Consider the following 288,358-nt stretch of genomic DNA (forward strand, 5'->3'; position numbering starts at 1 on the left):
CAAGTGCTTGGACCCTGCACCCACGTGGGAGACCCAGAAGAAGCTCCTGGCTCCTGGCTTCCTATTGACCCAGCTCTGGTTATTGGGGCCATCTGTGGAGTGAACCAGCAGATAGAAAACTCTCTCTCTTTCTGTCTCTCCCCCACCTGCCTCTCTCTAACTCCATCTTTCAAATAAATAAATCTAAAAAAAATTTGATCTCAGGCCTATCACTCTCTGAAACGTGGATGTTTGCATACTTTTGCTCCATCTGCCGGCAGAGCCTGAGCGTGGATCTGAATCTCATGTCTTAGGTGAATTCCAGGACTGCCTCATCCTGTCGGTACAGGAGAGGGGCACAGTCACCATCACTTCCGCCAAGACTTAATACAACCCACTCTTCCACAGATCCTCAAATACTAATCTAGATGGCCTCTGCGTAAGCTGGAAATGTCTGGGTTTCACTGGCTGCACTTGCTTTTTGCATAATGTACTAGAACTCACGCACCCAAACAAGCTATTCTTACAAGGAGTGACAACATCCTCCAAGAATATAGATATTACCCCCACGTTTGTGCAACTGCCTCTAGTTTGCATTAAAAAAAAGACTTATTTATTTGAAAGTAAGAGCTAGAAGAGAGGGAGAGACAGTGGTGAGGACTGGGAGGAGAGAGAGAGAGAGAGAGAGAGAGAGAGAGAGATCCTGCATCCCTGGTTCACTCCCAAGATGGCTGCAATAGCCAGGGCCAGGAGCTTCTACCTGGTCTCCCATGTGGGTGGCAGGGGCCCAAGTAGTTGGGTCGTCCTCCGCTGCTTTTCCAGACCATCAGCAAGGAGCTGGGTCAGAAGTGGAGCCCCCTGCACACCTGTATGGGGTGCCGGCATTGAGGGTGGGCGGCTTTACCCACTATGCCATAACACTCAGCACTGAGCAGGGCTCTTGGAAGGATCCTGACACTCGGGCAGATCTTTTTTTTTATTATTTATTTGAGAGGCCGAATTACAGAGAGTGAGAGAGAGAAAAAGAAAGAGATCTTCCATCCACTGATTCACTCCCCAAATGGCCACAACAGCTGGAGCCAGGAGCTTCTTAGAGGTCTCCCATGTGGGTGCAGGGGCCCAAGCACTTGGGTCATCTTCCACTGCTTTCCCAGGCCACAGCAGAGAGCTGGATCAGAAGAGAAGAAGCCAAGATGCGAAGCGACACCCATAGGGATGCAGGGGCCACAGTCAGAGGCTTAGCCAACTACGCCACAGTGCCAGCCCCCCCCCCCCCCCCGGGCTGGAGCCAAACCCAGGAGCTCAATCCAGGTCTCCCATGTAGGAGGCATTTGAGACATGGCTGCTGACTCTGTGTCGTCTACGTCAGCAGCAGAAAGCTGGATCCAGAGCCAGACACCCTGATGTCGAATGTGGGTATCTTCATGTCTTAACCACTGGACTAAACCTAGCCTGCTCCAAGGTTTGGGGAGATCGTAACCAAAAAGTCCTCTGATGGCACCAGCCTGGCAAGCAAGGAGGCCGTGGAGAGGGCAAGGGAGAGATGCAAAAGCACTTCCGGGTCAGCAAGGGTTAAGAGCCGGATAGACCAGGACTTGTGCCACTCCCTTCCCCTCTAAGGTGTCAGTGCTGGGAAGAGGTGACTCACTCCCAGGTCAAGTTCAGGCACAGTGTGGGTTTTGTCTGGGGCCAGCAGCCTCCTGGCGGGAGGCCCATCCTTTAGGAAGCAGCTCTGGCTGTGTGGCCCCATCCCAGCCATCCAGGGGACAGGCCAGGTGTCCCTGCGTGGGAGGTGGCCTGGGGGTGGGGGTGGGGCCCCGCCATGTACCTTGTCATCCCCTTCACACAAGTCTGGCTGCGGCAGACCGAGATTGCACTTGGGCAGGGCCATGAGGGACACAGTCTTGGGAGGCTTAATAGAGGAAATATTAAATCAATGAAACCTCATTTCCAAGGTCGGTTCAGCGGCAGAATCCATTAACTTTATATTCACCCTCTGCTTCCCTCTAATAAAAACCCGGGAGGAGTTCAGAGGCATGATAACTTGTCCGCAATGTCAGCGTGTGCTATTCAATTACTGCGATTCTGAGTTTCTGAGCTAAAAGATAAAGACTCATTTGGATTATGAAAAGCCAATGCCGAAAGAACACTTCTTTCTCTGCCCCCGCCCCCCTGCCATGCAGGGAACGCTGCACAAACACGGCCGCGAGGGTCTGGCTCCGCCAGGGAGGCTGACAAAGGAGGGTAAATCAGCTCTCTCTCCTCCTCATATAAAAGACTCCCCAGCAAAAGGGAACACTAAGGCCACTCAGTACGGGCGCCAGTCTCACTCCTTCCCGTCCCCAGGCCAGAGGAAAGCCTGAGTTCAGTGCCCCCTCCCCCTCCCCATGTCTTTGGTCGCATAAATGCAAAAATAAAACCTGGCACGGCCCAGAGCTGGGGATGGGTTAGGGTCAAGGATCCACTGCCCCTGGCTGCAGAGTGCCAGCCTCTGTGGTGATGCTGTTGGCCAAAGGCTGGATAGGACAGGGCTGTGGAGGGCTGGGGGTGATCAGATTCAGCTCCCGTTAAACCCCAGCTCAAGAGTGGCTTGTCCTCTGGATGCTGTTGCCATGGCATTGTGGTCTTTCAGAAAGGCTGCCTCCCACTTGGTATGGACAAGGGCCAGGATGCCCTGGCACCTTGACCCTGACAGCAGCGACAATTCTCTCCTGGACATGGCTGCGCCTCCCACCCGCCCCTCCCCAGCAATCAGAAACCTAGGGCAGCCCTGCTGGGAGGGGCCTCACAGTCCAGTGGCTTGGCTTCCTGGCTGCTGCTTCCTGCCCTTTGAAGTTAAAAGGTACGACTTTAGGAACAGCCCAGCACCAGAAGGCAAAAGAAGCCTGGTTTTAGCCTTGCACATTCAGCCTCTTCTGTTTGATGAGGATGAGGAGAAAACAGCCGAATTATCCACCTCTCCAGTGGTGAAGGTGGCGGGGAGGAAGGAGCAGTATTCAAGGGGTGACCAGTGAGGGCCATAGGCTTCTATGAGCCAGGCAGAGGGCGAAACTGATGCCAGCCACCTACAGGGAGCCATTATTGCCAACTGCTTCAGTACCCTGCCCTGTCTCTGGAGAGCCCAGAGAATCAACTCACGCCCACTCTCAGGGCTGTGTTTCTCCTTCTGCAACTTTGTTTTCTTTTTCCCTTGCCTGTATTTATTTTCATCTTGCTTGAAAGGTGCACACAGAGAGGTCTTCCATCGGCTGGTTTGCTCCCCAAATAGTTACCTGCAACAGGTAGAGCTGGACCAGGCCCTAGCTAGGAGCCTGGAACTCAGGGTGGGTCTCCCATGTGTGGGTGGCAGGGACCCAAATACGTGAGCCTCCATCTGCTGTCTCCACAGGTGCCCTTTAGGCAGGAAGCTGGAAGCAGAAGCAAGGCCAGGACTCGGACCCAAGCGCTCCGATGTGGGATGCAGGGGTCCCAAGTGGCGTTTTAATGGCTGCTCCAAATGCCTGCCCTTGTCTGTGACTTTAAGTACAACCACGTGGTCCCAGAGCCGTTTCCTTGAGATTGACAGAAGCCTGGAGTGTACCATGCACAATCCTTAGAGCTAAGGAGAGAGAGCTGTTAAGTCCCTGCCTTCAGAGGGGATTATGGGAAGAGGCAGACAGGCAGTCGGTCCTGGGATAGTCCAGCTTGGCCTGGGACAGAGGACAGCCACAGCACTCTGAGCACTTGCACACCTGTGCCCTGGTGCCAAGAGGCTGCAGAGGGAACCAACAGACAGCGTGCCAGACAGTGGGCTCTTCAAGGAGGGCACCCAGGGCCAGTGCTGTGGTGTAGTAGGTTAAGCCTCCACCTGCAGTGCCGGCATTCCATATGGGCACCGCTTCCTGTCCTGGCTACTCCTTTTCTGATCCAGCTCTCTGCTATGGCCTGGGAAAGCTGTGGAAGATGGCCCAAGTGCCTTATCCCCCTGCACCCATGTGGCAGACCCAGAAGAAGCTCCTGGTTCCTGGCTTTGGATTGGCCCAGCTCCAGCCATTACAGCCATTTGGGGAGTGAACCAGCAGATGGAAGACCTCTCTCTCCCTGTCTCTTCCTCTCTCTGTAACTCTGCCTCTCAAATAAATAAGTAAATCTTTTTAAAAAGGAGGTGGGGGCATACAGAGACAGGCCAGAGTCTGCGACCACCCAGAGGAAGCACCCATGTCCCTATATCTCTCTCCCAGCTAGAGAGAGCACAGGGGCGGGGCATGAGACAGAGCAGGATCCCCAAACTCGCTGCATAGAGGAATCACCCAGGAAACATTTAAAAGAATCTTAATGCTTGGTCCCATGCTGTGCCATTCAAATCAGAACCTGTGGGACTGAGGCTCAGGTGGTGTTGTGTGCCCAAGCTCCCCAGGTGGTGCTCATGGGCAGCCAGGCTAGGAATGCTGACAAGATCACCTCTCCGACATAAGCGGAAGCCAAGGGAGATGTGGCCCGGAGCTCATAGCCCAAAGGGCAGGGACTCAGGTGACACTGGTCCCAGTCCAGGGCCTGCTGTTCCCTCTGCTTCTCCGGACTGTCGGCATGCCCTGGCAAGCGGGCTGCATCTCCCTGTTCCCTCCAGCCCAGCAGGCCATCGGCTCATGCATACTTTTTTCTTTTCCTTTCGATGACTTTTTTTAATTTTTGTAGTAGAATATAGATAACATAAAATTTACCGTCGTAGCCATTTTAAGTGTGCAGCTCAGTGGTTAAGTACATTTGCTCTGTGAGGGAACTGTCATCACCATCCAGCTCCACGGGACTTCCATCTGCCCGGGCTGCGGCTCTGCCCATTAAACACTGGCTCCCCACGTCTGACAGCGCTCTGCTACTTCCTCTCTCCAAATGCGATTCTCCTGAGTGTCTCATATGAGTGGAATCATACTTTGTCCTTTTGGTTTTTCTCTTCTTCTTTTTTTTTTTTTTTTTAAACATGGCCTCCAAGCCAGGTGAGGGTGGAACTTGTTAAATTTATTTATTTATTTAATTGAAAGATTTACAGAAAGAGAGGGCGAGATGAGAGAGAAAGATCTTCCATCTGCTTGATCACTCCCCAAGATGGCCGCAACAGCTGGCTCTGGGCCAGGCCAAAGCCAAGAGCCAGGAGTTTCATCTGGGTTTCCCACATGGGTAGAAAGGGCCCAAACACCTGGGCCATTTTCTGCTGCTTTTCCCAGGCCATAAGCAAGGAGCTGGAACCAAAGTGGAGCAGCCAGAACTTGAACTGGTGCCCTTGTGGGATGCTGGCATTGCAGGTGGTGGCTTTACCCGCTGTGCCACAATTCTGACCCCTGAATTTTTTTAAAGATTATTTATACACTTGAAAGACAGAGTTACACACACACACACACACACACACACAGGGAGGGGGGAGAGGGAGAGAGAGAAAATCTTCCATCAGCTGGTTCACTTCCCAAATGCAGGCACCCAAGCACTTAGGTCATCTTCTACTGATTTCCCAGGCACATTAGCAGGGAGCTGGATTGGAAGTGGAGCAGCCAGGACTCGGACTCATGCCCACATGGGATACTAGTAAAGCAGGTGGTAGCTTTACCCACTATACTACAATGTCAGCCCTTGTGTTTGTTTTTTTTTTTAAATATTTGCTGTTTATTTATTTGAAAGGCAGAGTTACAGAGTGAGAGGGAGGAGAATCTTCATCCACTGATTCACTCCCTAAATGGCCAAAATGGCAGGGGCTGTGTCAGGATGAAGCCAGGATCCAGGAACTTCATCCGGAACTCCCACGTGGGTGCAGGGGCCCAGACACTTGTGGCCATCTTCCACTGCTTTTCCAGGCTCATTAGCAGGGATCTAGATTGGGAGTGGAGCAGCCGGGTCTCAAACCCATCCATGTAGGATGCTGGTGTCACAGGCGGCAGTTTAACCTGCTGTGCCACAGTGCCGGCCCCACACTTTGTCCTTTTGTGATTGCTTATGTCACTCAGCACGGTGTCCTCGGGTTCAGCCACGTTGGAGCAGGTGTCAGATCCCCTCCTGTTTTGAGACCAGTGAGCTACTGTTGCAGGCCTGTAGCATACTTTGTTTCTCCATTCCGCTGTGGGTGGACACTTGGGTTGTTCCCACTTTTCGGCTATTGTGAGTGACGCTGCTACTGTGAACATGAGTGTTCAAGTACCTTTGTGAGACCCTGCTTACAATTCATTTTTTTTAAATACTTATTTTTATTTATTTGAAAAGCGGAGTTACAGAGAGGCGGAGGGAGGGAGGAAGAGAGAGAGAGAGAGACAGACAGACAGAGAGGTCTTTCATCTGCTGGTTCACTCCCCAGATGGCCGCAGCAGCTGGAGCTGAGTTGATCCGAAGCCAGGAGCCAAACTTCTTCCAGGTCTCCCATGTGGGTGCAGGGGTCCAAGGACTTGGGCCATCTTCCACTGCTTTCTCAGGCTATATCAGAGAGCTGGATCGGAAGTGGAGCAGCCAGGACTAGAACTGATGCCCATATGGGATGCTGGCACTGCAGGCAGCAGCTTAACTAGTGACTAAATGTAATACTTGCACATTTTTATGGGGTACCGTGCAGCATTTCAACACAGCATAGCATACATATATCCCATACATATATCCAATCCAGAATTAGCATTTGCATCCCTTCTCTGTGTTTGGGCTTACCCAGCCCTCCCTTCCAGTTCCTCCTGCAGTATCCGATACATTGTTGTGAACCAGGTGCCCCACTGTGCTGAGGAACAGGAGAATCTATTACTTCCCACCTTTTCCAACCTCCTCTCCCCCACCCCCACCCCCATTCCCACCCTGTGGTAATCACTATCAAAGCTCAGATTGACTTTTTTTAAAAAAAATTTATACTTAGAGCATAAGTGTGTTATTTGTCTCCCTATGTCCAGCCTATACCACTTAACATAACGACCTCCAAGTCCACTCAGCTGCGGCAGATGTCAAGATATCACTCTTTTTCATGGCTGAGTAATATTACCTCGAGTGTTTATGCCACCATTTCATTCTCTCTTCCTCCCACTGTGGGCACTTAGGTTGATCCCATATCTTGGCGAGTGGAAACAGTTCCATAGGTATCTGGTTTTGAGGGCTCGTCAGGGTGGCTGCACTGTGTACTTTCCCACCTGCCGTGCACAGGGGTTTCAATTCTTCCACATTCTCAGTAACACCTGCTATCTATCCATCCATCCATCCATCCATCCATCTATCCATCCATCCATCTATCTACCTACATATTTATGGTGATAACCATCCTAATTGATAGCATATGCCACCTCACTGTGGTTTTGATCTGCATTTCCCTAATGCTTAGTGGTGTTAAACACCTTTCCGTGTATTTCTTGGCTACTAACATATCTTCTTTGGAAAACTGGCTGTTCAAGACTTTTCTCAATTTTATGTATTTATTATTTATTTTTTTTAATTTTTTTATTTTTTGACAGGCAGAGTGGACAGTGAGAGAGAGAGACAGAGAGGAAGGTCTTCCTTTGCCGTTGGTTCACCCTCCAATGGCCGCCACGGCTGGTGCGCAGTGGCCGGCGCACCGCGCTGATCCGATGGCAGGAGTCAGGTACTTATCCTGGTCTCCCATTGGGTGCAGGGCCCAAGCACTGGGGCCATCCTCCACTGCACTCCCAGGCCACAGCAGAGAGCTGGCCTGGAAGAGGGGCAACCAGGACAGAATCTGGCGCCCCGACCGGGACTAGAACCCGGTGTGCCGGTGCCACAAGGCGGAGGATTAGCCTAGTGAGCCGCGGCGCCGGCCCGTATTTATTTTTAAGTTACTTATTTGAGAGAGAGTGCACACAGGCACAAGTGAGCAAATTCCCATCTGCTGGTTCACTCCCTGAGTGCTCACAGGACCCCTGCCTGGGGTTGACTGGGAGCCGGGTATTCAGTCCACCAAGTGGGTGGCAGGGACTCAATTACTTGAGCCTTCACGGCTGCCCCTCAGGGTCTGCGTTGGCAGGAAGATGGGGTCAGGAGCCAGGGATGGGATTGGAATCGGGTACTCCGGTGTGGGTTGGGGCTGTCTGAACCGCTAGGCCAAATACCTGCCCATCCCCATTTCTAACCTGGGTAGTTCTGTTGTCAGGGATCATAGATGTTCTTTCTGTGTTCTGGAGATCTGCCTTGTGTCGCATGCATGAGGTGCAAATATTGTCTCCCATTCCGTGGGTTGCTTTTCACTCTGTCCATTGTATCCTTTGATGCACAGGAGGTTTTCATGTTGAAAGTTTAAGTTCCCTAGTTTTTTCCTTTTGTTGCCTATGCCTTTGGTGTTCGAACCAGGAAATCACTGTCAAATCCAACACTGTGAACCTTTCCCGCTGTGTTTTCTAAGAATTCTGCAGCTGTCGCTCTTAGGTTTACATCTTGGGATTCATTTGTGCATATGGCGCAAGAGAAAGGTTCACTCTTTTTTTTGTTTTGTTTTTGCATGTGGAAAGGCAGTTTTCCCAGCACCGTTTGTTGAAAAGGTTGTCCAGATGGGGGGCTGGCGCTGTGGCGCAGTGGGTTAATGCCCTGGCCTGCAGTGCCGGCATCCCTTCTGAGCACCGGTTCTAGTCCCGGCTGTTCCTCTTCTGATCCAGCTCTCTGTTATGGCCTGGGATAGCTGTGGAGGATGGCCTAATTCCTTGGGCTCCTGCACCCATGTGGGAGAGCCGGAAGAAACTCCTGGCTTCGGATCAGCACAGCTCTGGCTGCTGCAGCCATCTGGGGAGTGAACCAGCAGATAGAAGACCTCTCTCTGTCTCTACCTCTCTCTGTAACTCTTTCAAATAAAATAAATCTTAAAAAAAAGATTGTCCAGGGGCCGGCATTGTGGTGTAGTGGGTAAAGCCACCGCATGTGATATTGGCATCCTGTGTTGGTGCTGGTTCGAGTCCCAGCTCCTCCACTTCCAATCCAGCTACCTGCTAATGCACATGGGAAAGCAGTAGAAGATGGCCCAAGTGCTTGGGCCCCTGCACCCATGTAGGAGACCCAGAGGAAGCTCCTGGCTCCTGGCTTCAGTCTGGCCCAGCCCTGATTTGTTGCAGCCGTTTGGGGAATGAACCAGAGGATGGAAGATGTCCCTCCCACCCCACCCTATCCTGCCTGTGTAACTCTGCCTTTCAAATAAATAAAACTAAATCTTTGGGGAAAAAAGAAAAAAGAAAAAAAGTTGTCCTTTCCTCTACTGAGTGGGCAGCAGGTTGTTTTGTGCGTGGTGTGATACAGTGCGCCCATGGCACCTGATACCACACCCACCATGGTTTACTAAATGATGGTCCTTTCTCCCCTCCCCTTTTTCTTTTTTTTAAGATTTTATTTATTTATTTGAGAGGTAGAGTTACAGACAGTGAGAGGGAGAGACAGAGAAAAAGGTCTTCCATCCACTGGTTCACTCCCCAGGTGTCCGCAACAGCCAGAGCTGAGTCAATCCAAAGCCAGGAGCTTCTTCCAGGTCTCCCACATGGGTGCAGAAGCCCAAGGACTTGGACCATCTTCTACTGCTTTCCCAGACCACAGCAGAGAGCTGGATCGGAAGTGGAACAGCTGGGACCCGAACCAGTGCCCATAGGGGATGCCAGTCCTTGGGCCAGATCTGTCCCCAGTGTGTGTTCCCTCATGAAAGCAGCCCCGTTGGCTCCACTCATCTTGCTTGGGAAGAGAATGGGGGGGTCTGGTCTCTCCCCTTTTCCTGCCAGCACCACCCCTTTCTTCGAGGAGAATGTAAACCCATCTCTCTTTCTGATTCCACAGAAAAGGCGACACATGGCTCCTTGCAGAGCGAGGACTGGACACTGAACATGGAGATCTGTGACATCATCAGTGAGACTGAGGAAGGGTACGTGTGCCTTGGGCCAGGGGCCTCTCTCAAGCCCTTGGCGTCTTTTTTTTTTTTAGTCTGTTACTTTTGGCATTAAATAATTTTTTTTTTTAGTTTACTTAGCAATAGAGAGATGGGTATAGGGGAGGTGGGGGGGTCTTCCATTTGGTTTGCTCCCCAAATGCCTGCAACAGCCAGGGCTAAGCCAGGCCAAAGCCAGGAGCCTGGAATTCCATCTGGGTCTCCCACATGAGTGGCGGCGGGGAGGGGGGTGGGCCAAGCACTTGAACCATCACCCACTGCCTCCCACAGTGCATGTTTGTCTCCCAGGGTGCGTATTAGCAGGAAGCTGGATGGGAAACGGAGGTGGGACTCAACCCCAAGTGCTCCGATGGGAGATACAGCTTGCCCTGCTGCTCCACGGTGCCTGCCCCACTGTTACTCCTAATTGCGTGTCGTTTTCCCATCCATCCTTCTCCCAGCTTCCCCGATGACAGTGCTCAAGGTGGAGCAGTGGTGACCACTTTTAATCCCAAGTGGGGAAGGAACTACCTGGTTCCCTGTCCCTGGTGGCGTCTCTTTCTGCCCCTCCTGCCTGTCCCCTGCCGCACCTTGGCAGCCGTGGGGCTGTCTCTGCCCTGGTTTGCTGGGTGACAGGGCCTCTTGAGGGAGGGCCAGGGCATGGTCAGATAAGGCAGGGAATGAGGGGGCACACATGGCACAGGCCACTGAGCGTTTCCAGCTGTGTAGACTCAGCCCGTAGGGTTGCGTCTCACGTTCCCACACTGCTGGATCTCCCAGGTTGCAGGCTGTAGCCTCCCCTTCACTCTGTTTGTCCTGTGGTTAGCCCCTCTGCCCACCCCATGGACACTTTGCTGTCTGTCATCACGCTCTGTGAACCACCTCCAGGGTGGTGAGGAGAACAGATGGGAGAGGAGAGTCCCCAGGGGGCACCCAGAAGCACAGGCCGTGTCAGCACCAAAGTGACTCTGGCTCTGACTTCCGGTGAAGTCTGGCCATGGCCCGGCCCTTGTCTCAAAGAGACCATGCTGTCCGATGCTGCATTCAGAATGGCCTGGCTGGAGGCAGGCCCCATTCAGAAGCGAGAAAGACCAGGCGGGATCTTAACGTCCTCATCCTGGTGGGGGGCAGGGGTGGTGGCCTTGACTGAGGGGATTCCGATTCCATTCTGGGTGCCTCTGGGAGGGAGAAGTCAGTTGGGGGCTTGCTGGTGTGGGAAGTGAACAGAAAGTGCTACACAGCCACAGCTGGAGCCACCACTTCCTAGGTGGAGCAGACCGGGGACGGAGCCGCCAGCTAAGCTCACAGGGCAGACAGCAGCATCAGGAGTGCACAGGGACCTGTGCTGTCTGTGAGCTGGTGGGGAGGGTTCCAGTTAAAGGTGACACACTTTGCCTGCCAGTGGGGGTGGTCTGCTCAGGGCCCAGGCACGTGGCCACTCACAGGTGGCTGCTGGTGCAGTCACTCGGCTCGGACTGCCCACCATCCTCCTGACCTCCCACTTGGGATGTTTTCTTCCTCATGGCCCCTGGGGATCAGCGGATGGGGGGGTATAAGGGCTCTAGGACACCAAGGTTAATGGGCTAGCCCACCCTCAAGCGCCCCCTACTGGCTCAGAGGAAGAACAGGCTTTGGGCTGGGCCCCCAGGCTGACAGCAAGAAGAGTCCAGCCACTGAGGGTGACTCGAAAAAAGCCAGTGTGTCTCTGGGCTGAATTCCTGGGTGAGCAGGCAGTCCAGGTGTGTGGCTCTCTGACTTCCATGCCTCCCCCTATGGGCCCACGTCTCTTTCTGCCCCCTTTCTGATCTTCTGGGGAAATGCGCAAATACCCAGAAGGCTCTGGGCCAAGGAAACCCAGGGCCCCGGGACCTGCCTCATGCCAGAGGAGCTGCCTGCACCCTTAGCTTCTTTTTTTTTCAAATGCAAAAATCCTGCCGAAACACCAATTTGAACCCAGGAGCTTCTTCCGGGTCTCCCATGCGGGTGCAGGAGCCCAAGGACTGGGGCCATCTTCTACTGCTTTCCTAGGCCACAGCAGAGAGCTGGATGGGAAGAGGAGTAGCCAGGACTCGAACTGGCACCCATGTGAGATGCCAGCGCTGCAGGCTGAAACATCTACATGGATGTTGGAGTCTGTCTTGTCCCACCACGCCCCAGTAGACTGTGAGCTACACCAGGGCAGGACTCCATGCCTCAGCCACCTTTTTAGCCCTAGCACCTCTCACGGTCCATCCATAATTGGCTGTGGATAAAAACTGGTTCAGTAAGAGGATCAGGTGGGGAAGGTGCCGAGGCACTCAATCTGATGAGGAACGCAGACCTGTAAATGACAGTCACAGCTCAGCCTGGGCCGTGCTGAGAGAGCCAGCTGCAGGCACCGTGGAGAGGCCCCCCTTAGCTACAGAGAGCAGCCCACCCAGCAGCAGCTGACTGGCAGCAGCCAGAGGCTTCTTGGAGGAGGTGATAGCGGAGTGGAGTCTTGTTGGATACCAGCCAAAGAATATCACCCAGGAGGAACCCCTCTTGAGGACTGGTTTTTCTTTACTCTTACAGGGATGAAAAGACCATATTAGGGCCGGCGCCGTGGCTCACTAGACTTATCCTCTGCCTGCGGCACCAGCACCCTGGGTTCTAGTCCCAGTCGGGGCGCTGGATTCTGTCCCGGTCGCTCCTCTTCCTGTCGCTCCTCTTCCTGTCTAGCTCTCTGCTATGGCCCGGGAGTGCAGTAGAGGATGGCCCAGGTGCTTGGACCCTGCACTCACATGGGAGACCAGGAGAAGCACCTGGCTCCTGGCTTCGGATCAGCGTGGTGCGCCAGCCGCAGTGCACCAGCCACAGCGGCCATTGGAGGGTGAACCAATGGCAAAGGAAAGCCTTTCTCTCTGTCTCTCTCTCCCACTGTCCACTCTGCCTGTCAAAAGAAAAAAAAACATATTGGACTCTGCCTCATTGTGACTGGAGCATCATGGTACATCAGGAGTGCTACTTTTATGCTAATCACTCTGGCATCATCCAGGACAAGATCAAGACCCTCCAAGAAGACCTTGAAGCTCTAGTTACCTGTGGTCGGGCCTTGGGGGATGGCTTCCTTATCTCCTCCCCCTTGTGGGCCCCTTGCTCTCCATTGTCCTTGTAAATTTGTCTAAGATCGCATAGCTGCGCTCCAGTTAATGGTGGTCCAACAACTATATGCCACTCTTCAACAACTGGGTTATGCTGCTCTTTAAGCGCCAGATTGGGAACCCTATACATCCGCCCACGGCCACTGCCAAGATGTAAAGGTATAATACATCATACCCTAAGTTGCTGAGGTAGTAGCCAGTGATGGGTAAGATCCCCTGGGACAGGGGGGCGGAGCCAAGATGGCGGAATAGTGAGGGCGCGCACCGATAGGCCGGGAAAATTTAGTTTAATAAAAGTAGAGTTACAGTAGCCTCAGAAAAAGGATCAGGAAAAAATTGCAGAGGAAACTCTTCTGCATCAAGTGGCTGTGACTTGGAGGACCTACTGGGAGAACAAGGTCGCCCACCGGAGAACAAGGTCGCCCACCGCACGGAAGCCGAGCCGCGGGAGCAGCAGGGTCTGCGCGCCAGTGCAGGAAGGGGAGTGGATGTCACACAGACACAAGTGGGGAGAGTTGGGACGCTCAGGGCTCCGAGTCCACACATCGGCGCTGGAAGGGGAGGTGAGCTCAGTAACCCGAGACATTGGCGGGGAAACCGCGGTCAGAATCTAGAGGGGAGCGGGAAAGTGCACCAGACTCACTACTGGAGAGAAGGAAAAAAAGGTGGGGGGTTTCTCTCTCGACAAGGCTGCAAGGCCTGCAAGAGTTTGCAAGAGTTTGAAAGAGTTTGTAAGAGTTTGCAAGAGACAAAGAGCAGGCAACCTCTCTGGATTTACATAACAACAGGGGAGAGCTAAAGAACTGAGTCACTACAATTCAGTAGCCTAGGCAACCCAGTGGGAGTCCAGAGGAGAAACAGAGCCTCCACAGACTCTGGGTAAAAGCCAGAGATCGGAAGCTAATTATCATTAATTCTGCACAGCTGTGCGGTGCAGTATTATTCACCCCCTGAATAAATTAAATAAATAAATAAAAAGAGAGAGATTTACCACGCATAACCTGAGGGTGTCACCTTTGCACACCCGTAACCCGGAAGAACCAAGCAGAGCTCTCAGGCCACACCCATCTCAAGCCTCCAAGGCTCCTCCAACAGCAGGCAGTCCACTTAACACAGACATAGTATAAAATAAAAAAAAATTAAAAAAAAGAAACGCACAGTGACGAAAAAAGAATTAAATATGCCAATCAACAAACACAAAAATCGAGGGAACAAGATCAACGATGACACTATGATGCCTCCAAATAAACAAAACACCCCAAGCCAAGATTATGAAGATGATGAGATAGAAGAAATGCAAGATACGGATTTCAAAAAATGTATGATAAGCATATTTAGAAGTTTTCAAAAGCAAATCCTTGAACTACAGAAATCCTTATTGGAAAGGATTGAAAATCTCTCTCGTGAAAATGAAATTTTAAGGAAGAATCAAAATGAAACGCAGAAACTAGTAGAGCAGGAAAGTGTGATAGTGAAGAGAAATCAAAATGAAATGAAGAGCTCAATAGATCAAATGACAAACACATTAGAAAGCCTTAAAAACAGAATGGGTGAAGCAGAAGAGAGAATATCAGACTTAGAAGACAGAGCACAGGAAAACATACAGTCAAACCAAAGAAAAGAAGAGGAAATTAGAAATCTAAAAAATATTGTTGGGAATCTACAGAATACTATTAAAAAAACCAACATTCAAGTTCTAGGAGTTCCTGAAGGCATGGAGAGAGAGAAAGGATTAGAAGGCCTTTTTAGTGAGATACAAGCAGAGAACTTTCCAGGTTTGGAGAAGGACAGAGACGTCCTAGTACAGGAAGCTCATAGAACCCCCAATAAACATGACCAAAAGAGATCCTCACCACGACACGTGGTAATTAAACTCAGCACAGTGAAACATAAAGAAAAGATCCTAAAATGTGCAAGAGAGAAATGTCAGATTACTCTCAGAAGATGTCCAATTAGACTCACAGCAGACTTCTCATCAGAAACACTACAGGCTAGGAGGGAATGGTGAGACATAGCACAGGTGCTAAGAGAGAAAAATTGCCAGCCCAGAATATTATATCCTGCTAAGCTCTCATTTGTGAGTGAAGGGGAAATAAAGACCTTACATAGCAAACAGAAATTGAAAGACTTTGTGGCCACTCGTCCGGCCCTGTAAAAGATACTTAAAGATGTGCTACACTCAGAAACACAGAAACACGGCCATCAATATGAAAGAAGGTAAAGGAAGAAAAACCACCAGTAAAAGAGCATGGGAAGCTCAAAGCATATACTAGAAAATATCTCCGGGAAAATGGCAGGGCAAAGTCACTACATATCAATAGTCATATTAAACATTAATGGTCTTAACTCTTCAATTAAAAGACACCGATTGGCTGATTGGCTCAAGGAACAAAACCCAACTATTTAGGCCAGCGCCGCGGCTCACTAGGCTAATCCTCCGCCTAGCGGCGCCAGCACACCGGGTTCTAGTCCCGGTCAGGGCGCCGGATTCTGTCCCGGTTGCCCCTCTTCCAGGCCAGCTCTCTGCTGTGGCCAGGGAGTGCAGTGGAGGATGGCCCAGGTGATTGGGCCCTGCACCCCATGGGAAACCAGGAAAGGCACCTGGCTCCTGGCTCCTGCCATCGGATCAGCGTGGTGTGCCGGCCACAGCGCACCGGCCGCGGCGGCCATTGGAGGGTGAACCAACGGCTAAGGAAGACCTTTCTCTCTGTCTCTCTCTCTCACTGTCCACTCTGCCTGTCAAAAAAAAAAAAAAACCAACTATTTGTTGCCTACAAGAAACACATCTCTCTAACAAAGATGCATGCAGACTGAAAGTGAAAGGTTGGAAAAAGAATTCCATGCCAACAGAAACAAAAAAAACCAGGTGTGGCCATATTAATATCAGACAAAATAAACTTTAATACAAAAACTGTTAAGAGAGACAAAGAGGGGCACTATATAACGATTAAGGGATCAATTCAACAGGAAGATGTAACTATTATAAATGTATATGCACCTAATTATAGGGCACCGGTCTATTTAAAAGATATGTTAAGGGACTTAAAGGGAGATTTAGATTCCAATACAATAGTACTTGGGGACTTCAATACTCCACTCTTAGAAATAGACAGATCATCCGGACAGAAGATCAACAAGGAAACAGCAGATTTAATCGACACTATAGCCCAAATGGATCTAACAGATATCTACAGAACTTTCAATCCTACATCTAAAGACTTTTTTGAAAATATAAACAAAATTGACACCGCATTGGCCCAACTAACTAAAAAAAGAAAAGACCCAAATCAATAAAATCAGAGATGAAAAAGGAAACGTAACAACAGACACCACAGAAATAAAGAGAATCATCAGAAATTACTACAAGGACTTGTATGCCAGCAAACAGGGAAATCTATCAGAAATGGGTAGATTCCTGGATACATGCAGTCTACCAAAATTGAACCATGAAGACATAGAAAATCTAAATAGACCCATAACTGAGACAGAAATTGATACAGTAATAAAGGCCCTCCCAACGAAGAAAAGCCCAGGACCAGATGGATTCACTGCTGAATTCGACCAGACATTTAAAGAAGAACTAATTCCATTTCTTCTCCAACTATTCAGAACGATCAAAAAAGTGGGAATCCTCCCAAATTCTTTCTATGAAGCCAGCATCACCTTAATCCCTAAGCCAGAGAAAGATGCAGCACTGAAAGAAAATTATAGACCAATATCCCTGATGAACATAGACGCAAAAATCCTCAATAAAATTCTGGCCAATAGAGTACAACAACACATCAGAAAGATCATCCACCCAGACCAAGTGGGATTTATCCCTGGTATGCAGGGATGGTTCAGCATTTGCAAATCAATAAATGTGATTCACCACATTAACAGACTGCAGAAGAAAAACCATATGATTATCTCAATAGATGCCGAGAAAGCATTCGATAAAATTCAACACCCTTTCATGATGAAAACTCTAAGCAAATTGGGTATAGAAGGAACATTCCTCAATACAATCAAAGCAATTTATGAAAAACCCACGGCCAGCATCCTATTGAATGGGGAAAAGTTGGAAGCATTTCCACTGAGATCTGGTACCAGACAGGGATGCCCACTCTCACCACTGCTATTTAACATACTTCCGGAAGTTTTAGCCAGAGCCATCAGACAAGAAAAAGAAATTAAAGGAATACAAATTGAGAAGGAAGAAGTCAAACTATCCCTCTTTGCAGACGATATGATTCTTTACTTAGAGGATCCAAAGAACTCTACTAAGAGACTATTACAACTCATAGAGGAGTTTGGCAAAGTGGCAGGATATAAAATCAATGCACAAAAATCAACAGCCTTTGTCTACACAAGCAATGCCATGGCTGAGAAAGAACTGCTAAGATCAATCCCATTCACAATAGCTACAAAAACAATCAGATACCTTGGAATAAACTTAACCAAGGACGTTAAATATCTCTACGATGAGAATTACAAAACCTTAAAGAAATAGAAGAGGATACCAAAAAATGGAAAAATCTTCCATGCTCATGGATTCGAAGAATCAACATCATCAAAATGTCCATTCTCCCAAAAGCAATTTATAGATTCTATGCAATCCCAATCAGGATACCAAAGACATCCTTCTCAGATCTAGAAAAAATGATGCTGAAATTCATATGGAGACGCAGGAGACCTCGAATAGCTAAAGCAATCTTGTACAACAAAAACAAAGCCGGAGGCATCACAATACCAGATTTCAGGACATACTACAGGGCAGTTGTAATCAAAACAGCATGGTACTGGTACAGAAACAGATGGATAGACCAATGGAACAGAATTGAAACACCAGAAGTCAACCCAAACATCTACAGCCAACTTATAGTTGATCAAGGATCTAAAACTAATTCTTGGAGCAAGGACAGTCTATTCAATAAATGGGGCTGGGAAAACTGGATTTCCATGTGCAGAAGCATGAAGCAAGACCCCTACCTTACACCTTACACAAAAGTCCACTCAACATGGATTAAAGAATTAAATCTACAACCTGACACCATCAAGTTATTAGAGAACATTGGAGAAACCCTTCAAGATATTGGCACAGGCAAAGAGTTTCTGGAAAAGACCCGGGAGGCACAGGCAGTCAAAGCGAAAATCAACTATTGGGATTGCATCAATCAAATTGAGAAGTTTCTGTACTGCAAAAGAAACAGTCAGGAGAGTGAAGAGACAACCGACAGAATGGGAAAAAATATTTGCAAACTATGCAACAGATAAAGGGTTAATAACAAGAATCTACAAAGAGATCAAGAAATTTCACAAAAACAAAACCCACAACCCACTTAAGAGATGGGCCAATGACCTCAATAGACATTTTTCAAAAGAGGACATCAAAATGGCCAAACAGGCACATGAAAAAATGTTCAAGATCACTAGCAATCAGGGAAATGCAAATCAAAACCACAATGAGGTTTCACCTCAGCCCAGTTAGATTGGCTCACATACAGAAATCTACCAACAACAGATGCTGGCGAGGATGTGGGGAAAAAGGGACACTAACCCACTGTTGGTGGGAATGCAAAGTGGTCAAGCCACTGTGGAAGTCAGTCTGGAGATTCCTCAGAAACCTAAATATAACCCTACCGTTCGACCCAGCCATCCCACTCCTTGGGATTTACCCAAAGGAATTTAAATTGGCAAACAAAAAAGCGGTCTGCACCCTAATGTTTATTGCAGCACAATTCACAATAGCCAAGACCTGGAACCAACCTAAATGTCCATCAACGGTAGACTGGATAAAGAAATTATGGGATATGTACTCTTTAGAATACTATACCGCAGTAAGAAACAACGAAATCTAGTCATTTGCAACAAAATGGAGGAATCTGGAACACATCAAGCCAGTCCCAAAGGGACAAATACCATATGTTCTCCCTGATGGGTGACAACTGACTGAACACCAAAAAGAAAACCTCCTGAAGTGAAATGGACACTATGAGAAACGGTGACTTGATTAGCATAGCCCTGACTGTTAATGAACAACTTAATACATTATCCCTCTTAGTAGTTTTTTTGTCTGTTCTACTTAATATGACTGGTTTAATTCTGTAATTAATACACAGTTATTCTTAATTGTTGAAATTTAACTGAAATGTGATCCCTGTTAAACATAAGAATGGGAATAAGAGAGGGAAGAGATGTACAGTTTGGGACATGCTCAAGCTGACTTGCCTGAAACGGTAGAGTTAGAAACATACCAGGGGACTCCAATTCAATCCCATCAAGGTGGCATGTACCAATGCCATCTCACTAGTCCAAGTGATCAATCTCAGTTCACAATTGATCATAATGAAAGGACTAAGAGTCAAAGGGAGCACATAAACAAGTCTAGTACCTGCTAATACTAACCGATAGAATAAATAAAGGGGAGAGTGATCCAACATGGGAAGCGAGATACTCAGCAAACTCATAGAATGGCAGATGTCCTAAATAGCACTCTGGCCTCAGAATCAGCCCTAAAGGCATTTGGATCTGGCTGAAAAGCCCATGAGAGTATTTCAGGCATGAAAAGCCAAGACACTCTGGCAAAAAGATCTCTGTGAGTGAGATCCCAGTGGAAAGAACAGGTCTTCAAAGAAGGAGGTACCTTTCTCTGAAGGGAGGAGAGAACCTCCACTTTGACTATGACCTTGTCTAAACAAGATAAGAGTTGGAGAACTCAAAAGGCTTCCATAGCCTTGGAAACTCATGACTGCAGCTTAGGGAGATTACTGATGCCATAAACAGGAGTGTCAATTTGTAAAGTCAACAATAGGAGTCACTGTGCACTTACTCCTCATGTAGGATCTCTGTCCTTAATGTGCTGTACATTGAGACTTAATGCTATAATGAGTACTCAAACAGTATATTTCACTTTGTGTTTCTATGGGGGTGCAAACTGTTGGAATCTTTACTTAATGTATACTAAACTGATCTTCTGTAAAAAAAAAAAAAAAGAAATTATCAATTCCCAACTTGACTCTCACTGGGATTAAACATGCCAATAGGTCTGACCTGATTTCATCATCATTTAAAAAATCATGTATTATTTTTCACTTTATGTTTCTGTGTGGGAGCAAACTGTTGAAATCTTTACTTAATGTATACTAAACTGAACCTCTGTATATGAAGAGAATCGAAAATGAATATTGATGTGAATGGAAGGGGAGAGGGAGTGGATAAGGGGAGGGTAGTGGGTTGGAGGGACGGTATTGGGGGGGAAGCCATTGTAATCCATAAGCCGTACTTTGGAAATTTATATTCATTAAATAAAAGTTAAAAAAAAAAGATCCCCTGGTGCAGCCCTTAACAGCTGGAGTAGTAGTCAAAGACGGGTAAGATCCCCAGAGGGGGACAACCTAAGACAGACATGCTCCTTAAAGGGCTGATCCCAGTCAGATGGGATAACCTAAGGCAGGCATATGGTGCCTGGTGGGTCTGAGGCTGCCTCAGTTAAGCTACATAAGATCAAAGCACCGGCAGGGGGCAGGGATAGGTCAGATTTAGTTCTGGACACGTGGACAGTGCATGATCCCTATACTTTGCTTAAGTTGCCCCTGTGCGTTGCCCACCCATGCCTGCGTGACCTCTTCTCTGATTGGCTCCCCTACTGCTCATGCCCTTTGTAAGCTTTATAAGCCTGCACACTTCCTCAATAAAGTGGTTCCTGCTTCGACAGAACCCACGGGTGCTTGTGATGTGTTCATCACCCGTGGACCATTCGCCTTGTTGGGGAGTGTTTGTAGTGGCCCCTGCTGGTCAGGGGCCAGCCTAGGGCTTGAGACCCCGACACGCAACAGCCAGAGCTGCGCTGATCCAAAGCCAGGAGCTATCAGAGAATGAAATGGAGACTTCAGATGTTTTTTGTATCTTGAAAGGCAGCCATGGCTCAGAGGCGGCAGAATCTGGGCCACGTGAGCTCTCGGAATAGAAACGGTGGCAGGTCAGGACATGGATCTCTGCAGGTCTGAAATAGTGGGTTATTGATCCCAAACAGCCCCAGAATAAACAGTTCCCTCTAAAGCCCAGAGGTTGTTGGATTTTTTTTTCCCCCTCTGAAAAATTCCCCTCAGAACTTTATTAGGCGACTTCTCTCTGCCAGGAGATTGGAATTTGGGTAATAAAGGAGGAAAGAACATTGGAGAACCAGGGAGTTGAAAGCTTTTGTTTTGTTCTCAGAACTTGAGCCACAGCACTCACTAAACCCAGAGTGAGTCCCAGAATGTTTTCTTTTAAGATTTATTTATTTATTTGAGAGGCAGCATTAGAGACAGAGACAGAGAGACAGAGAGAGAGGACTTCCACCCGCTGGTTCACTCCCCAAATGGCCGCAACAGCTGGAACTGGGCTTCTCTGAAGCCAGGAGCCAGGAGCTTCTTCTAGGTCTCCCACGCGGGTGCAGGGGCCCTAGGACTTGGGCCATCTTCCTACTGCTTTCCCAGGCCATAGCAGAGAGCTGGATGGGAAGTGGAACAGCTGGGACTCAACCAGCTCCCATATGGGATGCCAGCGCCGCAGGTGGAGACTTAGCCTACTATGCTACAGTGCCGGCCCCCTTAATTGTTTCCATAAACAGTAGTGACATTTTCTTCATAGTGTCCTCCATGAAAAGCAAAGGAGTTACCACGTGGAGGGCGGAGTCTCTGGGGAACAGTGCCTGAGACAGCACATGCAGTGTTAATGATGGGTTACTATTACATGTCGCAGAGGGAAAGGAAACAGAAAAGGCACAGGTCTGGAAACCACCAAGTTCAGTGGTAGAGATGGGGCCTGGTGATACAGGGGCCAAGACAGAAAAATTAGGTGGGAACAGGTGAGCCAGAAGCCTCTAGGTCTGCACTGCAACTCCTCCCCTTACCTGGCAATCCAGTCTGCCTGCTTTCCCACGATCCCCCAGGACCAGGAAGGAGGAGATGGTGCTGAGGGCCATGTGGAGGTTAAACCCCATGTGGCTGTGCCATGACATTGGCAGAAAACCTTCTGCACACTAAACCCCACCCAGACTGCAGCCCCCTTGTGTGTTCACTTACGGCTCTGCGCCCTACCCCACGCAAGTGACTGCTACCCGTGGGAACAGCTCGCCCTGGTTTTGCTTTATGGCTTCTGGACTTTGCTCCTGGGTCCTTCTCTGGCCTCCTCCCCCGCCTCTCTGGAACTTTTTGCCTTATTTCTGTCCTGAGCAACACATCCGTGCACCAGGGGAAGCAGGCCTGCCCTCCCACCCGCAACCAGGATAAGACCGCCTCAAGGACATTTCCTCTGCTCACAAATTTTCATGGACAATGAAGGGTCCTCTTCTCTAACAGCAGCTTCCTGGGGCTGGTCTCCATACTAACAGCTCACTGTAGTGCTTTGTTGACCTAGGGTACAGTAACTTGGCAATTGCAAATTTGTTGCTTTTGCAATGGTCCACATTTGCATAGGCGCAACCTTTGCTTTCTGATTGGTTGGTACTGTTTCGTTCCATCCAATCTGACTCCCTCTCTGGAGCCCTCATTTGAATAGTGAGTCTATAAATAGGCTACTTAGCGTTGCAACCGCCGTTTGGGCGACGGTTCGGGTGCTGTTTTCAGTTACAGCCCGAGGGCCGTCGGAGCCCCAGCCCCGATCCCGGACAGGGCGGCGAGCGAGGGGCAGCGGCGGAAGCCGGCGGGAAGGGCGGGCCCGCGGCCGTGCGCCAGGTGAGGGCGCGGGTTCGGCCGGGCGGAGAGCTTTCCCGCGTCTGCGCGGCGCCGGCTCCTCAGGCATGGCGAGTCCTGGTGTCCGCGGCCGGAGCGGCGCCGTCGGCCCTGACCCCGTCCCGGAGCGGGAGCCGGGAAGGGAGAGCGAGGACCCGGCGTCCGCGTGGCTTCTCTCGGTCAGCCCCGGCCGGGCAGGGCTCCTGCGGAGACGCCGCCCGGCGGCCTCGGCCTCTGAGGAGGGAGCGGCGCGGCCCCTGGTGGCCCGGGGTCCCGGCGGTGCCCGCGGGGTGCGGACGCTGAGGGCGCCTGGTGTGGTCAGGCGGATCCCGGAGGAAGCACCTTCGTGGCGGTGGGGGGTCCCACAAGTTGGTCTCCTCCTCCTGTTGGTGGGTGGGAACAAGGTGCCCTGCCATTGTACTACGGGTCCTACCACATGCCAGTGTTCTTATTTTGGTGTGTCCATGTATTTCGGCGGGTTATGGTTGTACTTAGTGGACAAGAGTTGTAAAAATGGTTCTAGTCACTTGCTCAGCAGCCGTTGCTTGGTCTCTGGGTCTTCCGGCATCCTCAGCTAATTAAGTTTTCCCTGAAGGTCATCCTACTCAGTACATTTTACTGGGACCCCCCAAATGGATGGTTGGGTGCCAGTCACCCATGGACCTCGGATTCTGTCTCAGATCTGCATCATTCCCCTAACTGCATGAGTCGGTTCCGAATTCACTCTCATTGTGAGTGTGGCTTTATAAAAGAGAACAGTCATCTAAAAATCTTTAGACCTTTCATTCAAGTTTCTATGCTGTCATTTCATTCATGTTTCCAGGATTGTCAGGATTCTATTGATAGAATAAGCAACCTGATTTTTTTAAGGAAGTTCCAAAATTTTAAGAATTAATCAAATTACATAGTATCTTTTTACAGACAGTTGCTACATTGTAAAGACTTTGCCTGACTCCATAAGCCTGATTTTTTTCCTTTAAAATATGTTTTGAAATCTTGAAATAGTTTTAGTCGTGGTACTTTTTGGGCCAAGAAAATATGACAGAGGACAGGTGTGGGGAGCAACTCGGACTTGACTGTTACTGGAATTAAGACTTATTCTATACATCTGCTCTCCCACAATATGGCGCTGGGAGAGGAGTAAACTTCTACACAGCTGCCTCTCACCAACTTGACAAGCTGTAGGACCTGCTCCTGATTGGAGGAGAGCAGCGTACTCGGCGTGTGGGTAGCAGAGTTGGGATTGGTGGAAGAGGACTATAAAGGAGGAGAGAGACAACATGCACCAGGAACATCTAAGGGGAACATCTATCTGAAGGAACACCTGTGCAGCCCCCGAGAGAGCCAGCCGGCGCCGGCGGTGTGCCACTCCCCCGTGGAAGTGGGGAAAGTGGCAGGGGGAACCACCCTTCCATGGAGGTGGAAGGGTTGGTAGCCAACCCAGGAAGAACCAGCAGCAAACCCGGGGAGGGCCGAGCAGACAAAAGAACAGCGCAGGGTCCTGTGTCGTTCCTCTGCGAAGAGGGGGAGCGACAGACAGGGACCATTGTTCTTCCCCAGTCTTGTTCACAGTGGTTTTCACATAATGGTTACTAAAATGTTAGTGGGTGGAAAAAAAATCTCCGTTTGTGATTTTTGGTTTTAAAAGTCAAACAACAAATCTCTGTCCAGAGTCGTAGTCGTCACAGTCCTCTCATAGACACGTGATAAACTGCACCTTAGCTCCGTCAGTCAGCTGACTTCCTGGCTGCAGCTCGGGGAGTTCCTTGGTCTTTGTCTCCCTGCCTCTCAGTAGCAGCTCAGAAGGAACTCCCTGCTACTCCCGATGTTCATGATTCGGCTTCATCCCGTCTTGCTCTTCTTTTTAGTCCCTTTTGTTTGTTCAAGCCCAGAAGTTGACATGACCCCATGGTAGGATTTGAAATTTATTCACCCTGGTATTCTTTTCCTAGACAACCTTACCCCTGTGTAGTTTCAGGTCGGTCCTGGTTTCCTCCCGTCTTTAGCTAGAGGAATTACATAATGGCTTCTGTTTGTCTGAAAAGAAGGGTCCTCTGATTCACTTGGGTGTGAAGAGCTTTGCTAGTATAATTTAGAATAAGCCTTGGCTTAGAGGGAAGGATATTGTGCTTCATTGTTTTGATAGTTGAAGATACAAATAATGGGTAGAAATAGGACTGAGGCTACTAGGGTTAGGGCACTGCCTAGTTTATTTGGGATTGATCATAGGATTGCATAGGTGGATCGACTATTCTGGTTTAGTATGGGGAAGGGTATACGGGGGTTTGCTGGGGTATTATTGTCAGGGTCTCCCAGCAGGTCAAGGGAAAATAAGACTAGGGTGAGGAAAAAAAACAATAAGAGGAGCTAGGATATATTACATTCTACTGTAAGGGTGACATGCAATTTTATATGAATTGGAAGCAATTGCTGATGGATTATTAGATCCTGTTTCATGTAGGGATAGGAAGTGAATAATTCGTAGGGCTGAAGTGATAAGTGGTATAATGAAGTGGAAAGGAAAGAATTGTATAAGACTGCTTTTGTCAACTGAAAACCTTCCTCAGATTATTCTACTAGACTTGTGCCAGTGTGTGGAAAAGCTAGTGGAGGTTTGTAATTATTGTTGTACCTCACTATGATTTTTTTTCCTCACGGTAGTAGACAATGTATAAATGCTTAGCTATAAATAAAGATAAATAAAGTATCCCCAGTATTCCAGTATTCTAGTCCCGGTCGGGGCGCCAGATTCTGTCCCAGTTGCCCCTCTTCCAGGCCAGCTCTCTGATGTGGCCCAGGAGTGCAGTGGAGGATGGCTCAGGTTCTTGGGCCCTGCACCCGCATGGGAGACCAGGAGAAGCACCTGGCTCCTGGCTTTGGATCAGCACAGTGCGCCGCCCACGGCGGCCATTGGAGGGTGAACCAACGGTAAAGGAAGACCTTTCTCTCTCACTGTCCACTCTGCCTGTCAAAAAAAAAAAAAAAAGAAAGAAAGAAAAAAGAAAATAATTAAGTAAAAGTTAAAAAAAAAAAGATGGCCAAGTGTGACTTGGGAGCTTTGACTTTCAAATTTACATTTAAACAGCCATATGTAGCTAGTGGCTGCTGTAATGGATCCTAAAGTTCTATACAGATAATGCAGAGCACACAGTAGTTGCTGTTGTTGGACTGTGTCCTCACAAAGTTCACATATTAGAAACTGAATTCCAGGGCAGGCACCATGGCTCACTTGGTTAATCCTCCACCTGCAGCACTGGCATCCCATATGGGCACTGGGTTCTAGTCCCAGTTGCTCCTCTTCCAGTCCAGCTCTCTGTTGTGGCCCGAGAGGGCAGTGGAGGATGGCCCAGGTGCTTAGGCCCTGCAACCACATGGGAGACCAGGAGGAAGCACCTGGCTCCTAGCTTTGGATCAACGTGGCCCCGGCCATGGTGGCCATTTGGTGAGAACCAGTGGAAGGAGCACCTTTCTCTCTCTCTCTCTCTCTCTCTCTCTCTCTCTCTCTCACTCTCACTCTCTCTCTCTCTCTCTCTCTCTCTCTCACTGTACCTGTCAAATAAGAAAAAAAAAAAAAACACCTGAATTCCAAATCTCCTGTGTTGATGGTGTCTGGAGGTAGAGGCTGTGGGAGGTACTTAGGATTGGATGAGGTCAGGACAGAGGGAGCCCCATTGGCATTAGCAGCATTTTAGAAAGAGCAACCTGAGCCAGCATACGTGCTGTGTCCCAGCATGTGATGCTCTGTGTCGTGTTCTAATGCAGTAAGAGGGGTCTCAGCAGATGCTGAGCAGACGTCCGCACCATAGTCTTGGACTAACCAGGTCCAGAACCATGAGCCAAATGAGCTTCTTTATAAATCACCCAGTCTTAGGTATTTTGTTGTAGCAACAGAAAACTAAGATAGTAGCATGCTTTACCCACACATTACCATAGGGCTTTGTTCACTTAACACACCTATATATCTAGGAGACAGACTGTCACAGTCTATTAATTTTTTATAACTGCTGCATCCTCTTATTATTCACAAAGGCAATCCTTTCTCAGTCTGGAGAGCCATAGGCCATCACTTTTATAATAAGCCCTAAGAGTCCACATGTATCATAACCAAGTACCTCCCAACAACTGAAATTCCCCACACTTCATAGTTATCAGCCTGGGCCCGAGAGAGCTTGACACTAACCAGTACCTTTGAGGAACTTGGGAAACAATTTATCATGAGCCACTGCCCTAAAATACATTCAGTGTACGTGGCCTGTGCCCTGAATTCAGTGGCGGTTGGTCTTTTTTAATGGTTCTCCTTTAAAGAGCAAGGTCTTCCGAGAAAGACGGCAGTTAAGGTGGAGCACCTGTGGCTGAGTGGCCAAGGGGCATTGTGCAGCAGTGGGGTGACTGCTCGCTGGTGGTGACTCTCACTGCCTCTCAGTTGTCCTGAAGCCTTGTGGATCTCTGGCTAATTTTGGGCCTTGAGACAGCCTGCCTCTTAGGATATTTCTGCTTGTGAGAAACTTTAAAATTTCCCAGGTCCCAGGGGCCAGCGCTGTGCTGCAGTAGGTTAATCCTCTGTGGCACTGGCATCCCATATGGATGCCAGCTCGAATCCCGGCTGCTCCTCTTCCAATCTGGCTCTCTGCTGTGGCCTGGGAAAGCAGTAGAAGATGGCCCACGTCCTTGGGTCCCTGCACCCATGCAGGAGACCTGGAAGAAGCTCCTGGCTCCTGGCTTTGCATTGGCACAGCTCTGGCCTTTGTGGCCATTTGGGACTGAGCCAGCGGAAGAAAGACCTTTCTTTCTGTCTCCTCTCCCTCTCACTGTCTGTAACTCTACCTCTCAAATAAGTAAATAAAAAGCTTTTAAAAAAAAATTTCCCAGGTCCAAATGGCCTCTAGAGAAAGAAATTTCACTAACCTGTTCCGATCTCTTGTTGTTGCTGCCAATGCCGCTGCTTCTTCCTCTTCCTGATTTAATGTATTTATTTGAAAGGCAGAGTTAGAGAGCGAGACAGATTTTCTATCTGCTAGTTCACTCCCCAAATGGCTGCAACAACAGCTGGGGTTGGGCCAGGCTGAAGCTAGGAGCCAGGAGCTTCCTCCAGGTCTCTCACTTGGGAGCAGAGGCACAAGGACTTGGGTCATTCTTCTCCTGCCTTCCCAGTACATTAGGAGGGAATGGGATCAGAAGTGGAGCAGCTGGGACTTGAACCAGTGGCCATATGGGATGCTGGCACTGCAAGTGGCTTAGCCTGCTATGCCACAGTGCTGGCCCTACCTCCTTCTTCTTGAGGTCCCCTCGAGGAAGTAGATGCACTATTTGGTATCAGATCTGGCTACAGACTCAGCTTCAATGGAACAATCTCTTAAGAGCATTTTGGGTGGATACTTAGTGCACTGGCTGCTGGGCTTTAGGAGGTTAGACTATATTTCCTAACGATTCATATAGTGGGGTGCAGTGGGGGGGAATAAAGGGACCATCTAAAACGCGCTCAGCAATCTTGCTGCGTCATCCGTGGGGGCAGACTGGGTGTTAGGCATTGAGGGAAGGGCACAGGGGCTTTGTGGAGAAGGAAGGCTGCCTTTTCAGGATTCCTGACCTAATAGAAAACTGGGGGTGAGGGATGGACAGTGCCTTTTACTACACTCATTTCCAGGCAACCCCTAGAAGAGTGGGCCCAGGTCGTGTAACCTTCAAACCAGGGTTCATCACAGTGGAGTAGACGCACTTATTGGCCCCAATTCCTCGCCCCTCCCTGATCCGCACACTTGCCGTAGTCTCATTGTGGGAAGACTGTGGCTTGCTGTGGCCCATGTGATGAAGAAGCAATGAAGACATAGTGGTTCTGAGCCTAGGCTGGAGGGGCCGCGTGAGTTTCTGTGGCCCTCATGTGCTTCTGCCTTCACTGTGAGAAGAGCTGCTCTCGGGGAGCAGCTGCCTCGGCCAGCCTGGGCCCCAGAGTGAATACCTGTGACCAGAGCCGCCATGGCTGATCGGCAGACCCGTGTGAGAAGCAGAGCCAGCCCTGCCAGCACAGCACTCGAGCAAAACTGTGGAGATGATCAGGCACACATGTCCTAGGTGTCCTCAGTCACCCGGGTTGACTGTCTCGTGCAGCTGAAGTATGAAAACACGGGACGGGGTGAATAAAGAAACTGTTGAACGGTCATTTTGCTGTGATCCCATCTTGCTTAGTTCACTCTGCCCATTTGGCTAGAATCTGCCCAGGTGTCCTCCCTCCCCAAAATTCCTTTGGGTCAGCACTTTATGAGTTTTGGGCCCATCTTGAACACTGTCCCTGTTATTGTAGCCCTGGACTTGTTAGGTCGCAGTCCCTGGCTTCACCACTTAGCTCTGCTCATTTACAATCCCAGGTGTCTGTGTTTTGTGCATTTAGAGTCTCAAAACTCTTCTCTCCTAACATTTTTTAGGTTCCAGGCTTTTTTTGATTCTCAATTGCATGTCTGTTAAATGCAACCCTTCGCTTGTATAAGGCTTGCTCTCTGCACTTATTTCAGTTGGCCTTTATGCAAAGTCTGCTTTAACAGCATGCCGGCTCAATGTTCATTAGAAACCCTTCTCCCCATCTTGTAGCCGCCTGCCTTCACTTTCCATCCAAGTTCAACCTAACCCAGCTGGCTTTTTCCTACCTGTATCACCACGACCTACAGAGCTGAAAGAATGGTGATTGTAACCCACTCTGTGTTTTGGGATGGTGTATGACATAGCGTTACTGTGACCAGAGCTAACACTGATGAGGTTGTAGGTTCAGGTGCTACAACAGAGACCCACACAACAGTAGGTTAAAATAAAAAATCAGTTTATTGGGCTCTTGAGTAACGACGTGGTGAGGATGTCCGGGGCTAGTGTTTTGGCTCATGTGTTAGGGACCCAGGTGCCTTTTATTACTCTGCCTTCCTTGGGGTGTGGCTCTCATCCACATGGAGATTTCATACCCTTCATTTCCTTCCACCCTGCAAGCCCACACAGCTACAGCGTGGTGCAAAACCCTCTTTCCAGCAGTACCCGCCAACACTTAAAGCTTCAGCTTGAAGCCCTGTTTCCGCTTCTGTTCCATCCTCGGTGTCTTCCTCTTCTTGAATGGGGGTGCTGCTCCCTACTGCGTTCTCCAAGACTCTGCAGCTTCCCAATCCCACCAGGATGTCAGGAGCCAGAGCCAGTGGAGCCTGTTGCCCTGGACGTGGGAGGCCCTGGCTTCCAGGATGGGAAGCTGCAAAGCAATGTTAACATTGTGCCTTCCAGACTTTGCCAGACACCAGTCCTCCTCGCCTTGCTCTGTCTTCCCCACCCTCATCTCCCTGCTGACCTCTAGCCTTGAAGTAGCCAGAGGGCCTCTGCTTTCTCCTGGCCTTCCCTATAACACCTCAGGAGTGTAGAGAGCACACAGAGCCTTGTTAAAGTAGATGCCTGTGTCTTGGAGATTGACTCAGGACAGCTGGCATAGGGGAGCCCCCAGGTGGAGGCATACGTCCCTGTGTTGGCAGGGTGGAACACCCTGACTCCATGTGAGCCTTCCAGACCACGCGGATGTGTGTCTTCATCTGGTTGCTTATTTGCATCCTTACATCATCCTTTCTGATCAGTTGGCGAGACTAAGTAACTATTTTTCTGGATTCTAGCAAGTGATTGTGCCCAAAGAGGGATGTCACAGGAATCCGGATTTATAGCTACCCAGTCAGAAGCACAGGTGGCAAACTGGATTTTTGATTGGCACCTGAAGTAAGGTCAGCATGTGGGACTAAGCCCTTAGCTTGTGCGACCTGACACTAGCTGTGTCATAATTGAATTGAATTATAGAATGCCCACTTGGCATTCACAGAGAATTGCAGAACTGCCCATTGGTTTTGGTTTTAAAAAGATTTGTTTATTTACTTTAAAGGCAGAGTTACAGAGAGAGAGAGACAGAGAGAGAGAGAGAGAGAGAGAGAGAGAGAGAGAGAGGTTTCCATCCGCTGGTTCACTTCCCAGTTGGCTGCAATGGCCGGAGCTGAGCCAATCCAAAGTCAGGAGCCAGAAGCTTCCCCTGGGTCCCCCACATGGGAGCAGGGGCCCAAGGACTTTGGCCATCTTCTACTGCTTTCCCAGGCCATAGCAGAGAGCTGGATCAGAAGTGGAGCAGCTGGGACTTGAACCAGCTCCCATATGGGAGGCCGGCACTGCAGGTGCCAGCTTGACCCACTACACCACAGCGCTGGCCTCTGCGCATTGTTATTAGTACCATTTCATCTTATATTTTAGACTCAGGAATACTGGTAGCTTGCTGAAGTGCTTCTCACCCCTAGTGACAAACTTTGGACAGTGACTTGGGAGGTATTATGATCCAAATATTCTGACCACCCCCAAGGCCCTCCGAGACCGACAAGAGGAAGCGGGTCCTCTGTGAGCCGGAGGTCTAGTCCCCCTCTGTTGACTGGTTCTCAGTGATTCAGGGGAGAGAAAGCACCAGAACACCTGGTATTTGATTTAAAAGTCTACGCCTTGAGGATGTGTTTTTGGGTTCTTGGAGACTGACTTAATGGAGGAAGAGAAATGAGAGTTCTTGCTGGTGCTGTGCCCCTGGGGTGGGCTTGAGTCCCTCGGAGGCTTCTAGAAGCAGTCTTGCTTTTCTTGCCTGTGGCCCCTGTTACTGCATATAATAAATATTTGACAACATTTTAATTTCTCACCATCTGGCTAGAATTGCTTACGAATATCACACCCATGAATGTAAGCAAATAAATATTTTATAAGCACCGCTGAGATGCCAATATCAGAAAACAGGACTTGCAGGTGACAGAGGCGGGACGGTCACTCTGTGTTTTCCTCGGGGGCTTCGCTCTCTTCACCTTCTGCCGAGGACTCTGGAGGGGGCGTTTTCTCGGTGGGGGCCTCGCTGAGCTCCCTGTGGGAAGAGAGCAGAGCAAGGTTTCCACTCCTGCCACCCTCCCCGCCTCCCCAAACTCAGTACGGTGAAGTGGCCCTGTCACATACCTTGCGTCCTTGTCGGGAAGCTCTTCCTTTACGGAAGGCTCCTTGTCCGGGGGCAAGTCCTTGGCTTTCTTGCGTGTGCCACCGAAAGGGCTGAGCAGACGCCTCAGCCAGAGTGGCCACCTCAGCCGGAAGAAGCCCTAGGAAAGACAAAAAGACATGTGAATTGAGCATTTTCCCTGCTGTCTCCAGCCACACACTGCAGCCTCCTCCCATTTACCTGAGTCTCATCTTCCGAGCACTTTCTAGGCACTGATTGGTGAAAGCTCCTTGGGGAAAAACACACACAAGGCCATTAGAGACGAGTGCCATTGTTCACTTCTCACAGTGTGCATCTCCGGTCTTCCTGGGATGACACATGCACCTCAGCCATCACTGCAGTGAGTGCTCACTACAAGCCTGGGGTCTCAGACGCAGTACCCAGGGCGCTGGGCTTCCAGGAGCCCTCTGTCCCTACAGACCTGCAGTGTCTCTGGGGAGACTTTTGTCTGTTGTCAGTCCCAGTGCCTTTCTCAGCCAAGTGTGCTTGCGCAGTAGACACACTGCACCACCACACGGGGCAGAAGTATTTTCTCTCTCCAGAGGCATTTGACACCTGCCCCTTTAGGATTTAGCCTCACAAGCATCATTCACTGGGGTGTAGGGAGAAAATGCTTGTGTTTCCATAGCTGCTCTAGTCCCCTATAAATTGAATCCTATGAAGCAATGCCCGAGTCCAATAGCAACGTTACCCAGCTCAAAGATTTTTCTCACTGCAGGGTGTCTGTCACTGATGGAAGATTGAGTAGTGAAACCAGTTTAAAGGACAAAACCAGCGTGGAAATACAAGGTACCCTTTTTGAATATGATTAAAACAGAAAAAGAGTGCATTGTTTCAGCAACTGCTTGTGTCTACAGAGCGTGTGGGTATTGATTTGCAATAGAAATTGTAGCACACAGCCCAAGCTCACTATGACCAAGGGAGAAGTCCCTGGCTGGGGAGGAACCATCCTCTCTGTAATACTCACTGGCAGTGTGACTATGGGACCAGTATTGTCCCTTTCTCCTTGTATGCTTATCATAACAGGGAGAGACAAACGGTCTGAGAAGGTGTGAATAAAAGGCATAGGCAGTGGGGGTCTGGAAACCAGTAAGTTTTCCAGCCACCTCATACGTTTTACTCTCCAGCAGCCTTGAGGGCGACTGTCCCCCTTCCCCCAGTGTCATGTGTCTTTCCATAGCCCTTCTCCGAGCCTCTGGAAAGGCCTCTGAACTGGCCAGATGCCACCAGCAGCAGGAACAGCACAAACAAAGCCCCTCCCTAGCTGCTGTGTCTCGGAAGGACCACTGACAGCACATGTGTCCGTGCTGGTGCCGTCTCCCCAGCCATGGCTGGGGACCAGATTTGCTGGAATCAGGCAAAACACTCAGATGGATAGTCTTCTGCCTCTGGCAATGTCCTCATTCTAAAATGAGCAGGTTTAAATAGATGAGTTCTCAGTACTCCTCTACTTCTAAAATTCTAATGTAACAATTGTCAGACTGATACTTACGTTGAAGATTTTTCTATGTCTTCTCTTCCTCTTCCTCTATGAGAGTAAATCTGTTTTGTAAGGAAAAGCAGTCATTATTCACCATAATGATTCTATCTCCAAATCGTTTACCTTCCCTTTCTTTCTCTAAAAGCCTTGCCTGCCCAATAAGATAGCTTTTTTGAGGACAGGAATTCTGTCTTGTTAATAGTTCTCACTCTTCCACAGTCCTTGGTCTTGAATGCCTCTGGGACTTAATACATTCTATTGACAGCCAGTCATCAATGAGTCCTCTTAAAAGTGGAATGGGAGTGCAGCGTCATGCATTTAATCTATACTAATTTGGGAACATGGAAGTTGTAGTCCTTAAACAAAATTTAAAAAATCTGGAAGAAAAAAAAGTGGAGTAGTAGGAAACACCCTTAACCTGCTGAAAGTATGGACCAGAAACCTAAACAATGGTGTTTTAAAGGCAAGAACAGGAGTAGGATACTTATTAGACTGCTACTAGTCATCATTGTTGAAAAGGCTGAAATTAGTGCAATAAGAAAAATAAATGGGGTATAATTACTGCAAAGGAAGAGACAAAACTGTCATCATTTGCATAGGAGATGGTGGACAACCTAAAAAAAAAAAAGCCCAAGATAATCAGCTGACATTTTGTTGGACGTAACGTGTGGGTCCGGGGAGGTGACTAGGTGCTGAGTCAGGAGAGTAGTACAGTGAATCTCCTGTTTGTTGTGCACCACCAGTGACTAGAGGGAAAATGGAGTACAGAGCCCTTCTTTAATAGCAATAGAAAGGAATAAACTATCTTGGAATAAACTCAATGAAAGTTGTGTAAGATTTATGTGATGAGGATGCTCTTCTGAAGTCCATAAAATGTCATGTTTCTAGGGTATCATAAAGATGTCAGTTCTCAAATTAATCTACAAATTCAAGGCAACTTAACTCAAACCCCAAGAAAACTTTTTACAAAATCTGACCAGCTGCCATCTTTTAGGAAAAAATAGATGAGAAAAACTACTAAATTTATGAAAAAGATTAGAGAGCAGGAGCTTGCCCTACACTGAAACTATGTAGTGTTAGGGTGGGCACTACCCATGCTGGTCTCTTTCTCATCTCTATGCTGTGATCACTTACTTCTTGTGGCTAGACATGTCTTTTAAAAAACTTTCATTACCTCCACTTTGACTATGACCTTGTCTAAACAAGATAAGAATCGGAGAACTCAGAGGGCTTCCATAGCCTTGGAAACTCATGACTGGAGCATAGGGAGATTACTGATGCCATAGACAGGAGTGTCAATTGGTAAAGTCAACAACAGGAGTCACTGTGCACTTACTCCTCATGTAGGATCTCTGTCCTTAATGTGCTGTGCATTGAGATTTAATGCTATAACGAGTACTCAAACAATATATTTCACTTTGTGTTTCTATGGGGGTGCAAACTGTTGAAATTTTTACTTAATGCATACTAAACTGATCCTCTGTAAAAAAACAAAAAAAAAGAAATTATCAACTCCCAACTTGACTCTCACTGGGATTAAACATGACAATAGGTCTGATCTGATTTCATCATCATTTAAAAAAATCATCTATTATTTTTCACTTTATGTTTCTGTGTGGGAGCAAACTGTTGAAATCCTTACTTAATGTATACTAAGCTGATCTTCTGTATATTAAGATAATCAAAAATGAATCTTGATGTGAATGGAAGGGGAGAGGGAGTGTGAGATGGGAGGGTGCAGGTGGGAGGGACGGTATGGGGGGGAAACAATTGTAATCCATAAATCGTACTTTGGAAATTTATATTCATTAAATAAAAGTTAAAAAAAAACTTTCATTGAAGATAGACAGATTTCATGTATACAGATTCAGGAACATAGTGATACTTTCCACCTTACCCTCCCTCCTGCCCACACTCCCATCCCTTATTCTTCCCCCCTCTCCTATTTCCATTCTTATTTTATGAAGATCTATTTTCAGTTAACATTATACTCATAAGATTAACCCTATACTAAGTAAAATGTTCGACAACTAGTATGAAGAAAAAAATTCACTGTTCTTCAACAGTTCACACAAAGGCTATTTAAAATCGTCACATCTCAGGGATTTTTCAAGATGGTGGCATAGGGAGGCAGCTTGCTGCTCTAGTCTAGGGGTGGATAGTTAAAAAAAGTGGAAGGAGTGCAATCTCAGGGAAGGTTTAGGGAGAAAATGGTAGAGGAAACTCCATGCAAATTGGATGGATGCTGCGGACCTATGTGGAGGGTGTGGACTTGCACAGTTTGAGACCCCAGCAGCTGAGAGCCTCAGCACCAGCTTTGGAATGAGGCAAGACCATACTTCAGCAGCTCAAGCCACTGGCAATAAAGCTGTGGGAAAAGCCTGGCATGGGTCTGGCTTGGAGCTCTGTGGGGGATGATGTACCTGCCAACCTAGAGCAAAAAAAAGTGGGGGAGTTCACGTTTCTCTCTCCCGACCTCAGGCACTGGAATGCTGTAACTAGCCAAGAGAGGGCAGGCACCATTTTGGAGATACGTAACAGCTGCTCCAGCTAGTCACCGTGAACCCAGCAACCAACCTAGAGGAGATGCCGGACTCTGGGAGAATTGACAGGGGGCTGGGTGCTTGTGACTGTGGGAGCCTTGTGTGGTGGGACTGTGAAAACACTGGGCTGTGTGGGAGGGTGCAGGCAAGCTCCAGGGAGGGAACACATCTTAGAGCAGCTTGATGCAGGAGTCAGCTGCAATGCATCAGCTGAACTCATTTAGACAAAGTCTTAGACATTGGAGCAGTAGGATGCTACGTAGATCTAATGACTCTGTAAGATAATACTTTTGTCTTTCGGCTGTGTACTTTCTCCCAAGGGCAGAGACAGTTCCTTGAGGGTGGAGAGTATATAATCTCATCATTTCAGCAATGAGGAAAGAAATCAGTGGTAGAAGAGAGTACATCAAATCCCTGACACAATTTTGGAGAACTTCTGCCACTTTACTCTGGCCTTCTTACACTTAACCTCTCCAAATGTCCAGTCCCTTGTTATCTCGGTTCCAGTTGCACAGATTTCCCACGAGTGGGGTTCCTTTAAAAAATCTGTGGAATGTGCTTTTCAAGGGAAAGAGTAAAGCGCATCTCAGTCTTGGTGACTAAAGAGGAAGGTCAGCTCATGGTACGTGGAAAGTGGCTTTGATGTACAGTCTGTGGATTCCGAGTCTATTACAAAGGAAGGATGCACTCTGGCAACCTGAACGAGTCGTCCTTACCTCAATGAGACAGAAGATGATAACCAGCATCGTGACCACTGCCGTCACAGATATTGCCACGATGAGCTTGTTGTGATAGCCGTGTTCTTGAGCTCCTTTTGCGAGCTAAGAAAGAGCACAGTTTAAAAAGACAGAATAAAGAGCTGGAAAATATGGATGCTAAATATTCAGAACCCCGTTCTTCAGGTGAGTGGTGTAAAAGATCTTAAAAGACCATACAAAATCTGCTGTATTATATATAATGTTGGTATTACTCATTTTCTCTACAGTGTGTTAGGTCTGCCTCCTAACAAAGTGTCACCGTCTTGGCAAAAGTTACATTACCGAGACAAGATCTGGACTGGGAGCCCCTGGTCTTCCCGCTTGGGGTCTCCTAAGGGATGGGAAAGTGCAGATCTCCTGTCCTCACCTTACTCGACACCTGCTCTTTCTGTCCACTCGGGGCTTCTGTACTCTCATTGATATAGGTCTCGGTCCTCCACTGCTCTGCGTCCCATTCTTCCTTGGCTATCTTTTCTTCCTGCCGCTCACTGAGGAGCTTCATCAGGATGCCTGTTTTGGAGATGAGCTTGGCACAGGGCAGTTGCACCTGGGCCTCAGAGCAGTCCATTTTCAGAGTGCGGATGACGTGAGAAATGAGCCTTCTCACGTCAGTGTTGGGGATGAGGGACTGTAGCTGCTGATTCAGCTGAATTTCAAACTGTTCTCCCTGGGACAGCATCACGGGGTAGGTGAAGCCTACGGGCATGGTGGGGGCTTCAGTGCCCTCGCTGGGGTATTCCCACTGTGTTTCCTTGGTTTGGTCCACAGTCGGCATTAGGTCGAACTCGGTCCCAGCAGAATCTGTAGCTGAAGGATCTGTGTGCATTTTGTCGCCAGGGAGCGTTTCTTCATGTGCAGTGGTGTTTTCTGGCAAAATGTTTTCTTCAAAAACACGCCCTCCGGAATGGTTTTCCTCCCTAGTGTCTTCTATAGAAGGTTCTCTCAGAGGAGGACTCCCCTGAGAATGCAGGCCTCCAGGGGATGAGAAAGCCTCTCCGGAGGGGGAGTTTATGAGACTCCGCAGTGCAGGGAACGGAGGCCTCTTCCCAGCCATCTGCCTGTTGAGGGAATTTTTCCTTCTGAACTTCTGACTCAGTTTGGCCTTGGGGGTTCGGAGGACCAGGTGAGAGCGAGTTTTGTGAAAGCGGTAATTTTGTCTGGAATGCGAGATTGGTTTCCCTGCCGCCTTATTTTTGGCTCTAGCATTGGCATCTTCTAAGACAAAAATGGTGTAGGTTAAGTCTTTTCCTTTGTTGTTGATCTCAGAGAGAGATTTTGCAGGGGAGGTAGAAGGCCTGCCCAGGATGTGTTTCTTCAGGAAAGAGGGGGCTGCAGCCTCACGTTCCTTTGTGAGCAAGGGCTCCGTGTGCAAGGAGTTTCCGGCCACCTGCCTGGGCCTCTGAGCCACTTGAAGCTCCTTCAGCTCCCTGGAGCCTGCTCTCCCAAGCCTTCTTCCCCCAATGCTCTCCGCAAAGGGCCAGGTGCCCCGTCTCCTCCCGAGGCTCTTCCTCATCTCCTGGAGGTGCCTTTTCCGTAAGCCCTTTGGCCCCTTGATGACTTTTTTCACTCTCTGCAGCCTGTACCCCACACTTGGCATGGTTGCCAGGCTGTTCTCCTGTGACGGGGCAGTTTCTGATTTCTTTTGGAGGATTTGAGGGTTAAATTGATGACCTAACAGGATAGGCTGCATAAGCATGGCCTTTTCTTCCTTCTTAACCTCATCGATTTTTTCTTGAATTTCTTCATCTAACAAATTCTGTAGAAAATAGAGCTTTCTCAACTTATTTCTGTAAGGATGAGAGGGCCTTCTTATGTGGGTTTTCACGTAGCTCAGGGACTTATCTCTATCTTGCACATTTGAAAAAAGTAGTGTAATGAATGGTAATAATGTTGATTCTACATTTCGTAGATTTTCCTCTGAGAAATAAGGCAATATGTAATTCAGTGCACTAATAACGTCACTTTCATCGTTGAAGTCCCGCTGTTCACTCATGTGGCTTGGGAAGTCCACGCTGTTTCTCTCTGATACTGGGTTCTCTGGCTCAATAGTCAGCTGCTTGCTGGTGTTGTTCTTCCGGGCTTGCAGTATCTTCATGAATGTCCCCTTTGGGTTCCCTATAGATGCTTCTTCAACTGTCAAAAAAAGAAGAGACTGCTTTTTGGTACGGAAGACTGATGGGACAGCTTTATGTCAGTCCACAGCCCTACACTCTGATCAATTAAATTAGGAGTCAAATCCAATATTTGGGGTACCATTGAGACTTTAGAGAGAAAAGTAAAACCAAACTCAAACCTATGAAATGGCAACAAAAAAGGAGAAAAAGATATTTTTGAGAGTGGCATTCAGAAGAGTTCGCAGTGTTAAAAAGCAGTAACTATGATCAGTATTATTTCATTGGTTTCCAATGACCAACCACTCCAGGCTTAGAATAAGGCTGGAAGACAAATGGCCCCACCCAGCTGCCCCTTCTGTGGCTCTGCCCCTGCTTCTCAGCCACATCATTCCACAGTCCTGCCTCATGCTGAGGGAGCACAAGGCTTCCTCCCTCCCTCCCTCCCTCCCTGTGGCCCTGTGTTCTTGCTGCCATCACAGGTGTCCATGGCAAGAGATAGGCATGTAAGGGGAGTGAGGGCAGAGGTGGTCAAGCCAAGGGGCCTTGCTCCTCACCTCAGTGTGTTCTTTCCCACCCTTGTAAAGGGAGATTAACAATGCTTGTCCTTCTCACCTCTTGAGATGAAGGGAATAATATAATTGGTAGGAAACTGCTCTGAAAGGTGAGCAACACTGTGTAGATGGGTATACAGTTATCACTGTGCTAATGCCTCAGATCCCTGACTGAGATCCGAATTCAAGCTGTCTAAGGAAGAAAGCGGTCACATTTTGAAAGTCATGACGTCAGTGGTAATAACCCTCATCTACAGAAAGATACTTAAAAGTACCCAAGTGTTCTGTGGATAGAAAAGTGTGAGACTCAGAGCAGGTTCAGAATTGGACAGTCTACAGGAATGGAGGAGCCTTCCGACTGCATCAGAGGAGCCAGGCAGCCATTTCTGGTTATGGGACCAGAAACTCCCAGGCTCCCAATAAAACAGCATCACTTGTACTCTTTTCTACAAGTGCAAAAACAAACAACCGCAGTGAGCAGTGTAGACCTGTTCTATAAGACAGAGGGCCCTTGAGGCCCAACACATAGAAAACCAGTTTATAGACTGTGTGCAAATGAGTTATCATTGAAAAGCAAAGCACCCAAGAGCACAGAACACCACGTGTGTGGTTCCCAACATTACTTCCTTCCCCTTCCATCTCTTTTTCATGATCCTTAGTGCATTTGTAAGTTACATTATTAAATTACATAGTGGTGATTGGGAACCTGACTTTCAGCAAGGGAGCAGTGTAGCAATTTAGGGAGTTTAAATCTGAATGAATGAATAAAAATTCAGCAATTAATTACATTGTTACTTTAAACTTGACCCTAAAATTTTAAAATAAGAAATTTAAAACAAATAAAAATTAAAAAAGATCCTCAGGAAGTTCCGACTCACGGCAATGTGTCGTATTTGGCAGGCATTCATTGTCACAGTGAAGCTTGACGGTGTTGCAGACAACCTCGATAGTATGTTTAAATTGGCAGAGGCAGCAGGCCATATGGCTAGGTAAGATCCTATGAATAGAGACAGAGAATTAAGTTACCTGTAAAGGGGTTCCTTGGGTGGGTCAAACAGGTGAGCCAAGGTGCCAGCAAAGGAGTTCTTGAGGTATGTGGCCAGGACATTTGGGTAGGAGCCTGGTGGCCAATTGTTGGTCTTGAATATGAGAATAAAGGAAGGAGGGAGAGGTGGCCCAAGGAGGCATAGGCATGGAAGTGGGTGTGGTGTATCCAAAATAAAGTCAACAGGGTGAGCATTGGGCACCATGGATCTGTCATTTGACTCAGGGGTGTCTCCTTCCAGTTCACAAGTCTCACTGTGGGTTGGGAGTGCACAGGAGGACTTCCCCCAACCTCTGGAGTCCCCTTCTCCATCCCTGTTGGAAGTGTTCACTATTAGAAACTACTCTGGTCCCAGAAAAACGACTGACTGCAGTAATTGTTGGAAAAGATGTGGAGAAAAAGGAACACTTGCTCACTGATGGGTGAGTGAAAGTAATTTGAGCAGGCAGGTGTTTAGCCCAGCCATGAAGATGCTGCTTGGGACAAGCACATCCCCTTCTGGAGTGCCTGGCTCCATTTCTGATCCCTGTTTCCTGCCAGGGAGTGCCCTGGGATGTGTCAGGTGGTGCTTCCCTAAATACCCAGAAATGGAAAGACTGCAACTTATGGTAGGTGTGTGTTTTTAAGAAACTGTCAGTCTATTTTTATTATATATATTTTTAATTTATCATTTCAAAAGTTTCTGTGGAAGGAAGAGAGAGAAACACACACAAACACACACATCTTTTCTTTTTTTTTTCTTTTTGACAGGCAGAGTGGACAGTGAGAGACAGAGACAGAGACAGAGAGAAAGGTCTTCCTTTTGCCATTGGTTCACCCTCCAATGGCCGCTGCAGCCGGCGCGCTGTGGCCGGCGCATCGTGCTCATCCAAAGCCAGAAGCCAGGTGCTTTTCCTGGTCTCCCATGCAGGTGCAGGGCCCAAGGACTTGGGCCATCCTCCACTGCACTCCCAGGCCATAGCAGAGAGCTGGCCTGGAAGAGGGGCAACCGGACAGAATCTGGTGTCCCGACTGGGACTAGAATCCAGTGTGCTGGCACAGCAAGTCGGAGGATTAGCCTATTGAGCCACGGTGCTGGCCACATCTTTTCATTAGGTAGTTTACTCCCCAAATATCTGCGACATGCAGGGCTGCGCCAGTCCAAAGCCAGGAGCTCAGAAACTAGTTTGGTTTTCCATGTGAGGAGCAAGAACTCAAGTCCTTGGGGCATCACCCACTGCCTTCCAGGGTGCACGTTAGCAGGAAGCTGGGGTGGAGCAGAGCCGGGACTTGGATCCAGTCATTCTGATGTGGGATTGGAGTATCCCAGGTAGTGGCTTAACGGCTGCACCAAACGCCTGCCTCATAAACAGTTTAATTTTTATTTGTTTTATTTTTTAAAGCTTTTATGTAATGAATGCCAATTTCATAGGTACAACTTTAGGAATATAGTGTTTTTTCCCCCATACCTGCCCTCCCACCCCCACTCCCATCCTACCTCCTACTCCCTCTCCCATCCCATTCTTCATTAAGATTCACTTTTGATTGACTTTATATACAAAAGAGCAACTCTATACTAAGTAAAGATTTCAACACTTTGCACCAACCCCCCACCCCACAACATAAAAAGTACTGTTTGAGAACAAGTTTTGCAGTTAATTCTCATAGTACAACTCATTAAGGACAGAGTTCCTACATGGGGCGTAAGTGCAAACAGCTTCATTTCTAATACCCCCAAACTGGAACAACCTAAGTGTTCACAAATAGGTGAATAGATAAACTATGGTAGGTTCATATAATGAAATGCTATTCAGCAATAAAAGGAAATTAACTCTTGGTACACACAACAACAAGAGTGTCTTAGTCATGTTGAATCATGTTGAGTGACAAAAACTGGTTAGAAAACAGTGCATACTGTTTGTGGTTCCATTTCTATAAACGTGTAGAACATGCATAATAGCCCATAGTAACAGTAAGAAGGTCAAGGTTACATGGAAATTGGATTGGGGAGCGCAAGGAGGGATGGAAGGGAAGAATGATAAAAAGATAAAAGCACAAGTTGAGGTGGCGGGTATTTTGCTGTGGTCATGGCCTATGGTATATACATCTATCCACATAGGTGGTCCACTGTGGGGAGCAAACCGGACTAGACTGTTACTGGAATTAAGACTTATTCTATGCATCTGCTCTCCCACAATATGGCGCTGGGAGAGAAGTAAACAGCTTCCGCACAGCTGCCTCCAGTTCAACCAATTAACTGTAGGATTTGCTCCTGATTGGAGAGCAGCGTACTCGGCGTGTGGGCAGCCGAGTTGGGATTGGCGGAGGAGGACTATAAAGGAGGAGAGAGACGGCATGTACGGGGAACATCTATGGGGAACATCTAAGGGAACCCGTGCAGCCCCCGAGAGAACCGGCTGGCGGTGTGCCGCTCCCCTGCGGAAGTGGGGAATGCGGCCAGGGGGAACTGCCCTTCCACGGAGGTGGAAGGGATAGTAGCCAACCCGGGAAGAACCAGCAGCAAACCCGGGGAGGGCCGAGCAGACGAAAAGAACAGCGCAGGGTCCTGTGTTGCTCCTCCACGAAGAGGGGGAGCGACATAATGGTGCCGTGACTCGGATAGGAAACCTAGGACGGATAGGAAACTTAAGAGGGAAGAAACGGGAAGAACTGGGAAATTACCGGAGAGAGAGACTAGCAAACAGCCTAGGGAAAAGCCGGACGAAAAGGGTGCCGGAAGAAGCTATTGAAAGCCTAGGCATAGACTCGGATACGGACTACGGGGGGAAGCTGGGAGAAATCTCTAAGGTCGAAAGCGAAAGTGAAAGCTAGAACAAACAGACTCGGATGCGGACTGTGGGGAGAAGCCAGGAGAAATGAGGGAGGAATATTGTTGGAAGAAAGTTTGGGGAAACATACCGGGTAGAGAAAAATGTTAGGGAAATTGAAGCCGCGGGGGGCAGGCCGAGGCGGAAACGGAAGCCACTTTGGGGTTCTCAAGTTAGCCCGGGAATAGGGGGCGAAAAGTTGAAACCAGAAGCTGAAACGTGAGCCAGGTTGGGATCCGTCTGATTAGCCCGGGGAGCAAAGGACGGGAAGCCAAACCGTGGGGCGGAGACGTACGCTGGGTTGAATTCGCCAGGCTAGCCCGGGGAACTTGGATTGAATGCTAGTGGTGGAGACGCAAGCTACGCTGTGTTACTCGCGGAAGCCGCCGCGTGCAGAGAGAGCACGGGGCGTGAATAGATAGGGAACGGGGCTGGCGTAGGCCGTGGTTCAGACGCGAAAGGGTTAAGCGTGGAGACCGCGGAGCGCGCGAAGCCGAGCCGCACAAAGCCGGGAAGCTGCGCAGATGAGAGAGGCGCGCGGGCTGAAGCGGCGCAGAGCTGGGAACCCGCCGGCGGGGCGAGGTGCCGGAAAGCTGCGGGGATAAGAGAAACAGAAGTTTGGAAGTGAAGTAAGAGAGAAGTGGGAATGCTGGAAGATAGAAGTGAAATGGGAGAGGTAGGAATGCCCGGAGATAGAGAAATAGAGAAAAATAAGGCCTCCCCTCAACATGCCAATTAGAAGGCTTGGATTCGGTCTGCCCGATTAGTGAGGCGATGAGCACCTGGGCGGCTAGCAGCTTATGCGCCGCAGGTCACCGAAGACAGGCACGAATTAACATCAGTAAGGCTTCCCCACAATACAACAATATTAAGCTTGGATTCGGTCTGCCTGATTTAAGGCGGTAAGCGCCAGCAAAGCTCGACCAGAGTATGAGCTGCAGGTCACCGAAGATAGGCACAAACCAACACTAATAAGTCTCCCCCACAATACGGCAATGAGAAGGCTTGGATTCGGTTTGCCTGATAGGTTTTGTAAGCCCCTGCAGGCTCGACCAGAGCATGCGCTGCAGGGCACCGAACACAGGCACATATCAGCGCCTAAAAACCTCCTCACAACATGGCGAAGAGAGGACCCGGATTCGGTTTTGCCTGATGGATAGGACTTGTAAGAGCCTGTGGCAACTCTAGCAAGTAGAGCAGAGTGTGTACCGCGGGACACCGAAGACAGGCGTGTATCAACGCTAAAAAATAAAAAGAAAGGGGGATCTGTGGGGAGCAAACCGGACTAGACTGTTACTGGAATTAAGACTTATTCTATGCATCTGCTCTCCCACAATATGGCGCTGGGAGAGAAGTAAACAGCTTCCGCACAGCTGCCTCCAGTTCAACCAATTAACTGTAGGATTTGCTCCTGATTGGAGAGCAGCGTACTCGGCGTGTGGGCAGCCGAGTTGGGATTGGCGGAGGAGGACTATAAAGGAGGAGAGAGACGGCATGTACGGGGAACATCTATGGGGAACATCTAAGGGAACCCGTGCAGCCCCCGAGAGAACCGGCTGGCGGTGTGCCGCTCCCCTGCGGAAGTGGGGAATGCGGCCAGGGGGAACTGCCCTTCCACGGAGGTGGAAGGGATAGTAGCCAACCCGGGAAGAACCAGCAGCAAACCCGGGGAGGGCCGAGCAGACGAAAAGAACAGCGCAGGGTCCTGTGTTGCTCCTCCACGAAGAGGGGGAGCGACAGTCCACTGTGTCTATTATTTCTTCATCTCTGGAACTACTATGAAACTGCTCAGAGGAAAGAAGGAAGGGAGGAAGCAAGAGAGAGGAGGAGGAAGGGGGAGGGGTGGGAGTGAGGGAGCAGAGGAGGGAAGGAAGGCTAATAATTGAGTCCACATGAGAAGTATGCTGCTTGTGATACCCACATCCTGTATGGCAGTGCCTGGGTTCTCGGTGTACTTTTTGTACTATTCTTTACTTTTCTTGGGGGATTGAATTATTTTTAAAAAGATTTATTTATTTATGTTATTATTTATTATTATTTTTCACTCTCCAAATGGCCACAAAAGCCGAGTGGAGTAGCTGGGATTCAAACTGACATTCCAATATGGAGTGCTGGCATCACAAGTGGTGACTTACCTTGCTGTGCCACAAAGCCTGTCCCTAGTAGGTTTGAGTATTTTTAAAATAAAATTGGCAAAAATGCTAACAAAGCTAGTTGGTTATCTTATTAAGAATTATTGGAGGCTGTTCAGGGAGATAAAAACAGCCTGTTTAATAGGAGTGAGTCCTCAAGATTATACTTAAGCAGTATAATTTAGTGATTAGGAATACAGATTCCATCACCAGATTAGGTGCACATCTTAGCTCTGCTAATAATATGATCTTGGGCAAATGGCTTAGACTCTGTTTCTCAACCACCTCATTCTGATAGCACCTACCTCTAATGAGATGTGAGGACCAAATGAATCAGCACTTGAGGTGTGCCTGACACATGTGAGTGTGCAACACAGTTAGACACTGTAGTTATTCACTTGAAAACCACTACCTGCACAGTACTGATGCTCTCCCACCTTGGGTTGTTTGGGGGCCTTCTCTGAGGCAAAAGGATGACTTTATTAGGAAAACAGAACCTGTGTTTCATGGAAACACGAAGGCTGTGGGTTGGGGGCACAATGTATAGAGTTTAGATTAACACTGGATACACTTAGTGGGCCAGGCTCTTTCTAACCAATAGAATAACCAATGGTTGAGTTGTTACAGATGACTAATGTTACTTCTTTGGGTCCAGGGAAAGCTTCATATAGAAAGAATGCACTCAGAACGCTAAGCTAGTGTTTTACTAGACTTCAATTCTAACAGGAAATTTTTGTTGAGTCCTTTCTACCCCTAACTTTGTATTTTGAAAATTTTCAAGACTACAAAAATATCCAAAAGATTGGTGTCATGAATTTACATATTCTTTCACTTAGATTCAACTGTTGCTAACATTTTGCCACATTCACTTTCCACGTGTGTGTCTCTATGCACTTCTTGGACAAACCATTTGAGAATGAGCTGTAGATATGATGACCTTTTCTTGCTAAACCTGAAGTCTGCATCTCCTAAGAACAAAGGCATTCTCCTGCATATCCACAACACTGTTATCACCCAGTCAGCTTTAATATTAACATCACCGTCTATTGTGGTCCACATGCAGGTGCTCTCAGTTGTCCCAAACATGTCTTGGCTACTTTTAAATCAGGCATTGCATTTTATTTTCATGGCTCTTTAATTTTCTTCAGTTTAGAACTGTTCCTTTTTTGCAGTGTTTCATGGCATTGGGATTTTTGAGGCATTCAAATCAGTTGTTTTACAGCATGTACCTCAATTTGTATTTCTAAGACCAATACTGAATATAATCACCAGGGAACATTTATTTTTTTGAGTGGCTAAGATTTTTTTTTTAAAGTTTTATTTATTTGAAAGGCAGAGTGATGGTTGGGTGGAGGAGAGAAAGGAGAGAGAGAGAGAATGAGTGGAGGGAGAGGGAGAGGGAGAGAGAGAGAATATGAATGATATAAATGAATGTGAATAAATCTTCCAGCCACTGGTTCATGCCCCAAATGGCCACCGCAGCTGGGGTTGGGCTGGGTTGAAGTCAGGAGCCAGGAGCCAGGAGCCAGGAACTATATTCAGGTCTCTCCTGGGTGGCAGGGGGCAAGCACTTTGGTCATCCTGTGCTGCTTTCCTAGGTTCATTAGCAAGGAGCTGGATGGGAAGTGGAGCAGCTGGGACTTGAACTGGCACTCCCATATGGGATGCCAGCATCACAGACAACTTCACCTTATGCCACAACACCAGCCCCACTAGGGACCATTTCTGGCAGGAACACTGCATCTTGCATAGAGAATGTTGTAGTTTTGCTGCTTACTAAAATGGATGCACTAGGGATGATGTCAGTGATAAAATATTTATTTTTTAGAAGATTTTTATTTATTTGAGAGGTAGAGTTACAAACACAGAAAGGGAGAGACAGACAAAGGTCTTCCATCTTAAGCTGGTTCACGTCCCAAATGGCCTCAATGGCCAGAGCTGGGCCAATCTGAAGCCAGGAGCCAGGAGCTTCTTCTGGGTCTCCCATGCAGGTGCAGAGGCTCAAGCACTTAGGTCATCTACTGCTTTCCCAGGCCATAGCAGAGAGATGGATCAGAAAAGGAGAAGCCAGGACTGGATCCGGTGCCCATATGGGATGCTGGCACCGCAGGTGGAGACAGCCCACTATACCACAGCGCTGGGCCCCAAATCATTAATTTTAAAAATATTGGCAAATCTGGGACAGCACCATGGTGCAGTAGGTTAGTCCTTCACCTGCAGCGCCTGCATCTCATATAGGCGCTGGTTCTAGTGCCAGCTGCTCTGCTTTTGATCTAGCTCTCTGCCATGGCCTGGGAAAGCAGTGGAAGATGGCCCCAGTCCTTGGGCCCCTGCACCCATGTGAGAGACTGGGAAGAAGCACCTGGCTCCTGGTTTCGATCAGTGCAGCTCCAGCCATTGTGGCCATTTGGGTAGTGAACCATCGGAAGGCTTTTCTCTCTGTGTCTCTCTCTCACTGTCTATAACTCTTATCTGTCAAATAAATAAATAAAATTTTAAAAAATATTGGAAAATCTTTTGAAATTGCTAATGACCTGAGGTATAACTTATTCTTACTAGATAATATTTAAGTATTAAAGACCATTGCACATTAATATGCAGTAAAGGGGCCAGCGCTGTGCTGTAGCAGGTTAAGCCTTCACCTGCAGTGTCAGCATCCCTTATAGGCACTGGTTCAAGTCCCAGCTGCTCCGCTTCTGGTCCAGCTCCCTGCTAATGCACTTGGGAAAGCAGCAGAGGATGGCCCAAGTGCTTGGGCTCCTGCTCCCACATGATTCAGAATAAGCTCCGACTCCTGACTTTGGCCTGGCCAAGCCCTGGCTGTTGTGGTCTTTTGAGCTAGGAACCAGCAGATGGAAGATCTTTCTCTCTCTCTGTATTTCTGTCTTTCTTTTTTTTCTTTTTTTTTAACTTTTATTTAATGAATATAAATTTCCAAAGTACAGCTTATGGATTACAATGGCTTCCCCCCCATAACTTCCCTCCCACCCGCAACCCTCCCCTTTCCCTCTCCCTCCCCCCTTCCATTCACATCAAGATTCATTTTCAATTCTCTTTATATACAGAAGATCAGTTTAGCGTATATTAAGTAAAGATTTCAACAGTTTGCACCCACATAGAAACATACCAGGGGATTCCAATTCAATCCCATCAAGGTGGCATGTACCAATGCCATCTCACTAGTCCTGGTGATCAATTTCTGTTCAAATTGATCATAATGATAGGACTAATAGCCAAAGGGAGCACATAAACAAGACTAGTGTCTGCAAATACTAGCTGATAGAATAAAAAAGGGAGAGAACGATCCAGCATGGGAAGCGAGATACACAGCAGACCCATAGAACGGCAGATGTCCTAAACAGCACTCTGGCCTCAGAATCAGCCCTTAAGGCACGCAGATCTGGCTGAAAAGCCCATGAGAGTATTTTAGGCATGGAAAGCCAAAACACTCTGGCAAAAAAAAAAAAAAAAAAACAACCCTACATGTATTTCTGCCTTTCGAATAAATAAGTAAGTCTTTAAGAATGCATTAAGGACCATTGCCTATGAGTCATGACACAAATGAGCTGGCCTGCTTTGTCTAAACTCCTGAGGACTTCCAATAATGAACTCCAGTGTAACAATTGCTTTCAGGTTTTTATAGCCTTGGTTGCACATGGCTCCAGAAAATGCTAGCACTTTTTCTGTCCACTGATGGTCAAGTATGAAAAAAGCAGCTAGAACACCACAGCCTTGGCTAACTGAGAAAGCTTGTTGATGATGAGAGCTTTGACTCTTTGGAGAGGAAGGCCTCTCACTGACCTGGGAGGATCCACTGTGGCAGATGCTGCCCAAGGTTGAGGAAGAGGAGGCTAGAGCAGAAACCAGTGGACTTGATGATGTGGGAAAGTTAGTCAAGGAGGTGATCTGACAGAAGTGATTAGGGCAGGGTATGCTATGAAAGGCCTTTCCCCATTCTTATCTTGTGGAGTCCGCTCAACTAGCCTTATCATAGTTTCTGTTTAGCTTGTCCAATTGGCAGGGGGGAGGTCACAATGGAAGTTGCAGTGAGTTTATGGTAAAATGTCAGAATAGGGCTCTAAGGAAATCCTTTTTAAAACTTCAAAACTTGAGATACTTCAAACTCTGCATGAAAATTAACTAGAAAGGATCATGGACATAAATGTAACTCTACAGTTTCTACAAGAAAACAGGAGAAAATCTCTGTAACTTTAGATTAGACAATGGGTTATTTGAAAGATTTTTTCAGGAAAGGCAGAATAAAAGGACAAACCATACAAGATAAAAAGTTGCTATAGGTTCACCAACATTAAAAAAAATTAACTTCTACTCTTCAGAAGATACAATTAATAGAGTGGAAGGATAACTTACAACCAGAGAGAAGGTATTTACTAAACATACATCTGAGAGAAAGTACTCATACCCAGAGCATATAAAACACTCTTAAAACTCCCTAAGATTACCATCAAATTACTACATGGGAACAGATTTGAATAGACACTTGGTAAAGATATTTGCACAACAGTATCATCAGTCATTAGAGTAGTGCAAGTTTAAACTGCAGTGAGTGTACCCAAGGTGCCAGCGTTAGGATGACTGAGTCCCGCATTTGAGCACTTGCATTTGATTCTTCACTCTGGTTCCTGATTCCAGCTTCCTGCTAATATAGTTCTTCTGCCTTTCTTTGGCTTGAGTAATTGGGGTTCCTGCCACCTAAGTGAGAGGTCTCGGTTGAATTCCCAGCTGTCAATTCCAGCTTCAGCCCAGTGCTGGTCATGGTGGGCATTTGGTGAGAGAACTGATTGACTCTCAAGTAACTATTTTTAAATACTAAAAAAAATATAGAGATTCCACTATATATCTACTAGCATAAAAGCTACATTTAAAAAGTTTTATTTTTTAACTTATTTGAAAGAACGAGAGAGAGAGAGAGAGAGAGAGAGAGAGATTGATTGACCTTCTATCTGCTGGTTCACTTCCCCAAATGCTGGTAACAGCCAGGGTTGGGCCAGGACTATGCCAAGGATATAGGTCTCAGTGTGTGGGTCTCCTACATGGGTGGCAGAGACCAGAATACTCGAGTTACCATTGGCTACCTCCCAGGGTGCACATTAGCTGGAAGCAGAGTAGCTGGGACTCAAACTGGGCACTCTGATATGGGATGCAGGCATCCCAAGTGCTATCTTTTTATTTATTTATTTATTTGACAGGTGGAGTTAGAGAGACAGAGAGAAAGGTCTTCCTTCCATTGGTTCACCCCCCAACCTCCCCCCAAATGGCTGCTACCGCCGGAGCTGTGCTGAACTGAAGCCAGGAGCCAGGTGCTTCCTCCTGGTCTCCCATGCGGGTGCAGGGCCCAAGCACTTGGGCCATCCTCCACTGCCTTTCCAGGCCACAGCAGAGAGCTGGACTGGAAGAGGAGCAGCCGGGACTAGAACCCGGTGCCCATTTGGGATGCCGGTGCCACAGGTGGAGGATTAGCCAAGTGAGTCACGGTGCCAGCCCCCCAAGTGGTATCTTAATGCTGTGCCACAACGTCCAGTTTCTAAATGTTTGTTAAAAAAGTTGAAATCTGAGGACTGGGACAACACATGTTGCAAGTGCCACTCTCGAACATTGTTGGTGAGAGTGCAGACTGCAGCAGCTACTTGGCAAACAGTTTAGCTGTGTGTTAAACAGTTAAATATACACTTAGTAGGTAATGCACTGTCCTACCCCTAGATATTTACACCAAAGAAATGAAGACACATATTCACACACAGACCTGCATGTGAGTGCTGCTAGTGGCTTTATTTATAATTGCAAAAAGTTGGAAAACACAGTTCTATATAAACTGATGAAATGGATAAACAAACTGGTGTAACTACACAATTGGAATATTACTCAGCAATAGGTAGAGGCAGCAACATGAATAGTAGTTTAATCTCTAAAGGATTATGCTGAGTAAAAGGAGCCAGACCCAAGAGGCTACACTTACTACATGATTTTGCTTATAAGACTCTGTGGAAAGAAAAACTACAAGAATAGAAACAGGGTGAGTGGTTTGAGGGCCTGGGTCTGGGGATGGGAGCAGACGATCAATTGGAAAGGACCATGAGGGACCTTTTTGGGTTGATAGAAATGTTCTACATCCGGAATTTGGTGGTGGTTACATAACCACGTGTTTGCCAAAACTCAGCAAACTTTACAGTGTGAATTGAAATACATAAAAATTATACCTCCATAAGCCTGACTTAAGAAAACAAGTCTACAGACTTACGTGGAAATAAACCTAAGAAAAAGATAACTTACAGGTTTTCCAATTGAAGAGTCATCATGAGGATGTTCTCAACTGTGGTAAGTGGTACTTGTGTTGTTCCCAAGTCTCTGAAGGAGAAAGCCCAAACATTCATGGTGTGGACCTCAATAAAAAGATCTGTCCTTAAAAAGGTTGTTTCAGGAAGATGTGGTTACATCAGTTTTGGCTTCTCTATAAAGCAAGATAGCTCAAGAGTTTGTCATGGAGACCGTTCCAGAAAGCCCTGGTTGAAATGACTTTACTATTTGCATCATCAGATTAATGACCTTGGCATTGAAGAGTAGAACCTACACCTTTTTCTGCCATTGTCTTATTTTTCATTTTATACTACACTGACCTCTTTTAATTCTTATTTTTTTCTTTAAAAAATTTACATCTATACCTCTTTGCTTGGGATAAATGGTATTCCTAACATGTATTTGCATGTAACACTGTCTCGCCCTGCCAGCTGTCTTTCCCATGATAAATTCTTTCTCAGTTCTTGCCTCAGTCAATAACTTTTTTTCAGTAACCTAATTTATTTTTTTTCAGTAATCTAATTTAAAATCATGACTTTTTAGCCTCAATCTCAAATATTTAATGTTTGATGAAAATAAAAAAGGATTAGTTTAATACTTACAGATATTTTAATGCTGGCAGTTTAAAAAGATACGAATCTTCAACATTTGTCAGAGGATTACGATTGAGATTTCTGAAAAATGCAATGGAATTAAAGTTATCGGCCTTTCAATAAGCACAAGATTGTATGAGAAATTATATTCTTTTCTGTGTAGACATTTTAGGCTTAAAATTACTTTCTGTGTACTTATAAATCACCCTTAGAATTCAAAAAGCACTTGTTCTTTGGGAACTACCTATGTCTCTTAGAGGATGAATGGAGAAGAGAAAGAGAAAGAGAAAAGATACAAAAAATGCATAATAAACAAAAAATATGCAAAAGAACTTTTTAGGTGAAAAGCCTTAGAAGTGGAGCCAGTGTTTTGCCTAGCAATTAACAACCAGATTGGGATACCTACGTCTCAAATCAGATGCCTGGGTTTGATTCCCAGTTCCATCTTCTAATTGCAACTTCCTGTTAATGCAGACCCTGGGAGGCAGTGGTGATGGCTCAATTGGTTGAGTTTCTGCTGCCTACTTGGAGACGTGGACTGGTTTCTGGTTCCCAGCTTCAGCCTGGGCCTGGCCTAGCTTCGCCCGAGCCATTGCAGGTATTTGGGAAATGAACTAGTGGATGGGAGCTGTCTGTGTCTTAAAAAAGAAAGACGTATAGAAGTGACCACACTGATAGGGAAGCCCTTTTTTGTGTAGGAAACACTAATCCTGTGTTCTCCATAATTCAAGGTGCTTGCCTTTCATCTTTAGAAATTTTAAACAAGCCATGACTTAATTCATTTAGTTGATGGAAAAAGAACCCACGTCAAAGCCATACTCTTGTCACGTTCTTCCACTGGTGTTCTCATTTCACATCACACATCTTCACATCACATCACATCACATCACACCACATCATCACGTCACATCATGTCACATTGCATCACATCACATCACAGTCTTTGTTACGTTGCTTGTCATCACCTGTTGGCCTGTCAGTCTCCTGGCCTGTAGCTCCTTGAGGGCAGGGATATTGTTATTGTCTTTGTTATGCCTGTGTGTGGCATAGTGCCTGAAATTTGCTGCATGGTTAATAAATATTTGTTGAGTAAAGAAATCACATTTTGTTTCCATACCAATACAATGAATAAATTCATGTTGTGGGAAATTTCATTCCTAAATGTTGTAATAGATTTTTAAATTTTTTAAAGCAAGCAAACAAAAACAAAAACAGGTAAAAAAACTGCCTTTAGTTTAACTCTACTCAAAAACATACTGTACTGTTACAGACTGTGAAAATAATAATTCTTACAGATGATATTGATTGGGCTGCCAAGCATCTGTGTTCAGCATTCAACACTGGATGTTCCCAATAACCTCTGTGATAGGTATTGTACCCCAGTAGCCTATGTGATATATATTGTGCTGGGTCACAGAGGCTGTGTAACTTGTTGTAGGTCACTGCACTTGTAAGAAGCAAAGCTGGAGCTTGAGCTCAGTCCTGCCCCAGACTGTGTCTAATATGTGTGCAGAAAAGGGTCCAAATATTTGTCACTTTAATCTGAAGCTTGAGATGACTAAATATAGAAGTACTTTGAAAATTTCATCAACCTTCTCAGGATAGCGCTCATGAAAATTAGTTTCTCTTTTTATTCCTTTTCCCTAATCTTATCCCGCGATTAGATATTTAGCTCAGAGTCATTGAGACTAGAGATTTAAAAGCATGTTGTAGGTGACATCAGTGGAAACCTATGTAAACAGTGGAGTGAGAACATTTGAAAATTTATCCCTTCATAAAGGGAACAACAAAATGGTAAAAGTGGTCAGAATCAAGTTTTTGATAATTCTGGAAATTTAACCAAAGGCTTGCAGCCACCTGTGGGGCATTTACTCAAGAAAATTGGCTGACTTTCTGTAAGAATAGTGAGATTTGTGTGGGTTTTGTGTATTTAACTTGCCCTAGACAGTTCCTCCCTGGCAAGCTCAGTGTTAGCCTTAAAAATAGCCTTGGCAGCTTATGACAAGAGCCTCGGGTGATGACTGACATAAATAAGAGTGTCAATTGTTAAATCAACAACGGGAGTCACTGTGCACTTACTCCCCATGTAGGATCTCTGTCCTTAATGTGTGCTACTATGTGAATTAATGGTATAACTAGTACTCAAACAGTACTTTATACTTTGTGTTTCTGTGTGGGTGCGAACTGCTGAAATCTTTACTTAGTATATACTAAGTTGATCTTCTGTATATAAAGATAATTGAGAATGAATCTTGATGAAGAATGGGATGAGAAAGGGAATGGGAGATGGGATGATTGCAGGTGGGAGGGAGGTTATTGGGGGGGAAAGCCACTACAATCCAGGAGTTGTACATTGGAAATGTATATTTATTAAATAAAAGTTAAAAAAAGAAACATCTGCTTTAGGAATAGACTGATGTCTTAGCAATATTTGGGTTTAGGTTTTTGGATTGTGGATTAATTTTATTTTTAATTTGTTGCTTCTCAAATTTTTTTTAAATTATGAGATGTATTACTTGCATACTCAAAGTCATATGTAACCACATGACTATTGGATAATGTTTGAACTTTGTCTAAGTTATTTTGTCTACATTTGAATCAAATCAGGAATTATAATGAGAAAAGAGAAGTATGTGTAAAATGAGCAACAACAACAACAAAAAACTCAAACTCTCAAAAAAAAAATAGCCTGTATGCCCAGTATCAGAGAGAGTGAGGGAGAGAGAGGGAGAGGGATAGAGGGACAGAGGGAGAGAGGGAGACAAGGAGGGAGGGAGGGAGGGAGAGAGGGAGAGGGAGAGGGAGAGAGAGAGAGAGAGAGAGAATGAATGGAGATGAGCATGCAGAATGAAGCTGAGCTCCTCCAAAGTGCATCCCAGTGAGCTATCAGAATCTTGGGCCATCTTCCACTGCTTTCCCAGGCCATAGCAGAGAGCTGGATTGGAAGTGGAGCATCCAGGTCTCAAACCAGCACCCATATGGCATGCTGGCACTTCAGGCCAGGGCATTAACCTGCTGTGCCACAGCACCAGCCGTGTCGCTGACTTTCAAATAAATGAATAAATCTTAAAGAAAAAAGTAAAAGAACAAAAAAACCCTAAAGCCAATGAAGAGAATACTTTAAGAGAAGCATACGGTGCAGAGGAAGAATTACCTTAAGAGAAAAGAAGACCTCTTGCTACACAGATGAGAATATGGTGCAGATGAAAAGATTATGAGAAGAAAAGTGTAATAGTTGCAGGAAGTGACAATGTGAAAACTTGTGAACCCTTACAAAACACCCCAAAGGGCAGACCTGAGTTGTTCTCTTCATCTGTAAGGTTTATGCCTCTCTCTGAGTTTGGGGAGATGCTGTTTGGATTCCAGGACACACCACAGAGGGAGGACTGTGCCAGCAGTGTGCAAATGCAGGTGTATCCACAGCTTGCCTGAAGGAGGCGATGCCCATGGCTGACCTTCAGTGTACTACCACACCCAGCTCACCTACAGTGTCAGCAGTGGGGTGAATATCCGAGGAGGGAGAAAGCCTGGACTCTCCTCCTAGTCACCCACAGTGCTTGTGAGTAACAGACGAGTGAGCATGTGGGTGTGCTCTGTCTGGGTAAGGGAGCCCCTCTCTACACTCTAGAGTCCTTCCACTACTAAACTATGAAACTTGTATTGTGAGGACCAATGAAGTGACTAAAACAATTTTTAGAAAGAAGCCAATGAGTTAAGATTTAATGCACATGAATGAAGCAGAAGAAATAAAGTATACTTAATGTTTAGAATTATCAATTACTGCTGATTTTCCATAATATATTTCATTTCTGATTTCACTGAAAGATTTGATGAGTATTAATATTCGAAGAGAGTTATGTCACTGGTAAGCTCTTGGCATGTCTTTGAGGTGGATTTCAGATTCACAATAGACTGATCCTACCACACTGCTGTTATACACAGAGGCTTCATTCAGAAGAATGTTTACTGGGCTGCATGTAGTACGTGCAAAGTAACGGTGAATGCAGATTTTGCTGAGCGTGAGCTTAACCTAATTTGGGGAATCCCTTATAATGAAACATGCAGAATTATGAATATAAAAATTGCTCCAGCCCCTCCCAGGACCTTGGAAGGGGCACGTGCAAGCGTAAAGCCTTGAAGCTTAGGCTCCAGTTCATGATGAATCCAGCTCAGCTGGAACTCTTTTCTGGACTCTGTAATGCAGTGAACAGCATTGTTTTCACTTTAAAAACCCTCATCTTTGGTCATAAGATCACTGGTGTCTTCCTGGGGCAACGGGGATAGCAAAAGTTTCCTTGAAGCAGATTTGTCTAATAAAAGAATATGTCCCCAAATAAAGGAGACCTGCTCCCAACACACACTTGGTGTATTACAGCCATTGTGCCAATTTTTGAAGCAACCATGAGTTAGATATGTTCAGATCGCATGATAAGAGGATTAGTTTCCAATACCAGCTAGCTCTGGTTTTTGCATCACCATGAAGCAAATGCTTTTTTTCTTTGGCTTAAGATGGACACAGAAACTTGAGATAAATGAACTGGTGCCTCGTGCACTGTACGCCATCCCTAGCTCTGCTCCTACTTTTTCAGCTCATCTCTCTGGCCTTGCTGCACAGATGCTAGCATGGCTGTCACTCATTTTCCCATCAATGTCCAACTTCCCCCTGCTGGCATGAAAGTCTCTGGAGACAAAGCTTCTGTCCTGTTCCAGTTTGTACCCCCAGCACTTAATAGAGCACCTGGCACTCGGTGGGCCTGGCACTCAGTGAATGTTCTTAAATGAATTCATTACTTTTCATCCACTGTGATTCCACAGATTTTCTCCCTGTGTTGTCTACAGAAAACTGTACTGGAACTCGGCCCCTTAGGAGGGAATCTAATGGAATGATATATGTTGAGGCCATTTTTACTGATGCTACCAAAGCCACTTGGTGTTGGGGCTCCAGGAACCAGCTCCCCAGTGTATGGATATAGGAAAAACAGACTCTCAGTGTTCTTCCCCAAGATCTGCAGGCACTGTTGGTCCATCCTCCACACATCCTAAAACCTTCCCTCATAACCAGAATGGTTATGACTGGGATTCTGAACTACAGAACAGGTGGATAGTCTTTCAACATCAGGTTTAGTGGAGAATCTGTATCTTGAATCTAAAATTCCCTTGGGCCATTGAACATCACAGAATTGTTGAGTTGAAAGTGAATAAAACTCACTTTCTGTTGCAGTTTAGTCAGGACAAAATATGTGGGATTAGGCTAGAGCAGTGTATTTTCTTATTTTTTTAACACTACAGTTTAACATATATGCCACTTCTTCCTATTTCAAAAGTTATTAGTATCCACAGATAATTTATAAATTGAGAGCTAAATACATTTTGGAAAAAGCTTATGATCTGGGTGGGTGATGGGGAGAGATGTGCCCTTTGGCTGGGTCCCAGGAATTATTTTTGCATTAGGATTTAAAAGCAGGTAACCCTGAGAAAGCACCAGAACCTTTTTCTCCCAGAGTACTTTGTGTTAGATTTTTGGAAAAAAAATGGAAATGAAGACCTCCTTTGCAGAGTTTATATACAGGGCTTAATACCCAGATAAGCATAACTATATACAATTTTTATACACAAATTGTTTTTAAATATGTATTCATCATCTATTGCACTTACACATTGTGCAAAAACTGCATTCCATGCCACGCCTGAAATGTTCCAAAGCTCAGTTCTGTCAGTAAATTGCAACCAAGATTTCTACAAAAAAAGACACGAGTGAAAGAGAATGAAGAAGAAAAAAGAAATATTTTCAGAATACTCTTCTTTCAGGAGTGATTCTAATTTTTATAGATGAAACAATACTTCCACATTTTATCTACACACTAAAGAATTTACTGGTACTGGAAGATTTGGTTTCTGAATTATACTTGCACATTTACATTAAATTTCATCATATTATTTTCATATTACATGACATACTTGTACTGTGTGATCTTTACTTCTCTGGAACAGAGTTTCACAACTTGAATGCTATTGACATTTTGGACTCGATAATGCTTTTCTTGTGGAGGTTTGTCCTGTACATAGTAAGTGGCTTAACAGCAGGCTGGGCTTAGCTCACGCAGTGTCAGCAGCACGTGCAGGGCTGCAAGCTGTTACCTGAATGCAAAATCATGTTGGCTGAGAAGCCCTGCTCTGTGGGATTCACTCTGACCTTTGTACCTGATAGTATTTTTGCTAGAGAGGAAAAGGACCTGTTACAGAATTTTAGCAACCTTCTACTACAAATGTAAAGTAGAATCTTAACCCTATTTCAAGGTGAACAGTGAAGATTTATTAAAATTCCAAATGTGATGAAATTGTAACTTACATAGACTGCAAAAAAGGGAGTGACTCAAATGCACGTCTTTCGATAAACTCTATTTTATTGCAGGATAAATCTCTAGGAAAAGGAAAACATTGCCTTGGTTAGCTATTACCTATATAGTCAGTGGGGATAATAAAATTTGCATTTGATAATGTTGGATATGCAGTTTTTACCTAAACTGTAAAGCTTTGGACTTGTATTTGACTCTCTGGAGATACTACCCCTTCTTACAACCTGTCCTAATAGTCTCACTGTTAGAACCTTCATCAATGACATACACAACTATAAATCTTGATAGATTGTGGTGGTAAACTTTCCTGAGTGCAGAATTGATTAGATGAACTTTCATAGTCTTCATCCATTTGAAACAAGGAGCAAAGCTGTCATCTCCATTTTTAATGTCTAATATTCCAAAGAATACTCACATTTTCACATCTTTCCTGGTTTAGTCCTAGTTTTCTAACTTCATTCAATACCAGAAAAAAAGATGCCCTTTTGAATCATTTGAAATGAAATTGGTTCTCTAATTAATTCATTATTTTGAACTGATTCAGAATTACACTTTCTGTCATACTAAAGGAAATTTATTTGTTGCTTGTTGCTTGATAGTCCATGAAAGCCATGATAGAACCGTCAGAAAACAGCACGACACTGGATTCCCACTCGAAAACACTCTTGGTGGTAGAGGACTCTCTTACGTCCACTTATTACAATTTGACCCTCACTTTTCACCTGCAGCTCATCTGTTGGTGGCTCCATCTCTAGAATCTCCTTCTCTCACCTGTCCCACCCACAGTCACCAGTGGGACTTGCCCTAAGTGACTCTCCGAGGCCAACATCACTAGGTGCTTACAGAAGAGGCAGATTCTCAGCCCTGTTCTAGACCGACTCAGGCAGTTACTGTGGGGGTAGGGTTCAGAGCCCCAGGTAACTGTGGTGCAAGCTCAAGTCTGTTTTAGAGCACTGCTGTGACAGCATGGTTCCCCGTGGTGACTCTTGCTCAGCATTCAAAGGCCTGGAAGACCTGGCTTCACCCTCCAGCTTTCCCTGCATCTCTGTGCCTCAGAAGCTTCCATGTTTTCCCTTTCTCCCACGATATTCTCTCCAAGACGTCTGATGATGCCCACTGCCCCCTTGGAAGTCCTGTTCAACTGGCATTGCTCCCTGGTTCCATCGTCCCTGACCCAGCCCAAAGTCTTCTCCCTCGTCTGGACTCTATATCCATTTCTTTTGATATCGTTACTTGTGCCTTCCATTTCCCCAGAGCATAAACTTCTTGAAAGCATGGATTTGGCCTTGCTCACCTACATTGCCCACTATGTTTAAAACTGACTCATGGAAATGACTCAGGTGTTTATTAAATGAAGGAATGGTTGAGTAGGTAGAAGAAGGAAAAGTGAATTTTTAAAAAGCAGTGTGGTTTTATTATTCCCTGGTCCCTCTGCAGCACTCTGTCAGCTACATAGTGCTTGTTGGGTATTGGTTTGAGCTTGTGTATTTGTTTCCCCTGCAAGATTGTGAGCTCTTGGGAAGGTGGGATCCTGTCTTACTCATTTATGTGTCTCCAGTACTAGGCAAAGTGTTTGGCTTTCTCTTTCAGCTTTAAACAATTGATTGGCATTTTGAAAATGAAGTGAATACATATGCTAGCATAAACTAATTAGGCTACAAAGGATTTTCCAGCAGAAACAATGAAGGGCCTATTCTACCAGCAGTAGTCTCATTTGTTTTTCTCCAAACCATGTGTGCAAGGTTCCGGAGCCCAGATGGGAAAGGTGCTCAAGAGGAACCATGCAGATGTGGTTGTCCCCGTATGGCCTAGAAGTTCTGATCATCATTCAAAGGAGTGTTGTGAGTATCACATGCTGCTATGTTCCTTAAGCCTTGTACTTTTGAGACAAGAATCTATTTGCTGAAGAGGCCCAGTAATTAGCCTAATAAGGATTAATGATGTGCACTTCCCAATATTATGTAGCCATTGTTTTAATTATCTATTTCCAACATGGGTATAATAGTTCCTTAATTGAAATAAGAGAGGGAAGAGATGTATAATTTGGGGCATGCTCGGGCTGACTTGCCCCAATTGGTAGAGTTGGAAACATACCAGGGGATTCCAATTCAATCCCATCAAGGTGGCATGTGCCAATGCCATCTCACTAGTCCAAGTGATCAATTTCAGTTCACAATTGATCATAATGAAAGGACTAAGAGTCAAAGGGAGCACATAAACAAGTCTAGTATCTGCTAACACTAACCGATAGAATAAATAAAGGGGAGAGTGATCCAACATGGGAAGTGAGATACTCAGCAGACTCATAGAATGGTGGATGTCCTAAATAGCACTCTGGCCTCAGAATCAGCCCTAAAGGCACTCGGATCTGGCTGAAAAGCCCATGAGAGTATTTCAGGCATGGAAAGCCAAGACACTCTGGCAAAAAGATCTCTGTGAGTGAGATCCCAGTGGAAAGAACAGGTCTTCAAAGAGGGAGGTGCCTTTCTCTGAAGGGAGGAGAGAACCTCCACTTTGACTATGACCGTGTCTAAACAAGATAAGAGTCGGAGAACTCAAGGGGCTTCCATAGCCTTGGAAACTCATGACTGGTGCATAGGGAGATTACTGATGCCATAAACAGGAGTGTCAATTTGTAAAGTCAACAACAGGAGTCACTGTGTACTTACTCCTCATGTAGGATCTCTGTCCTTAATGTGCTGTACACTGAGGCTTAATGCTATAACGAGTACTCAAACAGTATATTTCACTTTGTGTTTCTATGGGGGTGCAAACGATTGAAATCTTTACTTAATGTACACTAAACTGATCTTCTGTAAAAAAAAAAAAAATTATCAATTCCCAACTTGACTCTCACTGGGATTAAACATGACAATAGGTCTGATCTGATTTCATCATCATTTAAAAAAATCATCTATTATTTTTCACTTTATGTTTCTGTGTGGGAGCAAACTGTTGAAATCCTTACTTAAGGTATACTAAGCTGATCTTCTGTATATTAAGATAATTGAAAATGAATCTTGATGTGAATGGAAGGGGAGAGGGAGTGGGAAAGGGGAGGGTTGTGGGTGGGAGGGACGGTATGGGGGGGAAGCCATTGTAACCCATGAGTCGTACTTTGGAAATTTATATTCATTAAATAAAAGATAAAAAAAAGAAATCATTAAAAGGTTAACTTATTCAAGATTAGATCATCTAACAACTTTCAGTTGACAGCATTCAAATTAATGTTGTTGGTTTATGTTTTCTTCCCTTTGTTGTATTAAACCAACTTGTTCAAACCTTGTTTGTAAAGGCCAGATGATAAATGTTTGAGACTTGGTGGGCCACATATTGTCTCTGTTGCATTTTCTTGTTTCTTTGTTTCTCTATACAGTCCTTTATAAATATAAAACTCATTCTTAACTTAGGACCTGTATGAAGACAGACCTTGGATCCAATTTCATCCATTGCTTGTAAATTAAATACAAATATAATCCGTGGCTCACTAGGCTAATCCTCCGCCTTGCGGCGCCGGCACACCGGGTTCTAGTCCCGGCCTGGGCGCCGGATTCTGTCCTGGTTGCCCCTCTTCCAGGCCAGCTCTCTGCTGTTGCCAGGGAGTGCAGTGGAGGATGGCCCAGGTACTTGAGCCCTGCACCCCATGGGAAACCAGGAGAAGCACCTGGCTCCTGCCATCGGATCAGTGTAGTGCGCCGGCTGCAGCACGCTGGCCGCGGCGGCCATTGGAGGGTGAAACAATGGCAAAGGAAGACCTTGCTCTCTGTCTCTCTCTCTCTCACTCTCTCACTGTCCATTCTGCCTGTCAAAAAAAAAAAAAAACCACAAAGCACATAATAGGTATTCCATGTTAGAGATATGAGACCCTACAGTGTAGACTTCCAGAAGAAACCTTAGAGATTATCCAGCTGGGACCCATATTTGTTTCCTAGATAATGTAACTAAAATCATAAATAAGTATGATTAACTGACTTACAAGTGTTGGAGGGATAGCAGGCCTTCAAATGAGTCCTTATGTAATTCAGTCAAGTCATTTTCACTGAGGATTCTGGAAAATGAAAGAGGTACTTCTGAATCAAAATGACAACTGCAGCTGTTTGCTTCATAGGACTAAGTCTGTATGTAGAGGAAACTTTGGTAATGGTGCTGTTTAAATACCCAGATTCTAATTTACTTCTAGGGTGGCAATGTCTGTTGTATTTTAATTTAAACCATTTTTCCCACTCTCCCTTTTTTGTCCATCTCTATACACCTATCCGTCCTTCCCACCAAATCATAAATGTAATGTCTGCTCTGTAGGTCACAATGTCCCTGTTAGAACCTAACACTGGGAGGCACCAAGATTGGCAGAACTGCCATTTCCTTCTGTTTTTTTCCCCAAGCCCTACTACCGAAGCCCCATGTTTGAGGTATGCCGGGGCTACAAGTTAAGGTTGACCAGGGAGGCAGTAATGATGGCTGAGTATTTAAATCCCTGCCATCTATGTAGGAGAACAAGACTGAGTTTGAGGTTCCTGAGTTTGACTGACCCAGTCTCACCACTACAGGCATCTGGGGAGTGAACAGTGTATGATAGCATGCTGCCTTTGCCTCTCAAATAAGAAAAATTAAATTTTCTTCCCCTTCCCTTTATCCCTTAGCCTTTCCAACTCCCGTCTTCACTCTTCAGAGGAAACTAGTGTTATTTACTTTTGTGTCAGATGACTCTGATTTTTCCTTTTTCCAAAGATTTATTTATTTATTTGAAAGTCAGAGTTACACACAGAGAGAAGGAGAGGGGAGAAGGTAGAGGGGAGAGGAAGGTCTTCCATCCGCTGGTTCCCTCCCCAATTGGCTACAAAGGCTGGAGCTGTGCTAATGAGGAGCCAGGAGCTTCCTCCAGGTCTTCCCATGTGGGTGCAGGGGCCCAAGGACTTGGGCCATCTTCCACTGCTTTCCCAGGCCATAGCAAAGAGCTGGATTGGAAGTGGAGCAGCTGAGACTTGAACCGGCACCCATATGGGATGCTGGCACTGTGGGTGGTGGCTTTACCTGCTATGCCACAGTGCCAGCCCTGACTTTGATTTTTCTTACAAGTTTGGGACATCTTTAAACGAAGCATAACCAAAATAAATACAAACTGTGTGTATTGTATTTAAGAAACATCATAAATTAAAAGTCACAACTGCCTGATTCTAGCATTTTCCCATCAGAAATGAGATAGTAGGCTAAGGGGAAACTTTTATCTTTTTTAAAAAAGATTTTATTTATTTGTTTCAGAGTTATAATTACAGATGGAGAGAAGGAGAGACAGAAAGGTCTTCTCTCCACTGGTTCACTCCCCAAATGGCTGCAATGGCTGTAGCTGGGCCAATTGGAAGCCAGGAGCCAGGATCCATGAGCCTCTTTGGGGTCTCCTACATGGGTGCACAGACCTAAGTGCTTGGGCCATCCTCTACTGCATTCTCAGGCCATAGCAGAGAGTTGGATTTAAAGTGGAGCAGCTGGGACTAGAACTGGTGCCCGTACAGGATACCGGCGCCGCAAGTAGCAGCTTAGCCCACTGCACTACTGCAGCACTGCACAGGCCCTGGGAAAATTTATCTTAAAGTGATCATAACCCTTCTCCTTTGTCTGTTATATGTCTTGTTTGTATTCAGAAATAATTTATGATGTCTGTACAAGTTGTCCCAGTGATATAACACGCAAACTGTCGTGAAAAATGTCAATTAATTCCTTTTTTTTATTATGTTACACTCAGCACTTCAAAATTTCTAGTTCACTGGCCTAGGTGACATGATAGATTTTTATTTTTAGTTAATTACTTTGAATGTTAAGTATTTTCCCCCAAAATTGGGAGTCTAAACTGATTCCTTTCAAAAATCAGTAAGGAAAAGATAATTCAACAAATGGACAGTGGACAAAACCTCAACGAAACATAGATGTTCAATAAGTATATAAAGACATTTAAATTTATGAGTAATCAGAGAAATCCAGATTCAGCTGGGAACCCTTTTATTTGCCAGTCACAATTAGCAAAAAGACAAAGAGCATCCCGAGGTGAAAAGGTGAAGGGAAGAGTCAGTGTTGGGGCATAGCAGGCTAAGCCGTCACTTGAGAAGCGTAAATTCCATATTGGAGAGCCTGGTTAAAGTCTTGGGCCCTCTGCTTCTGAGCCAGATGCCTGCTAGTGCACCTAGGAGGCAGCAGATGATGGCCCAAGTGCTTGATTCCTCGTCATCCCTGTGGGAGACCCAGAATCAAGTATTAGATCTTAGCTTTGGCCTGGCCCAGCCATGGCTGTTTTGGGCATTTGGGGAATAAAGCAGTGGATGGAAGATTCTGTCTTTCTCTCACTCTCTCATTTGCTCTCGCTCTATCTCCCCCTCCCCCCACTCCCATAGTTCAAGTAAACAAATACATCTTTTTAAAAAGGATGAAGGGAAATGAATGTTCTTATATTCTGTTAGCTGGAGTGTAAGTAAGTGTGCACAGCTTTTCTGAGGGCAATTAAAATTTCCTATTTCCGTAGTCTTCATCCATTTTCATTCTTTTTTTTGAGATTTATTTATTTATTTGAAAGTCAAGTTACACACAGAGAGAAGGAGAGGCAGAGAGAGAGAGAGAGGCAGAGAGAGAGAGAGGGGTCTTCAATCCACTGGCTCACTCCCCAGTTGGCCACAATGGCCAGAGCTGTGCTGATCCGAAGCCAGGAGCCAGGAGCTTCTTCAAGGTCTCCCACATGGGTGCAGGGGCCCAAGCACTTGGACCATCTTCCACTGCTTTCCCAGGCCATATCAGAGATCTGGATCAGAAGTGGAGCAGCCAGGACTCAAACCAGCGCCCATATGGGATGCTGGCATGGCTGGCGGAGGCTTTTCCGCTGTGTCACAGTGCTAGCTGCCCCATTTTCTTTCTAGACTTCTATTTTGCAAAATGCTTGTCCATGTTCACAAGTGTGCACAAGGATTTTCCTTGCCGCAATACATAAGTGGACATAATTGAAAATCCATCAATAGAGGGATTATTAAGTAAACTGTGAAATGGCCATCCATACTATAGAATATCATGCAGGAGTTAAATGAATAGGGTAACTGACTGAGTACTAGGAGGGAAAGAAATCCAGGAGAAACCATGAAGTGAAAGAACCAAGTTGCAGGATGTTACTATTTAGGTTAAAAAAAGAAAGAAACCACACAACACAGCTATTATGCTCTATGTAAATATGTTTGTAGGTAATTTTTTGGAAGGATATATGCCAAACTCAGAGCAGTAATTATTACCTCATAGGTAGGGAGTTAGGACATAATGAAGGTCTTCACTATCCCTATCACTTTTTATCTACTAAGAATGTAATGGTATTACTGATAAAATGCAAATAAATAGAAGTAGTTTCTTATTTCAAATTCTGTGCCTTGTTAAAACAACCATAGAATTATAATCAACAGATGTTGATTGTGACATGGAGAGGGGAATACTTTTTCTGACATACTGACTTCAAAATAGTAGAACAAGAAAGCTCTTACAATGCAGTTAGTTTTGTGTATTCATGTTTGGGAGCGTGTACTCACAGTGTCTCAGGCCAGCGGTATGCTTTCCATACATTTTCATCAATGAAAGAAATCGAGTTTCCTTGGAAATTTCTGTAAAGGAACACAGTTCACATCCTTGAATGGGTTGGAAAAGAATGAACAGAACGAGGAAAAAAATCATGGCACCCTCATGGGGGAGTATTGAAATACAGAAATATTATCAGCTTTCTAATAAATACCAGTGCTTTTATGTTCCGTAGCTCTCTGCTTCCCAGTTTGCTCACTCAATAAATAATGAGGGGCCACTGACATAAACAATGAAGCATCCTCTCAGAAGCTTAACTTCATCTCTGTCCAGTCTCTTTGACAGTAAAGACAGTCAATCACTTTGAATATTAAGTATTTTCACCAAAATAACTCAGGTGTCTACACTGACTTCTACAAATCAGTGAGAAAAGGATAAATTATTCAAGAAAAAATGGGCAAAATGTATTGTCACCAATAAGAATAATGAAAACCTGTGCAGGTAATACCAGTGCTTTGGCCAAGCGCCCTCTGCTGAAATCTTTCCAAGTACTGAATGGATACAGACAATTTAAAATCAGAGGGACTAAGGTGCTGATGTGGAAAGCCTTTTGGAATACAGCATAGGGTAAAAGTGCCGATCACTGAGCCAGGAGCCAAGCATTACCTCCATAGGAAAAAAAGTGAGAGGAGGTTGGAAGGAAAGACACACAGCCTGAGTTACAGGTGATAGAGTGAGGACCAGGGGATGATGAGGGTGTGTGGGGGTTCATACTTTCACATTTTATCCTACATTCTATGCACTTTTTAAAAAGGGGGAAGGTACTCATAATCGATACTTGTTTACAAGAAGCTGTTAAATGACTTATATTTAGCTTCAACTTTGAATTGCTGTGAGTGCTTACCTTTAACTCTGTCCTCACTCCTCAGCAACAATGAACATGTGTGTTTTAGGTACACATTTTCCTGGAAGCAGGAGCAGCAATAAAACAGATACCTGTATGCTCACCTTCCTGGTGGATATGTCCTCTCGGGTTACTTTATGCTCATCAATAAAAAGTGCCTAACACTGAACACATCTCCCACTAACGGGCTCTTCTTTCTGACTGCTGTGCTTCTGCCTTATAGACCACCACCATTCTCGCTGTCATCCAGGGAAAGACTGTGGAGTCACGCATTTTTATTTTCTGTTACAATCCATCGCACCATTCTTTAAGCCAGCTTTACAGATGAGGATATTGAATCCAAGCTAAATAACTTGTCCAAAGTCACAAAGCTAATCCCTGGGAGACCTGTGTTCAAAGCCAGGCAACCTGGCTCCAGAATCTATCCTTAAACCTGTTGTATCATCTCTAATAAGTCGGGATGAGGGCTGTGTTTAAGAATGGGAGTAAAGCAATGAGGTAATAGTATGGTGAATGTCAATGAATAAAGAATCAGGAAAAGGAATAAGGGCAATCACATGAGACTGTAGAAGGGACACAAGTCTAAGAAGAGAAGGAGGATAAGAAAGCTCACAAGCAAAGTGGCCACTTGGGGGTGAACCAATGGAAAAAGGAAGACCTTTCTCTCTGTCTCTCTCTCTCTCACTGTCTAATTCTGCCTGTCCAGAAAAAAAAAACACACACAGAGAGAGTCAACATAAGGTGGGGACTTGAGGAGGGCTCAGAAGATCTTGGGGAAAAGCTGCTGAGACAGGCAGGCTGTAGGGAACCATGAGGAAGGGAGATTCTTACAATATGCTGAAGGTGCCGTTGTAGCTGTTGGGCTCTGGTACAGGAACTCTGTGAAGCTTCTGCACTGGGCTGAGGCCAGTGCACAAAAGTGTCTCATCTTTGCAGGTGCAGAGCTCACAGACATTTATGGTGGCAGCCGCATTCAGGGGTTGATCTGTGACTTCAGTTAGGGTTGAGTGCTGAGTCTGAACCTGGCCTGGATGTAGATCTGTAGTCTTCTTCAGGGATGGAGAATGGTCAGCTTTTGCAGTGGGTACCAGAGTTATGGTTAGCTCCATCTTGGAAGGCTGAGCTATGACACTGGATAATGTTGGGTGCTGAGCTTGATGCTGACCTGCTGTTGGAACTGTCATCTCATTGTACCCTGGGGACTGAGTTACGAGCTCCTTTAGTGGCTCTGTAGACTGAGTTAGGGTCATTTGCATGGTAGTAGAAGGTGTAGCCTCTGTAGTACGTTGTGGAGTTTGGGTAATTTCCAGGTCCAGAGGCTTGACTGTGACTTGAGGCAGGTTTGTATGCTGAGTCTGAATCTGGACTGGAGGTGAAAATGTCACCTCAGGGTACATTGGATAAGGAGGAGGAGATATAGACTTGAAGGCTGTAGAATGTTCATCCTGTGTAGTGGGTACCTGAGTTATGGTTGACTCTAACTTCGAAGGTTCAGCTGTGGCACTGAGTGACATTGGATGAGGAGTTTGATCTTGACTTGGTTTTGGAACTACCATCTCATAATAAACTGGAGGTTGATAGACCACTTCATTATGTGGCCCTGGAGGCTGCCCTGAAGTCTCCTGCATGGTTGGGAGTGGTTCACCCTCCACAATGGATTCTGGAGTTAGGGTAAGTTCTACATCAAAAGGTTGAACTGTGACTTCTGTCAGGGTTGGATGCTGAGCCTGAACCTGGTCTGGTTGTGAAAATACCTCCTCATGGAGCACGGGAGGTACTTTAGTCTTCTTCAGGGCTGTAGAATGTTCAGCCTTCCTGGTACGCTTTGCATTTATGGTAAGCACTGTGTCCAAAGGCTGAACTGTGATGTGAGGCAATGTTGGATATTGAGCTTGATTATGACCCAGTGTTGGAACTGTCACCTCTTGATGTATTGGAGATTGGGTTACACCCTCCGTGGGAGGTTGACTGGAGGTCTCCTGCATGTCTGTAGAGGGTTCAGTCACCATACTGCTGGTTTCTGGAGTTATGGTGAGTCCCAGGTCCAGATGTTGAGTTGTGACTGGAGTCAGGTTTGGAGATGGAGCTGTAGTCTTGCTCAGGTCTGTAGGATGCTCAGCCTCTGTAGTAGGTTCTGTAGTAATGGTAAGTGCCAGGTCTAAAGGTTGATTTGTGACACTGGGTGATAGTGGAGGTTGATTTTGACCCTCATGATGCACTGGTGGCTGAGCTACAGATTCTTTAGGTGGAGTCTCCTGCACATTTGTGGCAAGTTCAGCCTCTGTAATGGGCTGTGGAGTTATTGTAAGTGCCAGATCAAAAGGTTGAAATGTGATGCGGGGTGATTTTGGAAACTGAGCTTGATCCTGAGCTGGTGTTGGAACTGTCATCCCCTGATATCCTGGGGATTGAGCTATACCCCCCTTAGATGGCCCTGGAAGCTGAACTGGGGCCTCCTGCATGATTGGAGAAAGTCCGCCTTCCATTCCAGGTTGTGTAGTTATGGTGAGTTCCACATCCAAAGGTTGACCTGTGACTTTGGTCAGGTTTGGTTGCTGAGTTTGAAGCTCCTGCTGGGTTGCAGACGATTGAGTGTTAGGGAAGTCTTGTGCCTCGGCTGGGGCTATATTTTGCACTGGATCTTGTTTTGCCTCCTTGAGGGGCTCTAGAGGCTCAGCTCGAGAAAGTTCCATCTTTTCAGGCAGTGCCGGAGGCTTGGCAAGAGGAGGCCCAAGCTGGGTTGGAGAAAATTCAACTTGCTTGGTGGGAACTGTAGGCTGGGCAGGTCCTTCCTGCTGACTGGGGTAAGGATAAACCTCTGGAGTGGGCTTTAGGGTTCTGGTAAGGTCAATATCCACATGTTTTGGTTGGGTTTTAGACATCCTTAAATGCTGAGTTCTGAGTATTTCTTCTGGAATATGAGGTGAAAATGTCATATTCATTGGGATAGCATCACTCATCTCTGGGAAGATATCTGAAGGCTGGTTTGTGTTTCCCTGTTGGAGTGGTAATTGGTAAGCACTCACGGGGCGCTCTAGAGGTGGAACGGAAATCCCCTGCTGGCTTGGTGAAGGTTCCTTCAGTTCTTCAGGCTGAGCTGGGACCCCTGGAAGTGGGGAGTGCTCATCCTCTTCCGGGGGCTTTGGCTGCTGAGCTGTGTCTGCCTCCTGGTCTTTCAAAGGCTCAGGCTCCGTAGGGAACACTGAGGCGTGGGCTTGGGCTTCCTGATGGATTGGAGAAGGTACAGCCTCCACGGGGGTCTGTAAAATTTCAGCTGTTTCCTCCTGCTGGGTCGTAGAGGGTTTCTCATCCTGCGTGACTTCTGGAGATTGAATTGGCAGTGGTTCGACCTCTTCAAGAGGCGTTGGAGGCAGAGCTGCGACTGAGGCCTGTGTTGTTGTGACCTCATGGCTGACTGGAAATGTTTCCACTTCTGCTTCAGGTTTTGGTGTTAGGGTCAGCTGCAGGTCTGGAGGTTTAGTAGTCACATTGGGCAAGTCGTACTGCTGAACTTGATGGTGACCAGGAGGTAAAATGGTCACTGTGTGATGACTTGGAGGCTGGGCTGGGACTTCTGTCTTCTTTCCAGAAGATTCAACCTCCTCAGAAGACTCAGAGGGCCGCCTTGGTTGCTCCTGCTCACTGATATAAGGTTCGGTCTCCATAGGAGGGACTGGAGTCAGAGCTAGGGCCTCCAGCTGGCCTGGAGGAGCTTGAGTCTCCACCAGGGCCTCCGCGTACTGAGCAATCTGCTGCTGTTCTCTGAGAGAAGGCTCTGTCTCCACGGGAGGGCCTGGAGGAGGCTGAGTCTCCACCAGAGCCTCCGCATACTGAGCTATCTGCTCCTGTTCACGGGGAGAAGGTTCTGCCTCCACGGAAGGGCGTGCAGTGTGAGCTCTGGGTGCCTGCTGGAATGGGGAAGGTTCCGTCTCTGCAGAAGGGACCGGAGTCGGCTCTGGGGGTTCCTGCTGGGCTGGAGAAGCTTCTGTCTCCAGGGAAGGGCCCAGAGTTTGATATGGGGTCTCCTGCTGGGCTGGAGAGGGTTTGTTCTCTACAGAAGACTCAACATACTGAGTGGGCTGCTCCTGATCACTAATATAGGGTTCTGTCTCCACAGAAGGGCCCGGAGTCTGAGCAGAGCCCTCCTGCTGCACTGGAGAAGAGTCCCGCTCCATGGTAGGCTCCGGAGTTATGGTCAGCGCCACATCTGCAGGCTTGATGGTAACATTGGGCAGGTTATAACGGTGAACTTGATTCTGATCTGGAGACCAGTCCATCCCCTTCTGAATCTGTGGAGTCTGAGCTATGATAGTCTCTTTAGGAGATTCTAGCGCTTGAGCTCGGGGATCTTGCTGTACTGGAGATTTGACTTCCACAGGGAGTGCCGAAGGCTTCTCCGGGGCTTCCAGTTGGCTTCTAGAAGGTTCGATCTCTGGAGACTCAGAAGGCTGAGCAGGCTGCTCCTGATTGCTGGAGGAATATTCAGTGTTCACAGGCAGGCCGGAAGGCTGAGCTGGGGCCCCCTGCTGGGCTACAGATGGGCTGACTTCCTCAGCATACTCTGAGGGCTGAGCTGTGGCATCGTTTTGGGTAGAGAAAGGTCCAGTCTCCTCAGGGAGATCTGAGGTCTGAGCTAGACCCTCTTGAGTCCAAGATTCCACCTTCCCAGGGAATTCTGGTATCTGCTCTGGGGCCTCTTGTTGGGCTGAGGGGAGTCCCACTCCCTCAGGATGCCCCAGAGGCTGAGCTGGAGCCTGCTCCGTGCTTGGAGTAGACTGAACTTCCTCACCTGCCCCTGAGGCTTCTGTCAGCTCCGTGTCTGCAGGTTTCAGTGTGACACTGGGGAAGTTTGCTTGGCGAGCTACAATCTGAGGTGAGGATGGAGTGTTAAGACTGTGATACACTGATGCCTGACCTACTACTGCAGTAGCAAATGGATTCTGAGCGGGGGCCTCCTGCTGCAACGGAGATGCTTCTTCCTTGGGCTGCTGCAGGTCTGCACCTGGGCCCTCTTGCTGGGGTGAAGAAGGTTCATCTGGTTCAACGGCCTGTGGAGGCGGAGCTTGTCCTTCTTGCTGTGCGGAGGAGGATTGGATGGGCTCCTGAGTCTCTGGATTTTGAGTCTGGCCCTCCAGCAGGAATTGAGATGGTTCAGCCTGCTCAGAGGGCTGTGCAGGTTCCCCTGGGTTCTCCTGGGATTCCGTAGGAAAACCACCAGGATAGACCCCATAGTCAGCCGGCAACACTTGATTTTGACCCTGAAGCTTGGCCGCTTTGTCTGGAGTTCCAACACCAACCTTAGGAAGCCGTCGACGCCGAGCTAGATCTTTCTTGGGGGTCAGGGGTGAAACAATCAACTTGTTTCCTTGTGAATCCTGACTGTCTAGAGGCAGAATGAATGCTTCCAATGACTGGTGAATCTTTCCTTCCAGTCGAGGAGGCAGAGCCAGGGGCTGAACCTGATCCCCGTCTAGCAAGGGAATGGCCTCTGGTAGCCTTTGTTGTCGAGTCAGCCTATTGAAATACTGCTTTGGAACAGCAAGCTGTTCTGGCTCTGGGGGCACCCCTTGAGCTGAATCCATGTCCAGAAAAGGAAGCAAACTCACAGTGGACTCTCGAGGCGAGGCCAGCATCTGGGAGAGAGCAGAAGACCCCAGGTAATCAAAGCTGCCGGGGTCTGCCGGGGGTGTGAGTGCGTCAGGCGATTCAGGTGGGAAGTTCGGGGAGTGGGAAGACCAGGGCTCAGAGAGCCAAGGGAGGCTGGAGGTCAGCTGGACCAGGTCCTGGGCCCACTCCAGAGGCTGAGTCGCCTGGACTGGCAGCCACAAAGGCTGCCAGTTGAAGAGGAGCCATGGGACCCACAAGCACAAAGGGGTCATTGACGGGGTTTTCAAGATACAGTGACTCAGGCTGCTGGGGCACACGCAGTATGCCCTGAGCATGAGCTAATGAATTTTCAGGATACAGTAACTCAGGCTGCTAGGGCACACACAGCATGCCCTGAGCATGAGCTAATGAATTATGGCAGCCCCTTAGAGGGCATGCCTTAGCAACTGTGCACCCCGCCCCACCCTTTATGACACCTGACCTTTATTTACACATTCTTTATTAGGCTCCGCCTCCAGGGCTCTTCTGCTTTGAGCCAGGGCAGCCTTTTTCTACAGCCACTGGGTCACAGACCCAGGTGGCTCCAGAACCCCAGCAGCCCACTAGTGTGGGGTGGGGCTGGGGAGGCGGACTTTCCCAAGGAAGTAACAGGGCTGGTTTTTTTTTGGGGGGGGTCTTCAGAGTTATCTGGTTCTGGTTGCTAGCTTGAAGTTTCCTCCTCCAAGTTCAAATCCAAGAGCTGTCTTTCCTCCCATCAGGGCCCTAACTGGCCCTATTATGCTTATTTATTATGGAACGAGGCCATTTCCTCTAAAGTCTCAGTATCCTTGTTTTCATATTTGACAGTTCTGTTAGGTAGGGGCTACAATGAAATCAGTTCTTAGAAGATTTCTATAGAGACATGGGCAATTCAGTGTGGGTGTGATGATTAGAACAGAAATCAATAGCAGTTTACATTGGCATAGGAAAACTTCCTCCATTCTACCCTGGCTCAGTACAGCTGCTAGCCTAGAAGTAACAATGGCACTTTTTCGTGGTTTTACCCTGTGTGGCCCATAGAGAAGATACGTAAGATGTTAATGTCCGCAAAGCATACTGCTGTGACCAGAACCCAGCTGACTTCCTTCAGAGCCCTTTTCATAATCTATTTTATTATGCACTGTCTGACACAGCTTCTACTATGGAAACTCCAAGAGAGGTCTCTATCTTATTCCCAGTACCTAGCACATGGCTTGGCATATGGTAATGATTTTCATATTTTTAAAATTTGAAATGATTATTTGAGAGAGAGCTCTTATGTACTGGATTATTTCCCAAATACCTGCAATGGCTGAGATGGGGCCAGTCAAACCAGAAGTCAAGAACCCAATCCAGCTTTGCCATATGGGTGGCAAGAACCCAACTACCCAAGCCGTTGCTGCTCTCAAAGTCTGCATTAGAAGGAAGCTGGAGTTAGGAGCCAGATCTGTATGTTGAACCCCAGGTACTCTGAATGTGGGATACAAATGTCTTTATTGCCAAATACTCCAGTAATGGTGTTAAAAATGGAAGTGAGGCTGGCGCCGTGGCTCAATAGGCTAATCCTCCATCTGTGGTGCCGGCACAGCGGGTTCTAGTCCCGGTCAGGGCACCAGATTCTGTCCCGGTTGCTTCTCTTCCAGTCCAGCTCTCTGCTGTTGCCCAGGCGTGCAGAGGAGGATGGCCCAAGTCCTTGGGCCCTTCACCTGCATGGGAGACCAGGAGAAGCACCTGGCTCCTGGCTTCGATTCGGTGTGGTGTGCCAGCCGCAGCGCGCTGGCCGCAGCGGCCATTGGAGGGTGAACCAATGGAAAAAGGTGCTCTGAGGCCGGTGTACCATGCTGATACGATGGCAAGAGCCAGGTGCTTCTCCTGGTCTCCCATGTGGGTGCAGGGCCCAAGCACTTGGGCCATCCTCCACTGCACTCCTTGGCCACAGCAGAGAGCTGGAGTGGAAGAGGGGCAACCGGGACAGAATCCAGCGCCCTGACCAGGACTAGAACCCGGTGTGCCGGCGCAGCAAGGCGGAGGATTAGCCTATTGAGCCGTGGCGCCAGCCTGGAACATCTTTCTTTCTCTGTTTCTCTCTCACACTGTCCACTCTGCCTGTCAAAAAAAAAAAATGGAAGTGAAGGGGCTGGCACTGTGGCTTAGCATGTAAATTCGGTAATTCTGTGCCTGCAGTGCTGGGATCCTGTTCCAGTCCTACATGTGACTACAAGGTGTACAGATTTTATTCTGGTGGGTATGAGTCCAGACAGGTGGAATGCAAGCAGTTTCTTAAGTAATTGCACTGGGTAGATTTCAGCGGGATTGAGAAATTTAGAACTAATTGTTACAGACCTGGTGTTGCAGGGTACAGATCTCCCAGGGTGGGGGGTGTTTTTTTTTTTTAAATGAGCTGATGTTGGTGCTAACCCCCAGAAATGAAAGGGCATTGCTCTGGCTCATACAGTGTGTGAGCGTAACTCTGGAGTAATGCCACAAACTATCACCATTGCAGGATGTAGAGAATCTTTGCTTTGCCCTACAAGTTGTGCTGACTGATTCTGGTAGGAGTGTTGCAGAGGCCCACTGTGAACTCTTTTTTGCAGACTCTGGAGCTCTGTAGCAGTGGGGGATGGTAGGGGAATAGTGTGGCTTCCCTTCTCCAAGCCTAGAAGTTGCTGAGACCCCAGTTAGCTCCCCAGGCTGAATATGGCAGTCCTGTCTTGTATAGATGACATAATAATGACACGTGGTAGTGTATGAATCCTGGAGAATGAAAAAAACAGTCATTTAGAACATCTATTTTAGACCATAAATGATAACAAAGCACTTTCTATTTGTTCTCTTTCAAATAAAAACAAGAATAAATATATAAATAGTTTTAAAATGTAGCTGGAAAAACCTTTCAAATTTTGAGATTTGAGTAGATGTAATGCTATTTTTTTTTCTTCCCGAGAGGACACACATAAAATATCCGAAACAGAATTTTTGCTCCTGAGCTGAGAGTGGACTGAAGAGAAGTGGAGTTGGGGACACTGAAGAGATGAGGGTGCAGGCTGCAGGTAATAGGACCTGAGGGCCATGCTTGGTCCAGATTTCCTTTTTCTAAGGTTTGTATGGGTGCTTTGTATGATTTAGATCTGAATAATGATGGTATCACTTGTCTGCAAATGAGTCACTTGCTGCAGAACAGGTCAAAATGGTTTATAAAGTGTACTGGGGAATTTTTAAGAAGTAGAGGGTGATTTCCTGGCACAGAGGGTGTTGACAGTGATTTGCAAGGATCTTGGAGGGTATCAGAGACATGTCTAAGTGTATCTTTCACATCATTCAATTGCTATTTTTCTTGGGTATTTTTAGGAATCAGCATTGTGCTAGTTGTTTTTCTAGATGCTGCCTATGAGGTTCTCCAAGTGTTTTCTTGTGTTTTCAACATTTAAAATGTCAAATTGGGAGGGGGGTTGCACAGTGGGCATGGTGAGTTAAGCATCCCATATTAGAGTGCAGGTTGAGCTCTGGTTGCATCACTTCTCCTCCAGTTTCCTGCTGATACACCTATGTAGGTGGCTGATGGCAGCTCAAGCACTTGGGTCCTTGAAACCCATGAGAGACACCTGAATGGAATTCTAGGCTTCTGCTTTTGGTCTGGCCCAACACTGGCTGTGGTGGGCATTTGGGGAATGAACCAGTGGGCGGAAGATCTATGTTTGTTGCTCTCTCTCTCTGTCATGCTGTCTTTTTTTTTTTTTAGATTTATCTATTTATTTGAAAGTCAGAGTTACACAGAGAGAGGAAGAGACTCTCCAAATGGTTGCAATGGCTGGGGCTGGGCCAGGCCAAAGTCAGGAGCCAGGAGCTTCTTCTTGATCTTCCATGTAGCAGGGGTCTAAGCACTTGGGCCATCCTCTGCTGCTTTCTCAGGAGCTGGATCAGAAGTGGAGCAGCCGGGTCTTGAACCAGCACACACATGGGATGCCAGTGTTGCAGGCATCAGCTTCACCTGCTATGCCAGAACACCAGCCCCAAGTCACTGTGCATTTTAAATAAATAAAAATACATAAAAATTTAAAATTCAATATAAAGATAGGTTTTATTGTCACAAAATGCAAAATGCAATGTTTACATATTGTCTTATTGCCTGTTAATTGTTCTGAAGCTACCTGCTAAATGAATGGTTTTTATTCCTATTTTAGTTTTCAGTATGAAGTATTTTAAAAATGTAGGAAAATAAAGCCATTATAAAATAAATCAAGTATAAAGATACCCATATACTCACCACCTACGTTTAACAGAATTAGCCTTTTGCCAAACTGTTTCAGACAGTATTTTGTAAAGGAAGGGGACATTACAGGTACAGCTAAAGACATAATTCCCTTCCCTCCTTTTTGTATTTGAGTGTACTGCTTTCCTGAAGTTCTTGTGTTTAACGGCCCTGCATGTCTTTATTTTACACACATGTGAAACCGCACCATAGGCTACGTTGATATTTTAAAAGTTTAGTGACTATCACCATAGTTTCTAACTCATTTTGTAGGTTACTTTTGTTATGGAGCATTTCATGCACACATAGACATGTATATTCACATATATACAGTTTTATTGTCAGTTTTTAACTTTGGAGGGCAGTTATGGATGATTTTCATTTCTTCCTTCATTGAATACCACACTTTTCAGATTTTTAAAAAATTATTTCTTAAATATTTGTTATTTTTTTCTTAAATTATTTATTTTAAAAAAATTTTGCAATGCTAGTGTGTGTTTATGGGGTCCAGTCTAATATGTCAATACATGTGCACAGCATAAACTGATCAAACCAGGTAGCTACCATTTCCATTTCATATTATTTCTTTGCACTTGGACCCTGCTAGCTCCTTTACTCTGGCTCTTTCTACAGTAAATAATTGATTGTCTTGAACTTCAGAGGTACTAGTGCACTGCAGAGCACTACAACTTACTTCTTTTGTCTGACTGGGTTTTGGTATCTGTTATTCAACCTATGCCCATGGCTCCCAAATTGTGCTAATCCCTGTTCAGAGTTCACATGGGCAATTTTTTAAACTTCATCAAACTTTATCAAAGAAATGTCATAGGGATCTTTCTATGTCTGGTTTATTTAACATTATATTAGTTTTCATTTAACATGATGATCTTGAGTTCCAATCATTTTGCTGCAAATGGGAGTGTTTCATTCTTTATCATGGGTAAACGATACTGTATTTTGTGTATACCTGTGTGGTGTGTGTGTGTGTGTGTGTGTGTGTGTGTGTATCACATTTTTCCCCTCCATTCTTCCACTGATGGACACCTGGGTTAATTCCATAGCTTAGCTATTATGAATGGTGCTGCAATGAAAGTGATCATTTGATTCCCTTTAGAAATACACTGAGAAGTGGGATAGCTGGATCATAAGGTAGTTATAATTTTTAAGCAGCCTTCATGCTGTTCTCAGTAGTGGCTGTTCTAATGTATATTGTACCAACAGTGTATAAGGGTTTCCTTTTCTCCATATTCTTTTCAGAATGTGGTATTTTTGACAAGAAACATCCTAATCGGAATGGGATGAGTCCTCATTGTGACTTTCCTTTTCATTCCCTTGATGGTTAGTGAAACTAAACTGTTTTTCATATTGTCGGTTGGTTATTTGAATTTCTTCTTCTGAGAAATGTCTGTTGTGACTGCTGACTATTTCTTAAATGGGTTGTTGTTTTTGAGTTTTAAAAATTACTTGCATATCCTCAATTTTCTTCCTCTTTCAGGGACATACTTTATGAATATATTAATCCCATTCTAACAGTTGTCTCTTCATTTGGCTGCCTTTTTATTTTGGTGCTCAGAAATTTCTTTGGTTTATATAATCACATCTGTCATGTTTGCTTTTGTTGCCTGTGCTTCTAGGATATTATCTAAAAAATCATTTCCTATGCCAGTGTCATGAAAGGTGTCTCCTGTGCTGCTTCCTGGTAGTTTTAGGTCTTACATTTAGATCTGTGATGCATGTTGAGTTATTTTATGTACAGTATAAGTGGAGGCATCCATGGAAAGTCTTGTGCAGCATTTATTGAAGAGACTGTCTTTCCTCCAGGGCATGTTTATGGAATCTCTGTCAACTATCAGTTGGCTGTAGATGTGTGGATTACTCTGTGGCAAACCCAGTCTGCTCCATTCTTTTTTATGACTGTTTTCATGCCAGTACCTTACTGTAGTGGTTAAAATAGCTCTATAACATGTTTTGAACCCTGGTAGTGGGAAGACCCCAGCTTTTGCATTTTTTGAAAATGCTTTTATGTTGAGCTCATTTGTGCTTCCATTTGAACGTTGGGATAGTTTTCCTAAATTCTAAGGAAAGATGTGATTGGTAGCTTGATGGGAATTTTATACCCTAGGTTAAATTTATTCCAAGTGTCTTCCTTTTTTTGTACCTACTGTGAATGGTGTTGCTCTTACTGTTTCTTTTTCATTAACTTTGTGATTAGTGCATAAATTGTTACTAATTGTTGTTCCTTTTGTTTTTAAAACGTTATCGGATTTGCTTATCAAATCTAAGTCTCTTGATGGAGTCTTTAGTTTTTTCTGTAATGTTATATGCAGGCAAGGATCAGTTTTTCCTCCTTGCTTAATTGTATGCCTTTAATTTTTTTCTTGCCCAGTACTGTGGGATTTTTTTTAAGATTTATTTATTTATTTAAAAAACAGAGCTGCAGAGAGGCAGAGGTAGAGGTAGAGGAATAGGGAGGGAAGGAGAGAGGGAGATCAAGAGAGAGAGAATCTTCCACATGCTGGTTCACTCTGCAGATGGCTGCAGCAGCCAGAGGTGAGCCTACCCGAAGCCAGGAGCCAGGGGCTCTTTCTGGGTCTGCACATGGGTGCAGGGGCCCAAGGACTTGTGCCATCTTCTACTGCTTTCCCAGGCCATAGCAGAGAGCTGGATTGGAAGTGGAGCAGCCAGGATTTGAACCAGTGCCCACATAGGATGCTGGCTCTGCAGGTGGCGGCTCTACACACTGTGCCACAGTGCCAGCCACTGCCCAGTCCTATTGTGAACAAAAGCAGTAAGAGTAAACATTCTTTTTTTTTTTTTTTGACGGCAGAGTGGACAATGAGAGAGAGAGAGAGACAGAGAGAAATATCTTCCTTTTCCTTTGGTTCACCCACCAATGGCTGCTGTGGCCAGCGTGCTGCAGCCAGCGCACCGCGCTGTTCCGAAGCCAGGAGCCAGGTGCTTCTCCTGGTCTCCCATGCAGGCGCAGGGCCCAAGCACTTGGGCCATCCTCCACTGCACTCCCAGGCCACAGCAGAGAGCTGGACTGGAAGAGGAGCAACCGGGACAGAATCTGGCGCCCCAACCAGGAGTAGAACCCACTGTGCCGGTGCCGCAGGCAGAGGATTAGCTTATTGAGCCATGGCACCAGCCAAGCAAACATTCTTGTTTGCTTTCAGATCATTGAAGAAATGCTGTCAAGAAGAACAAGAAGCATAAGAGGATCTTGGTACAAATACCACACCTGGCCCCTGTAACACCAGTTCTCACTTAGCCCATGTGCATGATGAAGACATGAAGAGGTAAGTTAGGCCTATGTGTGCTGAGGCCATTGGTGAATGGTGATTGTGTTCAGGAGTAGAGTATTAGGAAAATATTTTGCATGGTTGGTGTGTGTGCAGTTATGGCATAGGGAAAGACTGCTTGTGTAGATTCGTGAGATTACATTATGTATATATGTATTCTGTTCACCTTTGTGTTTGGGGAGTTCATTAGGAATTGGATCGGGTTCATCATTGGGTCTGGAGAAACAGCTATGTGTTTTTGGAGACTACATTGTGGACAGGACACCGGGCATCAAAACTCTGACGATGTGGTGTAGTTGAGTGGGTTGAACATGAAGACTGGATTTTGAGGGTGTTTGGGTGATATGCAAGATGGTGTTTTTTTATTTCATGTGCTTTCTAGTGGCTTCACATGTTGTACACATTTTGCTCAGATGTCCAAGTTCTTTGAAGTGGGTGCAGGATTGTGGTGGGATGGAGAATCGTCAGGGCTCTGGAATTTGTGTGGAGATTGTAGTGGTGTATATGTGTGACTGAGCATAGAGGAAGCTAGTGCATATCGGCGTGCATTTTGTGGTGTTTGAATTCAGCTACTTTGGGAGCTGTAGAACAGTAGGAAATGGTTTTAGCAGGAGATAGTGGGATTTGCTGTCATGAATGGAGTTGCTCCATGGAGACTTGTAAGTCCTTCCAGACAAAATCAACTTCTGTGCTTTTGCCTGTAAAATATCCATAACTTACAAAGTTGTTCTGAAAGTCAGCTACTATTAGTGAAAAACATCTGTCATTTTTCTTTATACAAAGAGAGACATTTGTATACAGTGGTATAAAATGGATATAAAGTTGAATGGGATAAAATGGAGTAGAGGGTAAAATGGTTGTAGCTTTGTTCATTTTTTTACCAATTGTTGTTGCAATGGTGTGATCATTATTTGTTGAAAAGACGTTCTTTCTCCATCCCATTGCCTTTGCCCCTTTGGAAAAGGTCAGTTGACCCCATTTCTAGGGGCCCCTATCTGGAGCCTTTATCCTCTTTGCTGATGGATGTGTGTGTTATTTAAAAAAAATTTAGTTAAGGAATATAAACTTCTTGCATTTCATATATACAAATTTGGGAACACAGTGATTCTTCCCAGCCTACTCCCCTCCTGCCATACTCCCACCCTTCCTCCTCCTCTCTCTCCCATTTCCATTCTTATGTTTTACAAAGATCTATTTGCAGTTAATTTTATACTCATAAGATGAACCCTACACTAAGTACAGAGTTCACGGAATAGTATGAAGAAAGCAGAAGAGCAAACAAATAAAAAGAAATACTGTTCCTCAGTAGTCAAGACAAGGGCTGTTCAAAATCATTACATCTCAAGGTGTCAGTTGTGCTACTATAAATTAACTTTTAGATACTCTATTAGTTATCAAAGATCAAAGAATGTATTCTATTTGTCTTTTTGTGATTGGCTTATTTCGCTAAGTATAATGATTTCCAGTTGCATCCATTATTTTCAAATGACATGATTTCAATTTTTGTATAACTGTTAAGTATTCCATAGTGTACATAAGCCATAATTTCTTTCTCCAGTCTTCAGTTGATGGACATCTGGGTTGAGTCCATATGTTTGCTTTTGTAAATTCAGCTGCAATGAATATAGGGGTACAGATCACTATTACATATGCTGATTTCATTTCTTTTGGGTAAGTTCCCAGGAGTGGGATGACTGAGTCATATGGCTAGTCTATATACAGCTTTCCAAGATATTTGTATATTGTCTTCCACAGTGGCTTCACCAGTTTACATTTCCACCAACAGTGGATTAAGGTTCTCTTTTTTCCACGTCCTTGCCAGCATTTGTTGTTTGTTGATTTTTGTATAAGAGCCATTCTAATGGTGGTGAGGTGAAACTTCATTGTGGTTTTGATTTGCATTCCCCTGATGGTTAGTGATATTGAGCATTTTTTCATGTGTCTGTTGGCCATTTGAATTTGCTGTCTTGAAAAATGTCTGTTCAGGTCCTTTGCCCATTTGTAACTGAATTGTTTGTTTCACTGTTGTTGAGGTTCTTGAGATCTTTATAGATTCTGGAAATTAATCCTTTATCTGTTGAATAGTTTGCAAATATTTTCTCCCATTCTGAGTTGCCTCTTAAGTTTGCTCGGTGTCTCTTTTGTAGTGCAGAAGCTTCTCAGTGTGATAAATCCCATTTGCTTTGATTGCCTGTGCTCCGGAGTCTTTTCCAAGAGGTTTTGCCTATGCCAATGTCTTGTAGGGTTATTCTTTTATTTTCTAGTAACTTGATGATATACTGTCTTAGATTTAGGTCTCTGATCCATTTTGAGTGTTTTTTTTTTTTTTTTTGTATAAGATGTAAGACAGGGATCTGGTTTAATAGTTCGGCATGTGAAGATCCAGTTTTCCCAGCACCATTTGTTGAAGAGACTGTCTGCTCAAGGGATTGATTTTTATTCCTTTGCCAAAGATAAGTAGGTTGTAGATGCGTGGATCGATTTGTAGAATTTCTATTCTGTGCCATTGGCCTACATTTCTGTTTTTGTGCCAGTACCAGGATGTCTGAATTATAATTGCCCTGTCGTATTTCTTGAGATCTGATCTTGTACTGTCTCCAGCTTTGTTATTGCTGCTTATGATTGCTTTAGCTATTCGGGGTCTCTAGTGTTTGCATATGAATTTTAGCCTCATTTTTACTAGATCTGAGAAGGATGTTGTTGGTATTTTTATTGGGATAGCATTGAATTTATAAACTGTTTTTGGTAGTATGGACATTTTGATGATACTGATTCTTCCAATCCATGAACATGGAAGATTTTTCCACTTTTTAATGTCTTCTTCTGTTTTCTTCTTTAATGCTTTGTTCTCATCACAGAGATCTTTGATGTCCTTGGTTAAATTTAGTACAAGGTATTTAATTTTTTGGTAGCTTAGGTGGAAGGGATTGATCTTAGACATTCTTTCTGAGCTGACATTGCCTGTGTATTCAAAGGTTATTGATTTTTGTTTGTTAATTTTATATCTTGCTACTTTACCAAACTCTTTTATGAGTTCCAACAGTCTCTTGGTGGAGTCTTTTGGATCCCCTATATATATAATCAGGTCAACTGCAAATAGGGATAGTTTGATTTCCTCCTTCCCAGTTTGTATCTCTTTGATTTCTTTTTCTTGCTTAATGTCTTCGGCAAAAACTTCCAGGACTGTATTGAATAGTAATGGTGAGAGTGTCTGGTTCTAGATCTTAGTGAGAATGTCTCCAATTTTTCCCCATTCAGTAAGATGCCAGCTGTGGTTTTGTCATAAATTGCATTAATTATGTTGGGGAATGATCCTCCTATACCCACATTGTTTAAGATTTTCATCATTAAAGGATGTTGGATTTTATCAAATGCTTTCTCTACATCTATTGAGAGAATCACATGGCTTTTGTTCTTCAGTTTGTTAATATGATGTATCACATTTATTGATTTTCGGATGTTGAACCATCCCTGCATACAAGGGATTAATCCCACTTGGTATGGGTGAATGATATTTCTGATGTATTGTTGCATCTGATTGGTTAGTATTTTGTTGAGCATTTTTGCATCTATGTTCATCAGGGAAATGAGTCTGTTGTTTCTTTTTGTGGTTTAGGAATTAAGTTGATGCTGGTTTCATAGTAGGAGTTTGGGAGGATACCCTCCCTTTCAGTTGTTTTGAATAGCTTGAGAAGAATTAGCATTAGTTCTTTAAAAGTCTTGTAGAATTCAGCAGTGAAGACATCAGGACCTGGGCTTTTCTTTATTGGGAGGGTCTTTATTACTGATTAAATCTCTGGGTTGTTATCTGTTTTCATGACTCAATTTTGTTCATGACTCAATTTTGGATTATATGTGTCCAGAAATCTATCCATTTCTTCAACATTTCCTGATTTGTTGGCATACATTCTTGGTAGTAATTCCTGATGATTCTTTTTATTTCTGTGGTATCGGTTGTGGCCATCTGGAGAGTGAACCAGTGAATGGAAGACCCCTCTCTCTGATTCTGCCTCTCTGTAACTCTGCCTTTCAAATAAATAAATAAATCTCTTTTTAAAAAGAAGGGGACAATGGTCACCTCTGTTGGTGTGATCACCCCCTCACCTCCTCTCCTCCAAGCTGAGCAATGCCCCCAGTGGGTTCAACACTCATCTGTACTGCCGTGTGAATTGAACAAATGATCTTAGCAGACCTCACTGTGGGCACAGTTCCCGCTGCAGTGAGCTGCCTCTGGCAACCAAGGGCTCCATGCGTGTGGAGCTGCACCCAATGATTTTCCAGAAACTCAGCTACACCCTGCGTCTTCTCATGAAGTCATAGTTTTTTCAGTCTCAGCACCCAGGGCTCCCATGGTCAAAGATTGCAAGAAGTCCATTCTACCCTGCTATCCTGTCCCGTCCACAAAGAGACTGAGGTGTTCCCAGTGCTGCTGCCTGTGTGTGTTATTCCCTGACGAATTGAATCTGATCCTCCCAGCCAGACTCAAAGTCAGTGGGGAATTCGAGCTTTTCCCTCTTGAAAAGTCCTTCAATCACACGGGTGCACAGTACCTGTCGGCTATAGCCCTAGTCGTTTCACAATTGTGCTGGGCACATAGGAGAGTCCCTGCAGGCGGTATGTCCCTTCTGTTGGGGTGGCTCCCCCTGCCTACCATTGCTGGGTCATGCAGCTGGTGAAGTGGCTACCATACTTGCCATTTGCACTGTAGCTGCCCTGGTGAAAAGTGTCCCCACTAGAACTTGAGCGGCTTCTAACTGTTTACGTCCAAAACTGGTGCCAGCCCTCCCACAGCTGGCTGCAGGTCGCTGTTGCTGGAAGGGGAAGGCGAGGGAGAGATGCACAATTTTTTTCCCACTCTGGGTGAGCAGTCAGTGTGTTCTCAGGCTTCTGGGCTAGACTCAAAGACAGTGCAGTCCACTGGGCTCTCCCTGCAGCTGTATCAACAGTGGCTCTGGCCTGTGCAGTCTGACCCCACCTTGCTCACCAGAGTGGGCACTTTTTCTGGATCCAAGCTGCTGGGCCCTTTGTTGTGTTCTTGCTGGGTGCTGCGTGTCTGCACCTTCCACACAAGTCTGAGCTGTGTCCCCTGCTCTTGCAGGACCTCCCACTGCAGTGTCCCCCTGTAGCTGTACCCTGGGTGTGCACTTCCTCCACTGTTTCCTGCTAATTTCACTTAGCCTACACCAGACTGCCCTGTCGGCGTTCTTTTTCTAAGATCACTTTATGCATTTCTATGACTTTATAGTAAGTTTCAAACAGGAAACTATGAGCACATCAACTTTATTATTCACCATTGTGTAAGGTACTCTAGCTATATAAATAATTTGTCGGGATCTATAAAACAGTTCAATGGAAATTTGAATGGGATTGCTATATGATATGGAGCAGAAAATAATTGATAGTTTTATATTCAGTTTACAAATTATGAAAATCAACTTTATTGATTCAGATTTCAATTTATTTCCTTTCAGTTTTTCATCATTTTTTTGGATATAATGTCCATGTTTTGCTTGATTTATAACTTCATTATTTTATGTAGTATTTTAAATGGTAATTTTAAGGATTTTAAAGTCCAACTGTTCATTGCTGGTGTAAAGAAAATGCATAAACCTTTTTGGACTGGTATTGGCTTTTGCTGATTTTTTTCTCCATCTACTGTTATGTATACAGGATACTTACTGCTCTCCATCCCCTTGTTGCCAGTAACATCATGGCCTCGTATCTGTGAACAGGGATTTCCATTGCTTCAGTCGGGGATCTAGCAAGGAGCAGCTGCAGACAATTCAGCAGTTACCTCTGAGCATCCTGGGATAGGGGCACAGCCAGCATGTGGAGCTCAGACATGCTTTAGCTGCCCTGTGCCTGTGCATGTGTTGTGCATATGCATGTCCCATCCCCCAACTGGGATGCTGCCATAATTCTCTCAGTTGAAGTGGGGAAGAGGAACCTCCCCTTATCCAATATAGGGGGAAACCAAACTTCCTCATGAGATTGCCCATATTCACCTCCAGAGAACCTCACACTCACACAGCATTCTCAGTTGGGGACAGGGCACTGATACTGGGGACTAGACAGGTTGGGCCTGAGGTAGGGGAGAATGTGAGCTCCTGCTACCTATTTTCCTGCCTCATAAATTGCTTATTTTTTTCTGCAATGTTGAAAGGGATGCAGATATCTTTAAAAATCAGTGTCTTGGGGCCAGTTCTGTAGTGTAGTAGGTTGAGCCTCTACCTACAGCATAAGCATCCCAAGTGGATGCCAGTTTGAGTCCCAGCTGCTCTGCTTCCGATCCAGCTCCCTGCTAATGGCCTAGGAAAGCAGTAGAAGATGGCCCAAGTGCTTGGGCCCTGCACCCATGTGGGAGACCTGGAAGAAGCTCCAGACCCCTGGCTTCGAACTGGCCCAGCTCTGGCCATTGCGGCCATCTGGGGAGCGAGCCAGCGAATAGAAGACTTCTCTCTCTCTCTCTCTCCCTCCCTCCCTCTCTGTAACTCTGCCTCTCAAATAAATAAATAGATCTTTAGAAAATACACACCTTAAAACTCACAATATTTTTTCAAATTTAAATATGTTAATTGTACCAAGCCAATTTTATTAACTTTTGACTTTACTGGGTTTAGTAAAATCAAGTTATTTTGAAAAAATTTATTTATTTGAAAATCAGAGTTACACAGAGAGAGGAAGAGAGGCAGAGAAAGAGAGAAGAAGAGAATGAGAGAGGGAGAGAGAGAAAGAGAGAGACAGGTCTTCCATTTGCTGGTTCACTCCCCAATTGGCCGCAGTGGCCGGAGCTGCACCGATTGGAAGTCAGGAGCCAGGAGCTTCTTCGGGTCTCCCACATGGATGCAGGGGCCCAAACACTTGGGCCATCTTCTGCTGCTTTCCCAGGCCATAGCAGAGAGTTGGATTGGAAGAGGAGCAGCTGGGACAAGAACCAGCGCCCATGTGGGATGCTATCATTGCAGGCAGTGGCTTTACCCACTACAACACAGCGCCAACCCCAGTAAAATCAAATTTTTAAAATAGCGTTAGTGGTCATTGCGGATTGAGGTCCTGGGAGCAGGTGAGGCACTGCAGCCACCTCGCTGCAGAGCTGCAGGTCCAGTGGGCGGGGATGTGAGCACGGGCCCAGTCCACCTACCTGGGGCATTGCTACAGCTGTGGTGTCAGTGCCCTTAGCCCACACCGATGGCAGGGTCTGGCTGTGCATGGGGCGCTGAGCCACCACAGTGTCTGGAGGTCTGCGGGAGTGGCTGTGGCGGGTACAGAGCAGCTCCTCAGCCTCGGTGTATCGAGTGCACTGCTGCGGCACCCCAGGCTCACCACCGGGCACCCTCAAGCAGTTCTTCCCGCCAGGAACCACCGAGGCTGTGGCTTTGGGTTCCGCAAAGAGAGAGCAGTGCCTGAACAGTTGTAGGGTCACAGGAACATCATGACTTCACATGGAGTCTTTACGATCCACTTCTCTCTGAATGTGCTATCATGCTGTTGCTTGCACTCCTGGATGTCAGTGTTTCGGAACTGCTTTCATAGTCCAGTCACCAGGGTTGTTCCACGTGGATGATACAGCATTGTATCATCCAGAGATGTTCTGGAAGGCCTTGCTCTCCTTCATCATGAGGGTCGTGTCCACGCAGACCTCAAACCGCGGAACATACTGTGGAGTGCAGAGAACGAATGTTTTAAACTCACTGACTTTGGACTTAGCTTCAAAGAAGGCACTCTGGGTGTAAAGTACATTCAAACAGACGGGTGTCGTGCTCCAGAAGCAGAGCTGAAAAATCACGTGGCCCAGGCTGGCCTGCAGAGTGATACATAATGTAGCTCGGCTGCTGGTCTGCGGAGCCTAGGAATCATTTTACTGGAAATGTTCTCAGGAACGAAGCTGAAGCATACAGTCCGATCTCAGGAATGGAAGGCAAGCAGTTCTGCTGTTGTTGATGAGGTATTTGCCAGTAAAGCAGTGGTGAATGCCGCAATTCCAACCCATCACCTAAGAGACCTTATCAAAAGCATGCTTCATGATGATCCAAGCTGAAGAGTTCCTGCTGAAATGGCATCGCGCAGCCCATTCGTTAGTATTCCTTTTGCCCCTCATGTTGAAGATCTGATGGTAGTTCCTACCCCACTGCTAAGACTGCTGAGCGTGCTAGATGATGATCATCTTGAGAATGAAGAGGAACATGAAGATATTGTAGAAGATGTAAAAGAGGAATGCCAGAAATATGGACCCATGATATCTCCGCTTGTCCAAAGGAAAATCCTGGCAGAGGGCAAGTCTTTGTCGAGTATGCCAATGCTGGTGGTTCCAAAGATGCTCAGGAATTACTGACCGGAAGGATGTTTGATGGGAAGTTTGTCGTGGCTACATTCTACCCGCAGAGTGCCTACAAGAGGGGATATCTGTATCAAACCTTGCTTTATTCCTAACCTAAGGACCATATCCTGTTTCTCCTCTTCTATTTCCTGGGCTATTCTACTCCACAGATGAATGCAATACTAGCTCTCTGCCATTTTAAGGAGGTACTTTTTACATTTGTTTAATCCTGTGAATGTGCAATCATTGTCCAAGCAGTGGCTGCATGGCAAACATTCGGCACTGAGTAGGACAAGATCTCTCAGCTATACATTGAGGGGTTTAGAGCATCCATGTAGGCAACTTTTCTTTTTCTTTTTTCTGCATTTTTTGTGTGCAGTAGGGCAAGGTGCTGCTCTTCAGTATGTAATATAAAAAGTTAATTATTTTTTGTGATCATGAAACAAGGATGAATAATATGTTGTGTGAATGTTAACAAGTTTGTTAGTGTTGGTGACATCATTTACAGATTGTTCCTTTTGTAGTCAGGTGATTTTTTTTTTTTTTGACAGGCAGAGTGGACAGTGAGAGACAGAAAGGTCTTCCTTTTTTTTTTTTTGACAAGCAGAGTGGACAGTGAGAGAGAGAGAGAGACAGAGAGAAAGGTCTTCCTTTGCCATTGGTTCATCCTCCAATGGCCGCCGCGGCCAGCGCACCATGCTGATCCAATAGCAGGAGCCATGTACTTATCCTGGTCTCCCATGGGGTGCAGGGCCCAAGCACTTGGGCCATCCTCCACTGCACTCCCAGGGCACAGCAGAAAGCTGGCTTGGAAGAGGGGCAACTGGGAAAGAATCCAGCGCCCCGACCGGGACTAGAATCCGGTGTGCTGGCGCCGCAAGGTGGAGGATTAGCCTAGTGAGCCTTGGCGCCGGCCCCCTACTCTGTTCTTAACACTGAGTTGTGAAAATGTAAAGCAGGACCGAAGCACTGAATATTCCCTTAAAGAAACTGCAGTGAGCCTATCTACATTTTTATTAAGGCTTTTAAAATAGAAAGCTGATGCTTGATCTTGGCACAATTTTTATGTCCAATATGTGTGCTTGAATGAGTGTGCGGTGTGAAAGTTGGAGAAAATTTGAGTCAGTGTACTTTATAGTGTGAATCTTGTGAGTTAGTATAGTCTATACCCATCTCTTCCCTATACCCATCTCTTCTCTGTTTCACATCTGTAAAATTTAGGGTGTGTGTTTTTTGAGAATTGGTCTGATAGAATATGTAAATGACAAAACAGTTCATTCCTGAGAGGCTCAGAATAAATTGGAGTCTAGACTGGGGTTACATTGAAACTCTTAAAGGTGATTGGAACAAAATTTTTGCTGCATGTGAATCACCGCATTAATTGATCTATTTAGACTTTAGACTCTTGATCAGCTCATCTTTGTTGTTCTGAATCTCCTGTGACAATTATAAGATTTCCCAAAAATGTGTTTCAATTTACTATGATGGATATTTAAAGTGGATCCAAAAGAAAAAGAAATTAGATGTACAGTGAAGGGAAAAAGAAAAGAATAGGGGATAATCAGGATTCTTTTTTCTGTCTCTGGCTCTCATCCATCCCCACCCCTTTCTTTCCCCTTTCTCATTCTCTGCCTCTGTCCTACACTGAAGAGAAGCTAGGGGAACTATATCCCAGGTGGTCTGGCTCTTGACTACAAGGAAGTTAAGACAAATATTGATAGAATAAAGTAGAAGTAGAAAGGAACAAAAATTCAAAGAATTCTTAAAAGGATTCATAGCAATCTAATGTGTCAAGAGTTCATGGAAACATATTGATTACAAATTTTAAGAATTATAATTATGGCCAGTGCTGCGGCTCACTTGGCTAATCCCCCGCTTGCGGCTCTGGCACCCTGGGTTCTAGTCCTGGTTGCTCCTCTTCCAGTCCAGCTCTCTGCTGTTGGCCCAGGAAGGAAGTGGAGGATGGACCAAGTGCTTGGGCCCCTGCACCCACATGGGAGACCAGGAGGAAGCACCTGGCTCCTGGCTTCGGATCAGTGCAGTGCGCCAGCTGTAGCAGCCATTTTGGGGGTGAACCAAAGGAAGGAAGACCTTTCTCTCTGTCTCTCTCACTGTCTAAATCTGCCTATCAAAAAAAAAAAAGAATTATAATTTTGGATTCTTGTTACTTTATGACAGATTGTCTTTAAAGATATAAAAATTAGGAAAACTTTATAAAGCACTGATTATACAAGAAAACAAGTTGTATACAGGTTATGAATTTTTTCCTGTTTCACTGCCTGAATGATATTTCTATTTATTATTTTTTTGTAAGGAAAAAGTCCTTTATATCTTTCTGTGCTGAAAGCCTCCTCATATAATCTATTCTATATTTATACGACAGTAAGAGAGAGAGATACAGAGAGAAAGGTCTTCCTTTTCCTTTGGTTCACCCCCGAAATGGCCACTATGGCCGGCGTTGCACCAATCCGAAGCCAGGAGCCAGGTGCTTCCTCCTGGTCTCCCATGTGGGTGCAGGGGCCCAAGCACTTGGGCCATCCTCCACTGCCCTCCCAGGCCACAGCAGAGAGCTGGAATGGAAGAGGAGCAACTGGGACTAGAACCCGGAACCCACATGCGATGCCGGCACCGCAGGCAGAGGATTAACCTAATGAGCCATGGCATGGGCCCCATCCTCATATAATCTTTCCTTGTATGTGTCATGCAAGTTACCAATAGCCCAATCAGAATTTACATCTAGCGAAGGAAGATTTTACTCTATTCAAAAAATTAATATTTAACCTTTTAGTTATGTACAGTTATCAAATTGTCCAGAACTCTCCATTAATATTTATTATAAAGCCAAATTTGGAATAATGAGGTTGATTTATGAATTACCGAAGGGTCTTGTTGCGTGGTTCTCAATATGTGCCCTTAGAAGGAAGAACTATTATTCTTTATTTTGGAGCTTTCTGAGTTTGATTTCAAGTTATCTGGTTTGTTTTCAAATCAAAATTCAAAATTCAAGAGTGTAGAACCAGTAATGTGAAGACCTAGGCTTTCCTAAAACATAAATTTTCATATGGGTAACAGCTTCTTTGGGGATTGAAAACTCCAGGTCCTTACTTGCATACTGATGAACAACAGAATACAAATTAATTCATTTTAAGGGCAAGTATTCTAAGTTAGCATATTTACCTTTCCCCCCATTTCTTCTTCCCTCTCCTCCCAAAAGAGAAATCCTTGCAAAAACAAAACAAAACAAAACTGCAGTCAGGTGTCTGAGTTTAGTTGTGCAGTATGCTGCTAACATTGATGCTGAACTTAACATTCTTTGATCATCTTATTGCTGATGTAGTCATATATATATGTAGTTTTTTTACAGGTAGAGTTAGACAGTGAGAGAGAGAGACAGAGAGAAAGGTCTTCCTTCCTTTGGTTCACTCCCCAAATGGCTGCTACGGCCAGCACTACGCCAATCTGCAGCCAGGAGCCAGGTGCTTCCTCCTGATCTCCCATGTGGGTTTAGGGGCCAAGCACTTGGGCCATCCTCTGCTGTCCTCCCGGGCTACAGCAGAGAGCTGGACTGGAAGAGGGGCAACCGGGACTAGAACCCAACGCCCATATGGGATACCAGCCCCTCAGGCAGAGGATTAACCTAGTGAGCCAAGGCACCAGCCCCTGTAGTGTTTAACACTATTGAATTTTATTACAAAAGATGCTAACTAGATTTTAAGGGAACTGAGGGAATAACTGATGAACCCTAGTGATCATGCATTGAATTCAGTGTTTTATATTAAACCCTCAGTGTTGAAAAAAGATGCCTCCTATCACTTAAATTAAAGGACACTTAAATTGTCCTTTTATAGCTCTTAGCCCATTTTACCAAAGATGACACTTGTAGATTTTCTTTCCTTCTCTGTTATTTTCAGAATTTTAATCTTAATTTCTGTCTTAAACTTGAACCAAATGTTACAAAATGATGCAATGATTCTTTGAGGATGAAATGTATTTGTGGGGATTTGGATTCCCTGAAGTTACTGAAAATTTAGAAATTTTAAAATTGAGAAACAGGATAAAGAGGTGAGAATTCACATCATTTAACCCCTTGTCTTTTGGGAAAATTTTATCTCAGGTAGCCTTTCTTTCCTTAAATTGACACATGTGTTTCCTTCTCTCACCTTCCCAATTTCTTCCTCTTTGTTCCATGGTGTTCCTGCAGCACTTTGCCCCCAGAAGTCAGGTAAAGTGATTATTCTATAGAAAATCTGGTTTTTTAAAAATACATTTGGGGGGCACCAGATTCTGTCCCGGTTACCCCTCTTCCAGGCCAGCTCTCTGCTGTGGCCAGGGAAGGCAGTGGAGGAGGCCCAAGTCCCTGGGCCCTGCACCCCATGGGAGACCAGGAGAAGCACCTGGCTCCTGCCTTCGGATCAGCGCGGTGCACCGGCCACGGCGTGCCGGCCACGGCAGCCATTGGAGGGTGAACCAACGGCAAAAGGAAGACCTTTCTCTCTGTCTCTCTCTCACTGTCCACTGTCGCTCCCCCTCTTCATGGAGGAACGACACTAGATACTGCGCTGTTCTTTTGTCTGCTCACCCCTTCCCGGGTTTGCTGCTGGTCCTTCCCGGGTTGGCTGCCGACCCCTCCACCTCCGTGGAGGGGCGGCTCCCCCTGCCACTTTCCCCACTTCCATGGAGGAGCGGCACACCACCAGCCGGCTCGCTCGGGGGCTGCTCAGATGTTATCCGGATGTTCCTTCAGATGTTTCCTTTAGATGTTCCTGGTGCATGTTGTCTCTCTCCTCCTTTATAGTCCTCTTCCACCAATCCCAACTCTGCTACCCACACGCCGAGTACGCTGCTCTCCTCCAATCAGGAGCAAGATCAGCTCCTGCAGCTCATCAGTCAAGTTGGCGAGAGGCAGCTGTGTAGAGGTTGTTTGGTCTCTCTCAGCGCCATATTGTGGGAGAGCAGATGCATAGAATAAGTCTTAATTCCAGTAACTTAGTCTAGTCTGAGTTGCTCCCCACAGTCCACTCTGCCTCTCAAAAAACACACACACACACATTTGGAAAAGGTGGCTAGCTAGCTACTATCAAAACTAGAGGGGAGGGGCCAGCACTGTGGCACAGCGGGTTATCTACATAACATTATCTACAAAGCAGTTCAGTGGAAATTTGATTGAGATTACCCTACATATCAAGATGAGAGGAAAATTGACATGCTCATGTTCTGTTTATCATAAAAAAAATTTGTATTGACTTGTATTTCATTTATTTAATCATGTTTTACAGTTCTGTGAGATATTTTTGTTCATATTGTGCTGGATTTATAAGTCTTTTATTTTTGCATGGTATTGTAAATGGTAACTTTTAGCATTTTCATTCCAAGTTTTCATTGCAGGTATAAAGAAAATTCATCAAATGTTTTGTAGTGACTTTGTATTTTATTTCTTTTTTGTCTTCATCTGGTGTCATGCAGACAGAATACTCGGGGCTTGCCGTCTTCCTTGGTGCATGTGAAATCACAGCCTGGCATATGTTAAGTAGGAATGTTCATTGATTCTCCCAGTGGAGCAGCAAGGGCCACTGGGAACCCAGCGCTCTACAGAACTGGCATGTCCTGCGTTACTACTAGGGCCTGCAGGTGGCGCCCAAACGTGCTGTGGCCGTCCCACCTGGTGCGCATGTGCAGGTTCCCCCTTATGTCTTGCCTGCTGCTTTCTCTGTGAGGACTGGAGTGCCGTTTTCATTGGGTGAATGTTGAGGGGCCACTGCTGTACCTTGGGGCACTTTGAAGCTTCATCCACAGAGAGGAAAAGGAGCCAGGCTGTGTGTCCCTGAGAGCTGAGAAGGGGCTTCAGGAGGCTTCTCCAGGACGCATCTAGAAAACAGTGGTGGGTACACTCTCGTGTTCTGGACTGCTCTCGGGTGGGTTCTTCACTTCCCCACCTGATGCTTTAGGAAAATGCATGAAAGCATCTCTCATGGATGCATCTAATGTATAGAGATCAGACTACACTGTCCAGTTTCCCCAGATTCAGGATTGCGTGTGGGAGATACGCCAGAGCACACAGATAGACATACACACACTCAGCAGGAAGAATATGGAGAGTGTGTCAGGATTCCACGGTGCTGAGTTAGGCACGGGCCAGAGGAGGGACGAGACCCAGTGATGCTTGAGGTGGAGCAGAGTGTGAGCATCTGTGGACCTGCTTTCCCTCATGGCAAACTGTCCTCTCCCTTTTGTTGAGATAACATTTAGGTAGTCACAGGCACCCCTAAGGAAGTACCTTAGATGCACATTATTTCAAGGGTTAGGATGTTACCAGTTCATTAGCCTTTTACTTTGCTGTATTTAATGGGAGTGAACTTTTTACTAGTGTGAGTTATTTATGATAACACTGCTATGTCTCGTTTTCATTTGAGAGAATGGCTGTGGGTAGCTGATCCCATACTAAGGTGAGGTGGAGTTTCATGAGGATGAACAGAATTCAGTGGATAAAGCACTGTCCAGATGCCCCTAGAATTCACAATAGCAAAACCTGCATACACTTGAATCCTCCAGTGTCTGGTTCCTTGATATTCCACAACATTATATGCAATGGGAAGTATTATATGTCTTTGATAGTAAGTACTATCATACTTTTCTTACATTCAGCTGTACTGAGACTTACAGAATCAGAGTCATTTAAAGATAAACAGTGATACCCAGTGTTGTGTGTCAGGCTGAAATCCACAGGCGAGGCGGCCCTCTGGCAGGTGATGGTGATTTCTGGGAGAGGTTTCAGATGCTTGAACGGATGGTTACAATACTGCAAGGGAAGATTTAAAGAATATCAAGACTAGATTAGATGCATCTTGGTTGGCCTGAAGCTCAACAGGAGCAGCTTTTGGATTATACACTGATATGGTTACAAACTTTATTGTGATGGTTTGCACAAACTTGTGCATAGTGCCTTGCCTCTAGAGAAACAGTGAAGCCAGAGTTCACAACTGTGATGACCACGAAATCAATAATGAATCAGGCACAGGACAAGTTTAGAAAGTCAGTCTCTGGGTAAAGGCTGATTAATAGGTACTAATTTACAGCTAGATAGGAATAAGAAGTTCTGCAGGCGGTTCTGACTGTGGAGTAGCCTTCTATTTGCCACTTTCTTTATATAAAACACTGTTGTCTTCACGTTGTTGGCTCGTGACTGATTTCTTTGTCTTGGCACACAGGAGTCCCAAGTGGTTCTGTATCAGCTTCCCAGCAACCACGAAGAGACTCCTGAGGACAATCTGGGCCCCAGAATTAAGACTACAGGATACAGTTTGATGCTAAAGGATGGGTGAGTCAGGAACCTTCCTTGATGGTTCCCTTATTCCTTTCTTCTCCTTTGTGGTCTTTCCATTTGGGCATTAGCTTCTTCCACCTGATCTCCCCCTGGAAGCTGCCCCGTATGCTTTGGGATAGTTGGCTTTGGATTGGTTTGGAAAGACCCATGGTTTAAGGAAATCTACTTTCTCTGCAGATGATTCATGTCCCTACTTGGTGGGGAACAACTTGCCTTTTAGCTTGGTATTTCATGTTGGGATTGCTCCAAGCACCCTTGCTTTCTTTGGCTCCTTGCCTCTCAAACAGGTCAGGTCCCCTTGGACATTGGGTAAGGATCTGGATCCTCTCTGAGGTTTTTGACCCTTTCTTCTTGTCCTGTCACTTTAATTATCTCTCACTACTCTCCCCTGGATCTAACATCTCCTGATGTCACATCTTGGTTGCCTGCTACTCACATATTCCCCATCTTTGAAGCATGCTAACTCTGTCTCTTGTAGACATAGCGGTAGTTACTGCCTTGAGGTGACTCTTCTCCACTCACTGAAAGCACCGTCTCTCATACACTGTACCCTGGCCTGAGATACCATAGAGATCTCTTGTACTTCTTCCTTTTGCTTTCAGTCCACTACTCTGACGTACACTGCCTCTGGGCTGAGGGCCGTTATCTTTGTGCCGTGAACAGACCCAAATTCGATTGTTGCATGGCTTTTTCCAACCCTGGTCTGGATACTTGCAGCTGCTGAAAGCATCTACTTTTTTCTCTTCCTGTCGATTTTCCCGCCCAATTAATTGGCAAAATGGTGACTCCCCCAAGTGGAGGCATTCTTATGAGCTCCTAGCTCAGGCAGCAAGAATAAGAAGCCAGGTGATTGCATTTTCTGCCTCTCAAGACAACCATCAAATCCCTGCTCCCCATCCACTCTCATGAGTTTGGCAGTTTTAAGCTTTGCCCTTTAAGACAGACTAGGGATGGAGCTGGTCAGACTGTTTGAGTCTGTGTTTCATTCTCTATGTCTGATCTGACAATAAGCAAAAAAAAAAAAAAATTGGGACAATCTTCTGAGGACTCCAGCTAATTTCATTAGGAATTTGTGGAAGTAACTCTTTGTTTTGACTACACCAAACATGCAACTATTGCCATTTCACTGGTGCAGTATTGAAAAGAAACAACACATAATCAATAAGGCTAAATAGTGGCCCTACTCTTGCTGCTTTAAGTCCAGCCCATACCATCTACAGGACAGGTAGAGATGTCAGTGAGCCTGCTGGAATTGCCCAATGTGCTTCAACGATAGGGAGCATCAGGACCACATGATAACTTGCCCAGTAGAATGAAATGTTCAGCTAAGCCAGCCAGTTACTAAGAGGTGAGAGAGGCTACCCAAGATACATATAAAAACCCTACCATGTTTCAGAGCTGCCTAACAAAGGTCTTTAGAAAATACACCAACACAGATCCTACTTACCCCAAGGGCAAGCCCTTACAGCCATGCACTTCAGTAATCAAGCAGCCCTCAGATGTCAGGTAAAAAGCAGGTGCAGGACCCCAGACATGCTTAGCAGGACTCACAGGGATGATTTCCCAAGTATCTGACAGTAGGTGTAGAGCAGAGGGAATGGACAGAGATAAAAGTAGTGCATGAAAGGCCCAGGTGACGGATGTTGCCTTGGGCACTGGACCACCTCAGGGTTAACCCTCCTGGAGACTGAGGACAAAGCCAGAGCCTAAAGCAGAGCCCAGGCTTAGGGCCCTCAGCCTGTTGGCCACTGAGTCTAAACCAGTGTGCCATTTGCAAAAGCAAAGGAAATTGGAAGAAGGATTGTTCTTGACCCCAATGAGAAATGGAGACCACTGGACTACTGATGGCTAAAAGATCTGAGGGCTGATTGAGTCACGGTCTCCCAGTGGCTCCAGCTGGACTGCTAACCATCATTTTGGAGACTTGCTCGGGTAACCGTTGACATGGCAGGTAACAAAATTAAATTTTTGTCAGATACTGGAGGCCCTCATGTGTTCTAACCCAATTCTTGTTTATGATTTCCTGCATCATTGCAGGGATAGATGGCTGACCAAAGAGAAAGTGTTTATTATACTTTAGATTGTTTTATTGACTCCCAACAGTGCCCCAAGGGTTTTGTATAAGCCTGAATGCTCAGTTCCCCTACTAGGTAGAGCTCCCTTGTCTAATGACTGTCATAGTAGGACACACCTCTAGTCCTGTGTCAGGACCATTTTTTCTTGATTGCCCTAGCTACCTGTATACACTCTGCTGTAGCTCTTTCTCTGAACTCTGGCTATATTGCCTCCCAAGTGGATCTATCTGTATGGAAAGTGAAGATCACAGAAAGAAGGGCTAGTAGGGAAATCCCTGTAAAAATCTCACTAGGGGCCAGTGCCATGATGTGATGGGTTAAGCTGCTGCCTGCAGCACCGGCATCCCATATGGGTGTCAGTTTGTGTCCCAGCTGATCCACTTCTGATCCGCCCCCCTATTCACCTGGGAAAGCAGTAGAAGGTGGCCCAAGTGCTTGGGCCCCTGTATCCACGTGGGAGACCTGAAAGAAGCTCTTGGCTCCTGGCTTCATCCTGGCCCAGTCCTAGCTGTTGTAACCATTTGGGGAGTGGACCAGCAAATGGAAGTCTCTCTCTCTCTCTCTCTCTCTGCCTTTAATATAAATAATCTTTTTAAAAAATCTCACTGTAATTAGATGCTAAATATAGCTACAAAGGCAAGACCCCATAAAACCTGAGATCTCTACAGGCATTAAACTATTCATAGAAAAATATCTAAAACATGGGCTACTTAAGCCTTGCCACAATGGGCGCCAGATGTTGCTATGGATTCATTCTGAGAGGAGGAGCACAGTGGGGGCAAGAGACATGGAGTCACGACACAAACACTGGGAGTTGGGTGAAAGCAGACCAGAGGCAAGCAGCCCGTAGACTCGTTTATTTCAGTTGGTACAACAGCTTATATAGCTGAGGCAGCCAGTCCTGTCAAGGGGCAGATTGGCTTCTTTGCCAGGTGGGTTCCGAAGCCATTCGTGAATAACTGATGTGTGCTTGCCAGCAGCCATCTTGGTGCAGCCTTCTCATTTCACCACAAACCCCAATACAATACTCCAAATTTCCCAGTACAAAACCCCATGGGTAATACAGACTTGTGCTTTTATTCATTTATTGATTTGTAACTCAACAGAATTGTTTTATAACTTGGTTCTTTTACAATTCCAGACCATAAATAAGAATGGTTCATCAGAATTCTGTTCACTATTCACTAGGTTGTATTTTTGGAAAATAATTTTAACACTGAACTTTTGCATTTGATTATCCTCATATCTTTGTTTTGTATTTCATTAATTTTTGCTCTGAAAAATACTTACTCTGTTTCCTCTACTTTTATCTATGTTTATTCTCTGGTTCATTTGTAAGCATTATGTTTGATAATCAATGCTTCTAAATGTTCTTATTTTTCTAATATATACATTTGCTGGTATAATTTTCTTTTACTTCTCTTTATGTATTTATTTATTAGCAGAGTCACTAGACCTTTCTTATGTATAGCAGTTCCATTATCCATTAATTCTAGGTAGATTTTTAAATACTGCTCTTATATTCATTATTTATTGTGTATTTTTTTCAACTTCCAAATATATGGGTTGTAACTTTTTAAGTATTGATCTTTTATTTAATTGAACTAAGATCAATTAAATAGTTTGTATAAATTACATTGTTTGAATATTTTGGAGTATAATCTATTAGTAATTATAGCAAATATTTTTATAGCTTTTATGTGTCTGGCACTGGACCAAGAAGCTTGAATATGTTGTCATTTAATCATATTAACAATTAGGAAGATATATATCCCACATCTATGTCATGTTTTACAGTGCAGGTGGCTGAAAGTAAGATGAAATTGGTGGAGATGATTGGTTTTAAAATAGTATTTAATAGCTCCATGGTAGTCTATAAAAGCCTAAAGCAAAGATGGAGCAAAATGTATGCAAAACAGGTATCTCATGCTGAGAAAATGTCTGCACTGACTATGCTAATTTTTCCCATTACTAAGAATGGGACAATGTACCATAAATCAAAGTCAGTATCAGCTCAAGTGGAAGGGAATGCGTTGCAGTGAGACCGAAGTAAAAGAGAAAACTTCACTTTAGGTGACACAGTGAATGATACAATAAACAAAATGTGGACAAGCAATAATAAAACTTGAGAAAGCTATAAACAAATAAGACAACAGAAAATATGTGAATGTCAGTATTTATGTTTGTTTTAACTGTCAGACACTATTCTCCTCCTGACTGGATCCCTGGCTGTAGTCTCCTGTCACCTAAACTGACTGCAACGGAAGGGAAACAGTTTTTCCTGCAAGCATCACAAAGGACAATGCAGGACCCAGGACACAGTATACCTCCCTGAGGAGACCAGGGAGATGCCAGCAGCAGTCTGCAGACAAATTTTCTTACTCCATTATCCAGAGGCGATCCCTAGACTCCTAATGTTCCATGCTTATGGTAAGCGAGACATGTACCAAATGAACACCAGAGAAAATAGTAAACTTCAAAATCTAGAAAAAATAGAATTACTTCAAAAGATATAAAACTGAATTCAACTAAGGTATTTTTATTAGAAATGTGACTTTAAAAATTGAGTGACCTTTCTTAATTTCTTAATTATTTTAAATTTAAAAAGGTTTCTAATATATCTGATATAACATATCTCAACTAAATAGATTAAAATGAACTGTTATACTAAATATAACAATTTAGTTTGGAATATGATCTGGTTTGGTGGCAGGAAAATTTATAAAACCATGTTTTAATGATGAATTAATTAAAATTAAATCCACTCTATCATGAAGCCAACTATCAAAATAAAGAACTACACATTATACATATTCTCATGTTAATAAATAGTTTCCTAAGAAAATATTATCAATCTGAGGTGCAGTCCTAACAAAAATAATTGTTGGATAGCAAGCCCAAAAATAAATTAATGCATTTACAGCCAACCGATTTTTGATAAAGGTGCTTAGTACACACAATGTGAAGAGAACTTTTTTTTGATAGGTAGAGTTATAGACAGTGAGAGAGAGAGACAGAGAGAAAGGTCTTCCTTCCGTTGGTTCACTCCCCAAATGGCCACTAAGGCCGAGACTGCGCCAACCCAAAGCCAGGAGCCAGGCGCCTCCTCCTGGTCTCCCATGAGGGTGCAGAGCCCAAGCACTTGGGCCATCCCCCACTGCCCTCCCGGGCCACAACAGAGAGCTGGACTGGAAGAGGAGCAGCCAGGACTAGAACCCGGTGCCCATATGGGATGCCAGCACTGCAGGTGGAGGATTAACCAAGTGAGCCATGGTGCCGGCCCCAAAAAGAACAGTTTTTTTTTTTTCAATAAATGACAGGGTAAAACTGCACATCTACAAGCAGAAACATATAGATCTCTACCTCTCATCGTAATCAAAAATCAACTCAAACTAGATTAAGATTTGTGAAAGATTTAAAACTGTGAAACTACTAGAAGAAAACACAAGGTATATGCTTCATGATATTGATCTGGGCAATTGTACTTTGGATATGACACCCAGAGCACAAACTACAAAACCAAAATAGGCAAATGGGATTACATCGAATTGCACATTTTCTGTTCAGCATAGGGGATGGTGAGCAAAGTGAAAAGACACACTACAGAACGGGGAAAAATACTTGGCAACTATGCATCTGATAGGGAGCTAACATAAACAATTGTGTGAGAAATGCAAAGAGCTCAATTGCAAGCAAAAAAAAAAATCTGACCAAAAAATGGAAAAGGCTTAAAAAGACATTTTTCCAAAGAATACATACAAGTGAAAAAAAATATGTGAAGAAGTTCTCAATGTCACTCTTCATCAAACACATGCATATTAAAATCACAAGAAAGCATCTTCTCACCCCAATTTAAATGAATATTTTTACAAAGACAAACAATATGAAATAAGACACACTGACACATAAGACAAATATCACCTGTTCCCCCTCAAGTGTGGACACTAAACAAAAGAAACTTACCACAATATCAAATGGCAATTCCTAGAGGCATGTGGAGAGGGCAGAGGAGGAAAAGATACAGGGAAGCGGGATAATGAGTACCAGATCAGAGTCAGATTGAAAGAACAGATTTTTGGTGTTACACAGCCTGGTAAGGTGACGCTACTTCACAATAACTCAGTATAGAGAGGAGCCTGAAGGATCGACAGGGTGAAAATTATTGACAACTGTGGAGCGATATGCATTGAATACCTGTGTCAAAGTGTCTCACTGTACTCCATACATAATTGAAATTAGACTTCGTATATTTTTAGAAAGTTCATGACAAGATTGCAGATAGATTTTTTTTTTTTTGCTTTTAAAGAATTCATTAAGGGCGGAGCCAAGATGGCGGAATAGTAAGGGTGCGCACTGATAGTCCGGGAAAATTTAGTTTAATAAAAGTGGAGTTACGGTAGCCTCAGAAAAAGGATCAGGAAAAATTGCAGAGGAAACTCTTCCGGATCTAGTGGCTGTGACTTGGAGGACCTATGGGGAGAACAAGGTCGCCCACCGCGTGGAAGCCAAGCCACGGGAACTGCAGGGTCTGCGCGCCAGTGCTGGAAGGGGAGTGGATGTGACACAGACGACCAGCGGGGAGAGCAGGGACGCCCAGGGCTCTGAGTCCACACCGGCGCTGTAAGGGGAGGTGAGCTCAGTAACCCGAGACATTGGCGGGGAAACGGCAGACAGAATTTAGAGGGAAGCGGGCTTGAGGCGGGAAAGTTCACCAGACTGACTACAGGAGAGAAGGAAAAAAAAAAGGTGGGGGTTACTGGTACAGGCGAGTTTGTCTCCGCCAACCTTGCAAAGGCGAGCAAGAGACAGAGCAGGCCCCACTCGGGATATACATAACAAAAGGGTAGAGCTAAGGAACTGAGGCACTACAATTCAGTAGCCTAGGCAACCCAGTGGGAGTCCGCAGGAGAAACAGAGCCTCCACAGACTCTGGGTAGAAGCCAGAGATCGGAAGCTAAATACCATCAATTCTGATCAGCCATGCAGTATTACTTACCTCCTGAATAAAAAAAAAATAAAATAAATAAAAAGAGAGAGATTTACCACGCATAACCTGAGGGTGTCACCTTTGCACACCCTTAACCAGGAAGAACCAAGCAGAGCTCTCAGGCCACACCCATCTCAAGCCTCCAAGGCTCTGCCAACAGCTGACAGTCCACTTAACACAGACATAGTATATATATATATATATATATATATAAAAAGCTCACACTGAGGGAAGAAGAATCAACAATGCCAAGCAACAAACACAAAAATCGAGGGAACAAGATCAACGATGACACTATGACGCCTCCAAATAAACAAAACACCCCAAGCCAAGATTATGAAGACGATGAGGTAGAAGAAATGCAAGATACGGATTTCAAAAAGTATATGATAAGAACATTTAGAAGTTTTCAAAAGCAAATCCTTGAACTACAGAAATCCTTCCTGGACAGGATTGAAAATCTCACTCATGAAAATGAAATTTTAAGGAAGAATCAAAATGAAACGCAGAAACTAGTAACACAGGAAAGTGTGATAGTGAAGAGAAATCAAAATGAAATGAAGAGCTCAATAGATCAAATGACAAACACATTAGAAAGTCTAAAACACAGAGTCAGTGAAACAGAAGAGAGAATATCGGACTTAGAAGATAGAGCACAGGAAAACATACAGTCAAACCAAAGAAAAGAAGAGGAAATTAGAAATCTAAAAAATATTGTTGGGAATCTACAGGATACTATTAAAAAAACCAACATTCAAGTTCAAGGAATTCCTGAAGGCATGGAGAGAGAGAAAGGATTAGAAGGCCTTTTTAGTGAGATACTAGCAGAGAACTTTCCAGGTTGGAGAAAGACAGAGACATCCTAGTACAGGAAGCTCATAGAACCCCTAGTAAACATGACCAAAAGAGATCCTCACCATGACACGTTGTAATTAAACTCACCACAGTGAAACATAAAGAAAAGATCCTAAAATGTGCAAGAGAGAAACATCAGATTACTCTCAGAGGATGTCCAATTAGACTCAGAGCAGACTTCTCATCAGAAACACTACAGGCTAGGAGGGAATGGCGAGACATAGCACAGGTACTAAGAGAGAAAAATTGCCAGCCCAGAATATTATATCCTGCTAAGCTCTCATTTGTGAATGAAGGTGAAATAAAGACCTTTCATAGCAAACAGAAATTGAAAGACTTTGCGTCCACTCGTCCGGCCCTGCAAAAGATACTTAAAGATGTGCTACACTCAGAAACAGAAACACGGCCATCAATATAAAAGAAGGTAAAGGAAGAAAACCTACCAGTAAAAGATCATGGGAAGCTCAAAGCATATACTAGAAAATATCTCCGGGAAAATGGCAGGGCAAAGTCACTATGTATCAATAGTCACATTAAACGTGAATGGCCTGAACTGTCCAGTTAAAAGATTGGCTCAAAGAACACAACCCAACTATTTGTTGCCTACAAGAAACACATCTCTCTAACAAAGATGCATGCTGACTGAAAGTGAAAGGTTGGAAAAAGATATTCCATGCCAACAGAAACAAAAAAAAGCAAGTGTAGCCACCTTAATATCAGACAAAATAGACTTTAATACAAAAACTGTTAAGAGAGACAAAGAGGGGCACTATATAACGATTAAGGGATCAATTCAACAGGAAGATGTAACTATTATAAATGTATATGCACCTAATTACAGGGCACCGGTCTATTTAAAAGATATGTTAAGGGACTTAAAGGGAGATTTAGATTCCAATACAATAGTACTGGGGGACTTCAATACTCCACTCTCAGAAATAGACAGATCATCCGGACAGAACATCAACAAGGAAACAGCAGATTTAATTGACACTATAGCCCAAATGGATCTAACAAATATCTACAGAACTTTCAATCCTACATCTAAAGACTTCACATTCTTCTCAGCAGTGCATGGAACCTTCTCTAGGATTGATCACATACTAGGCCATAAAGTAAGTCTCAGCAAATTTAAAAGAATTAGAATCATACCATGCAGCTTCTCAGACCACAGCGGAATGAAGCTGGAAATTAGCAACTCAGGAAACACTAGAAAGTATGCAAACACATGGAGACTGAACAACATGCTCCTGAATGAACACTGGGTCATTCAATAAATCAAAAGAGAAATCAAAAACTTTCTAGAAGTAAATGAGGATCACAACACAACATACCAAAACTTATGGGATACGGCAAAAGCAGTATTGAGAGGCAAATTTATAGCAATAGGTGCCTATATCAAGAAATTGGAAAGGTACCAAATAAATGAGCTTTCAGCGCATCTCAAGAATCTAGAAAATCTGCAGCAAAACAGACCCAAATCTAGTAAGGTAAGAGAAATAATCAAAATCAGAGAAGAAATCAGCAGGATTGAATCCAAAAAAACATGACAAAAAATCAGCCAAGCGAAGAGCTGGTTTTTTGAAAAAATAAACAAAATTGACACCACATTGGTCCAACAAACTGAAAAAAAGAAAAGACCCAAATCAATAAAATCAGAGATGAAAAAGGAAACGTAACAACAGACACCACAGAAATAAAAAGAATCATCAGAAATTACTACAAGGACTTGTATGCCAGCAAACAGGAAAATCTATCAAAAATGGATAGATTCCTGGACACATGCAACCTACCAAAATTGAACCATGAAGACATAGAAAAACTAAATAGACCCATAACTGAAACAGAAATTGAAACAGTAATAAAGGCCCTTCCAACAAAGAAAAGCCCAGGACCAGATGGATTCACTGCTGAATTCTACCAGACATTTAAAGAAGAACTAATCCCATTTCTTCTCCAACTATTCAGAACAATCGAAAAAGAGGGAATCCTCCCAAATTCTTTCTATGAAGCCAGCATCACCTTAATTCCTAAGCCGGAAAAAGATGCAGCACTGAAAGAGAATTACAGACCAATATCCCTGATGAACATAGATGCAAAAATCCTCAATAAAATTCTGGCCAATAGAATGCAACAACACGTCAGAAAGATCATCCACCCAGACCAAGTGGGATTTATCCCTGGTATGCAGGGATGGTTTAATGTGCGCAAGACAATCAATGTGATACACCACATTAACAGACTGCAGAACAAAAACCATATGATTATCTCAATAGATGCAGAGAAAGCATTCGATAAAATTCAACACCCTTTCATGATGAAAACTCTAAGCAAATTGGGTATAGAAGGAACATTCCTCAATATAATCAAAGCAGTTTATGAAAAACCCACGGCCAGCATCCTATTGAATGGGGAAAAGTTGGAAGCATTTCCACTGAGAACTGGCACCAGACAGGGATGCCCACTCTCACCACTGCTATTTAACGTACCTCTGGAAGTTTTGGCCAGTGCTATTAGGCAAGAAAAAGAAATTAAAGGAATACAAATTGAGAAGGAAGAAGTCAAACTATCCCTCTTTGCAGACGATATGATTCTTTACTTAGAGGATCCAAAGAACTCTACTAAGAGACTATTGGAACTCATAGAGGAGTTTGGCAAAGTGGCAGGATATAAAATCAATGCACAAAAATCAACAGCCTTTGTATACACAGGCAATGCCATGGCTGAGAAAGAACTGCTAAGATCAATCCCATTCACAATAGCTACAAAAACAATCAAATACCTTGGAATAAACTTAACCAAGGACGTCAAAGATCTCTACAATGAGAATTACAAAATCTTAAAGAAATAGAAGAGGATACCAAAAAATGGAAAAATCTTCCATGCTCATGGATTCGAAGAATCAACGTCATCAAAATGTCCATTCTCCCAAAAGCAATTTATAGATTCAATGCAATCCCAATCAAGATACCAAAGACATTCTTCTCAGACCTGGAAAAAATGATGCTGAAATTCATATGGAGGCACAAGAGATCTCAGACAGCTAAAGCAATCTTGTACAACAAAAACAAAGCCAGAGGCAGCACAATACCAAATTTCAGGTCATACTACAGGGCAGTTGTAATCAAAACAGCATGGTACTGGTACAGAAACAGATGGATAGACCAATGGAACAGAATTGAAACACCAGAAATCAACCCAAACATCTACAGCCAACTTATATTTGATCAAGGATCTAAAATCAATTCCTGGAGCAAGGACAGTCTATTCAATAAATGGTGCTGGGAAAACTGGATTTCCATGTGCAGAAGCATGAAGCAAGACCCCTACCTTACACCTTACACAAAAATTCAATCAACATGGATTAAAGACCTAAATCTATGACCCGACACCATCAAGTTATTAGAGAACATTGGAGAAACCCTTCAAGATATTGGCACAGGCAAAGAGTTTCTGGAAAAGACCCGGGAGGCACAGGCAGTCAAAGCCAAAATCGACTATTGGGATTGCATCAAATTGAGAAGTTTCTGTACTGCAAAAGAAACAGGAGAGTGAAGAGACAACCGACAGAATCGGAAAAAATATTTGCAAACTATGCAACAGATAAAGGGTTGATAACCAGAATCTACAAAGAGATCAAGAAACTCTACAAAAACAAAACACACCACCCACTTAAGAGATGGGCCAAGGACCTCAATAGACATTTTTCAAAAGAGGAAATCCAAATGGCCAACAGGCACATGAAAAAATGTTCAAGATCACTAGCAATCAGGGAAATGCAAATCAAAAGCACAATGAGGTTTCACCTCACCCCGGTTAGAATGGCTCACATACAGAAATCTACCAACAACAGATGCTGGCGAGGATGTGGGGGAAAAAGGACACTAACCCATTGTTGGTGGGAATGCAAACTGGTCATGCAACTATGGAAGTCAGTCTGGAGATTCCTCAGAAACCTGAAGATAACCCTACCTTTCGACCCAGCCATCCCACTCCTTGGGATTTACCCAAAGGAATTTAAATTGGCAAACAAAAAAGCGGTCTGCACCCTAATGTTTATTGCAGCACAATTCACAATAGCCAAGACCTGGAACCAACCTAAATGCCCATCAACGGTAGACTGGATAAAGAAATTATGGGATATGTACTCTTTAGAATACTATACCGCAGTAAAAAAAAAAAAAAAAAAACAATGAAATCCGGTCCTTTGCAACAAAATGGAGGAATCTGGAACACATCATGCTGAGTGAAGTAAGCCAATCCCAAAGGGACAAATATCATATGTTCTCCCTGATCGGTGACAACTGACTAAACACCAAAAAGGAAACCTGTTGAAGTGAAATGGACACTATGAGAAATGGTGACTTGATCAGCATAGCCCTGTTAATGAACAACTTAATATGTTATCCCTCTTAGTAGTTTTTTTCTGTTCTACTTAATATGACTGGTTTAATTCTGTAATTATCACACAGTTATTCTTAAGTGTTGAAATTTAACTGAAATGTGATCCCTTTTAAATATAAGAGTAGGAATAAGAGAGAGAAGAGATGTACAATTTGGGACATGCTCAAGCTGACTTGCCCCAAATGGTAGAGTTAGAAACATACCAGAGGATTCTAATTCAATCCCATCAAGGTGGCATGTACCAATGCCATCTCACTAGTCCAAGTGATCAATTTCAGTTCACAATTGATCATAATGAAAGGACTAAGAGTCAAAGGGATCACATAAACAAGTCAAGTGCCTGCTAATATTAACTGATGGAATAAATAAAGGGGAGAGTGATCCAACATGGGAAGCGAGATACACAGCAGACTCATAGAATGGCGGATGTCCTAAACAGCACTCTGGCCTCAGAATCAGCCCTAAAGGCATTCGGATCTGGCTGAAAAGCCCATGAGAGTATTTCAGGCATGGAAAGCCAAGACACTCTGGCAAAAAAAAAAAAAAGAAAAGAAAAGAAAAATAAAAACCTAAATGAAAGATCTCTGTGAGTGAGATCCCAGTGGAAAGAACAGGTCTTCAAAGAAGGAGGTACCTTTCTCTGAAGGGAGGAGAGAACTTCTACTTTGACTATGACCTTTTCTAAATAAGATAAGAGTCAGTGAACTCAAAAGGCTTCCATAGCCTTGGAAACTCATGACTGGAGCATAGGGAGATTACTGATGCCATAAACAGGAGTGTCAATTTGTAAAGTCAACAACAGGAGTCACTGTGCACTTACTGCTCATGTAGGATCTCTGTCCGTAATGTGCTGTGCATTGAGATTTAATGCTATAACTAGTACTCAAACAGTATTTTTCGCTTTGTGTTTCTTGTAGGTGCAAACTGTTGAAATCTTTACTTTATTCATACTGAACTGATCTTCTGTATATAAAGAAAATTGAAAATGAATCTTGGTATGAATGGAAAGGGAAAGAGAGTGGGAAAGGGGAGGGTTGCGGGTGGGAGGGAAGTCATTGGGTGGGGGAGCCAATGTAATCTATAAGCTTTACTTTGGAAATCTATATTCATTAAATAAAAGTTTTTTAAAAATGAAACAATGGAAAAAAAAGAATTCATTAAAACATTAGATCCTCAGGGTCACAGTAAATGCATGATAATTACTGCAACACAGTTCTCAATTCTCATGCTTATTTCATAGAAATAAAAAGATATCAGATTCCATGTTATTCATAGATACAATCCTCAGAATATAATGTAATAGTTTATTTTGAAGTTGTTTTGAAATCCAATTTTTCCATAATTTTTGTTTTCCACAAGATTGTTGAATATTGCATATACATATATAGATAGATAGATAGATTTAAAAATTTTGTAACAGAAAACATTTATCTTTTCATTCAGTTTTCTCAAGAATTTTTGAAGGATCCTCATGGATAAACATCAAAAATTGGGGCTGGTGTTGTGGCATAGCCAGCTGTATTCTACCTGATGCACTTCTGAACCAGATCCCCAAGAAAAACAGCAGAAGTGTTTGAATCTCTGCCACTCATGTGGCGCAATCATATTAATTAGTTATACGTACATAGAGTATATAATGTAATTATATTAAGAATATGTACAAAAATAAATGGAGACCTGAATGAAGTTCTGGCTCCTGGCTTTGGCCAACCATGGCAACCATCTGAGGATGGAACCAGTTGATGGAGGATCTCTCTCTCTCTCTCTCTCTTTCTCTGTATGAATATATATATATATCCTCCTTCTGCTGTCTCTCCATTTATCTGTGTAGCTGTCTTTCAAATAAACAAATACATCTTTTAAAAATATATACTTACCTTAATGAAAGGAATTTTATAAAGTGAATAATTATGCATTAAATCAAAAATCAGAAAAAGTATGAAAGATAACAATAATTACCAATTTTAACCCTATGAGAAATAAGAATTATCTTTTCTGCAAATAAGTGAAGAAAAAAGTGTTGGCTATTTTAAATTGATTTTTCCAATATCAAAGATATGAGAAGATGGGAAGGTAAGCTATAATTTGGATTTCTATGATTTATGAATAAATACCTGTATTCCACAAAGCCCTCCATTGTATTCATTTAATCACAATTATATTAAGAATTAGTATAAGGGCTGGTGCTGTGGCATGGCGGGTAGGGCCAGTGCCTGCAGTGCCAGCACCCCATATGGGTGCTGGTTCGAGACCTGGCTGCTCCACTTCTGACCCAGCTCTCTGCTGTGGCCTGGGAAAGCAGTGGAGAATTGTCCAAGTGCTTAGGTCTCTGCACCCACATGGAAGACTAGGAGGCTGCTCCTGGCTTCTGGTTTCAGATAAGCATAGCTCTGGCCATCGCAGCCATCTGGGGAGTGAACCAGTGGACGGAAGACCTCTCTCTCATCTCTCTCTCTTTCTCTTTCTCTCTCAATTAAATAATTAAAAGTAAAATCCATTGAACTCCCAGTATGATGAACTCACAGACACATACAAAGACTCATTATAAAAAAATTTTAAAAATAAGTATAAAAGTGAGTGGAAATATAAGTATTTAACTATTGAAATGTCTAATGTTTAGTAGATGGTACCCTCAGAGACCAAGCTACATTATGTAACTTGTTCTATTTTTTATACATGTACTGCCTCCAGTGCAGTGTAATAATAATACAGCAGCAAAATGTTGCTCCAGGCTCTCCCTATAATGGTTACATGTAAAGCATCAATACTATTCAGGGTCAACTAAATAAGGAACCTGTCCTTATTATTCTCTATGATAATAATTCAAGTGTTACATTTATTTCTATGAGTATCATTGAAAATCCATGTTTTATATTATACCTACTATGTAGCCTTTTTCTCCGCAGAGGTTACACATCAAAACTGATTCATCTTTCCTGAAATGATCTGATATAAATTCCTGTATTCCTCTGTATCTCATATCCATTTACAGAGTTAATATAAATTCCTGTATTCCCCTGTATCTCATATCCATTTACAGAGTTAACATCTTAATAGGTTGCCTTCAATATATGAACTGACTTTAGAGGGTTTCCGTGTGTTTGATTACTGTGTTGTAAATCACAGTGACAATTTAGTGCACTTGCACTACTGTGTTTCCCTGAGGAGCTTGTTGGACAATTTTATGTAAGTAAATCTGCCTGAATGAGAAAATGATCTAAAGTTAAAAATTATACATGTGTGGAGGGTTTGAGTGTTCTTGGGCTTTTTTTCTTACCTTGATCTAAATACTTCTTTAGAGGATGCTTTCCTTTTAATAAGGTATATAACTGTAAGCAATAATTCATCTAAACCAGTTAAAATATAGAAACGCGCTGCCCATCCCATGCTCTTCTACTTAGCAGTTACTAACCTCTGTGAAAGCTTTGTAGCATACAAAGATCACTGGATCCCCCAGAGATGCATTTCTGTCTCCATTTCACTAGGTTGTGGTTTGCATTCATCCCACCACCTCGTGTCCAGATACAGGAACTGAGGTTTCACTGCATCTACTGTTTTCCTGCCATCCATCTTGAACACAATCTCTTTGTTTCCTCTTCTAGAACATCTTTTCTTTATGGTTCTACCTCTCCACATCTTCAGTGGTCCTTAGTGACAAGGAAGATGCTAAATACCATAACCTTCAATTGAAGGCACTAAAAAGAGCATCTTCCCAGGCTGCCTTACCTTCCAGTATTTTTTCCTATTCATAAAATGCACTTCTATGAATCTATGCTACTTTATACATAAAAATTTCATTGCAGTTTCCACTACTATTCTTTACCACACCATTACCCCTTAATGTAAAACTACCTTGTTTCCACATTTCCCCCTCTTTATATTCTACCCTACTCTTCCAGCTGCACTTAGCTTAAACCTTGCTTATTCCAAAGTCCATTTTGAACACTAGAGGCAAAAAGTGTAATATTGTTTCTTCCCCAAATGCCTGTGTAATTCAATATCTGTCTACACTTATGAATGTATTATTCACTAGTCCAAAGAACTGTGAAAGGCACTGCCTATGTTTAATTTCTAGATTGACTTTAGAGTCCCATTTTATCACTCTGGTTCTCAGAAAGATGATTTCCTGATTTGAATATATACTTGATAAATGAAGCTGGCATTTCTCTAACAAGAACAGTCAGAAGCAAAGGGGAACACACTCAAAAGAAAGAGTTGGTTGATGGTAGTAAGGATGCTTAGCGTTCCTTCTCAGTGGAGTCTTCTTGTTTCTTTACTTAGTGGTATTATGGGTCATCGTTTATTGAGCAGAGAAAATGTTTGACCTTGCACACAACTCAGCAGATAAGCATGGCTTCTGCTCAGTAATCTTTAAATAGACATAATATAAATAACTCCAAAAATAATGTGAACTACATGTACCTAAGTGATGCCCTTACTGTTAACTCTTTCATTTCCATTCTTTCCTTTATTTTTAAAGCTTTTATTTTATTTTCCTGTGACTGGGTAGGAAAGGCCTGATGTTCTTTGTATGCCCACCTGAAGAAAATCCACAGTGAATTGTGATCCCCAGGGTGACATATTAGGACGCAGGGCTAGGAGAGACTATCAAGGGGTCATTAAATCGTGGTGTGTGGATTACATCATTTGTGGACTAGTGGATTAAGGAGCTAATGTGTTATTGTAAGAGAGGTTCTGTTACATAGTTAGTTTGGCTCTGTCTCCTGTGCATCCCTGCCTTGTCAGAGGCGATGCCCAAGTCAGGCTCTGTAGACAGGCGACACCAGCAGGAAGGCTGTCACCAGATGGAGAGCTTTGACCTTGGTCTTCCTAGCCACCCGCCAAAGGTCAAAGTAAACTTTTCCTTCTGTAGGGATTATTCAGTTTGCAGTAGGCAGTTGAAGCGACAAAAAGCAAAGTAAGACCATGGAATAGTACTGAGTCATAAAAAGGATGAAATCTTGTAAAATACATGCAGTTGGAAGTAATAATTCTAAGTGAAATAAGATGAGCACAGAAAGACAAATTCCCCATGGTCTGGCTCATATGTGGAGTCTAAAAAATAGGTATTTTCACAGAGCTTAAAAGTGCAGTGATGAATTGAGGAGCAAGGGATGAGGAAAGGTTGATGGATGGGTACCAGGCTATATCTAGGTAGGAGTAAGCAGTGCTGGGATGCTACTGTACCATGAGGGGAGGGTAAATAATGTTAATGTACAATATATTTCTGTACAAAAGTAACTACAAGATAGGATTTTTGAATATGTTCAGTATAAAGAATATGTTCAGTATAAAGAAATGCTAAATGCTTGAGAGAATAAAGATATTTACACCGATTGTTTGTTAAACAACATATACATGTAATGAAACATCACATAGTTCCCAAAAATACATATAATTTTTATGTCGGTGAATTTTTTAAAAAGTTTATATGCAAACACAAACGAAGATGAAGTCATTGATAGATATTTCGTCATCTTTTACATCACTGTCTGTCCAAATAATTTCTTCCGCTTTTCATGCAGCCCTGATCTTTTCCAGTTACTTTGGAAAATGTTGTTTCTGCTCTCACTTAAAGACCAGCCCACTCCTCTCACCTCTGTCCTGTCACTCCTTGGAGCATTCAAGCATTGCATAAATCCTTACATACTTCAAATTCTTTTTCCATGGTTAATTCTTTGACTTTATTTGCAGGCACATTTTGGAAGCTGCCATACTTGAGATTTAAGATCTACTCCACCAATCACTTATTTATTAAACCAATAATCTTTTTTTTATTTTTTATTTTTTGACAGGCAGAGTGGACAGTGAGAGAGAGAGAGACAGAGAGAAAGGTCTTCCTTTTGCCGTTGGTTCACCCTCCAATGGCCGCTGCGGCCGGCGCGCTGCGGCCGGTGCACCGCGCTGGTCCAATGGCAGGAGCCAGGTGCTTCTCCTGGTCTCCCATGGGGTGCAGGGCCCAAGCACTTGGGCCATCCTCCACTGCACTCCCTGGCCACAGCAGAGAGCTGGCCTGGAAGAGGGGCAACCGGGACAGAATCTGGCGCCCCAACTGGGACTAGAATCCGGTGTGCCGGCGCCGAAAGGTGGAGGATTAGCCTAGTGAGCCGCGGCGCTGGCGTAAACCAATAATCTTAAACATCCCATTATGCTGGTCTTTCTACCCAGTGTTAATGCAGTAGAAAGAAGGTCTATTATGTAGCTCTGCACATGGTTCCTTCACGCGTTCATCTCTAAATGCCCATTCCCCCACTACACTACCAACTATCACCTAAAGAATGGCTGCTCAGGATTTACTGTGAAAAGTAAAGAGTGAGGGAGAGCTTCTGTAATCCAACTTCAAGAAACAGAGGTGAAATAGCATAAGGCTTGATCTTCATAATCTTTATATGGAAAATTAGGAATACAGAGTTACGGTATGACTAGCAAGGAAATAGAGCACAAGTTTTCTGGAACTCTTACCCCCAAAAGTTACATGTTTGCATATTGTGCAAGGCTTGTACAAAAGCAATGACAGACATCCAGGGATGTGGGAATGATTATCCTTTCTGTTTTAGAGTTTTATGTAGTGAAGTGAGCAGAATTCAGCAACGTTATTTCAGAAAAGGGAACGCAGTCTACGGAGACTGGAGAAGGTCATGGAACAGGTATGAGCACCCTCATTTAAAGCTTAAGTTTCATGAAATCAGACTCTCCCATGTGAAGCACTAAAGCACCTGAAAGTAACCTCTGGGTGCTCATTTCAGTGTCTATTCAGATAACTTACCCTGTTAAACTCTTATAACTGAGCATTTTCCAAATGTGGTTGCTTAATTTACACCCCATGGTCAATTCTATAATCTATAAACATGTAATAAAATGAATAGAGCCTAAAGTGTTTGTTTCATGTAGCATGTTAAGTAAACAATATCCTCACTAATATAAACTTTTGCTTAGGTGTACAAATCATTTACTTTCTTCTGATTAAACAATAAGTTTTCCTGAATTTTTTTTTTCTTATTCACCTTCAAATTCTTGTAGGATTTTGTTGTTGTTGTTGTTAATCACTGTTGTTCATGTAGATTTCTAAATTATTTTTCTATTCAGTTTCAGAGTGATTTCACCTCACTTTTTAATATATTTTTCTTTAATCATCTCATTTGCTTTTTTTCTAATTCTAAGTTAACAAAGATGTAGCAAGCATTAAATAGAAAAGATAAGTGAATGCCTAATTTATGAATATATATAATTATATGTAATAAAATTTTATTTGTAATGCATTTCAAGTGTTTCATATATACAGATTTAGGGGCATAGTTACACTTCCTACCCTACCCTCCCTCCTGGCCAAACTCAAACCCTTCTTCCTCTTCGCTCTCCCATTCACACTCTCAATTTTTACAAAGATCTATTCTCAGTTTATTTATTACTTGTAAGGTTAAACCTAAACTAAGTAATGAGAACAACAAATAGTATGAAGAAAAAAACACTATTCCTCAACAGAAAAGATAAGGGGTCTGTCGTTTATATAATTGAAAATGTCATTAAATATATTAAATAATATTCTAAATAGCTCTTTAGTATTGAGGTCTCAAAATTTCTGTACTGCTCACAACAGAATAAAGTGGTGTGACTATTTAGAATATTCCTCTTTAGAAACTAATCATGATCTGTATGTTTCTTAATTCATAAAGCAGAGAGAAAAGAACAATACAGAAAGACAAAGCACCCATCTGTTAGCTCACTCCTTGAATGCCTGCAACAACTGAGACAGAAAGGAGGAGTTAGCAATCTGGGTCTCCCACAGGGATGACAAGGGCCCAAATAATTGAGCCACCACCTGCTGTCATCCAGGGTTGCACTGGCAGGTTGCAAGAATTGGGAGTCAGTTCCAAGTATCGAACCCAGGTACTCTGATGTGGGACATAGATGGCCTAATATGCATTTTAACCACTTGGCCAAATATCTTCCCTTCTGTATTTTGAAAGCACTCTTGGGGCCAGTGCCATGGCTCGCTTGGTTAATCCTCCACCTGTGGCACTGGCATCCACTATGGGTGCCAGGTTCTAGTCCCTGTTGCTCCTCTTCCAGTCCAGCTTTCTGCTGTGGCCTGGGAAGGCAGTGGAGGATGGCCAAGTGCTTGGGCCCTGCACCTGCATGGGAGACCAGGAGGAAGCACCTGGCTCCTGGCTTTGGATCAGTGCAGTGCCGGCTGTGGTGGCCATTTGGGGGGGTGAACCAATGGAAAGAATATCTTTCTGTCTCTCTCTCTCTCACTGTCTAATTTCCACCTGTCAAATAAAAAAAAAACTTTGAAAGGGATTCCAAAATTGATTTAAACTTTAGGACCATTTCCTTAAGAGAGAGAAGGCTTACAATGTTTTCTAAAACTACCTTTATGGAATCTTGATGTCTTTATTGCATTTACTACTTTATGAATGATATAAATGTATATGAATATTTCTGTTTAATATTGTACCAGTTTTAGCTAAGATCACCATGACAACCAGAGAAGAGACAAAGAGTAAATGGCAAGTGTATTCCTTACATTGTGTAGTCAAGTCTAGTTCTCATTAATTCACTGGGAAAAGTTTCTCTATTTCTGTTTTCTTTCAGTTCCAAGAGAGACAGGTGAAAATGCATATTTTAGCAGAGGTTGGTTGATTGTGAAATAGTTTCCATAGATCGGAATTTGATTTCTGATGTGGGCAATTCAATGAATCATTTATTATAGCATGCACAGGTGTTCATTGGGAAAGCATCATAGTCTACTGGAAAGAACAGTTATTCTCTCCAGATCATTCAAGTGCAAAATTGTATTAGGGACAGTGATAAAGGATTAAATGACCATCAGAGCTATCTTTATGCCTTATGTTATAAGCAATAGATATGACCCTTGTAATCCCCATAATGTCCTACAATAATGTAGAGTCCTTTTAAAGATAACCAATGATGCTCAGCATATCCAGAGTGTGCCACACACCTGGGGAGTTTCACACTAGGCTCTCAATACTATACAGTTGTATGTTCATTTTAATTATACTTGTAATTTTTATTTTCCTTGTCTGGAGAGGCAAAGAAGAGATACAAAGGCAGATGCTCCCCAGCTTCCCACAACATCTGAGGCTGGGCCATGCTGAAGCAAGAACACAACTAAGAATGAGTTTCCTGCCTGGGAAACTGGTACCCAACTGCTTCAGTCATCACCTTCTGCCTACCAGGGTGTGCACCAGCATCTGAAGCACAAGCATCATCATAAGTGTTGCACCAGGGGTGCCCTCAAATTCCCCCTTCTCCCAATCATCATGCTCGTCGCAGCTCTGAAACTGCTGTTCTAAAAACTCCTCTGCATGGGTGGGCATTTAGCAGAGGGGTTAACACACCATGTGGGGTGCCTCAGTTGCATATAAGACTGTGGGTTCATCACCTGGATCCCCTTCCAAGCCTATCTTCCTACAATGCTCAGCCTGGGAAGCAACACATACTAGATTAAGTACTTGGGTCTCTTCCACTCATGTAGGACACTCAGATTGGGTTCCAGGCTCCTGACTTCAGCCTTGCCCAGCTTCCATAACTGTAGATACATGAGGAATGAACCAGTGGATGGTAGATTCTTTATCTCTCCTCTCTTTCCACATTTTAAAAGTAAACAAATAAATAATAGACACCACTTTACAATTCAAGTCTGCTTCCCATGTCTCTAATCCTATAGATCTATCTTTCCTCTGAATATAAATTAATTTCACTTACTTTAGTCTTATACACCATATAAATAACTAAAATAAGTGATATAAAGTGATATATTTTATACACAAATGTATAAATCTGTATAGTCTTACTTAGATGTTAGTTTCATGTTTATTGAAAAAGCAATAAAATCCCCGTTTATATACTAATCATTCTATCTCTTCTTCATAAAAGAATTTCAAATAAAATTTTATGTTTAAATATTTCCTCTTCTTTCCTTATGTTGAATAACACTTTGCAGATAATAGTCCAATTCCACCAGTCCATTGGAAGGATTCTCTTTCAATTCAAACATTATGATGTTAAATGAAATAGGAATGTCCACAACTTAATCTGTTTGACTCTCTTCAACATGTCAAAAATCCAACAAATCTCTTCTACTGAGTGTATGACCCTTCTTTCTTTTGTGATTTTCTTTTCTTACTTACTACTCATCTTTGTTCCTCTTATATTTCCTTTTTAAATATTATTACAATTCATACTTCTGTCCTTGGTTTCCTGCTTTCTTGATACACAAGAACACTTTAAGAACTCCATGTGTTTGATTGAGTTTATTATCACCTGGCTAAGTTGTGTATAAAAAGTAGTAATTTCCTATATTCTTGCCTCTAACCTGATAACAGTATTGCATAACATCCAGATATATTTTGAAATTGTTAATAAGTGCTTGCAATTAGATACCTGAGTCTCCATATAGGTGTGTATTAGTAGAATTAGATAGTAAGGAGAAGTAGCCAGCAAAAAAATCTGTTTGACTGGACAACATTATGAGAGAATTACTGGGGCCAGCAATGTGGTGTCTTGGGTAAAGCCAGCACCTGTGATACCAGCATCCCATAAGGGCACTGGTTTGAGTCCTGGTTCCTCCACTTCTAATCCAGCTCACTACTAGTATACCTGGAAAAGCAGAAGAAGATGGCCCCACGTACTGAGGTCCCTGCACCCACAAGGGAGACTCAAATGAAGCTTGTCATTGTGGCTATTTGGGCAGTGAAGATTTCTCTCTCTCTCTCTCTCTCTCTCTCTCTCTCGCTGTAACTCCACCTTTCAAATAAATCAATAAATAAATCTTAAAGAGACAGTGATTATTTAGGATATGAGATGTGAAGTGGCATGGTAACTATGTTGTATGTGTGTGCATATGCACAAGGATTCTTTACAAAACTCATGGAATGTGCAATGGAAAGGTTTATTATGTGCAAAAACTTTAGAAATCCACATATTTTAGAATATTAGGTATTTTCCATGAACTTCTAGGAGACCCTTCATATATGTATGTGTCTATACCCTTTCCCTTATAGAAAGAATGTTTCATGGAAAGACACCAACATACCTACTAAATTACAGACCACACTATGTGAAATATATGATGAGGACTACATAATAGAAGAAAAAAAAGAAGTATTTCTTACTCTAGGGGACTGGGATAGGATTACATTTTCAGTATTTAACTTATTTACATGGAACTTAGCCCTCTCAAGAAGTGACTTTCTACAGAAGGTATTGATTATATTTAAATCTACACTATGCTAAAATTGAATAGATGACACAGACTAACATTTAAGAAATATATTTATAAATATTAATTTTGCTAGCTTAATAGATTATACAATAAAAAAGAAGGTGATTTTAGATATATCTGTTAATGAACTGTACTGGTCCTTCTATTATAACTTTAGCACTACCAACATTCTTGTCTATGTCCATTACCTCTGTTATAATCATGGCTGTGTCGTGGACATTACAGTCATAGAGTTATATTCAACTTCTTCTTTCTAGTCGCCCATCACTTTAACACATTACCTTGGGCATATTATGTACCATTTTTTAAATTTAAAGTGCCTTCAATTAAGATTGTTCAATTCAGACTTATGATGCCAATGGTTATAGTGGGGCATTCAGAAGTTAAAAATTAATTGCCTATACTTACCCAGCTAATTTTCTTGAGCTATCTGATTATCAAATTTTGATAAAATCACCTTCTATACACCAAGATTTCAAACTGTGATTTACGTCTACTTTGTTCAGTATTTCAACACCTTCCAATCTACAGTAGACTCCATTCTCAGAATTGTTACCATGCTCAGTTACTTCACTGATAACCCTAAATTCATTCATTGTTTTTATTACCTGATTATTTGGCTTTTCCTCCCAGATTTGCAAACTATTGCTGTAGCTAATCAAGAATATGTGTATGTCTACATGGCCTCCTTCATCGAGGTGCTTTGAGACTTCAGTGTGGTCGCTGTTAGGGTTTGGAAATATTTTCACTGTTTTTCTTAATTCCTTAGTGAATGTCCAGCAATTACACTCTAAATGTATCTAGTCTCATTCCTTGGTTTCCTTGTTCCACTACTTTTAATTTGCATGGGCAATAATTTCTCAAAATTTATAAAAATTTAACAAGACTCCCCCCAAATCAGCTATGTTTATATTTTTCTCATTCCCTCTACTTTCTTTTTTTAGTTTTTTTTTTAAAGATTACTTTAACTCTTTTTTAAAAGATTTATTTATTTATTTGAAAGTCAGAGTTACACAGAGAGAGAAGAGGCAGAGAGAGAGAGAGGTCTTCCATCCGCTAATTCACTCTCCAATTGGCCGCAACAACTAGAGCTGTGCCAATTCGAAGCCAAGAGCCAGGAGCTTCTTCTGGGTCTCCTATGAAGACTTGGGCCACCTTCTACTGTTTTCCCAGGCCATAGAATAAAGCTGGATCGGATGTGGAGCAGCAGGGTCTCAAACCATCGCCCTTATGGGATGCTGGCACTGCAGGCCAGGGCGTTAACCCACTGTGCCGCAGTGCCGGCCCCATCATTCCCTCTACTTTCAAGGAAGAGTTTTGATTTTCATTTTTTCCCCTCTATCACATGTCATTTGGTTGTGGGCTCTCAGAGGAAGGAGCCTTTGTCTTCCTCCGTGCAACAATGCACATTCTACACAATTTAATGAAAGAGTGCAGTAAGTCAGACTCCTTGTCGAAAGGGCATTTCAAGAGTCAGCACATCACCAGGAGCCTTAGCAGGAAACAGTCTCCCCAGAACGGGTCTAAAGTTCACTGATGCACCAGTAAATGGGAGTACTGACATGGTAACTGCATTTTGGTTTGGAGAGGTTTGTTTGATCACCTGGTCTGCATGTAAGCAGGGAGGCCACATGGCTGTAGGCACACCCTTTACCTATATCTGACTGCAGCTGTGTTTCCTAAATCGTGGGCGAGAGAACAGGGCAGAGCCTCAGCACTGAGAGTCCTGCCACTCAGTCCTTCCCCAGTAATAACATCGTGGGGGAGTGCTGATTCACTGTCACTGTCACCCAATTCATCCTTTCAGTTTTCTGCCGAAATTTTCTAGTTCTCGTGACTTTGAAACAGAACAAATAGCGATATTCAGTAAATCTTGATGAGATACTTGTGTGTTTATGATCACTTCTTGTCTTCTCAAAGCACTTCAGAAACAGACGAAAACCACATATATCTTTTCACCAACCAATTTCATGAAACAGATATATGTTCTAGTCCCTCTTGACAGGATAATAAATGTAATTCTCTTAAGGGAGTTTAAATGATTTCAGAAATTTAGTTCAACTCAGCAGAATAGTGGAGCTCCAAGTCATCTGCTATGTACCTCTAGAACCCCAGAGCTCTAGATTGATGAGATAACATTATGTAAGGAAGGTTGTAACTTCGGTAAAGTATCTGCACAATGTTTTGAATTTCTCTAACAATTTTCTGTGCTTCTTTCCACTTTCATATATTTTTTATTTGCATTGCATTTAAGGATATTGTGCCCGATTCAAATCTACCGGCTGGAATTTTTCTTTGGTTGTAAATACCTTGCCAGAAGGACACACATTCCTACATACTTGATTTTGAAACACTTTTTACTGCAGGAATGATTGCAAAAAGACTTGTTAGAATACCGTGTTCTGAATTATGTACTAAGCATTAAATTAGTAGGAAAACTTGTATGGAAGAAAATCTCACTAAAATCAGGAAGCAGATGGTGACTTTGGGCGACAAACACACTATTGCAATGAAGACATTGTAACAGCTGATGTAAATGGGGCAGAGCCATTTACAGTCAGCTGTAATTGTAACTTGAAAGCTCTCTTGACTCTGTGCTCTGTGAATTCCTGTCATAACTTCCTGGAAATAAATTTTCCATACTAAACACACAAAGGAAGGGGATGTATGACTTTCTATGATGCTGATACTGAACATTTTAGGACTTTCTACAAGGTATACAGTTGTGTTCAGGCAGTACATGAAGATTGCCAAAATGGACACTTTTTAGTGGCGTACGCCTCTGAACCAGTGATGCGCTGAAACATAAGAGGAGACTCTTCTGCTTCCTTATAAATGGGGAATAAACGGTCAGGGCACCTCTAGACAGGCACTGCTCTCCTCAGGTCTGAAGATGAGTCCACGACCCCCATCCAGGCTTTGGAGCTACAAAAGGAGAAAGGATGTGGCCAATCATGCCTTTAAAACAATTGCACATCACCAATTCTCAGAACTCACCATAGCAGAATTTAAACAATCTGCCAGTATAGCCTGTGTATTCACTTCATAATAAAGAATAAAGAAACTGCTACATATACACAGAAAAATATTATTCAGTCACAAACATATTGCAAATCTGAGGATGAGAATTGTGGCACACAAGTTAAGCCACAGGTTGGGACATCTGTGCAGATTAGCACTTCCATTCTACCTTGCTAATAGTGAACCTGAGAAGCAGGGGATAATGGCCCAAATATTTGGGTTCCTGCCACCCATATAAGAGACCCAGATGGAGTTCCAGTGTCTTGACTTTGGCCAGCCCCAGCCCATGATGTTATGGGCATTTGAGGAGAGAAATAGAAAATAAAAGCTCACTCTCTTGCTCTCTCTCTATCTCCCTTTCTCTCTCTCCCTTTCTCTCTCCTTTCTCTGATACTCTGATTTTCAAGTAAACCAACTTTCTTTTAAAAATGGTCCAATCTTGCCATTTGTCACAACATATAAAGAGCTGTAGGTTATTATGTTAAGTGAAATAAGTCAGGTGCAGAAAGGTAAGTACTAAACCTTGTTTCTCATATGTTGATTCTGAAAAACTCAACCTCAAAAAACTTGAGAGTGAAGTGACCATTTCCCAAAGCCAGGATGGGTGGAGGGAGGGAGTGGTGGGGAAAGGCTGCTTCATAAATATGAAATTAGAGTTTGCTTCTGGGTTTCAGCACCAAAAAATAAAAGAAATAAAGAAATTAGAGTTAGGTAGGAGGAATAAGTTCATAAGTTCTTGTGTTTTACTGCATAGTAAAATACCTATAGATAGCAATGATCTATTGTAAATGTGTTTTTTAAAGCTTGAAGTAAGAATTTTGAATATTCCCACCAAAAGAAATTATAAATATTTGAGGAGATAAATATGTTTACTCTGATTTTAATATTACACAATGTAAACAGGTATTGATACATTGGTTGATATCCTACAACTTGTAGGATTTTTATGTATCAATGATAAATAAATCTGAATATGAACAATTTATTTTTATATAGGTCATCAAAAAGCATGGAATCAAACATGACATAAACACTGAAGAAGCCCAAGTTTGTAATACGCATAATATGAATATAGTAGATGGAGAAAGAGCAGAATCCTAATCATATTGCCACTAACCATTCTCAAAACTGAAGGATATGATTTTGTTAAAGTGAAGATAGCTTTTCTGCACCATCAAAGGTCAAACCTAAACATGCAGATAATGGAACATTAGTAACGTTTCCTGGGAGTGATTAATAAGATAATTGGTTGCTTTCAAGACTAGTTTTTGGAATGAAATTAAAGATAAATGAGACTTTAATGTTTTGACATTTCATCCTATTGAACAATGGGTGGAATCACATGAGTTTAGATGATGCTTCCTACTAATAAAATCATCTCCATGGATCGTACTCAGGATTATACTTCATGGATTACATAGCCTGTAACTGAAGCAAATATCACCACAGGATTAAACTTGCTTATTCAACTGGAGCAATTTCCACATTTTATCCATGATCTTTTTGAAAACCACACGGAGAAAACTAGTGCAGAAGCAACACGATGTAAAAATTCATGGCATTATTTTAAACATAAAAGATTATAAATAAAGAACAAACTGCATTAAAGAATAAAAATGTGGATCAACCCTGTATTTATTATTTTTGTTGTCTGAATCATTGACTAGAAAGAGTTTAATCATGCATGATTTAACTTTCAACAAACAATCATAACAATGAAGATTGACGGATAATCTATTAGTATTTGGCAACAATGTTTACTATGATAAAAAAAACTTTTCTTGGATCCTAAATTACCTTCTGCTAAGTCTATCTGGTCTCCTAAGTGAGTTTTTCTATCAGCAAAGATTGTTCTATGAAAACTAATTGCCCCTATTATCATGTCATTAATGATTGGGCAAACATTTATTGAAGCATATCACACATGAAACAATATTCACAACTTAAATGAGGGCTTCAACAATTAAAAGAACACCAGGTATCCTGGAAGGGCTCATTTTTTATTTATGGACATAAATAGGCAAGCAACAGCAGGTTCAATGTGATGTGATGAGTGGTTTGATCAAAACAAATACAGAGCTAAGGAGTGGTAAGTAAGCTTGAATAGTCAAGAACTATTGCAAGATAAGTAACTCAATATGTGTCTTGACAGAGAAGTCTTTGCTGATTAAACAAATTGAAAATAGCATTCTGGGTAGGAATACTACTAAGAAAAACAAATGTTCATATATTTCCTGAATGGAGTTGAGCTCCTTTCTGTAAAGTATACAATCTGGAGAGACAAATGAGAGTAGGTCAATCAAACCAACACAGGCATTGAATGTCCTATATTTTTATTTTTTTCTAATTCTAAAAAAATCAGAGTTTAGCACCTACAATGAGGTTTGATTTTTTTTTCACTAGTCTATTCAGTGAGAAAGACAGAGAGAGAGAGAGAAAGAAAAGAGAGAGAGAGAGACTCCTGTCTGCTCACTGCTGGGTCAAGTTGAAACTGGAAACCAGGAAATCAGCTTTGCTCTCCCACATGGAAGACCACTTGCCATCGCCACTGACTCCCAGCATGCACATTAGTGGGAAGCAGGAGTCTTTAGGCAGTGCCAGGGTCTTAACGCTGACATTACGAAATGGGATGAGGGTGTTCCAAGCAGTGTGCTGATAATCACTGTGCCAAATGCCTGCTCTGCTTTTATGATTACTTTTACTGTAATGCTTGTTATGCTTTTAGTTCAGAAACAGGTAGTTTCTTGTGTGCTGTAACCATGAACTTGGATAACCTTTCACATTAGAGTCACCCAGGGGAGATATTTTCATTGCATATTTCCTAATTCTCTGTTAGAAACTTCGATTACATAGGTCTGGGTTGGTGCCAGTTTCTCTATGTTTATCACAGCTAATTTTTATGCAACTTGACAGCAAATCCCTACTTGACAATTGTTGGTTTTTGATGTTTATCTGGAATGTACTGCATTATATCACATAATTGTTAAACAAATTGAGGGGTGGAGTGGTAGAGTGTTAATTAAACATGTTTGAATATATCTCTATTCTTTCTCAATATGTAACTTGATTTTGATTGGAACTGTCAGAGAGAAAAAAGGTCAAGTAGGCAATAAATATAAGAAAAAAAAGCAAACTATTTTCTATTAAACAGAGAAGAGACAAGCAGTGCATATTTTTGTATATAATTTGCTTGTTGATAATTTTTAAATAAGTGTATAAATTATAAACAAAGTGTAAGTGTTTTTTTTTTTTTTTGACAGACAGAGTGGACAGTGAGAGAGAGACAGAGAGAAAGGTCTTCCTTTGCCGTTGGTTCCCCCTTCAGTGGCCGCCGCGGCCGGCGCGCTGCGGCCAGAGCACCCCACTGATCCGAAGGCAGGAGCCAGGTGCTTCTCCTGGTCTCCCATGCAGGTGCAGGGCCCAAGCACCTGGGCCATCCTCCACTGCACTCCTGGGCCATAGCAGAGAACTGGCCTGGAAGAGAGGCAACCGGGACAGAATCTGGCGCCCCGACCGGGACTAGAACCCAGTGTGCCAGCGCCACTAGGTGGAGGATTAGCCTGTTGAGCCACAGTGCCGGCAGTGTAAGTGTTATTTTTAAAGAGCCAGTAATAACAGGTTTTCACATAAAGTAGTGTCAACATGAATTCAATAGGAAAGAAGAATTTTCTATGTTGTTGCATAATATTACATAGGCAAGAAAAAGCCATGCTTCTAGAAGAACAACTTGAATGCTTTTGAATTATCTTATCTCTTACTTAAACGAAAAGAAAATGTCTAAAAATCACATAGGTTGAACATAAAGTATTTTCTTTTGGGTAACTTCTTCGGAACTTCATATATGCATCCACACATACAATTGCAAGAATTTACACCAGTTTGTGTTTTCTCTGTTACACTATTATGTATATAATTACCAGAAATTGTGAAGGAAGATTTGAAGTTCCCCATTCGCTGTCTTTTTTATTAGGATCTTTTATTAGGACTTTCTTAGTCTTTTGGCTGTTTCTCTGTTGTTTCCTTAGATCGTATTTTTAAAACTCATCCCAATTTTAAAGCCATAGAACCCTCTGTGTACTTGAATGCCAACAAATTGGCAGATATGTATGTGTGAGAGGCTTTGTGTGAGAGAGAGCTGAGAAAATTACTCTTTGGTATTGCACTGGTTTGTGCATCTTAGGATATTTCTAGAATTGTAATTTATTTAAACTCTTTATTTATATTCCTCTATGTTTACTAAAATACTTTCAACTAGCCATCAAATTTAAATCATCTTGGATTTCATCTATTTTTGCATCTGAATTTTGCAAACATACTGCTAACATATTATGCTTTTCACTTATCATTCCTAGATATCCATCCCATTGAAAATAGTGTTACTTTGTTAGTATAAAGATAAAAATAAAAGATAATAAAAAATTAGTTTTCTATTCAGAGATGTATATTTGATTTTCTACTATTACTCATAAATGAAATTTTGCCTGTATATAAGATTTATTTATTGATTATTTTGCTTTTTTTAACTTTTATTTAATGAATATAAATTTCCAAAGTACAGCTTATGGATTACAATGGCTTCCCCACCCATAACTTCCCTCCTACCCGCAACCCTCTTCTTTCCCTTTCCCTTTCCCCTTCCATTCACATCAAGATTCACTTTCAATTCTCTTTATATACAGAAGATCAGTTCAGCATATATTAAGTAAAGATTTCAACAGTTTGCACCCACATAGAAACGCAAAGTGAAAAATACTGTTTGAGTACTAGTTGTAGCATTAAATCACACTGTACCACACATTAAGGACAGAGATCCTACATGAGGAGTAAGTGCGCAGTGACTCCTGTTGTTGACTTAACAAATTGACACTCCTGTTTATGGCATCAGTAATTACCCTAGGCTCTTGTCATGAGTTGCCAAGGCATGAGAAGATAAGAATAGCAAAGAGGGTAAAAGAAGAAGGAACGGATATAGAACATGAACCACTGTCCTGAACATTAATCTGTGACTTTCTCAGGTGTGACAGTAGCTATGTCACAGAAGCCACAAATACTCTGTTATTCCCAGTAAAATAAGATGATAATAATCACTGTTGTACTCAATTATTGAAAAGAAGCATCTAATCTATAAAACTAATATATAAAAAAGTGACACAGAGGAAGAACATTATTAAAGATGTTATGCCTCAGTTTTCTTTTATTCCTTAGAAAGACTAACCTTTCTTTTAAATTTTTTATTTTTAAATATCACAAATAATATAGAAAAGTACAAAGAAAGATTCCATGAGCATTCATAGTATAACAATTTTTAGCATGTTGCTATATTTGCTTCATATGCAACCATATGCATACATGCATATTATTTTTCAAAGAGATAGGTATATTAATATTACATAATGTGGAATTCATGAAAAAATCATAAAACTTGGGAGAGAAAGTTTTATTGGTTAAGGGGTACAATTCAGTGTAGACATTTTTATATATCTATACCAAATAGTATGACATTCACACAATTTTTACTATATATATATATATATATATCACTGACACTTTATAATACACTGATCAGTTTATAGCACTTACCAACAGTTACCACAAACAGGTATTTCAGGTCAATCCTAGTTCTCCTTTTTTAGCTTATCTTTTCTCTGCATACATCATTTAGGCTTTTCTGACCCATTGTCTTGTACTTGGAACCCCATCATCTGCATCTGTGATATTCCCACACTTGATCTTAGCCAAAAAGCTGAGAAGGAATCTCTGACATTCCTTAAACCCTCATGTTGACTCCAAAATGGACACCTGACATCAAGATACATTAATATGTGTATACAGTGAGACATTGACACTGAACTTGTATATACTTGGTTTTGTAAAACCATTGTTGACCTAAGTAAATATATCCTATTCATTTGGCTGGCAGCTGAATTAAAGTCAAATTTGATGTTCAACTATCGCACATATGCTGCCCTCTATTACAGTAGTACCAATATGGAAGACATCCTCAGAAATCTGAAAATAGACCTACCATGTTACCCAGCCATGAATTCCTGGGAATTTACCCAAATGAAATTAAACCAGCATATGAAAGAGTTATTTGTACCTTCATGTTTATTGCAGCTCAATTCACAAGAGCTAAGATATGCAATCTACCCAGTTGACCATCAACCAATGACTGGATAAAGAAAATGGGATATATATACACCATGGAATACTACTCAGCCATTAAAAAGAGTTAAATCCTGTATTTTGCAACAAAATGTATGCAACTTGGAACGATTATGCTTACTGAAATAAGCCAGTTCCAAAAATACAGATATACGTTTTCCTTTACTTGTGGTAATTAATATACAGAACACAAAAATATAATTTATATGAGTAAAATTGACATTTTGAGATTTGACTGTTGTTTACAATCCTTGTCTATACTCTTGAACAACAATGATTTTTATACTTACTATTTGTTTGTTTATTCAGTGGAAGATCAAGCTTGTGATTATGAAATAAAGTATGTCATTGTAAAAACTGAAAGAAAAAATAAGAAAGGAAGGAGGGAGGGTGAGATCATAAGCACTAGCAAGGGTAGTGAAAGAACTATCACTATGCTCTTAAATCTGTATATATGAAATACATGAAGTTTGTTCACCTTATATAAGGAAATTTTTAAAAATATAATTGTAAACCCTCATTTGTATTTCTCATGTTCTAATTGTATTTTTTTTGTTCTAAAGCTGATAGATAATCTAAGGCTTCTGAAGTCATTCATGGGATGAATTAGCATTAGTCTACTACAATAATTGTGGTACACAGTTTTTAATACTATGTTTAATGTATATTTGGGTTGAGGTCTAAAATAAAGATACATATCACCTTAAATAATAGATATAATATATATAGATATATAATACATATAATATATAATAGATATAATTATATGTTTATATATAATTATATATTATATAATGTAATATATAATATATTTATATATAATTATATATATAAAGATATAATAGATATAGTGATTTTCTTTTCAAAATATCAACATAGGCATATTTCACAGGCTCATTTTAGGCATGGTTAGGTGAAAATATTCCAAGAAAATATATAAAAACCAATTACTGGGGTTAGTAAGTGTGTTCATCAAGATTATGAGATACAAAACTTACACACGAATAACTGCTCTTCTATTGATGAACAATTAATTTTTAGAAATTAAAAGTGCAAAAAAATCCCAGTTTTAACAACCTGAAAAATGAAATACCTAAGAAAAATCTAATAATAATTAAGACATTTATTCTGGAAATTAAAAAAATTATTGCTGAGAGAAATTAAAGAAAGAATAAATTAATAATTTACATTGCTTATATAGCAGAACATTTAATATCTTTAAAACATATATTCTCTTAACATTTATCTGTAGATTCAACACCATCCTACTCAACGTCTTGAAATAGTTCCTATGAAGAATTTCACAATATTTAAATACAAAGCATGTAAGATGCACCCCCTGCCCTGGATAAGGAATAACAAAAGGGTAAAGTGAGCTATCACTATAAGATTTTGAGAATTATTTTTAAAGCCACAGTAATCAAGATAGCATCAGACAATAAAGAACTTAATGCAAAGAATAGAGTGGCTAAAATATATTCATCCATACACAAACACATGACTTAGAAAGATCTGAAATAATTCAAGCTAAAAGAATGGGCTTTGAAATAATTGATGCAGGAAATATTGCTTATCCATACATAAACACACTAAATTATCATTGGATTTAGAAGATTGCAGAAAATGGATCATGGTCTCAAATGGGAAACCAAAATTTTGAAAATTTTTGAGAACATGAGTAGCTTTATGCCTTCCTCATTTAAGCAAAGATTGCTTAGATATTATAAACAAAGTATGCATAAAAGAAAGAAATAGACCACTTGTACCCTCATCAAATTAAAAATTTCTGGTTTTCAAAAGACATTGTTAAGAGAATATAAAACAAACCGCAGATCAAGAGAAAAAGTTGGAAAATAATATATATTACAAATGACTCATTATAATATGCAAATCACCTTCAAAAACCAAAAATAAGAACAAGCATAACTTAATTAAATAATGGGCAAAAGGCTTGAACAGACACTACACATAATGAATGGATGGAAAGCAATACAAAATGGTACTCAGTATCATTCATCATCTGAGAAATGCAAAGTAAAACCATAAAAAAAAAAACCACTACACCTGCATCCAAACGTTTAAAATTGCAACAAGATGGGGGAATCTGGAAAACATTATGCTGAGTGAATTAAGCCAGTCCCAAAGGGACAAATATCATATGTTCTCCCTGATCGGTGACAACTAACTGAGCAGCAAAGGGGAAACCTGTTGAAGTGAAATGGACACTATGAGAAACAGTGACTTGATCAGCTCTTGTCCTGACTGTTGATGTACAATGTAATACTTTATCCATTTTAGTATTTTTTCTTTGTTTTGTTCTAGTACTGTTGGTTGAACTCTGTAATTAACACACAATTATTCTTAGGTGTTTAAATTTTAACTGAAAAGTGATCCCTGTTAAATATAACAGTGGGAATAAGAGAGGGAGGAGATGTACAATTTGGGACATGCTCAATCGGACTTGCCCCAAATGGTGGAGTTAGAATCGTGCCAGGGGATTCCAATACAATCCCATCAAGGTGGCATGTACCAATGCCATCTCACTAGTCCAAGTGATCAATTTCAGTTCACAATTGATCACACTGATAGGTCTAAGAGTCAAAGGGATCACACAAACAAGACTAGTGTCTGCTAATACTAACTGATAGAATCAAAAAGGGAGAGAATGATCCAACATGGGAAGCGAGATACACAGCAGACTCATAGAATGGCAGATGTCCTAAAAAGCACTCTGGCCTCAGAATCAGCCCTTAAGGCATTTGGATATGGCTGAAGAGCCCATGAGAGTATTTTAGGCATGGAAAGCTAAGACACTTTGGAAAAAAAAAAAAGAAGAAGAAAACCTAAATAAAAGATCTCCGCGAGTGAGATCCCAGTGGAAAGAATGGGTCATCAAAGAAGGAGGTACCTTTCTCTGCAGGGAGGAGAGAACTTCCACTTTGACTATGACCCTGTCAGAATAAGATCGAAGTCGGCGAACTCAAAAGGCTTTCATAGCCTTGGCAACTCATGACTAGAGCCTAGGGAGATTATTGACACCATAAACAAGAGTGTCAAATTGTTAAGTCAACAACAGGAGTCACTGTGTACTTACTCCTCATGTGGGACCTGTCCTTAATGTGTTGTCCAATGTGAAGTAATGCTATAACTAGTACTGAAACAGTATTTTACACTTTGTGTTTCTGTGTGGGTGCAAACTGATGAAATCTTTACTTAATATATACTAAATCGATCTTCTGTATATAAAGAGAATTGAAAGTGAATCTTGATGTGAATGGAATGGGAGAGGGAGTGGGGATGGGAGGGGTGCGAGTGGGAGGGAAATTCTGGGGGGGAAAGCCATTGTAATCCATAAACTGTACTTTGGAAATTTATATTTACTAAATTAAAAAAGAGAAAAAAATTTCACCATTACCTATTCAATATTTCATCAGATTGTAAACACTGTTGGTTTATAACAAAATTTTGAGGTTAAATTTTTTTTTCACATCACATATTTGTGTCTTTATTTTACTTCCCTCTTGCAATAGTGTTTGTGTGGTGCCTAAATTGTAACTTAGGATCATCATTGAGCTATTTCCTCATAAAAATTATGTAATTTTTAAAGATAATGACTCTTTATTTTTATTTATTTATTTATTTTTACTTATTTTACAGGCAAAGTCAGACAGTGAGAGAGAGAGACAGAGAGAAAGGTCTTCCTTCCGTTGGTTCACCCCCAAAATGACCGCTACGGCCGACATGCTGTACCAATCCGAAGCCAGGAGCCAGGTGCTTCTCCTGGTCTCCCATGCAGGTGCAGGGCCCAAGCACTTGGGCCATCCTCCACTGCCTTCCTGGGCCTCAGCAGAGAGCTGGACTGGAAGAGGAACAGCCGGGAGTAGAACCCAGCACCCATATGGGATGCCATGCCGCAGGCAGAGGATTAACCAAGTGAGCCATGACGCCGACCTCTATGTAATTTAAATTATTAGAAATACAGATGTCCTACTCTTTAACTGTAGTTTTATTAGAATAATATATCTGACTTGACCTTGGAGGGCTTTTCATCCCATATATTAATTGAATTTTATTTCTTAATTTTTGAATTAGTTTTTAGTACTTCAGTTTCTGGTTACATTGGTCTAATGAACCCTCTTTTTGTTTTGATTATATTGCTATTTGTTATGATTATTTCTGCTTCTATAAATTTTCATGTCAGAATCCTGAAGCAGTTTCTAAATTTTAAAACAAAAGCATGGTTTTTAAATAAACATTCCTGGGGCCAAGTGCCATGGCTCACTTGGTTAATCCTCCACTTGCGGCGCCAGCATCCCATATGGGCTCCGGGTTCTAGTCCTGGCTGCTCCTCTTCCAGTCCAGCTCTCTGCTGTGGCCCGGGAGGGCAGTGGAGGATGGCCCAAGTGCTTGAGCCCTGCACCCACATGGGAGACCAGGAGGAGGTGCCTAGCTCCTGGCTTCGGATCGGCGCAGCACCAGCCATAGCTGCCATTTGGGGAGTGAACCAATGGAAGGAAGACCTTTCTGTCTCTCTCACTGTCTATAACTCTACCTGTCAACTAAAAAAATAAATAAAAATTAAATAAATATTCCTGGAAATTTGCAGGACATGTTAATACCATGTGGTTCCAGATCTTCATTTAAAAAATAGTAACAAGAGAATGTTTTTGTGTTTTTTTTTGCTTCTATAATTTTTAAATAAGCATTGCTTTTCTTGATAGAAGGCAAATATTTGATTTTCAACTTAAATGTGGTTATGCTAAAAGGAAATTCATTTACTATAAGTTAGGTAAACCTCAGATAATGAAAAATAATTTAAGAAAAATAAGGCTTGGACCCAGAAAGACAAATATGGTATGCTCTCCCTTATATGTGGTAACTAAAAGTTAAGAAACAAACAAAAAAAGAAGAAAAAGAATGAAATGTCAGTGTGTATCAGTATTGCAGCAAAAATGGTTTTGTAAAACTTTGTTTTATATCTTTGTGAAACCAATGATTAAGAATGTTATATTAGGGGCTGATGTTGTGGCATAGAGGGTAAAGCATTGTGCCAGCATTCCATATGGCTGCCAGTTCAAGTCCTGGCTGCTCCACTTCCAACCCAGCTCCCAGCTAGTGAACTGGGAAAAATAGCTGGAGGATGACCCAAGTACTTGTTTCCCTGCACCCATATGGGAGACTTGAATGAAACTCTTGGCTCCTGGCTTTGGTATGGCCCATCCATGGCCATTGTGACCATCATGGATTGAACCAATGGATGGAAGATCTTTCTCTCTTTTTCTGTGTCTCTCCCTTTTTCTATGACACTGATTTTCAAATAAATGAATAATTCCTTTAAAAATGTTTCCAACTATAGTTTTAATGATCTTGATTACTTTATAATTTATATAGGTGAAATGGTCATTTTCCCATTCAGTTATTGTTTATGGCCATGTCTATATTCCCACTAAACTAGTGTCTTTTGGCTTTTTACTTGTTTAACTTCTTATTTAGCAAAGTATTAAGCCTTTTAGTGTAATGTAAGTTTAAAATATGTTATCTCAAAAACTAAAAACCAAAAAAAAGGGGGGAGAAGGAAAGAGGATAGGAGGGAGAGAAGGGATGAGAGGGACTATCATATGTTCTTAGAATTGTATCTACTAAACACATTGAATCTGCTAGAAACTAATTAAAAATTAAAATGAAAAAAGAAAAAGAAGGCTTTTACATAATTTGTCAGGGAAGGCAGTGCCGGGGGAAACATATTCTCTTCTGTCTGGACTAACACATGTAGATGGACAAAGGCCAGACTAGGAGGAAATGGATAAAGATAGTGTGAAATGGTGTTTTATAAACCTAAATAACTTTTTGATTCTTATATTAAATGTGTGAGCACAAGTGAACAGCATAAAAATGAATTTCCCACACACACTTTTGGAGGATACTGTGGGACACGAACAGGCAGAGAGAGTATAATGTGAAAGATAAAATGCCTTGGAGTGGGCAGGCCTTGGCGGCGTGAACACGGCTGTGTGTGTGTGATAGCTGGGTCAGAGCCCCTCTGGGCAAGTGTAAGTTCGGATGCTGGTGACACAGACATAGACATGTGTGCACGGGTTTATATTACACAGCTAACATTTTTCTTGTACTGGAAATCAAATTTGCTTTGTAATAGTTTGTACATTTTGCCTGTGACAGCAAACATTACAAATAAACAGGAAATGAACAAGCAATAAAATAAAATACTCACTATAGTAAAGGTACATTGAAAATGTTCAGATAAAAATGGAACCAACTGTAAAAATATTTCTTTAAGTTTAAAGAATGTCAGCTTACAGTAACTTCCTCATTACTGTAAACACTTCGCTTTCCATTGTATCAAATGAAGGTTATTTGACAGAACTTCTAATTAAAATATAAATTTCCCAATATATGGATTTCATTGTGTTTTAATTTTAATATGGTTTTCATTGGTGTCTGTGTTACAGGTGAATATTAAGCAAAGGAACATTGGCAAGGGCGCCTCCCACATCATATCAGATCATGCAAAGGATGACACAGCCGTCACAGACACCAAGGTTGCTATGACTTGGCCACAGTTCTCATGACAGTGTCATCTATAAACTATTAATAAGCTGGGGGCTTAGATAATATTTTCCACCAGCATTCATATCTTTTCATATGAAAAACAGATAAGGGAGGGAGAGTGAAGCGAAAGCACTATTCTTAGAGAATTTAGCTACTGAAATCTGAAGCACATTAGAAAACTATAGTACTCTGGTCATTTTTTCTTTCTTTTTACAAAATACTTAGCTATTCATTTGAAAGACAGAGAGAGCTTGGAGAAAAAGAGAAGAAACGTGTATTCAGGTGTCGCTCCCCGTCTTCGTGGAGGAACGACACAGGACCCTGCGCTGTTCTTTTGTCTGCTCGGCCCTTCCCGGGTTTGCTGCTGGTTCTTCCCGGGTTGGCTACCAACCCTTCCACCTCCGTGGAAGGGCGGTTCCCCCTAGCCACTTTCCCCACTTCCGCGGGGGAGCGGCACACCGCCGGCCGGCTCTCTCGGGGGCTGCACAGGTGTTCCTTCAGATAGATGTTCCTGGTGCATGTTGTCTCTCTCCTCCTTTATAGTCCTCTTCCACCAATCCCAACTCTGCTACCCACACGCTGAGTACGCTGCTCTCCTCCAATCAGGAGCAGGTCCTACAGTTTATTGGTTGAACTGGAGGCAGCTGTGTAGAAGCTGTTTCCTCCTCTCCCAGCGCCATATTGTGGGAGAGCAGATGCATAGAATAAGTCTTAATTCCAGTAACTTATTCTAGTCCGAGTTGCTCCCAGTTGCTCCCCACATTCAGGGATTAGCTCCCCAAAGGGCTGCAATACCCTAATGTGGGCCAGGATGAAGTCAAGCACTACAGCCTAGTCTCCCATATGATGGCAGAGACCCCCGTACAGCACTTGAGGTGTGTCCCTAGGCCTTTCCAGGCACTTCATCAGGGAGCTGGATCCAAAGCAGAGGAGCAGAGCTCAAAGGAGCACTATGATATAGGATGTCACCCTCATAACAGTGGTGTACCCACTGCTACACAATTCCAGCCCCTGGTTGCTGGGAGGTGTCATGGGTGGGGGCATGTGTAATCCAGAACTTTATAACTCGTGAAAATTAGCTATAAATTCAGAGAATGAAAGGAACCACAAGAGCAAGACCTAGAGGGTGTTTTTTTTTTTTTACAATGTACTTGGAAAATACTTAATATTCAATTATAAATCCTTTAAAATAATATTTAACTAGTAAATCTACACGATGATCAATGATGACAGTAAAGTCAAAATAATTTTATTTAAGGCAGTATATTTTAATAGAGGTGGATTATTATGTCCTTTTTTGTTTCAAGCTATTTCCAAATAGTGAAATATTCAAATAAATTAAACATATTCTCCTAGCTAAAATTTACATTTCATATGCCTTTTCAAGCTAGAATGTAATCTTAAGTTTGTTGTTACATAATGCAGACCCTTGTAAAGAAAATATAACATACCCATATGTTCTTTTTTTTTTTTTTTTTTTTGACAGGCAGAGTGGACAGTGAGAGAGAGAGACAAAGAGAAAGGTCTTCCTTTGCTGTTGGTTCACCCTCCAATGGCCGCCATGGCTGGTGTGCTGCGGCCGGCGCACTGCGCTGATCCGATGGCAGGAGCCAGGTACTTCTCCTGGTCTCCCATGGGATGCAGGGCCCAAGCACTTGGGCCATCCTCCACTGCACTCGCTGGCCACAGCAGAGAGCTGGCCTGGAAGAGGGGCAACCGGGACAGAATCCGGTGCCCCGACCGGGACTAGAACCCGGTGTGCCGGCGCCACAAGACGGAGGATTAGCCTAGTGAGCCGCGGCGCCGGCCACCCATATGTTCTTGAATCTTAATTTGAAAAGTAGGGGCTAATAAGCCTCAATACATATTTTATTGATTATTTGTATTTTGCCAGATGGAAGGGATGCATCTGGTTAATTGACTATGTATGGGTCTTTAAATTACCAGCTGAAATGAACAGTGGTATGGAGGACATTGGATTTATAGATAAAAAAAAATCAGCTCTAAAGAAATTGACTTTCTGTTCTGATCTCAAAGCATGACATAGAACTTACATCATGTTGCCCATAAATCCAATGAGATATCTCATTCTCAAATCTTGGGGAATAATTTGAGTATGTTAAATAATATTTTCAAATTCTAAACATTTAATATAATTCTTTTAGAATTTTTTTTATTTGACAGGTAGAGTTAGCCAGTGAGAGGGAGAGACAGAGAGAAAGGTGTTCCTTCAGTTGGTTCACTCCCCAAATGGCCGCTATGGCCGGCACTGTGCTGATCCGAAGCCAGGAGCCAGGTGCTTCCTCCTGGTCTCCCACACAGGTGCAGGGCCCAAGCACTTGGGCCATCCTCCACTGCCCTCCCGGGCCACAGCAGAGAGCTGGACTGGAAGAGGAGCAACCTGGCCTAGAACCGGCGCCCATATGGGAGGCTGGCACCGCAAGCGGAGGATTAACCAAGTGAGCCACGGCGCCGGCCCTAGAATTTTAAAATAATGACATATGATTGACATTTGACACAGTGGTTAAGATGCTGCTTGAGACACTAATATCTCATAGAGTGCCTCCTCTGAGCCCCAGCTCTGCCTCTGTATACTCTGTGATGCATCAAGTGATAACTCTAGTACTCTGGTTCCTTCCACCCATGTGGGACACCCAGATTGAGTGCCTGGCTCTCTGGCTTTTGGGTCAGCCTGGCCAAGTCCCAGCTACTGCAGGTATTTGGGAAGTAAACCAGCAGATGGGGAAATCTCTGTGTATTTCTGTCTCTCTCTCTGTCCTTCTGTCTTCCAAATAAAATGAAAATTTAAAAAAATAAAAATACTTCATAGTGTTAGAAACATGTTAATATTATTTTAAATAGTTTCTTTTTAAATATCTTACTAACAAAATACTCAATCATATTTTCTTGTGAAAAGTGAAAGCATTATGAGTAAGTTTAAATTCATTTTTATTCCCTGTTCCTTGTTTTGTCTTCTTCACCAAAAGTAACTTTTTCTATTTATAATAACTGAAGGCATGCAAACCTCTTATTTAGAAAAAAATACCATTTATTTTGGTCAGAAATCTGAAATTTGCAGTACTCAGATGAGATTCTTAAAAGCTAAGGAGTAAATTAATCTTCCAGCTGACCTGCTGGCTGTTGATCACGATTGTTGGCTGGGCTGAGAAGTTTGATCTGAATCTGAGACAAAATCCCTGAACTTTGCATCTGTGTGGACCCGGCTTGCTCAGGACATGACGGTTCACTTGCAAACTCAAGCAGCATGAAGAAGAGATCCAGGCAGAAGCATCATCTCCTCTTCTGTCAGCCTTGGGAATAACCCAGTATCCCCTCGTGTCATGTTGTCGTCATCAAGACAGTCGGAGAATCCCTTCCAGTGTCAAGGGAGTGAAAATGTAGTTTCCAGCTAAACATTCTGGAAGTTCATAAGCAGCCATGCCTATTACTGTGATCGTGTTTAGAAAATGCATTCTGTCACAGTTCATTCTTCTGCCATGACCATTTGCATTTTGTCACATGCAAAATACAATCCTCCCTCTTTCATCCAGACTCTCGTTCAGTTGTGGTATCAAGTTAAGATTTGAAGGAAAATGGGATCAGGCCTGTATATATGTGAGGTTCCTTGTATATATTTCCCAAGCCAAAACACTAGGTAAATATTTTAACATAGTTACGTTCAATATGAAATATCTATGTACATGGGATAGTTTAAATGCCCTACACATTGAATGCACACCAATGGGATAGGAAAGGTAAGCACTGGGGCTTGTTTCACCTAGAAACAGCAAGCAAAGGGCACCCATGAATCCCCAGCCCATTGCACTTGTAGCATCCAGTGGGCAAAATGCAGTGAACCTTGGAATCGTTTGGTGCCACTCTCTTCTTTGTTTTAGTTTGTTTCTGAGACACCGCCCATATAGTCCATGAAATCACCATGTATCCCTCTGTTCCAGCTGAATAGCATGTTCTCTCTGGGTCATCTGGGAATAACATTAAAATCAGTTAAAAGAAAAAACCTTAATACAGATATAGGGGCTCAATGAAATGAAGTGAATCAGCCTGTAGTACATAAAAACGTATGTGTGTCAAACATCAGCAAAAAGATACTAATTATAAAAGCAACACAATTGAAAATATATTAAACAAAAAGTTCATTAATAGTCCTGAAGGAAGAATGAACTTGTCAGAAATGAATCATAGAACTTGATAGTAGATAAAAAGAAATGGTAAATGTAGAACAATAGAAAGCAAAAAATAAGACTCAAGAACAGATGATGGTGCCATAAGCATAATATATGTGTGTACTGGAGTCCCAGAATTTGTGGAAGTGCAAAATAAGATGCATGTATTCAGATACGCCCAGTGTTTCTTCATTTAGTATGTGTATGTACACAATGTTCATATACTATCATATGTGCAAAGCATATAGCTGTTTCTCATTTACTCACATGGCATTATTTGTATATACACATTATATTTACATTGCAGAAAGAAATTCTAGGGAATCACTTTTTTCAGATTTGCCTAAAAAAATAAAAAGTTTCTAGCCAACAGGCTCTCAAATCAGAATTTAAGAAATTTTTACTTGAATGGCTTGTGATAAAAGGAAATAGGCTTAAAAATTATATTGTAGAATATGTCATGAATAATCTATGGAACTCAACGAAAAACCCATACTCAAATTTGTCATTTCTCTTCATTAATGATGACATGTATATTAAAGGAAAGTCTTGGTCATCAAAATGGACAGTGTAAGAGGACAGTATGAAATAAATCAAACACACAAGAACTACTGAAGAATATCTACTATTTCTTACTACACTGGGAAGCATAAGAGAAAATAATATAAGGTTAGGAAATTAATTAATCAATACAGATCATTCAGAATATGAGGTGTCCTTTATGATCACCCTAATAAAATCTATGGTCTCTTTAAACAATAGGGCAATGTTTGATCCTGTAAAATGCTGAATTAAAAGGTCACTTAATTTTATGTATTTTCAATTGAAATTAATAATTGTGTATACTATGAGGTAAATGCAATGTTTTTATCTGTGTACACATTGTAGAAAGATTCAATCAAGTTTATTAATATATTAAAATTATGTCTTCTCAAAATATTTATTGGGTGTCATTTATGTGCATTGTACTGCTCTAGGCAGTAGAAATTCTACTGAATTCTTAGCAAAAGAAATTAAGCTAGGAATGAGCAATGTAAATGGGCAAGTTCTGTTTTATGTGAAATGTTGGAAAGCATAATAAAGAAACAAATAATCACAGGGGTTGCTGTAGTTTGATGTGATTGTGTTCCACAGATCCTTGTGTTGGAAGCTCAGTGGTCAGTGTGGCATATGGAGAGTCAGAGAGGGGTTTAAGAGGTGGACAGGTCATTATGACCATTGCCCTCAGAAGGAATTAAAGCTACTGTCCCAGAGATGCTTTAAAAGACTGGGTTGTTTTAAAAAAGCGATCCTTGAGCCATCTATGTCTCTGACCTCCTGACTTGCCATGGGACCTTTCCTTCTCACTTGTTCCTACCATGTTGCCTTCTGTTGGGACAGGATGCAGCCAAGGGCGCCCTCACCAGAGCTAAGCCAATTCTGACACCATGCTCTTGATTCTCCAGAACTGGGAGGAAAGAGACCTCCTCCTGCAGATTTTAGCTAATGCTTCAGATTATATTTGTTTACAAAGGGATAATTGGTCACTCACAAGAAATGAGATTCAGTTCAAGGTAGCCATGTTTTATATGAAATGAGACACATTAAACTGCACACATTGAAAGTGTCTATTTCATCTCCCGTATGTTCCATGAAATCACCACCACAGGCAAAAAATTGAACAGGTCTATCACCAGACACATTCTCATGTCCTTTCACAATCGCTCCTGTCACCCCACCACCACCAAGTCTCTACACATCCCCGCACAGTCAGTCACTCTTCTGCTTTCAATCCCTGCAATTTTTTTCATGCAATTTTATAAAAATGTAATCATACCATAAGTATCATTTAAACTCTAGCTTACTTCACTCAGAATCTTTTCATCATTCATCTTGTATAGACCAGTTGTTCATTGCATTTTTTGTTGAGTGTGAGCATGCTACAGACTGTTTCGTCTTCTGTACATCCATGGCTGCTTGGGTTGTTTCCAAGTTGTGTCTATTGTACGTACAACTACTGTAAAATTTCTCGCAGCAGCACTTGTGCCTTTATTTCTTCTATGAAAATGCCAAGAAAATGATGTCTGTTGAGTTATATGGTAGGTATACATTTAAAATCATAAGGAACTGCCAAAATGTCTTTTACAAAGTGATAATACTATTTTACTTTCCATAAGCATTGTGTGAAATTTCCAGTTATTCCATGGATTGCGATTTGTGGCTGAGTGTCTCCAATAATCTGCAGGCATCCTCCAACCTTCTGGATTCCTTGTGTAATCCTCTATTTATTAGTGCAGGTAGAATTTACTGTATTCATTTACTCAATAGGATACAAAGTAATGTAACAAAAGAATGAGGAAAGACTCTGGCAATAGCTGATGATGGAATTGGGCCTTCGATTCAGCAATCTGCAAGCAACTGCACCCTCCAACACTACAGTAAGCTGGGGAGTGGATCCTTCATCAGCTGAGCCTTGCAGGAGATTCCAGCTCTGAACAACAGCAATTTAGTAAGAGACTCAGAAGCAGAGGACCCAGCCAAGAGATGCTGGACTCCTGTGCTACAGAGATCATAAGATAATGTAGGTGTGTATTTTAAGCTCTCAGATGTATGCTGACATTTCATCTTGTCATCTAGACGTTGTATCACTTCACATAGTTAAGAAAGATGAGTGAGTACAGGACAAGATACAAGGGTACTTCAAAGAGACTGTAGAAAATATAATTAAAAGAACAATTTTATTTTTATATAAAATACTTGAAATTCATGCATATGAAGTATCTTGAAAAAGTTAATGGAAAATATGCACTAGAAAATAAATATAAATATAAATATCTTTCTATTTTGAATATCTTTCTAATTCTGGACCAAAATATACTTACCTTTTCTAACTATTTTTCCATGGTCCTCTTAAGTACCCTCTTATTTTGAAAGATCATGTACATACAACTTTTATTATAGTATTTGTCCAAATTGTTCAATACTTACTAGTTATTGTTATCTATTATTTTGATTAACTTATAAACTAAAATTCATGATAGATAGCAATGAATAGGAAAAATAGAATATGGGCTTTAGTATTCTGCAGAGTTTCTAATGTCCACTGTGGGTCTTGGTATATACTCCCTGTGAGTGGAGGTGACACCACTTCCCACAAGACTTGTGTCCTGTTTGCTAGGAAGTCTGGTCATATAGTTTGTCCAATTTTCAGTTGGGTGCTTTCTTAGCTTTAACAGATTTTTATACATTGTCTTCCAAAATTCATTGTCAGATACATTCTTAACAAATATTTTATCACACTCTAAAGCTTATGTATCCATTTTCTTAACAGTGTCTTTTGAAAACAAGATATTTTAGACTTAATGAAGTCTAATTTATCTAATCATAAATTTTTCATGAATCACCTTTTATGCTGCACTGACTCATTATTGATCTACAGTGCATGCTAAAATTAAGGATCAATTTCAAGACATCGATTGTCAGAAATCTCCCCTGACTCACTGAACTCAAGTCTTCCAATAAATATTCTTTATATATGTGTGCAAAATAGAAAATATTAGCAATTGGTATTGATTTGAATAAAAGAAAGGAATACACTGAATGATATAACAGCTTTTTTATATATTTTGTTCAAGTTTAGGCAAAATATATATTGCAAATAATATTGGATAAGTCTGAAACTGTTGTTTGCTGTTTGGGCTACAAAATGGATTGTAATATATGAATTCTGACCTAAAATTGTGACTCAAATATTTAGAAACATATGAGAGTGTTTATGTTGTAGGATCTAGTATCAGAATCTAATCCAAAGATAATAAGGTACAGATATTTACAAGTAAATTTTAGTGTGAAATAGACTATTTTTAACACAAAAATTGAAAATATTCCACCTTAGTTAATATTTTAAATGACAAATAATGTTTTCTATGATTAGATGTTATTCATAAATTTGATTTATTAAACTTTGTTCTAGGGAAAGAGGTTTTGAAATAGAAGATTTATTTTAAATAAACATAAAATAGAACGAATTACTAAGCTGAGAATATAATGTACTAAAATGCACAATTTTCTAACTTAAAACTGTAATGTTATTAAATTAAATTATTATTTTAATATTGAAGTTGATTTAAGGTAATATTTTTTTGACAGGCAGAGTTAGACAGTGAGAGAGAGAGAGAGATAGGGAGAAAGGTCTTCCATCTGTTGCTTCACCCCCCACAAATGGCCGCCATGGCCGGTGCTGCACCGATCCAAAGCCAGAAGCCAGGTGCTTCCTCCTGGTCTCCCACACAGGTGCAGGGCCCAACTTGGGCCATCCTCCACTGCTCTCCCAGGCAACAGCAGAAAGCTGGACTGGAAGAGGAGCAGCCGGGACTAGAACCTGGCACCCTATGGGATGATGGCGCCACAAGCAGAGGGTATTGGGCTTGATTCAGACCTCATTGTGGCAGGGTTTTGGAGGGTGAACCAGCAGAGGAGAGACATCTCTCCATTTCTCTACCTATCTTTGTATCTTTGCCTCTCAAGTAAGTACAATTAAATATTTTTAAAGACTCTATTTTAGAGATTGACTACAAGGGATTTAAGTCTAAAGCAAACACGGAGTCAATGAATGATACAACAATAAAATAAGAGTGGTATGAAGAAGTGAACTAAAGCCATGACTCCTCAAAGTCCACAAAATTAATAGGAGTGAAAGAGAACTTTGAAGGAATGGTGGCTGCTTCACTTTGGCTGTGAAATAATGGGGAAATAGATACAGGCATCTCTGGAGGGTTGCTGGAGACACATATATTTTTGTCAATAACCATCAAATTTCTAAAGAATTCCTGAGTGGATTTTGTACCTAGCTAAGCAATGATTAAAATTGTTGCCAGTGAGAACACTTTATACTCCTTTATTTCTTGTATAGTCTTTCAGAAAAAACTAAAACTTAGAGTTATCCCAGGCTGTGTTTGCTCACTGAAAACCCAGAATAATTCCAAGTCACTGATCTAGCCACTTAGTGAATTGTTATTAGAAAGTTTACAGAAATGGGGTTATCTAAGATCCTTGCCATGTGAGATTTGGACAAAGAGCAGGCTAAGTGGTTGTGATGCCAGACCACCGACCGGGACCAGCAGCATGTGCCCTTGATCTGTTTAGGTAAAAGGCGCTCTGAACCTACAGATGGCTGCAAATCAACTGCATGGATGCATGGATGTCCAAGTACAGCCAAGAGACATCCAATTCTGACACTCCTGAAGATGCTTTATAATTAAAATAAAGCATTTTAAAATTGAGTGGTTTTTTATTCATAAGTGAGGGGATATATTCTTTAACTTGGAAACAGGAACTTTAAAAAATCCTTGGGGAAACAACTTGTAGTTATAATCTTCTAACAACATGAATACAACTACTCTACTGAGCTATTACCTTTGTGTGCCACTCTGCACTCCGTGCCAAGGACTTTATCTGCATTGTCTGGCCTAATCCACACAGACATCTCTGGAGTTATTCATTAGCATGATATTTCCTGATGACGAATCTGAAATGCAGAGCAGTTACACAGTGTTCAGTGGCACACAGTTATTAAATGGCAGGGCAGCCAGGGGACCCAGACAGGTTTGACCTCCAAGCTCATGCTCTCACCACCTCATTATCCTAACTTCATGCTTTATAAAGCATGACATGGGATGATGTATGCATTCCTTCAGCTGGCTAATTCAAAATTGTATGAGGTAGAGAGAGCTTCCTGGTATTGTCATCTTCTTACAGACAGTAAAATCAAGGTATAGAGATAACTAACAATACAATTCATATATCAAGCCACTTCAAGGAATTAAAGAAAAGTTTAAATTACTGGAATTTTTCTATTAGCTTTATGTAATTTTTGGAATGTTATAGACGGTGACTTATTTTAGAGTAAAAAACAAGTGACAACTGAATGGTTTAGAGTGATCTATCTATGTATCTATCTATCTATCATCATTCTGCCTTTCAAATAGATAAAATGAAAAAGTCAGTAGTTTTTAAATAAAAAAAGACGTATAAGTCATTACTTAAGTGTTTGGTTTTTTTTTTTTTGACAGGCAGAGTGGACAGTGAGAGAGAGAGAGAGACAGAGAGAAAGGTCTTCCTTTTGCCATTGGTTCACCTTCCAATGGCCACCGCAGCCGGCGCACTGTGACTGGCGCACCGCGCTGATCCAAAGCCAGGAGCCAGGTGCTTCTCCTGGTCTCCCATGGGGTGCAGGGCCCAAGCACTTGGGCCATCCTCCACTGCACTCCCGGGCCATACCAGAGAGCTGGCCTGGAAAAGGGGCAACCGGGGCAGAATCTGGCGCTCCGACCGGGACTAGAACCTGTGTGTCAGCCCGGAGGATTAGCCTAGTGAGCCACTGCACTGGCCCACTTAAGTGTTTATTATGTCTTAAACACATAGTAGGAAATGATGTCTTCACAGTATCATTTAACTTCATAGTAAAGTGGGTTTATCTCAAGTGTAATAAACAAATAATAAAAAATCAGGGCTTAGGTAATATCTCCAGCACTCCAGTTAATAATTTATGGGCCTATGGGAAAGCAGTAGAAGATGGCCCAATTCCTTGGGCCCCTGCACCCCTGTGGGAGGCCCAGAGGAGGCTCCTGGCTCCTGGCTCCTGGCTTCAGATCAGCTCAGCTCTGGCTGTTGCAGCCATCTGGGGAGTGAAGCAGTGGATGGAAGACCTCTCTCTCTCTCGCTCTCTCTGTCTCTCTTTCTCTCTCTCTCTCTGCCTCTCCTGTCTCTGTATAACTGTGACTTTCAGTACAATAAATAAATCTTTAAAAAATAATAATTTATGAACCTAAATCAGGAAACTCAGCATAACCCAAATTTACCAAAGTATACTCAATGGAAAAAGAACATGACAGTACTAAAGAAATGCAATATAATGTAGCTCAGGAAGCTTGCGACTCAGCAATAACCAGACTAACTCATAAATTAATCTCCAATATCACCATTATCAGTTAACATGGAGAAACTAATTAATAGTACCTCACAAAAAGAGAGTGCCTGATAAATGAATTATGACTTTGGACTATTTTTTTTTGACAGGCAGAGTGGACAGTGAGAGAGAGAGAGAGAGAGAGAGAGAGAGAGAAAGGTCTTCCTTTTGCAGTTGGTTCATCCTCCAATGGCCGCCACAGCTGGCGTGCTGCTGCCTGCACACCACGCTGATCCGATGGCAGGAGCCAGGTGCTTATCCTGGTCTCCCATGGGGTGCAGGGCCCAAGCACTTGGGCCATCCTCCACTGCACTCCCTGGCCATAGCAGAGAGCTGGACTGGAAGAGGGGCAACCGGGGCAGAATCTGGCGCCCCGACCAGGACTAGAACCTGGTGTGCTGACGCCGCTAGGCAGAGGATTAGCCTATTGAGCCACGGCGCCGGCCTGGACTATTTTAAATACTAAATAAATTAGTAAAGCAAAGTAGAATACAGATAGCTCCTAATACCAGAGATGACAATGGAATTACAGACTCGTTTGCTCCTCTTCTTACCAGTTTGCGTGTGATGCTTTAAGCAAAGTGATTTGAGTGGAAAGGATTGGATGATTTCCAGTAGGGTCTAGTTTGGAAAATTAGAATAAAATAGGAAACCAAACTTTGCTCTTAGAATGTACACTCCCACACTTCTTGTGTTCATATATATGTATATTATTTGACAGGTAGAGTTATAGACAGTGAGAGAGAGAGAGAGACAGACAGAGGGAAAGTTCTTCCTTCCATTGGTTCACTCCCCAAATGGCTGCTATGGCCGGCGCTGTGCCAATCCGAAGCCAGGAGCCAGGTGCTTCCTCCTGGTCTCCCATGTGGGTGCAGGGCCCAAGCACTTGGGCCATCCTCCACTGCCCTCCTGGGTCACAGCAGAGAGCTGGACTGGAAGAGGAGCAGCTGGGACTAGAACCCGGCACCCATATGGGATGCAGGTGGAGGATTAACCAAGTGAGCCATGGCGCCAGCCCCGTGTTCATATATTTGTATTGATTAATTTTTCAAAAACAAAAATATGCATAGTGTGTAGTGTATTTGTGCTATTATTGTTTCCTCTACTTATCAGATTTGTTGAGAATCATGGAGAAACTTGCTGGAGTTTTTGAATTTTTGAACTTGTAAATAATGTGTGTTTATGTCTAAGTAACATATGTAACATGTATGTTTGCTTTATTTTTATTTTTGTAGGACCAGTATTTAATGAAACATTTCTACAAATGCATTTTATAAAAAAATAAAGTTTAAAATAAGAATTTTTAATAAGAAGTTCATTTTTAATAAGAAGTTTTTTAAAAAAAGAATTATCCTATGACACTGTGAATCTAAAGGCCATACCTTTTGCCTATGGCCTGGTATAGGTCAGAAAGAGTATAGTCAGCTAACCCGAGGTAAACATGAACATAAAAAGTGAAACGAGGAGGCCGGCACTGTGGCGTAGTAGGCTCAGCCTCTGCCTTTAGCGCCTGCATCCCACGTGTTGCAGCTGCTCCTCTTCTGATCCCTCTCTCTTTTTATGGTCTGGGAAAGCAGTGTAGATTGTCCAATTACTTGGGCAACTGCACCTACATGGGAGACCCTGAAGAATTTCCTGGATCCTGGTTTTCAGATTGGCTCAGAGTGAACCAGCAGATGAAAAACCTTTCTCTCTGTCTCTCCCTCTCTCTGTCTGTAACTCTACCTCTCAAATAAATAAATAAGTCTTTAAAACAAAGTGAGCCTGTAGTTTTCTCATTCATAATCACAGCAAAACAATCAAAGTTTACTTAAACAGATGATGAATGTCACTGTTGCTTTACATTGTTCTGTTACTAGATCGGAGAAAAAGGAAGTATAAATGTAAAAACAAGGGAGTTATTATTTCATGTGCAAGAAGTTCATGCTGAAAAATTAACTACAAGAGCAATAAGCTGAAATAACTTTAGAAACAAGAAATTCAGAACTGTGGCTATATCAAAATTGAAGAAATATCTCAGAAATCATGAGAATTTCAATTAGCCTTTTTTTTTTTTTTGGCTAGTCACATCTTTTTTCTCAGGGCATGCGGGAAGAGAGTTACTAGCCTTTTGAAACCAAGGCTGTGAGACTTTCTCTCTCGTGGCCTCAGAATTGGCTGTTTTCAGCACAATAAAGATTAAATTTGCCACAAAATTTGAATGTGGCCTGTGGGCATTTTTTCCAGGATTTTACATGTTTCACATATGCCCGAAATGGTACAGACAAAACCTCTACCTGTTGAATATTTTACTTATTGACATCTACGGTTGCCAGTCAAGAATGGAGATGAAATCACCCATTGAACCATGTTGAATAGAATGATGTATGATGAATCTCAATACTGTCAGTCATCTCTGGTCCCTCTGAGATAAATGAGCCACTTTGCCACATACACAGTCTTCCATGCCACTCCTTAGAGAGTGCAAAGCTCAGAACTGCTTGGGGACTTGGAGAAAAGTGAAAAAGGGAGGAAATAATGTGTCATCTCACTGCTTAAAATCACAAAATTAAAATGCAAAGAAAAAGAAGTGAAAAAAGCTTGCATGCTGCTTATATTATTTGGGGAATAATTACACAAGGGCACCAAGTGATTATTCCATGAGGGTATTTCAAAAAGTTTTGGGAGGTGGAATTAAGAGACTTATTTAATGGCAAAAATTTTGAAATCCATGCATTCAAGGATCTTCAAATGAGTATTACGCAGAAGCTATGTATGCATTTCAATTTTTTTATCAAAATTAACATCTTTAAATTCCATATCCACTGTTTGAATTGTTGTCATACTATTACATTTTTTAGTTTTGAAAATTCTTCTATTTTAAAAAGATTGAATTGAATGATAAAGATCTCATAAAGAAAATGCATCCTTTCCAGGCAGCCTTTTTAGATGGCTACAGATACTGGAAGTCATGAATAACAGACAAAAGGGTAACATAAAGTTAAGGCTGAAAGTGTGATTGTGCAAGTTTGGGCTAAAGCCTTACAGAGATCAAAAGGACAAAGTGTGAAATCACAGAAAGAGTGCTTTTTTTGACAGGCAGAGTGGACAGTGAGAGAGAGAGACAGAGAGAAGAAGAAAGAGTACTTTTTAAAGATAAGGATGTGCTCCACATATCTTCAGATCCAAAACAAAGGAATTCCAGGAAGCTTAAGGGCTGGAGCCAAAGATGGAGAAGGGGTTATCTTCAAAGATTTGTGGATGTGCCTTTTGTCTAATACAGTGAAAACCAATAAAAGCCATGGAAGGCCCACAAGGTAGTTATAAGATTATACTGGCAGAAAAACTATTGGCTTTTATTGAAAAGGATCAATAGAGTACAAAACGAAAGGGGACTTCTGGGCACCCAGTATTTCACCAACAGGAAGCAGGCCTGTCAGATACAACTCAGGCACAGATACGTGCAACCTGTCGTGGAAAAGGAAATCTGAGAACAACTTACAGGGCAGAGTCCCGAGCCCAGAGAATGGAGCCAAAAATCCACGAAGGATCACTCTGAAGCCTTGAGACTTAGGAAGAACCATATGTTTTCCTAACTGTATGTCAGGACTGGTGTGGGCCAGTGATGCACCTTTCCTCCCAACCTCATCCTTTTTTAACAAAGCCAAGTGACCGCTATCCTGGATCCGTCTCTCTAATGCATGCTAGGAGCCTTGAGGAAAATAACTCTTTTCTCTTTGGTTTCTGAAGTCTATAGATGGAGAGGATGGAATTTATAGGATCAATTTTCAACAATATGCGTATCAGATTTAGGTCTTTTTTGGACAGTGAGCTGATGAGATGTTAAGATTTACATTTAGGTGATGCTACTTTGCGCTTGAGCTGATGAGGAGACTTGAAATTCTTTTGAGAAAGTAAATCTAGTTTGCAATTGGGAGGAATATGAAAATTTGGAATCCAGATTAAAAAATCTATAGTAGGAATTGTTAAGATTTCTTCTAAAATTTTCTCTCTTGTTGTACAAGGCTTGGAACATGATCTCTACTCTGGTGAGAGAAATGCAAATATGACTGCACATGAATTCCATGATTCATGAAGGCGGAGCCCCATGAATGGGATTTGTGCCCTGTGTAGAAGCCCAGAGGGCTCCTGCTTTCTTCTGTTGGGTGAGTGACAGTGAGACGATGCCCTTCACGACCTGGGGAGGAGACCATCACCAGACAGTGAGTTCCTAGGAGTTTTGATCATGGATTTTTCAGGCCCCAGAGCTGCGAAAAATAGACTTATGTTCATGAGAAATCCAGTCTTCAGTTTTCTGTCATCATACCCCAAACAGATGATGACAGCTGGTTTCTCCATATTTTTACTCTGGCATGCCTTGTTGTGTTGGTTCTTTTTGAGCCTCCTTGGTTCTCTGAATGTATTCTCTTGTTTTGTTTGTTTAATTTATCTTTTGAAGATTCATAGCCATAATCTCTTCAAATCTTTCTGCAAAGAAATGTGCCTGGGAAAGCAGTGTTTGGGGCCCCTCTACCTAGGTGAGAGACCAGGAAGCTCCTGACTCTTGGCTTCAGCCAGGCCAAGACCTGGCCAATGTAGCCATCTGGGAAGTGAACCAGTGGGTAGAAGACCTCTCTTGCTATGTCTCCCTGTCTCTATAATTCTACCTTTTAAATAAAATAAATAAATAGGGGCCAGCACTGTGGCATAATGGGTAAAGCCGCTGCCTACAGTGCAGGAATCATATATGGGTGCTAGAGTCCCACTTCTGATCCAGCTCTCTGCTAAGGCCTGGGAAAGCAGTAGAAAATGGCTCAAGTCACTGGCCTATAAAGGATATAAATATCAACATATTTAAATAGAATGCTTTTCTCAATTGCATTTACATGTTAGATACAATCGCTATCAGTATTCTTGCAGGATTTATTTTTAACTTTTATTTAATGAATATCAATTTCCAAAGTACAGAATATGGATTACAATGGCTTCCCCCCCATAATGTCCCTCCAACCCGCAACCCTCCCCTTATCCACTCCCTCTCCCCTTCCATTCACATCAAGATTCATTTTCAATTCTCTTTATATACAGAAGATCAGTTTAGCATACATTAAGTAAAGATTTCAACAGTTTGCTCCCACACAGAAACATAAAGTGAAAAATACTGTTTCAGTACTAGTTATAGCATTAAATCTCAATGTACAGAACACTAAGGGCAAAGATCCTACATGAGGAGTAAGTGCACAGTGACTCCTGTTGCTGACTTAACAAATTGACACTCTTGTTTATGGCATCAGTAATCACCGTAGGCTCTTGTCTTAAGCAGCCAAGGCTATGGAAGCCCCCTGAGTTCACTGACTCTGATCATATTTAGACAAGGCCATGGTCAAAGTGGAAGTTCTCTCCTCCCTTCAGAGAAAGGTACCTCCTTCTTTGATGACCCATTCTTTCCACTGGAATCTCACTCGTGGAGATCTTTCATTTAGGTTTTTTTTTTCCACAGAGTGTCTTGGCTTTCCATGCCTGAAATACTCTCATGGGCATTTCAGCTGGATCCGCATGCCTTAAGGGCTGATTATGAGGCCAGAGTGCTGTTAGGACATTTGCCATTCTATGGGTCTGCTGTGTATCTCACTTCCCATGTTGGATCATTCTCTCCCTTTTTTATTCTATCAACTAGTATTTGCAGACACTATTCTTGTTTATGTGATCCCTTTGGTTCTTAGTCCTATCATTATGATCAATTGTGAACAGAAATTGATCACTGGGACTAGTGAGATGGCATTGGTACATGCCACCTCGATGGGATTGAATTCGAATCCCTGGTATGTTTCTAACTCCACCATTTGAGGCAAGTCAGCTTGAGCATGTCCCAAATTGCACATCTCTTCCCTCTCTTATTCCCACTCTTATATTTAACAGCGATCACTTTTCAGTTAAGTTTCAGCACTTAAGAAGAATTGTGTATTGATTACAGTATTCAACCAAAAGTATTAAGTAGAACAAACAAAAAAATACTAAGAGGGATAACATATTTAGCTGCTCATCAACAGTCAAGGTGAAGGCTGATCAAGTCACCGTTTCTCATAGTGTTCATTTCACTTTAACAGGTTTCCTTTTTGGTGCTCAGTTAGTTGTCACCTATCAAGGAGAACAAGTGGTATTTGTCCCTTTAGGATTGGCTTATTTCACTCAAAATAATGTTTTCCAAATTCCTAATAGGGATCACTTTTCAGTTAAAATTTAAACACCTAAGAACAATTGTGTGTTAATTACAGAGTTCAATCAATGGTACTAGAACAAAAAAAATACTAAAATGGATAAAGTATTACATTGTACATCAACCGTCAGGACAAGAGCTGATCAAGTCACTGTTTCTCACAGTGTCCGTTTCACTTCAACAAGTTTCCACTTTGGTGCTCAGTTAGTTGTCGCTGATCAGGGAGAACATATGATATTTGGCCCTTTGGGACTGACTTAATTCACTCAGCATGATGTGTTCCAGATTCCTCCATTTTGTTGCAAATGACTGGATTTCGTTGTTTTAGACTGCTGTATAGTATTCAATAGAGTACCCATGAGTCGTACTTTGGAAATTTATATTCATTAAATAAAAGAGAAAACAAAAACAAAAACAAAAACAAATAGAGTACATGTCCCATAATTTCTTTATCCAGTCTACTGTTGATGGGCATTTGGGTTGGTTCCAGGTCTTAGCTATTGTGAATTGAGCAGCAATAAACATTAATGTGCAGACTGCTTTTTTGTTTGCCAATTTAATTTCCTTTGGGTAAATTCCAAGGAGTGGGATGGCTGGGTTGTATGGTAGGGTTATACTCAGGTTTCTGAGGAATCTCCAAACTGACTTCCATCGTGGCTTAACCAGTGTGCATTCCCACCAACAGTGGGTTAGTGTCCCTTTTCCCCCACATCCTCTCCAGCATCTATTGTTGGTAGATTTCTGAATGTGAGCCATTCTAACTGGGGTGAGGTGAAACTTCATTGTGCTTTTGATTTGCATTTCCCTGATTGCTAGTGATCTTGAACATTTTTTCATGTGTCTGTTGGCCATTTGGATTTCCTCTTTTGAAAAATGTCTATTGAGGTCCTTGGCCCATCTCTTAAGTGGGTTGTTTGTTTTGTTTTTGTGGAGTTTCTTGATCTCTTTGTAGATTCTGGTTATTAACCCTTTATCTGTTGCATAGTTTGCAAATATTTTTCCCCATTCTGTGGGTTTATTCACTTTCCTGACTGTTTCTTTTGCAGTACAGAAACTTCTCAATTTGATGCAATCCCAAATGTTAATTTTGGCTTTGACTGCCTGTGCTTCTGGGGTGTTTTCCAAGAAGTCATTGCCGGTACCCATATCTTGCAGGGTTTTTACAATGCTCTCTAATAATTTGATGGTGTCAGGTCGTAGATTTAAGTCTTTGATCCATGTTGAATGGATTTTTTGTGTAAGGTGTAAGGTAGGGGTCTTGCTTCATGATTCTGCACGTGAAAATCCAGTTTTCCCAGCACCATTTGTTGAATAGACTGTCCTTACTCCAGGGATTGGTTTTGGATCCTTGATCAAGTATGAGTTGGCTGTAGATGTTTGAATTGATTTCTGGTGTTTCAATTCTATTCCATTGGTCTATCCATCTGTTTCTGTACCAGTACCATGCTGTTTTGATTACAACTGCCCTGTAGTATGTCCTGAAATCTGGTATTGTGATGCCTCCAGCTTTGTTTTTGAGATTGCTTTAGCTATTCGAGGTCTCCTGTGTCTCCATATAAATTTCAGCACCATTTTTTCCAGATCTGAGAAGAAGGTCTTTGGTATCTTGATTGGGATTGCATTGAATCTATAAATTGCTTTTGGGAGAATGGACATTTTGATGATGCTGATTCTTCCAATCCATGAGCATGGAATATTTTTCCATTTCTTGGTATCCTCTTCTATTTCTTTCTTTAAGGTTTTGCAATTTTCATCATAGAGATTTTTAACGTCCTTGGTTAAGTTTATTCCAAGGTATTTGATTGTTTTTGTAGCTATTGTGAATGGGATTCATCTTAGAAGTTCTTCCTCAGCCATGGCATTGCCTGTGTATACAAAGGCTGTTGATTTTTGCGCATTGATTTTATATCCTGCCACTTTGCCAAACTCCTCTATGAGTTCCAATAGTCTCTTAGTAGAGTTCTTTGGGTCCCCTAAATAAAGAATCATATCATCTGCAAAGAGGGATAGTTTGACTTCTTCCTTCCCAATTTGTATCCCTTTAATTTCTTTTTTTTTTGCCTAATAGCTCTGGCTAGAACTTCCAGAACTATATTGAATAGCAGTGGTGAGAGTGGGCATCGCTGTCTGGTACCAGATCTCAGTGGAAATGCTCCCAACTTTTCCCCTTTCAATAGGATTTTGGCTGTGGGTTTTTCATAGATTGCTTTGATTGTATTGAGGAATGTTCCTTCCAAACCCAGTTTGCTTAGAGTTTTCATCATGAACGGGTGTTGTATTTTATCAAATGCTTTCTCGGCATCTATTGAGATAATCATATGGTTTTTCTTCTGCAGTCTGTTAATGTGTTGTATCACATTGATTGATTTGCGAATGTTAACCATCCCTACATACCAGGGATAAATCCCACTTAGTCTGGGTGGATGATCTTTCTGACGTGTTGTTGCATTCTATTGGCGAGAATTTTATTGAGGATTTTTGCATCTATGTTCATCAGGGATATTGGTCTGTAATTCTCTTTCAATGCTGCATCTTTTTCCAGCTTAGGAATTAAGGTGATGCTGGCTTCATAAAAAGAATTTGGGAGGATTCCCTTTTTTTCGATTGTTCTGAATAGTTTGAGAGAATTGGAGTCAGTTCTTCTTTAAATGTCTGGTAGAATTCAGCAGTGAATCCATCTGGTCCTGGGCTTTTCTTTGTTGGGAGGGCCTTTATTACTGTTTCAATTTCTGTCTCAGTTATGGGTCTGTTTAGGTTTTCGATGTCTTCCTGGTTCAATTTAGGTAGGTTGCATGTGTCCAGGAATCTATCCATTTCTGATAGATTTTCCTGTTTGCTGGCATACAGGTCCTTGTAGTAATTTCTGATGATTCTTTTTATTTCTGTGGTGTCTGTTGTTACGTTTCCTTTTTCATCTCTGATTTTATTGATTTGGGTCTTTTCTCTTCTTTTTTTAGTTAGTTGTGCCAATGGGGTGTCAATTTGGTTTATTTTTTCAAAAAACCAGCTCCTCGTTTGTCTGATTTTTTGTAATGTTTTTTTTTTGATTCAATCCTGTTGATTTTTTCTCTGATTTTAATTATTTCTCTTCTCCTACTAGATTTGGGTATGGTTTGCTATAGGTTTTCTAGATCCTGAGGTGAATTGAAAGCTCATCTATTTGGTGCCTTTCCAATTTCTTCATGTAGGCACCTATTGATATAAACTTTCCTCTTAACACTGCTTTTGCTGTATCCCATAAGTTTTGGTATGTTGTGCTGTTATCCTCATTTACTTCCAGAAAAGTTTTGATTTCTCATTTAATTTCTTCTATGACCCATTGTTCATTCAGGAGCATGTTGTTCACTCTCCATGGGTTTGCGTATGCTCTAGGGATTCCTGAGTTGCTAATTTCCAACTTCATTCCTTTATGGTCTGAGAAGCTGCATGGTATGATTCTAATTTTTTTGAATTTGCTGAGCCTTCCTTTATGGCCTAGTATGTGGTCAATCCTAGAGAAGGTTCCATGTACTGCTGAGAAGAATGTAAAATCTTTAGCTGTAGGATTGAGAGTTCTGTAGATATCTGTTAGTTCCATTTGGGCTATAGTGTCATTTAAATCTACTGTATCCTTGTTGATCTTCTGTCCTGTTGATCTGTCTATTTCTGAGAGTGGAGTATTGAAGTCCCCCAGTACTATTGTATTGGGGTCTAAGTCTCCCTTTAAGTCCCTTAACAAATTTTTTAGATAAACCGGTGCCCTGTAGTTAGGTGCATACACATTGATAATTGTTATATCTTCTTGTTGTATTGATCCCTTAATCATTATATAGTGTCCCTCTTTGTCTCTCTTAACAGTTTTTGTGGTAAAGTTCATGTTGTCCGATATTAAGATGGCTACGGCTGCTCTTTTTTCATTTCTGTTGGCATGGTATATCTTTTTCCAGCCTTTCACTTTCAGTCTGTATGGATCTTTGTTGGAAACATGTGTTTCTTGTAAGCAGCAAATAGATGGGTTTTGTTCCTTAACCCAGTCAGCCAATCGGTGTCTTTTAACTGGACAGTTCAGGCCATTAACGTTCAATGTGACTAATGATACGTGGTAACTTTGCCCTGCCATTTACCAAAGATATTTTCTAATACATGCTTGGAATTCCCTGTGATCTTTTGCTGTGAGGTTTCCTTCCTTTACCTTCTTTCATATTGATGACCGTGTTTCTGTGTTTCTGTGTGTAACACATCTTTAAGCATCTTTTGCAGGGCTGGACGAGTGGCGACAAATTCTTTCAATTTCTGTTTGCTATGAAAAGTCTTTATTTCACCTTCATTCACAAATGACAGCTTTGCAGGATATAATATTCTGGGCTGGCAGTTTTTCTCTCATAGTACCTGGGCTATATCTCGCCATTCCCTCCTAGCTTGTAGGGTTTCTGATGAGAAGTCAGCTGTGAGTCTAATTGGAGATCCTCTGAGAGTAATCTGACGTTTCTCTCTTGCACATTTTAGGATCTTTTCTTTATGTTTCACTGTGGAGAGTTTAATTACAACGTGTCGTGGTGAAGATCTCTTTTGGTCGTGTTTATTAGGGGTTCTGTGAGCTTTCTGTACTAGGATTTCTCTGTCCTTCTCCAAACCTGGAAAGTTCTCTGCTAGTATCTCACTAAAAAGGCCTTCTAATCCTTTCTCCCTCTCCATGCCTTCAGGAACTCCTAGAACCCGAATGTTGGGTTTTTTAATAGTATCCTGAAGATTCCTGACAATATGTTTTAGATTTCTAATTTCCTCTTCTTTTCTTTGGTCTGACTGTATCCTTTCCTGTTCTCTGTCTTCTAAGTCCAATATTCTCTCTTCTGCTTCACCCATTCTGTTTGTAAGGCTCTCTATTGTGTTTTTCATTTGATCTATTGAATTCTTCATTTCATTATGATTTCTCATCACTATCCCAGTTTCCTGTTGTACTAGTTGTTTCGTTTCATTTTGATTCCTCCTTAATATTTCATTTTCACGAGAGAGATTTTCTATCTTGTCCATTAAGGATTTCTGTAGTTCAAGAATTTGTTTCTGAGAACTTCTTAATGTTCTTATCAATTTTTGAGATCTGCTTCTTGCATTTCTTCTATCTCATTATCTTCATAATCTTGAATTGGGGTGTCTTTTTCATTTGGGGGCGTCATGGTGACTCTCTTGTTTTTATTACCTCGGTTTTTGCATTTGTTATTTGGCATTTTGGAGATATTTGGTTTCTTCACTGTGGTGCTTTTTCTTGTTATACTATGACTCTAGATTAAGTGGACTGTCTGTTTTTGATGGAGCCTTAGAGGCTTGAGATGGGTGTGGCCTGAGAGCTCTCTTTGGTGTGCCAAAGGTGACACTCCCAGGTTAGGCGTGGTAGATCTCTCTCTCTCTTTCTTTCTTTTTTTGATTCAAAAGGGAAGTAATTCCACACAGCTGAATGAAGTTGGAGGTAGTTAGCAGGCAAATTATATACCCACAGGAGCCAGAGATCGGAAGCTCTTTCCCAAGGACCACACAGGGAATCTGTTCGGCCCTCAGAGTGGGCTCAAATTCTCCTTCAGTCTCCCACTGGGTTGCCAAAGTTACGGAATTGTAGCGTCTCTGGAGAGTACTCACGTGAATTCCATGAGTTCTCTCCCCCACCGTCTCTTTTTTCACAGTCTCGGTTCAGTAGCACCACAAATTCACTAGGTCCTAATCTCCTGTTAATTCACTCAGCCCAGAGTCAGGTTTTTCTGCTAGGCTCAGGGCCGGTGCAGACCTGAGGTCGCTCTGCTTATGACGTATGTCCAAGATGGCGCCTGCTCTTTGTCTTGCTCGCCTTTGAGAGGTGAGCAGAGAGAGAGAAACCCATGTCCGTACCAGTCACTTTTTTTTTCTCTCTCTCTCTCTCTTCCAGTTAGCCTGGTGAACTTCCCCCCCCACCGGGGGTCGTTCCCTCTAGTCTCCTCTTTCCACTTGCCAGCCGGTGTCTTGGGCTATTGAGGTTCAGCTCACCTTGCGTTCCAGCACTGGTGTGTTGAGTCTGCCGCTGGTGTCCCGAACTGTGGGCTCCCATGCTCTCCACGCAGGTCCGCTGTGAATCACGCGTTCCGGAAGAGTTTCTTCTGCTGTTTCCTCCCCTACTCTTCCTTGAACCTGCAGTATCTCCACTTTTATTAAACTGTCTCTCCCCATGGGGACTATCAATGTGCTCCCTTCCTATTCCGCCATCTTGCCCTTGCAGGATTTTTTTAAATTATTTCCCTTAATGTTCAGAAGCTTCTGAGTTTGACATAATCCCATTTGTCTAGTCATGCTTTTGTTACCTGTGTTTTGGGGTGTTATCACAGAAGTCATCACCTACACCTATGTCTTGAAGTGTTTACCTGTATTTTATTCCAGCAGCTAGCTGGTCTAGTTGGGGAGAATTCTCTTAGTTTTAATTACCTGGAAACACCTTATTGCTCTTTCTAAGGATAACTTCACTGAAGATAATGGTCTTGGTTGGAAGTTTTGTTTTATTTTTAAGATCTGGAAAATTTCAATGCATTCTCCTCTGGCTGAGATGGCTTCCTCTGAGACATCTCTTGTTAGTCTAATTGGTTTCCTGTTTTATGTGACCTAATGATTTTCTCTTACTGTCTTCCAGATTCTCTCACTGTTCTTGACTTTTTGCAATCTGAGTACAATATGCATTGGAGAATATTGTGTATGGGTCAGTCATTAGCAGTCCTTTGAGCTCCCTGTATCTACATGTCAGTCTCTTTTTCAAAACTTGTGAAGTTTTAACTATCATTTCATATAGTGCATTCTTGGTGTCTTTTTCTCTTTTTTTTTTCAAGATTCCTTACAATAAAATTATTTGATCTGTTAATGATATCTCATATTTTGTATACAATATTTTCATTCTACTTAATTATTTTCTCTTTATTTTTGTCTGAGGGGTTACTTCAAAAACCTTATCCTCCAAAACAGAAATTATTCTCTACTACTTGGTTTATTATGATGCTGAAACTCTCAATTGCATTTTTTATTTCGTTGATTGAAGTTTTAATATCCACAATTTCTGTTTAGTTCTTCTTAATGATTTCTATCTCTTTAGTAAATATTTCATTCTATCGCCAGTTGTTTTCCTCACTTTCATTTTTTAAAGATTTATTTATTTACATGGAAGGCAGAGTTACACACAGAAAGTGGTAGATGCAGAGAAAGACAGAGACATCTTCCATCTGCTGGTTCACTCCCCAAATTTCAAGATCTTGGCCAGTCCAAAGCCAGGAGCTAGGAGCTTCTTCTTGGTCTCCCATGTGGGTATCAGGTCCCCAAGGACTTGGACCATCTTCTTTTCTTTCCCAGGCACATTAGCAGAGAGTTGGATCAGAAATGTGTCAGCCAAGACTTGAATCAAAGCCCAAATGGGATGCTAGCCTCATAGGTGGCAGCTTTACCCACTACTCCACAATGCTGGTGCCCATCTACAACTTTTTTAAGCTGTGTTTTTTTATTATGTCATTTTGAAAGTGTCATGATATCTTGCTTCTTTTTTAAGATTTTATTTATTTATTTGATAGGTAGAGTTACAGACAGTGAGAGAGAGAGACAGAGAGAAAGGTCTTCCTTCCATTGGTTCACTCCCCAAATGGCCGGAGCTGGGCCGATCTGAAGCCAGGAGCCAGGTGCTTCCTCCTGGTCTCCCAGGAGAGGGAAGGGGCCCGAGCACTTGAGCCATCTTCTACTGCTTTCCCAGGCCACAGCAGAGAGCTGGACTTGAAGAGAAGCAACCGGGACTAGAACTGGCGCCCATATGGGATGCTGGCACTGCAGGCGGAGGATTAACCTAGTGCGCCATGGCACCGGCCCTGATATCATGCTTCCTAATGTTTCCTGTGTCTCTATGTTGCCATCTGCACTTCCAGTGTAAAAGACCCTTTGTCTTTATGTAATAAGTATTATTGAAAAGAGTATGTCTCTTAGATGGAATTCAGGGTGTCACTTGGTTTGTTGCTTTGGGTTTGATTCTAGGTGAGCCCAAAAGTGTATCCTTGGTGTGATTTCTTATAAAATGACAATGAAACAGTGGTTTAGTATGCAGAGGGTTTTTGCTTGTTTGTTTGTGAGATGTGACTTTGAGGCAATTGTGATGATTGTGGATTTCCTACAGTAAATTCAGTGTCCAAAGAGTTGGGTATGAGTAACGGTGTGAATTGTGATAGCCAGGACCTTGTTCTTGGTTCAAAGGGATAAAAAGGGGGCTGTCCCCTTGCACTACTTGCAAGTCTGAGTGATACTATGGTTTATGGCATCAACAGCTGTGCTTCTAGGGCTATGTGACGTGCATGGGACCTGCCCTAGGTCCTGCTGGGAGAGCGCAAGGGGTGCTTTGTCATATCATCAAAACCCTAATCTCGAGACTGAGTGATGTGCAATGAACCCTGCTCCTGGCCTACAGGGTGACTATAAGGTAAACAGGATGTTTTGCTCTAGCAGGTAAGTTCTAGAGAAATTGAATGCAGGCAGGTTCTTTCATATGTCCCGTGGGTAGATCACAGTGTGTTTGAGGATGTTAGTGCTGATTATTATAGTCCTGGTGTTGTAGGATATAGTAGGTTCAAGTGCCAGATATCCCAGGGAGGCAGCCAGTATTGGAGATGGTCATAGCCACCTGGCTGCACCACAGTAATGCAGAAAGAGCTCTCAAGGGGATTCCAATACAATCCCATCAAGGTGGCATGTACCAATGCCATCTCCGTAGTCCAAGTGATCAATTTCAGTTCACAGTTGATCATAATGAAAGGACTAAGAGTCAAAGGAAGCACATAAACAAGTCTAATACCTGCTAATACTAACCGATAGAATAAATAAAGGGGAGAGTGATCCAACATGGGAAGCGAGATACTCAGCAGACCCATAGAATGGCGGATGTCCTAAACAGCACTCTGGCCTCAGAATCAGCCCTAAAGGCATTCCAATCTGGCTGAAAAGCCCATGAGAGTATTTCAGGCATGGAAAGCCAAGACACTCTGGAAAAAAAAAAAAAAAAACAACTAAATGAAAGATCTCTGTGAGTGCGATCCCAGTGGAAAGAACAGGTCTTCAAAGAAGGAGGTACCTTTCTCTGAAGGGAGGAGAGAACCTCCACTTTGACTATGACCTTGTCTAAACAAGAGAAGAGTCGGAGAACTCAAGGGGCTTCCATAGCCTTGGAAACTCATGACTGGTGCATAGGGAGATTACTGATGCCATTAACAGGAGTGTCAATTTGTAAAGTCAACAACAGGAGTCACTGTGCACTTACTCCTCATGTAGGATCTCTGTCCTTAATGTGCTGTACATTGAGACTTAATGCTATAATGAGTACTCAAACAGTATATTTCACTTCGTGTTTCTATGGGGGTGCAAACTGTTGAAATCTTTACTTGATGAATACTAAACTGATCTTCTGTTAAAAAAAAAAGAAGAAATTATCAATTCCCAACTTGGCTCTCACTGGGATTAAACATGACAATAGGTCTGATCTGATTTCATCATCATTTTAAAAAGCATCTATTATTTTTCACTTTATGTTTCTGTGTGGGAGCAAACTGTTGAAATCTTTACTTAATGTATGCTAAACTGATCTTCTGTATATAAAGAGAATCGAAAATGAATCTTGATGTGAATGGAAGGGGAGAGGGAGTGGGAAAGGGGAAGGATGCGGGTGGGAGGGACGTTATGGGGGGGAAGCCATTGTAACCCATAAGCCGTACTTTGGAAATTTATATTCATTAAATAAAAGTTTAAAAAATGAAAAAAAGAGCTCTCAAGACATCATCAGTGTGTGCAAGTTAGTTGAAACATTATAATACCAACTGAAACAGTTGTGGCTTTGAGAGGCTTGGATGGAGCTGCTGTCAGTTTTCCTTCAGCATGCAAGGCTGATTTTGGGGTTTGTGCATGGGACTCCCATTACTGTGTGATAGGAGGTGCAGAGGCAACTTCTGCAGGCTGGGTACTATTTTTTATATGCTGGTGATGATGCTAGCCTCACAATGCTGAGGGGAACAAGCCAGGATCATGTAGAATGAGTAGCCCAATGTTTATACCCCAAACTCTCACAGTTGGAGAATGCAGGGAGCCTGCTCTCCACACTGTAATCTTCTCTGACTTTGGCTCTACTTGCATTTGGTAGCAGTGGAAACTGTTTGCTGTTTACAAAGTTAGAACCGAGATCCACCCTGAATCTGCACATTCAATTGAGTCTGGTTCTTCTGGGGGGATGGGGATGGGAGGAATGCAATGGTGGCTTCCCTTTTTCAAAGTCAAGTAGTTGCTCAGACCCCGGTCAGCTCCCCCGGCTGGATTTAAGTCAGTGAAGGACTGTGAAATTCCAATGACAGGACATCTGGCAACTTCTTTCTACCTTGCTCTAGGAAGATGCTGACTCCCAGTCAGCTGCTGGCTTCCTAGATGCAGGGTGTGGCCAGTAAACCTGCCAGCCACAGCTGCCTTCCTCTCCTATTTCCTTGTTGTACCGGAGTCTCTGTTACGTTCTGCCACTTCTCAAATGAGAATTTCTGGCTGTCAGTTCCTTGGAAATATGTACCTTCCTTGGTTTCCTGGTACTTTTCTGTTGTTCAGGTCAGTGTGGCGTTCAGTGTATGCTGTTCAGCCAGCTTGGATCTCCACAGATTTTTTGGTGATTTTAAATTGCTTTTTCTTAATATTAGATTAGAAAATATGTTGTATGCTTTTAAAAAGATTTATTTGCTTATTTTAAAGTCAGAGTTAGGGATACAAGGGGAGGCAGAGAGAGAGGTCTTCTAACCACTGGTTCACTCACTAAATGGCTGCAACAGCTGAAGCTGCGCTGATCTGTAGCCAGTAGACAGGAGCTTCTTCCAGGTCTACCCTGTGGCTACAGGGGTCCAAGGACATCTTCCACTGTTTTCCCAGGCCATAGCATAGAGCTGGATCTGAAGTGGAGCAGCCTGGACTCGAACCAGCATTCATATGGGGTGCCAGCACTGTAGGTGGTGGCTTTATCCACTACGCCGCAGCGTGAGCCCCTGTTACAGGTTTTGGATTCAACTTCTTTTGAAGAACCATGTTCTTCAACAAACTCAAACACTTGTTTAGATTTTAAGTGAGAAACAGAATCCTTCTCTGAGTACTTAGAGATAAAGACAGGAAGTATGGCAATGGCATTTTGCCAGGGAGTTACCCTTTCCAAACTGCAAGTGCTCCTGAAGTAAAGGTTGGGCCAGTGTTTATTCTTCGCCACAACTTTTCAACTCAATTGTCCCCAATTAAACACCAATTCCTAATAGATCCCTTCAGCATCCCAACTCTCCTTTCGAGTCCACAGAGAAGGATCCACAAGAGACCCTGCCTGGTGAGTCATTAGCACAGACAGAAGGGAACCTGCTGCCCCTATAGTCCCGATGAGAGCAATAAGGACTACCTGCAGCTGATCAAGTTGCTCTGTTGTGCTGCCCAAGACCCTGCCGAGGGATATTCCAAGGCTTAAATGCACGGAAGGCAAGGCCAGGATAGGCAGGAAAGTTCAAGCAAGAAGCTACTGAAAACCTGCCATGTCGTTTCACTGATACAGTATCATATCCCTGCTGAGGACTCACAGAGAGGAAGGAACCATTTCTGAACTATATTGCCAATATCAATTAAAGTTCAAAAAAAAGACTAAATTAAATCTGTGTTCTCTTTTTAGGAGATGATTTTACAAAGTGTGTGTTACATGATGATGCAAGAAAAGTGCGCATTTTAAAATGTTTGAAACAGATCTGTAATCTCTGTTCCTAATGGCTCAACTCTGTCCCTAGCTTTAAGAGTAACACTCATTCCTTCATTGATATCCTTGGTCAAAATTCCCTGATATTATCAGGACCACGATGTATTGAAAACAATATTAAACATCATCCAGGCTGCAGAGCTCAGAGGATCATTATCAAACTTCTTAATAGCCTGTCTAGCAGACTTTATGAAGTAAATAAAGTAAAAAACTCAAGGAAAAGCATAAATATGTTTTTATTTAGAACCTATTAGAACTATAAAGTCTACTTCACAAATTTTTTTGCATCAACTTACTTAATCATGGTATTTATATTAGGAAATGATTTCTAAGACCATCAGACCAAAGAAGGAATTGAGGCACGAAATGAAAAATTTGTTTTTTATGTCACTTTATTTATGTGTGCTGCATTTTCATGTATTCCAAGAATATCTTTTTTTATTTTTATTATTTTTTTTGACAGGCAGAGTGGACAGTGAGAGAGACAGAGAGAAAGGTCTTCCTTTTGCCATTGGTTCACCCTCCAATGGCCGCCATGGCCGGTGCGCCCTGCACCACGCTGATCCGATGGCAGGAGCCAGGTACTTCTCCTGGTCTCCCATGGGGTGCAGGGCCCAAGCACCTGGGCCATCATCCACTGCACTCCCTGGCCACAGCAGAGAACTGGCCTGGAAGAGGGGCAACCGGGACAGAATCTGGTGCCCCGACCGGGACTAGAACCCGGTGTGCTGGTGCCGCAGGTGGAGGATTAGCCTATTGAGCCGCGGCGCCGGCCCCAAAAATATCTTCCCAATCTAATCCACATACCTAATGCAAATCATCACTGCCTTTTAAATCTAGTGTGATGTAAAATGCTTTACTCACTTTTACAGTATATATTGTGTAACTACGACATGCTCAGTCCTAAATGATAAGAGGGCTCTAGCACATAAAAGCGGTTACTTCTTTCAAAGTCATAGGAAAGCACAGGGCTAGTAAATAAGCCTAATATACTAAGCATGGTTTGAGAAGTGTTAAGGAATAAAGCAAATAATATACCTCATGCCTTAGAATAACTTTTCATTAATGAAATTGATTCAAATGTAGCTACCTCAAATTTTGTTGAGATTCCCTCAATTAAATTGAAGGCAAATGTACCTCCGTCAAAACAAGAAAGTAATACATACAACTTATGTGGAAATTGAGTAGTGCTTAAATCATAGAATTACACAAAATCACCAAATTTAAGCCAGTCATGTGGGATAAAGATGCAAATGCTTATGATTGTAAGAAGAGTATATTTGCATCTCCTTAATATAAATACTTAATACATCAGACATGCCATTATTATTTTATTAACCAAATGGCTCATAACAACAGCTAAAGCTGTAGTTCTTAACACTTAATTTCAAACTGCTGCCAATTTGTATGATGCATTTTAAACTGGAGAGATGAACCATACTCTCTGTTGTAAAATATTCCACTCTGGTGGAAGGAAACTGTAGAGTAGGGATAATCATTCAATCACTTAATCATTCAAAAAAAAAAAAAAGAAGAAGAAGAAAATACAGCATACAATCCACCACAATCTGCGGAGTTTCATATTTTTCATTAGAATGATACTGTTTTTTGTTTTTTTTGTTTTTTATTTTTTGTTTTTGTTTTTGACAGGCAGAGTGGACAGTGAGAGAGAGAGACAGAGAGAAAGGTCTTCCTTTGCCATTGGTTCACCCTCCAATGGCCGCTGCGGCCAGCGCACCACGCTGATCCGATGGCAGGACCAAGGTACTTCTCCTGGTCTCCCATGGGGTGCAGGGCCCAAGCACTTGGGCCATCTTCCACTGCCTTCCCGGGCCACAGCAGAGAACTGGCCTGGAAGAGGGGCAACCAGGACAGAATCCGGCGCCCCGACCGGGACTAGAACCCAGTGTGCCAGCGCCGCAAGACGGAGGATTAGCCTAGTGAGCCACAGCGCCGGCCATAATCATGTTTTTAAATACAAATTGATGACTTTGTAAACTTAAAGTATGTAGAAATTGAGTACAGAGGGGGCGGAGCCAAGATGGCGGAATAGTGAGGGTGCACACCGATAGTCCGGGAAAATTTAGTTTAATAAAAGGGGAGTTACGGTAGCCTCAGAAAAAAAAAAAAAAAAAAACAGGAAAATATTGCAGAGGAAACTCTCCTGGATCGAGTGGCTGTGAATTGGAGGACCTACTGGGAGAACAAGGTCGCCCACCGCACGGAAGCCGAGCCACGGGAGCCGCAGGAGCCGCAGGGTCTGCGCGCCAGTGCAGGAAGGGGAGTGCATGTCACACAGACGCCAGCCTGTAGAGTTGGGACGTCCAGGGCTCTGAGTCCACACATTGACGCTGGAAGGGGAGGTGAGCTCAATAACCCGAGACATTGGCGGGGAAACGGGGGTCAGAATCTACAGGGGAGCCGGAAAGTGCAGCAGACTCACTACCGGAAAGAAGGAAAAAAAAAAGCTTGGGGTTTCTCTCTCCGCCAACCTTGCAAAGGTTGCAAGGCTGCAAGGCTTGAGTTTGCAAGAGACAAAGAGCAGGCCCCATCTCTGGATTTACATAACAAAAGGGGAGAGCTAAGGAATTGAGTCACTACAATTCAGTAGCCTAGGCAACCCAGTAGGAGTCCAGAGGAGAAACGGAGCCTACACAGACTCTTTGGGTAGAAGCCAGAGACTGGAAGCTAAATACCATCAATTCTGCACAGCCGTGTGGTGCGGTATTACTTACCCCCTGAATAAATAAAATAAATAAATAAATAGAGATTTACCACGCATAACCTGAGGGTGTCACCTTTGCACACCCTTAACCAGGAAGAACCAAGCAGAGCTCTCAGGCCACACCCATCTCAAGCCTCCAAGGCTCCTCCAACAGCAGGCAGTCCACTTAACACGGACATAGTATAAAGTAAAAAAAATTAAAAAAAAAAACGCACAGTGACGAAAGAAGAATTAACTATGCCAAGCAACAAACACAGAAATCGAGGGAACAAGATCAACGATGACACTATGATGCCTCCAAATAAACAAAACACCCCAAGCCAAGATTATGAAGATGATGAGATAGAAGAAATGCAAGATACGGATTTCAAAAAATTTATGATAAGAACATTTAGAAGTTTTCAAAAGCAAATCCTTGAACTACAGAAATCCTTATTGGACAGGATTGAAAATCTCTCTCGTGAAAATGAAATTTTAAGGAAGAATCAAAATGAAACGCAGAAACTAGTAGAACAGGAAAGTGTGATAGTGAAGAGAAATCAAAATGAAATGAAGAGCTCAATAGATGAAATGACAAACACACTAGAAAGCCTTAAAAACAGAATGGGTGAAGCAGAAGAGAGAATATCGGACTTAGAAGATAGAGCACAGGAAAACATACAGTCAAACCAAAGAAAAGAAGAGGAAATTAGAAATCTAAAAAATATTGTTGGGAATCTACAGGATACTAATAAAAAAACCAACATTCGAGTTCTAGCAGTTCCTGAAGGCATGGAGAGAGAGAAAGGATTAGAAGGCCTTTTTAGTGAGATACTAGCAGAGAACTTTCCAGGTTTGGAGAAGGACAGAGACATCCTAGTACAGGAAGCTCATAGAACCCCTAATAAACATGACCAAAAGAGATCCTCACCACGACACGTGGTAATTAAACTCACCACAGTGAAACATAAAGAAAAGATCCTAAAATGTGCAAGAGAGAAACATCAGATTACTCTCAGAGGATCTCCAATTAGACTCACAGCTGACTTCTCATCAGAAACACTACAGGCTAGGAGGGAATGGCAAGACATAGCCCAGGTACTAAGAGAGAAAAATTGCCAGCCCAGAATATTATATCCTGCTAAGCTCTCATTTGTGAATGAAGGTGAAATAAAGACCTTTCATAGCAAACAGAAATTGAAAGACTTTGTGGCCACTCGTCCGGCCCTGCAAAAGATACTTAACAATGTGCTACACTCAGAAACACAGAAACTTGGCCATCAATAGGAAAGAAGGGAAAGGAAGAAAACTTACCAGTAAAAGAGCATAGCAAGCTCAAAGCATATACTAGAATATATCTCCGGGAAAATGGCAGGGCAAAGTCACTACGTATCAATAGTCACATTAAACATTAATGGTCTGAATTCTTCACTTAAAAGACACCGATTGGCTGATTGGCTCAAGGAACAAAACCCAACTATTTGTTGCCTACAAGAAACACATCTCTCTAACAAAGATGCATGCAGACTGAAAATGAAAGGTTGGAAAAAGATATTCCATGCCAACAGAAACCAAAAAAAAGCAGGTGTAGCCATATTAATATCAGAAAGAATAAACTTTAATACAAAAACTGTTAAGAGAGACAAAGAGGGACACTATATAATGATTAAGGGATCAATTCAACAGGAAGATGTAACTATTATAAATGTATATGCACCTAATTACAGGGCACCGGTCTATTTAAAAGATATGTTAAGGGACTTAAAGGGAGATTTAGATTCCAATACAATAGTACTGGGGGACTTCAATACTCCACTCTCAGAAATAGACAGATCATCCGGACAGAACATCAACAAGGAAACAGCAGATTTAATTGACACTATTGCCCAAATGGATCTAACAGATATCTACAGAGCTTTCAATCCTACATCTAAAGACTTCACATTCTTCTCAGCAGTGCATGGAACCTTCTCTAGGATTGATCACATACTAGGTCATAAAGCAAGTCTCAGCAAATTTAAAAGAATTAGAATCATACCATGCAGCTTCTCAGACCACAGCGGAATGAAGCTGGAAATTAGCAACTCAGGAAACCCCAGAAAGTATGCAAACAAATGGAGACTGAACAACATGCTCCTGAATGAACACTGGGTCATTCAAGAAATCAAAAGAGAAATCAAAAACTTTCTGGAAATAAATGAAGATAACAACACAACATATCAAAACTTATGGGATACAATAAAGCAGTATTGAGAGGCAAATTTATAGCAATAGGTGCCTATATCAAGAAATTGGAAAGGCACCAAACAAATGAGCTTTGAGCGCATCTCAAGGACCTAGAAAAACTGCAGCAAACCAAATCCAAATCTAGTAGAAGAAGAGAAATAATTAAAATCAGAGAAGAAATTAACAGGATTGAATCCAAAAAAACACTACAAAAAAATCAGCCAAGCGAGAAGCTGGTTTTTTGAAAAAATAAACAAAATTGACACCCCATTGGCCCAACTAACTAAAAAAAGAAGAGACCCAAATCAATAAAATCAGAGATGAAAAAGGAAACGTAACAACAGACACCACAGAAATAAAAAGAATCATCAGAAATTACTACAAGGACCTGTATGCCAGCAAACAGGAAAATCTATCAGAAATGGATAGATTCCTGGACACATGCAACCTACCTAAATTGAACCAGGAAGACATCGAAAACCTAAACAGACCCATAACTGAGACAGAAATTGAAACAGTAATAAAGGCCCTCCCAACAAAGAAAAGCCCAGGACCAGATGGATTCACTGCTGAATTCTACCAGACATTTAAAGAAGAAATAACTCCAATTCTTCTCAAACTATTCAGAACGATCAAAAAAGTGGGAATCCTCCCAAATTCTTTCTATGAAGCCAGCATCACCTTAATTGCTAAGCCAGAGAAACATGCAGCACTGAAAGAGAATTACAGACCAATATCCCTGATGAACATAGACGCAAAAATCCTCAATAAAATTCTCGCGAATAGAATACAACAACACATCAGGAAAATCATCCACCCAGACCAAGTGGGATTCATCCCTGGTATGCAGCGATGGTTCAAAATTCGCAAAACAATCAATGTGATTCACCACATTAACAGACTGCAGAAGAAAAACCATATGATTATCTCAATTGATGCAGAGAAAGCATTTGATAAAATTCAACACCCTTTCATGATGAAAACTCTAAGCAAATTGGGTATAGAAGGAACATTCTTCAATATAATCAAAGCAGTTTATGAAAAACCCACGGCCAGCATCCTATTGAATGGGGAAAAGTTGGGAGCATTTCCACTGAGAACTGGCACCAGACAGGGATGCCCACTCTCACCACTGCTATTTAACGTACCTCTGGAAGTTTTGGCCAGTGCTATTAGGCAAGAAAACGAAATTAAATGAATACAAATTGAGAAGGAAGAAGTCAAACTATCCCTCTTTGCAGACGATATGATTCTTTACTTAGAGGATCCAAAGGACTCTACTAAGAGACTATTGGAACTCATAGAGGAGTTTGGCAAAGTGGCAGGATATAAAATCAATGCATAAAAATCAACAGCCTTTGTATATACAAGCAATGCCACGGCTGAGAAAGAACTGCTAAGATCAATCCCATTCACAATAGCTACAAAAACAATCAAATACCTTGGAATAAACTTAACCAAGGACATTAAAGATCTCTATGATGAAAATTACAAAACCTTAAAGAAAGAAATAGAAGAGGATACCAAGAAATGGAAAACTCTTCCATGCTCATGGATTGGAAGAATCAACATCATCAAAATGTCCATTCTCCCAAAAGCAATTTATAGATTCAATGCTATCCCAATCAAGATACCAAAGACATTCTTCTCAGATCTAGAAAAAATGATGCTGAAATTCATATGGAGGCACAAGAGACCTCGAATAGCTAAAGCAATCTTGTACAACAAAAACAAAACCGGGGGCATCACAATACCAGATTTCAGGACACACTACAGGGCAGTTGTAATCAAAACAGCATGGTACTGGTACAGAAACAGATGGATAGACCAATGGAACAGAATTGAAACACCAGAAATCAACCCAAACATCTACAGCCAACTTATATTTGATCAAGGATCTAAAACCAATTCCTGGAGCAAGGACAGTCTATTCAATAAATGGTGCTGGGAAAACTGGATTTCCACGTGCAGAAGCATTAAGCAAGACCCCTACCTTACACCTTACACAAAAATCCACTCAACATGGATTAAAGACCTAAATCTACGTCCTGACACCATCAAGTTATTAGAGAACATTGGCGAAACCCTTCAAGATATTGGCACAGGCAAAGAATTTCTGGAAAAAACCCTGGAGGCACAGGCAGTCAAAGCCAAAATCAACTATTGGGATTGCATCAAATTGAGAAGTTTCTGTACTGCAAAAGAAACAGTCAGGAGAGTGAAGAGACAACCGACAGAATGGGAAAAAATATTTGCAAACTATGCAACAGATAAAGGGTTAATAACCAGAATCTACAAAGAGATCAAGAAACTCCACAAAAACAAAACAAACAACCCGCGTAAGAGATGGGCCAAGGACCTCAATAGACATTTTTCAAAAGAGGAAATCCAAATGGCCAACAGGCACATGAAAAAATGTTCAAGATCACTAGTAATCAGGGAAATGTAAATCAAAAGCACAATGAAGTTTCACCTCACCCCGGTTAGAATGGCTCACATACAGAAATCTACCAACAACAGATGCTGGCGAGGATGTGGGGGAAAAGGGACACTAACCCACTGTTGGTGGGAATGCAAACTAGTCAAGCCACTATGGAAGTCAGTCTGGAGATTCCTCAGAAACCTGAATATAACCCTACCATTCGACCCAGCCATCCCACTCCTTGGAATTTACCCAAAGGAATTTAAATTGGCAAACAAAAAAGCGGTCTGCACCCTAATGTTTATCGCAGCACAATTCACAATAGCCAAGACCTGGAACCAACCTAAATGCCCATCAACGGTAGACTGGATAAAGAAATTATGGGATATGTACTCTTTAGAATACTATACCACAGTAAGAAACAACAAAATCCAGTCATTTGCAACAAAATGGAGGAATCTGGAACACATCATGCTGAGTGAAGTAAGCCAGTCCCAAAGGGACAAATACCATATGTTCTCCCTGATCGGTGACAACTGACTGAATACCAAAAAGGAAACCTCCTGAAGTGAAATGGACACTATGAGAAATGGTGACTTGATCAGCATAGCCCTGACTGTTAATGAACAATTTAATACATTATCCCTCTTAGTAGTTTTTTTGTCTGTTCTACTTAATATGACTGGTTTAATTCTGTAATTATCACACAGTTATTCTTAAGTGTTGAAAATTAACTGAAATGTGATCCCTGTTAAACATAAGAGTGGGGATAAGAGAGGGAAGAGATGTACAATTTGGGACATGCTCAAGCTGACTTGCCCCAAATGGTAGAGTTAGAAACATACCAGGGGATTCCAATTCAATCGCATCAAGGTGGCATGTACCAATGCCATCTCCCTAGTCCAAGTGATCAATTTCAGTTCACAATTGATCATAATGAAAGGACTAAGAGTCAAAGGGAGCACATAAACAAGTCTAGTACCTGCTAACACTAACCGATAGAATAAATAAAGGGGAGAGTGATCCAACATGGGAAGCGAGATACTCAGCAGACCCATAGAATGGCAGATGTCCTAAACAGCACTCTGGCCTCAGAATCAGCCCTAAAGGCATTTGGATCTGGCTGAAAAGCCCATGAGAGTATTTCAGGCATGGAAAGCCAAGACACTCTGGCAAAAGATCTCTGTGAGTGAGATCCCAGTGGAAAGAACAGGTCTTCAAAGAAGGAGGTACCTTTCTCTGAAGGGAGGAGAGAACCTCCACTTTGACTATGACCTTGTCTAAACAAGATAAGAGTCGGTGAACTCAGAGGGCTTCCATAGCCTTGGAAACTCATGACTGGTGCATAGGGAGATTACTGATGCCATAAACAGGAGTGTCAATTTGTAAAGTCAACAACAGGAGTCACTGTGCACTTACTCCTCATGTAGGATCTCTTTCCTTAATGTGCTGTACATTGAGACTTAATGCTATAATGAGTACTCAAACAGTATATTTCACTTTGTGTTTCTATGGGGGTGCAAACTGTTGAAATTTTTACTTAATGTATACTAAACTGATCTTCTGTAAAAAAAAAAAAAAAAAAGAAGAAGAAATTATCAATTCCCAACTTGACTCTCACTGGGATTAAACATGACAATAGGTCTGATCTGATTTCATCATCATTTAAAAAATCATCTATTATTTTTCACTTTATGTTGGTGTGGGAGCAAACTGTTGAAATCTTTACTTAATGTATGCTAAACTGATCTTCTGTATATTAAGATAATCGAAAATGAATCTTGATGTGAATGGAAGGGGAGAGGGAGTGGGAAAGGGGAGGGATGTGGGTGGGAGGGATGGTATGGGGGGGAAGCCATTGTAATCCATAAGTCGTACTTTGGAAATTTATATTCATTACATAAAAGTTAAAAAAAAACTTCAGGGTCTATATAACTGCTCCTCTTCCAATCTAGCTCTCTGCACATGGCCTGGGAAATCAATGGAAGATCCAAATCCTTGGGCCCCTGCACCCACATGGGAGACCCAGAAGAAGCTCCTGGTTCCTGGCTCTATATTGGCCCCACTATGGCATTTGCAGGTATATGGGGAGTGAACCAGCAGGTAGAAGACTTCCCTCTCTGTCTCTTACTCTGCCTCTCAAATAAATAAAGGAATCTTAAAAAAGAGATAAATTAAGTGATCATGCATATTCATTTAATTGGACAACTTGCACATAACTTCCCAAACTTCAGGAGTTTAAAAGCTAAAAAATTTTCAATATTTAATTGGTCAATTATTAGGTTTTGTTATTTCTTTTTGACTGTATGTAATTGAAAGTCAACCTAAATAATCTACATATGGATATGGCAGTGCAAGTATACTTGTATAATTGTGACAAATATGTTTATAAAAAATACCCATTATTAATTAAACTAGACTCAGTACAGATGAAGGTCATTTTTCCATATAGCAAAACAAAAAATAAATCACAGTCATATTTTCAACAAGCAATCATATTTCCATCTATTCAATAATTATTTCCTTCCAGTTACACATCAAATTCAAGATTGTTGTTTATCGAAGTATGCTTCTTGGGCTGGTTAGCACTTTGTCATAGTGATTTTATTGTCAATACTTGAAAACACAAACCTATTTAAAAATATCCTTGGAAAACAGGAGAAATGTATTATACAGTTCCCAATTTTAATTTTTCACTTCTTTCATGACAAGTTTTTAATAGCACACATATTTTTGTACAAACTGGTTTATATTCATATATTCATATATTCAATTTTTTAGATTTTTTCCATTCTTTACAAAGATTTTATTTATTTGAAAGAGCCATAGAGAAAGTTGGGGTGGGGGAGAGAGAGAGAGAAAGAGAGAGGGAGAGAATGAATCCTCCAGCCACTGGTTAACTCTGCAGATGGCTGGAATGACCCAAACTGAACCAACCTGAAGCCAGGAGCCAGGAGATTCCTCCCGGTCTCCCATGTGGGTGGCAGCAGCCCAAATACTTGGGCCATATTCCGGTGCTTTTCTCAGGCCATTAGCAGAGAGCTGGATCAGAAATGAAGCTGCTGAAACATGGACATGGCGTCCATATGGGATATATTGCAAGCAGAGGCTCAGCCTTTTATACCACAACATCGGCTCTCCTTTTTTTCAATTTTGATGAGAAAAATTAAGTCCTTTAGAAATAATAGTCATTTAGCATTTGTAATAGTATTAATAAAATACTTTAAAACTATGTTCATGTCTGGAATCCAATGATAGCCAAATACTTAATTCACACACAGGGTAACAATGTTCAGTAATTATATAAGCATCACCGCCACAGCTTATGCCCACCTATCTTTTACTAACTGCAAAGCTTCATGAAAACTACCTATTCACATACATTTTCAAACTTTTGGAAAATATCTGGAACTTTGCATATACTTGACCATTTTATGAAGATTAGAAAGTGTTGAGAATATTTTTATGTTCTTCCATTGCTTCACTGAATAGCATTAGCAGTAAGTCCAAGTAGGCAGCTAACCACAAGAATGAAAAGTATGGATCTGCTCTTAAAATTCGTGGACACAATCAAGTTTTTAAACAGTCCACACATCATATTCAGACTCTGATCTTCCGCATCATGCAAGTTATTCACACTCATCCCAACATCCACGAAATTGAAGATCATCATCTTAAGGCAGATGCTAATGCTTTCTGCAAATATCTTGAAAAGTCCACCAAAAAATGTTCAGTCATTCCAAAGAATTGGATGTGAATTTATACAATGTGTTATCAATAAGGCTTGAAATCAAAGACACAATTTGACTTCTCCCTGTCTTTACAAACCCAAATTCTCAAATTTCCAAAATATTGCCTTAAAACGCTTTTTTCCCACTAATGCTAGACTGGTTAAAGCATTCATTCGTGTTATGTAGATCCTTGGAACTCCTACTGCATCCAATCAGGAGGTTCATCAGGGATCCAGCATTAGGGGGGACAAATCCAGAAAAGTAACTTTCCTTTCTCACACTGTGATGGCCAACAGTTATATGATTAAAACATCACGTTTAGAGCAATTATCTTCCACATTTTCAGTATACATATTTCTATTTTTATCTAAGCATATTTTAGCTGTAAATAATGCAAATGTGTAGATGTGTTATTATAAACACTATTTTCAAGAATTACAGAGTCTGATACTCCATCTTTCTTCCCAGCTAACTCAGTATCATGAAGTTTCATAGACATTGTCAGAAGGCTTGAGATCCTTGGGTTAGAAGCAAAACCCTTTATTATTCTTGAGTAGATGCCACAGGCTTCTAAATCCTACGGGGCCATGTGTGAGTGTGCCCATGTGGATGCTAAAAAAAACACAGTTGTATTTTGCTGCAGCTGAGAAACCTTAACTTTAGGCAACCATCAACATTGTAATATTCTTCTGGAAAACCAGCCCAATCTTGCCCTGAGACATTTTCCTCACTCTACCACTCAGACACAAATATGAACTCTGCCCCAGATGCACTGTATTCTCTAAAGTAGTTTGTTATGTGAACCTACAACAAAAAGAAACCTTTGGATGTCATGCAACAATAAAATTATTACAGTACACAGTGGAATCCCATCACTTTCTGTCATTGAACTCAAATTTTTAATTAAGTTCCCAACAGAACATGGTGACAACATACATTTTCATAATTTTCATTTTCTACTGTATTTTGTGAAAAAACCCTGTTGAAACTTAAATATTTTTCCATTTTTCCATAAACTAATTTTTCCTGCTTTGAATTTTCTTATACTTATCAAAATAAAGTTAGTAAAAATCATAAGTATGTTATAAAATTCAGATAAATCACTACTATTAAAACATACAGTTTATTAATATTTACACTTTATCAAATGTATATCCTGCTGCCAGTTTATTCATTAACGGATAATATATACTTACAGAATAAACTGGGTTACTTTGGCAATTTTTTATTTTAAGAAATACTAGCTGACAGGATTCTTCAAATTTTTGAAAGCAAACATTTGAAAAGCCACTGACATACTAAAATCTTGTTAGTGAGCCAATGGAATTATTCATGCCTCCAGCATGAATCCTTGGAACCAGCACTGTGGCCTCGCAGGCTAAGCTGCTGCCTGTAATGCTGGCATCACATATGGATGCCAGCTCATGTCCTGGCTGCTTCACTTCTGATCTAGCTCCCTGCTAACGTGTCTGGGAAAGCAACAGAAAGTGGCCCAAGTACTTGGGGCCCTGCCACCCACATGGGAGACCTGGAAGAAGCTCCTGGCTCCTGGCTCCTGGCTTCAGCCTGGCTAAGCCCCAGCCATTAGTAGTCATTTGGAGCATGAACCAGCAGATGGAAGATTCTCTCTCTCTTTCTCTCTCTCTCTCTCTCCCTCTCTCACTGCCTCTGTAATCTTGACTTTCAAACAAATAAATAAAAATATTTTAAAAACCAGAATTATCACATCTTCCATATTTTCACCTGAAGACACATTATTTAATCCTATTGGAATACTTAAAACCTGAAATATTCAATTCCAACTTATATTTAGCCATTACAGTATGTGCTAACAATGATTTTATCCATTCTTGTAACCCAGACAAGAAATCCAGACTTCATTTTCAAGTGAATTCTCTAAATCAAGGTGGTTTCTGCCAAAGTAAAGTCTCCCATCACAGCACAGTTCAAACACATATGATAACACCAAGATCATGATAGACTATAAAGAGCACAAAATTAATTGAACGTCAGCAAGAGTATCATTGCATTGTTTATGGACAAGAAATAGAAATCACTGACCATTTTATAAAATACTATTTAACTCAGGCTCCCTGCAGGGCCTGTCGTGAACTCAGTCTCTGTACTTGTATCTTCCTCTGGTTGCTCACTGAACTGCTCCTTTCACATTTAATGATTGGGTCCTTTAGTTACCTTGCTTAGATCTTCAATGCTTCTGCTTGTTTTTTATTTTATTTCATTTACACTTTATTGCAATTAAAATCATTTTTATTAAGTTTCCTAGCCATTACCGATCGAACTCTTTCTTCTCCAGGTCTCTGAGGTGAGACTTGATAGTTACTCATTTTTTGAATGGTTTTGTAGGGCTGAGCTTACAGGGGCTGTTTTTCCTTGTCATGGTGTTCCATTTACCAAGATATCAGAAAACATCATTCTTGGCCTTTAATAAAGCCTTTTATTGTCTTTTGTACTGTCTTAATAGTGATATTTCAAATTTCTTAGGGTTTATTTGTAACCTATATATCCCTTCACTTAAATGTTTTAAAATTTTTCTTTAAAAAAAAAATGAATTTCGGGGCTGGCATTGTGGCGCAGTGGATTAACGCCCTGGCCTGAAGCGCCGGCATCCCACATAGGCGCTGGTTCGAGACCTGGCTGCCCCACCTCCGATCCAGCTCTCTGCTATGGCCTGGGAAAGCAGTAGAAGATGGCCCAGGTCCTTGGGCCCCTGTACCCATGTGGGAGACCTGGAAGAAGCTCCTGGCTCCTGGCTTTGGATCGGCACAGCTCCAGCCATTGTAGCCAATTGGGTAGTGAACCTTCAGATGGAAGACTCCTATCTTTCTCTCTCTCTCTCTCTCTCTCTCTCTGTATAACCCTGACTTTCAAATAAATAAATAAATCTTTCAAAACAAATGAATTTCATCACTTCTAAGACAATTCTATTCAGTTATGACTTATGAACATTGCTCACTTTAATTGATGTATTATATGTGGATTTTTTTTGCAGTAACACAAAAAGCAATGATTCTTATAACTGATGGCATTCGACAGCCAATGATTTGTAAGTGTTTTCCTTACAGCTTTGCATATTTTATCTTTTAATTTCTGAGTTTAATAATTTATATCAATTTAATAGCTATTTAATAGGGAATTATTTTGCACTTTTCTCTTCCTTTTCTGCTTTCCATGGTAAATATTGTCATTCTTGGTTTGCATGATATACATCCTAAATTTCCTTCTTTCTTTTTACCTTTTAGGAAGTTTTACTGAATTATAGATGATAAATATCAGCATATTTAATGAATCCACTTTGTTGTTTCAGTTTTTATTTAGAGATTTTAACAGACAAATGAAGTTGTACTTATTTACAGGACTTATGTGATGTTTGATTGCATGTATACATCGTACAATGCTCAAACAGGGTACAAATATTTATCTTTTCAAGCATTTCTTTATAGTAAAAGCATTTAAAAATCCTATTTTTAGATGATTTATGGGGAAATACACAGTAAATTAACATTATCTAGCTTCACCCTACAGTGCATACACTTGTGAAAATGTCACTACACTCATGGAATACACATATCCATTACATCCAAAGTTTTCTTTTGCCCCCTCCCTTTTTTATTTTCATTTGTTTTGTGGTAACAGCACTTAACAAGGGGTGTACCCTATTAAATGTTTATAGCAGAGCAGTGCTGACCAGGGTACTGCACCACAGGGCAGGGCTCTTGCAACCTGAAACTTCCTATCAGGTCAGCTCCACATTTTCCCCTCTCCCAATCACTGATCACTGCTATTGTCTTCTCTGTTTCTACAAGCGTGGCTACTTTAGGTGCCTCACATAAGTGAATCATTCAGTATTTAGTTCTTCTGTGACCAGATTAGTTCACTGAGCATAATGTCTGCCAGCTTTATCTGTATTATTGTAAATGAGAAAATTTCTTCTTTTAAATCTGAATAATATTTGTTCAAATAACTTTTTTATTTATTTATTATTTGTTCAGAGTAACTTTTTATGTGCCAAAAATGAACTCACAGAAAGAGAAATCAAGAAAGAAATTCCATTCACAGAAGCCACAACAAAATCAAATATTTAGGAATAAATTTAACCAAAGAAGTGAAAAATCGGCACAATGAAAATTACAAAATATTGATGAAAGCAGTCATCAAGTCTCTGCATGGAGGGGATGGATGGAGCCCTGGGCTCCTGACTTTGGGATGGACCAGCCCCAGCTGATGCAGGAATTTGGTAGTGAACCAGTGGATGGAAGAGCCCTCTCCCTTTCTTTTTGTCATTATGCCTTTCAATTACATACATAAATCTTTTTACAATTTTCTCTTTTATTTTTATCTTGAGTAATAGAGAGTTCATCTTTAAAAACATTGTATTTATTTCTGTTTTAATGTTATGTGCAAGCTGCTGTTTATATCTGCAAAGACACTTTAATTATGAAATATACACATTATACAAACAATTATTGTACTGTGCAAGGTATTCTAAATGTAAATGTATTAAAGTTGCATTTCAACAATCATAGTTTTGCATTCATATAGCAGATTACAAGGACCACATTATTTCTCTTTCATGCTTTGGTAATAATGTGAATGTCTACCAATAAACTTGGTAAATTATAACAGAAAAATGAAAATACTTGTATGATTTTCCTAATGCAAATTTTAAGAACTAAATTTTAATAATAATACTACATTGACTAAAATGAGTTTCAACTGTGAAATAATTGCAGAAACTGTATTTTCTCAGCCATCTGCTTTCTTGACAATATCACAGGTGGGCACCTTCCCTGCCTGAATTTCACACTCCACACAACACTTAGGGCACATTCCACATCCAAATCGTCAACTAATTGGAGAATTAGCCGGAGGTCGCTTACCATGAATCGATTGCTTTTTCCTTTAAAGATGCCATTACCCCAGGAACTCAGAGCATAGATCAGTGACATGTCCTGTGCTTGGGACAATGGTTCCAGAAAAGAAAAGGCTGTTGCTTTCAATTCAGGTATTGTAGCCTACAGCCTTTCTGCTGCAAAAGCTGTATCTGGGGCAGGTGAAGTGCGCAGCAGGTTAGCCTGGTCCTGGAGCATTGCTTCAGCCCCACTCCTCCACTTTGGATCCGGCTCCCTGCAAATGTGCCTGGGAAGGTAGCAGATGATGGCTCAAGTATTTGCTTCCACGACACCCATGAGGGAGACCCAGATGGAATTACTGGCTCCTGACCTTGGCCTAGCCAAGCCCAGTCCAGCACAGTCATCTGTGGAGTGAACCAGCGGATGAAGGGTCTCTCTCTCCAGCTCTCTCTCTCTCTCTCTCTCTCTGTGTGTGTGTGTGTGTGTGTTTCTAGCTCTGTGTGCATAACTATGATTTTAAAGTGAGCAAATAAAACTTTAGAGAAGACGTCTCATGTTTAATCTATGGAAGAAACAGTTTGCATGCAATGTTAAGGATCGCATTCTAACTGAAAAGAAATTTATCTTAGAATAGATACGTCTGAGTTAGAAATACGAGTTTCTGTGACAGCTGTGTATTCAGGAATACCTGTCTCTAAAGCGGCTTTCTGTGTAGTTTTTTTCTTAGATTTTGTCATTTATATACCTAATTTTGAAAATTTGCTTTTAAAATACTCATTTTTAAAATTTCTTGGAGAACCCTTTCATTTTCTTTCCCAACTACTGGTAAGAAAGTGAATGTGAAATATGGAAACTCCAAAAGAAGAATCCAATCACGAACTCTGTGTAAACTCTTTCACATTGAGGTATCTCATAATATGTATCTCGTCACTAACTACTAGTAAAAATCCCTTTATGGAAGCCGGACTCTCTCAGTTATGATATTGGTTGACTTGTCTGAGTCTATCTAAGCTAATTTACAGTGTAGTCCTACCTGGTTGGGTTTAGGTGTCTGACGACACGGTCTTCCACGGTCTCTGACCTTGTGAAAGAGCTGAGTGAGAAAATCAAGCTCAGACGGGAGCTGAACACTGTGTACTTTCAGATGGAGGTGACCGTGAGAGAAGTGCTGAGCCTCAGCACCACTGAAAACCTCACTTAAACGTTTTAAAATATTTGTTCATCATTTCTTTGGAAATTCTAACGATATGCTAATGGTAAAAACTGTTCAACAATTCAATGAATGGCCACAGAGTATTGATCTGCTTAAGCAAGTGTTATAAATTTTTGGACCCACTCTTCTGTTGGCATAATTCTGAGGTGTATTGGGCATTTCAGTGTAATCTCCTGTTATAGTTTCAGAGATAAGTTAGAATGTTCAAGCACAGACTAGAAACTTGAAAACATTTTCAAAGAGATTTAGCAATACTTACAGATTAAAATAATTGTTTCAGATTCCTGTGTGTGAACTTTTCTTTTTTTATTTTTTAAACTTTTATTTAATGAATATAAATTTCCAAAGTACAGAATATGGATTACAATGGCTTCCCCCCCATAACGTCCCTCCCGCCTACAACCCTCCCCTTATCCACTCCCTCTCCCCTTCCATTCACATCAAGATTCATTTTCGATTCTCTTTATATACAAAAGATCAGTTTAGCATACATTAAGTAAAGATTTCAACAGTTTGATCCCACACAGAAACATAAAGTGAAAAATCCTGTTTGAGTACTAGTTATAGCATTAAATCTCAATGTACAGCACACTAAGGACAAAGATCCTACATGAGGAGTAAGTGCACAGTGACTCCTGTTGTTGACTTTACAAATTGACACTCCTTTTTTTTTTTTTTTTGACAGGCAGAGTGGACAGTGAGAGAGAGAGACAGAGAGAAAGGTCTTCCTTTGCCGTTGGTTCACCCTCCAATGGCCGCCTGTTTATGGCATCAGTAATCACCCTAGGCTCTTGTCATGAGCTGCCAAGGCTATGGAAGCCCCCTGAGTTCACTGACTCTGATCATATTTAGACAAGGCCATGGTCAAAGTGGGAGTTCTCTCCTCCCTTCAGAGAAAGGTACCTCCTTCTTTGATGACCCATTCTTTTCACTGGGATCTCACTCGTGGAGATCTTTCATTTAGTTTTTTTTTTTTAAATACTTTTGGTTGAATACTGTAATCAATACACAATTCTTCTTAAGTGCTGAAACTTAACTGAAAAGTGATCGCTGTTAAATATAAGAGTGGGAATAAGAGAGGGAAGAGATGTACAATTTGGGACATGCTCAAGCTGACTTACCTCAAATGGTAGAGTTAGAAACATACCAGGGGATTCCAATTCAATCCCATCAAGGTGGCATGTACCAATGCCATCTCACTAGTCCCAGTGATCAATTTCTGTTCACAATTGATCATAATGATAGGACTAAGAACCAAAGGGATCACATAAACAAGAATAGTGTCTGCAAATACTAGCTGATAGAATAAAAAAAGGAGAATGATCCAACATGGGAAGTGAGATACTCAGCAGACTCATAGAATGGCAGATGTCCTAAACAGCACTCTGGCCTCAGAATCAGCCCTTAAGGCATGCGGATCCAGCTGAAAAGCCCATGAGAGTATTTCAGGCATGGAAAGCCAAGACACTCTGGGGAAAAAAAAAAAAAAACCTAAATGAAAGATCTCTGTGAATGAGATCCCAGTGGAAAGAATGGGTCATCAAAGAAGGAGGTACCTTTCTCTGAAGGGAGGAGAGAACTTTTCAATATCTATATTTATTAATATCATAAATGCAGTTACTTTTTTAAATATTTGCTTATTTGTAAGTCAGAGATACAGAAAACGAGGGAGAGAAGGAGCGAGAAATCTTCCATCTTCTGGTTAACTCATCAGATGCCTACAACAGCCAGGGCTGAGCCAGGCCAAAGCCAGGAGCCAGAGCTTCTTACAGGTACCCCGTGTGGGTGGCAGGAGCCCAAGCACTTGGGCCACCTCTAACTGCTTTTCCCCAGGCTGTATACAGGAAGGTGGATTGGCTGGCAAGCATCTGAAACATGATACTTACAGGGAATGCCACTGTCGCAGGCGGTGGCTCGACCTGCTTCACCATGACCCTGGCCCCAGTCACATGGTTTTGGGATCATAGAATAATTCTGTTTCATAAATCCAATGGCCATCCTGTTTCCCTGAGTCCAAACATCCCCCTTCATAATGAGAACAAAGCAAGAGGCTGCTCTTGTGCACTGGAGTTTGCACTGTGGGCAAGGAGTAGCAAAGATATGAAAGCAGGTGGCCAGCTGCCCCTACTCCCATCCTCAAATAAGGAGAAGGATATTTTGTCCCTAGTTTAAATAATTTCCCTGTATATTAAAAGGGAAGGATCCTAGGTTCTTACCCTTTGGAATATAAATTTCTATTATTAAGGGTATATCAAATTAGGCCAGCGCCACGGCTCAATAAGCTAATCCTCCACCTAGCAGCGCCGGCACACCAGGTTCTAGTCCTGGTCGGGGCGCCGGATTCTGTCCTGGTTGCCCCTCTTCCAGGCCAGCTCTCTGCTGTGGCCAGGGAGTGCAGTGGAGAATGACCCAAGTGCTTGGGCCCTGCACCCCATGGGAGACCAGGAGAAGCACCTGGCTCCTGCCTTCAGATCAGCGTGGTGCGCTGGCCACAGCACACTGGCCGCGGCGGCCATTGGAGGGTGAACCAACGGCAAAGGAAGACCTTTCTCTCTGTCTCTCTCTCACTGTCCACTCTGCCTGTTAAAAAAAAAAAAAGGTATATCAAATTAGTGATTCAAGCTTCAGAAGTCTTGGGCACCTCTGTGTTCTTGTGTCTTCTCCACTCTGAAGCACAAACACAGAGCCTCCAAGAAGTAAATCTCGATCTGGGGTTCTCCGTCTACTGTTCTACTTTTAGACAATTGATAAATGTTATTGTAATAATTTCTAAAATATTTTATAATAATGTTAAAAGACATTCAGTCTCACGTTGTTTAGTCTTGTTTATAGTTTTGTTATTTTATTGCTTTCATCAATAGTTGTGTTGTCTAGCAGGAGGATGCTTTTGAGAAACAATACAAGTATCAGGTATATGGGCTTTCCAGGAACCGTAAGTAGGTGAAGATCACAACATGGATATCACTGCATTATAAAATGGTCTTCATGCACTACAGTATTGACATCTTCACCAAAGAAAAATCTCTGAAAAATAAATTGCAAATTTATAGAATATACTGATGCAGAAACAAAGACACTTAATTTGCATTGTATTGCTAGAGCTCAAAAAAAATGCTGTTGATATGGGACTGGTCAGATAGGTAGATTAGGTTCATGAGCTGGAGGCCACCTCCCCTCCTTGCCTCCAGGTCTGTCAATCAGACTATGTAGCCACTCCCTTTTTGGAAGTGAATAAAAGGCCTGCAGAGCGCTGGACCTGCCCACTCCCATGCCACTGCTCCTGCCCCTCTCTCTAGCCTGCAGCCCCTCTGGCTTGCAGCCTGCTCACTCACTTGGGCTCTCTGGACTGCTCCCCTCTCTCCTCGTGGACTGGGGAGGGACTGGTACGGAGAGCCCTGTTTAGCCTGCTTGCCCACTCTCCCTTAATAAAGCCCTCATGGTCCTGTGGATTCTTCTCGTTTTCTACACAACTTCTGAACTTTGTCATGCTGCATGTCGTGTTTGAGCCTGTGCTTCGGATTCTTCTCTAAGTAAGAGGCAAGAGCCCGAAATATAAATTTTGATCTAACTTAGCCCACAGCAGTCTCCACTCTAGACACAACCTAAGGGTGATCTGAACTCCCGCTTCTCCCAACCCTCCCGACCATCCTCAGAACCTCTTGCCCAGCATCAGTTCTCCTCGCCCAGAGCTCAGGAAGCGGCTTCCCCTGAAGTCCCTTTATATGAGTAAGGGAAGTTCTTCCAGAAGGAGTGCCATTGCCCCGATCACTTCTCAGAGATGCCATTAACCAGCAAGATCAACCACTGCAGCAGAAAGTAAGGGCCAGTCACACAGTCAGCTGGACGGACTTCTCATCTGCTCTTCTAGGGGTGGTTAGCTTAGAAGGCTACTTGCATCCCAAGGCAGCCACTGTCGCCATAAATCACTTATCTTCACCTCCCCAAGGGCCCACAGGAATTTTCCCAGGATACAGTGTGTTCTTCCACTCTTTAATCAATCTCTCAAATTATTTACTCTTCCTCCACAATAGCTAGTCCCCTAGTAAGAGGGTGTTCCAGCTGCGGCTTTCTGGATGAGTGTTACTCATTCTGTGACTCCCGTGCACTTGCACATTAATAAGTTTGTATGTCTTTTCTCTGGTTCAGTTCTTTTATAGAATCAGATTATTGATCTTCAAAGGGCAGACGTTGCCTTTCATCCTCAAAGTATCAATAGTTTTCTCATATCTATATCTGATGTCCTAATGACTCAAATATATTGTTTTCCTCAAGCGTTCCATTAGATATTTTCGTTGCATTTTACCCAAACTTCAAGCCATGAAAACCATCACAATGGGATAAATGAAAACAACGAATTTCATTTTTTTCTTCCACAAAAAATATTAGAATAACTCTTATAAGAAAAAAACTACCATTTTAAAAACATTTTTCTGTAAGTCTTATAAAGAAGTTGTACATAAATGTACATCAGGGAAAGTGGATCTTAGGCAGCATTGCTTAGGATAGTAACCAAAATTCAAATAAATCATGTGATTATATTTCTCTTGCAGCTTATATTAATTTATGTTCTTTTTTGCTAAAGGAAATACATCAATGGAAAGGCAAAGAGAAACATTATATTTGTGAATAAAACAGAGAAAATACACTAAATTATGATAACACAAAGCTAAGTAGAAACAGCTACCTTTTCCTTTAACATCTTTAAGTTTATTAATTCTGAGCAAGCACATCCTAAGATCCGGTGTTCTGAGTGCACCTTGCTCTTCCTGGGTGTATGAATTCAGAGTCCCTGTGTTCCCTGTCAAAGCTGTGTATTAATATTCTGAAGGCAGCCTCCCGATCTCCTGATGGAAAGCATTGCTGCAAATTTAGCAAGCCAACTCGACGGCCTTTTTCATGTTTTAATAGGTTAGCTCGAATAGCTTCACAATGTCAATAGTCGTTTAGAAAATGACGCTATTTGGAAAGAATGGTGATCTCCTTTCCCTACTGGTATCTTCAGGCCAGACTTCCACAGCCAAAGAGATGAGGAACTATGAGGCAACCGAACAACAAATGTGAAGTCAGCCTCCTCGCTTGTTCTCAGAATTGGATGAACTCCACCAGACAGATTGGGCAAATACCCACAAAAGCCAAAACCTGAGGCAGTGGTTTCAAAGAAGAAAGGGTGCTATAAAATTCTGTACATGTACTCCAGGCCACAGGCCAGAGGAAAAATGACCTAATGATTTATGTGAAGATGCGGCATTCATAGTTGCCCCTCATACGGTTCTGTTTTTCTCAGATCAGTTATGCAAAGTCAACTTAAGCATGAAATGTTCCAGGCCATAAATGAGTGCCATCTAGGTAGGTAACACAACCTCCCAGTCTGAAGCAGGCATCTGGGGCTCACCCAGTGCTTCTTCATCTCACATAGAGTGCTTGAGTGAGTCCTGGCTCTGCTTCAGTTCCAGCTTACAGCTAACGTGCACCCTAGGAAGAGCAGGTAGGTGATGGCTCCAATATTGAGTGCTGGCTGCCCACATGGGAGACACAGACTGATTTAGGGGTCTCTGGCTTTTGACTGGCCAAGGGCCAGCTCTCGTGGGCTGTGCCTCTGTTGATGGAAATTCTCTATTCTCTCTCTCTCTCTCTCTCTCTCTCTCTCTCTCTCTCTGTTTCAAATACAATAAAATAAGTAAGGAAAAATTCTTAAAAGAACAAATCCCAAATCATCATCAACTTTCTCATGATCTATCCTTTCTCCAGTTTTTGCAGGTGGAAATACTACTATTCTGACATCAAAAGCTATAAAGTCTGAGCAATTGCTGAGAAATACAAGTATCACTCTGTCTTTTATACATCTGAGTTTGCTGTGTAGGTTTTTAATATATCATCACCCTAATGTTTTCAGGACAATGTCCATACTTTGATGGAAATCTGTTCATTATCCATAGCATGCTCCCAGGTTACCTGTTCTGATTTTCAAAAACTGTTTTGTAACTCTGTTAAGTTGTAGGTAACTGATAATTCTGTGAATTAATTATTGTCTATAGACAAAGAAATGATTTCTGTCCTCTGGAGGCTACCTTGTGGAAAAGTATATTTTTGCCTACAAACTAAATAAGTATTTTAAAATGTGTGAGAGCTGTGTCCATCCTGGTCAGATGTCTTCGCCAAGCAGTTGCAACTTATACGTCAAAACTCACTGTGTGGTCTCAGGAGAAGGAAGGCCACTTAGTACTCACTCCAACCTTTCACTACCCCCATGGTCTTGAACTCTTCTGGAGACTAGCTATCATTATACAAATTGATGAATTGTCTGGTTTAGTCAAGCCATTGACTTAAAAAAATAGGCCAATAGTTCAATATAAAGGCAATGATGTGACAGACTTTCAGGCATAAGAATATGTAGAGTAAGGATGAATGTAGCATAGAAATTGGAGTTCTGATTAAACAAAACAGGGGAGAAACAGGAAATGAAGTGTAAGAAAATCCCTGCAAAAACATTCTGGGCCTGAAGAGTTGGCCAGTTTCTCCAATGGCACTTAATACTTTACCTAAAAAATTCTCCTTATTTTTGTATTTGGGTGATAGAAATGGTAGGAATGGAAGCAAGAGTGTTTATTTGTGCTAACAGTTTATTTCTACTTTTCGTTCATATGTAAGAATGTTTTAATTAATTACACAAAGAGGTGACACACATGTGTCCCTTTGACCTCTCAAATGATCTATGAGTTGCAGCATTACAATAGAATATTGTAATTTTTTTTGGACAGGAAGAGTGGACAGTGAGAGAGAGAGACAGAGAGAAGGGTCTTCCTTTTTCTGTTGGTTCACCCCACAATGGCCGCTGTGGCCGGCGCACTGCGACCGGCATACTGCGCTGATCTGAAGCCAGGAGCCAGGTGCTTCTTCTGGTCCCCCATGCGGGTGCAGGGCCCAAGCACTTGGGCCATCCTCCACTGCACTCCCAGGCCACAGCAGAGAGCTGGAATGGAAGAGGAGCGACCAGGACAGAATCTGGTGCCCCAACCGGGACTAGAACCTAGAGTGCTGGCGCCACAGGCAGAGGATTAGCCTATTGAGCCATGGCGCCGGCCGAATAGTTGTATATTTAATCAATATCTAAAACTCACTCTCCAATAACTTTGACAAAATTTGGTAGGGACAATTAGGAACAAAGGATAGATTATGTCAAAGTAGTAATACATTTTCTGTAATTTTTATTAGATTTTGGGGGTAAGAATTATTCTCCCTGCTTTTGTCTTCTTTATAGGATATGTCCCTTAAGTCTCCAGACACAGTCGCCTCTGCTGCACACGGCAACTCTTCATGGCTTGGCACAAAAATGTCCACGAAATGCTGCCCTCCAAAATAACAAGAACACACAGTGACAGCAGCCTAGACTTTACCATTTCTCTCTCTCTCTCTCTCTCTCTCTCTCTCTCCTTAATGGACTCTGCAGCAGGCAAACTACCCAGAGAAGGAACAGCCAAAATTGCTGTTCTTTGGGATCCAATGTCTTGGGAAATAGAGAATCCCACAGAGCTCAAAGGAAGAACGCCAATTGGGTTGTGCGATTTTCTCATTTTTAGTTTTCTTTTCTTTGTTATGGGCCTTTAAAGACTAAGATTTGTTGTAGACTTTGAGTTTAAGGGGAAAGGGGTTCAAAGAAAAGCAAAACACATATGAGATGATAAATGTTATGTCTATATCTTGTTAGTGAGTTCCTTGAGAGCGCTTGCAACTTTGAGGTAGAGGAAAGAATATTGGGTAAATAATATTCCCTGCAGAGTGGAAGTTGTGCATAGAGAGAAATCACACAGAGAAACTTAGAAAGCCTAGATCACAAGAAATGCTTTTCAGCAGGGAAGTCTCCCTGTGAACTTACACATAGGTGAGAATGACATAAAATGCTTCTCTACGGATAATGACAGAAGTTTAAATAACTTTCAGGTGATGTCTACACAAAAAGTATAAACTGAATCATAATTCACAGTTTCAATTCAATCCAGTAATCCTATGTACAGAGTAGGGGCCATTCTGATGTGATAAATCAAAATGGAATAAAGCAGTGACACAGTTTTCTGGTGAATTATTGGATTTCCTAGCAATCTCCTGTGTGTAAATATATTAAAGGAAACTGGACTTGAAAGAAAGTATCCATTCAATAAATATGTGTTACATACCTACTGTGTGCAAGCCTGATTCTGTGTTCTGGGAACGCAATAAGAATGGAGCCACGTGTTTGCTCCATGTCCTCCACACACCAAAGTAGTGTCTTTTGCATCTTAAACTGGCCTCTTCTCACACTCTGTGGCCATAATTGTTGCAGTTTCAGGTGTGATGACCAAACTACCAAAAATTTCTCTTTCCTTCTTCACAGTTTCACAAATAGAAGATTTTTTAAAAAGATATATTTACTTCTTTGAAAGGCAGAGTTACAGAGAGGTGGCAGGAGAGAGACAGAGAGGTCTTCCATCCACTGGTTCAGTCTCCAGATGGCTGCAATGGCTGGAGAAGTACCAATCTGAAGCCAGGATTCAGGAGCTTCTTCCAGGTCAATCATGAGGGTGCAGGGGCCCAAACACTTGGGCCATCTTCTACTGTTTTCACAGGCCATAGCAGAGAGCTGGATAGGAAGTGGAGCAGCCGGGACTCTAACTGGTACCCATATGGGATGCCCCACTGCAGGTGGCAGCTTTACCCACTACACCACAGCCCAGATCTTAGCAACATCAGTGTATAATTCTTTTTTCTTTATTAAGTCTAGAAACTTCATCTTTTCAAATATGCTTTTCTTTGGTGCTCCAGAATTGCCAGCACCACTAACTTTGCACCATGGGACCAAATCAGTAACTGATTTGACTTAATCATGACTTAATCATTGACTGAGCATTACCTGAGAATAAGAACAGTCCATCTCACCAGCTGGATGCCTCCTAGGCTGATAATGGACAGGTAGTGGATTATTAGGATATGCTGGACACAGGGATAATTCACTTCCTGGGCCAGGTGGGGTGGCCTAGAATTTCATCCCACCACTCATAAGAGTGCAAAACTCAAAAATTGTTTCTGGATTCTACATTTAATATTTCTGGGCTGCAGTTTACCACAAGTAGTTGGTATCACAGAAAGGGAAACTGTGGATAACAGGTGCTACTGTATCCAGGAAATAATGCAATAAGACAGCATTGTCTAGAAGAGAAGAACCACATCAGAATATATCAATAGATCGTCTTCACTGAGGACTAGGGAATCAGAAAGTTCCATTGTCGTGAAGGCTATCTGACTGCCACAGCTGCCCAAAACGTTCAGAGTGTGTGTGTAAAGTGAGTGAATTTTATTTTATGTAAATATACCTCGATACAGGGAAACAAATACCTTTTCTTTTCAGCTAGGACATGAGAGACTGTGAGAGCCCAGACCCACACAAGAACTAACAAGACATTCTCCTGATTCCCACTGAGTTCATCTGCAGAGCAGAGTACTCTCTGGGTGAATGCTGGCCTTTTCTCCTTGGGGAAGGGCTTGTTAATTCTGGGGGTGAGCAGAGACTCCAGTCAGATTCCAACAGAGAGGCGGAAGCTGTGGGAGGTGAGAACCAGCAGAGGCCCACGTCACTCAGGACTGTCGTTGTGGACTGAAAATTGGAGCGTCATAAAATACAGCCATGGATTTCCCCTTTCCCCTTCTTCCACCTCCCGCTCACATCCCCACTCCTAATTTTTATGAAGATCTATTTTCAGTTTACTTAATTTTTTTAATCTGGGGAATTTGTCGTTACTATCTCCTCTGCTGCGTGTTTTTTTTTTTTTTTTTTTTGATTGAAGGTTTTATTCCTGGGAATGTGCTTCTGGAGCTCTAAGACTTACACATGAGTACGAGGGCTGTGCACTATGTGGGGCCAGGAATCTCTGACAATTGTTTGAAGGTGCAGGAACAGTTTAGAGTGTCGCTCAAATTGGGCATGGTGGGGCACCTCTGGCTATAAGCAATGGGGAGAGGGGCTGTTGTGTTCACAACCCCAATCTTATGTGTGCCAGGGTGAACCAGCTGCTTTACAAACTAAAATGAGCTCACAGTCCCAGCACTCCCAATCCACTATGCACGCAAGCTGTACAGGGCAATGACCTGTCCACAGCATGCATCGCAGTGTGTACGGAGCTCTAAAGTTAGGTCTGGCGGGCTCACAGGAACTCAGTCATGACCTCTGACCCTCTCAGCTCTGTGGCCTATGCCAAGAATACCCACAGAGCCCCAGCAATTTCTGGTGGTTATGTTCCAAGGGTCATAAATCGAAAATTTAAATACAATTTAAATTAATTTTGTTTAAAGAAAAAATGGGGCATTAAACGTATACAAATTTACTTAAAGCTAAAAATATTGAATAAAGAGATAAGCCCAACTGAAAATTGTAGAAATGAATATAAGTAATTGAAAATAGAAATGAAGTAGGGGCATATTGAAAAAAATTGAAAATTTGTCAACTGGAAGATGACATGTATCTGCATGACAACACAAAAAGATGAGCTGAAGAACACTTTAACAAGGGAACTGCGAGAGATACAATGGGCATTCCAGAACAATTTCTACATATTTTTCTATATTAATACATGCAATAATTTAAGAATTCCAGAAAGCACGTGGATTCCATATTATATGTATTTCCCAGCTTTCCAGAATGGATATGAGCAGAGTGGAGAGAGGGTACTTTGGAGTTGCAGTAAGTGGAAAACTTCGAGAATTGAAGAAAAATTCAGGAAACTAGTGAATTCCAAAGCAAAACATATCTAAGGTAAAAATGAAAGAAATAAATCTTGCATTTACTTATTTATTTTTACCTAGAAACCATTTATTTAAGGTATACAAACATCATGAATTTCATGTATACAAATTTAGTGATTCTTCTCACCCTACCCTCCCTCCCGCCCACACTCCCACCATTCTTCCTCTCTCTCCTATTCCCATTCTTTTTTTTTTCTTACAAAGATCTATTTTCAATTAACTTTGAAAATAGAATCCTACATTTAAAAACTATTTCAAGATTTCAGAATGACAACGTTCTCAAAGGACAAGCACAAAAGATCACCTCTAAGGGAATATAGTATGTTTCAGTTAGTTGTGGAATTCTTGCGTATTTGACATATGGTGCATCGTGGACTGGTTCTAACTTGGGAACTCCACTCCCAATCTGCTGGCTCCTTGTCATCTTTTCTGCTCTCTTCTGTGGCTGCTTCTACGATCTTCTTTACTGTTTCTCATGTTCTTTACCTTCATTATGGAAACTTCAGTGCACATGAGGATTTCTGTCTTGTTTATTACTTGGGGATTGGTGAGCTTTTTTTTTTCATTTTTTCTAAATGTTTATAAGGTGAACAAATTTCGTGTATCTAATATATACAGATTTAGGAGCATAGTGATAAATCTCACCTTATCCTCCCTCTTGCCCACACTCCATCCTGCAACTTTCCTCCTTTCTTAGTCTTTCTTTTAAATTTTACAATGATATACTTTCAGTTTATTTTATGATCATAAGCTTCACATTCCACTATGTAAAGAAGTCAACAAATAGTAAAAAGAAAAAAAATACTGTTTCTCAGCAGTAGAGCAGGGCTGTAACCAACAATCAAATCTCAGAATGTCAGTTTTGTTCAATTACATTACATTTTTGAGCTCTTTAAATATACAGATTGCTTTCCTTCTATGATTTTAAAAGTATCAGCTCTTATTTTCTTCAAATATTATTTTTGCCATTGTCTGTGCATCCTCTGTTTGGACTACAACTTAACGTTTAAGTATGTTAGGACTTCTCCTACATTCTCTAAGTTGACTAATAATATTTTACATTTATTGTTTTTTCTAATTTTTCTTTATTCTGGATAGTTTCTTCTAACATCATTTTTTAAGATTTTATTTATTTACTTGACAGGTAGAGTTACAGACAGTGAGAGAGAGACAGAGACAGAGAGACAGAGAGACAGAGAGAGACAGAGAGATAGGTCTTCCTTTCACTGGTTCACTCACCAAATGGCCACAAAGGCCGGAGCTATGCCATCCGGAGCCAGGAGCCAGGTGCTTTTTCCTGCAGGGGCCCAAGCACTTGGGCCATCTTCCCCGCTTTCCCAAGCCACAGCAGACAGCTGGATTGGAAGAGGAGCAACCAGGACTAGAACTGGCGCCCTTATGGGATGCTGGCGCCACAGGAGGAGGATTAACCTAGTGTGCCACAGTGCCAGCTCCCCTCTAACTTATCTTTAATACACTAATTAATTGTAAGCTATGTCTACTCTATTGATTAACTGTTAGTTCTAATTTTACTAATTAACATATTATAAGTTCTATTGGAGTTCTTTTTAAAAATAAAATTTGTTCTTTAATTCTATGAACATATTAATTGTATTTTTCTTACATTCTCTCTGAGTCTGTGATAGCACAAGCCCAATTCATATGCTGCTTCTTATTCATTTTGTGTTATGTTTTAGAGTACCTAAATAGTTTTTTATTAGAAATTAAATTTAAAATAGAAAATATTTGCTCACTACATTTGAGATTAAAACATGTTATTTTTTTCCCAGGGAATATTTTCATTTATTTTTGAATAGAACTTGACAGTACTTGATCCACTTAAACAAGTTTCAGACATTAGGATGTTCTGGGCATGGGCAGTGACTTCAATCTCAATTGATGACCTTGCAAAGACTAATTTAATTCTGCTTTGTACTCCCTGCTTTTAGAAGACCCAACATCCATTACTTTGGACCTTTAATGCTTCCAAATTCCACTTCTATCTCTCACTCACTTCTCAGATGCCTAAATATTCTTTTTGACAAGAGATGCCTCCATTATTGATCTTACCTCTCTACAATTCAATCTTATAACTTGTAGCCAATAATTTATAAATATTGACTGTCTATTTGATGCATAAAAATATTTAGTGCAATATGTTTCTGAAATTAATTTACCATTAAAAGAAGTCAAAGACCTCTGCTGTTTTGTAAGTAAATCTAATTATTTAAAGATCAGTCTTTAGTTTTCATATAAACATCATTTTCACAGGCAAAGACCTTGAGTTTATTAGCTTTAAAAAGCTGGCAAACAACACACTAATCTTCATAAAAACCTGAATTTACATCTAATTAAGGAAGACTACAGCAGCAACAACCAAAAATGTTTAATCTAATAATATCCAATTTATAATTTCATTTATTGAAAGACAGGTTAAAATCTCACATTTGTGTGTGTGTGTGTGTGTGTGTGTGTGTTTGACATTTTTCTTCATGTTATTTGGATACATGTTATTAAGTCTTGACCAAGAGGGTCAAACATTCTCTTCAATTTTTCTAAGTTAATGATAAATCACTGATGTCTCTGTTCATAGAACATTCATTTTAGAAAATTGTAAATTCTTCCTTTTTATTGAGATGGAAATATTGCACAAAAATTGCCCCTTTCTTCAGGATCTGGGGGCACCCTTTTGAAATGTAATGATTGTGGAAAACAGGTGGGATTCTCTGGAAGAAGGGGAGCCTAACTTCAGTAAGAGATAATTAGCAAACACCAATGGCCTCCTCCAGCTTGTCAAGTTCACTGTGAATGCCCACCAGTGCTTTCCATTGAGCTCAGGCCTTTGTTGAAAATCCTGCAGCCCTTGGTTTCTTGAATGTTGAGTTCAATTTTTCTCTTCTATTACAAGTCTTTCTCCTTTATTTCAAAAGTCTTGGATAAAGTTTATTTTTTGTCTATTTAACTAATTTGGTATAATTTTTAAGTTTAGCTCCATATAAACTAATATTTTGGTATATATTCATGTTGCACTATTTTGTTATAAAATATTTATATTTCAATTAATGTAACTTGATTTAGAATTTACTCAAGTATTATTTTGGAAGATTTTTACATTATTTATATTTTCTACTCTTCAACTTAAATTATATGTGCCTTTATATTTAAAGTATATCTTTAATAAACAGAAACAATCCTGTTACTTTATCAAGTCCTATAATTTTAATATTTTACTTAGTAAATGTAATGTAACAAGTAAAATGTAACATTTAACATAATGCCATTTACAATGGAATTTTATCTCACTTGACATATTTTATTGAGGCCAATGGCACTCTTCAACAAACACATGAAAAATGAATAAAAGTCTTAAATTTTTTATTTCAAACACAGTAGTAGAGAGAGTGTGACATAAACAATACACATTTATCTCTGGGTGCCAATTTTTCCCATTTTCTTCTTTACGCTTTTATTTTGGTGCCATCAAGTAACTCTCATTTGATTTCCTTGTTCCTGATTGAATAAACTTTAATTTCTTGCAGGTTTACTGTGCCTCTGATGCCATGCTGACGTAAGTCTTCACTGCCTTCATTTCTGTGTATTCCATTAATCTGTCTTTGTGTTCACTAGCCCTATCATGCTCTGTCCCAAAAACGCCTATCAAAATGAAACTTTGAGTTATTGGTTTTAGATGTTCAATTTTTTTGTTTTAGAATGTTCTTTAATCAGTTTCATATATTACAAATCTATAATTAAGTTTGCAGTATTTTATCTACTTTATACTTCTTTCCAATTTTTGCTCAAATATTTCAGTAATAATAATCTGAAATTATTTCCTTCTAGTTTTACAATCTAGATAACACAGCTTCTATTTTCTGGTTTATTTCTCTGTAATACTATCCATAAAATTTTGTCAGCACACATATTTATAAATTAGGATTCTATATCCATCATATTGTTTAAAAAGAATCACAGTGGTCCCAGAAAATGTTTTCTTCCTCAGGAGCACGCCCTCTCAATCATTTATTAGATGCTGCGATGGAGAGTTGATCTTTTCAGAATCAACTCCTAAGGATCACAGTGTGAGCTGTGCCAATGCTAGATTTCAATAGGACTCTATTTTCCTCTGTTTATTCCTGTTCTGCCACGTTACCTGATTAGTATGTGAAATGGCAAGCCTGCAGTACTGCAAAAGACTCAGTTCCACATCCAGGATTTACCAGTGTAAATCTTTATCCACTTGTCATGTGCAGATTCAGAATAAAGGAGATGTCCCAGAGGAGAGATGGTCTGTACACTTAAGACACCTTAAGCTCCCAATTATATGACCTAAGTCTAGGGTGACTGCAAAAAGCTCTTCTGGTTTCTCTATCTGGGAGCAGCAGCATTTTCCAGGGGTTGATACTTTATTCTCAGTCTTGAAATATGTCTTGAATATGGATAAATATGCCAAAAGGAAAAGCAAGTGCAGAATCTCAGAATACATTCATCATTCTTTTGGGTTTCCCATCCTTGCCTATTTTGTTGCCAATCCTCTCCTCATAGTTGATCTTTTAAAATTTGGTTGTAAATTGACAACTGATCATTTTGTATATAAGGCTACTTCAAAAAGATCAGGGAAATTTGAAACAAAATGTTTATTTTGATGCAAACATTTCTTGAAATCCACAGTTTTTTCAAAATATGCACTTCTATGAACTTTTTGAAAATCCTTTTATGGTGTATAATTTGATGTCATGATTCATGTGTACAATCGGCCATGATTAATCCATGTATCTTTCACTTCAAAAACGTATCATTTTTGTAAAGAAAATATGTGAAATGTATGTACTTAAAATTGATAAATATATAATACATTATTATTCATTGTTGTCATATCTCTGCAATGAACATAAAAAAGTCTTTCATCCTTTCTAACTGAAACTTTGTAACATTTTGTCATCAGAATTCTAGCTCCTCCATCTCCTTTCTCTGGTATCTACCATCCCTCTCTCTGCGTCTGTGAGTTCTTTTGTATTCATGAAGTCTTTTGCTTAAATATATGTATTCTAAATAATCTTAACTCTTTTTAAATTATCAGTCTTCCCAAATCTAGACACCCTTTTATTCTATATAATACCTTGGTTTTTTCCAACCAAAAATCCATGTTCTGTTGAAATCACCATCATGCTTTTTCTTGTTTGATACATATTTTGGACACCTTTTAAGTGTGTTTGAAGAAATGACACATCAGATGAATTGTAATACACAAGCACATCTTTGCAGCTGAAACATCTTTGCTTATTTAAAATTTAGTCATATAAAACATTTCCAATTAAATTCTATATAATCAAACTCACCACACTGCAGTGATTTTTGTTATCCTTTTAACATGAATTATTAAATAAGCCCTATCAATAGTCTTGTATTGCTTTAAATAGCAATGCTTTATACATGTATACTACTACAGGTTATGCAGCAAATAAGTAAAAAAATATTGGAAACACACACACTAATAAAATTTTAGAATGACATAAAAGATATGCACTGTTAAATAAAAATGGATACACTTTGCTTCTAAAATAAGTAGTTGCATGAGGGTGAGCCCTTAGGGAAATCATGTTCATGTAAACAAGGTGTAGAACAAATGCTATGTTTGGTCTCACAAACGAAATTCAGGGAACACTAGCCAAGGTAGAACTGTCAGATGAAAATTCTTGCATGGAGAAAAGCAAGACTTTTCTTTAATAAATGCCTACATCATTTTAATAGCAGATTCTACCGTAGTGTCAGTAGCATAGTAATACACAAAGCACCAGACATTCTTTTAGCAAAATTCTGACAAGCCAGTCATAAGAGCAATGTATGTCCATCTGAAAGAATAATTAAAAAGACCTTCCAAGTGTATAGTAGATTCTTCCTGGAAGGCAAAATCTTTTAGGCATTTGTTGATCAAGGTTTGAAAATGTTCCATGAGAACATGTGCCTTACCTGACTCCTCAAAGTTGCTGTTGTAGACTTCCCAGGTTTCAGTTACTCAAAGAAGATTCTCTTCCACAGCTTGGATGTCCATGGAGGGGCAGTTGCATTCTGGGAACCTGGGGCCACACTGACACCAGCAGTCATTGTCCTTGCAGATAAACTCTCCTTCCGAATTGCAAGCGATGTAGCTCAGAGCTGCTTGTACAAAGCACTCCTGGAGATAGTCTGGAAGGAGAACTTGAAGCCCTGTAGAGAACAAGCAGAGAAATCAAAAACGTTGGCTTCAATACAGAAAACAGTAAACAACAATAACAACAACACAAAACCCAACCAAAAAACCTATTAACAGTATTCAATAACCAGTAAAAATGTACATTAATTGATAAATGTGTATTTTAAAGCTTTCATTAGAAAATTATTTATGTCTAGGTATTTTCAAACATTCTTATTTTTACAGCTTATGCTGACCCCATGAATATGGACTCTTAGAAACCATGTAATTTAGCCAGTGCTGCGGCTCAATAGGCTAATCCTCCACCTGCAGCACCGGCACACCGGGTTCTAGTCCCGGTCGGGGTGCCGGATTCTGTCCTGGTTGCTCCTCTTCCAGTCTAGCTCTCTGCTGTGGCCCGGGAAGCCAGTGGAGGATGGCCCAAGTCCTTGGGCCCTGCACCCGCATGGGAAACCAGGAGAAGCACCTGGCTCCTGGCTTCAGATCAGCACAGTGCACCGGTTGCAGCGGCCATTGGAGGGTGAACCAACAGAAAAAGGAAGACCTTTCTCTCTGTCTCTCTCTCTCACTGTCCACTCTGCCTGTCAAAAAAAAAAAAAAAAAAAAAACTATGTAATTCATTAAGACCTTAAAGTATCTGACTTGCTTTTTAGACTTACTGAGTGGGTTTGCTGATGTAATTGAGAAGAACATTTGGACTGATTTAGATATTCCACAGTTCAAACCTTTGTCATTTGTCAAGACTGCCCACTGATCTAGCTCCTTAATTTTCTACATGAAAGTGCGGTAAAGTTATATCTTAAGAAAAACATTAAAAATGAAAAAATACCAAAAAATATTATTTGGAAGTCTTTGGGAATTCTTCATTTATTATGATATTTAAAGAAAAATATAGCTTTAATTTCATAATGTTTGATATGCTAGAAAAGTTACTAATGGCTATATATTCAAGCTAGCTAGTAGGTAAAAATGAATAAGAGCACATTTAGGCAATACCAAGTCATCATTTGCAACAAACCGGAATTTAAAAAAAAACTTTTACATGCTTCATTTCTAACAAAAAATAAGCAAGCTTTTGATACTTGACTATTGATGTTAATTTAATAAAAATTATGGAATTAACATCTAGGGAACTTTGAAAATACACTGGCAATTATATCTACATCATTTTTTCAGATTAACTCTCCTGTTTATGACATAAGTAAACCATACTCATTACATATACATTCACCTTTATAATAATTTTATTCCACCTCAAGTAAAAATATTTATCAAATTTCTCCCATTTCAAAGAGAAATTTTAGGTAAGATGATGACTGATGCCTATACTTGTCCTAAAAATACATTTGTAGCACATTTAAGAAAATTAAAAGCTGCAACTATATAATAATATTATACAATACCAGGGATACATGTAATTCAGTACATGTAATTACTTGGCGGAGCAATTATTATACTAAGTTTGCAAGGATAAGGAAACTTTTTCATGAATAAAGCAGGACTAAGATGCTACTTGACACACGGCTTTTTTGACCATGGAAAATTGGCTGCTCACAGCAAATGATGACTCATTACCAGCACACACACAAATGAATAGAGGGATTTAAATATATATATAATAGAAAGTAATATGATGGCTCAATTCATAGGGGCTATCAAGGGCAACAAGTGAGTTGTTTAGAAAAATAAATCATGTTAATTGGAATTCCTATATAAGGGGATTAATTCACTTGGATTTAAAAAGCTTTTATCTAGATGGGTTAATCTGGTACTTTTTTAGACATAAAATGTATTAAAAGCAATTTCAAGAGCCTAAAAGGAGCTAAATGATGGGATCATAGGAAAGACATTAAAGCGTTGGGGGACGAAGAATGAAAGTATACTAGACAGTAATGTATTTCATCTAAGGCAGATGAAATGGCCAAATGACCTGGGAATATAAAGTAAGAAATATCCTATGAGAGTCTAATTCTATGGGTCACCCAAAATTACCCTCCAATTCAGAAATAACTAGTATTTTCTTCTGAATACCTCCCATCAAGTACTAAAAATACATGAACCTGCCTCCATGTCTGCTAATGGAACTCAGGAAAAAGTATATAACTACTAGAACAGCTACAGTAACTAAAATTTTGTTTAGCCAGATATTTGGAGACTACAAATATATGTTAAGTTTAATTTTACAGGAAACAAAGAAAACATTGAACAAACTATTGTACTGTAATTTTCAATGCATAGGTATATTTGTACTTTTATTGGAGAGAAAAGGCTGAGATGGGCTTAGACAGTATCTGCTCTAGTTTCTATACATATATAAACTCACATTTTGTACAACCATACAAAAATATGGATGAAATAGAGTGACAGATTATTTGAAACATTGATTGTCACTGTATTACCGGTCCACCAACATAAATGGTAATTGATACATGAAGAGACAATTTGGACTGCTGTGGCAGGGAAGTTAGAGAAGCTGGGGACTACCCCTATGGAATCTTCAAAAACTACAGAAAGGAGGGTAGAAACACTCACTGATCACACTTCCCATGGTTCTAGGAATTCAGGGCAACAGACTGACTATGAGGTAGAACAACTGTGAGAAGCTGAAAATCACAAGTAAAATATGAATGTTAACAGCACCAGAGGACTAGTTTGTTCTGAACCAACTCTCTTCTTTGGGAACAACTAGAAAAGCTAAATAAACAGTAAAAAAAAAATGATCAGCTTAAAGGGACCAAAATGCCAACAAGGCAGGGAGAATTTCAGCGTGCTAATCTGGCAAAAAAATAAAATAAAATCTCTCCTGAGAAAATACAATATTGGAAACATCTTGTCTCTGAGAGTTTTGAGAGTTTTGCCTGGTGTCAAAGAAGAAATCAACATTTTGAGACACAAAATGCAAATGCAAAGAGAGAAAATTCCTTAGGATTTATAGGAACCCAGACAAGGTACAAACCCAAAAAGCAGAGAAAAACTGCAACACCCATCCAAACGAATTTACCCATTAGCTTTCACTGGTTATGAAACCTAGTTTACAGTGGCTGAATTCAAAATAGATGAAAGGACTGTGGGAAATAAAGAAAAGTTTCTCTAAAAGATACAAACATCGTCAAACTTCAAAATTATTTTTACAGATGCATACATAACACCAGAAACCAATCTCAATAACATGAACACACAAGTAGCAAAGGAACAACATAAAGGCTATCAAAGATGAACTATAAATTGATTTCCAAGCTGTGGGCAAAATTAAATGATAAAATAAACAATTTGGAAAAATTATAAATTATAAAAATAATATGTAAACAGACATTATGCAAATAACAAAGCATAAATGGAATTTAAAGGGAAATTGATGGATGTAACAGAACAGACACAGCAGAGGATATAATTAGTAAGCTGGAACACCTCTGGAGAATATATTGAAGTAAACTAATAAAAAGACAGAGAGGCTGGCTTTATGGCATAGCAGGTTAAGCACTGCCTGCAGTGCCGGCGTCCCATATAGGTGCAGGTTTGAGTCCTAGGTGCTCCACTTCCCATCCAGCTCTCTGCTACAGCTTGAAAAATTAGTAGAAGATGGCCCAGGTCCTTTGGATCCTGAACCCACATGGGAGACGAGGAAGAAGCTCTTGGCTCCTGGCTCTGGACTGGCACAGCTCTGGCCATTGTGGACATCTGGGGAGGGAACCAGCAGACAGAAGACCCCTCTCTTTCTCTCTGCCTTGCCTCTCTGTAGCTCTTCCAAATAAATAAATAAAAAAATTTTAAGAAAAGACAAAGAAATATTTTACACAGAAGACAGCTTCAGATACATATGGGTCAAGCTAGGAAGAGCTAAAATACATTTATTTGGAGCTCCAGAATGGGAGAATAGAAAAGAAAGATTTTATAAAAAGTATAATTTTATAAAGCTTATGAGAGTCTTCATATGAGAGTCTTCAAGAAAATAGTCATTTGTATCACATAAAAATTGTGTAGCAAGATAAATAGCTGACTAGTGTCTCTAATTCTATTTTGATCATGTCCCACATAAAATCCTTTAGAAATAGGAAGCACTCCTTTGGAATATATTAAATTCCATCTAAAATTTAGATTATATATTAAATAGGCCATAATTAGTTCATTCCTTTTGCAGTATGTAAATATGTATATTTCAAAATAAAAATATTACACTGCATGTATTTATACAGCAGTGGAATCTAATATTGATAATTTGCCATTAATATATATATTTTTAATAGTACAAGTATATGAATAAGATATATATCTATAATGTTATATATCTAGATATGTCCCTATACATAATGCTTACAGACATATATGCAATATATATATACATGCATGTGTATACATACATATACATATACATATTATGGATTCTTTGAGGTCACAATTTCATTCCACTTTCCCTATATATTATTGTTCAAATGTATTTCTTTATAAAAATCTTTTCTTATTCATTCACACTTCACACTTCATTTATTTTCCCAAAGAAACCTTTTATTTAATGAGTACAAATTTCATAACTACAACTTTAGGTATATAGTGATTCTTCCAACCATACCTACCTTCCCACCCCTACTCCCACCCCACTTACTCCTCCCTCTCCCTTTCCCAGTCTCGTTCTCCATTAACATTCATTTTTAATTAACTTTATACACAGAAGACCAATTCTATATTCAGTAAAGATTTCAACAATTTGCACACACACACACACACACACACAACTGTTTGAGAACTGGTTTTACGGTTTACTCTCATAATGCAACCCACTGAGGACAGAGGTCCTGAATGGGGAGTTAGTGCAAAGTGACTCCTGTCGTTAATTTAACAATTAACAATTTTTAAAATATTTACTTATTTATTTGAAATAAAGAGTTACATAGAGAGAGGAGAGGCAGAGAGAGAGAGAGAGAGAGAGAGAGAGAGAGAGAGAGGTCTTCCATCTGATGATTCACTCCCCAATTGGCTGCAACAGCCGGAGCTGCGCCAATTTGAAGCCAGGAGCCAGGAGCTTCCTCTGGGTCTCCTATGCAGGTGCAGGGGCCCAAGAACTTGGGCCATCTTCTACTGCTTTCCCAGGCCATAGCAGAGAGCTGGATGGGAAGTGGAGCAGCCAGGTCTCAAACCAGCACCCATATTGGATGCTGGCACTTCAGGCCAGGGCATTAACCCACTGTGCCACAGCGCTGACCCCAACAATTAACAATCTGATGTACGACTTCAGTGACCACCTGAGGCTCTTGACATGAACTGCCTAGGCTATGGAAGTCTTTTGAGTCCACAAACTCTGCCAGTATTTACAAGACCATCAGCATAGTGGAAATTCTCTCCTCCCTTCAGAGAAAAGTGCATCCTTCTTTGATGGTCACTTCCTTCCACTGGAGTCACTCTCATAGAGATCCTTCATTTAGTACATTTTTCCACAGTGCATTGCCTCTCCATGCCTTAAATGCTCTCATGGGCTTTTCAGGCAGACCAGAATGTCTTATGGGCTGATTCTCAGGTCAGAGTATTACTTAAAGTGATTGTCATTCTATGAGTCTGCTGCGTGGACTCCTTCCCATGTTAGAACATTCTCTCCTTTTAATTCTATCTGTTAGTATTACCAAACATGTGATCTTATTTATGTTATCACTTTAACACTTAATCATATCTATATGATCATTTGAATGCTTAATATGGTCACTTTAACACTTAAAATGGCACTTTTATCACCCAGCTTAAGGGGATTTGAGGTCCTATGGCAAGTTTTAAAAATGTACCCTTAGAAGTAAGTCCATAGGAATGTATGCAGAACTATAAAGCTTTACAGTTACAAACTTCCACCTCCCTCTCTTATTCCCACCATTATTTTTTTGCTGACATCTATTTTAAATAGACTTTTTATACATATGATTAACTTTATGTTAAGAGTTCAACAAATAGAATGAGGAAAAGAAAAGAAAAACTGTTCCTCAGGATTCAAGACAAGCGCTGTTCAAGTCATTGCTTCTCAAAGTGTCAATTTCACTTCTACATATTTCCTCTTAGGGGCTGTATTAGTTATCACACATAAGGGACATCATATGGTTTTTGTCCCTTTGGGACTGGCCTATTTCACTTAGTATATTTTCCAGATTCACCCATTTTGTTGCAAATGACAGGATTTCATTTTTTTAAACACTGTATAGTATTCTGTAGAATACATATTCCATAATTTCTTCATCTAGTCTTCAGTTGACAGGCATTTAGGTTGATTCCTCATCTTAGCTATTGTGAATTGAGCTGCAATAAACATGGGGGTGCATATAATTTTTTTTATTTGCTGATTACATTTCCCTTTGGTAAACTCTCAGGAGTGGGATGGCTGCATTGTATAGTAGGTCTATATTCAGATTTGGACATCTCCATACTGTCTTCCACAGTGTCTTTACCAGTATACCTGCCCACCAACAATGCATTAGGGTACCTTTTTCCCCACATCCTTGCCAGCATCTGTTGTTAGTTGATTTCTGTATGAAAGCCATTCTAACTGGGGTTAAGTGAAACCTCATTGTGGTTTTTATTTTTCTTTCCCTGAGGGCTTGTGGTCCAGAACATTTTTTTCATGTGTCTGTTGGCCATTTGGATGTCCTCTTTTAAAAATGTCTGAATAAGTCCTTTACCCATTTCTTAACTGAGTTGTTTGTTTTGTTGTTGAGTTTCTTTATCTCTTTATATATTCTGGTTATTGATTGTTTATCAGTTGCATTGTTTGCAAGTAAGTTCTCCCATTCTGTGGGGTGCCACTTTGTTTTCCTGAATATTTCTTTTGTAGTACAGAAGCTTCTCAATTTGATGTAATCTCATTTGTCAATTTTGGATTTGACTGTATCTCTGGGGTCTTTTCCAAGAGTTCTTAGCCTGACCAATATCTTGCAGGGATTCTCCAATTTTCTCTAATAATTTGATGGTATTAGGTCATAGATTTAGCTCTTTAATTCATTTGGAATGTATTTTCGTGTAAGGTATAAAGGTAGGGTTCTTGATTCATACTTCTGTTTGTGGAAATCCAGTTTTCCCAGCACCATTTATTGAAGAGACTGTCCTTGCTCCAGGGGCTGGTTTTAGCTCCTTGATCAAATATAAGCTGGTTGTAGATTCTTGGATTAATTTCTGGCATTTTTAGTCTATTTCATTTGTCTATCCATCTGTTTTTGTACCAGTATCAGACTGTTTTGATTATAACTGTAGTGTTTCTTGATATCTACTATTGTGATGCCTCTGGCTTTGTTTTTGTTGCATAAAATTGCTTTAGCAATTCAAGGTCTCCTATATTTCTATATGAATTTCAGCATCCTTTTTTCTAGATCTGAGAAGAATGTCTTTGATATGTTTATTGGTGTCATGTTGAATCTGTAAATTGCTTTTGGAAGAATGGACATTTTGTTGGTATTGATTCTTCCAATCCATAATCATGGAGGATTTTCCATTTTTTTGTATCTTCTTCTATTTCTTTCTTGAATCTTTATAATTCTCATCATAGAGAACTTTGACATCCCTGGTTAAATTTATTCCAAGGTTTTTTTAATTTTTTTTTATATGTGTGGCTATTATGAATGGGATTGATCTTAAAAACTCAATCTCAGCCATGACGTTGTCTGTATATACAAAGGCTATTGATTTTTGTGTATTGATTTTTATATCCTGTTACTTTATGAAACTCTTCTACAAGTTCCAATATCTCTTGGTGGAGACTATATATTTAGATTGGACCATTTGGTTTATAGTGTTAATTTACTCTACTGTTTCCTTGCTGATTTTTTGTCTGGTTGATCTGTCCATTGCTGAAAGTGTGGTATTGAAATCCCCCATTACTGTTGTATTTGAGTCTAGAACCCCCTTTAGATCCCTTAACATTTCTTTTAAATATCCAGGTGTCCTGTAATTAGATGCATATACATTTAACATAGTAACATCTTCCTGTTGAGTTGATCTCTTAATTATTACATAGTGTCCTACTTTGTTTCTTTTAACAGTTTTTTGTGTAGTGTATATTTTGTCTGATGTTGGGATGGCTATACCAGCTCTTTTTTGGTTTCTGTTAGCATGGAATATCTTTTTCCAGCTTTTCACTTTCAGTCTTCCTGCATCTTTGTTAGTGAGATATGTTTCCTGTAGGCAGCAAATCAATGGGTATTGTTTTTTAATCCATTCAGCCTGTCTGTGCCTTTTCACTGGAAAGTTGAGGCCATTTACATTCAAGTTGACTATTGATAAATAACAACCTTGCCCTGCCATTTTTCCATAAATATTCCTATTGTTGACTTTATATTTACTTTGTACTTTTACTGGGAGATGTCCTTCCTTTACCTTCTTCTGTAGTGATGAACATGTTTTGTGTTTGTGTGCAGAACATCCATAAGCATCTTCTGCAGGGCTATATGGGTGGTGACAAATTCTTTCAATTTCTGTAAGTAGAGCTGAGACTGGAACCCAGGCACTCTGATATGTGACATAAGCATCTAAAGGGGCATCTTAATTGCTATACTATATATGGGCTCATAGGCTCTTTATTTTTTGAAAAATATCTGTTCTGTAATTTTACTGGCAAAGTCAGATTTCAAGGTTAAAGAAACTGATAAACCCAGCTTATTGCTGGAAGACATTAATTTCATTTAACTTTCATCAAAATTAATGTTATTTGCATACTTTCAGATTCCATCTTCATAATGTTATATTATGTAGATAGTTAAGTTATGGGTTTTTATTCTGATTTTGTGCTTAATGTATCTGACTTTAATGATTACTGACACTTTCTTTGCTTGGTTCTAATAAAATTCCACTACAGGAGCTATGCTTCTTCTATTATAAGGTTTGAGGTTTGAAAGAAGGTCTTTACTGAAAAAAACCGTCATTTTCTCATATTGTTCTCAATGAAGTGGGAAGATTGAAAATTGAACCGAACACTGTATGGTTAGAAATAAAACACAGTAGAAACACAGACTGTTTTCCTCCTGTCTATGTCCCTATCAGCTGTATCTATATCCGCCCATTCATTAAACCAACTTAAAATTAGCTAGCTAAGCATGAAGACACAAAGACCTACAGCAGTAACCTTAATAAACTCTTGTTCAGTGACACTGGTTTTTCAGTTGCTACTCACAGTGAGATGGAGCTTTAATGCCATTCAGAAAGATGCACAAGGTTATATTGATCACACTGGTGAATACTGTACACTGTCGTGTGAAGTGAAAGGCTACAGCTAATGCTGAGTTCTAGAAGGTGAATTGACAGTATGCTTGGACTTGAAGTACAATCAAAAAGAACAATATACAGAATGTTGAGGATTTAAAATTGATTTCCCGAGATTATCTTTGGTAAGGTTTGCAGGGATGTAAAATAAATTGCACTAGACAATTGAAAATTCAAGCCTGGAAAGCAGAAAAAAAGTGAAAGATGCAGATATGCATCTCTAAGTCACATCAATTGAAGAGAAGAAATACTAATTACACAACAGGGAAGACTATTTATTCCCTACATTACTTTTTTTTCAAGATGGGAGGCTAAAGTTTGTTTTTATGATATACTATTCTGAAAATAAGCCCTGATTCTGAGAATAAAAGAATTGTTTCAATAAGTAATCTTTGTGATAAAGCAATTTTTAAAATAGAAAATTGGACAAACATTTTTATTTTTTTGATTGAAATCAATATTTCAAAGAAAGTTAATCCATATATTAAAAAGGAATAAACAGTAATACATAGATATTACAAGTAATTATTGAAAGATTGAATTTCTACTTAGAGAAAATATCTCAGTAAGTTTAAATGTAAAATATTGATAAGTTGTATAACAAAGTCTTGAAATATTAAGTACTTTATACATGTTTTTATACAAAAATAAATCACAGGTAGTTAGTATTTATGGTAATTTTAAGATAATTGAAATGTTCATTTAAGTATTTATATTTATGTATTTGAAAGGCAGAGTGATAGAGAGGGACAGATGCAGAGACTCTGATTATCCATTAATTGGTTCACTCCCCAAATGGCCACAACAGCCAGTTCTGGACTAGGTCAAAACCAAGAGCCAGGAGCTCCTTACTGGTCTGTCATATGCATCCAAGTGCCCAAGCTCTTGGGTCATCTTCCATCACCTTCTCAGGCACACTAACAGGAATCTGGATCAAAAGTGAAACAACCAGGACTTGACTCAGAGCTCCAGCATGAGACACTGGCTTTGCAAGCAGCAGCTTAGGCCAGCCCTTCTGGTAATTTATACAAATGAATGCTGTTATGTTTGTTAAGACTGAAATGTTGAAGAGAGAAGAGTATTTGGCCAGCAGTGAATCCACCAGTTACGATGCTCATTTTCCACATCAGGGTGCCTGGGTTCAATGCCTGCCTCCAGCTCCCATTCCAGCTTTCTGCCAATGCAGCCCCTGGGAACAGTGATGATGGCTTAGGTAACTGAATCCTTGAAAGCCATTCTGGGAGCAGCAGAGGGTTCTCAGCTCCTGGAAAGCCGTAGTCCAGCCCAGACCACTGTAGGCCATTTAGGGGAGTAAACCAGAGGACAGAAGCACTCCCTCCATCTGCCTGTTTCTCTCAGTCTTCCTGTATCTCAAATGCATACGGAAAGTTGAGGAATGAAGTTTCATAAAGTTTTAAGCATTTGCATGTAAAGCTGAATAATGTAAATGGAGCTCTAATGTATATACTTCCAAAAAATACTAGAGAATAACAACTCAAAATCACCTCTTTGATCAGTCAACTTAATATATACACAAGTCATCACCAAGACTTCTGAACTTGTTCAACGAGCATATTTCAACCTGTGTATCCAAAACTCTTCCTCAACCATAAGAATGAGCAAGTATGCATATTTATAACCACTCTGGTGATAGTACATATTTATAAAAGTTAATATGAATAAAACATTCTCTATTGAATTATCTATCAGCATTCAATAGAAAATTGCAAATCATTAACACTAGCACAAATTTGATCTTTCAAAATGAAAATAATGTGAATTCAAGTATTTTGTTGATATGTTCTCAAGTATATTTCTATTAATCAGAAGAATGCAGTCTTGCTTCCATATTAGTTTAAATTTGAAATCCAACAGATCGCTTACATTACCAATAAACATGGTTACAACTTTTACTATCATTTACAAGGGAAAGGAGAGCCCAGTAGTCCTCTACTATTTATGGAGACAAAAATTATTGCTTACAAGATAAACATTACCCAGAAAAACTTTCCATTGCTGAAGAACTGAAGTGACTCCATTTTAAAAGCAAGCAGCCTCCCTTTCCCATAGCAGACCCGAGTCCTTGTAAAAGCAGGCATTCAGGCACTCTGGAGATATCAAAGCTTAACAGGGACAGCTAGCTCGGTAGACCAAGGACAGCACAGTAGAGATTGCTAAACAAAGTAACTCCCTGTACCCAGAGCTTCCATGCTGTATGTAACTCTTCTTTCCTGCTGAGGTAGCCCTTTTTCCTTTAAAAACTCTCCCAAAGACCGGGGCCTCACTCCTACCTCCACTGTGCTGGTTGGTTGGATGGGGTCCCTGTCACGGCTTGTACTCCCGAATAAACCTTGCTTTTGCAGTTCGGTGTGATCGACTCTCTGGGGGTCTCTGCAGGGATCTAACGATCTGGGCACAACATATTGTTTGGTGCCCAACACTGATATATAGTACCTAATTTGAAAAGAAAAGTGAATTTTGACATCTTCATCATCTGGTCTAGATGGTTTATATGGCTGAAAAATTATGAAATAACATTTTACAAGGGTTTGAACCACCTGCCACTGTACACACGGCTGATTTTAAAGAAGTCCCAATAAGAGAATTTTCCAACCATGCTTGTAGACTGTTAGTTAAATGTTACCAACATACCTTGTAACTAAATCTTATTCTCAGGACTCTGAACCAAAACAGAACTGACAGAATCTAGGTTGTCATAGTTACTGCAGCGGAGAGGACTGGTCCTGTTACCTAGTGAACAAAACATTGCATTTATGTATACATCAGACTTTACAATTATTCGTTCAGTTTCTCATAGCTATCTCGTGCTAATATTACCCATTTGAAGGTAAATATCATTAGAGGGGCCAGGGACTAAAACTCAATGAGCAAAACACAGAAGAGCACACAGGACTCTTCCTCATCTTTTTCATCCTGATGTCAGGCACAGAACATCCAGAAAAATAGCAGAAGCCTTCTTTGGTCACAACTCATGATTTTAGGGAAGACATAACAAGAACATGCCTCTTAAGTTAGGGAGAAGGCTTTGAGCTTTAGAAGAAGTATTTTCACTTTCCTCAATAAATCAGACCCATCTGCTAGGTGACTGTCTAAAAACTGGTTGCATTATTAGATTCCTCTACTTAAAAAGCTACACTTATCCCCTCCCCTCTTTCTGGTGGTGTTGCAATCTAACTCTGTCTGCCATCTGCATAAATTCTCACTCACAGACAGGCCTTCTCCCTGTCCCGTGGGAAATTCTTTGTTTAGATAATGATCCCCACCTTCAGTCCACCTTGATGAGGGAGGCTCCTTTCTCAGCAGAGACTAATCTGGTGTATGGATGAGCTTTAAAATGAAGCTCACGTTCCAATACCCTCCCAAGCTATTCCTTAACAATTTCCACCTATATTATTCTGTCATTTCTTTCAATTATGGCTGGCAATACACCTTAGTAAATAATTATGAAGTCTCATATTGTAGACTGATTTTTTTTTACTTGGATGTCTTGGGAAAGACAGTATCAGGAGATGATGAGAAAGTTTCATCGATTTATGAGGTTGGAAATTTATCCTGAAGATCATTTTAATTGCAATTGTAATGAACTTTGTGTTTTAAAAAAGTAACAAGGATATCTGTGAAAACTAAAATTCAGGTTACTTCATCCACCATACTTACTCATCTCACTCTGGGTCAAACTAGAGACATTTCTAGGACTAGAAACATAGCACATTATCCAGCTACCTGTAACTGCTCTGAACTCGCCTCCCCTCACCCTTCCTTCTGCTACAACCACACTGGTCTTTTCATTTTTCTCGAACACATTCATCAAGCTCCTGGCTTAGGATCCCTGACTTGCTGACCTTATCCTGATGCTTCTCCTCTGAACACGTCCACACTGTCACTCCCTTCAAGTCTGTGCTCCATAGCCATCTCTCAGAACAACACGGACTAACCTATTTAAAGTGAATATTCCTACTTCTTCCAAATATAATTCTGTCCTCTTATCTTGCTCTACTTTTCCCATGGTGATCAGATCCTAAGAGGCCGTATAATTTACTCTTCCCTCATGGATATCACTGATACGTCTCTGCAGAAGCTAAGCACACAAGTGCTGGGGATATGGGCTATTTGGTTCACTTAGGTGACTACAGTGCATCCTCTGTCCTTGTCTAAGATCACAGGCACTGACGAAGTGAAAGAAAATGGAAACACAAGCAAGGAAGACATCAGGGTAATCAGTGATATGAGGAAAGTCTGAAGAGCAACAATAAGATGAATCTAAAGAAGATGGATTATTTCTTTCTTTTTTTGGACAGGCAGAGTTAGACAGTGAGAGAGAGAGAGAGAGAGAGAGAGAGAGAGAGAAAGTTCTTCCTTTTTTCTGTTGGTTCACCCCCCAAATGGTTGCTATGGCAGGCATGCTGCGCCAATCCGAAGCCAGGAGACAAATGCTTGCTCCTGGTCTCCCACGTGGGTGCAAGGCCCAAGCACTTGGGCCATCCTCCACTGCCTTCCCAGGCCACAGCAGAGAGCTGGACTGGAAGAGGAGCAACTGGGTCAGAATCCAGCGCCCCAACCGGGACTAGAACCCAGGGTGCCGGCGCCACAGGTGAGCCACGGCACCGGCCCAAGAAGATGGATTATGAAAACAACTAGAATTGGCTCGAACAGGAAACATCAAAACTTACAACAAAGCGGGGAACACACAAGATGACATGAAGATATGGTGCAAAGTAGAGCCACTATGGAGGGTGCATCTGTTTCTTCACCAGTACCAGGCTGTTTTGATTATAACTGTCCTGTAGTATGTTTTTAAATCTGGTATTGTCATGCCTCCAGCTTTGTTTTTGTTGTACAAGATTGCTTTAGCTATTTGAGATCTCCTGTGCCTCCATATGAATTTCAGTATCACTTTTTTCCAGATCTGAGAAGAATGTCTTTGGTATCTTAGTTGGTATCACATTGAATCTGTAAATTGCTTTTGGGAGAATGGACATTTTGATGATATTGATTCTTCCAATCCATGAACATGGAATATTTTTCTACTTTTTGGTATCCTCTTCTATTTCTCTTTTAAGGTTTTTAAATTCTCATCGTAGAGATCTTTGACATCCTTGGTTAAGTTTATTCCAAGGTATTTGTTTTTGTAGCTATTGTGAGTGGGATTGATCGTAGAAGTTCTTTCTCAGCCATGGCATTACCTGTGTATACAAAGGCTGTTGATTTTTTGAGCATTGATTTTGAATTCTGCTACTTTGCTCAACTCTTCTATGAGTTCCAATCGTCTCTTAGTGTAGTTCTTTGGATCCCCTAAATAAATAATCATATCAAAGAGGGATAGTTTTAATTCTTCCTTCCCATTTTGTATCCCTTTCATTTCTTTATCTTGCATAATGGCTCTGGCTAAAACTTCCAGTACTATATTAAATAGCAATGGTGAGAGTGGGCATCCCTGTCTGGTGCCAGATCTCAGTGGAAATGTTTCCAACTTTTCCCCATTCAATAGGATGCTGGCCGTGGGTTTTTCATAAATTGATTTGATTGTGTTGAGGAATGTTCCTTCTGTAACCAATTTGCTTAGAGTTTGCATCATGAAAGGGTGTTGTATGTTATCAAATGCAGTTATGGAAATGATTAGCTATGACTTATGGAACATTTGACATGAGCTAAGTGCTGTGCTTAGTGTTTCGTTTTCTTATTTCAGTTACTGTGCACAATGACCTTCTTAGACAGTACTGATTATTGCCTGTTTCTCACTGTACAGAACGGACACTGAGAGAGAACAAGTTGCTCAGAGTCACTTGCATGTTCCTTGCAGCATCTGGCCCTGCATTGTCTGGGAGCTCTATTCTGCGGCCTCTCCTATACAGTGTATGCTGCGTAATACTGATAATGGTATGTGTGTTCTATGGTCATTTCTAGTGACATCTTTCATTGAAATGCAGACAACTTTCCTTGTTCTTTTCATTAGGAAACAGAAAGCCTCCTTATAAGTAGCACGTTTGCAAAAGCTTCTCCATTTGCATCAAGCTAGATCTCTTAAACAGAATCATTGAAAAGAGAACTTTTTGGGCTAATTAATCTCAAAGGTATTTATTCCTATGTTATACTTGTCATGCTCATTATGAACGACTTTTTTGTCCTCTAAGTTTTGATCCCCATGTGTGAGCTGTGTCTATGGACAAACTGGATTAGTAAGACTGGAGATTAGTTTAGGAATTGCAAGAAAATTTGTTGGAGTGTGTATGCCTTGGATTCTCTCTGGGATAGTAGTCTGAGGAGAAACCAGTCCTAAATGTATCACATACATGTAACATTCAACCTCCTTTTCACACACAAGTACGTGGAAAATCATTCAGATCTACTTATCCAATATTTCAAAAATGAAGCCAATTCTTGCTAAATCATTATATGAAGAAGAAAATTAAAGTTTTCTATAACATTACCTCTTTGTGGAAATTAGTGATACTACTACTTAGCAATCATCAAAATGTCCATACAACCCAAAACTATTTAAAAATTCCATGCAATCCCAATCAAAATGCCAATGACATTCTTCTCAGATCTAGAAAAAATTATGCTAAAATTCATATGGAAAACACAAGAAGAGACTCCCAAATAGCTAAAGCAATCTTAAACAGCAAAAACAAAGCCAGGGGGCCGGCACTGTGCCACAGTGGGAAGACCTACAGGAAATTCCTGGCTCCTGGCTTTGGATGGGCGCAGCTCTCGCCATTGTGACCAATTGGGAAATGAACCAGAGGATGGAAGACATCTCTCTCTCTCTCTCTCTCTCTCTCTCTCTCTCTCTGCCTCTCCTTCTCTCTCTGTGTAACTCTGACTTTCAAATAAATAAATAAATCTTTAAAAAAAAGAGAGCCATTCAAACAGGAGTGAGGTGGAATCTCATTGTGGTTTGATTTGCATTTTCCTGAGCCACCCCACTTTTAAAAAAGATTCATATATTTATTTGAAAGTGTTAACAGAGAAAGGGAGAGACAGAGAAAGAGAGATCATCCATCTGCTAGCTCACTCCCCAGTTGACCATACTAGCCAAGATCGGGCCAGGCCAAAGCCAGGAGACAGGAGCTTTATCTGATCTCCCATGTGGGTGGCAGGGGCTCAAACATTTGGTTCATCTTCTGCTGCTTTTCCTAGACCATTAGCAGGAAGCTGGATCAGAAGTGGCACAGCAGGAAATGAACCTGAAACTGTGTCCATGTGGGATGCTGGTGTTACAGATGGTGGCTTTACCCACTACACCACAATGCCACTCCCCACCCCCTGCCAAGTTCCCTCTTTAAAAAAATAAGTAAGCAATCATTAGTGATAACATCCTACCAGAAATACCAGATCTCTATAAATATTATATAACTTCTGGAATATCTACATCAATAACTCATTTATCCATATGTAAATTAAAACAGAGCTTTTTTCTTAGACAGGCAGAGTGGACAGTGAGAGAGAGAGAGACAGAGAGAAAGGTCTTCCTTTGCCATTGGTTCACCCTCCAATGGCTGCCGCAGTCGACGCACTGTGGCCGACGCACTCACTGATCTGAAGGCAGGAGCCAGGTGCTTCTCCTGGTCTCCCATGGGGTGCAGGGCCCAAGCACTTGGGCCATCCTCCACTGCACTCCCTGGCCACAGCATATTCGACAAAGGACCTAAAACCAACCCCTGGAACAAGGACAGCCTCTTCAACAAAGGGTGCTGGGAAAACTGGAAGTCCACATGTCGCAGTATGAAGCAAGACCCCTACCTTACACCTTATACAAAAATCCACTCAACATGGATCAAAGAACTAGAGATGCACCGCGACACCATGAAACTAATTGAGAGCATAGGGGAAACCCCTCAAGATATTGGAACAGGCAAAGAATTCCTGGAGAAGACCCCAGAGGCACGAGTAATCAAAGATAAAATAAACAAATGGGATTACCTCAAATTGAAGAGTTTCTTTACAGCAAAGGAAACACTCAGGAAAGTGAAGAGGCAACCAACAGAATGGGAGACGTTATTTGCAAACTACACAACAGATAAAGGATTAACAACTAGAATCTACACAATGATCAAAAAACACCACAGAATCAAAACAAACAACCCAATAAAAAAATGGGCCAAGGACCTTAACAGACATTTTTCAAAAGAGGAAATCCAAATGGCCAACAGACACATGAAAAAATGCTCAGGATCCCTAGCCATCAGGGAAATGCAGATCAAAACCACAATGAGGTTTCACCTCACTCCGCTTAGATTGGCTTACATACAGAGATCAACTAACAACAGATGCTGGTGAGGATGTGGGGAAAAAGGGACACGAATCCACTGTTGGTGGGAATGCAAACTGGAAAAGCCACTATGGAAGACAGTCTGGAGAGTCCTCAGAAACCTGAATATAGCACTACCACAGGACCCAGCCATCCCACTCCTTGGAATATACCCAAATGGAATAAAAGGGGAGAAAAAAAGAGCCATTTGCACCTCAATATTTGTTTCAGCTCAATTCACAATAGCTAAGACATGGAAGCAACCTAAATGTCCATCAACGGATGACTGGATAAAGAAACTATGGGATATGTACTCTGTGGAACACTATACAGCAGTAAAAAAAAAAAAAAAAAAAAAAAAAAAAAAAAAAAAAAAAAAAAAAAAAGAAATCCGGGCATTTACAACAAAATGGAGGAAGCTGGAAAACATCATGCTGAGTGAAATAAGCCAGTCCAAAAGGGACAAATATCACATGTTCTCCCTGATCGATGGCAACTAAATGAGCATCTAAAATTATACCCATTGAAGTGAAATGGACACTATGAGAGACAATGACATGATCCGCCCTTGTCTAGACTGTTGAGGAACAACTTACTACTTTATTCCTTTTAGTATTTTTGTTGTTGCTGCTGCTGCTGCTGCTCTGTTTGTTCTACATAAGACCACTGGTTGAACTCTGTAATCAATGCACAATCATTCTTAGGCGTTTAAAAATTAACAGAAAAGTGATCTCTGTTAAATATGGGAGTGGGAAGATGTATAGGTCAGCACATGCTCACTCGGACTTGCCTCCAATGGTGGAACTAGAAATGTGCCAGGGGATTTCAACTCAATCTTACCAAGGAGGCAGGTACCAATGCCAGCGCACTTGGTAAAGTGATAAGTATAAATACACAACCGATCAAAAAGATAGGGTATGTGTCAATGAGATTTCACAAATAAGATCAGTGTAAGCAAATAATGAAGGATAGAATTAAAAGGGAGAGAATGATCCTGCGGGGGAAACAGGACACACAGCAGACTCATAGAATGGCAGCACTTCTGCCTCAGAATCAACCCTTGGGACATTCGGATCTGGCTAAAAGGTCCATGAGAGTCTCACAGGCATAGAAAGCCATGACACGGTGGCAAAAAAACAATCTAAATGAAAGATCCTGGTGAACAAGACCCCAGCAGAAGGAACAGGCCATCAAGGAGAGAGGCGCCTTTCTCTGTGATATGGGCTTGATTAAACAAGTTCAGAGTCGGTGAACTCAAGGGGCTTCCATAGCCTAGACAGCTCATAGCAAGAGTCTAGGGTGATTGCTGACGTCATAAATAAGAGTGCCATTTGTTAAATCAACAACAGGAGTCACTGGGTACATGCTCCACATGTAGGATCTCTGTCCTTAATGTTTTTTTTACTATGACACTTAAAAACAACACTACTGGCCAGCGCCGCGGCTCAATAGGCTAATCCTCCGCCTTGCGGCGCCGGCACACCGGGTTCTAGTCCCAGTCGGGGTGCCGGATTCTGTCCCGGTTGCCCCTCTTCCAGGCCAGCTCTCTGCTGTGGCCCGGGAGTGCAGTGGAGGATGGCCCAAGTGCTTGGGCCCTGCACCCCATGGGAGACCAGGATGAGTACCTGGCTCCTGCCATCAGATCATCGTGGTGCGCCGGCCACGGCAGCCATTGGAGGGTGAACCAACGGCAAAGGAAGACCTTTCTCTCTGTCTCTCTCACTGTCCACTCTGCCTGTCAAAAAAAAAAAAAAAAAAAAAACTACTAGTCGAACAATACCCTATACCTTGTGTGGTTGTGTGAGTGCAGCCTGTTGAAATCCTTGCTTAGTATATACTAAGTTGATCTTCAGTATATGAAGGTAATTGAAAATGAAACTCAATGAAGGGCGGGATGGGAGAGGGAGAGATGATGGCCACGGGAGGGAGGGAAGATGGGGGGGGAGCCACAACAATACAAAATTTGCACTTTGCAAATTCACATTTATTAAATAAAAAATAACTATATAACAAACAAAAAAAGAAAAAAAAAGAACTTTTTACCCCTTTAGTATTTTTTTATGTTCTACTTAAAACTATTGGTTGAACTCTGTAATTAATACTCAGTTACTCTTAGGTATTTAATTAATGCTATAACCAGTATTCAAATAGTATTTTACACTTTGTGTTTCTGTGTGGGTGCAAACTGTGGAAATCTTTACTTAATATATGCTAAATTGATCTTCCGTATATAAAGACAATTGAAAATTAATTTTGATGTGAATGGAAGGGGAGAGGGAGTGGGAGAGGGGAGCGTTGTGGGTGGGAGGGAAGTTATGGGGGGGAAGCTATTGTAATCCATAAGCTGTACTTTGGAAATTTATGTTCATTAAATGAAATTTTAAAAATACTAAATACCATTCTATGATACTCTTAGAATCTTAACACCCACCAAATGCTTCCAGAACATTCAACCTAAGCTAGGTCCAAATGGCACGAAGTCCAGACAGTGGAGAAAGAGAGTTCCCAGGGTGCATCCAGTTTGACTTCCCCAGAGAGTCAGTACACTTCTCAAAGTACGTGTCCCTGCACTAACAAGCATTTACAGGTATCCAATGCCAAGGCAGGGAGAGAAGATAGATTTTCCCAAAAAAAGGTTTTTCAGCATCTGCCTGGGCCATCCCTGAAATCCTGCCATGGGTCTGCTAACCTCCAGCAGCCTGTGCACTGAGTCTTCTCCTTCCCAGTGGAGGTGGCTGAGGTCGCTTAACGGATGCACTTAATATGCTTTTCTATCCTTTGCAATTTAACTAGAGATCCTTTTAAAGGGAAAAACAGGAGCTGGGGAAGATGGTTAAGCAGATTTCTGGGGGTCTGATGGAGACTTCTTTGATATGAAATTTGACTGAGACCTGTGTTCCATCATAAATTTTCTTAACTGGAATCTGTTGTTTGTGCATCTCTTTGTGGCTTAGCTTTGTTAATTAGAAGCTGAAGAGGAAGATGTATTCCCCCCTCCACCCCCACAATTGCAAATGCATGGATAGTCTCAAGGTTAGATTGTAAATGGGGAAGGGGAAGTAACATGTAGTTAAACCACGACTTGAACCCAGGCACTACAATATGGGATGTGGGCATCCCAAGCAGCATTAAAATATATATATACATATATATGTGTACATGTATATATATATGTATACGTGTATATGGTATATATATATATTCAATTTGAGAGGCAGAGCAACACAGAGAGAGCGAGAGACATAGAAATGGATTTTCATCCACTGGTTCACTCCTCAAATGGCTGCAATGGCTGATACTTGTTCAGAATGAAGTCTGGAGCCTGGAACCCCATCTGGATCTCCCAAGTGGGTGGTAGAGGCCCAGTACTTGGGCTATCCTTTGCTCCTTTCCCAGTGGCATTAGCAGAGAGCTGGATTGGTAGCAGAGCAACTGACACCCAGACTGGCTCCTGGATTTATTGATGCAGGTGTCCCAGGCAGTGGTTTGAGTTGCTGTGCCACAACACCAACACCGCTCTTCACCACAGCCCAAGCAGCATCTTAACTGCTGTGCCAAATGCTCATCCCTATCTAGCATTTGATGAAATGCTAGACATCATCAAGATGGTTCAATGAGTTTTGTTTTCTTCCTTTGATGAGTCTTATAATTTGTACTGATAGACTTTCAATTTTTCTGTAGATTTACTTTATTATTTCAAAACTTATTTTTAAACTTTGTTAGGGCATTAGTGTGGACTTTATTTTAGGGTAATTTCTTCCTGCTACAAAGGCAGGTGACTCTTCTAGCACAGGGTGTTCAATGAGGTCTCTCTACATTGGTTTTGGATTCCAAGTGTTTAATCACTTTTGGAAATCCACTTAGTCAACACAGGATGAACTGTGTGTGGCACATGGTGCTGGCAAGTCTTCTTACTTGAGGACTATTCTTTATCTTGAGAACATGTCTGTAATAGGTTGGGTCTGTTTGCATTTATAAAAGGGTGAGATTTCTTCCTCTCTTTGCAGTCCTTTAGAAGGTTGCTTGTGATGTGTATCACATTCATGTTTAATCCTCATTTGATAACAAAATTGTTTTCTTTCTCTACTAGTTTTGTGAAGATTTTCTCGGTTGTGCTTTTGTTTTAAATTATATTTCCCCAACAGTGGGTAATAGAAGGCGTGTAAGTCAAGGTTCTCAGGGAAACAGAACCAATAGAAGATGCAGACACATACACACACACATGAAAGCACTTAAAAAGGTACACAGAAAATGGAATTAAAATCTACTTATTTTGGGAGATATGGTGGCACAGCAGTTTAAGGCATTTGGAGATGCATCCGCATTAGCAGATGGAAAACCTCTCTCACTGTGTGTGTTTCTGTAATTCTGCCTTTCAAACAAATAAATAAATAACAAGATACGAATCTTCAAGAAGTCCATGCAAAGTGAATATTGTGAAAATCCCACAGGAATATTTACATTTGTCATGGGAATTGGCTAGCATGAGTATAGGGGCTCAGAAATCCCAGGATCAAACTGGAGAACCAGGAAAGCTGGGGCTGTACTTCATCCATATCTAAAAGCCCAAGAGCCGGGTAAACAATACTGCAAGGCCCAGTCTGAATGCCAAGATGGAAGCAACCTGAAAACTAACTCCCAAGTGCAGGAGAAGAGGGGGTGTCCAGTTCAAACAGCAACAAATTCATCTTCCTCTGCCTCCTTGTTCCATTAGGGCCCTTAACAGATTCGATGGTACTCGCCTTCATTGGTGAGACTGAACTTTATTCATTGATATTACAGCATTTTTCTTTTAAAATCACAATGTATTCCAATTTCCCACGCCCTTATATAAAAGTATAGTCATATTTTAACCTCATCTGTATTTGTAATTCATTATTATTTTTCTAAAACGTGGGCTCCTCCGTCGTATATGCTTTAGCCACCACAGATATGGACCACTGCCAAGCAAGAATGATGAAACCATAGGCTACCAGGGAAGTGACTCATGTTGGATTTTCTGAGTGGGAAATCATCATTTAGAAAAATCTTGGTTCTTCCTTGCTCTTCAAACATAAATGTCATCTTTTGCTTTAGAACTCAGGAGCCTCAGACTGCTTATTTCAGTAAAAGGTGAAAACTCTCAGTTTAATCAGGAAAGAAAAAAATCATCTTATGAAGTTGCTAAGATCTACGTTATGTTGTTAATATCACTGTGCCTAATTTATAAATTAAACTATTGCCGGTATGTATGCATGAGAAAAAAATAGTACATATGAAGGTACTTCAAAGAGATTGTAGAAATGGAATTAAAAAATAAGCTTACTATGATGCAAAAATTTGAAATCCATGCACAGATTGTTGATAATAGGCATTTTTCATGAACTTTTTGAAGATCATTAGTATACATTGTTGCTATCTGCAGCTTCAGGGATCCACTTGAGGTGAGGGGCTTGGAAAGTACCCCCCACAAATGGGGTGGCTAATGTGTGTCCCTCATTCTTCTCAGTGGAATGGCTTCCTATAGGGCTCAACGCACAGAATGCAAAGTCATTGTCTGCTGAAATCTAATGCACTCACATATTTAGTGGTATCATACTTTCCAATGAATTTGAACCCAAGGGGAATCACTAACTAAAAAAATTAAAATCAGTTGTCTCTGGGGGAGAGGAGTAGTGCTTTATGCCCTCATCAATTTTCTAATTATTTACAAGATAAGCTTAAGTTAATTTTATACTTTGAAAAAAAGTTGAAAGAAATATTTTTCTTAAAAAAAAAGTAAGCCTTTTTCTGAAACTTGGCAAAAATATTAAAAGAGAGGAATCTCAAATTGCCAGAAGGGGAAGAGTGGCTGGCTTGGGGAAAGTGCAGATGAATGCAGATTAGTGGTAGAGAACGTTTCCAGGGGACGTGCTTCCTGGCAGGAGAGGAGTCACATCTTGAGAACTTGGCAGGAAGAAGTTTCAATGCTACAGGCTCCTGGGAAAAGCCCTCCAATAGCTGCAGGCAGGCCTGCCTCAGCCAAGCCGATCCCAATTCACCCTGCAGCTGCGGCCTCTGGGTAAGCCTGGATCTTACAGTAGTTCCAGGCCTTCTCGTAAGAGACTATGTGAGATGTAATGGGGTAGACTTCTCCAAGGAAATGGGGTTGAACAAATAGCTTTGGAAGAGTGTATTTTATTTGGAACTCAAACATTGTACACGGTGGACACCTGATGAGCAGAGCAGGTAGGGGCACTAGTGCTTTTGTGAGGAAGCTGATGGCCCCAAGAAAGTTGTAGAAGGTGAAATGTGAGACTATGGGCAGAACAAATTTCAATGACCACTGAGTTTTACCAAGGGTCCCGTATATTCACCTTTAGTTGTGTGTATGTGGACAGAGGTATTTTAGCGATAGTAAAGTCACACAGAAATATGTTGGAGGAGGAAAAGAATTGAGGGGCTGAGGAAAGGGCCTTGATGGTGGAGTGCCATCAGAAAGGTTAATTGGCGTTAGGTAGCAATTGCCTTTATATCCTCTATCCTTCTCCTCCCCTCATGAAAAACATTTCTATCATTCTGACTAGAAACATCTCATAGTCATTTCCTTTACAACCATAAAACAAGTCATCAATGACTGAATGACTATGAAAGAAAGAGGAGCAACTGGGAAAGGGATGCTGGGCCTGCAGGCTGTCACTCCATTTATTTGGAACACTCCCATTAATTCTCCATTCACTACAGGGAAACTGAAATTCTCTTTAAAATTTTTTTCTTTACTATATTTGTGTGAATTTCATGCTTAATTTTAAAAAAATTTAAGACATTTATTTATTTGAAAGGAAGAGTTACAGAGAGGCAGAGGGGGAGAGAGAGAAAGAGAGAAAGAGAGAAAGAGAGAGAGAGAGTCTTCCATCCACTGGTTCACTCCCCCAATGGCTGCAATGGCTGGAGCTGAGCCAATCCAAGGCCAGGAACCAGGGGATTCTTCTGGGTCTCCCATGTGGGTGCAGGGGCCCAAGGACTTGGGCCATCTTCTACTACTTTCCCAGACCATAGCAGAGAGCTGGATCAGAAGTGGAGCAGCTGGGACTCAAACCAGCACTCATATGGGATGCTGACGCTTCAGGCCAGGGTGTTAACCCACTGTGCCACAGCACTGGCCCCTCAAGTTTTTCATATATACAGTTTTAAGAGCATAATGATACTTCCCACTGTAGCTCTTCTCCCTCCCTTAAAATGTTTTTACCTGCTAAGCCACAGTGCTGGCCCCGTAATTTCATTCTTTAAATTTTTACTTTTAGAATATATATGTATATATGTATGTGTATATATATGTACATATATATATATAAAGGGAAAAAATTTCAAATTTTTTTAAAGATTTATTTATTTATTTATTTGAAAGAGTTACACAGGAGAGGCAGAGAGAGAGAGCGAGCGAGAGAGAGGTCTTCCATCCGATGGTTCACTCCCCAGATGGCTGCAGTGGCCAGAGCTGAGCCAATCTGAAGCCAGGAGCCAGGAGCCAGGAGCATCTTCCCAATCTCCCATGTGGGTGCAGGGGCCCAAGGACTTGGCCCATCCTCTGCTGCTTTCCCAGGCCATAACAGAGAGCTGGATTGAAAGTGGAGCAGCCGGGACTCGAACCAGCACCCATATGGGATGCTGGCGCTTCAGGCCAGGGCATTAACCCACTGTGCCACAGTGCCGGCCCCTCAAGTTTTTCATATATACAGTTTTAAGAGCATAATTATACTTCCCACTGTAGCTCTTCTCCCTCCCTTACAATGTTTTTAATCCTCTGGATTAAAATGGAATAAAAATACCATAGTTAACGATAAAATTATTTGACCAAAATTCCATTATTAAAAGTAAATTGAAAGCTCTTATAATGAATGTTTGCCAATATTAGAATTCATATGGAATTGGAGTAATTATTACACACATTTGCCTAATACTCTAGGAGTTACAGAGGCTCTACAATTTTTTAATTTTTCAAAGAAAACATTAAGTAGAGTATTTTCTATTGAAATACTCATTAAATAGTCATTAAGAAGGATATTTTCTATTGACCTATCTTCATGGTCACTCTCTCTTTTTTTTTAAATTTTTTGACAGGCAGAGTGGACACTGAGAGAGAGAGAGAGAAAGGTCTTCCTTTGCCGTTGGTTCACCATCCAGTGGCTGCCTGCCACGGCTGGCACACTGCAGCCAGCGCATCGCGCTGATCCGATGCCAGGAGCCAGGTGCTTATCCTGGTCTCCCATGCAGGTGCAAGCCCAAAGGACTTGGGCCATCCTCCACTGCACTCCTGGGCCACAGCAGAGAGCTGGCCTGGAAGAGGGGCAACCAAGACAGAATCCGGTGCCCCGACCGGGACTAGAACCTGGTGTGCCGGTGCCACAGGTGGAGGATTAGCCTATTGAGCCACGGCGCTGGCCCATGGTCACTCTCTTCTTCCATTCCCTTCTACTAAGTCCATCTGGCATGAGCTTTTTTGTCCCAGACATTTCACTTTTCAGTTCTACCATTTCCATTTTGTTCTGCCTAATATTTTTACTTCTCTGCAGAAATTTCCCTATCTGCTCACCCATAATGGTCATTTTTACTTAAAATTTCATACTTACTAATCTTTGTAGTTTCCCTCTTAAAATTGTTGCTAACTTCCGTTTTTGGGTTATTTAAGTTTCTTTTGACTGCTTTTTCAGTTCACTATGGGTCACATTTTTCACATATTTAGTATTTTGATTGTGCTGTTGTCACATATACTAAATACTAGAAAATTAGTTATGGGGACTGTGGACTCCATATACTTTCTCTGAAGAGAGTTATTTTGTTCCATTAGGAAGATATATTGTTGACCAGTCACCTTGAGCCAGTGGAAGTATATTTTCATAGTTTTGGTTTATTTTGTTTGTTTGTTTTTATTGTTCTTATAGAAACTCCTTAGCCTTGAGACAAAGTATTTACTCTTGTTTTATGGCCCTTCCATAGAAAATCCAAGCTGATAATCAACCCGTCTAACTTGATGGAATTCAAGCTCTAAATTTTCTTATCTTTGTCACAAGTGGTAGCTGTAGCTGAATTCTCTGTTTCTCACCTTTTCAGATGTTGCTTTTTTATTTTTTAACTTTTATTTAATGAATATAAATTTCCAAAGTACAGCTTATGGATTACAATGGCTCCCCCCTCCCCATAGCTTCCCTCCCACCTGCAACCCTCCCCTCTCCCGCTCCCTCTCCCCTTCCATACACATAAAGATTCATTTTCAATTATCTTTATATACAGAAGATCAATTTAGCATATATTAAGTAAAGCTTTCAACAGTTTGCACCCACACAGAAACACAAAGTGTAAAATACTGTTTAAGTACTAGTTACAGCATTAGGGAGAGAACGATCCAACATGGGAAGTGGGATACACAGCAGACTCAGAATGGCAGATGTCCTAAACAGCACTCTGGCCTCAGAATCAGCCCTTAAGGCATGCGGATCTGGCTGAAAAGCCCATGAGAATATTTCAAGCATGGAAAGCCAAGACACTCTGGCAAAAAAAAAAAAAAAATGACCTAAATGAAAGATTTCTGTGAGTGAGATCCCAGTGGAAAGAACAGGTCATTAAAGAAGAAGGTACCTTTCTGTGACAGGAGAAGACAACTTCCACTTTGACTATGACCTTGTCTAAATATGATCAGAGTCGGTGAACTCGAAAGGCCTCCATAGCCTTGGCAACTCATGACAAGAGCCTAGGGTGATTACTGACACCATAAACAAGAGTGTCAATTTGTTAAGTCAACAACAGGATACACTGTGCACTTACTCCTCATGTAGGATCTCTGTCCTTAATGTGCTGTACATTGTGATTTAATGCTATAACTAGTATCATATGTTCTCCCTGATTGGTGACAACTAACCGAGCACCAAAAAGGAAACCTGTTGAAGTGAAATGGACACTATGTGAAATGGTTACTTGATCAGCCCTTGCCCTGACTGTTGATGAACAACTTAATACTTTATCACTTTTAGTGTTCTTTTTGTTCTACTTAATACTATTGGTTGAACTCTGTAATTAATACACAATTATTCTTAAGTGTTGAAACTTAACTCAAAAGTGATCCCTGTTAAATATAAGAGTGGGAATAAGAGAGGGAGGAGATGTACAGTTTGGGACATGCTCAATAGGACTTGCCCCAAATGGTAGAGTTAGAAACGTGCCAGGGGATTCCAATTCAATACCATCAAGGTTGCATGTACCAATGCCATCTCACTAGTCCAAGTGATCAATTTCTGTTCACAATTGATCATAATGATAGGACTAAGAGTCAAAGAGATCACATAAACAAGACTAGTGTCTCTGTGGGGAGCAAACCGGACTAGACTGTTACTGGAATTAGGACTTATTCTATGCATCTGCTCTCCCACAATATGGCGCTGGGAGAGAAGTAAACAGCTTCCGCACAGCTGCCTCCAGTTCAACCAATTAACTGTAGGACTTGCTCCTGATTGGAGAGCAGCATACTCGGCGTGTGGGCAGCCGAGTTGGGATTGGTGGAGGAGGACTATAAAGGAGGAGAGAGACGGCATGCACCAGGAACATCTATGGGGAACATCTAAGGGAACCCGTGCAGCCCCCGAGAAGAGCCGGCCGGCGGTGTGCCGCTCCCCTGCGGAAGTGGGGAATGCGGCCAGGGGGAACTGCCCTTCCACGGAGGTGGAAGGGATAGTAGCCAACCCGGGAAGAACCAGCAGCAAACCCGGGGAGGGCCGAGCAGACAGAAAGAACAGCACAGGGTCCTGTGTCGTTCCCCCACGAAGACGGGGAGCGACAGTCTCCATCGAGATTCTTGCAGTATGCCCTACACGTGTGCATTTTAGGAGTCAGATGATAATTTCAGGGAAATTTTTATGCAGAACTTGGCGCATCCCCATCTGTTGCTCTTACATTTTTTAATGAACTGTTCTTAAATCTGCCAATTTTCTATTTTTTTATTTTTTTTTAATTTTTTTTTGACAGGCAGAGTGGATAGTGAGAGAGAGACAGAGAGAAAGGTCTTCCTTTGCCGTTGGTTCACCCTCCAATGGCCGCCGCGGCCGGCGCACTGCACTGATCCAAAGGCAGGAGCCAGGTGCTTTTCCTGGTCTCCCATGGGGTGCAGGGCCCAAGCACTTGGGCCATTCTCCACTGCACTCCCTGGCCACAGTAGAGAGCTGGCCTGGAAGAGGGGCAACCAGGACAGAATCCGGTGCCGCGACCGGGACTAGAACCCGGTGTGCCGGCGCCGCAAGGTGGAGGAATCGCCTACTGAGCCACGGTGCTGGCTTTTTTTTTTTTTTTTTTTGACAGGCAAAGTGGACAGTGAGAGAGAGAGACAGAGAGAAAGGTCTTCCTTTGCCATTGGTTCACCCTCCAATGGCTGCCGTGGCCGGCGTGCTGTGGCCGGTGCACCATGCTGATCCGATGGCAGGAGCAAGGTACTTCTCCTGGTCTCCCATGGGGTGCAGGGCCCAAGCACTTGGGCCATTCTCCACTGCACTCCCTGGCCACAGCAGAGAGCTGGCCTGGAAGAGGGGCAACCGGGACAGAATCCGGTGCCCCGACCGGGACTAGAACCCGGTGTGCCGGCCTCGCAAGGCAGAGGATTCGCCTAGTGAGCCACGGCACCAGCCCAATCTGCCAATTTTCTTACACCAGTTCCAGTCCACAGTGCTACCCATTTTTTATAAAAATAATTTGCCAATTAGATATGCAGAAAAGTTATGTTTGAATTGGCATGTCCATAATTAATAGTGAAAATCACTGTCTTATCATGTCTTTGCAGGCCATTTTCAATTTGTCTTCTGTGACTTGCTGGTTCATACATCTAGTATATTTTTCCCTAGTAATTGTTTTATTTTAATTAATTTGTAGGTGATTTATTTTTAAATATTTATTTATTTGAAAAGCAGGGTTAGAGAGAGAGAGAGAGAGAGAGAGAGAGAGAGAGAAACTTCCATCTGCTGGTACACTCCTCAAATGGCTGCAATGGCTAGGGGCTGGGCCTGGCCAAAGCCAGGAGCCAGGAGCTTCTTCCTTGTCTCCCCTGTGAGTAGTGGGTCCCAAATATTCTGGGTCATCTTCCACTGCTTTCCTAGGTGCATTAGCAGGGAGCTGGATAGGAAGTGGAGTAGCTGAGACTTGAAGTAGTACCCACACAGATTCTGGCACTGCAGATGGTGGCTTAATCTGTTATGCCTCCATGCCAGACCCTGTAGGTGTTGTTAAAATATTAGAGATAATAACCTTTTCCTGTTACAGATGTTAAAAATATTTCCCCACTCAATCATTTGAATTTTTGGCTTTTAATATAGCATCTTTTACAATTTTTATAATGATAAATCTATCAATTGTTTTCTTCAAATTTCTAGGTTCCTTCAATTTGTAACAGATAGTCTCCCCCACCTGTAGTTCATAAATTTTTTCCTTTCAGTATTTTACTTACTTTTATTTAATGTTACTTTATTGAAAACAAGCATTCAAGAAACAATAGAAATCTAAAAAATAAAAATGCCCCAGTTCTATCTTCTAATAAAATCAAAGTTTTCTCTGTTTCATGTTACTCTTAAACTTTGATCATAAACAATTATATACCCTTATATTTTGAAGAAATATTATCAGTTTCATCTTTATTTCTTTTTAAAGATTTGTTTATTTATTTTAAAGGCAGAATTACAGAGAGGCAGAAGTCCAGAGACAGAGAGAGAGGTCTTCCATCTGCTGGTTCACTCCCCAAATGGCTGCAACGCCCAGAGCTGGGCAGATCTGAAGCCAGGAGCCAGGAGCTTCTTCGGGTCTCTCACACAGGTGCAGGGGCCCAAGGACTTGGGCCATCTTCCACTGCTTTCCCAGACCATAGCAGAGAGCTGGATTGGAAGTGGAGCAGCTGGGACTCGAACTGGCGCCCATATGGGATGCCAGCATGGCAAGTTGCAGCCTTATCCACTATGCCACAGTGCTGGCCCCAATCATCTTTTCTTTTTAAAAAATGTGTTTATGTATGTATTTGAGAAAGAGACATAGGGGGACAGAGCAAGAGAGACAACGAGCGAGAGTGCAGCAATCTGCTCTTCATCTTCCAAATGCCTTTAATGCCTGGGGCTGGGTCAGGTAAATACCAGAACTCAATCCAGGTCTCTCATGTGGGTGTTAGGGTCCTAACTACTTGAGCTATCTCCTGTTACCTCCCAGAGTGTGCATTAGCAGGCAACTGGAATTGGGAGCAGAGCCAAGATATGAACCCAAGTACTCTGTTATAAGATGCAAGCTTCCTAACTGGTGTCTCAAACACTACTGTTTCTTATTGCATTATAGCATACATGCTTTTCTGTTTTTCTCTGATCTTTTTTAAAAATACTTATTTTATTTATTTGAAAGGCACAGTTACAGAGAGAGAGAAAAAAGAGAGAAAGAGAGAGAGAGATTTTCCATCCATTGGTTCACTCCTCAAATGGCTGCAATGGCCAGGGCTGGGCCAGACTGAATCCAGGAGCTTCTTCTAGATATCCCACATGGGTGAAGGGGCCCAAGGACTTGGGCCATCTTCTTTTGCTTTCTTAGGTGGATTGGCAGGGATCTGGATTAGAAGTGCAACAGCTGGGACTTGAACCCAAGGCCATATGGGATGCCAGTGTCACAGTTGGTGACTTTATCCTGCAATATATATTTCTGTATTTGCTAATGCATTTATTCTCTACTTTTATAAAGTATTTAGGTACTTATCTTTCTCATTAATGTCTTATTAATGTCTTATTTTTATAAATGAGATAACAATATTGAGATTATTGTGCCCAAACACACACACACACAAATTCAGTATTAAGAGAATGCTTCACAGAAAGACTGTAGTCATCCTCATTCCCTCCAACAATGTTAATTGACACTGTTTCCTTTCGTGGTTTTTTTTTTTTTTTGGACAGGCAGAGTGGACAGTGAGAGAGACAGAGAGAAAGGTCTTCCTTTGCCGTTGGTTCACCCTCCAATGGCCGCTACAGCCAGTGCGCTGCAGCCAGCGCACCGCGCTGATCCAAAGCCAGGAGCCAGGTGCTTCTCCTGGTCTCCCATGCAGGTGAAGGGCCCAAGGACTTGAGCCATCCTCCTCTGCACTCCCGGGCAACAGCAGAGAGCTGGACTGGAAGAGGAGCAACCGGGACAGAATCTGGTGCCCCGACCAGGACTAGAACCTGCTGTGCTGGCACCACAGGTGGAGGATTAGCCTATTGAGCCACGGCGCCAGCCTCACTTCCATTTTTAACACCATTACTGGAGTATTTGGCAATAAAGACATTTGTATCCCACATTCAGAGTACCTGGGGTTCAACACACAGATCTGGCTCCTAACTCCAGCTTCCTCCTAATGCAGACTTTGAGAGCAGCCATGGCTTGGGTAGTTGGGTTCTTGCCACCCATATGGCAAAGCTGGATTGAGTTCTTGACTTCTGGTTTGACTGGCCCCATCTCAGCCATTGCAGGTATTTGGGAAATAATCCAGTACAAAAGAGCTCTCTCTCAAATAATCATTTCAAATTTTAAAAATATGAAAATCATTACGATATGCCAAGCCATGTGCTAGGTACTGGGAATAAGATAGAGACCTCTCTTGGAGTTTCCATAGTAGAAACTGTGTCAGACAGTGCATAATAAAATAGATTATGAAAAGGGCTCTGAAGGAAGTCAGCTGGGTTCTGGTCACAGCAGTATGCTTTGCGGACTTTAACATCTTACGTATCTTCTCTATGGGCCACACAGGGTAAAACCACTAGAAAGTGCCATTGTTACTTATAGGCTAGCAGCTGTACTGAGCCAGGGTAGAATGGGGGAAGTTTTCCTATGCCAATGTAAACTGCTATTGAATTCTGTTCTAATCATCACACCCACACTGAATTGCCCATGTCTCTACAGAAATCTTTTAAGAACTGATTTCATTGTAGCCCCTACCTAACAGAACTGTCAAATATGAAAACAAGGATACTGAGACTTTAGAGGAAATGGCCTTGTTCCATAATAAATAAGCATAATAGGGCCAGTTAGGGCCCTGATGGGAGGAAAGACAGCTCTTGGATTTGAACTTGGAGGAGGAAACTTCAAGCTAGCAACCAGAACCAGATAACTCTTGTGGGGAGCAGCTCGGACTAGACTGAGTTACTGGAATTAAGACTTATTCTATGCATCTGCTCTCCCACAATATGGCGCTGGGAGAGAAGAAAACAGCTTTTACACAGCTGCCTCCAGTTCAACCAATAAACTGTAGGACTTGCTCCTGATTGGAGAGCAGCGTACTCGGCGTGTGGGCAGCTGAGTTGGGATTGGCAGAGGAGGACTATAAAGGAGGAGAGAGACGGCATGCACCAGGAACATCTAAGGGGAACATCTGAGGGAACACCTGTGCAGCCCCCCAGAGAGCCGGCCGGCGGTGTGCCGCTCCCCTGCGGAAGTGGGGAAAGCGGCCAGGGGGAACCGCCCTTCCACGGAGGTGGAAGGGATAGTAGCCAACCCGGGAAGAACCAGCAGCAAACCCGGGGAGGGCCGAGCAGACAGAAAGAACAGCACAGGGTCTTGTGTCGTTCCCCCACAAAGACGGGGAGCGACATAATGGTGCCGTGACTCGGATATGAAGCCTAGGCAGGGTTTAGTGTCGTTCCTCCACGAAGAGGGGGAGCGACATAATGGTGCCGTGACTCGGATAGGAAGCCTAGGCAGGGTTTAGTGTCGTTCCTCCACGAAGAGGGGGAGCGACATAATGGTGCCGTGACTCGGATAGGAAGCCTAGGCAGGACTTAGTGTCGTTCCTCCATGAAGAGGGGGAGCGACATAATGGTGCCGTGACTCGGATATGAAGCCTAGGCAGGGTTTAGTGTCGTTCCTCCACGAAGAGGGGGAGCGACAACTCTGAAGACCCCCCCCAAAAAAAACCAGCCTGTTACTTCCTTGGGAAAGTCCGCCTCCCCAGCCCCACCCCACACTAGTGGGCTGCTGGGGTTCTGGAGCCACCTGGGTCTGTGACCCAGTGGCTGTAGAAAAAGGCTGCCCTGGCTCAAAGCAGAAGAGCCCTGGAGGCGGAGCCTAATAAAGAATGTGTAAATAAAGGTCAGGTGTCATAAAGGGTGGGGCGGGGTGCACAGTTGCTAAGGCATGCCCTCTAAGGGGCTGCCATAATTCATTAGCTCATGCTCAGGGCATACTGCATGTGCCCTAGCAGCCTGAGTTACTGTATCCTGAAAATTCATTAGCTCATGCTCAGGGCATACTGCGTGTGCCCCAGCAGCCTGAGTTACTGTATCCTGAAAATTCATTAGCTCATGCTCAGGGCATACTGCGTGTGCCCCAGCAGCCTGAGTCACTGTATTCTGAAAACCCCGTCAATGACTCCTTTGTGCTTGTGGGTCCCATGGCTCCTCTTCAACTGGCAGCCTTTGTGGCTGCCAGTCCAGGCAACTCAGCCTCTGGAGTGGGCCCAGGACCTGGTCCAGCTGACCTCCAGCCTCCCTTGGATCACTGAGCCCTGGTCTTCCCACTCCCCGAACTTCCCACCTGAATCACTTCACACACTCACACCCCTGGCAGACCCCAGCGGCTTTGATGACCTGCGGTCTTCTGCTCTCTCCCAGATGCTGGCCTCGCCTCGAGAGTCCACTGTGAGTTTGCTTCCTTTTCTGGACATGGATTCAGCTCAAGGGGTGCCCCCAGAGCCAGAACAGCTTGCTGTTCCAAAGCAGTATTTCAATAGGCTGACTCGACAACAAAGGCTACCAGAGGCCATTCCCGTGCTAGACGGGGATCAGGTTCAGCCCCTGGCTCTGCCTCCTCGACTGGAAGGAAAGATTCACCAGTCATTGGAAGCATTCGTTCCGCCTCTAGACAGTCAGGATTCACAAGGAAACAAGTTGATTGTTTCACCCCTGACCCCCAAGAAAGATCTAGCTCGGCGTCGACGGCTTCCTAAGGTTGGTGTTGGAACTCCAGACAAAGCGGCCAAGCTTCAGGGTCAAAATCAAGTGTTGCCGGCTGACTATGGGGTCTATCCTGGTGGTTTTCCTACGGAATCCCAGGAGAACCCAGGGGAACCTGCACAGCCCTCTGAGCAGGCTGAACCATCTCAATTCCTGCTGGAGGGCCAGACTCAAAATCCAGAGACTCAGGAGCCCATCCAATCCTCCTCCGCACAGCAAGAAGGACAAGCTCCGCCTCCACAGGCCGTTGAACCAGATGAACCTTCTTCACCCCAGCAAGAGGGCCCAGGTGCAGACCTGCAGCAGCCCGAGGAAGAAGCATCTCCGTTGCAGCAGGAGGCCCCCGCTCAGAATCCATTTGCTACTGCAGAAGTAGTAGGTCGGGCATCAGTGTATCACAGTCTTAACACTCCATCCTCACCTCAGATTGTAGCTCTCCAAGCAAACTTCCCCAGTGTCACACTGAAACCTGCAGACACGGAGCTGACAGAAGCCTCAGGGGCAGGTGAGGAAGTTCAGTCTACTCCAAGCACGGAGCAGGCTCCAGCTCAGCCTCTGGGGCATCCTGAGGGAGTGGGACTCCCCTCAGCCCAACAAGAGGCCCCAGTGCAGACTCCGGAATTCCCTGGGAGGGTGGAATCTTGGACTCAAGAGGGTCTAGCTCAGACCTCAGATCTCCCTGAGGAGACTGGACCTTTCTCTACCCAAAACGATGCCACAGCTCAGCCCTCAGAGTATGCTGAGGAAGTCAGCCCATCTGTAGGCCAGCAGGGGGCCCCAGCTCAGCCTCCAGGCCTGCCTGTGAACACTGAATATTCCTCCAGCAATCAGGAGCAGCCTGCTCAGCCTTCTGAGTCTCCAGAGATCGAACCTTCTAGAAGCCAACTGGAAGCCCCGGAGAAGCCTTCGGCACTCCCTGTAGAAGTCAAATCTCCAGTACAGCAAGATCCCTGAGCTCAAGCGCTAGAATCTCCTGAAGAGACTATCATAGCTCAGACTCCACAGATTCAGAAGGGGACGGACTGGTCTCCAGATCAGAATCAAGTTCACCGTTATAACCTGCCCAATGTTACCATCAAGCCTGCAGATGTGGCGCTGACCATAACTCCGGAGCCCACCATGGAGCGGGACTCTTCTCCAGTGCAGCAGGAGGGCTCTGCTCAGACTCCGGGCCCTTCTGTGGAGACAGAACCCTATATTAGTGATCAGGAGCAGCCCACTCAGTATGTTGAGTCTTCTGTAGAGAACAAACCCTCTCCAGCCCAGCAGGAGACCCCATATCAAACTCTGGGCCCTTCCCTGGAGACAGAAGCTTCTCCAGCCCAGCAGGAACCCCCAGAGCCGACTCCGGTCCCTTCTGCAGAGACGGAACCTTCCCCATTCCAGCAGGCACCCAGAGCTCACACTGCACGCCCTTCCGTGGAGGCAGAACCTTCTCCCCGTGAACAGGAGCAGATAGCTCAGTATGCGGAGGCTCTGGTGGAGACTCAGCCTCCTCCAGGCCCTCCCGTGGAGACAGAGCCTTCTCTCAGAGAACAGCAGCAGATTGCTCAGTACGCGGAGGCCCTGGTGGAGACTCAAGCTCCTCCAGGCCAGCTGGAGGCCCTAGCTCTGACTCCAGTCCCTCCTATGGAGACCGAACCTTATATCAGTGAGCAGGAGCAACCAAGGCGGCCCTCTGAGTCTTCTGAGGAGGTTGAATCTTCTGGAAAGAAGACAGAAGTCCCAGCCCAGCCTCCAAGTCATCACACAGTGACCATTTTACCTCCCGGTCACCATCAAGTTCAGCAGTACGACTTGCCCAATGTGACTACTAAACCTCCAGACCTGCAGCTGACCCTAACACCAAAACCTGAAGCAGAAGTTGAAACATTTCCAGTCAGCCATGAGGTCACAACAACTCAGGCCTCAGTCCCAGCTCTGCCTCCAACGCCTCTTGAAGAGGTTGAACCACTGCCAATTCAATCTCCAGAAGTTATGCAGGATGAGAAACCCTCTACGACCCAGCAGGAGGAAACAGCTGAAATTTTACAGGCCCCCGAAGAGGCTGCACCTTCTCCAATCCATCAGGAAGCCCAAGCTCACGCCTCAGTGTTCCCTACGGAGCATGAGCCTTTGAAAGACCAGGAGGCAGACACAGCTCAGCAGCCAAAGCCCCTGGAAGAGGATGAGCACTCCCCACTTCCAGGGGTCCCAGCTCAGCCTGAAGAACTGAAGGAACCTTCACCAAGCCAGCAGGGGATTTCCATTCCACCTCTAGAGCGCCCCGTGAGTGCTTACCAATTACCACTCCAACAGGGAAACACAAACCAGCCTTCAGATATCTTCCCAGAGATGAGTGATGCTATTCCAATGAATATGACATTTTCACCTCATATTCCAGAAGAAATACTCAGAACTCAGCATTTAAGGATGTCTAAAACCAAACCAAAACATGTGGATATTGACCTTACCAGAACCCTAAAGCCCACTCCAGAAGTTTATCCTTACTGGAGTCAGCAGGAAGGACCTGCCCAGCCTACAGTTCCCACCAAGCAAGTTGAATTTTCTCCAACCCAGCTTGGGCCTCCTCTTGCCAAGCCTCCGGCACTGCCTGAAAAGATGGAACTTTCTCCAGCTGAGCCTCTAGAGCCCCTCAAGAATGCAGAACAAGCTCCAGTGCAAAATGTAGCCCCAGCCAAGCCACAAGACTTCCCTGACACTCAATCATCTGTAACCCAGCAGGAGCTTCAAACTCAGCAACCAAACCTGACCAAAGTCACAGGTCAACCTTTGGATGTGGAACTCACCATAACTACACAACCTGGAATGGAAGGCGGACTTTCTCCAATCATGCAGGAGGCCCCAGTTCAGCTTCCAGGGCCATCTAAGGAAGGTATAGCTCAACCCCCAGGATATCAGGGGGTGACAGTTCCAACACCAGCTCAGGATCAAGCTCCGTTTCCAAAATCACCCCGCATCACATTTCAACCTTTTGATCTGGCACTTACAATAACTCCACAGCCCATTACAGAGGCTGAACTTGCCACAAATGTGCAGGAGACTCCACCTAAAGAATCTGTAGCTCAGCCACCAGTGCATCATGAGGGTCAAAATCAACCTCCACTATCACCCAGTGTCACAAATCAACCTTTAGACCTGGCACTTACCATTACTACAGAACCTACTACAGAGGCTGAGCATCCTGCAGACCTGAGCAAGACTACAGCTCCATCTCCAAACCTGACTCCAGTCACAACTCAACATCTGGACCTGGGACTTACCATAACTCCAGAAACCAGCAGTATGGTGACTGAACCCTCTACAGACATGCAGGAGACTTCCAGTCAACCTCCCATGGAGGGTGTAACCCAATCTCCAATACATCAAGAGGTGACAGTTCCAACACTGGGTCATAATCAAGCTCAATATCCAACATTGCCTCACATCACAGTTCAGCCTTTGGACACAGTGCTTACCATAAATGCAAAGCGTACCAGGAAGGCTGAACATTCTACAGCCCTGAAGAAGACTAAAGTACCTCCCGTGCTCCATGAGGAGGTACTTTCACAACCAGACCAGGTTCAGGCTCAGCATCCAACCCTGACAGAAGTCACAGTTCAACCTTTTGATGTAGAACTTACCCTAACTCCAGAATCCATTGTGGAGGGTGAACCACTCCCAACCATGCAGGAGACTTCAGGGCAGCCTCCAGGGCCACATAATGAAGTGGTCTATCAGCCTCCAGTTTATTATGAGATGGTAGTTCCAAAACCAAGTCAAGATCAAACTCCGCATCCAATGTCACCCAGTGGCACAGCTGAACCTTCGAAGTTAGAGTCAACCATAACTCAGGTACCCACTACACAGGATGAACATTCTACAGCCTTCAAGTCTATATCTCCTCCTCCTTATCCAATGTACCCTGAGGTGACATTTTCACCTCCAGTCCAGATTCAGACTCAGCATACAAACCTGCCTCAAGTCACAGTCAAGCCTCTGGACCTGGAAATTACCCAAACTCCACAACGTACTACAGAGGCTACACCTTCTACTACCATGCAAATGACCCTAATTCAGTCTACAGAGCCACTAAAGGAGCTCGTAACTCAGTCCCCAGGGTACAATGAGATGACAGTTTCAACAGCAGGTCAGCATCAAGCTCAGCACCCAACATTATCCAGTGTCATAGCTCAGCCTTCCAAGATGGAGCTAACCATAACTCTGGTACCCACTGCAAAAGCTGGCCATTCTCCATCCCTGAAGAAGACTACAGATCTACATCCAGGCCAGGTTCAGACTCAGCACTCAACACTAACTGAAGTCACAGATCAACCCCTGAATGCGGCTGCCACCATAAATGTCTGTGAGCTCTGCACCTGCAAAGATGAGACACTTTCATGCACTGGCCTCAGCCCAGTGCAGAAGCTTCACAGAGTTCCTGTACCAGAGCCCAACAGCTACAATGGCACCTTCAGCATATTGTAAGAATCTCCCTTCCTCATGGTTCCCTACAGCCTGCCTGTCTCAGCAGCTTTTCCCCAAGATCTTCTGAGCCCTCCTCAAGTCCCCACCTTATGTTGACTCTGTGTGTGTGTATGTGTGTGTTTTGGCAGACAGAGTAGGACAGTGAGAGACAGAGAGAAAGGTCTTCCTTTTTCCGTTGGTTCACCCCCAAGTGGCCACTTTGCTTGTGAGCTTTCCTGATCCTCCTTCTCTTATTCTCTTATGCTCTTCTACAGTCTCATGTGATTGCCCTTACTGCTTTTCCTGATTCATTATTTATTGACATTCACCATGTTATTACCTCATTGCTTTAATCCCACTCTTCAACACAGCCCTCATCCCGACTTATTAGAGATGATACAACAGATTTAAGGATAGATTCTGGAGCCAGGTTGCCTGGCTTTGAACACAGGTCTCCCAGTGATTAGCTTTGTGACTTTGGACAAATTACTTAGCTTGGATTCAATATCCTCATCTGCAAAGCTGGCTTAAAGAATTGTGTGATGGATTGTAACAGAAAATAAAAATGCGTGACTCCACAGTCTTTCCCTGGATGACAGCGAGAATGATGGTGGTCTATAAGGCAGAAGCACAGCAGTCAGAAAGAAGAGCCCGTTAGTGGGAGATGTGTTCAGTGTTAGGCACTTTTTATTGATGAGCATAAAGTAACCCGAGAGGACATATCCACCAGGAAGGTGAGCATACAGGTATCTGTTTTATTGCTGCTCCTGCTTCCAGGAAAATGTGTACCTAAAACAAATAGGTTCATTGTTGCTGAGGAGTGAGGACAGAGTTAAAGCTAAGCACTCACAGCAATTCAAAGTTGAAGCTAAATATAAGTCATTTAACAGCTTCTTGTAAACAAGTATCGATTATGAGCACCTTTCCACTTTTTAAAAAGTGCACAGAATGTAGGATAAAATGTGAAAGTATGAACCCCCACACACCCTCATCATCCCCTGGTCCTCACTCTATTACCTGTAACCCAGATGTGCGTCTTTCCTTCCAACCTCCTCTCTTTTTTTTTTCCTATGGAGGTAATGCTTGCCTCCTGGCTCAGTGATCGGCACTTTTACCCTATGCTGTATTCCAAAAGGCTTTCCACATCAGCACATTAGTCCCTCTGATTCTAAATTGTCTGTATCCATTCAGTACTTGGAAAGATTTCAGCAGAGGGCGCTTGGCCAAAGCACTAGTATACCTGCATAGGTTTTCATTATTCTTATTGGTGACAATACATTTTGCCCATTTTTTCTTGAATAATTTATCCTTTTCTCACTGATTTATAGAAGTCAGTGTAGACACCTGAGTTATTTTGGTGAAAATACTTAATATTCAAAGTGATTGACTGTCTTTACTGTCAAAGAGACTGGACAGAGACGAAGTTAAGCTTCTGAGAGGATGCTTCATTGTTTATGTCAGTGGCCCCTCATTATTTATTGAGTGAGCAAACTGGGAAGCAGAGAGCTATGGAACATAAAAGCACTGGTATTTATTAGAAAGCTGATAATATTTCTGTATTTCAATACTCCCCCATGAGGGTGCCATGATTATTTTTCCTCATTCTGTTCATTCTTTTCCAACCCATTCAAGGATGTGAACTGTGTTCCTTTACAGAAATTTCCAAGGAAACTCGATTTCTTTCATTGATGAAAATGTATGGAAAGCATACCGCTGGGCTGAGACACTGTGAGTACACGCTCCCAAACATGAATACACAAAACTAACTGCATTGTAAGAGCTTTCTTGTTCTACTATTTTGAGGTCAGTATGTCAGAAAAAGTATTCCCTCTCCATGTCACAATCAACATCTGTTGATTATAATTCTATGGTTGTTTTAACAAGGCACAGAATTTGAAATAAGAAACTACTTCTATTTATTTGCATTTTATCAGTAATACCATTACATTCTTAGTAGATAAAAAGTGATAGGGATAGTGAAGACCTTCATTGTGTCCTAACTCCCTACCTATGAGGTAATAATTACTGCTCTGAGTTTGGCATATATCCTTCCAAAAAATTACCTACAAACATATTTACATAGAGCATAATAGTTGTGTTGTGTGGTTTCTTTTTTTTTTAACGTAAATAGTAACATCCTGCAACTTGGTTCTTTCACTTCATGGTTTCTTCTGGATTTCTTTCCCTCCTAGTACTCAGTCAGTTACCCTATTCATTTAACTCCTGCATGATATTCTATAGTATGGATGGCCATTTCACAGTTTACTTAATAATCCCTCTATTGATGGATTTTCGATTATGTCCACTTCTCATGTATTGCTGCAAGGAAAATCCTTGTGCACACTTGTGAACATGGACAAGCATTTTGCAAAATAGAAGTCTAGAAAGAAAATGGGGCAGCTAGCATTGTGGCATAGTGGGAAAAGCCTCCACCAGCCATGCCAGCATCCCATATGGGCGCTGGTTTGAGTCCTGGCTGCTCCACTTCTGATCCAGATCTCTGATATGGCCTGGGAAAGCAGTGGAAGATGGCCCAAGTGCTTGGGACCCCGCACCCATGTGGGAGACCTTGAAGAAGCTCCTGGCTCCTGGCTCCTGGCTTCGGATCAGCACAGCTCTGGCCATTGTGGCCAACTGGGGAGTGAGCCAGTGGATTGAAGACCTCTCTCTCTCTCTCTGCCTCTCTCTCTCTCTCTCTGCCTCTCCTTCTCTCTGTGTGTAACTTGACTTTCAAATAAATAAATAAATCTCAAAAAAAAAAGAATGAAAATGGATGAAGACTACGGAAATAGGAAATTTTAATTGCCCTCAGAAAAGCTGTGCACACTTACTTACACTCCAGCTAACAGAATATAAGAACATTCATTTCCCTTCATCCTTTTTAAAAAGATGTATTTGTTTACTTGAACTATGGGAGTGGGGGGAGGGGGAGATGGAGCGAGAGCAAATGAGAGAGTGAGAGAAAGAGAGAATCTTCCATCCACTGCTTTATTCCCCAAATGCCCAAAACAGCCATGGCTGGGCCAGGCCAAAGCTAAGATCTAATACTTGATTCTGGGTCTCCCACAGGGATGACGAGGAATCAAGCACTTGGGCCATCATCTGCTGCCTCCTAGGTGCACTAGCAGGCATCTGGCTCAGAAGCAGAGGGCCCAAGACTTTAACCAGGCTCTCCAATATGGAATTTACGCTTCTCAAGTGACGGCTTAGCCTGCTATGCCCCAACACTGACTCTTCCCTTCACCTTTTCACCTCGGGATGCTCTTTGTCTTTTTGCTAATGTGACTGGCAAATAAAAGGGTTCCCAGCTGAATCTGGATTTCTCTGATTACTCATAAATTTAAATGTCTTTATATACTTATTGAACATCTATGTTTCGTTGAGGTTTTGTCCACTGTCCATTTGTTGAATTATCTTTTCCTTACTGATTTTTGAAAGGAATCAGTTTAGACTCCCAATTTTGGGGGAAAATACTTAACATTCAAAGTAATTAACTAAAAATAAAAATCTATCATGTCACCTAGGCCAGTGAACTAGAAATTTTGAAGTGCTGAGTGTAACATAATAAAAAAAAGGAATTAACTGACATTTTTCACGACAGTTTGCATGTTATATCACTGGGACAACTTGTACAGACATCATAAATTATTTCTGAATACAAACAAGACATATAACAGACAAGGGAGAAGGGTTATGATCACTTTAAGATAAATTTTCCCAGGGCCTGTGCAGTGCTGCAGTGGTGCAGTGGGCTAAGCTGCTACTTGCGGCGCTGGTATCCTGTACGGGCACCAGTTCTAGTCCCAGCTGCTCCACTTTAAATCCAACTCTCTGCTATGGCCTGAGAATGCAGTAGAGGATGGCCCAAGCACTTAGGTCTGTGCACCCATGTAGGAGACCCCAAAGAGGCTCATGGATCCTGGCTCCTGGCTTCCAATTGGCCCAGCTACAGCCATTGCAGCCATTTGGGGAGTGAACCAGTGGATAGAAGACCTTTCTGTCTCTCCTTCTCTCCATCTGTAATTATAACTCTGAAACAAATAAATAAAATCTTTTTTAAAAAAGATAAAAGTTTCCCCTTAGCCTACTATCTCATTTCTGATGGGAAAATGCTAGAATCAGGCAGTTGTGACTTTTAATTTATGATGTTTCTTAAATACAATACACACAGTTTGTATATATTTTGGTTATGCTTCATTTAAAGATGTCCCAAACTTGTAAGAAAAATCAAAGTCAGGGCTGGCACTGTGGCATAGCAAGTAAAGCCACCACCCACAGTGCCAGCATCCCATATGGGTGCCAGTTCGAGTCTCAGCTGCTCCACTTCCGATCCAGCTCTTTGCTATGGCCTGGGAAAGCAGTGGAAGATGGCCCAAGTCCTTGGGCCCCTGCACCCACATGGGAAGACCTGGAGGAAGCTCCTGGCTCCTCATTAGCACAGCTCCAGCCTTTGTGGCCAATTGGGGAGTGAACCAGCGGATGGAAGACCTTCCTCTCCCCTCTCCCCTCTCCCCTCTCCCTTCTCCCCTCTCCTTCTCTCTGTGTGTAACTCTGACTTTCAAATAAATAAATAAATCTTTGGAAAAAGAAAAAATCAGAGTCATCTGACACAAAAGTAAATAACACTAGTTTCCTCTAAAGAGTGAAGATGGGAGTTGGAAAGGCTAAGGGATAAAGGGAAGGGGAAGAAAATTTAATTTTTCTTATTTGAGAGGCAAAGGCAGCATGCTATCATACACTGTTCACTCCCCAGATGCCTGTAGTGGTGAGACTCGGTCAGTCAAACTCAGGAACCTCAAACTCAGTCTTGTTCTCCTACATAGATGGCAGGGATTTAAATACTCAGCCATCATTACTGCCTCCCTGGTCAACCTTAACTTGTAGCCCCGGCATACCTCAAACATGGGGCTTCGGTAGTAGGGCTTGGGGAAAAAACAGAAGGAAATGGCAGTTCTGCCAATCTTGGTGCCTCCCAGTGTTAGGTTCTAACAGGGACATTGTGACCTACAGAGCAGACATTACATTTATGATTTGGTGGGAAGGACGGATAGGTGTATAGAGATGGACAAAAAAGGGAGAGTGGGAAAAATGGTTTAAATTAAAATACAACAGACATTGCCACCCTAGAAGTAAATTAGAATCTGGGTATTTAAACAGCACCATTACCAAAGTTTCCTCTACATACAGAGTTAGTCCTATGAAACAAACAGCTGCAGTTGTCATTTTGATTCAGAAGTACCTCTTTCATTTTCCAGAATCCTCAGTGAAAATGACTTGACTGAATTACATAAGGACTCATTTGAAGGCCTGCTATCCCTCCAACACTTGTAAGTCAGTTAATCATACTTATTTATGAGATTTTAGTTACATTATCTAGGAAACAAATATGGGTCCCAGCTGGATAATCTCTAAGGTTTCTTCTGGAAGTCTACACTGTAGGGTCTCATATCTCTAACATGGAATACCTATTATGTGCTTTCTGGTTTTTTTTTTTTTTGACAGGCAGAGTGGACAGTGAGAGAGAGAGAGAGAGACAGAGAGCAAGGTCTTCCTTTGCCATTGGTTCACCCTCCAATGGCCGCCGCGGCCAGTGCGCTGCGGCCGGAGCACCGCGCTGATCCGATGGCAGGAGCCAGGTGCTTCTCCTGGTCTCCCATGGGGTACAGGGCTCAAGTACCTGGGCCATCCTCTACTGCACTCCCTGGCCACAGCAGAGATGGCCTGGAGGAGGGGCAACCAGGACAGAATCCGGCGCCCAGGCCAGGACTAGAACCCAGTGTGCCGGCGCCACAAGGCGGAGGATTAGCCTAGTGAGCCGCGGATTATATTTGTATTTAATTTACAAGCAGTGGATGAAATTGGATCCAAGGTCTGTCTTCATACAGGTCCTAAGTTAAGAATGAGTTTTATATTTATAAAGGACTGTAAAGAGAAACAAAGAAACAAGAAAATACAACAGAGACAATATGTGGCCGACCAAGTCTCAAACATTTATCATCTGGCCTTTACAAACAAGGTTTGAACAAGTTGGTTTAATACAACAAAGGGAAGAAAACATAAACCAACAACATTAATTTGAATGCCATCAACTGAAAGTTGTTAGATGATCTAATCTTGAATAAGTTAACCTTTAGCCATTAAGTGACTTGCTAAACAGGTAAATTATATAAACAATATTATCAAGAATACTAAGCTACCAAGAGAACAGATTTGGCATTAATGATTTCAATTAAGGAACTATTATACCCATGTTGGAAATAGATAATTAAAACAATAACTACATAGTATTGGGAAGTGTACATCATTAATCCTTATTAGGCTAATTACTGGGCCTCTTCAGCAAATAGATTCTTGTCTCAAAAGTACAAGGCTTAAGGAACATAGCATGTGATACTCACAACACTCCTTTGAATGATGATCAGAACTTCTAGGCCATACGGGGACAACCACATCTGCATGGTTCCTCTTGAGCACCTTTCCCATCTGGGCTCCGGAACCTTGCAAACATGGTTTGGAGAAAAACAAATGAGACTACTGCCGGTAGAATAGGCCCTTCATTGTTTCTGCTGGAAAATCCTTTGTAGCCTAATTAGTTTATGCTAGCATATGTATTCACTTCATTTTCAAAATGCCAATCAATTGTCTAAAGCTGAAAGAGAAAGCCAAACACTTTGCCTAGTACTGGAGACACATAAATGAGTAAGACAGGATCCCACCTTCGCAAGAGCTCACAATCTTGCAGGGGAAACAAATACACAAGCTCAAACCAATACCCAATAAGCACTATGTAGCTGACAGAGTGCTGCAGAGGGACCAGGGAATAATAAAACCACACTGCTTTTTAAAAATTCACTTTTCCTTCTTCTACCTACTCAACCATTCCTTCATTTAATAAACACCTGAGTCTATTTCCATGAGTCAGTTTTAAACATAGTGGGCAATGTAGATGAGCAAGGCCAAATCCATGCTTTCAAGAAGTTTATGCTCTGGGGAAATGGAAGGCACAAGTAACGATATCAAAAGAAATGGATATAGAGTCCAGACGAGGGAGAAGACTTTGGGCTGGGTCAGGGACGATGGAACCAGGGAGCAATGCCAGTTGAACAGGACTTCCAAGGGGGCAGTGGGCATCATCAGACGTCTTGGAGAGAATATCGTGGGAGAAAGGGAAAACATGGAAGCTTCTGAGGCACAGAGATGCAGGGAAAGCTGGAGGGTGAAGCCAGGTCTTCCAGGCCTTTGAATGCTGAGCAAGAGTCACCACGGGGAACCATGCTGTCACAGCAGTGCTCTAAAACAGACTTGAGCTTGCACCACAGTTACCTGGGGCTCTGAACCCTACCCCCACAGTAACTGCCTGAGTCGGTCTAGAACAGGGCTGAGAATCTGCCTCTTCTGTAAGCACCTAGTGATGTTGGCCTCGGAGAGTCACTTAGGGCAAGTCCCACTGGTGACTGCGCGTGGGACAGGTGAGAGAAGGAGATTCTAGAGATGGAGCCACCAACAGATGAGCTGCAGGTGAAAAGTGAGGGTCAAATTGTAATCAGTGGAAGTAAGAGTCCTCTACCACCAAGAGTGTTTTCAAGTGGGAATCCAGTGTCGTGCTGTTTTCTGACGGTTCTATCATGGCTTTCATGGACTATCAAGCAACAAGCAACAAATAAATTTCCTTTAGTATGACAGAAAGTGTAATTCTGAATCAGTTCAAAATAATGAATTAATTAGAGAACCAATTTCATTTCAAATGATTCAAAAGGGCATCTTTTTTTCTGGTATTGAATGAAGTTAGAAAACTAGGACTAAACCAGGAAAGATGTGAAAATGTGAGTATTCTTTGGAATATTAGACATTAAAAATGGAGATGACAGCTTTGCTCCTTGTTTCAAATGGATGAAGACTATGAAAGTTCATCTAATCAATTCTGCACTCAGGAAAGTTTACCACCACAATCTATCAAGATCTATAGTTGTGTATGTCATTGATGAAGGTTCTAACAGTGAGACTATTAGGAGAGGTTGTAAGAAGGGGTAGTATCTCCAGAGGGTCAAATACAAGTCCAAAGCTTTACAGTTTAGGTAAAAACTGCATATCCAACATTATCAAATGCAAATTTTATTATCCCCACTGACTATATAGGTAATAGCTAACCAAGGCAATGTTTTCCTTTTCCTAGAGATTTATCCTGCAATAAAATAGAGTTTATCGAAAGACGTGCATTTGAGTCACTCCCTTTTTTGCAGTCTATGTAAGTTACAATTTCATCACATTTGGAATTTTAATAAATCTTCACTGTTCACCTTGAAATAGGGTTAAGATTCTACTTTACATTTGTAGTAGAAGGTTGCTAAAATTCTGTAACAGGTCCTTTTCCTCTCTAGCAAAAATACTATCAGGTACAAAGGTCAGAGTGAATCCCACAGAGCAGGGCTTCTCAGCCAACATGATTTTGCATTCAGGTAACAGCTTGCAGCCCTGCACGTGCTGCTGACACTGCGTGAGCTAAGCCCAGCCTGCTGTTAAGCCACTTACTATGTACAGGACAAACCTCCACAAGAAAAGCATTATCGAGTCCAAAATGTCAATAGCATTCAAGTTGTGAAACTCTGTTCCAGAGAAGTAAAGATCATGCACAGTACAAGTATGTCATGTAATATGAAAATAATATGATGAAATTTAATGTAAATGTGCAAGTATAATTCAGAAACCAAATCTTCCAGTACCAGTAAATTCTTTAGTGTGTAGATAAAATGTGGAAGTATTGTTTCATCTATAAAAATTAGAATCACTCCTGAAAGAAGAGTATTCTGAAAATATTTCTTTTTTTCTTCTTCATTCTCTTTCACTCGTGTCTTTTTTTGTAGAAATCTTGGTTGCAATTTACTGACAGAACTGAGCTTTGGAACATTTCAGGCGTGGCATGGAATGCAGTTTTTGCACAATGTGTAAGTGCAATAGATGATGAATACATATTTAAAAACAATTTGTGTATAAAAATTGTATATAGTTATGCTTATCTGGATATTAAGCCCTGTATATAAACTCTGCAAAGAAGGTCTTCATTTCCATTTTTTTTTCCAAAAATCTAACACAAAGTACTCTGGGAGAAAAAGGTTCTGGTGCTTTCTCAGGGTTACCTGCTTTTAAATCCTAATGCAAAAATAATTCCTGGGACCCAGCCAAAGGGCACATCTCTCCCCATCACCCACCCAGATCATAAGCTTTTTCCAAAATGTATTTGGCTCTCAATTTATAAATTATCTGTGGATACTAATAACTTTTGAAATAGGAAGAAGTGGCATATATGTTAAACTGTAGTGTTAAAAAAAATAAGAAAATACACTGCTCTAGCCTAATCCCACATATTTTGTCCTGACTAAACTGCAACAGAAAGTGAGTTTTATTCACTTTCAACTCAACAATTCTGTGATGTTCAATGGCCTAAGGGAATTTTAGATTCAAGATACAGATTCTCCACTAAACCTGATGTTGAAAGACTATCCACCTGTTCTGTGGTTCAGAATCCCAGCCAAACACAATTCATTCTGGTTATGAGGGAAGGTTTTAGGATGTGTTGGGGATGGACCAACAGTGCCTGCAGATCTTGAGGAAGAACACTGAGAGTCTGTTTTTACTTCACCCACATACCAGGAGCTGGTTCCTGGAGCCCCAACACCAAGTGGCTTTGGTAGCATCAGTAAAAATGGCCTCAACATATATCATTCCATTAGATTCCCTCCTAAGGGGCCGAGTTCCAGTACAGTTTTCTGTAGACAACACAGGGAGAAAATCTGTGGAATCACAGTGGATGAAAAGTAATGAATTCATTTAAGAACATTCACTGAGTGCCAGGCCCACCGAGTGCCAGGTGCTCTATTAAGTGCTGGGGGTACAAACTGGAACAGGACAGAAGCTTTGTCTCCAGAGACTTTCATGCCAGCAGGGGGAAGTTGGACATTGATGGGAAAATGAGTGACAGCCATGCTAGCATCTGTGCAGCAAGGCCAGAGAGATGAGCTGAAAAAGTAGGAGCAGAGCTAGGGATGGCGTACAGTGCACGAGGCACCAGTTCATTTATCTCAAGTTTCTGTGTCCATCTTAAGCCAAAGAAAAAAAGCATTTGCTTCATGGTGATGCAAAAACCAGAGCTAGCTGGTATTGGAAACTAATCCTCTTATCATGCGATCTGAACATATCTAACTCATGGTTGCTTCAAAAATTGGCACAATGGCTGTAATACACCAAGTGTGTGTTGGGAGCAGGTCTCCTTTATTTGGGGACATATTCTTTTATTAGACAAATCTGCTTCAAGGAAACTTTTGCTATCCCCGTTGCCCCAGGAAGACACCAGTGATCTTATGACCAAAGATGAGGGTTTTTAAAGTGAAAACAATGCTGTTCACTGCATTACAGAGTCCAGAAAAGAGTTCCAGCTGAGCTGGATTCATCATGAACTGGAGCCTAAGCTTCAAGGCTTTACGCTTGCACGTGCCCCTTCCAAGGTCCTGGGAGGGGCTGGAGCAATTTTTATATTCATAATTCTGCATGTTTCATTATAAGGGATTCCCCAAATTAGGTTAGGCTCATGCTCAGCAAAATCTGCATTCACCCTTACTTTGCATGTACTACATGCAGCCCAGTAAACATTCTTCTGAATGAAGTCTCTGTGTAAAACAGCAGTGTGGTAGGATCAATCTATTGTGAATATGAAATCTACCTCAAAGACATGCCAAGAGCTTACCAGTGACATAACATTCTTTGAATAGTAATACTCATCAAATCTTTCAGTGAAATCAGAAATGAAATATATTATGGAAAATCAGCAGTAATTGATAATTCTAAACATTAAGTATACTTTATTTCTTCTGCTTCATTCATTTATGTCGCTCCCCCTCTTCGTGGAGGAACGACACAGGACCCTGCATTGTTCTTTCGTCTGCTCGGCCCTCCCCAGGTTTGCTGCTGGTTCTTCCCGGGTTGGCTACCATCCCTTCCACCTCCGTGGAAGGGCGGTTCCCCCTGCCGCTTTCCCCACTTCTGCGGGGGAGCGGCACACCGCTGGCCGGCTCTCTCGGGGGCTGCACAGGTGTTCCTTCAGATAGATGTTCCTGGTGCATGTTGTCTCTCTCCTCCTTTATAGTCCTCTTCCACCAATCCCAACTCTGCTACCCACACGCCGAGTATGCTGCTCTCCTCCAATCAGGAGCAGCTCCTGCAGCTTGTCAAGTTGGTGAAAGGCAGCTGGGTAGAAGCTGTTTGCTCCTCTCCCAGTGCCATATTGTGGGAGAGCAGATGCATAGAATAAGTCTTAATTCCAGTAACTTAGTCTAGTCCGAGTTGCTCCCAGTTGCTCCCCACACATGTACATTAAGTCTTAACTCATTGGCTTCTTTCTAAAAATTGTTTTAGTCACTTCATTGGTCCTCACAATACAAGTTTCATAGTTTAGTAGTGGAAGGACTCTAGAGTGTAGAGAGGGGCTCCCTTATCCAGACAGAGCACATCCACATGCTCACTCGTCTGTTACTCACAAGCACTGTGGGTGACTAGGAGGAGAGTCCAGGCTTTCTCCCTCCTCGGATATTCGCCCCACTGTTGACACTGTAGGTGAGCTGGGTGTGGTCGTACACTGAAGGTCAGCCATGGGCATAGCCTCCTTCAGGCAAGCTGTGGATACACCTGCATTTGCACACTGCTGGCACAGTCCTCCCTCTGTGGTGTGTCCTGGAATCCAAACAGCATCTCCCCAAACTCAGAGAGAGGCATAAACCTTACAGATGAAGAGAACAACTCAGGTCTGCCCTTTGGGGGTGTTTTGTAAGGGTTCACAAGTTTTCACATTGTCACTTCCTGCAACTATTACACTTTTCTTCTCATAATCTTTTCATCTGCACCATATTCTCATCTGTGTAGCAAGAGGTCTTCTTTTCTCTTAAGGTAATTCTTCCTCTGCACCGTATGCTTCTCTTAAAGTATTCTCTTCATTGGCTTTAGGGTTTTTTTGTTCTTTTACTTTTTTCTTTAAGATTTATTCATTTATTTGAAAGTCAGCGACACGGCTGGTGCTGTGGCACAGCAGATTAAAGCCCTGGCCTGAAGCGCCAGCATCCCATATAGGTGCCGGTTTGAGACCTGGATGCTCCATTTCCAATCCAGCTCTCTGCTATGGCCTGGGAAAGCAGTGGAAGATGGCCCAAGATTCTGACAGCTCACTGGGATGCACTTTGGAGGAGCTCAGCTTCATTCTGCATGCTCATCTCCATTCATTTTCTTTTTTTTTTTTTACAGGCAGAGTGGACAGTGAGAGAGAGAGACAGAGAGAAAGGTCTTCCTTTGCCGTTGGTTCACCCTCCAATGGCCACCACGGCCAGCGTGCTGCGGCTGGCGCACCGCGCTGATCCGGTGGCAGGAGCCAGGAGCCAGGTGCTTTTCCTGGTCTCTCATGGGGTGCAGGGCCCAAGCACCTGGGCCATCCTCCACTGCACTCCCTGGCTACAGCAGAGGGCTGGCCTGGAAGAGGGGCAACCGGGACAGAATCCGGCGCCCCGACCGGGACTAGAACCCGGTGTGCCGGCGCCGCTAGGCGGAGGATTAGCCTAGTGAGCCACGGCGCCGGCCCTCATCTCCATTCATTTTCATTCTCTCTCTCTCTCTCTCTCTCCCTCCCTCCCTCCCTCCCTCCCTCCCTCCTTCCCTCCCTCTGTCCCTCTGTCCCTCTATCTCTCTCCCTCACTCTCTCTGATACTGGGCATACAGGCTATTTTTTTTGGAGAGTTTGAGGTTTTTTTGTTGTTGTTGCTCATTTTACACATACTTCTCTTTTCTCATTATAATTCCTGATTTGGTTCAAATGTAGACAAAATAACTTAGACAAAGTTCAAACATTATCCAACATTCACATGGTTACATATGACTTTGAGTATGCAAGTAATACATCTCATAATTTTAAAAAATTTTGAGAAGCAACAAATTAAAAATAAAATTAATCCACAATCCAAAAACCTAAACCCAAATATTTCTAAGACATCAGTCTATTCCTAAAGCAGATGTTTCTTTTTTTAACTTTTATTTAATAAATATACATTTCCAATGTACAACTTCTGGATTATAGTGGCTTTTTCCCCCCATAACCTCCCTCCCACCTGCAATCATCCCATCTCCCATTCCCTTTCTCATCCCATTCTTCATCAAGATTCATTCTCAATTATCTTTATATACAGAAGATCAACTTAGTATATACTAAGTAAAGATTTCAGCAGTTCGCACCCACACAGAAACACAAAGTATAAAGTATTGTTTGAGTACTAGTTATACCATTAATTCACATAGTACCACACATTAAGGACAGAGATCCTACATGGGGAGTAAGTGCACAGTGACTCCTGTTGTTGATTTAACAATTGACACTCTTATTTATGACGTCAGTTATCACCCGAGGCTCTTGTCATAAGCTGCCAAGTCTATTTTTAAGGCTAACACTGAGCTTGCCAGGGAGGAACTGTCTAGGGCAAGTTAAATACACAAAACCCACACAAATCTCACTATTCTTACAGAAAGTCAGCCAATTTTCTTGAGTAAATGCCCCACAGGTGGCTGCAAGCCTTTGGTTAAATTTCCAGAATTATCAAAAACTTGATTCTGACCACTTTTACCATTTTGTTGTTCCCTTTATGAAGGGATAAATTTTCAAATGTTCTCACTCCACTGTTTACATAGGTTTCCACTGATGTCACCTACAACATGCTTTTAAATCTCTAGTCTCAATGACTCTGAGCTAAATATCTAATCGTGGGATAAGATTAGGGAAAAGGAATAAAAAGAGAAACTAATTTTCATGAGCGCTATCCTGAGAAGGTTGATGAAATTTTCAAAGTACTTCTATATTTAGTCATCTCAAGCTTCAGATTAAAGTGACAAATATTTGGACCCTTTTCTGCACACATATTAGACACAGTCTGGGGCAGGACTGAGCTCCAGCTCCAGCTTTGCTTCTTACAAGTGCAGTGACCTACAACAAGTTACACAGCCTCTGTGACTCAGCACAATATATATCACAATAGGCTACTGGGGTACAATACCTATCACAGAGGTTATTGGGAACATCCAGTGTTGAATGCTGAACACAGATGCTTGGCAGCCCAATCAATATCATCTGTAAGAATTATTATTTTCACAGTCTGTAACAGTACAGTACGTTTTTGGGTAGAGTTAAACTAAAGGCAGTTTTTTTACCTGTTTTTGTTTTTGTTTGCTTGCTTTAAAAAATTTAAAAATCTATTACAGCATTTAGGAATGAAATTTCCCAAAACACGAATTTATTCATTGTATTGGTATGGAAACAAAATGTGATTTCTTTACTCAACAAATATTTATTAACCATGCAGTAAATTTCAGGCACTATGCCACACACAGGCATAACAAAGACAATAACATATGTTCCCTGCCCTCAAGAGGCTAACAGGCCAGGAGACTGACAGGCCAACAAGCAACGTAACAAAGACTGTGATGTGATGTGATGCAATGTGACGTGATGTGTTGTGATGATCAGTGTGATGTGATGTGACGTGATGATGTGATGTGATGTGATGTGATGTGATGTGATGTGATGTGACGTGATGATGTGGTGTGATGTGATGTGATGTGATGTGATGATGTGTGATGCGAAATGAGAACACCAGTGGAAGAACGTGACAAGAGTATGGCTTTGACGTGGGTTCTTTTTCCATCAACTAAATGAATTAAGTCATGGCTTGTTTAAAATTTCTAAAGATGAAAGGCAAGCACCTTGAATTATGGAGAACACAGGATTAGTGTTTCCTACACAAAAAAGGGCTTCCCTATCAGTGTGGTCACTTCTATACATCTTTCTTTTTTAAGACACAGACAGCTCCCGTCCACTAGTTCACTTCCCAAATACCTGCAATGGCTCGGGCGAGGCTAGGCCAGGCCCAGGCTGAAGCTGGAAACCAGAAACCAGTCCACGTCTCCAAGTAGGCAGCAAAGAATCAACCAATTGAGCCATCACCACTGCCTCCCAGGGTCTGCATTAACAGGAAGTTGCAATTAGAAGCTGGAACTGGGAATCAAACCCAGGCATCTGATTTGAGACGTAGGTATCCCAATCTGGGTGTTAATTGCTAGGCAAAACACTGGCTCCACTTCTAAGGCTTTTCACCTAAAAAGTTCTTTTGCATACTTTTTGTTTATTATGCATTTTTTGTATCTTTTCTCTTTCTCTTCTCCATTCATCCTCTAAGAGACATAGGTAGTTCCCAAAGAACAAGTGCTTTTTGAATTCTAAGGGTGATTTATAAGTACACAGAAAGTAATTTTAAGCCTAAAATGTCTACACAAAAAAGAATATAATTTCTCATACAATCTTGTGCTTATTGAAAGGCCAATAACTTTAATTCCATTGCATTTTTCAGAAATCTCAATCGTAATCCTCTGAAAAACGTTGAAGATTCGTATCTTTTTAAACTGCCAGCATTAAAATATCTGTAAGTATTAAACTAATCCTTTTTTTATTTTCATCAAACATTAAATATTTGAGATTGAGGCTAAAAAGTCATGATTTTAAATTAGGTTACTGAAAAAAAATAAATTAGGTTACTGAAAAAAAGTTATTGACTGAGGCAAGAACTGAGAAAGAATTTATAATGGGAAAGACAGCTGGCAGAAGGAGACAGTGTTACATGCAAATACATGTTAGGAATACCATCTATCCCAAGCAAAGAGGTATAGATGTAAATTTTTTAAAGAAAAAAATAAGAATTAAAAGAGGTCAATGTAGTATAAAATGAAAAATAAGACAATGGCAGAAAAAGGTGTAGGTTCCACTCTTCAATGCCAAGGTCATTAATCTGATGATACAAATAGTAAAGTCATTTCAACCAGGGCTTTCTGGAACTGTCTCCATGACAAACTCTTGAGCTGTCTTGCTTTATAGAGAAGCCAAAACTGATGTAACCACATCTTCCTGAAACAACCTTTTTAAAGACAGATCTTTTTATTGAGGTCCATACCATGAATGTTTGGGCTTTCTCCTTCAGAGACTTGGGAACAACACAAGTACCACTTACCACAGTTGAGAACATCCTCATGATGACTCTTCAATTGGAAAACCTGTAAGTTATCTTTTTCTTAGGTTTATTTCCATGTAAGTCTGTAGACTTGTTTTCTTAAGTCAGGCTTATGGAGGTATAATTTTTATGTATTTCAATTCACACTGTAAAGTTTGCTGAGTTTTGGCAAACACGTGGTTATGTAACCACCACCAAATTCCGGATGTAGAACATTTCTATCAATCCAAAAAGGTCCCTCATGGTCCTTTCCAATCAATCGTCTCCTCCCATCCCCAGACCCAGGCCCTGCAAACCACTCATCCTGTTTCTATTCTTGTAGTTTTTCCTTCCACAGTGTCTTATAAGCAAAATCATGTAGTAAGTGTAGCCTCTTGTGTCTGGCTCCTTTACTCAGCATAATCCTTTAGAGATTAAACTACTATTCATGTTGCTGCCTCTACCTATTGCTAAGTAATATTCCAATTGTGTAGTTACACCAGTTTATCCATTTCATCAGCTTATAGAACTGTGTTTTCCAACTTTTTGCAATTATAAATAAAGCCACTAACAGCACTCACATGGAGGTCTGTGAGTGGATATGTGTCTTCATTTCTTTGGTGTAAAGATCTAGGGGTAGGACAGTTCATTACCTACTAAGTGTATATTTAACTGTTTAACACACAGCTAAACTGTTTGCCAAGTAGCTGCTGCAGTCTGCACTCTCACCAACAATGTTCGAGAGTGGCACTTGCAACATGTGTTGTCCCAGTCCTCAGATTTCAACTTTTTTAACAAACATTTAGAAACTGGACGTTGTGGCACAGCATTAAGATACCACTTGGGGGGCCAGCACCATGGCTTACTTGGCTAATCCTCCACCTGTGGCACCGGCATCCCATATGGGCACCAGGTTCTAGTCCCAGCTGCTGCTCTTCCAATCTAGCTCTCTGCTGTGGCCCGGGAAGGCAGTGGAGGATGGCCCAAGTGCTTGGACCCTGCACCCGCATGGGAGACCAGGAGGAAGCACCTGGCTCCTGGCTTCAGTTCGGCACAGCTCCGGCGGTAGCGGCCATTTGGGGGGTGATTGGGAGGTGAACCAATGGAAGGAAGACCTTTCTCTATGTCTCTCCCTCTCACTATCTAACTCTACATGTCAAATAAATAAATAAATAAGATACCACTTGGGATGCCTACATCCCGTATCAGAGTGCCAAGTTTGAGTCCCAGCTACTCTGCTTCCAGCTAATGTGCACCCTGGGAGGTAGCCGATGGTAACTCAAGTATTCTGGTCTCTGCCACCCATGTAGGAGACCCACACATTGAGACCTATGTCCTTGGCATAGTCCTGGCCCAACCCTGGCTGTTATCAGCATTTGGGGAAGTGAACCAGCAGATGGAAGGTCAATCAATCAATCTCTTTCTCTCTCTCTCTCTCTCTCTCTCTCTCTCGTTCTTTCAAATAAGTTAAAAAATAAAACTTTTTTAATGTAGCTCTTCTGCCAGGAGATAAATAGTGGAATCTCTATATGTTTTTTTAGTATTTAAAAATAGTTACTAGAGAGTCAATCAGTTCTCTCACCAAATGCCACCAAGACCAGCATTGGGCTGAAGCTGGAATTGACAGCTGGGAATTCAACCCAGATCTCCCATGTAGGTGGCAGGAACCCCAGTTACTCAACCAAAGAAAGGCAGAAGAACTATATTAGCAGGAAGCTGGAATCAGGAACCAGAGAGAAGAATCAAATGCAAGTGCTCAAATGCGGGACTCAGTCATCCTAACGCTGGCACCTTGGGTACACTCACTGCAGTTTAAACTTAGACTTCTCTAATAACTGACGATACTGTTGTGCAAATATCTTTACCAAGTGTCTATTCAAATCTGTTCCCATGTAGTAATTTGATGGTAATCTTAGGGAGTTTTAAGAGTGTTTTATATGCTCTGGGTATGAGTACTTTCTCTCAGATGTATGTTTAGTAAATACCTTCTCTCTGGTTGTGAGTTATCCTTTCACTCTACTAAGTGTACCTTCTGAAGAGTAGAAGTTAATTTTTTTTAATGTTGATGAGCCTATAGCAACTTTTATCTTGTATGGTTTGTCCTTTTATTGTGCCTTTCCTGAAAAAAATCTTTCAAATAACCCATTGTCTAATCTAAAGTTACAGAGATTTTCTCCTGTTTTCTTGTAGAAACTGTAGAGTTACATTTAGGTCCATGATCCTTTCTAGTTAATTTTCATGCAGAGTTTGAAGTATCTCAAGTTTTGAAGTTTTAAAAAGGATTTCCTTAGAGCCCTATTCTGACATTTTACCATAAACTCACTGCAACTCCCATTGTGACCTCCCCCCTGCCAATTGGACAAGCTAAACAGAAACTATGATAAGGCTAGTTGAGCGGACTCCACAAGATAAGAATGGGGAAAGGCCTCTCACAGCATACCCTGCCCTAATCACTTCTGTCAGATCACCTCCTTGACTAACTTTCCCACATCATCAAGTCCACTGGTTTCTGCTCTAGCCTCCTCTTCCTCAACCTTGGGCAGCATCTGCCACAGTGGATCCTCCCAGGTCAGTGAGAGGCCTTCCTCTCCAAAGAGTCAAAGCTCTCATCATCAACAAGCTTTCTCAGTTAGCCAAGGCTGTGGTGTTCTAGCTGCTTTTTTCATACTTGACCATCAGTGGACAGGAAAAGTGCTAGCATTTTCTGGAGCCATGTGCAACCAAGGCTATAAAAACCTGAAAGCAATTGTTACACTGGAGTTCATTATTGGAAGTCCTCAGGAGTTTAGACAAAGCAGGCCAGCTCACTTGTGTCATGACTCATAAGCGATGGTCCTTAATGCATTCTTAAAGACTTACTTATTTATTCGAAAGGCAGAAATACATGTAGGGTTTTTTTTTTTTGCCAGAGTGTTTTGGCTTTCCATGCCTGTAATACTCTCATGGGCTTTTCAGCTAGATCCGTGTGCCTTAAGGGCTGATTCTGAGGCCAGAGTGCTGTTTAGGACATCTGCCATTCTATGGGTCTGCTGTGTATCTCACTTCCCATGCTGGATCGTTCTCTCCCTTTTTTATTCTATCAGCTAGTATTTGCAGACACTAGTCTTGTTTATGTGCTCCCTTTGGCTCTTAGTCCTATCATTATGATCAATTTGAACAGAAATTGATCACCGGAACTAGTGAGATGGCATTGGTACATGCCACCTTGATGGGATTGAATTGGAATCCCCTGGTATGTTTCTATGTGGGTGCAAACTGTTGAAATCTTTACTTAATATATGCTAAACTGATCTTCTGTATATAAAGAGAATTGAAAATGAATCTTGATGTGAATGGAAGGGGGGAGGGAGAGGGAAAGGGGAGGGTTGCAGGTGGGAGGGAAGTTATGGGGGGGAGCCATTGTAATCCATAAGCTGTACTTTGGAAATTTATATTCATTAAATAAAAGTTAAAAAAAAAAAGAAGAAAAAAGAAATGCAGAAATACAGAGAGAGAGAAAGATCTTCCATCTGCTGGTTCCTAGCTCAAAAGACCACAACAGCCAGGGCTTGGCCAGGCCAAAGTCAGGAGTCGGAGCTTATTCTGAATCATGTGGGAGCAGGAGCCCAAGCACTTGGACCATCCTCTGCTGCTTTCCCAAGTGCATTAGCAGGGAGCTGGACCAGAAGCGGAGCAGCTGGGACTTGAACCAGTGCCTATAAGGGATGCTGACACTGCAGGTGAAGGCTTAACCTGCTACAGCACAGCGCTGGCCCCTTTATTGCATATTAATGTGCAATGGTCTTTAATACTTAAATATTATCTAGTAAGAATAAGTTATACCTCAGGTCATTAGCAATTTCAAAAGATTTTCCAATATTTTTTAAAATTTTATTTATTTATTTGACAGATAAGAGTTATAGACAGTGAGAGAGAGACACAGAGAAAAAAGCCTTCCGATGGTTCACTCCCCAAATGGCCACAATGGCTGGAGCAGCACTGATCGAAGCCAGGAGCCAGGTGCTTCTTTCCAGTCTCCCATGCGGGTGCAGGGCCCAAGGACTTGGGCCATCTTCCACTGCTTTCCCAGGCCATAGCAGAGAGCTGGATCAAAAGCAGAGCAGCTGGCACTAGAACCAGCGCCCATATGAGATGCCGGTGCTGCAGGTGAAGGATTAACCTACTGCACCATGGTGCCGGCCCCAGATTTGCCAATATTTTTGAAAATAATGATTTGGGGCCCAGCGCTGTGGTATAGTGGGCTGTCTCCACCTGCGGTGCCAGCATCCCATATGGGCACCAGATCCAGTCCTGGCTTCTCCTTTTCTGATCCATCTCTCTGCTATGGCCTGGGAAAGCAGTAGATGACCTAAGTGCTTGAGCATCTGCACCTGCATGGGAGACCCGGAAGAAGCTCCTGGCTCCTGGCTTCAGCTTGGCCCAGCTCTGGCCATTGAGGCCATTTGGGACGTGAACCAGCTTAAGATGGAAGATCTTTGTCTCTGTCTCTCCCTTTCTGTGTTTGTAATTCTACCTCTCAAATAAATAAAAATCTTCTAAAAAATAAATATTTTATCACTGACATCATCCCTAGTGCATCCATTTTAGTAAGCAGCAAAACTACAACATTCTCTATGCAAGATGCAGTGTTTCTGCCAGAAATGGTCCCTAGTGGGGCTGGTGTTGTGGCATAAGGTGAAGTTGTCTGTGATGCTGGCATCCCATATGGGAGTGCCAGTTCAAGTCCCAGCTGCTCCACTTCCCATCCAGCTCCTTGCTAATGAACCTGGGAAAGCAGCACAGGATGACCAAAGTGCTTGACCCCCTGCCACCCAGGAGAGACCTGAATATAGTTCCTGGCTCCTGGATCCTGGCTCCTGACTTCAACCCAGCCCAACCCCAGCTGCGGTGGCCATTTGGGGCATGAACCAGTGGCTGGAAGATTTATTCACGTTCATTCTTTCTCTCTCTCTCCCTCCCTCTCCCTCTCCCTCCACTCATTCTCTCTCTCTCCTGCACCCAACCATCACTCTGCCTTTCAAATAAATAAAACTTTTTAAAAAAAATCTTAGCCACTCAAAAAAATAAATGTTCCCTGGTGATTATATTCAGTATTGGTCTTAGAAGGATAAATTGAGGTGCATGCTGTAAAACAACTGATTTGAATGCCTCAAAAATCCCAATGCCATGAAACACTGCAAAAAAGGAACAGTTCTAAACTGAAGAAAATTAAAGAGCCATGAAAATAAAATGCAATGCCTGATTTAAAAGTAGCCAAGACATGTTTGGGACAACTGAGAGCACCTGCATGTGGACCACAATAGACGGTGATATTAATGTTAAAGCTGACTGGGTGATAACAGTGTTGTGGATATGCAGGAGAATGCCTTTGTTCTTAGGACACGCAGACTTCAGGTTTAGCAAGAAAAGGTCATCGTATCTACAGCTCATTCTCAAATGGTTTGTCCAAGAAGTGCATAGAGACACACACGTGGAAAGTGAATGTGGCAAAATGTTAGCAACAGTTGAATCTAAGTGAGAGAACATGTAAACTCATGACACCAATCTTTCGGATATTTTTGTAGGCTTGAAAATTTTCAAAATACGAAGTTAGGGGTAGAAAGGACTTAATGAAAATTTCCTGTTAGAATTGAAGTCTAGTAAAACACTAGCTTAGCATTCTGAGTGCATTCTTTCTCTTTTTTTTTTTGTTTTGTTTTTAACTTTTATTTAATGAATATAAATTTCCAAAGTACGATTTATGGATTACAATGGCTTCCCCCACATACCGTCCCTCCCACCCACAACCCTCCCCTTTCCCACTCCCTCTCCCCTTCCATTCACATCAAGATTCATTTTCGAATATCTTAATATACAGAAGATCAGCTTAGTATACATTAAGTAAGGATTTCAGCAGTTTGCTCCCACACAGAAACATAAAGTGAAAAATAATAGATGATTTTTTTAAATGATGATGAAATCAGATCAGACCTATTGTCATGTTTAATCCCAGTGAGAGTCAAGTTGGGAGTTGATAATTTCTTTTTTTTTTTTTTCTTTCTATATGAAGCTTTCCCTGGACCCAAAGAAGTAACATTAGTCATCTGTAACAACTCAACCATTGGTTATTCTATTGGTTAGAAAGAGCCTGGCCCACTAAGTGTAACCTACCATAGTTTATCTATTCACCTATTTGTGAACACTTAGGTTGTTCCAATTTGGGGGTATTAGAAATGAAGCTGTTTGCACTTACCCCCCATGTAGGAACTCTGTCCTTAATGAGCTGTACTATGAGAATTAACTGCAAAACTTGTTCTCAAACAGTACTTTTTATGTTGTGGGGTGGGGGGTTGGTGCAAAGTGTTGAAATCTTTACTTAGTATAGAGTTGCTCTTTTGTATATAAAGTCAATCAAAAGTGAATCTTAATGAAGAATGGGATGGGAGAGGGAGTAGGAGGTAGGACGGGAGTGGGGGTGGGAGGGCAGGTATGGAGGAAAAAACACTATATTCCTAAAGTTGTACCTATGAAATTGGCATTCATTACATAAAAGCTTTAAAAAATAAAACAAATAAAAATTAAACTGTTTACGATGGCAGGCATTTGGTGCAGCCGTTAAGCCACTACCTGGGATACTCCAATCCCACATCAGAATGCCTGGATCCAAGTCCCGGCTCTGCTCCACCCTAGCTTCCTGCTAACATGTACCCTGGAAGGCAGTGGGTGATGCCCCAAGGACTTGAGTTCTTGCTCCTCACATGGAAAACCAAACTAGTTTCTGAGCTCCTGGCTTTGGCCTGGCCCAGCCCTGCATGTCGCAGACATTTGGGGAGTAAACTACCTAATGAAAACACGTGGTCAGCACCGTGGCTCAATAGGCTAATCTTCCGCCTTGCGGCGCTGGCACACTGGGTTCTAGTCCCGGTCGGGGCGCCGGATTCTGTCCCGGTTGCCCCTCTTCCAGGCCAGCTCTCTGGTATGGCCCGGGAGTGCAGTGGAGGATGGCCCAAGTCCTTGGGCCCTGCACCCGCATGGGAGACCAGGAAAAGCACCTGGCTTCTGGCTTTGGATCAGCGCGATGCGCCCGCCACGGCGGCCATTGGAGGGTGAACCAATGGCAAAAGGAAGACCTTTCTCTCTGTCTCTGTCTCTCACTGTCCACTCTGCCTGTCAAAAAGAAAAAAAAAAGATGTGTTTGTGTGTGTTTCTCTCTCTTCCTTCCACAGAAACTTTTGAAATGATAAATTTGAAAAAAATATAATGAAAATAGACTGACAGTTTCTTAAAAACACACACCTACCATAAGTTGCAGTCTTTCCATTTCTGGGTATTTAGGGAAGCACCACCTGACACATCCCAGGGCACTCACTGGCAGGAAACAGGGATCAGAAATGGAGCCAGGCACTCCAGAAGGGGATGTGCTTGTCCCAAGCAGCATCTTCATGGCTGGGCTAAACACCTGCCTGGTCAAATTACTTTCACTCACCCATCAGTGAGCGAGTGTTCCTTTTTCTCCACATCTTTTCCAACAATTACTGCAGTCAGTCATTTTTCTGGGACCAGAGTAGTTTCTAATAGTGAACACTTCCAACAGGGATGGAGAAGAGTACTCCAGAGGTTGGGAGAAGTCCTCCTGTGCACTCCCAACCCACAATGAGACTTGTGAACTGGAAGGAGACACCCCTGAGTCAAACGACAGATCCATGGTGCCCAATGCTCACCCTGTTGACTTTATTTTGGATACACCACACCCACTTCCATGCCTATGCCTCCTTGGGCCACCTCTCCCTCCTTCCTTTATTCTCATATTCAAGACCAACAATTGGCCACCAGGCTCCTACCCAAATGTCCTGGCCACATACCTCAAGAACTCCTTTGCTGGCACCTTGGCTCACCTGTTTGACCCACCCAAGGAACCCCTTTACAGGTAACTTAATTCTCTGTCTCTATTCATAGGATCTTACCCAGCCATATGGCCTGCTGCCTCTGCCAATTTAAACATACTATCGAGGTTGTCTGCAACACCGTCAAGCTTCACTGTGACAATGAATGCCTGCCAAATACGACACATTGCCGTGAGTCGGAACTTCCTGAGGATCTTTTTTAATTTTTATTTGTTTTAAATTTCTTATTTTAAAATTTTAGGGTCAAGTTTAAAGTAACAATGTAATTAATTGCTGAATTTTTATTCATTCATTCAGATTTAAACTCCCTAAATTGCTACACTGCTCCCTTGCTGAAAGTCAGGTTCGCAATCACCGCTATGTAATTTAATAACATAGTTACCGCTATGTAATTTACATATGCACAAAGGATCATGGAAAAGAGGTGGAAGGGGAAGGAAGCAATATTGAGAACCACACACGTGGTGTTCTGTGCTCTTGGGTGCTTTGCTTTTCAATGATAACTCATTTGCACACAGTCTATAAACTGGTTTTCTATGTGTTGGGCCTCAAGGGCCCTCTGTCTTATAGAACAGGTCTACACTGCTCACCGCGGTTGTTTGTTTTTGCACTTGTATAAAAGAGTACAAGTGATGCTGTTTTATTTGGAGCCGGGGAGTTTCTGGTTCCATAACCAGAAATGGCTGCCTGGCTCCTCTGATGGAGTCGGAAGGCTCCTCCATGCACTTGTAGACTGTCCAACTCTGAACCTGCTCTGAGTCTCACGCTTTTCTATCCACAGAACACTCGGGTAATTTTAAGTATCCTTCTGTAGATGAGGGTTATTACCACTGATGTCGTGACTTCCAAAATGTGACCGCTTTCTTCCTTAGACAGCTTGATTTCGGATCTCAGTCAGGGATCTGAGGCATTAGCACAGTGATAACTGTATACCCATCTACACAGTGTTGCTCACCTTCCAGACCAGTTATATTATTCTACCAATTATATTATTCCCTTCATCTCAAGAGGTGAGAAGGACAAGCATTGTTAATCTCCCTTTACAAGGGTGGGAAAGAACACATTGAGGTGAGGAGTAAGGCCCCTTGGCTTGACCATCTCTGCCCTCGCTCCCCTTACATGCCTATCTTTTGCCATGGACACCTGTGATGGCAGCAAGAACATAGGGCCACAGGGAGGGAGGGAGGGAGGGAGGAAGTCTTGTGCTCCCTCAGCATGAGGCAGGACTGTGGAATGATGTGGCTGAGAAGCAGGGGCAGAGCCACAGAAGGGGCAGCTGGGTGGGGCCATTTGTCCTCCAGCCTTATTCTAAGCCTGGAGTGGTTGGTCATTGGAAACCAATGAAATAATACTGATCATAGTTACTGCTTTTTAACACTGCGAACTCTTCTGAATGCCACTCTCAAAAATATCTTTTTCTCCTTTTTTGTTGCCATTTCATAGGTTTGAGTTTGGTTTTACTTTTCTCTCTAAAGTCTCAATGGTACCCCAAATATTGGATTTGACTCCTAATTTAATTGATCAGAGTGTAGGGCTGTGGACTGACATAAAGCTGTCCCATCAGTCTTCCGTACCAAAAAGCAGTCTCTTCTTTTTTTGACAGTTGAAGAAGCATCTATAGGGAACCCAAAGGGGACATTCATGAAGATACTGCAAGCCCGGAAGAACAACACCAGCAAGCAGCTGACTATTGAGCCAGAGAACCCAGTATCAGAGAGAAACAGCGTGGACTTCCCAAGCCACATGAGTGAACAGCGGGACTTCAACGATGAAAGTGACGTTATTAGTGCACTGAATTACATATTGCCTTATTTCTCAGAGGAAAATCTACGAAATGTAGAATCAACATTATTACCATTCATTACACTACTTTTTTCAAATGTGCAAGATAGAGATAAGTCCCTGAGCTACGTGAAAACCCACATAAGAAGGCCCTCTCATCCTTACAGAAATAAGTTGAGAAAGCTCTATTTTCTACAGAATTTGTTAGATGAAGAAATTCAAGAAAAAATCGATGAGGTTAAGAAGGAAGAAAAGGCCATGCTTATGCAGCCTATCCTGTTAGGTCATCAATTTAACCCTCAAATCCTCCAAAAGAAATCAGAAACTGCCCCGTCACAGGAGAACAGCCTGGCAACCATGCCAAGTGTGGGGTACAGGCTGCAGAGAGTGAAAAAAGTCATCAAGGGGCCAAAGGGCTTACGGAAAAGGCACCTCCAGGAGATGAGGAAGAGCCTCGGGAGGAGACGGGGCACCTGGCCCTTTGCGGAGAGCATTGGGGGAAGAAGGCTTGGGAGAGCAGGCTCCAGGGAGCTGAAGGAGCTTCAAGTGGCTCAGAGGCCCAGGCAGGTGGCCGGAAACTCCTTGCACACGGAGCCCTTGCTCACAAAGGAACGTGAGGCTGCAGCCCCCTCTTTCCTGAAGAAACACATCCTGGGCAGGCCTTCTACCTCCCCTGCAAAATCTCTCTCTGAGATCAACAACAAAGGAAAAGACTTAACCTACACCATTTTTGTCTTAGAAGATGCCAATGCTAGAGCCAAAAATAAGGCGGCAGGGAAACCAATCTCGCATTCCAGACAAAATTACCGCTTTCACAAAACTCGCTCTCACCTGGTCCTCCGAACCCCCAAGGCCAAACTGAGTCAGAAGTTCAGAAGGAAAAATTCCCTCAACAGGCAGATGGCTGGGAAGAGGCCTCCGTTCCCTGCACTGCGGAGTCTCATAAACTCCCCCTCCGGAGAGGCTTTCTCATCCCCTGGAGGCCTGCATTCTCAGGGGAGTCCTCCTCTGAGAGAACCTTCTATAGAAGACACTAGGGAGGAAAACCATTCCGGAGGGCGTGTTTTTGAAGAAAACATTTTGCCAGAAAACACCACTGCACATGAAGAAACGCTCCCTGGCGACAAAATGCACACAGATCCTTCAGCTACAGATTCTGCTGGGACCGAGTTCGACCTAATGCCGACTGTGGACCAAACCAAGGAAACACAGTGGGAATACCCCAGCGAGGGCACTGAAGCCCCCACCATGCCCGTAGGCTTCACCTACCCCGTGATGCTGTCCCAGGGAGAACAGTTTGAAATTCAGCTGAATCAGCAGCTACAGTCCCTCATCCCCAACACTGACGTGAGAAGGCTCATTTCTCACGTCATCCGCACTCTGAAAATGGACTGCTCTGAGGCCCAGGTGCAACTGCCCTGTGCCAAGCTCATCTCCAAAACAGGCATCCTGATGAAGCTCCTCAGTGAGCGGCAGGAAGAAAAGATAGCCAAGGAAGAATGGGACGCAGAGCAGTGGAGGACCGAGACCTATATCAATGAGAGTACAGAAGCCCCGAGTGGACAGAAAGAGCAGGTGTCGAGTAAGGTGAGGACAGGAGATCTGCACTTTCCCATCCCTTAGGAGACCCCAAGCGGGAAGACCAGGGGCTCCCAGTCCAGATCTTGTCTCGGTAATGTAACTTTTGCCAAGACGGTGACACTTTGTTAGGAGGCAGACCTAACACACTGTAGAGAAAATGAGTAATACCAACATTATATATAATACAGCAGATTTTGTATGGTCTTTTAAGATCTTTTACACGACTCACCTGAAGAACGGGGTTCTGAATATTTAGCATCCATATTTTCCAGCTCTTTATTCTGTCTTTTTAAACTGTGCTCTTTCTTAGCTCGCAAAAGGAGCTCAAGAACACGGCTATCACAACAAGCTCATCGTGGCAATATCTGTGACGGCAGTGGTCACGATGCTGGTTATCATCTTCTGTCTCATTGAGGTAAGGACGACTCGTTCAGGTTGCCAGAGTGCATCCTTCCTTTGTAATAGACTCGGAATCCACAGACTGTACATCAAAGCCACTTTCCACGTACCATGAGCTGACCTTCCTCTTTAGTCACCAAGACTGAGATGCGCTTTACTCTTTCCCTTGAAAAGCACATTCCACAGATTTTTTAAAGGAACCCCACTCGTGGGAAATCTGTGCAACTGGAACCGAGATAACAAGGGACTGGACATTTGGAGAGGTTAAGTGTAAGAAGGCCAGAGTAAAGTGGCAGAAGTTCTCCAAAATTGTGTCAGGGATTTGATGTACTCTCTTCTACCACTGATTTCTTTCCTCATTGCTGAAATGATGAGATTATATACTCTCCACCCTCAAGGAACTGTCTCTGCCCTTGGGAGAAAGTACACAGCCGAAAGACAAAAGTATTATCTTACAGAGTCATTAGATCTACGTAGCATCCTACTGCTCCAATGTCTAAGACTTTGTCTAAATGAGTTCAGCTGATGCATTGCAGCTGACTCCTGCATCAAGCTGCTCTAAGATGTGTTCCCTCCCTGGAGCTTGCCTGCACCCTCCCACACAGCCCAGTGTTTTCACAGTCCCACCACACAAGGCTCCCACAGTCACAAGCACCCAGCCCCCTGTCAATTCTCCCAGAGTCCGGCATCTCCTCTAGGTTGGTTGCTGGGTTCACGGTGACTAGCTGGAGCAGCTGTTACGTATCTCCAAAATGGTGCCTGCCCTCTCTTGGCTAGTTACAGCATTCCAGTGCCTGAGGTCGGGAGAGAGAAACGTGAACTCCCCCACTTTTTTTTGCTCTAGGTTGGCAGGTACATCATCCCCCACAGAGCTCCAAGCCAGACCCATGCCAGGCTTTTCCCACAGCTTTATTGCCAGTGGCTTGAGCTGCTGAAGTATGGTCTTGCCTCATTCCAAAGCTGGTGCTGAGGCTCTCAGCTGCTGGGGTCTCAAACTGTGCAAGTCCACACCCTCCACATAGGTCCGCAGCATCCATCCAATTTGCATGGAGTTTCCTCTACCATTTTCTCCCTAAACCTTCCCTGAGATTGCACTCCTTCCACTTTTTTTAACTATCCACCCCTAGACTAGAGCAGCAAGCTGCCTCCCTATGCCACCATCTTGAAAAATCCCTGAGATGTGACGATTTTAAATAGCCTTTGTGTGAACTGTTGAAGAACAGTGAATTTTTTTCTTCATACTAGTTGTCGAACATTTTACTTAGTATAGGGTTAATCTTATGAGTATAATGTTAACTGAAAATAGATCTTCATAAAATAAGAATGGAAATAGGAGAGGGGGGAAGAATAAGGGATGGGAGTGTGGGCAGGAGGGAGGGTAAGGTGGAAAGTATCACTATGTTCCTGAATCTGTATACATGAAATCTGTCTATCTTCAATGAAAGTTTTTTTTTAACTTTTATTTAATGAATATAAATTTCCAAAGTACGATTTATGGATTACAATTGTTTCCCCCCCATACCGTCCCTCCCACCTGCACCCTCCCATCTCACACTCCCTCTCCCCTTCCATTCACATCAAGATTCATTTTTGATTATCTTAATATACAGAAGATCAGCTTAGTATACATTAAGTAAGGATTTCAACAGTTTGCTCCCACACAGAAACATAAAGTGAAAAATAATAGATGATTTTTTTAAATGATGATGAAATCAGATCAGACCTATTGTCATGTTTAATCCCAGTGAGAGTCAAGTTGGGAGTTGATAATTTCTTTTTTTTTGTTTTTTTACAGAGGATCAGTTTAGTATGCATTAAGTAAAAATTTCAACAGTTTGCACCCCCATAGAAACACAAAGTGAAATATATTGTTTGAGTACTCGTTATAGCATTAAATCTCAATGCACAGCACATTAAGGACAGAGATCCTACATGAGGAGTAAGTGCACAGTGACTCCTGTTGTTGACTTTACCAATTGACACTCCTGTCTATGGCATCAGTAATCTCCCTATGCTCCAGTCATGAGTTTCCAAGGCTATGGAAGCCCTCTGAGTTCTCCGATTCTTATCTTGTTTAGACAAGGTCATAGTCAAAGTGGAGGTAATGAAAGTTTTTTAAAAGACATGTCTAGCCACAAGAAGTAAGTGATCACAGCATAGAGATGAGAAAGAGACCAGCATGGGTAGTGCCCACCCTAACACTACATAGTTTCAGTGTAGGGCAAGCTCCTGCTCTCTAATCTTTTTCATAAATTTAGTAGTTTTTCTCATCTATTTTTTCCTAAAAGATGGCAGCTGGTCAGATTTTGTAAAAAGTTTTCTTGGGGTTTGAGTTAAGTTGCCTTGAATTTGTAGATTAATTTGAGAACTGACATCTTTATGATACCCTAGAAACATGACATTTTATGGACTTCAGAAGAGCATCCTCATCACATAAATCTTACACAACTTTCATTGAGTTTATTCCAAGATAGTTTATTCCTTTCTATTGCTATTAAAGAAGGGCTCTGTACTCCATTTTCCCTCTAGTCACTGGTGGTGCACAACAAACAGGAGATTCACTGTACTACTCTCCTGACTCAGCACCTAGTCACCTCCCCGGACCCACACGTTACGTCCAACAAAATGTCAGCTGATTATCTTGGGCTTTTTTTTTTTTAGGTTGTCCACCATCTCCTATGCAAATGATGACAGTTTTGTCTCTTCCTTTGCAGTAATTATACCCCATTTATTTTTCTTATTGCACTAATTTCAGCCTTTTCAACAATGATGACTAGTAGCAGTCTAATAAGTATCCTACTCCTGTTCTTGCCTTTAAAACACCATTGTTTAGGTTTCTGGTCCATACTTTCAGCAGGTTAAGGGTGTTTCCTACTACTCCACTTTTTTTTCTTCCAGATTTTTTAAATTTTGTTTAAGGACTACAACTTCCATGTTCCCAAATTAGTATAGATTAAATGCATGACGCTGCACTCCCATTCCACTTTTAAGAGGACTCATTGATGACTGGCTGTCAATAGAATGTATTAAGTCCCAGAGGCATTCAAGACCAAGGACTGTGGAAGAGTGAGAACTATTAACAAGACAGAATTCCTGTCCTCAAAAAAGCTATCTTATTGGGCAGGCAAGGCTTTTAGAGAAAGAAAGGGAAGGTAAACGATTTGGAGATAGAATCATTATGGTGAATAATGACTGCTTTTCCTTACAAAACAGATTTACTCTCATAGAGGAAGAGGAAGAGAAGACATAGAAAAATCTTCAATGTAAGTATCAGTCTGACAATTGTTACATTAGAATTTTAGAAGTAGAGGAGTACTGAGAACTCATCTATTTAAACCTGCTCATTTTAGAATGAGGACATTGCCAGAGGCAGAAGACTATCCATCTGAGTGTTTTGCCTGATTCCAGCAAATCTGGTCCCCAGCCATGGCTGGGGAGACGGCACCAGCACGGACACATGTGCTGTCAGTGGTCCTTCCGAGACACAGCAGCTAGGGAGGGGCTTTGTTTGTGCTGTTCCTGCTGCTGGTGGCATCTGGCCAGTTCAGAGGCCTTTCCAGAGGCTCGGAGAAGGGCTATGGAAAGACACATGACACTGGGGGAAGGGGGACAGTTGCCCTCAAGGCTGCTGGAGAGTAAAACGTATGAGGTGGCTGGAAAACTTACTGGTTTCCAGACCCCCACTGCCTATGCCTTTTATTCACACCTTCTCAGACCGTTTGTCTCTCCCTGTTATGATAAGCATACAAGGAGAAAGGGACAATACTGGTCCCATAGTCACACTGCCAGTGAGTATTACAGAGAGGATGGTTCCTCCCCAGCCAGGGACTTCTCCCTTGGTCATAGTGAGCTTGGGCTGTGTGCTACAATTTCTATTGCAAATCAATACCCACACGCTCTGTAGACACAAGCAGTTGCTGAAACAATGCACTCTTTTTCTGTTTTAATCATATTCAAAAAGGGTACCTTGTATTTCCACGCTGGTTTTGCCCTTTAAACTGGTTTCACAACTCAATCTTCCATCAGTGACAGACACCCTGCAGTGAGAAAAATCTTTGAGCTGGGTAACGTTGCTATTGGACTCGGGCATTGCTTCATAGGATTCAATTTATAGGGGACTAGAGCAGCTATGGAAACACAAGCATTTTCTCCCTACACCCCAGTGAATGATGCTTGTGAGGCTAAATCCTAAAGGGGCAGGTGTCAAATGCCTCTGGAGAGAGAAAATACTTCTGCCCCGTGTGGTGGTGCAGTGTGTCCACTGCGCAAGCACACTTGGCTGAGAAAGGCACTGGGACTGACAACAGACAAAAGTCTCCCCAGAGACACTGCAGGTCTGTAGGGACAGAGGGCTCCTGGAAGCCCAGCGCCCTGGGTACTGCATCTGAGACCCCAGGCTTGTAGTGAGCACTCACTGCAGTGATGGCTGAGGTGCATGTGTCGTCCCAGGAAGACCGGAGATGCACACTGTGAGAAGTGAACAATGGCACTCGTCTCTAATGGTCTTGTGTGTGTTTTTCCCCAAGGAGCTTTCACCAATCAGTGCCTAGAAAGTGTTCGGAAGATGAGACTCAGGTAAATGGGAGGAGGCTGCAGTGTGTGGCTGGAGACAGCAGGGAAAATGCTCAATTCACATGTCTTTTTGTCTTTCCTAGGGCTTCTTCCGGCTGAGGTGGCCACTCTGGCTGAGGCGTCTGCTCAGCCCTTTCGGTGGCACACGCAAGAAAGCCAAGGACTTGCCCCCAGACAAGGAGCCTTCCGTAAAGGAAGAGTTTCCTGACAAGGACGCAGGGTACGTGACAGGGCCACTTCACCGTACTGAGTTTGGGGAGGCGGGGAGAGTGGCAGGAGTGGAAGCCTTGCTCTGCTCTCTTCCCACAGGGAGCTCAGCGAGGCCCCCGCCGAGAAAACGCCCCCTCCAGAATCCTTGGCAGAAGGTGAAGAGAGCGAAGCCCCCGAGGAAAACACGGAGTGACCGTCCCGCCTCTGTCACCTGCAACTCCTGTTTTCTGATATTGGCATCTCAGCGGTGCTTATAAAATACTTAATTGCTTACATTCATGGGTGTGATATTCGTAAGCAATTCTAGCCAGGTGGTGAGAAATTAAAATGTTGTCAAATATTTATTGTATGCAGTAACAGGGGCCACAGGCAAGAAAAGCAGGACTGCTTCTAGAAGCCTCCGAGGGAGTCAAGCCCTCCCCAGGGGCACAGCACCAGCAAGAACTCTCACCTCTCTTCTTCCATTAAGTCAGTCTCCAAGAACCCGAAAACACATCCCCAAGGTGTAGACTTTTAAATCAAATACCGGGTGTTCTGGTGCTTTCTTTCCCCTGGATCACTGAGAACCAATCAACAGAGGGGGATTAGACCTCCAGCTCACAGAGGACCCGCTTCCTCTGGTCGGTCTCGGAGGGCCTTGGATTGGTCAGAATATTTGGATCTTAATACCTCCCAAGTCACTGTCCAAAGTTTGTCACTGGGAGTGAGAAGCACTTCAGCAAGCTACCAGTATTCCTGAGTCTAAAATATAAGATGAAATGGTACTAATAACAATGAGCAGAGGCCAGCACTGTGGCGTAGTGGGTCAAGCTGGCACCTGCAGTGCCGGACTCCCATATGGGAGCTGGTTCAAGTCCCAGCTGCTCCACTTCTGATCCAGCTCTCTGCTATGGCCTGGGAAAGCAGTAGAAGATGGCCCAAGTCCTTGGGCCCCTGCTCCCATGTGGGGGACCCAGGGGAAGCTTCTGGCTCCTGGCTTTGGATTGGCTCAGCTCCGGCCATTGCAGCCAACTGGGAAGTGAACCAGCGGATGGAAACCTCTCTCTCTCTCTCTCTCTCTCTCTCTCTCTCTCCCTCTCCCTCTCCCTCTCCCTCTCCCTCTCTCTCTCTGTAACTCTGCCTTTAAAGTAAATAAACAAATCTTTTTAAAACCAAAACCAATGGGCAGTTCTGCAATTCTCTGTGAATGCCAAGTGGGCATTCTATAATTCAATTCAATTATGACACAGCTAGTGTCAGGTCGCACAATCTAAGGGCTTAGTCCCACATGCTGACCTTACTTCAGGTGCCAATCAAAAATCCAGTTTGCCACCTGTGCTTCTGACTGGGTAGCTATAAATCCGGATTCCTGTGACATCCCTCTTTGGGCACAATCACTTGCTAGAATCCAGAAAAATAGTTACTTAGTCTTGCCAACTGATCAGAAAGGATGATGTAAGGATGCAAATAAGCAACCAGATGAAGACACACATCTGCGTGGTCTGGAAGGCTCACATGGAGTCAGGGTGTTCCACCCTGCCAACACAGGGACGTATGCCTCCACCTGGGGGCTCCCCTATGCCAGCTGTCCTGAGTCAATCTCCAAGACACAGACACCTACTTTAACAAGGCTCTGTGTGCTCTCTACACTCCTGAGGTGTTATAGGGAAGGCCAGGAGAAAGCAGAGGCCCTCTGGCTACTTCAAGGCTAGAGGTCAGCAGGGAGATGAGGGTGGGGAAGACAGAGCAGGGCGAGGAGGACTGGTGTCTGGCAAAGTCTGGAAGGCACAATGTTAACATTGCTTTGCAGCTTCCCATCCTGGAAGCCAGGGCCTCCCACGTCCAGGGCAACAGGCTCCACTGGCTCTGGCTCCTGACATCCTGGTGGGATTGGGAAGCTGCAGAGTCTTGGAGAACGCAGTAGGGAGCAGCACCCCCATTCAAGAAGAGGAAGACACCGAGGATGGAACAGAAGCGGAAACAGGGCTTCAAGCTGAAGCTTTAAGTGTTGGCGGGTACTGCTGGAAAGAGGGTTTTGCACCACGCTGTAGCTGTGTGGGCTTGCAGGGTGGAAGGAAATGAAGGGTATGAAATCTCCATGTGGATGAGAGCCACACCCCAAGGAAGGCAGAGCAATAAAAGGCACCTGGGTCCCTGATACATGAGCCAAAACACTAGCCCTGGACATCCTCACCACGTCGTTACTCAAGAGCCCAATAAACTGATTTTTTATTTTAACCTACTGTTGTGTGGGTCTCTGTTGTAGCACCTGAACCTACAACCTCATCAGTGTTAGCTCTGGTCACAGTAACGCTATGTCATACACCATCCCAAAACACAGAGTGGGTTACAATCACCATTCTTTCAGCTCTGTAGGTCGTGGTGATACAGGTAGGAAAAAGCCAGCTGGGTTAGGTTGAACTTGGATGGAAAGTGAAGGCAGGCGGCTACAAGATGGGGAGAAGGGTTTCTAATGAACATTGAGCCTGCATGCTGTTAAAGCAGACTTTGCATAAAGGCCAACTGAAATAAGTGCAGAGAGCAAGCCTTATACAAGCGAAGGGTTGCATTTAACAGACATGCAATTGAGAATCAAAAAAAGCCTGGAACCTAAAAAATGTTAGGAGAGAAGAGTTTTGAGACTCTAAATGCACAAAACACAGACACCTGGGATTGTAAATGAGCAGAGCTAAGTGGTGAAGCCAGGGACTGCGACCTAACAAGTCCAGGGCTACAATAACAGGGACAGTGTTCAAGATGGGCCCAAAACTCATAAAGTGCTGACCCAAAGGAATTTTGGGGAGGGAGGACACCTGGGCAGATTCTAGCCAAATGGGCAGAGTGAACTAAGCAAGATGGGATCACAGCAAGATGACCGTTCAACAGTTTCTTTATTCACCCTGTCCCGTGTTTCCATACTTCAGCTGCACGAGACAGTCAACCCGGGTGACTGAGGACACCTAGGACATGTGTGCCTGATCATCTCCACAGTTTTGCTCAAGTGCTGTGCTGGCAGGGCTGGCTCTGCTCACACGGGTCTGCCGATCAGTCATGGCGGCTCTGGTCACAGGTATTCACTCTGGGGCCCAGGCTGGCCGAGGCAGCTGCTCCCCGAGAGCAGCTCTTCTCACAGTGAAGGCAGAAGCACATGAGGGCCACAGAAACTCACGTGGCCCCTCCAGCCTAGGCTCAGAACCACTATGTCTTCATTGCTTCTTCATCACATGGGCCAAAGCAAGCCACAGTCTTCCCACAATGAGACTACGGCAAGTGAGTGGATCAGGGAGGGGCAAGGAATTGGGGCCAATAAGTGCGTCTACTCCACTGTGATGAACCCTGGTTTGAAGGTTACACGACCTGGGCCCACTCTTCTAGGGGTTGCCTGGAAGTGAGTGTAGTAAAAGGCACTGTCCATCCCTCACCCCCAGTTTTCTATTAGGTCAGGAATCCTGAAAAGGCAGCCTTCCTTCTCCACAAAGCCCCTGTGCCCTTCCCTCAATGCCTAACACCCAGTCTGCCCCCACGGATGACGCAGCAAGATTGCTGAGCGCGTTTTAGATGGTCCCTTTATTCCCCCCCCCACTGCACCCCACTATATGAATCGTTAGGAAATATAGTCTAACCTCCTAAAGCCCAGCAGCCAGTGCACTAAGTATCCACCCAAAATGCTCTTAAGAGATTGTGCCACTTGAAGCTGAGTCTGTAGCCAGATCTGATACCAAATAGTGCATCTACTTCCTCGAGGGGACCTCAAGAAGAAGGAGCTAGGGCCAGCACTGTGGCATAGCAGGCTAAGCCACCTGCAGTGCCAGCATCACATATGGCCACAGGTTCAAGTCTCAGCTGCTCCACTTCTGATCCCATTCCCTCCTAATGTACTGGGAAGGCAGGAGAAGAATGACCCAAGTCCTTGTGCCTCTGCTCCCAAGTGAGAGACCTGGAGGAAGCTCCTGGCTCCTAGCTTCAGCCTGGCCCAACCCCAGCTGTTGTTGCAGCCATTTGGGGAGTGAACTAGCAGATAGAAAATCTGTCTTGCTCTCTAACTCTGCCTTTCCAATAAATACATTAAATCAGGAAGAGGAAGAAGCAGTGGCATTGGCAGCAACAACAAGAGATCGGAACAGGTTAGTGAAATTTCTTTCTCTAGAGGCCATTTGGACCTGGGAAATTTTTTTTAAAAGCTTTTTATTTACTTATTTGAGAGGTAGAGTTACAGACAGTGAGAGGGAGAGGAGACAGAGAGAAAGGTCTTTCTTCCGCTGGCTCAGTCCCAAATGGCCACAAAGGCCAGAGCTGTGCCAATGCAAAGCCAGGAGTCAGGAGCTTCTTCCAGGTCTCCCACATGGGCGCAGGGACCCAAGGATGTGGGCCATCTTCTACTGCTTTCCCAGGCCACAGCAGAGAGCCGGATTGGAAGAGGAGCAGCCGGGATTCGAACTGGCATCCATATGGGATGCCAGTGCCACAGAGGATTAACCTACTGCATCACAGCGCTGGCCCCTGGGACCTGGGAAATTTTAAAGTTTCTCACAAGCAGAAATATCCTAAGAGGCAGGCTGTCTCAAGGCCCAAAATTAGCCAGAGATCCACAAGGCTTCAGGACAACTGAGAGGCAGTGAGAGTCACCACCAGTGAGCAGTTACCCCACTGCTACACAATGCCCCTTGGCCACTCAGCCACAGGTGCTCCACCTTAACTGCCATCTTTCTCGGAAGACCTTGCTCTTTAAAGGAGAACCATTAAAAAAGACCAACCACCGCTGAATTCAGGGCACAGGCCACGTACACTGAATGTATTTTAGGGCAGTGGCTCATGATAAATTGTTTCCCAAGTTCCTCAAAGGTACTGGTTAGTGTCAAGTTCTCTCGGGCCCAGGCTGATAACTATGAAGTGTGGGGAATTTCAGTTGTTGGGAGGTACTTGGTTATGATAACATGTGGACTCTTAGGGCTTATTATAAAAGTGATGGCCTATGGCTCTCCAGACTGAGAAAGGATTGCCTTTGTGAATAATAAGAGGATGCAGCAGTTATAAAAAATTAATAGACTGTGACAGTCTGTCTCCTAGATATATAGGTGTGTTAAGTGAACTAAGCCCTATGGTAGTGTGTGGGTAAAGCATGCTACTATCCTAGTTTTCTGTTGCTACAGCAAAATACCTAAGACTGAGTGATTTATAAAGAAGCTCGTTTGGCTCATGGTTCTAGACCTGGTTAGTCCAAGACCATGATGCAGACTTCTGCTCAGCATCTGCTGGGGCCCCTCTTACTGCTTTAGAACATGACACAGAGCATCACATGCTGGGACACAGCACGTATGCTGGCGCAGGTCCCTCTTTCTAAAATGCTGCTAATGCCGATGGGGCTTCCTCTGTCCTGACCTCATCCAATCCTAAGTACCTCCCACAGCCTCTACCTCCAAACACCATCAACACAGGAGATTTGGAATTCAGTTTCTTTCTTTTTTTTTTTTTGACAGGTAGAGTTATAGTTAGAGAGAGAGAGAGAAACAGAGAGAAAGGTCCTCCCTCCGTTGGTTCTCCCCAAATGGCCACCACAGCCGGCGCCGCGCTGATCCAAATCCAGGAGCCAGGTGCTTCCTCCTGGTCCCCCAAGCACCTGGGCCATCCTCCACTGCCCTCCCGGGCCATAGCAGAGAGCTGTGACTGGAAGAGGAGCAACTGGGACTAGAACCCAGTGCCCATATGGGATGCCAGTGCTGCAGGTGGAGGATTAATTCCAGCGCTGGCCCCGGAATTCAGTTTCTAATATGTGAACTTTGTGAGGACACAGTCCAACAACAGCAACTACTGTGTGCTCTGCATTATCTGTATAGAACTTTAGGATCCAATACAGCAGCCACTAGCCACATACGGCTGTTTGAATGTAAATTTGAAAGTCAAAGCTCACAAGTCATCACACTCAGCCATCTTTTTTTTAACTTTTACTTAATTATTTTCATTTGAGGTGAAAGGCAGAGAAATGGAGACAGAAGGGACATATCTTCCATCTGCTGGTTCACTTCCCCAAATGCCTGCAACAGCTGGGCCTGGGCCAGGCAGAATCCAGAAGCCCAGATTTCAGTCCAGGTCTCCCACATGGGTGGCAGGAACTAAGCACTTAAGCCATCATCTGCTGCCTCCCAGAGTCTGCGTTTGCAGGAAGCTGAAATCAGAAGCAGAACCATGATCTGAACCAGGCATTCTGACCTGAGATGTGGTCATCCAAGTGCCAGCTGTAACACTGAGCCCAAGGCTCACCCCAGAGTAGGGGTTTCCAAAAGGAAAGTGAAGGGCCTTCTCAGATCAAACCAAAGGTTGAGGAGCCTCCCAGAACAACAGAGAAAGAGAGAGAGAGAGAGAGAGAACCAGGAAGTGGCATAATCAGAACCTATGTGTTCATGTGTAACCCTCTAGCAACCCCATAGCCTTGAAATACCCCATCAGAATGTAGGTAACCATATGAGGCGGACAAAGAAAGTAAGAGTGTGTGTAAAGCTATGACCCGCTTTGCTCCGGGCTCAGCCTTTGACTGCTTTCCTGCTATGAGCTTCGGTGTCCTGCCTGTCCGAGAACCCCACAACATTTCTAGGGGCTTGTGTCCAGGATTCAGAGATGGGGTTTCCACCTCTTTTGTTGCTGGGGTACGATACCCCCACCCCAGGATGCTGAGAGAGGTGACCTTGCCTGGTGCCAGTGGGCAGATTAATCCATAGGTGACTCACCATCCTGCTGTGCCAGGGTAGGGCCCTGGGAGCACAGAGGAACCCAATGAGGCACGAGGAACCAGCCAAGGGAAAGACAGCTGCCAAAGGCAAGGGGGCGGTTGGAATGGTGGGAGGAAAAAAGGTAACAAGCCGGGTTCCCTCATTTTGGTTTCAGTGAGCCTGCCCCTAAGAGGCAGAAGGGCAGCTTGATGCCGTCCACTCCCAGAGTTACCAGAGTACTCTACGTCACAGGAGACAGGAGAAGAAACTGCAACTGGGGGCTGACACTGCGGCTTAGCAGGTAAAGCCACTGCCTGCAGTGCCAGCATCCCATATAAACACCAGTCCGAGACCTGGCTGCTCCACTTCCAATCCAGCTCTCTGCTGTGGCCTGGGAAAGCAGAAGATGGCCCAGGTCCTTGGGCCCCTGCACCTGCATGAGAAACCTGCAGGAGGCTCCTGGTTTCAGATGGGCACAGCTCCAGCTGTTGCAGCCAATTGGGGAGTGAACCAGTAGTGGATGGAAGCCCCCCCCCCCTCTCTCCCTCTCTCTCTCCCTCTCTGGTTTGTAGCATGTTACCTCTGCCCCTCTGCTGGGAGAGGGGATGAGGAAGGCCAGTTGTCTATCGGCCAGGGCAACAATACTCAAGTTGATAGAGGCAGGCATATGGATTAAACTGATTAGATTTAGGAGCTGGAGACCACGCCTTCAGCCTGCCCCCTTTTGTGATTTCATGCCAATACCTGACCTCACCTGTACACCCACCTGCCAATCAGACTACGTAACCACTCCCCTGTGAAGTGAGTGAAAGGCCTGGAGCACGGTGGGCCCTCCCTTGCCGTTCTTTACCTCCAGGTGTGGGGCCTCTTGGCCGAGCTGGGCTACCTGTAGCTGCTCCTAATCACACACTTTGCTCCACGTGGCTCCCAGCCTGCTCTCTGCCTGGTATGGACCCAGCCTGTGCTTCCAGACTTCTTCTAAATAAAGCCCTCACTTTCTGTGTATTTCTTTCACTGAATAAACGTTAAAAACTTACCATGTCATTGGCGCAGCGCTGGTTGTAGCGGCCATTTGGGGAGTGAACCAACGGAAGGAAGACCTTTCTCTGTCTCTCTCACTGTCTGTAACTCTAGCTGTCCCCCAGCGCCGTCCCCGCCGCCAACGCCGCCGCGGCGGGGGGCACTCGCCTCCTGCCGCCTGCCCGGCCGGAGCCCGGACCCGGGCCGGGCCGGCGCCTGCGAGGCCGCTCCCGCTGCGGGCCTGCCGGGCCGGGAGCGGACGCGGGGCCGCAGCGCGGTTCTTTGTGCGCGGGCCGGGGAGCGGCAGGACGCGAGCCAGGCCGCCTCCCGCTCGCCGCTGTTGAGCTCCGAGCCCGAGGCCGAAGAGGGCTGCCGGCGGGGCACGGCCGGGCCCCCCTCTCGGCGGAGGCGCCCCGGGCCGGCTCCATTTTGTGCGGGGAGCCGGCCGGCTGGCGGGGGGCGCGCGGCCCGGGGGTCCCCGACCCTGCCCCCTCGGCCCCCGCGGGGCGCCCCGCAGCCTCCCGCTCGTCGGTCCGCGGGGGCCTGGCCAGGCCCGGCTGCTTTGTCCGCCCGCACGCTCCGGCGCCGCGCGGCGGGCGGGAGACGGGCGTTGGGCGCGGGGCTTGGCGCCGCACGTGCGGGACTGACAGGTCGCGGGCTCGGCGGTGGGGCCCCGGGCCTCGCCGCGCACCTGCGTGGGGGAGGCGGCGAGGTCCCCGGGAGGCAGGAATGGCGTTGGTGTCCCGCAGTCTGGTTTGCACATAAAGAATGCAGCCATCTGGCGGCTTGTGGTCCCTGGACTTGCCCCGAAGGTGGGAAGGAAGCCGTTCGGATTGCACTAAGGTTTTGATCATCGCTGGTGGGAGGCAGGAGGATAGGCAGGGGCTCACAGAGCAGTAGTCTGAGAGAACAAAGAATTCCAGAGCACCCACAAATCGTAATCTCGCCCGAAGTACTAGAACAAGATGCTAGAAACACGGGTTGGAATTGGGCAGAGATTAGACACCTTTTTAGAAAGGTGCTCTGAGCACCACTGGCACCACTGGCACCACGGTTCTGACAGTACTTCATGACAATGGACGGTGACAGTTCTACCACAGATGCTTCTCAACTGGGAATTTCTACAGACTGCACTGGGGGGAGCCACTACGTGATACAGCCTCACGATGATACTGAGGACAGCATGAATGATCATGAAGACACAAATGGTTCAAAAGAAAGTTTCCTAGAACAAGATATGTATCTTCAATTGCAAATGTGGCTAGGATAACGAAGAATGCCACACCTCAAACAGGAAAGATTGCAACAGATGCCAAAGAATGTGTTCAAGAATGTGTGAGTGAGTTCTTAGCTTTATAGCATCTGAAGCAAGTGAAAGAGAAACGGAAGACGATCAATGGAGAAGACATTCTCTTTGCCATGTGCACCTTGGGCTTTGCCAGGTATGTGGAACCTCTGAAATTGTACCTTCAGAAATTCAGAGAGGCTATGAAAGGAGAGAAAGGATTTGGTGGAGCAGTCACAGCTACAGAAGGACTAAGAGAAGAGCTTACTTACAGAGGAGGCATTCACTAACCAGTTACCAGCTGGCTTAATAGCTGCGGATGGTCAGCAACACAATGTTATGGTTTATACAACATCATATCAACAGCTTTCTGGTGTTCAACAAATTCAGTTTTCATGATCTGAAGAAATTATGGGATGGAAGTGTAGAGAAGCAAGAGTCTGATTCTGGAACAGACATCAGAAGAAAATGACGTGAAAAAATGTCTCTTTGTACATTAAATAGCTGTAATGTAGCTTCCTGATGCTTGACTAACTGAGGTGTTAATTCTGACTTGAGAATCTTTTTCATGAATGATTTTAAAGAAAAATTTGGATTTTAAAGGTATTAAAATATTTTTGTTTTGTACAAGAAAAAAAAACTCTACCTGTCAAATAAAAAAGAATTTTTTTAAATCTTACCATGTCACCTGGTTTATTGGAGTTGATATTCAGAATTCTTATCTGAATAGACAGCAAGAACTCTCAAAATATTAATACTAAATTTATTAATAAGGCTATTCAATAACAAAGTCTCCCAGATATAAGCTAACAATTTCCAGTGGGCTTGTCACCGTGGCACACAGGCCCTGGCCCACAGTCACCCTTGGGAACTGTCTTGCAGCTGCCTGAATACATGTCTGTTTCAGAGACGGTCCCAAGTAGCTGACTGTTGATTAGGTGCCTATGTTTGCTGGGTGGGAAAAAAAAAACTTGCTTGTAAAACCCTTTTGTCCTAAAGTAAAATCGCTAGATTAGTTTAGACTGAAAAGGGAAAGATAAGACAGAAATACCTAAAGGCTTCAGTAAGTTACCAAAGGTATAAAAAGTCCCATAACATTAGAAAAAAAATTTGAGAAAAATACTGTTTACAGGGTTTTCTAAAAGTAAACATTGGGGCAGGTGCTGTGGCACAGCGGGTTAGCACCCTGGCCTGAAGCGCCAGCATCCCATATGGGCGCTGGTTTGAGAGCCAGCTGCTCCACTTCTGATCCAGCTCTCTGCTATGGCCTGGAAATCAGTAGAAGATGGCCCAAGTCCTTGGGCCCCTGCACCCATGTGGGAGACCCAGAAGAAGTTCCTGGATCCTGGCTTGGATCAGTGCAGCTCCGGCCATTGTGGCCAACTGGAAGGTGAACCAGCGGATGGAAGACCTCTCTCTCTCAGACTCTCCTCTCTCTAACTCTGACTTTCAAATAAATAAATAAATCTTTAAAGGTAAACATTAATGTCAAAGGTAAAGTTATATAAAATTAAAGTCTAATCTGCTAAAGCAATGAGGTTTTTAAAATATATGCATAAAAATATCAATATGTTAACCAATCTAAAAATTGTTTTTTAAAGATTTATTTATTTATTTGAAAGTTGGAGTTAAACAGAGAGAGAAGGAGAGCTAGAAGCAGAGAGAGAGAGGTCTTCCATCCGCTGGTTCACTCCCCAATTGACCGCAACAGCTGGGGCTGCACTGATCTGAAGCCAGGAGCCAGGAGCTTCTTCCAGGTCTCCCACATGGGTGCAGGGATCCAAGGACTTGGGCCATCCTCTGCTGCTTTCCTAGGCCACAGCAGAGAGCTGGATTGGAAGTGAAGCAGCTGGGACATGAACTGGTGCCCATACGTGATGCCAGCACTGCAGGTAGCGGCTTTACCTGCTATGCCACAGCACCGGCCCTAAAAATTGTCTTGATCTTAAACTTTAAAATCTGTTTTTGCAAACAACTGCAATATCTCCTTTCAATAATTTTCTTCTTGATTGGTTATTCTCTGACAATTTTCCAGTCAGAAAGTTCTTTTCTGGTTCTGACTGAAAAGCGCTGAGTTTTATAAGAGTTAAAAGAGGAGGTGTCACTTTCGGCAGACACGGGGCGGGGGGGGGATCTATCCACTGTATCATTCCCTAGATGGCCACAATGGCTGGATCTGTGCCAATCCAAAGCCAGGAGCCAGGAGCTTCTTCTAGGTCTCTCACATGGATGCAGGGGCCCAATGACTTGGGCCATCCTCTACTGCTTTCCCAGGCCACAGCAGAGAGCTGGATTGGAAGTAGAGCAGCCAGGACTCACACCTGTGCACATATGGGATGTCAGCATTGCAGGTGGCAGCTTTACCCACTACACCACAGAGTGGGTGCAGCTGCAGCTGCACAGGCTGCACGTGTCAGCACTCCCCACACAGGACCATGCCGGCCCCCTCTTAGTGATTTTCTGGTTGATTGATCAATTAATGAAAATGGAGTGCTGAAATCCCCATTACTATTGCATTGGAGTCTATGTTTCCCTTTTGATACATTAACATTTCTTTTAAAAAGCCAGGTTACCTGTAATCAGGTGCATATACAGTTATAATAGTCACATCTTCCTGTTGAATTGATCCCTAAATCATTACATAGTGCCCTGCTTCATCTCTTTTAACAGTTTTTGTATTAAAGTCTATTTTATCTGACATTAGGATGGTTATACCAACTCTTTTTTGTTTTTTTTTAGCATGGACATTTTCCATCCTTTCACTTTCAATCTGTGTGTATCTATGTTGGTGAGATGTGTTACTTGCAGGCAGCAAATAGATGGGCCTTGTTTTTTAAACCATTCAGCCAGTCTGTATCTTTTAATTGGAGAGTTGAGGCCATTTACATTCAAGGTGACTATTGATAAGTAACAACTTGGCCCTCGTATTTTTCCAACAATATCCCTATTATTTACTTTGGATTTCTTTTTTACCTTTACTGGGGAGATTTTGCCTTCACCTGCTTTCATAGTGGTGACCATGTTTCTGTGTTTCTGTGCATAGCACATCCTTAAGCATTTTTGTAAGGTGGGACAAGTGGTGACAATTTCAATTTGTTATGGAAGGTCTTTATTTCACCTTCATTCATAAATGAGAGCTTTGCAGGGTACAGTATTCTGGGTTAACAGTATTTTTCTCTTAAGGCTTGTACTGTCTCTCCATTCTCTCCTCACCATTCTCTCTGGATGTGGTAGAACTTAATAGCCAGCTAGTCCCTACACCTTCTCAAGTAGCCACCGAGTCCCCAAGGTCTCAGCATACAAGGATCTCACAGTCGCCAAGTCCAGAGGGCACTGCTGGTGCAGGTGCCCCTCTGTCCCTTGTAGCTGCCCAGTCACCTCCCAGCCAAGCTCTGAGGCAGTGGGGGCCGAGAGCTGTTCCCTCCGCTAGAAGCTCTGGATCACATGCACACACGAGAGCCACTGGCCCAACACCTGCCACTGCTGCCACCCACACTGTGTTCAGGCGCCCCATCTCAGTGAACTGTTATGTGCACGCCTGCAGGCTTCCATAGTTGTTGCCCTTTTGCAAAATAGCACCCGCTTTCTCTCAGCCAGACTGCAGGTTCTGTTTTGGAGACTGGTTTGAATCAAATGTCCCCCTACACTTCCACTGGGACCACAGGTGACTGCCAGCAACCACAGCCCCCATGGCTCCAGTCCAGACCCGTGACATGCAGTCTCTCCTGCTCTATGCCCTCAGATCTGTGCAAACTGGCCTCCCCTCCATCTCTACAATGTTGCCAGCTCCAGCCCTCTGCTGCTGCAGCTGCAGCTGCACAGGCTGCACGTGCCAGCACTCCCCACACAGGACCATGCCATTTCACCTCCTCCCCGGGACTTTCAGGCACTTTTCCTCCCAATTCCCAGCCAGGAATGTGCTTCCTACACTTTGCTCCTCACCGTTTACCCCTAGCCCTGCAAAGCATGCTGCTCCATAACCCACCATCTCTATAATGGCTTTTACTTACACCTTGAAACCTGGAATACTGGAGTTCCCTTATTTATAGCTAAGCATTTATACACTGCCTACTACCATGAGGAAAAAATCATAGTGAGGTACAACAATAATTACAAATCTCCACTAGCTTTTCCACACACTGGCACAAGTCTGGTAGAATAATCTGAGGAAGGTTTTCAGTTGACAAAAGCAGTCTTATACAATTCTTTCCTTTCCACTTCATTATACCACTTATCACTTCAGCCCTACGAATTATTCACTTCCTATCCCTACATGAAACAGGATCTAATAATCCATCAGCAATCTCTTCCAATTCATATAAAATTGCATGTCACCCTTACAGTAAAATGTAATATATCCTAGCTCCTCTTATTGTTTTTCTTCCTCACCCTAGTCTTATTTTCTCTTGACCTGCTGGGAGACCCTGACAATAATACCCCAGCAAACCCCTGTATACCCTTTCCCATATTAAACCAGAATAGTCGATCCACCTATGCAATCCTATGATCAATCCCAAATAAACTAGGCAGTGTCCTAACCCTAGTAGCCTCAGTCCTATTTCTACCCATTATTTGTATCTTCAACTATCAAAACAATGAAGCACAATATCCTTCCCTCTAAGCCAAGGCTTATTCTAAATTATACTAGCAAAGCTCTTCACACCCAAGTGAATCAGAGGACCCTTCTTTTCAGACAAACAGAAGCTATTATGTAATTCCTCTAGCTAAAGACGGGAGGAAACCAGGACCGACCTGAAACTACACAGGGGTAAGGTTGTCTAGGAAAAGAATACCAGGGTGAATAAATTTCAAATCCTACCATGGGGTCATGTCAACTTCTGGGCTTGAACAAACAAAAGGGACTAAAAAGAAGAGCAAGACAGGATGAAGCCGAATCATGAACATCGGGAGTAGCAGGGAGTTCCTTCTGAGCTTATCATGTGTCTATGAGAGGACTGTGACGACTACGACTCTGGACAGAGATTTGTTGTTTGACTTTTTTTTTTTTTGACAGGCAGAGTGGACAGTGAGAGAGAGAGACAGAGAGAAAGGTCTTCCTTTTGCCGTTGGTTCACCCTCCAATGGCCGCCGCAGCCAGCGCGCTGCGGCCGGCGCACCGCGCTGATCCGATGGCAGGAGCCAGGAGCCAGGTGCTTTTCCTGGTCTCCCATGGGGTGCAGGGCCCAAGCACCTGGGCCATCCTCCACTGCACTCCCTGGCCACAGCAGAGAGCTGGCCTGGAAGAGGGGCAACCAAGACAGAATCCGGCACCCCAACCGGGACTAGAACCCGGTGTGCCGGCGCCGCTAGGCGGAGGATTAGCCTAGTGAGCCGCGGCGCCGGCCTGTTGATTGACTTTTAAAACCAAAAATCACAGAGATTTTTTTTCCACCCACTAACATTTTAGTAACCATTATGTGAAAACCACTGTGAACAAGACTGGGGAAGAACAATGGTCCCTGTCCTCTGTCATATTTTCTTGGCCCAAAAAGTACCACGACTAAAACTATTTCAAGATTTCAAAACATAATTTAGGCCGGCGCCGCGGCTCACTAGGCTAATCCTCCGCCTAGCGGCGCCGGCACACCGGGTTCTTGTCCCGGTCGGGGCGCCGGATTCTGTCCCGGGTGCCCCTCTTCCAGGCCAGCCCTCTGCTGTGGCCAGGGAGTGCAGTGGAGGATGGCCCAGGTGCTTGGGCCCTGCACCCCATGGGAGACCAGGAAAAGCCCCTGGCTCCTGGCTCCTGCCATCGGATCAGCGCGGTGCGCCGGCCGCAGCGCACTGGCCGCGGCGGCCATTGGAGGGTGAACCAACGGCAAAGGTAGACCTTTCTCTCTATCTCTCTCTCTCACTGTCCACTCTGCCTGTCAAAAAAAAAAAAAAACATAATTTAAAGGAAAAAAATCAGGCTTATGGAGTCAGGCAAAGTCTTTACAATGTTGCAACTGTCTGTAAAAAGATACTATGTAATTTGATTAATTCTTAAAATTTTGGAACTTCCTTAAAAAAATCAGGTTGCTTACTCTATCAATAGAATCCTGACAACCCTGGAAACATGAATGAAATGACAGCATAGAAACATGAATGAAAGGTCTAAAGATTTTTAGATGACTGTTCTCTTTTATAAAGCCACACTCACAATGAGAGTGAATTAGGAACCGACTCATGCAGTTAGGGGAATGATGCAGATCTGAGACAGAATCCGAGGTCCATGGGTGACTGGCACCCAACCATCCATTTGGGGGGTCCCAGTAAAATGTACTGAGTAGGATGACCTTCAGGGAAAGCTTAATTAGCTGCAGATGCCGGAAGACCCGGAGACCAAGCAACGGCCGCGAGCAGGAACGTCCTGGCTGAGCAAGTGACTAGAACCATTTTTTACAACTCTTGTCCACTAAGTACAACCGTAACCCGCCGAAATACCACGGACACACCAAAATAAGAACACTGGCATGTGGTAGGACCCGTAGTACAATGGCAGGGCACCTTGTTCCCACCCACCAACAGGAGGAGGAGACCAACTTGTGGGACCCCCCACCTACCGCCACGAAGGTGCTTCCTCCGGGATCCGCCTGACCACACCAGGCGCCCTCAGCGTCCGCGCCCCGCGGGCACCGCCGGGACCCCGGGCCACCAGGGGCCGCGCCGCTCCCTCCTCAGAGGCCGAGGCCGCCGGGCGGCGTCTCCGCAGGAGCCCTGCCCGGCCGGGGCTGACCGAGAGGAGCCACGCGGACGCCGGGTCCTCGCTCTCCCTTCCCGGCTCCCGCTCCGGGACGGGGTCAGGGCCGACGGCGCCGCTCCGGCCGCGGACACCGGGACTCGCCAGGCCTGAGGAGCCGGCGCCGCGCAGACGCGGGAAAGCTCTCCGCCCGGCTGAACCCGCGCCCTCACCTGGCGCACGGCTGCGCTGCGGACCCGCCCTTCCCGCCCGCGTCCGCCGCTGCCCCTCGCTCGCCGCCCTGTCCGGGATCGGGGCTGGGGCTCCGACGGCCCTCGGGCTGTAACTGAAAACAGCACCCGAACCGTCGCCTGAAGTCAAACGGCGGTTGCAACGCTAAGTAGCCTATTTATAGACTCACTTTTCAAATGAGGGCTCCAGAGAGGGAGTCAGATTGGATGGAACGAAACAGTACCAACCAATCAGAAAGCAAAGGTTGCGCCTATGCAAATGTGGACCATCGCTGGTCTGCTCTGCTGCCCCTTGTGGCCAAGTACAGAAATGCAGAGCTGAGCCCCTTGCGCCTGCGCCTTGTGGCCACCAGAGTCTGGTGCTCGCAGGTGCGGTCCCTTCAAGTAGAGTGATGTGCAGGATCTTGCTGTCAGCATCACTGAAGACGTGCTGCCTTCCAAAGCCCAAGGACACGGGGCCCTAGGCAGTGGCGTCACCCAGATCTTGTTTTAAGAGCCAGTTTTCCATCCAGCACTGTGGCGTGGCAGGTTCGAGTCCCACCTGCTCCACTTCCCATCCAGCATGCTGCTAATGGCCTGAGAAAAACAGAGGAAGATATCCCAAATATTGGGGTCCCTGCCACCCACGTGGGAGACCCAGAAGCTCCTGGCTTCTGTCTGGCCCAGACCAGGGCCATTGCAGCCATTTTGGGAGTGAAGCAGAGGATGGAAGCTCTCTCTCACTCCCTCTCTCTCTCTCTTGCTCTCTCTCTCTCTCTCTTCCTCCCTCCCTCCCTCCCCCCTTTCTGTCTCTGCAACTCTTTTAAATAAAAAAAAAGACACAGTTCCCAACTGAGCCAGAGACTGGCGGACACCAGGTACAGAACAGTGTTTTGGGCTGGCACCGCTGCTCACAAGGCTAATCCTCCGCCTGCGATCAGTGCGGTGCACCGGCTGCAGCGGCCATTGGGGGGTGAACCAACGGAAAAGGAAGACCTTTCTCTCTGTCTCTCTCTCTCTCACTGTCCACTCTGCCTGTCAATAAATAAATAAATAAATAAATAAATAAATAAATAAATAAACAGTGTTTTGACCTGGTGGTGTTCACAAGAGGGCAAGAGCGAGAGCAGAGGGCTGGAATGAAGAAGGTGGCGCTGCGTGAAAGTAGCCCCCTAAAACAAGGTGGCTCCCGCTTGGACAACAGGAGGACCTGGGCCTCTGTGTTGGAAAGAAAATCTGCCAGTGTGGCAGTCAGAGACAGTCAGATCCTCGACGTGGACCCATCATCCTGAGAGGCAGCCACCAGGGACCTCCCACCTGGCTTTGCAGGCTTACCCTGGGGCCCAGGAGACTGCAGGGACAGACAGGGCAGTGTCCAGCACACAAGAAATTACCATGAAGCTGATGGATGAATTCTACTCACCCAAAATCAAGAGATCGCCATAAAAGAAGGGGGAGCCGGCTGAGGTGTCTGTGAAGATCCCAGAGAACCTGGGAACAAGGATCTGAGCTGGCTGGAACAGAAGGAGAAGGAGGTTGCCAATGCCTTGCCCTGCTTTAAGACCATTGTGAGCCGGCGCCGCGGCTCACTAGGCTAATCCTCCGCCTTGCGGTGCCGGCACACCGGGTTCTAGTCCCGGTCGGGGCGCTGGATTCTGTCCCGGTTGCCCCTCTTCCAGGCCAGCTCTCTGCTGTGGCCAGGGAGTGCAGTGGAGGATGGCCCAAGTCCTTGGGCCCTGCACCCCATGGGAGACCAGGAGAAGCACCTGGCTCTTGCCTTCAGATCAGCGCGGTGCGCCGGCCACAGCAGCCATTGGGGGGTGAACCAATGGAAAAGGAAGACCTTTCTCTCTGTCTCTCTCTCTCTCTCACTGTCTACTCTGCCTGTCGAAAAAAAAAAAAAAGACCATTGTGGACAAAATGGTCATTGACAAGAAGATCCTGGAGATCCTTCCGGGGTCAGCCAGCAAAGTGCTGGGGGCCATCTTACCCCTGGTGCAGAGCGACCTTCGCAGTCGGCACAGCTCAGCCCTCTCCTGCTATGGCCGAGGGTTCCAAAGGCTCAGAACCTCATTCGCTGGTCTGACCAAGAGATGCTGGAAGGTATGAACTCAGAAGATAAAGAGACAGTGACGACTGTGAAGGGGGGTCATCACGGCTGTGCTGGACGGAGTGAAGGAGCTGGTCACACTGACCATCGAGGGACAGGGGTGGCTGTCTCCAACAAGCCCAGTGAAGCCCAGTTCCCCAGCTGGTAAACCTAATTAATATTTTAAATTATAACAATTGTAAAATATAAAACTAAAAATAACTTACCTTAGGTTAAATGAATTGGGATAAACAAGTGCATTTCCTCTAGCTACCTCCCCTATGCCTGTAGAGATTGATGTTAGGACATTTAAGAAGCCATATTGTGCTGGAGCAGAGAGAAGAGGAAAAGAATAAACAGAAGTCAGGAGATGTTAATAGTTCTGGGTATTGGGAGGAGCAGCAAGACTAAGACAGAATTCTGTAACTAATTTAGAATTTGCAATCCAAATTTGTGAAGGCTATGGTGAGTACTTAGATTTAAGGGTCATAAACTCTTATTCCTTTTTTTTTTGACATGCAGAGTGGATAGTGAGAGAGAGAGAGAGAGAGAAAGGTCTTCCTTTGCCATTGGTTCACTCTCCAATGGCCGCTGCGGCCAGCGCGCTGCAGCCGGTGCACCGCGCTGATCCGATGGCAGGAGCCAGGTACTTATCCTGGTCTCCCATGGGGTGCAGGGCCCAAGAACTTCGGCCATCCTCCACTGCACTCCTTGGCCACAGCAGAGAACTGGCCTGGAAGAGGGGCAACCGGTACAGAATCTGGCGCCCCGACCGGGACAAGAACCCGGTGTGCCGGCACCGCAAGGCGGAGGATTAGCCTAGTGAGCCACAGCGCTGGCAACTCTTATTCCTTTCAACAACCTTATTCAACAACATGATTGCTGATTCTTCAT

The 288,358-nt window shown here is 42.8% G+C and overlaps 2 protein-coding genes, 3 long non-coding RNA genes and 2 pseudogenes across 12 annotated transcripts; 5 read left to right on the forward strand and 2 right to left on the reverse strand.

Moving 5' to 3' along the window:
* Positions 1 to 31,430: 31,430 nt before the first annotated feature.
* LOC149121360 (leucine-rich repeat-containing protein 37A2-like) lies at positions 31,431 to 67,018 on the reverse strand. The gene is made up of 13 exons (XM_089317034.1): positions 66,970 to 67,018; positions 62,321 to 62,444; positions 58,338 to 58,409; positions 57,644 to 57,724; positions 51,998 to 52,069; positions 51,372 to 51,446; positions 39,975 to 40,093; positions 36,799 to 38,555; positions 36,390 to 36,494; positions 33,143 to 33,192; positions 31,831 to 31,879; positions 31,614 to 31,750; positions 31,431 to 31,524 (listed from the first exon to the last, which is right to left on the reverse strand). Exons 1-13 carry the CDS (start codon positions 67,016 to 67,018, stop codon positions 31,431 to 31,433), a joined length of 2,784 nt encoding a protein of 927 aa, XP_089173160.1.
* Positions 67,019 to 75,121: 8,103 nt separating this feature from the next.
* LOC149121361 (uncharacterized) lies at positions 75,122 to 123,809 on the forward strand. Of its 7 annotated transcripts, none has more exons than XR_016223765.1 (6): positions 75,122 to 75,459; positions 79,835 to 79,957; positions 93,741 to 94,155; positions 95,483 to 95,592; positions 99,873 to 100,103; positions 123,185 to 123,809. It is a non-coding gene; the product is annotated as an uncharacterized LOC149121361 (long non-coding RNA). The 7 variants fall into 7 exon arrangements; XR_016223762.1 differs by having other exon boundaries at positions 93,741 to 94,014; XR_016223763.1 differs by lacking the exon at positions 123,185 to 123,809 and adding an exon at positions 108,837 to 108,942 and having other exon boundaries at positions 93,741 to 94,014.
* LOC108175456 (serine/threonine-protein kinase Kist pseudogene) lies at positions 87,047 to 88,656 on the forward strand (annotated as a pseudogene).
* Positions 94,162 to 210,106, reverse strand: LOC149121362 (uncharacterized). The gene is made up of 4 exons (XR_016223768.1): positions 210,006 to 210,106; positions 197,912 to 198,148; positions 128,644 to 128,710; positions 94,162 to 95,073 (listed from the first exon to the last, which is right to left on the reverse strand). It is a non-coding gene; the product is annotated as an uncharacterized LOC149121362 (long non-coding RNA).
* Positions 210,107 to 232,046: 21,940 nt separating this feature from the next.
* Positions 232,047 to 264,466, forward strand: LOC127485931 (uncharacterized). Its single transcript, XM_089317035.1, has 10 exons — positions 232,047 to 233,498; positions 233,529 to 237,031; positions 238,671 to 238,742; positions 242,270 to 242,341; positions 245,188 to 245,259; positions 245,876 to 245,956; positions 252,440 to 252,511; positions 253,064 to 253,138; positions 261,008 to 261,126; positions 262,559 to 264,466. Exons 1-10 carry the CDS (start codon positions 232,227 to 232,229, stop codon positions 264,358 to 264,360), a joined length of 7,140 nt encoding a protein of 2,379 aa, XP_089173161.1. The 5' UTR covers positions 232,047 to 232,226; the 3' UTR covers positions 264,361 to 264,466.
* Positions 264,467 to 264,608: 142 nt separating this feature from the next.
* LOC149121363 (uncharacterized) lies at positions 264,609 to 270,566 on the forward strand. 2 transcript variants are annotated; one of them, XR_016223770.1, is made up of 3 exons: positions 264,609 to 264,733; positions 269,244 to 269,292; positions 269,373 to 270,566. It is a non-coding gene; the product is annotated as an uncharacterized LOC149121363 (long non-coding RNA). The 2 variants fall into 2 exon arrangements; XR_016223769.1 differs by lacking the exon at positions 264,609 to 264,733 and adding an exon at positions 266,603 to 267,980.
* Positions 270,567 to 277,890: 7,324 nt separating this feature from the next.
* On the forward strand, positions 277,891 to 279,127 carry LOC100338961 (nuclear transcription factor Y subunit beta pseudogene; annotated as a pseudogene).
* Positions 279,128 to 288,358: the final 9,231 nt, after the last annotated feature.

The sequence above is a fragment of the Oryctolagus cuniculus genome, chromosome 17 (genome assembly GCF_051225735.1).
Source record: "Oryctolagus cuniculus isolate XC-2025 breed Fujian yellow rabbit chromosome 17, ASM5122573v1, whole genome shotgun sequence".
In the NCBI taxonomy this organism is placed as follows: Eukaryota; Metazoa; Chordata; class Mammalia; order Lagomorpha; family Leporidae; genus Oryctolagus; species Oryctolagus cuniculus.

What these genes read in the sequence shown, in the direction of transcription:
- LOC127485931 (XM_089317035.1), top strand. Translation starts at nt 232,227, where the DNA reads ATGCTGGCCTCGCCTCGAGAGTCCACTGTGAGTTTGCTTCCTTTTCTG. An exon ending in AATGGCACCTTCAGCATATT is followed by an intron (nt 237,032 to 238,670) that starts GTAAGAATCTCC and finishes GTTCCTTTACAG; the next exon opens with AAATTTCCAAGGAAACTCGA. An exon ending in TACCGCTGGGCTGAGACACT is followed by an intron (nt 238,743 to 242,269) that starts GTGAGTACACGC and finishes TTCATTTTCCAG; the next exon opens with AATCCTCAGTGAAAATGACT.
- LOC149121360 (XM_089317034.1), bottom strand. Translation starts at nt 67,018, where the DNA reads ATGGTGGTGGTCTATAAGGCAGAAGCACAGCAGTCAGAAAGAAGAGCC. An exon ending in GCAGTCAGAAAGAAGAGCCC is followed by an intron (nt 62,445 to 66,969) that starts GTTAGTGGGAGA and finishes AGTCCTATGAAG; the next exon opens with CAAACAGCTGCAGTTGTCAT. An exon ending in AAGAGCAGGTGTCGAGTAAG is followed by an intron (nt 36,495 to 36,798) that starts GTGAGGACAGGA and finishes GCTCTTTCTTAG; the next exon opens with CTCGCAAAAGGAGCTCAAGA.